The following is a 288358-nucleotide window of genomic DNA, read 5'->3' as shown; positions in this document are numbered from 1 at the left end:
AGCTATAAAAATCTAGAATTTCATATTTCTTAGTATTACGTGCTGCTTTTTTTCAATTACATTGAAATATTATCCTTCTCTGATCTCTGCTATGATTAATAGGATCATGGGTCCATTTGTTTGCTGTTTGTTCTTAGCTTTAAAGGATGCACTGCTGCCCTATGTTCTCTTTATACTTTTTTCAATGGACCATGAGACTTATGAGATGTGGAAATGCAGTAACTAATACAAGCCAATAATAACTTATAAAAGATTTGCAGCTACAGCAAAGCATGCACATTTCTGCAAATCTGAGGTCTTGGTTATCTGTCCTGTCTCCTAAAAATTGGAAATTATTTTAGCTACTGTATCTGTGCTGCTAAACCTGTGAAGAGGCAGGTTATCATGAAGTTTAGGATTGATATTTTTCTAAAGGATTTTTAATATTCAAAATTGAAATAAATGGTCAAAATTATTTCTAAGACATTAATGCCATACTAATAAGCTATCAAATATAGTACTGGAATCTGGACATTTGCAGGGAGAACTACAAAAGCTTTCCCTTTGAATGGCGGTAGAACTATTGCAAACGATAGAGTTAGTTTCTAAAATAGTGATGTATTAGTTTTCTTTGTTGTCGTAAGAAATTCCACAAACTTATTGGCTTGAAACAACATAAATTTATTCTTACCATTCTGTAGGTTAGAAATCTGACACGGTCTCTCTGGACTAAAATCAGGGTATCAACAGGGTGATTACTTTCCAGAGGCTCTAGAGGAAAATCCATTCCCTTGCCTTTTCCAGTTTCTACCCCCATTTTTTGGTTCATGGCCTCCTTTCACCATCTTAGAAACCAGACATATTGGAGCTCTCTGACCATCCCTCCACAGTCACGTCTCCCTCTGACCACAGCCAAGAAAGATTCTTTGCTTTTCCCAACCCATGAGGTTAGATTTGGCCCACCTGGAATTCTGAATAATCTCAATGTCCAGCTCAACTTCCAGCTCAATGGAACCTTCTCAATCTCCTGAACTTAATCATATCTGCAAAGTCCTTTTGGCCATGTGAGGCAACACATTCAAAAGACCCAGGGATTAAGACATGCACATCTTTGAGGAGCCATTATTCTGCCTTTCAAAGGTATTATTTTCAACACTAAGAAAGTTGACACACAAGGTATACTCACTGTATCTCTAATAGTAAATAACCTACTGTTTCTATAGATTTTCCCCAAACCTGCAACTCCACAGCTTTCTTTCCTCTGAAATATAGAGGAGCAGAACTGCATCTTGAAATGACTTCTATTCAGATTAAGGAATTTGAAATTAAATAACTGTGATCAGTGTGTGTGTGTGTGTGTGTGTGTGTGTGTGTGTGTGTCTGAGAGGTTTTTTAACCTCTTCTTTTGCAAAACATATTTCCTCATGAGTGTATTCTTTATTAGATGAGTCTGGTTCAAATGATCATAGACTGAATGGCGGTATCTGATCTGCTTTTCTCCTGATGCCAAGTTCCCCACCATGATTATCATCCCATTTGTTTTCAGTACAGAAAACTGTAGGTTGTGCAGATTTAAATGCATTCTGACAACTCTAAGAAATGACCTGGCACTTAGTGTGAGAAAACATTTCCATATTTAGGAATGGTCGCCGATTGAATGCCTCCTATGTAACCATTAGGCTTAGTTACTTTCTGACAGATACATGGGATTTGGTTCTCCATTCTCAGCACTCCCTCCATTTCTGTCATCCCCAAACAGAGAGAGCTGCCATGAAAATCCAAAGAAGAAAGAAAACTTTCTACTCCTTAAGATCAGCTAAGCCGACCTCCAGGAAATGTCAAATCATGCACCCCCACCTTGGCTGCTGTAAGTCTCACCTTTGCACATAAGTTGTTTTGAAGCAGTCTTCACAATAGACTTATAACGAGGCATTATTTCCTCATTTTAGAGATGAAGTGCATGGAGTTCAAAGAGGCTAGGTATGGTATCTAAGATCTTATAGCATTAGAGTTTACTGACGTTAAAGAAAAAATTGCAAGGCATGCTAAAAGGCAAGAAAAAATACAGTCTGAAGAGACAAAACAATCATCAGAACCAACCTCAGATACGAAACAGATTTTGGCATTATGAAATAATAAATTTAAAATATCTGTGATGAATATGTCAAGGGTTCTAGTGGAAAAAGTAGACAACATGCAAGAACAAGTGAATAATGCAAGCAGAGAGATGCACACTCTAAGAAAGCATCAAAGAAAATGCTAGAAAGTAAAAATGCAGTAACAGAAATAAACACTGTCTTTGATGGGCTCATCAGTATACTTGCCAATGGCCATGGGGGGAAAATCAGTGAGTTTGAAGATAGATTAGTAGAAACCTCCCAAGCTGAAATGCAAAGGAAAAAAAATAAGTTAAAAAACAAAGCAAAACCACAGCAAACAGAATAGAACATCCAAGAACTGTAGGACAATTTCTAAAGGTATAACATGCACATAATTGGGATGGCAGGAGGAGGCGAAAGAAGGAATGGAGGAGAGGAAATATTTAAAATAATAACAGCCCAGAATTTTTCAAAATGGATAACATACCACAAACCACAAATCCAGGAAGCTCAGATAATACCAAGCAGAATAAATATAACATAAAGTAAGTAGAGGGTGAGAGAAAGATTAATGTGTTGAAAGGAAAAATCCACCAAGTTGGAATTCTACATCCAGCAAAATTATTCTTCAAAAGTAAAGAAGACCTGCAGACTTTCTGAGACAAACAAAACAGAGGATTCATCGCCAGCAGACCTGCCAGGCAAGAAATGTTAAAAGACATTCTTCAGGCAGAAGGAAAAGGTTATATGTCAGAAACTTGAATCAACTTAAGTAAAGGAAGAACATCAGTGAATTAATAAGTGAAGGTAAAATAAAATCTTAATTTTAAAATTTTTAATTTAAATATGTTTGTTTAAATCAATAATAGTAATGATGCATTGGGTGATTAAAGCATGTGGAGGAGTGAAGTGAATGATAACAGTGTCACAAGGGACAGGAGAGAGGAATTGGGAATGATTCACAGGTGTTGAAATAGTTAAAATCCAAAATGCTAACAACACCAATTGCTGGCAAAGATATGGAACAACAGGAACTTCGTTTATTGTTGGTGGGAATGCCAAAGGGTAAAGCCATTTTGGAAGACAGTTTGGCAGTTTCTTACAAAGCTAAGTATAGTCTTAACATACAATCCAGCGATTCCTGTCCTAGGTATTTACTCAAGTGACTAGAAAATTTAAGTATATTCAAAACCCTGCATGTGAATGTTTGTAGTAGCCTTATTCACGAACGTTAAATGCATATTGATAAGTGAAATAAGGCAGTCTTAAAAGATTATATATTCTGTGATTCCACTTATATGAAATGGAAAGCTAAACTACGGAGATGGTAAACAGCTCAGTGGTTGCCAGGGTTTAGGGGTGAGGAGGTTAATAGCTCAGGGGATTTTCTAGGACAGTGAAACTATTCTGTTTGGTACTGTAGTGAGAGGTACATGGCCCTATGCATTTGTCAAACCCAGGGAGTAAACCTTACGTGATGCAAAGAAAATAAAAACTTTAGGGAGTTAGAGGATCCCAAGATGGAATGCAAAATTTGACTAAATAAATCTAACTGTATGACAAACGTATGAAAAAAACTTCACTGAAGAAGGTGGGGGGGGAAAGGTGCTGACCTATGTGACTAGAAATGAGTGAATATGTAGCAATACGACAAAAGGCAAAAGAAACTGTGTATAAGCATGGTACTCCAGCTGATAAGGTTGTATCCCATGGGAGTGTGGATTTACAATTCTGAAACCACTATCCATATAAACTAGAAGTAAACAAAATATATGGCAGGTGATGGGAGGCAGGTTTCTCACTGTTACAGTGGGAGGTTACAGATAGGGGGCAGGAAAATAGAATGAGCCATGTGGCAATAGATTAGAGCTGGAGGCATCAGTATAAACTCATGCTTCGCTTAATAAAGATACCAACAACTGTGTAGAATCATTTATGGATGTGTTTATATACACGGGTTAGTAAGCATTTCCTTGCTCTATCAGCTGAGAAGGCCGAGAAGCAATGATACCCTAGCAGCAATGAGCCTACCTGGCACCCAGAACTTGGATTCTCTCGTGGATTAAGAGCACAGCACCATGAGGGTCCAAGCTTGTGATGTTGGGATGTTCTGTTCTTTCTTCTCTGGCTACCATCCATATGCTCTCTTCTCCAAAGATGTTTTAAAAGGTCTCCAGATGTGCATCACATCCCTCCAGTGTCACTTCTCTTCACATGATGGTATACTCTCGTTCTTTCCATGCACTCTGAAAGTCTTTCTTCCCAGCAATTGCCCCTATTATCAACTTGCAATGTTCCAAGTGATAGCTATATTCTTCTGCAATCCCTTGAAGGTCTTCTCCAAGTCTATGCCTCTTTCAGGAATGGACTATTCAAATCCCAAAATAAGTATTTCTCAGTTTTCAAGTGTCCTTTTGCAGTATCTTCTCTTCCATTTTTCATGGCCAGTGGTACCTGCAGCCCTGGTCTGGTCCAGCTTCTGTTCCATGCATTGCAACTTTGCAGGTGTGCTACCTAGCACATGAGGTAAAGGTCAAGGAATTTGAAGAGAACTGGAAAGGTAGTAATTTTCACTACTAACTTCTTGAATCTTGGGCCCTGACTGAACCCTTCTCCTGTTACTCTCCTCAGCCATTTTCAGTGCAACACTGTTAAATATTTGCCACCTCACTGGTCCTTTCACCTCTGAATTACCCAATGATGTAGCTAGAAATTTAGAGCACTCGTGCAAAAATATTTGGAACCCATTAGGTTTATTTCTAGAGTTCTTCCAATTCAGGTGCCATGTAAGTGGCATTCGAACCACAGAGAGTAAGAAAAGCAGAGTAACCATCGAGATGTTTCTGCTTCCTCTAATCACTAGGACCAAGTTACTGAAGCAGAGTTGGAACAATGATCATTACCCCCATTTTTGCCATTGATTATCCTCTATGACCTAGATTCTAGCATTTTGAAAAAGGTCTGCGAGAATCTCGGCCAGAAGCACATTTTTGATGAGCTAGATTGTGGAGAACAATACGTTACACGTTTGCATTAGTTTTCTGTGGATGCATAAGCTATTACCCACAAAGTTAGTATTTTAAAACAATAAACACATATTATCTCACTGTTTCTGAGTCAGGAATTGGGGAGTAGATCTGAGTAGATCTGGTTTACGGTTTCTCCTGAGTTTGTGGTCAAGATGTGAGCCAGCACTGCCATCCCCTGATGGTGACTGGGCTGAAGGGTCCATGTCCAAGGTGGCTCACTTCCATGGCTGTCAGGTTCACACTGGTTGTTGGCAGGAGATCTCAGTTCCTCCCTACGTGGACCTTTCCAGAGGGTTGTTTGAATGTCTTCGTACCTCGGCACTGGCTTTCTCCAGAGTGATCCAAGAGAGCAAGGCAGATGCAGCAATGGCTTTAATGATGTAGCCTTGGAAGTCACACACTGCTATTTCCACACCACCCATAAATATCAGGAGGTGAAGTGCATTGGTGCCCATCTTTGATGGCATCTGATAGCTCACTAGACATTTGCCATGTTTGATGACATTCAAGGTTTTCAGTAAAATATAAATGATTTACTAATCAATACACATCTTGGTAATGAATTGAATTAAAGAATTAAATTTTCATTACTAACTTCCAAGGCTTGTGAGGCTATGCCAAAGTCTAACCAAACTCCACATGGTCCTGCAATTTCCTTTTCCTCATGTAGGTAACAAAGTTTCTAGAAGAATTGTTCCTCAGTCACATAACCTTGAAATTGTGACATGTGCTTGTGTGTCAATCTTAAATTTATGTCTCTAACATCTTTGAAGATTAAGAACATTTCTCCCCTTCAAAAAGCATTACAAATATTGATACAGATTGGCTATTCTTAGGAAGCAGCTTAAACAGCGGCTGTGATTCTGTTCTTATTTTTCAAATTTGTTGACATTAGCCAGTTTACGTGACTTAGAACCCACAACCTGCATTTCCAATTGCACATCTGTACCTATGTAATTACATTTCAGTCCTTATGTGGGCTTCCCAGCAATTAGGTGGAGTTTATATTTTATCAACATCCAGTATTAATTTTCCTTTTAGAATAGTGTTCTAGGTAAACATGAGATTTCTAAGGCCATAACACTCCAGGTACAATTGGTTTCCAAAGGACCTTTTCCATGTTCTACTAGAATGTCACACCCAGGGTAACAGGCTTTCAGCATGTATAGCTCAGGTGCAGCCTTTGGGAGAAATGAGCCAAATAGGAAAGACGGTACCTTGTTGTTACAGATTTAGATGCTGTTTGAGATTCAGCTTCTTTAACTCAGTGTCATCCTGGAACCTCGTTGCCAGGTGTGAACAAGGTGGCAGGACTGCTATTATGTTTCCCAGATACCCTGACTCCTCCACATCGCTAGAACCTAAGTTTTCAATCTTCCTGTGACATCCTGCTCTCACAACGTGTTTATCTTTAAAGTAATTGGGCTACCACAAAACATTCAGAATGTCCCGAGGTTGAGCCACACTATTTTCATTTACCACTTAGATGATCATGACATGTTTTACAAAACACCTCTTTGAAACCTGTCTCTGAGAGTTTTCGCTCCAGAGTGTAGCGAATGCAACTTCCTGGGAAAGTCAGTGGAAAGCTAAGACCTTGCAATCTAAATGAAGTAGCGCTTATAATCTGAAGGGCTTGCTTTCCCTGTTATGAACTGGCAGCCAACACCAACACGGGAGAAGCAAGCCCTAAGTCACATCATGGTGAGAAGACAAGCCAAAGGCTTGGAAGTACTGGGCAAGTCTCTTAACCACCAGGATGAGGTCATTAGTTTGGGGGCAAGTCTAAAATGTTAGCATAGACCTTCTGAAGAGCCTCATAGGCAAAAACACCAAGAGTCACATGAAAAGGAATCAACCACAGCATTCACTTCAACACAATAGAAATGAACTGAACATCATTTTCCAGAGGAAATCACCTAGTGAATTCCATCTGCATCTATGTAATTCAGGTTGTTTAAGAATTTTTTTTAAAAAAAGGATCCTAAATACTGGTGAGTTTTCCTTAGAGAAATAGAATCAAAGTTATTACCCAGTGGAAATGATTATTATTACTATTACTTATTAAACAAGGAGTGATTTTGGCAACAAAGCTTGAGAACATCATATTATGAGAAAAAATTAAAGAGAAACAAGAACCCAGAGCCAAGCTACTCAATTATTATCAAATACATCAATGAGAAGTGCTTAAAGTCTTTGGACTTTTGATCAAATATTGTTAAATTCTAATAAGATACAAACTAGTGTGTGGTATGTCATACATCATACATCTTTTGACATGCACTGATGTGTTCTTCAGGGAAACATTGTCAGAATTTTGTAAAATTAAAGCTATTTAGCTGGATTTCAGAGGTTTTTTAAATAAATAGACAAGTAATAAGGAGATGATGTGTTTTTATAAATTGAATACACTAGGTAAATGCAGTATGGCAGTTTATGAAAGTAATACAAACCATACAGGAAAAAAAAAGGATTGGCCTAATCATATTAGAATTTTCTCTGAGGATTTTGTAATCAGATGAAATCTGTTCCACTGAAGGCTTAATCAAATGAAAACTTGGAGTGTGGCAAAAATTCACATACTGATTAAGGGCAGGAGGGTAGTGGAAGATACTTGTCTGGTTTGTTAAAATGCATGGATTATGGAGTAGTTTTAAAGACAATCTGTGTAGTGAAAATAACATGTTGTCTTATAGAAAGTAGATCAGCAGCAGGAAGATTTGCAATTTAGTCCTGGTTTCAGTGTGTAATAGCTTGTGACGGAGTCATATCCTTTCCACTTGAATTTTTGTTCTGTAGAGCTAATATAAAAACCATTCTTTTGTCCATTTCTCAGGTCTGATGTGATGATCTATATACATGAGAGTACTTTGTAAACTCTTAAGTGCTGAATACACATATTTTTATTGTATTCAAGTATATGCAGTAGCAACTTAACTAATAAAGAGTTTCCCAATACTAATCTTCAGGGAAATTAATGAATACTTGACTATGATTTAAATTAATGCAACAATGCTGTGTATATAATTACTGCTTCTCGAGTACTCAAAAATTCTTTTGAGTAAGCCATTGCTTCCATGGTCTTTAATTCATTATAATGAACATGACCATCTCTCTTTGCATGAAAAGTACAAGGGAAAATTTCAATCTAGCACATTCCCCTGCAATTGTTTCAGTCCATTTAGGAAGTGGAAGGTCACTTTGTGCTAAATTCTGTGGGAGAGCATCTGGTTCGTCTTTCATTCAGAGAGCTTTCACCAATAGGAGCACGTGTGATGGCCACACACAACTAACTATAATACAAAGCATTTAAAAATATTTCCAAGAATGGCCCGAAATACTGTTGATGCTCTTAGCAGAGACTTTGTTTCTAGAGAGAGATTTAGAAAAGTTTTACAGAGGTGAAATTTCATCTGATAGATTTGGTTAAATAGCATATTCTAGGCAACCAGACCTAGAGCTTGGAGTGGAGGTGAAGAGTAGTCTAATTTGGTGGGAAGATACATAGCTTGGAGAAGCAGAGGGGAATTGTGCCTGGAAAGATTGGCTGAGGTTACATCAGGAAGGGTTTTGAAAGCAAAAGACAGGCAGAACAAAAAGAGCCAGTAAGAATAGAAGAGAGACCTTTCCTTTCCTCTTAGGAGATTGTGTCTTATTATTCTTCTGCTTATAACAAAAAGCAATATGTCTGTACAGGGGAAAATCTTCACAAAACAACATGAACAAGCAGAAGAAAATAATTTAAATTTCACAATGATTCTGTTGTGTTCTAACCCACATTTTACAAATTGAGAAACTCAGCGTAGAGAGAATAAATATTGTCCAGGTTCACTGATATGAACTGAATTGTGTTTCCCACCCCCCCACGCCCACCCCCCAGTTCATTTGTTGAAGCTATAACCCTCAACAGGATGATGTTTGGAGGTGGGGCTTTTGGAAGTAACTAGGTTCAGGTGAGCTCATGGTCTGTGTGTGTGGTGGCGGGGAGGGGAATGTCCTGGTCTGACTAGATTAGTGCCTTTATAAGAAGAGAAACCAGAGCACGCCCTCTCACTCTCTCTCTCTCTCAGCTCTTACAATGAAGACACCATATAAGCACACAGCAAAAGGTAGTGTCTACAAGCTAGGCAAAGAGGTCTCACCAGAAACCGATCATGCTGGCACCCTGATCTTGTACTTTTAGCCGCCAACATTGGGAGAAAATAAATGTCTATAGTTTGAGAAACACAGTCTGTTTTGATAATGGCAGTCCAAACTGTGTAACACACTCATGTAGCTGGTAAGTCTGGGCTAAAACTCAGGTTAACACTCAAGATTAACACTTTTAACCTCAACATTAAATAAAAGTAATGCAATCGACCCCCAAAGTTAAGGCAGATAATAATAGTAATAATAACAGCTAAACAATTTTCTACATACTTCACATGTATTAACTCATTAAACCCTTACTATAAAGTTATGAGGTTTGTTCTATTATTATTCCTTTTTTTAAAACATAAAGTATAATATTACTCAGCCACAAAAAGGAATGAAATTAGGACATTTGTAGAGACATGGATGGAGCTAGAGACTGTCATACAGAGTGAAGTAAGTCAGAAAGAGAAAAACAAACATTGTATACTAATGCATATATGCAGAATCTAGAAAAATGGTACAGATCAACCTGCTTGCATGGCAGAAACAGAGACACAGATGTAGAGAACAAACATATGGACACCAAGGTGGGAAAGCAGGGGGGTTGGGGTGGGATGAATTGGGAGATTGGGATTGCCATATACACATTACTAATAAGAAAAAAGATATCGAATTATACACTTTAAATATATGTTGTTTATTGTATGTCAATTATATCTCAATAAAAGTTCTTAAAAATGAGGCATAAATGACATACAACATTGTATTAGTTTCCGGTGTACAACATAATGATTCAATATTTGTATATATTGAGAACTGATCACCACAATAAGTCTAGTTAACATCTGTAACTATGTAGTTACAGAATTTTTTTTCTTGTGATGAGAACTTTTAAGATTTACCTTCTTAGCAACTTTCAAATATGCAATAGTCTTAACTATAGTCATCATGCTGTGCATTACATACCCAGGATTTATTTATTTTACAACTGTTTTTACCACTCACCCACTTAGCCCACCCTCACCCCTGCCTCGGGCAACCCCCAATATATTCTCTATATGTGTTTTGTTGTTGTTGTTTCAGATTTTACATATAAATGAGATCATATAACATTTGTCTTTATCTGTCTGACATTTCACTTAGCATAATGTCCTCAAGGTCCATTTTATGTTGTCACAAATGAAAAGATGTAATTTTTTACGGCAGAATAGTATTCTGTGGTTTATATATACACATCATCTTCAACCATTCATCTGTGGATGGACATTAGGTTGTTTCCATATTTTGGCTATTGTAAATAATGCTGCAATGAACATGAGGGTGCATATATTTTTTGAGTTAGTATTTTTGTTTTCTTTGAATAAATACCCAGAAGTGGGATTGCTGGACCTCATGTGGTAGTTCTATTTTTAATCTTTTGAAGAATCTCCATACTGTTTTCCATAGTGGCTGCAATCCCAACAAGAGTGTGTAAGGGGTCCATTTTCTCCACATCCTCGACAACACTTGTTATTTCTTGTCTTTTTGATAATAGCCATTCTGACAGATGTGAAGTGATATTTCATTGTGGTTTTGATTTGCATTTCCCTGATGATTAGGGATGTTGAACATCTTTTCATGTACCTGTTGGCCATCTTCTTTCGAATAATGTCTACTCAGCTCCTTTACCCATTTTTTAATTAATTTTGTTTTGTTTTTTGCTTTTGAGTTATATGAGTTTTTTATATATTTGGATATTAATCTTTCATCAGATATATAATTTGCAATTGTTTTCCTCCATTCAGTAGGTTGCCTTTTTATTTTGGTGAAGGTCTTTTGCTGTACAGAAGTATTTTAGTTTGGTGTAGTCCTATTATTATCCCTTAATACACTAATAAAATGATTTAAAAAGACATTGTAAAAACAAAATTCAAACCTCAAAATAAATAATGGAGAATAAATAATAACTCAGGTTGTGATACTCTTTTGACAATGATAGATGGGATCCATCTCTAAGTGAAGTTTTTTGTTTTGATTTTTGTTTTGTTTATAATTAATTCCTAGGCTCACAGTGTTTCTGGAACAAAATTTTTGTAATCTCATGCTTCAGATACTCATGGTGATAAATTAAAATGACCTTGAAATAGAAGAATCTGGAATGTGATGACACATGGGACACAGATATGCAGACTGAATGGCTCTGAGAAATGTTTATCTGTTTAGAGACCTAAATTTGAAGTGTTGCATGAAATCCACAAGAAGATACCTGACCATCTGGGTATTCTGAGCACATGCAGCCATCACACATCATTAATGATCTGTCTAGAGGATAAATTATCTCAGTTCCATAAAGACCTTGTCACAGTAGAAAAACTGCCACAGAGGAAAGACACACACTTAACTTGGAAGGATCAAGGATCAGAAAAGCATAGTTAGTGGTAATAGAAAAAATAATACTATGAAGGGATGAGTGAAAGAAACAGTCTCTTATAAATTTACAATGGTTTTGAGAAATAACATTATGAAGGATATTTCAAACAGAATAAATCAAAGATTTACTTAATCAAATCCACTTCTCCTTTCAAGGTTTTCTCCCACTGCCTACAAATTTTGTGAACTCTTTCACTTTTAAATGTTTTATATATTGTTTATCTCATAAAAGCAGCATTTTGATTTTAGAGGAGAAAAATCTCATATCAGGCCATTTCTCCCATCCTAGAAAAATTGTTTTTAAAAATTAAAAAATAAGAACGATAATAGTTGTACAAGGTTCAAACCTTTTGCTAATATGATACTAAGTGCATTAACCAAACACCCTAAGCACCTAAGAATCAATTATCCCTTCAATGTTATCCACCAATAAGGTAGATTTCTTACATACATAAAATATATTTAACAAATGCAGGTATTCTTGTATTATAGCAATATCAGTTTAACCATGGAATAAAAGTTTTGAAATACTAAATATCCAGAGTTCTTTTATAACATTATAAATTAAAAAATATATATTTGTATTACATAGCTCCTTTGCACAAATGGAAGATTATCATTTCATTAAATGCCTGCTGCAGAGTTTAGAAACTATTACAGAGAAACCTTTGGTTCACAGAGATGTAACTTTGACTAATAGCAAGCATTGCTAACATTTTCATTGACTAATAATTCTTCTTTGCTGTTAGGAATTAACATCAGGAGTTTCAAACCAGCCCTAATTCTGACTTTCACTTACTGTATAATCTCAGGCAAGTAATTTTTCATCTTCAGCCCCAAATCAATGAGAGAGGGTCACCAATAATCTCTAAGCACTTTTCTAACATGGCATTTTAGGATGTGGTAATTCATTTCACTTTGGTAGGGCAACACAATAAACTGACTCTAAATACAGCTGATTTCCTTAGATTATTCTTTCTGCACAAATAATCATATTTAGCACGCTTACATAACGAGAAGGCCCATGTTGTGCATGCTGACATAGCAAGAAGGCCCAAGAGGCTGCTAAAAATTATAGCTGTGGAAAAGGTACTGAAAGCCTTTATCCCCGAGGGCTTCCTAAATACTGTCAGTTACATCCCAGATACAGTTTTGGTTCAGTAAAAGCTCTACATGTAGTGTATCACAACATATGTTTTCTCTTAATTTTTAAACACATGTATGATGGACAGGATTATTAATCTGTGTGTTTTTCATTCATTTGCCTTTAGCTCAGATTATTAGGTAATTCATAACCATGTTAAAAGCTCTTTCAATGTGTAAAAGCTGCTTTCACCAACTTGTTTTTCAGAAACAGAAGTAACGATTTTGCAAGAATAACTAAACTCAAATTTTTCCTCAACCCTTGCCCTCCTGAAAAGGGATCAAGTACTACGGGAGATAAAACTTGCCAAGGTCTGTTTTCTCTTTTCCTTAACACATGTGATTGTCAGAGGTCAAAACAGTTGTCCTTTCACACACAATTTTACCCGTGGGATAGGTCCTCATGCCCGACAGACACCAGAGGCTGCCAAAACCAACAGAAGAACTTCGTTTGTATCTTAATACTGTGGTAGAACTGATAAAAAGAAAAAACCTATTTTAAAGAAATATTTTTAAGCCATACTGATTTTGAAATAAATTAAAAAACAGCCCTAGAGATAAAAATAAATCCAAAAAGAGAAGTTGATTTGAAGTGTAATTAATTTATAAAACAGAGTTCAGTATTATGAAAATTGAATATGTTGTATCACCAGATTAGTTGAAGGTGAGCAAAATTCTGCACATGACCAAGAACATAGGGAGAGACAGGGATGAACCTCTACACACAAAATTGCATGTGATACTGTCAGGGCAGAATAGAAACATGTGATGTTTACAGATATTTTTAGTGAAATGTCAAGGTTACGCTGAGTAATGATGTGTGTGACTTTTGCAAATTCACCCTCATAGCTCATTGAACTAGGCTAGGTTTTCTCCTTTATGGTGGACTCTTCCCAACAAAGTGACCCTTCCCCTAATTCATTTCACCCAATACTTTCTGAGCAGCCAACATAAGTTCAACATTTGCTGAGACATTATTATCTATTATTAACAGGACTTCTGTCAGTTCCAGAGACACAAAGAATACAAGAGGCCCAGTTTCTGTCCTTTAGGATTTATAATCTAATTGGGGAATGTACAGTATAGTGTCAAGTCTGCTACATTCTCAAAATATCAACTATGAGCCTCTTTGGGGTCAATTTCTGACAGCATCTCCAAGGAACATCCTGTGAAGAATGTGATCCTCAAAGCTTATTGGCTCAGCCCTCAAATTGACCATCACTTGTTATGGACTTGTCTTTGAATAATTGATTCACTTTCTGTATCCCTCTTGTTGGGTTATAATTTCTTTAAGTTTGATACTTATTTATACACCAATATCTTAAGTATAGAGATTTCCTTGTCCAAGATTACCTTAATTTCTGAAACTTTGGCCCTCATTCAGAACTTCCTTCAGTTTAAACATCAGAATCATTAAGGTAACTTCTTCTGGGGACTTCCTTAGCGTGTTCAAAAACCTTAGTGTGCACAAAACTGGCAGAGGATTCTGGAGATCAGGGTCTTTGGATCTATCCCAGAAAACTGCTTTCTCAGGCCTGTGCAAGAGCCTTGGACATTTTAATAAATACTTTAGGAGTTTCTGATGCTCAGAGTCCAAAGACCACACTTTGAGGAACCTTATGTTATAGAACTCTCCCTCCCAGTGTGACAAATACCTTTCAGCCTGGAAAGGAGTTAGATGCTTTGTTGCTCTTTCTTCATGGTTGTAAAATACATTCATAAAGTCAAGTGTAGGTTTGCCAGACAGTGTCTTAGCATCTCACTCTTCTTCAGAAATGTTGGAGTGCCCTCTGATCCGGCCCTCAGTTCTTTGCAATAGAATTAAGAATTAAATTTTTAAATTAAGCTTCTCCTTTTGTCTACCAGGCAGCTTTTTCTTCTAACAGTATTGCAGAGCCTTACATGCATAAACAAAACTCTGTTAACCTCTGAGTGGAACCATAAACAGAAATAATAATGGCTTTCTGCAGAAATATCACTGTGGAAGAGAGAATGAATAAGCTCATTTTGGAGGCTGGAATAACAAATACAATAACCAATGTTTTCTCCTGTATGTTTAGACATTAAATCAGTGGGGAAAAAAGCTGAAAACCACAGGTTAAAATAGAAGAAGCTGGAAACCCACAGGGAAATGACAGTGTCAGAAATTTTCAACAATGTTAAGCAAACAATAATGATATAGGAGCCTCTGTAAGAGACTGCAAAGTGGCACTGTGATTGTGGACATGAAGATTTCTCTATAGCTATAGTCACAGCTACCTGCGTGGTTCTAGAACCTATGAACTACTGCATTAGTCCCAGCAGGGAAGCCAAGGCTCGAATGTAGAAACCAGGGCTCAACACAGGCCCTGGCTAGTCTTTACAGATGTGCTGGGCACACTTTATTCAAACTTGAATTTAATTTAATAATATCTTAAATATGATTTATTAAATATATTCTCTCTAAATTAAATTTAAATGAGCACATCTAAGTTCTGGCTAAGTGTTGCACTGCTGCTACACAATGTGCTTACACACTTCTAAGAGCTTTATGAATGTGAATTCCTTTACAGCAACCTTCTGAGGTAGTATAATTATTATTCCCATTTTACAGATGAGGAAACTGAGGAACAGAAAGATTAGATAAGTCACCTATGGTCATACAGTTAGCATGTGGCAGATGGTGTTCGGAGTTTGTTTAAACACTTTATTATCGCTGAATGTGCTCATTCATCTCCTCAACCGGTTGACTAGATTCCTGGGCACGGAGGGTAGGGAGGGTGTGATGAAAACTATGGGTTTTGCTACTCTTCCTGTCTCCCTATTCCCCTTTCTATTCTTGCTTCATGCGTCTAGTCTTCCTAAGACTTCCTGACTACTTAGTTTGCGCTATTCCAATGGGCAGTGGAATAGTGCCAACACTTGGAATCATGTATGTGATTTGTCTGTTCGCAGGCCCTGGGGAAGGTTATGGTACCTGGGACCACAGTGCTTAAGGACTCCCTCAGCCTCAGCTCCTGGAACTGGCATCTTCTCAGCAGGAACCACAAAGTCAATTGCTACAACAATTTCAGGAGACATCACACAGGCTTCTGTCACCTCCTGCCATTCCCAAGAACCTTTCTAAATAAGGTTCTCCATCCAGAAAACAAGTGAGGGTCATGATGCCTGGAGGCCCAGCTAAGAAGCTGCATAAATCTTTGGCCTCCCCTGTATCCCTACCGTCCTTGTCCATCTCCTCATGTTTCATGTGAATGACTGCACATCTTCCTGACTGCCTCCCTCCCAGCTCCCAACCCACTCTTCAAACAGCAGCCAGAATGGCCTTTTTTGAAACAAATTTGTGTCACTCCATTGACTGACCTCCATCAGTGACACCACATTGCCTTCACCACTTTTTTTTTTTTTTTTTTCAGTTTTAGGAGGGAGATCTGGTTAAAGATGCAGGTCTCTGGCCCCACCCCAGACTTATGAAATCCATCTGTGGGAGCTGGGCCTGTAAGTTTGCATTTGAAAAATGTTTACCAGGTACTGCTAATGCACACACTTCTTGATGTGCTATACAAGGTGACTCTATAAGAAGAATGCATGTTTCTGAGCGCATCTCCAACCTCATCTCCTGTCTGGCATTGCAGCAAGAATGACAGTTTGGGGTTCTGTGAATTCCCACACTTTTTTTCATTTCCTTTGTCTTTATTGAGGGTTGCTGCCTACAGTGGGGCAGGTTGCACACTGCACAAATCTAAGGGTTGCCATTCACATTATAATCTGAGTGATGGCTGCCCTGCTTTGTTCATGTTTCCAATGCCTGGAATGCCCTTTTGCTTCCTCTCTCTCTGACTTAGGTCCAGTTATCTTATGAGACACAGCTCAGGCATCATCACTTCTCTGGTAGCCAGGAATATTTGCATAGCTCTATTATCACATTGTCTTTCCACGTTCTTTTCCTGCATCTGTATCTTCTAGCAGATGTGAGCAATTTGAGGGCAGGGCCTTATTTACCTGCTTACCCTCACTATCAAGTATAGGGCTAGACCCAAAGTGGACACTCAACTAAGGCTTATAGAATTAATGAATAAAAGTTAATGATTAGACCAGTATTCCTTCATTCATTCAGAAACTCTATGTCCCCTAGAAAGCCGATCCTACATATTTACATAAAAAGGTAGCAGTTTAAAAGACATGTTATATCTTTTAAGTAGATTTCTGTATTTTTAAGATGTTTTAACAACAAGTAAGAAAACTAAAAATGGTTAGAAAAACAAGGACACTTATTAAGTCTCATAGGAGGATATCCTAAGGCAGGACCCACTTCAGGTTTAGTCCAGCAGTTTAACAAGGCCATCCTGGATTCAGCTCCCCTCCACCATGTGTCCATCCACAGCACCAACTGATTCTCCAGGGAGTTAGAGGATGGCTGATGTGTGAAGCCACAGTCTGGGGAAGCCACAGCCTCCAGCAGAGACTTCTCCTGTCAGATTGGGTCACATATTCATTCCAACTCCAGTTGCTGGTAAAGGGGGTGAGAAAACCTTATGATTGAACAGTCCACTTTAAAAACCAAGTCAGTTCCCCAGTTTTCCCAAGTGCATTTTACTACTCAGTGGATGAGGATGGACCGGGTATTTGGGAGACAACCGCAAGGTGTACACATGGACCTACTGTGCTTTGGGAATCAGGCCACATTGCCCGCGGCAGCATCTCCTCCGGGAGACAGGAGGCTACCACCCTGAAGACGGCCTTCTTTTCAAACCCAGGCCACAGCAAGCATCTCAGCGCTTCCTCTTTTCTCATCTGGTTTTCAAATCAGGGGAAATTAGTTCGGCAAATCCACCTGCCACACAATTCCAAGAATCAGACATTTGTCAGCAAGGCTGAGTCCCTATCATCTCACTTGAGGCCTCTGAACACAGGCAAGGTCCGCTGGGTGTGATGAGAGCAAGGGTGCAGAGAGGAGGTGGGAGAGAGGCCCCCGTGATCGCCCAGAGCCGAGTGGCATTGCGCCAGCAATCACCACCTGCTGCAGATAATTTGCTCCCTGACTAGTGACTGTGAGAAGTTCCTGGAATCAGTATGATGTGAGGACGATGCCCGCAGCAGGGTGAGTAAGCCCGGCAGGAACTCAGCCGCAACCCCCCACCAATGAAGGAAAGCAGGGAGAAGTGCCAGCTCTGGGTAGCAGCCCTCCGCGCTGGTTTCCCCCTTACCCTGTGAGGATTAAAGCAGGAGAAAGATTCATTGTTAGGTGGGAATGCATTTTTCTCACCCTGGTTGGTCTTGAAAAATCTGCTACCTCTTATCTTCCTTCCATTTTTCTGTCTGCGTAAATTCAACTTTAGGTTAACCCAGCTGACCAAGCTTGAAAAGCTCTTTAGTTTGTTCGGTTAACCATGCCACACTTTTTGGTTGTTTGTAGACTTATCTGACTTCTTCGACAGTAATCATTTCCCATGGTTCCCATGCCATTTCTTTCAATTCAGAATAAGAGAGAATGAAAAAAAGATGGAACACTGCACACCATTTCCCTATCTTGCCTCTCCTTTCTTCTTGTTATTAGTGTTCAAGAGTTTAAGTACCAAAGAGGAAAGACACCTAAAAAATGAATAGATAAATGGTATTTTAATGATTTCTGAGTGCCAGGTTCTGTTAGAACCGAGAACTGCTAGGAGTTGATTTTACATATTTATGTTATGACACATGCATAAATTATAATTACATATATATTAAGTGATGTATATCACTTAATCCTCACAACAACCATATGATATAAACATAGTTCTTATATTTTTAATATCCTTCATTTACTGATGAGGAAACCTAGGACAGAGAGGTGACCTTTCTTGCTCATCCCAGGCTACCAAGTGACAGAGACAGGAAGCAGCCCCACCGGGCCTGGTCTCAGAGCCCATGCTCTCAGAACTATATGACCCTGTGCTTCTGTTTTGGCTTTCAGCAGCCAACTTCCATCACTTCTCCTAAGAGTGCGGCTCCATGCGGTTGGCAGCACCACCCCAAATGCTTCCACACATTCTTCCTCCATCCTTCCACCCCTCCAGCTGCCTGGCAGTTCTCACTGAGCACCTCCTCTTGCGAGGCCATCTGCTAGGCACTGTGGACACAGGGTAAAGGAGACAGGGCTTTTGTGAACCTCATAATCTCCTGGCCAACCAAATGCCACCCTGGTAACAAGCCCTTTAAACGTGCATTAAGTCTCCTCTTTCCCAAGTGAAACATTCTCAATTCTCATAACATTTCTATTCTTGCTAAGGGCATGCTGGGATTAAAGTACTGTTTTCTGTACCCTGAAGGCACTCAAAGAATACTGAGTCCGTGGAATACCCAGAGTCTATGATTAGATGAATAGCAAGGTCTCCACTCTGCAAATGTCTAGTCGGTATGTCTACAAACCTTCTATGGCACATTTCATTTGGTTTAGGAATTCCACACAATAATTTATCATCTTCATGGGGCAGAGATTTTGCACATTCATCACATGAGTTTTTATCTCCTTTAAAATATATTCCTTATGATGAAGCTGAGATATACAGTACAATAAAAACGACAGTGACACATCAGTCTGCCATCTCACAACATTAGTTGGACCTTATGTTCATCTCTCCATGTGTCAGGTAGGAAGGATTATGCAACAGGTTATTACAAAGCACCTGTGGATACGTGGAAACGGGATACGAGAAACTGAGGAGCCTGATTGTAATATTGAGGGAAAAGTTTATGTCCTGAGGTCATTCCTCGAGCCCTTATCATGCTGCCCACCTTTTGCCATCTTGGCCTCATTTCCTGCCACCATCCAGCCTATACCTTCCCTCTAGTTCTGTTTCTTACCTTCATGACCCTGCTCAACTCCTCCCTCTTGCCTCTAGGTCCAGCCCTTCACCAGGCCAATTTTTAGGTTATCTTTCCACATTCAGCTCAAGTCTTCACTGACCCCAGGGCTAATCTGGATGCTTCTTTTCTATGGCTTCTTAGTGCCTCCCGGTCTATTTTAGTAATTCTCATACTGCCACATGGAGCCACCCCCGTTATTCACCTGACACCAAGGACCTTGGACCTCATCCTCTTTGTCTCTGTATCTTTGATTCCTGACAGGTGCTCAGAAGATGCTCCTTGGTTATGAAAAGGGCCCCTGAGAAACCCTTTCCCAGAATCAGGCTCACAACCCTAGAACAGGACAAGCCTGCAGAAATGGGAACCATGGAGATTTAAATTCTCCGTAATTGGGCTCAAGAGAAACCCTCTTCCCATCGTGTAAACATTCGTAAACACAAGCCTTCCCTCTTAGAACGCCTAGGCAGAGATTCTATTTCCGGCTTCCATTTCTTCTTCTTCATCACCTTCTAACATGCAAACATGCACCATTACTCACTGTTGCAATGTCTGTATGTGGACCTTCAATGTCACCACCCAGGACAGACCCTGTTCTTAGAAATATTCTGCAGGTGTTTAGAACCTCACAACAAACCCGATCACATTACCTGAGGTCATGCCAAGGTTAGGAAGGTATGTAACCATCTTGTAATGCAACAGAGCATTTTTGCAGGATCTTAAACTTTGTATCTTCTGAAGCACTACATCTCCTTCTGAAGCACTAACATCTCTTCTTTCCTCTCTGGACCTGACCCTGGTAATACATTTCACTGTGACTATATAAGCCAGGTACACAGAGACACCAGTTGTCACATCAGTTATACAAAAGAAAGCTATTAGCCTGAGAGGTTTGCAACTACCTGAAAAACAGACATGAAAGAAAGAAAGGAGTAGACACAGCCTACATGTTAAAGTCCCTAACCATTGTTTATCCCAACACACTGTTTCAGAGACACCATTGGTTTAAAGGAGGTTTGAACAATCATTTGAAACATTTTTTTTTTTCTGGCAGTTCATACAAACTGCAATACATCATGTAAATGCTTTTCTCAAAAGTGATTGAAAGCATGATTTACATCAAACCTATACATTGCTTTATGATAGAGATGTTCCTGGGTTATTGGTGAGGTATTCCTGAGTTCTAAGCACGGGCTGTTTACCCAGCTTGTGTCTACACTGTCTCAGAGCACTGGTGACCTCATATCTTCGGGCTAACTTAAATGGAATGAATGGCGAGGTCATGATCTAAATCCAATCAACAGTCTGGTGGGAGTCCAGTGACTGTTCTGACACATGACATTTAGAGCCCAGAGAAAGTACAGTGATTTCTGGTCTGGTTTCTGTTATTCTCTAGCCCTGTAAGCACTGGGCAAACACAGCATAACAAACTTGAAGCAAAACAGATCAAATAAATGTTATATGGCTATTACATTGGAAAGCAACTCTGTAGGAGGTCTGTCAAAGCATGCTGAAGGATGTAAATCACCTTCACGGACCATCCTGACCTCCCCTTTTAATTCTTGGTAGTGCATTTCTTAAGTATGAAATCAAGTTTAATGGATGACTGTGTTGTTTAATACAATATAAGCATTTTGTGAAAGCTTGAGAGTTATTTTCAAAGTAAGAAAGATTGAATTTTCAAGCCAAGTGAGTTTGTTTCTCTTTTTCTATCTAGTTTTTAGTATGCTTAGGCAGGGGCACTTTGGGATGACTTTAAAAAAAGGAAGAAATCCACGCCAGGCTTAAGAACTGTATCATCACGCATCAACACACAAATTGGTTTTAGAAGCTGTAGGTCCTTGGGAAAAATTATCCTAAGTGAAACTTCTGTAATTATTGAGTCATTTTATCCATAGAAAGATTTGGTTCCTAACAAAGGTGTAATGTTGTTAAAAGCCCAGTGGTCTCATAAGTTGAAGAAAACAAAGTCAGGATGGCAAATATCATTCGTGAGAGACTTGTAATGCTATGGAAGCAATGTTGCCCTTAGATTGAAAAGTTCTATGTCCCTCTTCATCAATGTCCTTGCCCTGTGTCCTTGACTTGTCGCTTTACCTCTTTGAACCTGTCCAGCTGCTCAATTAAGCTCAGTCTCAGAGAGTCTTCATGCCCAAGTTTGCAGTCAAGAAACTATTTTGTGGGAACACACTCAGAAGCCTTTCTGAAACCTTGAAAATGTTACTAAAAGTAATTAAAGTATGTGGGCCGAGCAAGTGGATGCAGGATGTCCTGCTTGAGCAGTGGAGGAACTAAGGGTGCTGGGCGTGGAGACCATGGGGGCATAGGCTACCGCGGAAACAGAAAATTGACCCTCTCTGGGGGCGCAGCCCCTTTCTCACTTGCACACCTCATATCACCCTGTTTGGCCCCGGAGGATGGCTGGTTAGCCAGAGAAGGGTAAGATTCCTCGGGAAGGAACAACCTAAGACAGGCACAGTCGCAGAAGGGCCAACAGGGGTGGGGCACAGACCCTTAATCCTTCAGAGAGAGATCTTCTGCCCCCAGGGCTGCTTTGCTTTCCACGCCCAGCTCAAATCAGACCCAGGAGGCAAACAAAGATCACTGCCCCCAGTCATGTGAGGCCTTTGTCTGTTTACTTCAAAGATAACCTTGATTGTGGGATGAAAGTGGGAGTGTTAGACCCTTAGGCTATGCCGAGAGCTCAATAAAAGCAACTTGGGATCAATCAGCGAGGGTCTTGATCCTAGAGGTCTTGAGTCCCCCGGTCCCATCTTTCTCTTAAATCTGTGTCTGTGTTTCTTTAAGCTTGTGGCACCCGTCACTCGCTCCGAGTCGCCGAGCTGGCCTTGGCACTATTTCACACCATGATTAGCCCTATTTGACCACCATAATCAGGGCTGTTGGGGCCAGGGAGGGAGCTAATACTCTCCAGACTCAATTGAAAAAACATTATAAACCGCACGTCAATATATGAATTTACCATGAGAAAAATAAACACTAAGGGCACTGGGATACACAGGTTTTCAGGCCAGTGCACTCTCTCTGTACTGACATCTCCAGGGACTCCAAATTATAGTCAGAAAACTGAGCAGTGATTATGGACCCAGAGCCAAGAGTCCTGAGATAGTCTTGAGAATAGTTCCTCCTGTTCATGGAGAAACCTGGCAGCTCGTCTTTACCCGGAGAATAAAAGGTTTCTCTAGAGAACAGATGTTCATTCTCTGCTAAATCCATATGCTTTTCCCTCTCTCTCTCTCAGAAGATGCTGAGTAACACTCTCAAGTTTTTTTGTCTGTTTGTTTGTTTTAGACAACAATAAGTCTAAAAAGAGAAAGAGGAAAAAGAGAGAGAGATCATAAACTACAAAGCACTGTTCCTTGTGTGTCAGTTAGTCTCATGTCAGTCTATCTTGGGTTAATTTCATACCGCTGCATTACTCACAGGTTAACTAGAACAGTATTTGTTAAACAGATGAATGCATAAAGAAGATGTGGCACATATATACAATGGAATATTACTCAGCCATAAAAAGGAATGAAATGGAGTTATATGTAATGAGGTGCATAGACCCAGAGTCTGTGATACAGAGTGAAGGAAGCCAGAAAGAGAAAAACAAATACTGTATGCTAACTCATATATATGGAATCTAAAAAAAATGGTACTGATGAACCCAGTGGCAGGGCAGGATTAAAGACACAGATGTAGAGAATGGACTTGAGAACACAAGTGTGTGGGGGGCGGGGAGGGGAAGCTGGGACAAAGTGATGAGGAAATTGAAACTTCCATACTTGTAATTGCTTGCTCTCCTCTATCTTGCAAAGGCCTGCTCGCCACTCTCAGTTAAACAGTAAAATGAATTACTAAGAGTGATCAGATAAGGGAAGAATGTCTCGCTCTCAGGCACCCACCCCAAGCCTTTGTTTGAGACCCTTTGCACATAGACTTGTTAAGTGACCATTAACTTCAACCAGCAACCAATGTGAGAATGCAAATTGTGACCTTAGTCCTGATAAGAATGGAATGTCCGGCTCCTACAAGTTGCTGTTAGGACCCCCTACTGTGTGCGTAACCCATGGCAACTCCGGGGCTATGTAACTGCCCCTGACCTATAGTAATTTGTAGCTAATCAGTTTGTACCAATTATAGCTGTATGTTTTAACCTATATAAGGAGAAGACTCCCCTGAAACAGGGCCCCAGAATTTTGGAGCGTTAGCTCGTCTGGGTCCGCCGGCTTAATAAACCTGAGTTCTCCAACTCTCCAAGTGTTGTGCTTGGTTTCTCGTGGGATCAGTTTTTTTTTCCTGCAACAAAAGTAAGAGAGGAACATTGACATATATACTCTACCAAATGTAAAATAGCTAGTGGGAAGCTGCTGCATAACACAGGGAGATCAACTCGATGACTGATGTTGACCTAGAGGGATGGGATAGGGAGCATGGAAGGGAGGTTCAAGAGGGAGGGGATATGGGGATATGTGTATAAATACAGCTGATTCACCTAGTTGTACAGCGGAAACTGGCACAACAGTGTAAAGCAATTATACTCCAATAAAGATCTGAAAAAATAAACAAACAAAAAACTTGGCTGCACCTTAAAATCACCTGAAAAGCTTTTGGAACTCCTGATGCACAGGCAGTACCTAAGACCAATTAAAGCTCAATATGTAGGGCGGGGACACAGGCATAAATACTGATATTTATTAACGCTCCCAGATAATTCTATTGTGCAGCCAGCAGTGAAAATCACTGCTCCATGGGCAAAGACCTAATTCAAGTATCTTTCTAGATTAAATGGGAACCTGCTGTATGTCCATAAACTTCTAATCATGCAGACTGAATCATTACAATGAATGGAACTTGTAAGCTTCAAATTAGCCTCCATCTTAGCTAGCTCAGATTTTTCTACCTTATCAACAGTGCCTGTTTTCCTATAGAGTTTTTTGTCTTTTCATGTTTCAAAGCAAGTTCAAATGTTTCCTTACACTCCTTGAAAGACAAGTTCCCCAAAATGTATTTTTCTCTTTAATTACTTAAACCATTCCTTAAATCACACCGTCTTTAAAGAATCTTCTAGAAAATCTGAAAAAAGGGATGATTATTTCCCATACGTGATAGACACAATTCTTCTTCCTCCTTGTTTCAATGCTATGAGCATACACATATTAATCTTGTAAGAGCTTTCCTTGTTACTCATTGAAATGTTCCTCAAAGCATGAAACTAAACCCCATTTCATAGAAATCTTGTAGAGCGTAGATCCTTGGATCCCACCTCAGACTCACCAAATCAGACTCTCTGGGGGTGAGGCCTGGAAATCACAACACTTACAAGCATCCCAGTGATGTTTTCAAAAATGTCCTAAACTTGGAGAACTACTGTCTGTAGGCTTTCTGTCAATGTGCTGCCATCTTTGTCATAACCTCCCAGAATCCAGGAATGAGGTCTGTTTCTTTGGGTTTATCTTGATGCAATATTCCTTATTAGAGGATTAGCTTTTTCTTGGCTATTTACTATTTTTAAAGATATTGATTTATCAAGCCCCAAAGTATATTCCATCCAGAAGTTTTCTCAGAGAATGATCAATTTGCATCGTGTGCTAGTAGATGGACCAATATTGAACAGAAACGAATGTTAAGACAGATAAAATAAAACTGGAATACCTGGGAAAATCATTCATAGTAGACTGTTAGGGGTTGGCTTCACAGGCAGGGGCCAGAAACAGAAAGTAGCCAGTTACATTTGGATGGAGGAAATTAGGAGAGCCCAGCAGTAGATGTTTATTCTTATGCTATCACAAAGGAAATGAGGGCAAGCTGGAGAAAATTTCTGTGAATTGTATCATATTGCATGTTCTGCAAAGCCATTTTGGAATTAACTAAAGCAGGGGGAAAAGTTCAGAAACACATAGCTAAAGGCAAAATTGAACCTTCTAAAAAATAAAAATAAAAACAAGTACACTCTGTTGACCAAGTAAAGCAGCATGACTGCTATGGTTTTTAATGGCTTTTAGAATATATTGCTTATTGTGTATGTAAATGTGTGTTTTAAATCATGGGAACAAATTTTGTGGTCTGGGGTTAAAAGCAAATAAAGTGAAGCACATACTAAAAAGTAAACTGAGGTTACAAAGAAGACATAAAGCATAACCATAGAAACGGTGATAAGGAAACATGGAAATGTCACACTGGAAAGAAAAATCTGTTAGCAAATGAAAATAAAGAGCTATTATGTGCCTGAGACTGAAGTAAATTTTCATTGAATCTTCAGATTGTCCTTTACATTTTTTTAAAAAATTAAGCTTAAAAAGAAGCAGAATGTGGACAGCATGATTCCAAAAGCTGACATAGGATACAAATAAGTTCCCAAGAAGAAAAGAATAACCTAACGGACAGCCGGTATTTGGAAAGTCTTGAAGCTTGCAAGGCTAATAAGCAAGAAGAAAATTCTAATAATTACTGTGTGAATTTCCTAAGAACAAGATATTTTCACAATTCTAAGATGTAGTAAATTCGATATTCAGGGACCCTCAGCTGAGCACACTGTTAGAATAAATAATGAATCATTGATGAAAACTAACAGCATCTTTAGTAAAACAGACAATGAATTATTAATGACAGCCAGATATCTCCAGAAAAAAAAGGAAAGACTAAGTAATGGGAAGTAGTCTGTGGCATGAAGGAAAGTGATCATTTAGAAAAGTTTATTATTCAAGTGATTTTGGAACAGTCCCGAGTCCACATGCAACTTTGAATAGTTTGTTCTATGGATCTGAACAAAATAGAAAATCAGAATAAAAAGGAAGCATGTTCAGACAATAGATGTTAAAAATTAGGATTGAAAAACAAACCCATTTTGCAGGCGGGTTTAAACGCAGTACAAAGTTGTCGCAAGTTTACATGATTCTCTCCTCCGTATATATTAAGGAGAACTTCTTAGTGTTAATGTAGATCAAAGATGTTCAAAATCAACATCAGAAATGCTCTGAATATGCTGGAAAGACACACAAGACACTAGTAAAGTGCTTTTCCTGGAGAGAAGAACTACAGGGCTGGGAGTGAGAGGTAGAAAGAAAATCTATTTTCTGTTTGAAATGCCTTCACTTTCTTCAAGCTGCTTGTCTGTGGGAACAAGCACTGCCCTTCATCTTTTCCTAATTCTGAGAGCAATTTTAGTCTGAAGAACACAGCATGAGTTGTATATTGCTGCATAAGAAATTACCTCCGAACTTAGAGGCTTGAAACCATAGCATTTGTTACCTCACAGTTTCTGAGGGCTGGATGGATCTGACTTGGAGAATCTCAGGAAGTTGCAGTCAAGATGCTGGCTGGGCTGCAGCTTTCTGAAGGCTTGAGAGGTCTGTGGGGTCCTTTTCCAAGTTCACTCATGTGGCTATTGGTTTTGGGCTTCAGGTCCTGGCCAGAAGCTTCAGTATCCCACCTGTAAGCCTCTCTATAAGGTGGCTCCCAAATGGTATCTGGCTTCTCTTCTACGAAGTTACTGAAGAGGTAGAGAGAGTAAGCCACAAAGATGGCAGCTTACGTTTTATAACCTAATTTTAGACGTGATCCATCATGACACCGTCATTTCCTATTGGTTACACAGACCGGCCCTGCTATGATGTGGAGGGGTGAATGCTGGGGGGAGGGGGAATCATTGGGGCCATCTTGGACATGCCTACCATGAGCACCATTTCACCCTTAGTGCCCTGGACTAATCTTCTTCACCACTTGAATTATTAGTTCCTTGAGAATAGGGCTCAAGTCACATGGTCAAGTCAAGATCCTTTTATTTATTTATTTTTTTGCCCCTAAGTGACTTAGAAGTTCTGGAAAGCTTTCATTCATTCTCTCTTGGTTCCTTCCAGATCTACATAATCTTAATTTAGGAGGGAAAGCAAAGTCTCTGATGCCATGTGTATTAGACTGAAATAGGACAGAGTGATGAGACATGAAAGGGTAATTGAAATTGTAGTTCAGATTTTAAAAAATTTCAAGGAATAGTGTACTGGTCAGTTTGACAAGTAAGATATTTGCTTTTTATTTTTATATGGCTTTTCCATATCTTGGGAAAATCTCCCTTTCAGGCCTTCTTTATGTGGATGGTTTTCGAGAGTCAGCTTTCAACAATTTGAAAAATGATTATTGTTTGCTAAACATCTGTGCACAGGGCTTCTGGGGGGAACACTGTCCCAGGAACTGAAAACTTTATCTTGCAAGAACAGCACAGTCAGACCATCTTTGGTTACAACCCAACCCTCACTGAACACCACCTTTGGCACTGGTTGAAATTATTTTAGAAGACGTAAAAGTGAGTCTGACTTTGACTAAAATTCATAAATGCATAACTGTCAAAATATCGATCAAATTCTTTTTAGCTAATGAACTGTCTTGGATTTTCCAGAATCCTAGGGCATTTGTCTTCACTGTCCTCTGCAACTCCTTCCTTGTACTATTATGCAGATTTATTTCAAATGTAAATCCAAGTTTTCCTAAATCTACAGAGTGACAGAGTAAGGAGCAGTCATACTCTAGGCAACACTGAAAAACATTTTAAAAAAGTTCTATAACAATAAAAAAAAAAGGTCAAAAATTCTGTTTAAAAGAAGAGGAAGAAGAATATTTATTTACACAAAATGTGTTATTTCGAATATTAAATTGATGACAAATAAGGAATGGCTGACTATACACCCTATACCTTAAATTTACCAAACAAAAAGAATGCTGACAGAAAGAGCACACCACCGGATCCTGTTTCTTGGTCCTAAATATCTATGATTCAAAGAGCATATATGCTCATTATTGAAATGGCCTCTCATTTTAAAAAAACTTTTATCATTTTCAAAGCACTTTAAATTAATTGTGATTTCATCCACTCAAAATTCAGGAAATTGACACTTGGAGCTAATTGTTTATCCTTCATGGGTTTCATGATCCAGAAGGTTTTCAAACTACATTTTTCTCTTTAGGCCATGGGGCTGTGCCAATTAATATGACTTGAATTAATAATACTTTTTTCTCTCTTCCTTCCTTCCTTCCTACCTTCCTTCCTTCCTTCCTTCCTTCCTTCCTTCCTTCCTTCCTTCATTCCATGAACTGAAAACCTTTTCCATTTGGTTCATATCCATGTTTCACCTCTGAATAATTTTAAGTCCTCACCGTAGTTTTTTTAATATAATTGTTTCTTCTCAGATCATTTTTTAGAACTTGAAGTGAATGGAGGCTAAACCTTTTGTATTACTGGTGAGGGAAGAAATAATCCCTAGAGAAATTAAATAAGTTACCTGGGGTGACAGGTACCAGGGTCCAAAACATTTCATCTATTATATAGCTTCCTACTGTTAAAATCATGATCCAATTGTGTTTATATTTACCCAATAAGCCTTTTTCATTCTCAAAACCACCAGGCTCTCTATTAATTCTAAGATGAGTTACTCTGTCAAGAAATAATACTACTCTCTAATATTGATTGGGTGATCATTCTGTATCACACAGCACATGACAAGCATTGTTCATTTAACTCTTACAAAAACATTGTGAGATGAGTTATTTTATTATCTCATGTTGCAAGTGAAGAAACTGAGGGAAAGAACAACTAGGTCTCTTGACCAAACTTACACAGCTGCAAAGAGGTATATCTGGGATCTGAGGCTTCAACCCATGTGTTCTCCGCCACTATGAGGACAAAGCATGAACTAGCTTTTGCTTTCACCAAAAGGATTAAATATACCCAATGTGATTGCTTGGGGGCATACATATAGTCTCTATTATGAGATGAGGGGCAGAGGAGTTTTTACAGTATAATAAAGTTGTTTACTTTAGTTGGGTGACGGAGATTGTGGAGAAAAAAGTCTTTCATAGGTCAGAGGTAACATGTATTTCTCTTATTAAAAAAAAAAATACAAGAAAGAGGGGTCAGGATGGAAAGAAGGTGGCAGTATCTGAGATGAGAAAAAATGGCCTTCCTATAGAGTTATTAATGAAAGCACGTATTAGGGCTTGGCCCTGGCTAAGGGAGAGAGCACTCCCCTTACCCCATGCTAAACATCACCTTGGTTTTTTATGGTATGTGTTTTACAAGGTATGCACGTACACAATAAGAATGGGAGATTTTTTGACAACTTATTTATATGTATAGTTTATGACATTAATGATATATCATCACTTCTGCAGTGTAAACATAAATATACCTGCACATATATATTCTCCTTTTTTAAGAATTTTATTGAGATATAATTGACATACAATAAACTGCATATATTTAAAATATAAAACTGATATTTTTTTCTTATTAGTAATGTATATATGGCAATCCAATCTCCCAGTTCATCCCACCGCAACCCACCCACCCTGGCTTTCCCCAACTGGTGTCCATATGTTTGTTCTCTTCAACTGTGTCTCTATTTCTGCCTTGAAAACCAGTTCATCTGTATCATTTTTCTAGATTCCACATATATTCATTAATATATGATATAAGTTTTTCTCTTTCTGACTCACTTCACTCTGTATGACAATCTAGGCCCATTCACGTCTCTGCAAATGACCCAACTTTGTTCCTTGTTATGTCTGAGTTATATTCCATTGTATATATGTACCACATCATCTTTATCCATTCAACATTTAGGTTGCTTGCATGACCTGTCTATTGTAAATAGTGCTGCAATGAACATTGAGGTGCATGTGTCTTTTTGAATTATGGTTTTCTCTGGGTATATGCCCAGTAGTGGGATTGCTGAGTCATATGGTAATTCCATTTTCAGTTTTTCAAGGAACCTCCATACTGTTCTCCATACTGGCTCTATCAATTTACATTCCCATCGACAGTGCAAGAGGGTTCCCCTTTCTCCACACCCTCTCCAACATTTATTGTTTGTAGATTTTCTGTTGATGCCCATTCTAACCGGTGTGAGATGATACCTCATTATAGTTTTGATTTGCATTTCTCTAATAATGAGTGATGTTGAGCAGCTTTTCATGTGCCTCTTGGCTATCTGTATGTCTTCTTTGGAGAAATGCCTATTTAGGTCTTGTGTCCAGTTTTTGATTGGGTTGTTTTTATGATATTGAGGTGCATGAACTGTTTTTATATTTTGGATATTAATGCTTTGTTGATTCATTTGCAAATATTTTCTCCCATTCTGAGGGTTGTCTTTTCATCTTGCTTATAGTTTCCTTTGCTGTGCAAAGGCTTTTAAGTTTCATTATGTCCCACTTGTTTATTTTTGTTTTTATTTCCATTACTCTAGGAGGTGGGTCAAAAAAAATCTTGCTGTGATTTACGTCAAAGAGTGTTCTTCCTGTGTTTTCCTCTAAAAGTTTTGTAGTATCTGGCCTTACATTTAGATCTTTAATCCATTTTGAGTTTATTTTTGTGTATGGTGTTAGGGAGTATTCTAATTTCATTCTTTTACATGTGGCTGTCCAGTTTTCCTAGCACCACTTATTGAAGAGGCTGCCTTTTCTCCAGTGTATATCCTTGCCTCCTTTGTCATAGATTAGTTGACCACAGTTGTGTGGGTTTATCTCTGGGCTTTCTATCCTGTTCCATTGATCTATATTTCTATTTTTGTGCTAGTACCATATTGTCTTGATTACTGTAGCTTTGTAGTATAGTCTGAAGTCAGGGAGTCTGATTCCTCCAGCTCTGTGGGGGTTTTTTTGTTTTTGTTTTTGTTTTTTTGTTTGTTTTTTTCTCAAGATTGCTTTGGCTACTCAGGGTCTTTTGTATCTCCATACAAATTCTGGGATTGTTTTGTTCTAGTTCTGTATAAAATGCCATTGGTAATTTGACAGGGATTGCATTGAATTCGTAGATTGCTTTGGGTAGTTTAGTCAATTTCCCAATATTGGTTCTTCCAATCCAAGAACATGGTGTATCTCTCCATCTGTTTTTGTCATGTTTGATTTCTTTCATCAGTGTCTTATAGTTTTCTGAGTACAGGTCTTTTACCTCCTTAGTTAGGTTTATTCCTAGGTATTTTATTCTTTTTGTTGCAGTGGTGAATGGAGTTGTTTCCTTAATTTCTCTTTATGATATTTCGTTGTTATTGTATAGGAATACAAGAGATTTCTGTGTGTTAATTTTGTATTCTGCAACTTTACCAAATTCATTGATTAGCTCTAGTAGATTTCTGGTGGCATCTTTAGGATTTTCTATGTATAGTATCATGTCATCTGCAGTGACAGTTTTACTTCTTCTTTTCCAATTTGGATTCCTTTTATTCCTTTTTCTTCTCTGATTGCTGTGGCAAAGATTTCCAAAACTATGTTCAATAGTAGTGGCGAGAGGACATCCTTGTCTTGTTCCTGATCTTAGAGAGAATACTTTCAGTTTTTCACCATTGAGAATCATGTTTGCTGTGGGTTCGTCATATATGGCCTTTATTATGTTGAGGTAGGTTCCCTCTATGCCCACTATATTTTCTATTCTGTATAAATTCTTCTTTTTGTATACTTTAATGTTAACTTTAATATAAACTCATGTGAGTAAAGACAAACATTAACCAGTGTATTTTCAGCTTTTCAAAAACTGTCAGGCACAAAGTAAGTGCTTGATAATTGTTTTTAAGAATGACTGAATAATTGGGTTGTATCAAGGGGTTGGTTATGATTCTGCTTGTCCTGAAGAGATATTTCTGGATCAGCACACCTAAACCAGTGACCAGGGCACCCTCATGAAAGGAACTGCTGGCAATAGTGTTTTAGATTGATAAAGTGCTTTGCTTATTCTAGAAGACATTGCCAGCTTTTTGTTTCAGTTGATTTGACAACAGTCCTACAAGAATAGTATTAACAAACTCATTGGATAGGTAAAGAAACTAAGGCAAAGAAGATTTGAGTGATTAGCTTAAATTCACAGAGCTGGTAAATTTCAGAACTTGGACAAAAATCACTGTTTCTGCCCCACACTCTTTTACAACATGCTGTCGCATGTAATGAAATAATGGAATTTTGACCTTCACGGAAGCAAGCATGAACAGGAATTCATACATCTTTATAGTTATGTTGTCAATGGGTTAGAGCCAAAAGAATAAAGTGCTATGATGAATTTGCTATTTAGAATTAAGAACAGAGAAAGAAGAGGAAAAAAACAAGATTAAACAAAAGAATACATTTGCTGGGACTTCCCTGGTGGTGCAGGGGTTAAGAATACACCTGCCAATGCAGGGGACACTGGTTCAAGCCCTGGTCTGGGAAAATCCCACATGCTATGGAGCAATTAAGCTCATGTGCCACAACTACTGAGCCTGAACTCTAGAGCCCGAGAGCCACAACTACTGAGCTCGTGTACTGCAACTACTGAAGCCTGTGCACCTAGAGCCCATGCTCTGCAACAAGAGAAGCCAGCACACTGCAATGAAGAGTAGCCCCCACTTGCCACAACTAGAGAAAGCCCACATGCAGCAACAAAGACCCAACACAGCCAAAAATAAATAAATAAATAAAATAATAAATCTTAAGAAAAAAAGAATACATTTGCTAATCCCCATTCTGGCAATGAATGATGAATGATAAATAAGCTAGCAAAATATGGTGAGAACTCCCAGGATGTAGCCCATAAGAAACACAAAACTAACATGTTAATGAAAAAGTCATGAGCCTCTAAGCCAGTTTCTCAGCAATAGATCCTTTTGTAAATAATTAAAATGTCTCAAGTGTGAAAACATCAGCCCAAGTGTGTATGTAAGTGAGGGAAAAAGAAGAGACAAAACAAATTGTCTCTTCAGGGAAGATAAACAGGAGAAGATTTGAGCCCCAGCTTCTAAAATTAAGTACCTCCAAAGAATTTCTCTATTCTCCCCAAATGAAGTCCTCTTACCCTCTGATTTTAAATGAATCCTTATCAGTAAGCACTTTGAAAATGAGTCCTTTTGACTAACTTTTTGAGAGAGGTGGAGTTGTGTTGTTGACATATACTACCAGATTTCCACTGAGACTCCAGCAATGTGAGGGGGCTGGAAGCACCAATTTCATTTTTCTTTAGCTCTCCAACCTGGATGAGAAATGTTTTCAATTTATATTCATGAAAGAAGGTTTCAGGGGAAACCATCCATTACACTGGCGCATCTTATTCTATTACATTTGCCGCACTCCAACTACTCTTGCATCCATTAATATGTTAGTTTAACAAATACATGCTGAGTGCCTAATATGTGGCAGGAATTAATGAACACAGCAGACAAACCCATGTTTTCACTAAGTGGGTGGAGAGAGACAAAAATCTATAGAGTGTATTTTGGTAATATGCTCTATAGTCCACCTTTTCATATGTATTTCCTATGTTACCATCTTTACCATAACCATTGTTATCTGACTCCCTGTAGTGCCTCTCAAATATCAACCACCTCTCCATCCTTCCTCCCACTATCATACCTCCAGTTTCCTTCTTCCTCTCTCCCATACATAGCCTTTGAATACACAATCTTCGAATTCTAATAGGAAGTTCGTTGCATATGCCACTCAATTTAGATTCCCAAGGCTAATATTGATCTGAAATTTGTTATGATCAAAGCCAAGTTCATACACTCTGACCCTCATTTCCCTGATTACAAAGGACTGGTTTAGGGATGGGCACTTGATGCCGGCTGAGCTAATTGGGTCTGAGTTCCTTACCCAACATTTGCTGAGTGAATCGATCTTGGTTTGTCTCCACTTTTTGTCAGTGGAATATGAAAGGAAAAAACTGAACTCACTGGTAAGAATCTACATATGATGACCTCTAAGAATCTCTGATTACTCCATTTATTTCAACACTGTAATAAGTATCAAAATATTTGACATCCAAATTTGCCTCAAAATTCTCCAATGTTTACTTGATTGGCCTTAAAGTGTCTGAAATCCCCTAAAGAACGTTCAATTGTTAAGTTCATGAGGCTACTTTTGAGATCAAAGACAACTTTCTGAGATTTATTTTCCTTCCCGAAATCTTACCCTAGAAAAAGCCTGCTTTTCTGCCTTCTTTAATGCTGACCTGAGCATTAATTAATCTCTTGGGATTCTTATTCCCACTTTACCCTGGAATTTTGGATCCAGGCAAACTTTCTGCAGCTCTTGATTTTCTTCCTACCTTGAAAAAATATATAGCATTTGCAAACATAAATAAACCTATTTTTCTTAACAGACAATAGACTGCATATATTTAGAGTGTACAATTTGGTATCCCAATCTCCCAATTCATTTCCCCCAACCCTCCCCGCTTTCACCACTTGGTGTCTATATGTTTGTTCTCTACATCTGTGTCTCTATTTCTGCCTTGCAAACCAGTTGATTTGTATCATTTTTCTATAGTCTGCATGTATGTGTTAATATACATAAATAAACCTATTAAAGCAACATTTTGAAGGATTATTGCTTTTAAGATTTTGTTCTTTATGCAAGCATAAGAAGCAGATCAAATAATCTATAGTAATATCTGGAGTGGTTCTTTAACTCAAGACATTTTGAAGACACCAGAAAAGAGAACTCTGTATGTTTTTTCTCTTTATAGTAAACATGCTAAATGATTATATTCAGCATAGATTTAACATAGTGGTTATTTGATATTAATTTCCAATTCACTCTCATATAAGAAATTGGTGGAGACATTTAACCATTAAGAAAATAGTGTCTGTGATTTTTCTGGTTGAAGTTTTTTCTCCAAGTTTCATTGATCTTCTTTTGGGTCCTACACTATTCTCCACTCCCACGGATCTGCAATAGTAGGTTGGTCCTTAATTAGGGCCTTTGTAATAACCTGCAAAATATTCTTAGTCTTCGCTTATGCACCTATTCTCCTTTATGTAAAAAGACTACAGTTTTTTTTTTCCAGATCTTCATTGGGGTATAATTGCTTTACACTGTTGTGCTAGTTTCTGCTGTACAACAAAGTGAGTCAGCTGTATTTGGGGTCCATCTTGAATGTTATGGAAGAAACCAGAAGAGGAGCTATTTCCAAGGAGAGTGTCTTTAGATATTCCCTTGGAGCAGAAGCTCAGGGCTGTGATAGTCAGAATTTTTCTGAAGCTACCATAGTATAGAGTATACAAGTGCATGGGTCTTTTGTCTTTTATGAGTTTTCTTTCTAATCATTTTGGAGAAATAGCTAAGGAAAAGCGAATTCTCATAGAATAAGAGCTTACAGAACTTCATACATTTTACAAAATTTTCATAGCTCTGGTTTATTATTTTTACTTCCTGCATGTGGGTACCTAGAAACTGCCCTTTAACTTCTGCTGCCTATTTTATTCCTGAGGGCAATTCTCACCAAATATTAATCCTTTGTTCTGACTCCTATTAAATGTAATTATACATCTAATTAGAGAAGGACAATGGGTATCAACCAGTTCACATGCAGTTGTTTGAGAATTATTTGTACTTCTGAGGCTTTTCAGAATGAGTAAAATCTGTTTAAGTGGTCCACTTCAGACTTTTGCTATATTTTCTTAGCACTTCTGGGTTTTATGCAACAATGCAGGAAACAGTTCTGGACAATGCTTCTCACAGGCTTTCGTATAAATGCTTTTAAAGTCAGAGGAGTATTAACTAATATAGACTTCTATAAAAATAACACAAATGACATGCTTCATAATACATAGGAGTATATATATTTATCAATTCAAAGAGCTCTCTTAACATGGAGAGAACTCTATTTTTGGATTGAGTACCTCTGCAAACGTCCCTTAGACTAGCTTGTGCCTAACCCAAGAGAACAACAAGATACAATATATAAAGAACCTAGACCTTATGTTAGATTATCTTGGATTTAACTCAATAACACTACCTGTGTAGTCTTGGACAGGCAGAGTGAAACCTTTGTTCCACTCTCCTCATGGAGATTATAATAATATCTTATTTCCTTAGGCTTTTGTGAGGATTAAATTTGTGATAATGTATGGGATTGTGCTTAACATAGAGCTTGGCATATTTTAGGAACTCAGTAAATACTAGGTTATTTTTCTTTCACTTTTTCTCAGAACTTTAGAAACCAGAGGTGAGAACATCATAAAAGAACAAATGACTCTGCTTATCCTAATAGGTGCCAAGAAGCAAAAGTATCCAAATGAACTATTTTATTCAGTAGATCCACTTACTAAAAAGAGATTCAGAATTCAATTTATGGAGCAGGGATTTGTGAATACCTAATTTATACTCTTCATTGTTCATTGTCAAGTGAGATTGATATCACCCTCCACACTGAACAATCAGGGGGAATTTGGTTCAGAGCTTTTAGACAAACCTTTATCTTTTTCCCTGAAGCCACTTTCCGAAGGAAACATCCAAAAAATAAATTATGTTTTTACATTCAAAAGCCAAGATATGTATGAGATTCAGCATACTTCAGAGACACCCAGTGAGATACTGACACAGTAAGTCTAGGGTTAGGTCCCAGAATCTACATTTTTAATTACCCAGGTTAGTCGTACCCAGGTGACCCTTTGGTCACATTTTAATAAAAATAATCTACAGCATCTGCTAACCAGGAGAGTTAAGAGCAATGTGATTAATAAAATCTGGGTCATGATTTTTGTTGAAGGATTGTTACCTGGTATGCTGCTCCATGAATCTTGGTCATGAGATAGGAAAGTATCTTTTAGGATTAAAAACAGTTCTCAAATTGTGGTTATTTTATTTATGTCTTCTTGCCTGGACTGAGTGGAGCTGATTTCTGGCTCTAATGTGGATGAGTCTTATTCGATCAGTTGAAGATCTGAATATAATGAAAAGATAGTAAGCGGGAACTCTTCCTGCCTGCCTGCTTGAGGTGGGGTATTGGTCTTTTCTGGCCTTTGGACTCAGGCTGAAGCATTGGTTCTTCTTTAGGCTTTCTGGCTTTCAGCCTGGAACTTACACCATCAGGTCACCTGACTCTCAGGCCTTCAGACTTTGACTGGAACTACATATCAGCTTTCCTGGGGCTCTAGTTTGCCAACTACAGATCTTCTCAGCCTCCATAATCATAAGCCAATTGCTTTTAAATCTCTCTCCCCACCCCATCTCTCTGTCTCTGTCTGTCTCATATCTATGTCTATATCTATATCTATATGTGTCTATATCTATATCCATATCTATGTCTATATCTCTCTATATATGCCAAAAGTGGGATGATATATTCAAAGTACTGAAAAAAAAAAAAAAAAAAAACTGCCAACCAAGAATTATTATATCTGGAAAAAACTGTTCTTCACAAGTGATGGAGAAATAAAGACTTCCCCAGATAAAAATTGAAGATGTCTATCACCACTATCACCTGTTTTACAAGAATTGCTAAAAGGAGTCTTTCAAGTTGAAAGACAGACTAGAAAAAAAATAATAAAAATCAACAAAACTGAGTTCATTTTTTTGAAAGATAAACGAAAGTGACAAACCTTTAGCTAGACTAAGAAAAACAGACTCAAATAAATAAAATCAGAAGTGAAAGAGGAGACATTACAACTGACACCATAGAAATACAAAGGATCATAAGAGATTACTATGAACAACTATATGCCAACAAATTGGATAACCTAGAAGAAATGGATAATTTCATAGAAACACACAACTTACCAAGACTGAATTGTGAAGAAATTTTAAAATGAACTGACCTCTAACTAGTAAGGAGATTGAATCAGTAATCAAAACACCTCCTGACAAGAAAAAGTCCAATACCAGAAGTCTTTATTAATAATTCTGCCAAACATTTAAAGAATAATTAACACAAATCCTTCTAAAAATCTGTGGCGAGGGAATCCTTCCAAAATTTAAGGTGAGGGAACCCTTCCAAAAATCATTTCCAGCATTACCTGGATACCAAAATCAGGCAAAGAATGATACTACAAGAAAAGAAAACAACAGATCAATAGCCTTGATGAATATTGATACAGAATTCCTCAACAAAATTCTAGCAAAGAGAATTCAATAACACATTAAAAGCCTTATATATCATGACCAATTGGAATTTTTTCCTGGAGTGCAAGGATGGTTCAATATATGAAAATGAATCAATGCAACACACCATAAAACAGAACAAATGTCAAAAACTAAACCATATGATCATCTCAATTGAGGCAGAGGAGCATTTGACCAAGCTCAACATCCTTTTGTGTTAAAAACACTCAATAAACTAGGAAAAGAAGGAAATCACCTCAACATAATAAAGTGAATATATGAAAAGACAACAGCTAAAATCATACTCAAAGTGAAAAACTTAAAACTTTCCCTATAAAACAAGGCAAGAACTCTCGCCACTCTGTTTAACGTATTATTAAAAGTCTTAGCCAAAGCAATGAGGCAAGAAAAAGCAATAAAAGGCATCCAAATCAGAAAGAAAAACTAAAATTGCCTCTGTTCACAGATAACATGATCATATATATAGAAACCCCTAAAGATTTCACATAAATAACTGTTAGACTAAATAAAATTCGGTCAAGCTGTAGAATACAAAATCAACACATGAAAATCAGTTATGTTTCTATACAGTAATAATGAACAATCCAAAAAATTTAGAGAATAATTCTATTTACAATAACATCAAAATGAACCAAATAAGAGTAAACTTAACCAACAAAGCAAAAGACTTGTACACTGCAAACTTCAAAATATTGCTGAAAGAAATTTTTAAAAAGACACAAATAAATGGAAAGTCATTCCTTGTTTATGGATTGGAAGAATTAATGTTAAAATATCTATACTCCCCAAAGCAATCTACAAACACAATGCAAATCCTATCAAAATACCATGATACTTTTTATATAAATAGAAAAAAAATCCTAAAATTCATGTAGAATCTTGAACCCAAAGAGCCAAGAAAATCTTGAGAATAAAAAATAAAATTGGAGGACTTAAACGTCATGATTTCAAAACATATTACAAAACTACAATAATCATAACAGTATGGTACTGGCATAAAGACAGACATATAAACCAATAAAATAAAGAGCCTAGAAATAGACCCACATATATGGTCAAATAATCTTTGCCGAGGATGCCAAGAAACAATGGGGAAAAATAATCTCTTCAACAAATGGTGTTGAGAAAACTGGATATCCACAAGCAAAAGAATGAAGCTGGACCCTTACCTTACTCAATATACAAACATTAACTCGCAATGGATTAAAGACCTAATCATAAGACATGAACCTATAAAACTCCTAGAAGAAAACACAAGGGAAAATCTTAATGATACCAGATTTGGCAATAATTTCTTGGATATGAAGCCAAAAGCAAAGGCAACAAAAGTGAAAATAGACAAGAGGGACTACATCAAGCTTAAAAAACTTCTGCACTGCAAAGGAAAAAATCAACAGAATGAAAAAGGCAGCCTACAGAATGAGAGAAAATATTTGCAAACCATATATCTGATAAGGGATTACTATCCATACTACACATTAAAAATTCTATGACTCAACAACAAAAATCCAAACAATCCAATTAAAAAACGGGCAGAGGAACTGAATAGATACTCTCCAAAGAAAATATACAAATGACCAACAAGCATATCAAAAAACGTTCAGCATCACTAATTATCAGGGAAATGCCAATCAAAACCACACTCATTAGGATAGCCATTTTCAAAAAATAAAAATAAAAAGTATTGGTGAAGGACTTCCCTGGTGGTGCAGTGGTTAAGAATCTACCTGCCAGTGCAGGAAACACAGGTTTGAGCCCTGGGCTGGGAAGATCTCACATGCTGCAGAGCAACTAAGTCCGTGGGTCACAACTACTGAGCCTGTGCACTAGAACCCACGAGCCACAACTGCTGAGCCCAAGTGCCAGAACTACTGAAGCCCACATACCTAGAGCCTGTGCTCTGCAACAAGAGAAGCCACTGCAATGAGAAGCCCACTCACTGCAACAAAGAGCAGCCCCTGCTCACCACAACTAGTGAAAGCCTGTGCACAGCAACTGAAGACCCAATGCAGCCAAAAATAAATAAATAATAAATAAATTTAATTTAATTTAATTTAATTTAATTTAAAAAACGTCTATTTTTAAAAAAAGTATTGGTGAAGATGTGGAGAAATTGGAACCCTCGTACACAATTGGTAGGAATGTAAAATGGCATAACCACTATGGAAAATGGTATAAGATTGCTCAAAAAATTAAAATTACCATACGCAAATTTATGGGTATATAGCCAAAAGGATTGCAAACAGAATCTCCAAGAGGTATTTGCACACTGATATTCATTTCAGCATTATTCACAATAGCTAAGAGGTGGAAGCCACCTAAATGTTCACCAATCGATGAATGGAATGGAAAAAAACTCTTGTATATGTTAAATATTCATTTTGAATGTTTTTGGCACATGCAGGCATGTACATATACTTTATACAGTCTCTATCTCTCTCCTTTGTATGTGTGCGTGTGTGTATACCTTGTCTATTTCTCTATCTATATATCTATGTATCTGCCAGCCTATTTTTAAAAATCTTAATGGAGCAAAATTCATAAACTGACTTTGAAGAATTATTCCCTACTCCACTGATAAACTGGACATTTGAGTGTAGTGTAGCAGCTCTCTCTGCTTTTCTAGGAATGCAAATATCTGCATTATAGGAATCTGTTACCAGACTAATCTTATTGTTAGGAAGAGTGGATCACTTTGGCATTAGTATTTCAGCCATTAATGCTTACAACACTGCTTTTAGAAAAGTTGACTTGACCTCTGTCCAAGCACTGCTGTCAGACCTTTTAACGATTTCTTATTTACTGCATTTCCAATGCAGTTCCATGACCATGAAGTAATTTCAGTATCTTGAAAGCAGAATCAGTAAATTAAAGATGATCTCACAGAGAACTAAGATTTACAAGGAGCTACATAATGAGGATTCAGACCAGGTTATACACAATCAACGACAACAAAAAAGCTTTCCTACAATCTGCCTACTCCTTATTATTGTCTGCTTCTAACTGGCCCCTGTGGCTGTCTGAATACATGACCGCAAATCTGTTGATACTCCTCCCTTTGAGGAGTGGGGTCTGTGTTTCCTCCCCTAGCATCTGGCTGGGCGTGTAACAGCTCCCACCAACAAAATATGATGAAAGTGACACAAGACATCAGAGGCTAGGTTGTAAAAGAACTTGAAGTTTCTGCCTTGTTCAAAGGGATGCTCCCTCTGAAGTACTGAGCTTACTTTAAGGAGTCAGACAACCTGGGGTCATCATGCTGTGCAAAAGCCTAAGATTCATAAAGAGGTATATGAATTCTCAACCTTTAAGTTGGTCATTTAAGACTGAGCCCAACCTTTAAGTCATCTCAACTCACACAGCAGACATGGAGAAGGATTTGGTTAGCAGCCAACACTCATAGCAATGTACTACGTGGTCATACGTTTTTGTAACATTTGAAAAAGTAAAATATATCAATTCAGTTGGTAAAAAACAAACAAACAAAAGCTTATATTATGTACCAAATATTGTATTTGGGCATTCATTTTCTCAGAAAAGGACCCCAAATTTGTGTGAACTTCGACTTCACAAAACCTGGATTCACTCTACCCACAAGCCATTGTTGATCAGAGAGCTCACACACATCCTCCCTGGGGCTGAGAACTATTAACAAATGTAATCAAAGTTCAGGTACTTTAAGTAGGGAGACTCCTCTCATTACAAAGTGAGGAAATTGGCTCTCTGGTTTTCCTGAAACCATAAGCTTACTTTAAAATGCATTCATTTATTCACTCATTTACTAGCTCCATATGCATACACTGTGTAGCAGCTATATGCCAGAAGTCCCGTTTCTTCTGAGTTAGGCCTCTGGCTAGCTGGCTCCTGTTCAGTTTCTAAACTTGAGTGGATGGGGGGGACATTTGGATTCAGAGAATAAAGAGGGCAGCTAAATCTCTCCCTTGTGGAGCATCTGGAAGGCAATTAGACCTTTAGTATGCAAACAACCTCCACCAGCCTCACTCTTGAACCTGATCAGAGGCACTTCTGGGTGATAGCTAATCTGTAACCTTTTGAGAAATACAGTTTTAATTCATTTCTCACACATTTATTTATTAGAAGGTGTCTATTGGAATCGTTGTCCTAAAAGATGGTATAAAAATAGAAGGATCGCACAAAACCAGCAAAGGAAATGGAGATAAATGGTGTGGTCTTGAGTACAGGAAATGATACTCAATACATTTGGATGTCATGCAAAAGAAGACAAAATGAGAAAAATAAAAATCAGAACATTTGGCTGTATCCATGTGCCTCACTTTAAAATACTGAAAATAAAATTGTAGTGTTTGGATGTATTTAAATGTTGATTGCACATATTACAGCTCTCAAGGCAAGGTTCTCCTGGTGCTCTATTTTACCCTCAACAGCTTTGAACTACAGAGATGATCAGGAAGGAGAATTTAAAGTTGACTTAATTAACAAAATGAGAATGTGAATTTTTACTCTGCTTACAACGTATTGAGATGATAATTACTTTCAACATTTTCTTGTTTGTATTTAAAATGCTTCATACTTATTTTACTTACTCCCACACGTTCCTTTCATTCCCAATTTTGAGAAAAAAATTGAGAAGAAACTTTTTTCTTAAATACTCCATGTTTCTTTGGTTAAAGAGCAGTGAGTGAAACTGTTTTGGTTATTCTAAAGCAAGCAGTTTCAGGGCATATGGGTGGACTGATACCTAGAAAATGTTATTAAGCTGAGATCAAGGAAAGAATATGAGACAGTGGATTCCAGTGAGCTCAATCACTGTTTGAAGCCTAACTTTGGGCAAGTCAAGACGCTGATAAGAGGACTTGACGATGTTAAGAACTAATGAGGTACCAGAGATATGTAGGGTCATCCGCTATCTAATTATTCCACTTTAGAAGTGATTTCAAGCAAAAATATTATTCTGGGGTGAAGGCAGAATAGCGAAACTAACATTTATTTAGCATCTATTGTGTGCCAGGTATTTTACATGCGTTATTTCATTTGATCCTCAAAACAAATCTTTAAGTGGGTATTACAACCTCATTTTATATATAAGGAAACAAACTCAAAGACCAGTAAATAGCCCTTCTAACCGAGCAGAACTAAGTAAGGGGAGGAGCAGGATTTTAAACCAGATTTTTATTACTACAGAGTTATTATTGTCTTTATAAAATGTTGCTATTTAAAAAACAGAGATAATATGAGAGTTAAATGTACCTATTGGCACTGTATAAACAAATAAAATGTATATTTTTTTTCTCAGGTTTTACTGAAATACTAGAATTCTTGTCTATTAAATTTTCACTTTCAGACCTTCAAGTTTGAGACTTTTGATATGAAGGGAAAGCTTTGAAGAATTGCAGAAAACTTATGTGAGGTCTCCTAATTGAACTTTAGGGGAGGTGGTTAGCGTGAACGGGAAGGTAGACAGGTTGATATTCCGGAAAGATGGGGTGGACTAAAGACTGATGGTTTAATAAACTGCAGGAGCATTGCTGTAAGTAGGTGAGAAGGAAAGCAAAGGGAAGGTTGCCTGAAGTAAAAATGGGGCATGGGGGAGGCACAGATAAATGAATCTCGAGATCTGGAGACCTAGACGCAGCCCAGAGGCTGAGTCAACATCAGGTGGAGGTGGGGGAAGGAGGAAGCAGCTGTAGTCAATGCGGCACGAGTACCTGCCTTTTCCCCTGCTCTACATTGCTATCCACCATATTCCTGAGGTTCCAAACAATGCCCAACGCCCTGCCCCAGATGGGGGAAGCTTAGGGGGTCCCGGGTGCAAATGTAGCAGTGTGCTCAATGTTGGAGCAGCAGCCCAGACCTTCTCTGAGGGGGGCACACATTTTTTGGTCCATAACAGTCATCTGCACATGAAAACCAGGGAGACGAGAATCATCAGATACCCCAGAGCTCCATCTCCCAACTCCCCGCAAATATCTTTTCAGACAGAAGGATGATAGAGTGACTAAGACCCAGATGGTTCTTGTTTTTCTTGCTCTACCTCCATGCTTAGGGAAACACAGTCTGTATCCTGAATCTCAAAGTAGTACCAGAGCTTTGCATCCTTCTCCCCAGAAGGAAGGGTTGGTTTGGCCACCTCTTGCCTTCTCTTGGGGCTCCTGAGAAATAAGAGAGTTTGGTGGGCAATACCCCTCTCCGCCCCAGTTTTTTATGACTCCAGTTTTACCTGTGGCTGTTGAGAAGGAAGAAGGACTTCAAAGGACTTCTCTGCTTCTATCTGCAGCCTTGCTTCAGATGCCCAAGCCTAGGAATTGAGCCAGCATATTGAGCAGATATAAATTCTATGATATCCTCCCCAACAGGTGAGTTGGCAGAAAGTTCCAAATAGCCAGAAGTTAGTGCTGTATTGCTCAGGATTTGGAGAGTAAAGGTTTCCCCTAAGCTTAAAGTCAGCGCTGGCAAGAAGAATGCAAAAATGCAAATTACAGACTCCTAGCCCAGTGCTGCCTGTCCAGTAAAAAATGCATGCATTATTGATTTACCCTAAGGGGATAAAATTACAATATGCAGTAAGTCTCCTTTACCATTCTAGACATCACAAATTTTAAATGGTAATCTTGAGGAAAGCTTTAAAAATTAACAATGCCAAAGTAAAGATTTCCAGATCATTCCATGTCTTCTCTATATGTTGAACTAAGTAACCAAATGTCTTTGGAAGACGCTAAAGGTGTCAGAAATATAGATGAGCCTATTCCAACATTGCCTTAAGTATGGCCTCAAATGATTTTTATTCCAAAGTGTATTCCAATGACCAAGGAAATGAAATTGTCTGCTTTCTGTAAGAACAGTCCAAGCAGGGCCACCATGAGCCTGCGTAGCAGCTCTGAGTGAATTAGAAAATGATGCCTCCTCTGGGTGAAGGTTGCCCAAGTAGCAGCTGGGACAGGGAGCAAAACCTGATTTCAGCTCATCACCTTGGCCTCAGCAACACCTGAACAGCTGTATGCAGCAGCTCTGGTTAGGTTAAAATAGGTAAACACACACACACATACACACACACACCCTATTCTTCAGTGGGGTGAAACCTAGGTTGGGAGTCTCAAGAAATGTGTGAATTTGGCCCACGTAGAAGTCTCTCTTAGTCTCCTAGAAGGCTTCATCAGGACCATCCTTGGACATATTACTTAAATACTCTGTGTCTCTACTCCTTAAATACTTCCTCATACTAACATTCAAGAATTTTTTTTAGGAATGTTTTGAAACTAAAATATTTATCCCAGTGCATCCAGGGGGAAAGTAAGGCTTGTAGGCTCCTGACCAATGATTTACTTACCTCTCAACAAAGATTTCACAAGATGAAATTTGTATTCACTCAGGTAATTTCTTTGTTTTCAAAGACAGATGGGACTCCTTTGAAGGAGGCTGTCACGCAGATTTTGATGTTTCAGATGTGTTTCTTTTGTTCATGTGTTTGCAAAACACAGGTGAGGATGTAGCTCTCCCTCCATCTGGAACTTCAAGGAGAACACAAGAAACAGCTGAATGTGTAAAGTGAAAATTGATTTTAAAGGCAAAACGAGAAGATGTGTAGCTACTTCTTTAATAGTTCTTTGGGGGAATTTTCCTGTCCCTACAAATTATGTATACTCATTGTAAAACATTCAAACAATACAAAATATTTGAGTCCCCTTTACTATTCCCCAAATGCCACACCTCTCACCAGAGGCAACCACTGTTACTAACTGATTACTTCTAGAGATTTTCCAAAGAAATTATGTACATACACATATCTATACATACATGTCTTTATTTTATTTTTTTTAATTTATTTAAATTTATTTTATTTATTGGCTGCATTGGGTCTTGGTTGCTGCATGTGGGCTTTCTCTAGCTGTGGCAACTGGGGGCTATTCTTCATTGCAGTGCATGGGCTTCTCATTGCAGTGGCTTCTCTTGTTGTGGAGCATGGGCTCTAGGCACATGGGCTTCAGTAGTTGTGGCACATGGGCTCGATAGTTGTGGCTCATAGGCCCCAGAGTACAGGCTCAGTAGTTGTGGCGCACAGGTTTAGTCACTCCATGGCATGTGGGATCTTCCTGGAGCATGGCTCAAACCCATGTCCCCTGTGTTGGCAGGCAGATTCTTAACCACTGCACCACCAGGGAAGTCCCTACATACATGTCTTTAGATATTGTTTTAAAGTAAACTTTTTAAAGAATAACATATAAAAACAAAATTATGCATATCATAATTTTACAGTTTAATGAATTGTCACAAATGCAATGTGCCAATATAACCACTACCCAAGTCAAGAAATAGAACATTATCAGCACCTCAGAGGCCCCTTACATATCAATCTGTGTACAATTTTTGTACATAAATGCAACATAAGATACACATTTTCTGCCCTTTACTTTTTTCCACTTAAGAATGTTTTTATGCCAAGAACATATATACTTGTTACACTACTATATAATATTCCTTAGTATGGGCGTCACATAAGTGATTTAACATTACCCTATTAATAGACACTGAGTTTATTAAAATGATCTTGTATAACATTTTAAGCTCAGAGTTGTTTTACCAAAATTAGTCATTCTTTTGGATCTTTATTTTGCTAAAAATAATTGCTAACATAACACTGCAATAATCCAGATGTTGAAAAAGACCTTGCAGGGGCCATCCAGATCTTCTGAGTGATCTTTGTTGACATTTTTTAATGATGGGACAAGCAGATTGTCTAGGTTTCTTGTACCCCCATGTCTCACACAGGGGCAGGTAAGACTTGCCAAGGCATGGAGAGTAACTAGTGTTGCAGTCTGAATCCTAGAGCCAGTGTTTTCTAGGGGAAAAAAAAGACTCTTGGTTTGCCATATTTGCCAAAATCTTGGGTCCAATATTCCCACAAGACTAATTTCAAGTGACAAACTTGACCTCACTGAACCAGCATTGGGAAAAGATGCAGACAATTAGCTCTTATGAGCTGCTGCAAGATGGTCCAACAAACTGCTTGGGGTGTAAGGTAAGATAATACCTATGTGAGTGCATGGAAAGTTGTCAAAAGAACCATGAATCAGGGATAATTTTTTTAAAAGACAGTGGAAATTTGAAATAATACCCAAAGGTAAGGAAAAGTGAAGAAATGTCTTGAGCATTGTTTTGAACAGGATTGAGTGTCCAAGCAGCGCCTTTCTGTTTCAATCAGTCACATGATACTTGGTAGATGAGTGGTTGAGCTGTCCACTCAACAGGTAAATGTTAGTATTCTATCAATATAATTATAAGTTATGGTGGAAAGATGTATATGGTAGAATTTCCCTTCTTCTTGTCTGCAACAATCAGTGGAGAGAAGAAACAACCTACAAAGAAATCAACAAAAATTGAGACAGGGCAATTAGAGCATCTCTCAAAAATAACTGCATTTAGTCGAGACAAATTTATTGTGTGCCTATCATATATCACGGGCTGTTCTTGGTATTCAGGGAAACTGTAAACAGGACAGGGAAAGTTAAGGGAAGAGAGCTTTAAAAAGCAAAGCAAGTCATAACCCATCATCTTAGAGTGCTGGGATAGGGAGGGCGGGAGGGAGGGAATATGGGGTTACATGTATAAATACAGCTGATTCACTTTGGTGTACAGCAAAAACTGGCACAACAGTGTAAAGCAGTTATATTCCAGGAAAGAGCTTTAAAAAAAAAAGCAAAGCAAGATTGGAAAGGAGAAAAGTGGTCATTATGCATCCTAATGTTATTCTAGAAAGAGTCAGGAAGAGAGAGAGTAGGTAGAGAAATTTGAAGTCCTTTCTAAGCAAGATACAAAGTACAGAAGCCATAAAAGAAAAGAGTGATAAACTTGATCACATAAATAGAATTTGAAATGGCAAATATATACTGTCAACTAACTGTAAATGAACAAACAAACAAACAAAACCTAGATATTTCACATTGCCAGCGTCAGTCCCTATTAATGGCTCTCAAACTGTGTTAGTTTTCTGTCATTGCCTGTTTTCGTTGGCTAGGACTGCCATAACAGAATACCACACGGAAATTTATTTTCTCAAAGTGCTTGAGGCTGGAAGTCAAAAATCAAAGTGCCAGCAAATTTGATTTCTGCTGAGGCCTTTCTTCTTGATTTACAGATGACTGCCTTCTTGCTTGTCCACACATGGCCTTCTCTCTGTGCATGCATGGAGAGAGAGAGAGAGATCTCTGGTGTTTCTTCCTCTTATTAGGACATGAGTGCTATAGGATTAGGGTCTCACCCTTATGACCTCAATTACTTCCTTAAAAATTCTATCTTCAAATACAGACACCTTGAGAGTTAGGGCTTCAACATATGACTTTTGGGGAGAGACAATTCTGTCCGTGACACTGGCATAACATATTACACAAATCCATCAGTTTAAACCAAGATAAATTTATTATCTCACAGTTCTGTAGGGTTGGAAATCTAGGTTGGTTTCTCTGTTCCAGGTTTCACAGGGATGTGACCATGGTTTCGTTCTCTGGTTTTTAAGACGTTCTGCTTCCCAGCTTATTTGGATTGTCAGCAGAATCCAGTTCCTTGCAGTTGGAGTTCCCTGTTTCCTTGCTGACTCATTTGGGGACCACCCTTAGCATCTAGAGACCTCTCGCAGGTTCCTATATGTGGACCCCTCTGGCTTAGAGCCAGCAACAGTACTGAGTCAAATTCTTCTCACACTTGAAATCTCTTTGACTTCTTGTTTTATATTTTAAGGTATCATGTGATTAGATTGGACCCACCTGTATAATCCAAGCTAATATTCTGATTTAAGGTCTGTAATCTTAATCACATCTGCAAATTCCCTTTTGCCATGTAATATAACATCTTCACAGCTTCTAGGGATTAGAGCAAAGAAAACTTTGTGGGCCTATTATTCAGTTTACCACAGTAGCATCTATATTAGAGCTTCAAATATATCCAAGAGATATTTACGGAAACATTAAACAATAATGGTGACAGAAGGTCTTGATTTATTTGTTCCAGTCTTATGAGAATGGTTCTAGCATTTCATCATTCAGCATGATGCTGGCTCTTGATCTGGGGGGTGTGTGTGTATGGTTTGTACGTGCTGTGTGTCTGAATTCTCCGTTAACATATGTATATTTAAAAGTATCCATTTATCCTTATTTTATAATTTTTAAAAACCAATAATGGATGTTTGGATGTTCAACATTGTCAAATGTCTTGTGGCATCTACTGTAATGCTTATTTTTTTCCTTTGACCTAATAATATGGTACATTAATTATATTATTTATATTAATAGTTTTCTTATTATTGGATTATCCTTACATAATGGAGTTGTTTTATATGTGCTTATATTCCACATTATTTCTATCTTGTCTTGCTAAGTTTTCATATCAGGGTTACGATGACCTCATAGGAAGAATTGGAATGATTTCTTTCTCTTTCTGCTCTGGAACTGTTTAAATATTACACCAGCTATATGTGTTTTAAGAGTTTAAAAGAATTCATCTGAAAACCATTTGGGCCTAGCACTTTTTAAGAGAAACCTCTTCAATAACTTTCTTAACATTTTCTTTTTCTGGGAAATTATTGGATCAGTGCCTCATTAAAATAGTCCTTGAGTAAACACTGTATATACCAATATTTTAAGTTTTGAATATGATCAATGGACTTGCTTCTTCCTTTGTATCTTCTCTGGGTTGGATTACAATAATGTTACCCACAGATGGACAGATATGTCTAAACTTTACAACATTCATAGTAGAGATACTTGTCTCTCAGAAGTATATTGATGGGAATGGAATTTAATCAACTTCTTAATACTAATTGATAACTTTTTCCTAAACTGAAGAAAATAAAGCTATATTTTCGAAATCTTTTGTCAATTTTTTCATTAGTACTCAGTTCCAACAATTTATTCTTTAAGGTTATAAATTTACAATATCTTTTGATGAATGAAATCACTTAAAATCTAAAAAATTCCCTAGAATGAATCTTCTTTCAACAGAAAATAAAATTCAAAACATCCTATTAAATTCGAAAAGTTTCCAGTGATTAATTTTTGTAAGTGTGCAATATTCAAATCATCACCTATTTCATGGTTAATTACTGTCAAATTATGGAAAATGTCACAAATGATCTGTAGAAACTATTCTTCCAAGCTTTTAGTTTTCATTTTTGCTCTGTTTGCTATTGAAAAACATGTCATTCTTTTTTCATGAAAGTATTAAGGTTATAAAAAATACAAAAGAGACTAGGGAAAAGTAAGCCTGGATGTCTCTTCTGCATCTAAAATGTTAGGATCAAAAACGCTAAGAGATTTTTCCATAGCTCAAATACTCTTAACAGAAATTTCCCCCTTGATAACTCTTGTATGTCAGTATGCAATAACAGTTGTTTATGGTCAACTCATATGGTAAATAAAATAAAGAGAATAATCTCAAAGTTAATGCTTTAGCTTTTACGTAATTCATGGTTTTTAATGCTTCAGTCAGCACAATATTTAAGTCAGCCGACATTTTTCACAGCAAGACTTTCTCAATAAAGGAAGCAGCATGTTGATCTATATGATAGCACAGCTTCTTAATCTGGGTAATTCCTTCAGAATGTTTTCTTATCATTGCAGCTCCATCATCAGAGAATATTCCTACAGAAAAATTAAATTCCAAACCACATTTATTAACAAAAAATAGTTTCATTAAAAATTAAAATGATTGCAAAAAGTAACAAGTTATAAAAAGAAATAATATTTACCTTTCATTATTTATATACATCTAGTTTACCATTGATACCTTAAAATAGCACAAGTTATAATGCACATTCCTTTTGGGGGCTATTTTAGTAGAATTTCTTTTTCTATTATGTATCATAGCCAATCAATAGTGTTTAAGGGACTTTCCTGGTGGTCCAGTGATTAAGACTCTGTGCTCCCAATGCAGGGGGCCTGGGTTCGATCCCTGGTCAGGGAACTATATTCTGCATGCTGCAACTAAGAGCCCACATGCTGCAACTAAAATATCCTGCACACTGCAACTAGAAGATCCCGTGTGCTGTAACTAAGACCAGGTGCAGCCAAATAAATAAATATTTTAAAAAATAGTGTTTTTGATGGCTTCCTTGGGTTGACTAGTATACAGTCATGTCATCTGCAAAAATGTGTCTTTTTTCCAATAGTTATACTTATTTCTTTCTCCTTTCTAATTGGATTGAGTAGTGCATCCAGAATTATACTGAACCTTAGGCTTTCAGCTTCAGTACTACTGACATTTTGGGTTGGGTAGTCTTCATCATGGGTGGAGGGAGGACAGGGCTCTTCTGTGCATTGTAGAACATTTAGCAGCATCTCTGGTTTCTACCCACTAGATGCCAGTAGCAGCATGACGTGGTCGAAAAAGTGAGCTAGGGGTAAATAAGTACGAGAGCAAAGAGGACAGGAATAGAGATTAGGAAGCTGGATATTGAAGGGTAAGTTTTCTGTGGAGGGTGTAATCCATTACTGAGCCCCTTTCAGATGCTTTTTGATTTCTTATTTGTGAATATCTATTTGCTTAGAAATAAGTCACACAGTATAATTCCATCTATTTAAAAATCTGCAGAGATAAAAAGAGTACAGGAAAAACTTTCAAAATATCAGAGTTGCTCTTTCTGAGTGGAGGAGTCTTCAGAATTTCAACTTTTAAAAATACCTTCTTTACGGTTTGCTGGATTCAATTTTGTAAATTGAACATGTGTACATTTATAATAGAATAATACCACTGAAAATATTAATTTACAAAATTTGGTAGTTGCTGAATAATCATAATTACATTAAAAGCTAGATCATTAGAAAATTAATAAAGTATTCAAACTGTTTATGGATTGTAGAAATGTCTTTTTTTGTGCTTTCCATTTTTTCTCCAGAAAAACACATTGGAAGGAATTTTGATTTTTTAAGGAAATATTTTGGAGATGGTTCTTGATCCAAAGCTCTGAGGTAAGGTTTTGGGAGTAAGTTGTTAAACAGAGTGAACATCTCTGGAAGTATTGTTAAGTGACAAAAACCTGAAAATGTCCTAACTTGCCTTGTAGTCAATTTTATCTCCTAAGAAATAGGGACAGCAGAGAGGTGATTTCCCATCAAAAAGGCAGACCAGCTACATAATTTCCAGAGTACCATACACAATGAAAATGTGAGTCTTTGGTTCAGAACTTATGAAGAATCTCAAGATGGTGACAGCAGAGCATTAGGAAAAGTGTAGGACCCTTGGAAAAACCCTGGTTGCATGCCCCATGAAATCCTGCCAATATGGAATAATTTATTCACTTATCAAAGAAGAAATGGCGGGGCCTGGGGGAAGACACTCATTTCACAATTTATGATAGCCAATAAAAGGTATGAGTTAGATTTTAGAAAGATGGGCATTAAAAAAAATCAGCAAAAAAGTAGGCATGACTGTGTCATAAATCGATGAAACTGTGGAAAGTCAATTTCAGAGACTTGGGAAGTTCTTGAAAATTTAATTCTGATTTCATAATTATGGGTGAGAAAATGGGGGGTGGGTATATGAAAAAAAGAGGCTCCTCAGATGAGTTCATATTTTAAAGGACTTGTGTGTAAGATAAAAACAGGGGCCTATAACCAAAAGGGGATGTCAGGGGATACCACAGTACTACAGGAAAACACCAGGATGGTCAAAGCTCAGAAGGATCTAAGTCTTGGAAGGAAAAATCAGCCCCCCTCTCAAAACATACACACAAGCTCTTTTTGCCTATAATACAACAAGAGCAAAGAAAGGATAGCTGCCAAAAGTTAATGAGTTATAGGTATAAAGTAAAAACTCCTGGATAATAAAATAACAGGGATGCTTTTGCTATTGATTGATGAGCCAGATTGTGAGAGGGTTGAGTAGTGGACTTAACCTGGGGAAAATTTTCTGTTACATTTTCCAAAACACTGCTCTAGAGCCTGTTGTTCTCAACATATCACTGACTTACATCAAGATAGACTAATAAACTAGATATAACTTGTTTCAAGACAGCTAATATTTTTGGTGACAGAGCCATTATCTAAAACAATCTTCATAACTAGAATCAGAGTTCAAATCTGATAAGCTGAAGAAAAATAAGTATGAAGTTCTGAAGTTAGATTGAAAAAATTAACTGCAAAAATACAATATGAGAGAGAACTGACTTAACAACCAAAGGCTTCAGGGTTTAGATTGATCCAAAATTGATACAATTAGGTTAATCATAGAAATATACTCATTAGTAACAAGTGAGTAGACAGTGTTCTGGTTAGATAACAACTGAAGTACCAGGTATAATTCCAAGGGCCACAACTTAAGATGGGGGACACCTATAACCACAAAGAAGGGACTGAAAATGTGGTGATAACTAAGTCCCAGTGAGTATGTGGAGTAAGAGGAACTCTCATATCCTGCCAGGGTAGGGGGTGTAAACTGGTGCAACCACTTTAGAAGAAAGCTTGATCTTACCTAGTAATGCTAAAGGTAAGCATCTCCTACGACACAGCATCTTTCTGCTAAGTATGTGACCTAGAGAAACACATCTATGCACCAGGATGCGTGATCTGAAAGGTTCAGAGCAGCACTGTGCACAGTACCCCATCTGGAAAGTTCCAAAACATGGCTCAGTTTTAGAACGGCTCTAAGCAATGTGACATATTCATTCAATGGAACACAGTGAAAAGCCAACACACACACCTGGCACGACACTGTGCATGATTTCTATAAATAGCATGTTGAACAAAGGAATCAAGATACAAATGGATCTATATATTCTATGAGTCTATTATGGAAAGCTCAAAATTAAAAAAAAAAACAGGCAAAACTAAATGATGATGTTTAGGGATTTATAGTTAGGTGAATAAGCTACCGAATATTAAATAGATAAGGGCAAAGAATTAATGACCCTAAAGGTCAGAATAGTGTTTTTCTCTGGGAGATTAAAGGAAGTAAAAAAATGTTTTGGAGGCTTTTAAGGTGTGGACAATATTTTGCTTCTTGCCTTGAGTAGTGATTAGACAGGTGTATAGAGTTATGCAGTATGCTAGTTGATTTTACTGTATATTATATCTAATATTCACAGGTTTAGAAGAGACTGAAAAAGCTAAGGGGATCAAAATTGTTCAGAGATTTAAAGAAAATCTCAAGGTGTAAAAACTGGAAGAGGGAAGACTCATAGAAAGCTTGATAATTATCTTCAGATATTTCAAAAGATATTATGCTCTCATGGAAAATTTGGTTTTTCTTTTCAAACTCCTCTTTTTATGGGTTCCGATGCCTTTTCTTGGAAATTACCCCCTTCTACCTGCCCCTCCTCATTTCATTTAAATGGTTGATGGCACTTATTTTAGTATGGTGGGATGCTCGCACCTCTCCCCCCTGCCCCCCCACCTCTGCCCCACACGTGTAGCCACAGTTGATTAGTTGAAGAGAGAATAGTTGACTCAGGCCACAAGAATCCATTCTCTAAGAAGGTATATTTACACAACTAGAATTTATAGTTGAAGTTACAGGGTAAAATGTTCGGCTTTATGGAAGCAATGTATTGATATTATTACAGCGCCACTTTCTCCTAAGGTACTCACTGCCCTGTACAGTCACCCTGGAGGTATTTTAAGTGTAGCCTGAATAATTGAAAGAGATTACAGGCAGAATACAGGAACAGGCTAAACCCTTCAATTAAAAACAAACCTGGAAAAGTTCTTAAACACAGAATATATTGTAGGCACAGGACCTTTTTCCCCATGCACCCTATTGGTTACCAATTTTAAGTGCCTCTCTTTGCAAGTGGCATTTTCTCCTTAAATGTAAAGCATGTCATTCTTCTCCTCAAACCTCTAACCAGCAGCTCCGATATAAGATTCATTTTACTCACATTTAGATTTAAGAACAGTTACAATGACTACGTTGTCTCTGTTCACTTTAATCTCTCCAGATTTCAGCCCTTGGCTTCACCTGGGTGAGCAGGTTTGTCATTTTATGCGTTCAGACTCCCAACATTTATTTCTTTCCTACTGTACTGTTTTACTATTTCCTCAATAATAAAGAAATGACATATAAGCAGACATAATGTGCTGACTTTAAATGTCAGAATTATATTTTCTAAGATGAGGGACCAACATGGTAGAAGTAACGTGTTGAGTAAACATTAATTATTACAGACAGATTTTCTTTGGTGGATGGACACAGGAATTCTTCAGGTCAGAACCTTCACTAATCCATTGGAAAAAATTGTGTGCTAAAATTTAGGTTATTACTGCAATGATAAAAATATTTATCCCTATGTTGTATAGATCTTCCTTGACTTATGATGGAGTTACGTCCCAATAAACCTACCATAAATTGAAAATATTGTAAGTTGAGATGCCGTTAATACATATACCTAACATCATAGCTTAGCCCAGCCTACCTTAAATGTGCTCAGAACACTCGCATTAGACTACAGTTGAGTAAAATCATCTAACACAAAGCCTATTTTATAAGAGTGTCAAATATCTAATGTAATGTATTGAATACTCTACTGAAAGTGAAAACAGAATGGTAGCATGGGTACAGAGTGGTTGTAAGTGTATTGTTCATTTCCCCTCATGATCACGTGACTGACTGGGAGCTGCAGCTGCCACTGTCCAACATCATGAGAGAGGGTCATTCTGCATATCGTTAGCCCTGGAAAAGGTCAGATTCAAAATTCAAATTATGCTTTCTACTGAATGCATATTGTTTTTGCACTATTGTAAAGTCAAAAAATCATAACTCAAACCATCTAAGTTGGAGGCTATCTGTATTACATTATTCAAAGAAAGAGAAAGAAAAATAATAATGAGATGGAGAAATGTGCATTATATGTCATCCATTATTTAAAATAATCAAGTAGTTCATTCATCTGTAGGAAATGCAAGGGTCTTTTTTAGCATAGGATTTTTTGGTTGTTCAAGGTGAGAGAGAGACTTTTCCCCCATTTTGACTTTTATTTATCTATTATTGACATATCCAATTTGGGGCAATAATTTTAATTCTTGTATGTTTCCTATCCAGCCTTTGTTGTCAAATTAAAAAAAAATGGAACTGAAAATCCATAATGATTACATTTTCCAATTCTTTTCAAATGAATTAAATAATTGCACAGACTGTTAAAAAATCTTTAATTTAAAAATATTTTAAAATATTATAGAATTACTATTTAAAATCTGAATTAGGAAATGGTAGTGTGGAAATAGAAGAAGAGAAATATTTGTGGATAATTTTGGCATTGAAAGTCCATGAAGCTCAAGGTATTAGGGCAGCTATGGTAGGTAGCCTCTAAGATGGTCCCTACTGATCCCTACCTCCTGGTATCCATGCCTTATCCATTCCCCTTGAATATAGAGTGGATATACCAACTCATTTCTAGTAAACAGAATATAGTAAAGCAGTGTGATGTCACTTCTAAGATTAGGTTGTGGCTTCCATCTTGGGCATGGTTTCTCTGACTCTCCCTTGGAATGCTCATCTGGGAGAACACAGCTACCATGTTGTGAGGCATCCCTGCGCAGGGCCCACAAGTGAGGGACTGACACCTGCCAACATGGTATAGGTGAGCTTGGCAGTAGATCCTACCTTCAGATGAGATCATAGCCTTAGGTAATGGCTTGACTGCAACCTTATGAAAGACTTTGAGTCACAGGCACACTGCTAACCTGTGCCCAGATTTCTGATCCATACAAACTGTGAGATGATAAAAATTTGTTGTTGTAAGCTGCGGAATTTGGGGGTAATTTGTTAACGTAGCAATAGTTAGCTAATAAAGTTGTACTATCAACATTGAGATTTGGGGGATGAGTACATTTGATAATATTCTAGGCATGATTTTACATACAAAAGTAGGGCAATGGGATTGAGGTGGACAGAAAAATAGCTCCCAAAGATGTCCACATTCTAATCCATAGTAACTGTGAATATGTTACTTTACCATGGAAAAAGGGAGCATGTAGCTGTTATTAAGTTAAAGTTTTCAGCACAAGGAGGTTATTGTGGATTATTCAGTTGGACCCTTTGTAATTACTGAAGAATTACAAAGGACATTATAAAATGGAGGCAAGAGGATCAGAGTCAGAAAAGGAGATGTGACGAAGGGAGGAGAAGTTGGAGTGACGTGCTTTAAATGAAGATAAAGGATGAAGGACGGAGTCACAAGTCAAGGAGGGCAGGCAGCTTCTAGAAGCTTGAAAAGACATGGGAATTGATCCCTCCCTTGGGCCTCCAGAAGGAAGGCATTTCTGCCAACACCTTGAAACTGATTTTGGACTCTGACCTTCAGAACTGCAAGATAACAAACTTGTGTTGTCTTAAACCACTTTGTGGTAATTTGTTACAGCACCAGTAGGAGACTAATACACCGGCTTTTGGTGAACACCCCATTGTCTTGTATGTAATTCATTCTCTCTGTAAGTGGTTGCATTGGCATCACATGTAGAATGGCAAACCAAGGGTTAAGGACAATGCATGAAAGGTGATCTCATGTTCAGATTAGTCTTTAAGTAACAGCACTTCCCACCCTCTTCCCCTTTCAACCCCTGGCATCTCAATTTCTCACTAAAAGACACAAGGGAACACAGAAAAAACAACAACAACAACATCATAACAAAAATTAAGATTGGTGAACAAATGAGAGTCTAAACTGTATGAAGGCAAAGAACCATTTCTCTTTTAATCACCACTATAGACCCAGCAAACAGCACAGCCCCAACATACTGTAGAGACTTGGTAAATTTTCGTTGAATATTGTTGAATGCACACCCCAAAACCAGAAATTGTCAGAACTTGCCTGTATTGATAAGGCAGGTGGATTAGGGTTGAGTAAAAGCTATGTAGACTTTTCTTCATGGCCTGTCCAATTTCTCCTCTTGAAATACAGACTACCTGGGAAAAACAGGTGAGAATCTTTTAACCACTCCCACTGTGTGTTCTCTGACTTAGGTCACCAGGGACAGTTTTAACCAGATGACTGGGGTGGGGTTGGTTCCTCTTCCACAAAGGTTTTGCTTTTTAAGAGACAGAGAGAAGTGTGTCTATTTCAAATAATAGATGAAACTATGACTATCAAATAATCATTTGTGAGAAAAGAAGGGGAATGGGACAAAACTGAAAAAAAGTGATTATCAGACAAAAATTGGTAGTTGTGCTGGGACTTGTCTGTATCTTCCCCACCAAATATACATCTGAGAATAGAAATTGACCCCTACAAAAGTCAAAAGAGAAAAAGAGCAAGAAAAATTCATATTCTTGGTCTGATGGAGGAGAAAAAGAACGATTTTCTGAAGACTTAGAAGAAAAGACTTGGTGGAAAACAGCATCCTTTCATGCACACTTATGCATGATTTTTACCAAACAGGTTCTTTTATGCATACAGTTTTATAATTAGCTTTTTTCACTAAAGTATATTGTGTACATTTCCGTATGCTGTTGAATATTCTTCTAGCCTATTGTCTTAGGAACTTTATCATTTTTCGTCATCATGCCATACATCATAATGGATTTAATTATTTTTCCTGCTGGTGGATTTATAGGTATTTTTATTTTTTAACATAATCCTTAATTAACACTCTGGTAGCTGTATATTTGCACAAATATACATATGCATTTCTTTGAATGCATGCTCATTTCTTTGAATACAGACTCATTTCTTTGGAATATATTACATGTAGAGCAATTGCTAGATTTCCTTCATTAATAATTTTTGCAATTTCTTTTGAGCTATGCATCCATATTAAAATAATTCAGATTTTTCTTTTTTTATTGAAGTACAGTTGATGTACAATATCATATAAATTACAGGTGTACAATATAGTGATATATAATTTTCAAAGATTATATTCCATTTATAGTTGCTATATTCATACAATATTGGCTATATTTCCTGTGTTGTACAATATATTCTTGTAGCTTATTTAATACATAATAGTTTGTACCTCTTACTCTCCTACTTCTGTTTTTCTCCTCCCCCCTTCCTTCTCACCATGGTAACCACTAGTTTGCTCTCTATATCTGTGAGTCTGCTTTTTTTTGTTACACTCACTAGTTTGTTGTATTTTTTAGATTCCAAATATGAGTGATATCATATAGTATTTGTCCTTCTCTGTCTGACTTATTTCACTTAGCATAATTACACTTCAAGTCCATTTGTGTTGTTCCAAATGGAAAAAAAAAATCAGATTTAACAAAACATTAATTTTAGTGTTTTATGCTCTTCTTTTAAAAACACTCTTTACACAAAAATAAACTCAAAATGGATCAAAGACCTAAAGGCAAGGCCTGGCACCATAAAATTCTTAGAGGAAAACATAGGCAGAAAACTCTGTGACATAAATGACAGCAAGGTCTTTCTTGACCCATCTCCTAGAGTAAAAGAAATAAAAACAGAAATAAACAAATGGGACCTAATGAAGTTTAAAAGTTTTTGCACAGCAAAGGAAACCATAAATATGATGAAAAGACAACCCTCGGAGTGGGAGAAAATATTTGCCAGTGAAGCAACTGACAAAGATTAACCTCCAAAATATGTAAGCAGCTCATGCGGCTCAATATCAAAAAAACAAACAACCCAATCCACAAACGGGTGGAAGACCTAAATAGACATTTCTCCAAAGAAGACCTACAGATGATCAACAAACACATGAAAAGATGCTCAACATCACTAATCCTTAGAGAAATGCAAATCAAAATTACAATGAGGTGTTACCTCACACCAGTCAGATTAGCCATCATCAAAAAAGTCTAGGAACAGTAAATGCTGGAGAGGGTGTGGAGAAAAGGGAACCCTCCTGCGCTGTTGGTTGGAATGTAAATTGGTACAGCCATTATGGAAAACAGTATGGAGTTTCCTTAAGAAACTAGAAATAGAACTACCATATGACCCAGCAATCCCACTCCTGGGCATATATGGGAGAAAACAATAATTCAAAAAGATACATGTACCACAATGTTCACTGCAGCATTATTTACAATAGCCAGGACACGGAAGCAACCTAAATGTCCATCGACAGATGAATGGATAAAGAAGATGTGGCACATATATACAATGGAATATTACTCAGCAATAAAAAGGAATGAAATTGAGTTATTCATAGTGAGGTGGATGGACCTAGAGTCTGTCATACAGAGTGAAGTAAGTCAGAAAGAGAAGAACAAATACTGTGTGCTAATACATACATACAGAATTTAAAAAAAAATAGTATTGATGAACTCAGTAGCAGAGGAAGAATAAAGATGCAGAGGTAGAGAACAGACTTGAGGACATGGGGAGGTGGGGAAGGAGAAGCTGCAACAAAGTGAAAGAACAGTATTGACATTTATATACTACCAAATGTAAAATAGATAGCTAGTGGGAAGCAACTGCCTAATACAGGGAGATCAACCCGTTGATTGCTGATGACCTAGAGGGATGGGATAGGGTGGGTAGGAGGGAGGTTCAAGAGGGAGGGGATGTGGGAATATATGTATAAATACAGCTGATTTGCTTTATTGGGCAGCGGAAACTGGCACAACAGTGTAAAGCTATTATACTCCAATAAAGATCCAAAAAATAAAAACGCTCTCCATTCATGAGCTTAGTTCATCTTATTTCTTCATTATTGGATATATGTCTTCAAATTATTGAAGAATGGTAATTAAATGGGTGGTATACCTTATGAGCCTTTCCAAATATAAGTGTGAGTTTTAATTGCTTTTACATATGATATTCACTTTGGCCTGGGATGACATGATTGATTGCCCTATTTTCTTGCATATGGTTCTGCAGAAGAAAACTCTTGGCCCAACTGAATTTTGGCTAGTTATGGGCTATCATTTCTTGACCCAGAGGAAGTATTACAGGTTTGTTTAATCCAAGCCCTTGTAAAATGCCCACTCGAAGTGTGGCCACTGGTGTTCGGCCACACTTAAAGAATATGCTAAATATTCACGTGTCTAAATCCCCAAAATCAGTGCTTGTCAAAGTGTGATCACAGACTAGCAGCAGCAGCAGTGGCTGGGAACTAGTTAGAAACATAGATTCTCGGGCCTTACCCCAGACCTACTGAATTTGAAGGTGGGAGCCAGCATGTTTTCACAAGCCCTCCAGGAGACTCTGATGTGTAACTGCTGCCCTAAGCAATAACTTCTTATTAAGTTCGATAGCCTGAAACATAACTGAACTGCGCTAATTTAACTTATTATACAAAGGCCTCCAGCGAACTATAATTCAAAATAGAAAATGAGAAGTTATTTATTGAAACATGTTTCTGCATCTTTAAAATTTCTGTTACACTATTCAGACCCCCATGTGAAAGTGGTTTTTTAAGTAAAAAATGCAATATAGAAGGATGTATTTTTTTATGGCAATAACCAGTGTCTTAAAAAAAACCACGTGTATGTATGTGTGTGTGTGTACTGACACAGTAGATTCCTCCTATGTCAGCAATAGTGTTGGATTGGTTTGCCTTAGTTCTTGTGCTGAGGCTTTTAATTCCACACCACTCCCACCTCCTCTAAGGATCAAGGACCTTTTTTTTGTCCTGGGCTTTTGTTCTCATGGGGCAAGTCTCCAGCAGTACAGGTGGGGTCCATCTGCTAGATGGGCCATAGAAGACATGCAGGCAGCCTTGGGGATGGAAGACCTTCACCCAAATGGTTTTGTGCAGGAGCAGAGGGAAGTGGCCAGTCTTCCTCTCCCTTAGATCCCTGACCTCCTCTAAATTCATGAAACCCATCCCCCAGACAACAGCCCCGTGGAACCTCCCAGAGATGGAGCCCAATTCTCTTCTCCTTTTGATCACTCTGTGGCAAAACTTCTCCTGCGAAACTTCCCTTTTGATTCTCGGAAGCCCAGTGTGGGAATTAAAATGATTAGTGCAAATAATTTTATTTTCTCTTTACATTTATGTTGTAACAACCCTTGTTCACTTGGGTGGGAGCGTGTCTCAAAGCCATGGGTGGGAGCATGTCTCAGACTGACAAGGAAAAGACTGGAAAGGACAGCACACAAGAAAAATCTCTGAGATTAATATTTCAAGACCTCTTCCCACTACACTCAGGAAAACAAACAAAAAAAGAAAGTGAATCTGCAGATTCATGCTGTTCATTTTTGCGCCTCAGTTGCAAGACTTTGTTGTGAATCTGTGGCTTCATTTCCACTAGGCCATCTGGTGGGAACTCTTCCTACTTCCTTCTGTTGTTAAAGGTTCCGGTTCTTAGGTTGTTTCGCTCCAGTGTATGTGTCTGCTCTTGTAAGCCAACTCAAATTCCTTTGGGAAGCAGACATAGTATAAATAATGAAAGAAGTAATGAAAATCTGGTCTCAGGGCATTACACCCTGAGGCAAAACTTTGCAAAGTTGCAAATAAACTTGTGCTCTAAAATGCCACTTCTTTCGATGTGAATGGTTTTATTTATTTAATGGAGTGTTAAGCTTTGGAATCAGATTTCTTGAGATCTTCCCAGTCCAACTACTTTTCATTTGTGTGACAACTTTTTCCTCATCAATAAAACCTCTGATAAGGTAGTTCTTAACTTAGAGAAGCTGTATGTAAAGTGTTTGCCAACTTGCCTGGAACTTAGTAAATGTTAAATGAATATTGACTGTTGCCAGTATTATTATTGTCATTGTTAGTTATTGACATGTTCACTCAAAAAAGTATTTAAAAGAGCTGCAAATGTAAAAAGGAACAAAATTGGGACATTTGTAGAGTCTTGGAGGGACCTAGAGACTGTCATACAGAGTGAAGTGAGTCAGAAAGAGAAAAACAAATATCGTATATTAACACATATATGCGGACTATAGAAAAATGGTACAAATCAACCAATCTGCAAGGCAGAAATAGGGACACAGATGTAGAGGACAAACATATAGACACCAAGTGGGGAAAGCGCGGTGGGGGTGGGGTGGGGGGTTGGGGGTGGGATGAATTGGGAGATTGGGATTGCCGTACATACATTACTCATAAGAAAAATATATCAAATTGTACACTTTAAATATATGCAGTTTGTTGTATGTCAATTGTATCTCAATAAAAGTTCTTGAAAAAAATAAAAACATAAAAATAAAAGAGCTGCAAAGATGTCATTATTAGAAGGAATGAAAAAGATTAAGAAGATGAATAGTTATGATATTCTAGACTGACCACTCCTTTGTTATTTTGATTGTATCTTTAATAATCTCTCTTTGTCATTGGAATTGTAATCAATTTTCAAATAATTTTAACATTTTTGAGTTATTAAGGGGATTACTTTTTGCTTTCTCATTTCCGCTAATAGTCTAAATCACGATTTCTCCAAATGTTTGGAAATAAATAAACACTATTACATACATTCTAAAACATATACATGTGCACACATGCACTCACACATAACAGTATAAATATTACCCTGTCCAGGGCTCTAGAAGTCACAAGGAGCAAAATTACAGTATCTCTCTAAAGAAGAGCCCATGACACTCTTCTGTACAGAAGGTACTTATAATAACCTGTACATTGATTTACTTAAACGACCAGAAAGCATTGTATAAATGAAGTTACTGGAGAGATTTTAAGAAATTCAGATTCCTGAGCCTAGGACAAACCTACTGAATCAGACTCTCCCAAGATGGAAGTTATTACAAGGTTTCTCACAACTTGGCCTCTCCTGTTAGACTAAATAATAATGTTAACTGTAATGAAAGATGTGCTGATGATTACAACCAGAGGCATTTTATAATTCACTTATAGGGAAGCAATAAGAATCACATTAGAATTTGGTGCCAGAGAAATGGTTGTGGTAGACTGGAAAAAACAAGGAAATTGGTAAGAACTGCTAAAGATAAGACCGGAAAAGGAATAGGATTGCTGAAGTATTCCTTCTTGTATCAGCAAGGAGGAACTACAGCTTCACATATAGATCCTGTTCTCCAGTAAATCTTTGCTATTCACACATAATTTCAGGGCGGGTAACTGGACTTCACTTTGATTGCAACCATTTTGTATGTAAAATGACAAGGAGAGATAGTTAGCTGATTCAGTCCTTCTGAGCATCTATTTTGTGGTCCTGGAGAATTCTTGCCCTAAAATTAAGCTCATTTATATTCACCTAAAACTTCACCCACACCCTCATCCTAAAACTCAAATTAACCATTGATGTGAAATAGATTTGGACCCCTGTCTTTCTCTGAAATTTTTCTTCAATTCTAAATTAAAAATAGGAAAGGACAGGAAATCATTTTCACCAGAATGAAAGCACCACACACTTCTGCCTGCTGACAAGAACATTCTTCATCCCATGTGATTTCATAATTTGCTTGTCTTAAAGAAGAGAGAATTCTACAGGACCTTTCTCTTCCGTGACAGTATTCTTTAGATCATTTTTTTAAAAAACATAATGACTATGGGCACTAAAAACAGCAGCTTAGGCTAATAACCATATCCATTTTATTCTATTTATTTTAAAATTATGGCTTCTGCTTTAGTCATCTTTTAAGCAATTAATGTCTACCAGTTTAAAAGCAATTCTGCTATTTACTTTCTTTTCTTGGAAATCGATTCTGTATTTGTATTGTTATGAGGCAAAAGACTGAGACTGAAGTTCCCATTCGTTTGTATTCAGTATTTCTTTCGTGGCACCTCTTGCTCCTAATGTATTGATTCCATTATGTTATAAAGGTTATTTTGATGTCTTTTTCTTAAAGTTAAAGTACTCAGTGGGTCTCTCCCTTTTTCTGAGATTCAAGAGGAAGTAATTTTAAATGCTAAAGAGCATAATTGACAATAATAGTGGGCATTTCACAGAGTTCTGCTTTTTCACCACTATTCTCATTTTATCAATAGACATGGAAAACCTGTTACGTGAAAATCACATGCTAAATGTTTTAAGTGCATTATTTCATTTTTTTCTCCTCACAACTCTTTTATGGAGGTGGAAATATTGGCCCCATTTTATAGATAAGAACAATGAGGTATATAGAAATGTTAAATCATCTGCTCAAAGTCACACAGGTTAATTAGATGCAGAGCAGGGACCTGAACCCAAGTCTCGATGATTCTAGAGTGGATCTGATACTGCCTTGCATGTTCACTATTATTGTGCAGTAGTTTTAGTTTTGTAAGCTCTGTGTTTGCTATAGCCTGTATTATGTCCCTGGGAGACGTCAGGTCCTAATCCCTGGGACATGTAAATGTGACCTTATTTGGAAAAAGGGTCTTTGCAGATGTAATTAAGTAAAGAATTTCTAAATAAGGATATCATCCTAGATTATCCAAAAGCACCCTGCATGCAATCACATGTATCCTTATAAAAGGGAGACAGAGCAGATTAGACACAGACAGAAGAGGAGAAGGAAATGTGGAAATGGAGGCATGTATTGGAGGGATATGGCCACAAGTCAAAGAATGCCAGCAGCCATAGAAAACTAATAAATATTCAAGAAACCATGTACTACTTGTTTGATAATTCTGTCAACAGAAGAGAGACAGTACCTTGGTGATGATGACCTTATCTGTTAAATAGTCTGATATTATTTCAAGTGGACCCATGTTTCCATACTTTGCTTCATTATTTTAAAACAAAAGGAAGGTATACACACTGAATATTGAAAATGCTTAACTCTAGAGAGATCTGAAGAAGAAAATTAAAACAAGTGTTTTGCCATTAATTCCTAACTCTTTTTTATCTCATATTAACTGCTATCTAAAGCACACGTGATTAGCATATGCCTGGAACTTTTTTCTGTTTTATGTCCTTAGAGCTGCTCCTTCTTTCTTGGCTATGCTCTGATGATGCAAGGTGGTCCTGTGCCTAAGAAGCAGCCCAGTTTGACAGTCCCCTCAGAGTTCCTTGCAGCTGTGACAATAGGCAGTTTACTACAGGGTGTCATATGGGCAGCCTCTTTAATAGCTTCCCAGTGAAAATACACACTTCCTAAAAGTTTACCTTCTTGCGCTTCTGAATTCTTGTGGGAGAAAATAGGGGAAGAAACGCAACAGAATAGCCTGATGTTACTGATCATCTCTCTCTTTTTTCCTCTAACTTGCCCACCTCATGATGAACTTTTTTACTCCCTTATGTGAAAAAAAATTCTGCATCCATCAGTTATTTCTTTTAGTTTGATTTCTATTCAGATTACCTTATGAAATAACTTGTACTTATAAAAATCTTGGGTGATATCACAAACCATCTTCTAAAAGAGTTTAAAAATTGTTTTAATATTTAAATAGAAAATTTAAGTTTTAGAATTTAAAATTCTATTTAATATTCAAGTAGAAAACTTGATATGTTTAAAGGCAAATCATAATTATTTTGTCACTATTTGCGTATTTTCCCCTGACTTTTGTCTTCTTGTTCTTACTCTTATCCTATTTTTGTTCTTACTCTTGTCCTATTTATCACCAAATTTCTACCCTAAGTTTTCTCCTCTGCATAGGAAAGGATAAATTAGCTTCTTAATATTCCAGCTCTTTCTAATCCATTCATAAATGTAAATGAACAGAAGCTGTCAGTTGTTATGGGTTGAACTGTGTCCTCTCCCAAAAAAATATGTTGGTATCCTAATCTCTAGTTTCTCAAAATGTGCCTATGTGAAGATAGGGTCTTACAGAGGTAATCGAGTTAAAAAAAAAAGTCATTAAAGTGGGCCCTAATCCCATATGACTGGTGTCCTTACTTAAAGAGAAATTTGGACCCAGAGACAGACACACACAGAGAAATAACAATATGAAGACACACAGGAAGAAGTTGGCCATGTGACTGCAATGGTGTGTCTGCAAGCCCAGGAATGCCACAGGTTACCAGCAAGCACCAGATGCTAGAGAAAGCAAGGAAGGATTCTCCCCTAGAGGCTTCAGAGGGAGCACAGCCTTGCCAACACCTTGATTTTGGATTTCTGGCCTCCAGAATTATGAAACAATAAATTGCTGTTGTTTTAAACCACCCAGGTTTTTGGTAAGAAACTAATACATTAGTAAATTTTAAAAACCACAACAACTAAAGATAGAAGTATAATAAATCCTAACTATTTGGGTTATTAGGAATGACAGTCTATATCAAACGTCACCATTCCAAGGGATCCTGTGGAGAACAGAAGTGTGAGTCAGAGAAGTTGAGAAAGAGCAATTGAGGAAATCAATTACTTCAATCCCGCACGGTTGCCTGTCTCCCCAGATATCTTGCAATTTGTCACTCTATTTAACAAGAGTTTTGTAATCTCAGAATTTTGCCTTTTTGTGGAGTCTCAGAGATCACCTTGTAATTTTTGCAGACATCCCTTGTGACTCAGCTAAGATTCGCCACCGTTGTAAAGCCTTCTTGTCCTTGGGAAAATTGACCCCTCCACCTGTTCTGACCTTACAAAGTTCCATTTATCTCAGCCCCTCTCACACTGCATTTACAATGATTTGTTTCTGTTTCTTTCTCTTCCCCTAATCTGTTGGTTTCTAAAGGCTACATATTGGCTCAGAGTAGCTATTCCTTACATATTTTTGGAAGAACAGAATTAACTGTAGCCTGTGGAGGTCAGCTGACTCATACAAGGTCACTGTAATAGTCTCCATTTGCTGCTGTAACAAATAATCACAAATATAGTGGCTTAAATCAGCACAAATTGATTGTCTTACAGTTCTAGAGGTTAGGAATCCAAAATCTGTCCTAATGGGCTCACAACTAGGTTTGGCAGGGCTGTTTTCTTCTAGAGAATCTGAGGGAGAATTTGTTTTCTTAACTTGTGCAGCTGCTAGTGACAGCCTGTCTTCCTTGGCTGGTTTCCCATACTCCACTGGCAAAGCCAGCAGCGTAGCATTTTCTAGTCTCTCTCTTTCTCTGACTTCTGTCCTCCCCTGATTCTGACCTTCCTGCATTCCTCTTTAAGGGTCTTTGTGATTACATTGGGCTCACCTCAATAATCCAGAATAGTCTCCCTATCTTAAGATCCTTAACCTAATCAAGTCTGCAAATTCTCTTTTGCCATGTGAGGTAACCTATTCACAGGTTCCAGGGATTATGACACAGACATTTTTAGGGGGACCATTGTTTGTCTACAATAGTCACACAACCTCTTCTGGACTCTCCTTTGGTTTTGCTTGCTACCTACAATAAATACTCTGATGACAACTGCATAGGCATCTTCAGCCCAAGTTTATCCCACAGTGAAATGTTTGCTGTCTATTTCTTCTTAAATGTCCCACAGATACCATAAACTCAGAGTAACCCAAATGAATGTATCACCTCTGCTTGTCATTTCCACCTCTTATTGGATATTGTCTCATCAGTGGCCATGGCAGTCACCAGCTAGAAAACTTGGGATGTTACTTGTTTCCCCTTTTCCACTTAACCCCACTCTAGTCAATCATCATATTTCACTGATTTCACTTCTGACCTATGCCTCAAATCTTCCTCTCCCTCATTACTCCTCATGTCATGTCCTGAGTCAGTCTCATCAGTTCAAACCTGGACAATAAAATGTCTTCTGAATCTGCTTTACTCTGGTCATCTCCCCTTAAATCCATTCTCCTCTCTGCAACAGAGGACTTATTTAGTAGCTATATCTGACCCATTTAAAACCTTTAACAGCTTCTCATCAACTACAGCATCACACACAAGCTCTTTGGTTGGCACTCAAAGCCTTCCACCATCTGACTTCCATCTACCTCTCCAAGCTCATTTCCCTTCACCCTTTACCTCAAGGTGGAACCAACTCTACGGTGCAATTTTTGCTCCAGGTTTTCCCGTAGGACCAGATTGAATCCCTTCACCAACTGAGAACACATTCTTGCTCACCTATTTTCCACACCCAGTTCTGCTTCCCTCATTCCTGTTCTCCAGAGACCACACTGTCACTAAATACCTTTTACAAGCATCCACATCTCAGGCTCTTCCTTAGGGAACTCAGCCTAAGATACAATCTCTGTATCTCATTAATCCCAGAATCCCCCCTCTCTCACTTCCCCCTGACTTCCCCTCTTGCCTCATCAGCTTCAATGGCTCCACATAGCCATGTCTAGACCAACCACTGGGTAAGGGAAATGGCACTGCCAGTAGCCTGTGTCTCCGAGATGGGATAATTTGCAGGAATCAATCATTCAAACCACTGCGAATATCAGTGAATGTGATCAGCTCTGCAGGAGGATTTTATTCTTCCCATAGTTTACTTGGCATGGGGCACTGGTAAGTCAATTTCTGTGTTGGTTCCCCTATCCTGAATTTGAAATTGCAGGGAACTGTGATGAGGACAAATTAACTGATTTAACTGAAAAGCTCTTGGTAATTTTAGAGAAACAGTATTTTTCCAGCTTGTCTAATTCTCAGGCAATTCTAATGCCCTAAGTCTCTAAAGCAATTTTTAAAATTTTAATGGGAGAACATTACTTCTTTGGGAGATGAGTCTACCAAAGAGTAATACCACATCTCATGATTTCCACGGCACAATGACACAGAGTTGACACAGAAAGCTTCATTTCTTTGCAGAGCACAATTCTGCTAGGAAATGCTGTGAGATTTAACAACCAGTCTTGTCCTGAAATCAAAAGGTCAGGACAAAACACAAAGGTCAAAGTAGCTCAGTCTGTTATGAACAAAACTCATGTGAAATAAATTTTTCCAGACATCTATGACATCACCAGGAACAAAAAAATTATCTGCTGCTTCAATTTGTGGAGAAGTTAGGAAGTTGGAGCAAATGGGGGTGAAAATGGGGTGGTTTCTTCCCTAATGTTCTCTGAATTACCTCTCCCCCTTTTCCAAGCTCTCCCTTGGGGTATAGCTCCATACTTTCTGGTTCTCTTTTCATTGTAAGAAAACACAGTGAAATGAAAAAAGAAGTGAGTTGACAGCCAGGAAGACAGAATAGTTATTACCTGAAAAAACAAAATACATGGCCTTTACTCTCTTTTGTTTTCAATTTTCCAGCTCTTAAAATGGAGTTTGGGGGTTTTATTTTGTGCTACCACTCCCTCAGGAGCAAACATGAAGATGAAGATGAATGTGAGTATTTGAAAAGTAAAACAAATGTCTCACCAGGAGGCAGCACTTAAATCAAAATACTGGCTGGTGTGCCATTATTTTAGAGAGTGGAAAGGAAACTCTATAAAATTTAGGGTCCTTGACAGCAATGGTAACTTAATAGAGATACTTTTCTGATGTAGGAGGCCTCACAATGGGGTGAAAAACATAATGTCTTGTGGAAGACTAGAAATTTGAGTCTGCTTCCTGCCTTACTATTTGTTCATTGTTTGACCTTTGGCAAGTCACTTACCCTCCATAACTTTCCCACTTTAACATTGAAGGAGAGCAGAATATGCCACCCCCAAAATGTCATTTTAGCATGTTGATTATATTGAATTAGTTACTTAAGAAATGGAGCTGATGCAAGAAGTAGAAATCTAACCCTCCTTTGTCCTCTTGAAAACAGGAAGTAACTTTCCATGTGAAACTTACCCTCCCTGTAACAGGAGGGTGAAAGGCACCCTTATCACCAAAAATAAGGAATTTAGGGCCAGCAAGGCCCTAACAAAACTTGTTACTTCTTAACAAATTTACCACCCCAAGTCCAAACTTCTTTGTCCTATCAATTTTTCACAAATTTATAGTTTCTTTGTCTAAACAGTATAAAAGCTGCCTGCTATGGTCACTTCTTTGAAGCTCATATTTTTTCTTTTATAAGACTCCCATACATACAGAATTAAATTTGTTTTTCTCCTGTTTATCTGTCTTATGTCAATTTAATCACAGGCATAGCTCATTCTATTGTGCTTTGCTTTATTGCATTTTGCAAATATTGGCTTGTTTTTACAAATTGAAGGTTTATAGACTTGCTATAACCAGCAAGTCTATTGTCACTATTTTTCCAACAGCATTTGCTCACTTCCTATCTCTGTGTCACATTTTGATGATTCTCACAATATTTCAAACTTTTAAATTATTGTTATAATTGTTATGGTGATAATTATAACATATAATTGATATGGTGATCTGTGATCAACGATCTTTGCTGTTACTGTTGTGATTGTTTTGGGGTGCCTTGAATTGCACTTGTATAAGATGGCAAACAATCAATAAGCATTGTGTGTATTCTGCCTGCTTCATTGACCAGACATTTCCCCATCTCTCTTCCTCTCCTCAGGTCTCCCTATTCCCTGAGATACAGCAATATTGAAATTAGGCCAATTAATAACCCTATAATGGCCTCTGAGTGTTCAAACAAAAGGATGAGTTGCATGTCTCTCACTTTAAATCAAAAGCTAGAAATGATTAAGTGTGGTGAGGAAGACATGTTGAAAGCTGAGATAAGCCAAAAGCTAGGCCTTTGGCACCAAATAATTAGCAAAGTTGTGAATGCAAAGGAAAAGTTCTTGAGGAAAATTGTTAAAAGTGGTGCTTCAGTGAACACACGAATGATAAGAGAGTGAAACAGTCACATCGCTGATATGGAGAAAGTTTGAGTGGTCTGGAGAGAAGATCAAACCAGCTACAGTATCCCTTCAACTAAAGCTTAATTCAGAGCAAAGCCCTAAGTCTCTTCAATTCTATGAAGGCTGAGAGATGAAGAAGCTGCAGAAGAAAAGTTTAAAGCTAGCAGAGGTTGCTTCATGAGGTTGCAGAGAAGAAGCTCTCTGCTCAACATAAAAGTCCAAGGTGGAGCTGCAAGTGCTGATGTAGAAGCTGCAGCAAATTATCCAGATGACCTAGCTCAGGTCATTAATGAAGGTGCCTACACGAAACAACAGATTTTTCAATGCAAAGAAAACTTCCTTCCATTGGAAGAAGATGCCATCTAGGACTTTCATAGCTAGAGAGGAGAAGTCAATGCCTGGCTTCAAAGCACAGGCTGACTCTCTTGTTAGGGGCTAATGCAGCTGGTGACTTGAAGTTGAAGCCAATGCTTACTGACCATTCTGAAAATCCTAGGGCCTTAAGAATTATGCTAAATCTACTCTGCCTGTGTTCTATAGATGGAACAACAAAGCCTGGATGACAGCACATCTGTCCAACATAGTTCACTGAATATTTTAAGCCCACCATTGAGACCTACTGCACAGATAAAAAGATTCCTTTCCAAATATTACTGCTCATTGACAGTGTACCTGGTCATCCAAGAGCTCTGATGGAGATGTACAACAAGATTCATGTTGTTTTAATGCCTGCTTACACATTATCCATTCTGCAGCCCATGGATCAAGGAGTCATTTCGACTTTCAAGTCTTATTATTCAAGAAATACATTTTGTAAGGCTATAGCTGCCATAGATAGTGATTTCTCTGATGGATCTGGGCAAAGTCAATTGAAAACCTTCTGGAAAGGATTCACCATTCTAGATGCCATTAAGAACATTCACAATTATGGTAAGAGATCAAAATATCAACATTAACAGGAGTTTGAAAGAATTTGATTCCAACTCTGAAGGGTGACTTTGAGATGCTCAGGACTTCAGTGGAGGAAAATAATTATAGATGTGGTGAAAATAGCAAGAGAACTAGAATTAGGAGTTCTGAGGATGGGACAGAATTGCTGCAATCTCATGATAAAGTTTCAATGGAGGAGGATGAGTGAAGAAAATGGTTTCATGAGGTGGAATCTGCACCTGGTGAAGGTGCTGTGAAGATTGTTGAAATGGCAACGAAGGATTTAGAACATTACGTAAACTTAGTTGATACAGCAGTAGCACAGTTTGAGAAGATTGACTCCAATTTTGACAGAAGTTCTACTGTGGGTAAAATGCTATCAAACCGCATTGTATGCTCCAGAAAAATTGTTCATAGAAGGTCAATTGATGCAGCAAACTTCATTGCTGTCTTATTTTAAGCAATTTACCCGGTTACCTCAACCTTCAGCAACCACCTGCCTCATCAGTCAGGAGCATCAGAATCGAGGCAAGACCCTCCACCAGCAAAAAGGTTACAAATCACTGAAGGCTCAGATGATGGTCAGCATTTTTTAGCAATAAAGCAGTTTTCAATTGAGGTACGTACATTGTTCTTTCAGACATCACGTTATTGCACAAGTAATAGACTACTGTATAGGGTAAATACAACTTTTATATGTACTGGGAAACCAAAAATTTTGTGTGACTCACTTTATTGCCATATTTGCTTTATTGAGGTGGTCTGGAACAGAACCTGCATATCTCCAAGGTGAGCTTGTGATATGCCAGCCAAAGAATCTACAAGAAAAGAAGGAAAATATTTCCACCCCTACAAAATATTGATATAATAATAATAATAAAAATGCTGTTAATTCTAACAATGGTAATACTGAGCACATGACAAGCACTGTGTGAAACGTTACACATATATCTCATATTCTTTTCTCAAAATCCTATGCTGCAGGTATTCAAATTACCATTTTGTAGAATTGGTATATCTGTTAAGAGGCTTTTGGTATCAAGTCCCACAGCAAACCTTATCCAACTGGCATATACAATAAGAAGAACTGATTATTTCCCTTAAGAAGAAGTCTCAAGCTCTGTTCATGCAGTAACTCAAGGGGTCACCAGGGGCCATGGTGTGGGCACCACCTCCTTCTGCCATCCTTGGCATGTGGACTTTGATTGTTCTAGCTTGACTCTCTGCCCACAAGATGGTTTCCACTGTTCTAAAAATCACACCCTCTTACGGTGATGGACACTAGCAAGAGGGGTGATTTATGCCCACGGATCTCTTCAAGAGCAAGGAAAATGTCCTCATAATTCTCCCAGACTGACTTCCTTTATATCTTGTTGACCAGAAATGTTAACATGTCCATCTCCAAAACAATTGCCAGCAAGAGGCATGCAATTACCATCATCTCTTCAGAACAAGTTCTGATTGATCTTTGGAGCAAAGGAGAGGTTCAGCCACTTGCAAAGAATATAGCTTGAAAACAGTTGAACAGAATGAGGGATGGGGCCCTGGATAATGGGTGAGCACCCTGACATACGAGCAAACAGAAACCCCAAAACAAACAGCTCTGCCCAAAATTAGAGCTAGTGAATGGCAGAGCAAGGACTTAAACCTAGGTCTAAAAACACACATTCTAATGTTTTCTGAATTTCTTCCCTGCATCCTATCGTATCTTGTTTCCAAGTAAAACAATTTACAGAAAGTTTAAATCATTTGCAAGGTATATGTTGGGAAACCCTACAAACCAGAAATGCAGACAAGCTGAATTACATTTGTCCCATCTCCTTAAACCCTTGGGCTTCTCAACCCCCAATGCTGCACTAGAAAAAATAGGCAACGTTATTGTTCAGACTTCCCTGCCCCTCCGCTTTTCTGTGGTTGAGTGCACAGTAAACATTAGGCATGCAGATGCCACCTATAATTTATGCTAAGAATCCAGGACATATGTTCAAATCACCCTCGACAGCACATTTTTTTGTGAACCAAGATGCCACTTACCAACTTCACTCACATGAGAGGCAGCTCTGTTGACAAGGGTGAATGACCTGATCTTTGAAGACAAATCCTCCCCTGTTTCAGGTAAAGATGTTTATTCTCCGAACATGCTTTGGGAAGAATCAAGCCATAGGCATATTGAAGAATAGAGACGTTCGATGAGTACGCATTGAAAAACCAAAGCACACAAGAGAGAGTTTTCAAGGAATAGTTAGAAAAGTTGACAAGATCAAATGGACAATTTACTCCTACAAGTGGGCCTATGAGTAATCAAAGATGGGGCAAATACATTTGTTTCCCTAAAAGAAGAAGAAAAATATGTTATTTTGGTTCCCTAAAGTATGTTATCAACTACCTTGCTCATTTGTAGCAATTAACTTGACACCACTACTTCATCAGATGTCAGAGAACTCTGAGTTGGAGATACATAGACAACGTAAAATATACTGTTTAGAGATTATCATTTGTATTTGAATATCAAGGAAGCAAAATGAATTTATACAATTGAATTGCCTTTGCATTCTATTACATTGCTTCTTGCATTTTTTTTGTTTTGTTTTTATTTTATGGGTAGACTATTCAAAAACAAGTGAGTTGAGGGTGGCAAGGAGTCGCGAGAGGGAGGGGATATGGGGATATATGTATAAATATAGCTGATTCATTTGTTGTACAGCAAAAACTGGCACTACGGTGTAAAGCAATTATATTCCAAGAAAGAGTTAAAAAAAAAAGTGAGTTAGCATCTAAACTTAAGATAACTGTAAATGGAAAGGTTTTTTGTTTGTTTGTTTGTTTTGTTTTTTTATGTGTTCAATATACCTGTCACCTATATTTTGAGTTCACTCTGCAACTCTAGCTCTGACTCACTGGTATGAAGACAGTGTCTTTTTTCCCCCCTTTTTTCAAAAGTGCTGCAGTTTCCCAGTAATTAGTAATTATATTATAGCACATTGCTCTAAGTTATGCTTCTGGGAATCCCTTTGCCTTCCACCTAGTTCAAGGCCCTATAGGGCAATGCCTTTGCTTTTAACCCTTTCCCAATTATTCCCAGGGCCACTCCTGGGCTATGGTGCACTATTGTTTATGAGAAAATCAACACTCTTCCCAAAGCAGCAGAGGTACAGTGAGAGCTTATGAGTTGTTCCTGCGTGGTATAAATGCAGAATATCTGTCTGAGTGGGAAAAGAGGCTCAGAAGGCTCTTCCCCTGAATAGCAGATGTCTGATCCTCTCAATCATAATGAGGATTTGTCTAAATTCCTGTCAAACTCCCCCTGTTCTCTTGCTGAATTCCTAAATAAAGAGCTGATGCCATGAGACTAAAAATGCCATTTGTGGAACAATTTCAGGGGTCCCACACTTTCATGTGAGAGTCATTTTCTGCTAAAAGTTGTATTTCCTGTGCTTTTCATTATTAATTGAATCTGTGTTTGTGTTTGAGATGCTTCAACGTCTCAGCTGTCAATATTGGGTATAAAAATGGAACAGTGTGATTAACAAATGACAGTACCGTTTTCTGAAACAAAACTAGGAGCATAATTTCAGCTCCGTGTCCGCTTAGGAGGTATAGACAGTCACAGAGGGCTCTGAATATATTTCTACAAAATGTACAGAAGAGTAGGTTTACATCAGACTAATGACCTGACTTGTTCTTGGGTACCTATTATTCCATAATAGTTAAATAAACTTTAATCTGATAATCTGAGATGATTCAGTCTCTTATGGTTTAAAGCCATTCTTTTCAAGTGAATATTTAGTTAAAGTCCTTATGAAGTTCATTCAAAGTTCAGACTCCTTATGAAGACTATTGCTGCCTGTCTCAAGAAGTGACTACCCTTCCTTTTTCATGAGATGGCAGCCGGGTGTAGAGAAAAACTATCGTCTGCTTCGGAGAAGATGTCTCTTCTCTGCTGTCTCTAGCTGGCCCATGGGCACTGACCTCTGTGCCTGCTAGAGACGCTGCTCAAGTCTCTTTGGCTCATGTGCTGCTCTCAGCACAAACAAGAATCACAATGGCAATTGCTTCTGGGAAACATAGCCATCTCCCCCCACTGCCTGGGCTTCCCTCCTTCCTCCTTTGAACCTCAGAGACTCTGCTGCACTAGACCTTGGCTTCTCTACTCCATGGCCTCACTATATTCCCTCCCCTGTGCCGTTCCAAACACCCTGACTTAATTCTGAGTCAGTTTCTACATCCTCCCTCCCCTCCTTCTCCCTGCCCCGCAGAGGTCCCACAAAGAACTTTCTGGATCTGCTCCACACCTCACAGGAACTAAGGGGAAGCAGGCCGGGGCTGCCTCAGGTCCTCCCCTGCCTAAACACGACACATCTCTATGACGTCCCTGCAGCTGTGCCCTGCCGGCACCTGGCTTTTCCTGCCAACCTGGCACGCACTGGGGACTGCATAAGAGGACCAGCAGGGTGAAAGCCCGATTGGATTAGACTCAAGAAACATCAGAAGAAGTGGACACAGTGAGTTTAGAGAGGAACCTCCTTTCCCTGGCCTCCTGACTCCAGAAGGGGGCATCCCCTGGACTCACATTCCTGGCCTCTCTCTGCCTCCCCATCACTCCCTCCTCCTTATCACTCCTCCCCGAGGAAACAAGGAGCAGATCTGATGCCAAGCGGCAAACAGAGAACAGAGGTGAGGTGCCATATTCTTTCCCTGCCCCGGCTCTTCCTCCCTGCAGAGCACGCTCATTCTGCTCTGCTCTTGTTACCCAGTCCAAGCTCGCCCCGCTCGCCACATGACAGGACAGTGAATCAGCGACAAGGTGTTGAGGCAAGGAATACGACTTTATTCGGGAAGCCGGCGAGAAGATGGCAGACTCGCGTCTGTCAAAAAACCGTCTTATCCGGGTCTGGATGCCAGTTTCTTTTACAGAATCAGAGAGGGAGAGGCGGGGAAGTAAAGTAAAAAAAGGTTATCAGTCTTGTAAGATATCTCCTGGAATGACTAGCCTTGGGGAAGGGATGTATTTGTTTCGTAGGTGGGTAGGGTTCCCTGAGGCAGGCTGTTGTGTACGATTAAAGCAATGAAAAGCAAAGGTTAAAGTCAAAGAAACACATCCAACGTGGAGTCCGATTTAGCTCTTCCCCAGTATACTCTCTTGAGGTAAAGGGGGGCTGCCCTTGCAGAAGAGGCCTACACTTGTTCCACCCAAGGACTGGGGGTGTCAGCCTGTCTAATTAGGTAGAGAAATACTAACCAATCTATAGGGTAGAAGGCCCAAGCTGTGTTTTCTCATAGTCTTTTTGTCATTAATCTCAATTTTTCTAAGTCCTCTGTTTTTCTCTCAGTTTGGATCTCAACTGGGAGCAGGAAACAAGGCGTTATTTACTAGTTGTCTCAAATCCCTGTAGAGACAGCAATCTCAATAATTTTTGCTATATAGGCAGCAAAGAAATATGGCAGTAGAATGAAGGGGAATGTGGGGTCAAGACAGGTTTGTTTGCTCGTTTGTTTGTTTGTTTGGGGAGCTACGACAGTGTATTCATATGTAATAGGATGATCCAATAGCAAGGAACAAATAATAGAAGATGCTGGGGAGAGAGGATAATTGCAGCAACCAAGTCCTTCACTAGATGAAAGGATTGCATGGAATCCAGGGCACTAGCAGGGCAACTGCCCTTCGATGAGAGGGACTGATCGTCCATGGAAACACAAAGGAATCCAGGATATGGATTCAAATATCACCCATGGTCTGGGAAGACGGGGAGTTCTCTTCTGATGGCTTCCATTTTGTCAGTAAGATGAAAAAGCAAGGTCATCTTGTATAATGATATGGACCAAACTGTAAATATTCAGATAGTTTTGTTAATTCTATCTAGCAATAATTCAGTTTCATCCAATGTCCCTGTGATTTGCTCAACTTTTAACTAAACCTGAAGTTTTTTTTTTTTACCACTGTATGGATTCTGGTCTTTCTGGTTTTATTTTTATTATCCTATTGTATGTTTATTTTATTTTAAACAACTTTAAACTCTTTTCAGATGTTGAATGGGTAAATAATTAAACAGATGGAAATGAGTAATCAGGTAAATAAAATAGTGTATGCTAATTGTAAAATATTATAGCTGTTCTTCACCATAAGAAAATTTGTGTTAAAATATATAACAAGGAAGAAATTCTGCATTTCATTCTATTTCCCCGGGTGGAGGGGCACACTCTTGTGTGAATATCTTTGCTAGCAGCATAGATTCCAAGACAAATTTAGCCATCTTTCCAGCATCATGACACTGCCTCAGAGGGTCTACTTAAAATACTGCAATACTTCTTCAATAAACATTTTAGAATGATAAACTTTTTACTTCTCATTTTGATGAGGAGAGACTCAGACAGAAGGTAGCCAAGAAGCTTGCCCTGTGTTTTATATATAAAACAGGAAAAAGAATTTTGAAACAAATCAAAGACATTGGCCAAAGTTATGAGACTAAACCCTCTTTGTCCATCATCCCATTGTGATCTCACACACGCGTGTAAAAGTTAATGAAGTAAAAAGTAAAGGATTGATAACAGTACAAAACGGAACATTAAGTAATACTTAGCTGAAAAGTCAAAAGTATTAAGGGATAAATGAAAACAAACAAATCCTTGGACACTGGGACAACACATGCCATTAAGAATGCCAGCCATCTAATGTTTATATGATCAATATAGTTAATCACCTATGACAAAAATTACTCATTTTTAAATACTTTTTAAATAGTACTATTTGGTTTTACCATTGGATCAAAGAAACTATGTCTGAAATTTAAATTTTCACAGACATCAACTTCTCTAGCAAAGCTAATTTTCACAGCTATGCCATATAGATTTTACTAACTTCCTAACTTGCTTCACAAGTTTAGGAGGAAGAAAAACTTTCCTCACATGAATAAAGCTGAGAGAGCTTCTCTTTTCCTGTTTTCTTCTTGTCACTCTGCTGAGACTATGGGAAGGTACAGGTGATAATGACTGGCGTTGCTAATACAATTGAGCCACTTTTCCCAGGTGGCATGGCCACTGTGAGTGATGATATGGTGGTGGCTTCTAGCTTCTATGTGCTCAGATAACATAAGCTGTTATGGTCCTAAATCTTGCTCTCATTCTGGTCCTCTCTACTTTCTTGCTTACAAGAGGTAGAATGGATAAGTTATCCTAAGGGCCCAGTCATTGCCTTTGCTCTTTTTAAACATCACTTGGACCCTGGGGAGCTTGCATTACTTTAGAATTGACAGGAGACCTAGGGATTTAGAAAGAAAAGAGAGAGCTGCTTGGTCCTTAAGCCCAAGTTGCATTTTCCAGCCTTACGGGGGATTCTTATCACTATATTATAGTATCAGGCAGTAGTCCAGCTCAGAGTAAAGTAATGATTTGATTTCCCATTTGTCATTGTCCCACTGAGTATATAAATCCCACAGGACCCTTCCAGAGAGAAAAGGCATCGGACCCCATAGTAGAAATCAGCTACTTCTGGATCTTCTAGCCATAATAACATCCTGGAATCCTCTCACCCCTCAGCTGTAAAAGAGATACAGATCTACTGCCCATATCCAGGATTCCTATGCTTTATTTGAATATGCCAAAACACGGCCCAGGTGGGTACCAAAAGAAGAAAGGACTTTATATGGCAGGCCTCTAGTATAGCTTATGTTTAGATAGTGGAGTAGATGGATTAGCTGGCCTGCAGGGGCAGGAAAGATAAATGTGGACTCTGGTTAAAAATGGTGTAAAATGATTGAGGTCTTTACTTTTAACATTTCATTCAGTTATGGTTTAAGTCAAGAAGACCAAGCTGTAGCTTGAAACTACCTGTCACTTAAGCAACAAACTTCAATTTCAAATTAGAAATTCCTTTTTCTATGCATTAGAAATCAACACAATTTAATAGTTGAACGTAGTTGGCTTGTTTTCACAAAAATAAATTTTTAAGTTCCTGGGAAAATACTTTTGCTCTGGAACAAATTATGGAACAATGTCACATTCAGAAAAGCCTTCTGCAAAAGTAGCCAACAGCGTTTTTATTCTCATTCACCCGTCTTTGCTTACCTCTTAGATAATCCTCTTCTGAGCCTGTACCTAGCCTTTTCATGGGTCTAGGTACCCAAAGCTATTACCTTCATTCTATAATTCAATCCTAGCAACAGCAACAATGCTCTCTACATTTATTTTTCTTGTCATTTAACTCAATCAGTTTATTAAGTTTTGAAATACAAAATGAAATTAGGCAAATGACATTTTAGCAACCTGAGGTCATCAAGTTATTCATGACCAGACAAAGCTATGATTAATATTAGTGCTACGAGTATACAATGGAAAAAAGACAGCCTCTTCAATAAGTGGTGCTGGGAAAATTGGACAGCAACATGTAAAAGAATGAAATTAGAACACTTCCTAACACCATACACAAAAATAAACTCCAAATGGATTAAAGACCTACATGTAAGGCCAGACACGATAAAACTCCTAGAGGAAAACATAGGCAGAACACTCTTTGACATACATCAAAGCAACATCCTTTTTGACCCACCTCCTAGAATCATGGAAATAAAATCAAGAATAAATGAATGGGACCTCATGAAACTTAAAAGCTTTTGCACAGCAAAAGAAACCATAAACAAGACTAAAAGGCAACCCTCAGAATGGGAAAAAATAATTGCCTATGAAACAACGGACAAAGGATTAACCTCCAAAATATACAAGCAGCTCATGCAGCTTCATACCAAAAAAGCAAATAACCCAATCCACAAATGGGCAGAAGACCTAAACAGACATTTCTCCAAAGAAGACATACAGATGGCCAACAAACACATGAAAAGATGCTCAACATCACTAATCATCAGAGAACTGCAAGTCAAAGCCACAATGAGGTATCACCTCACACCAATCAGAATGGCCATCATCACAAAGTCTGGAAACAACAAATGTTGGAGAGGGTGTGGAGAAAAGGGAACTCTCCTGCACTGTTGGTGGGACTGTAAGTTGGTACAGCCACTATGGAAAACAATTTGGAGGTTCCTTAAAAAACTACAAATAGAACTACCCTATGATCCAGTAATCCCACTCCTGGGCATATACCCAAAGAAAACCATAATCCCAAAAGAAACTTGTACCATAATGTTTATTGCAGCACTCTTTACAATAGCCAGGACATGGAAGCAACCTAAATGCCCATCAACAAATGAATGGATACAGAAGATGTGGCATATATATACAATGGAATATTACTCAGCTACAAAAAGGGATGAGATGGAGCTATATGTCATGAGGTGGATAGAACTACAATCTGTCATACAGAGTGAAGTAAGTCAGAAAGAGAAGGACAAATATTGTATGCTAACTCACATATACGGAATCTAAAAATGGTACTGATGAACTCAGTGACAAGAACAAGGAAGCAGATACAGAGAATGGACTGGAGAACTCGAGGTATGGGAGGGGGTGGGGGGTGAAGGGGAAACTGAGAAGAAGCGAGAGAGTAGCACAGACATATATATACTACCAACTGTAAAATAGTCAGTGGGAAGTTGTTGTATAACAAAGGGAGTCCAACTCAAGGATGGAAGATGCCTTAGAGGACGGGGGCAGGGAGGGTGGGGGGGACTCGAGGGGGGGTCGTCAAGGAAGGGAGGGAATATGGGGATATGTGTATAAAAACAGTTGATTGAACCTGGTGTACCCCCCAAAAAAAAAAAAAAAAACAATATTAGTGCTAAAGAAATAGTCAGTGCTACGGGAGATGTGGAGCAGGGAAAGGAAAGCATGGTCTCTACATATAGGAACTGTGGGCATTTGTTGGTATTTTCACCTATTGCTGTAAAAGAAATTTACATCTTAAATTTAGCATTAAAACAACAATTTGATTTTGCCAATAATTTTGTGGTCCAGAATTCAGGAAGAGCTCAAAAGGTTCTCGCTTGTGGCCTCACATGGTGTTACAGTCAGATGTTGGCTGGGGCTCTGGTCACCTGAATACTACTAGACGGCAACGGACATCAAAATGACTCACTCACAGGGCTCTCAGCTGGGGCCGTCACCCAGAGCGATGGAACAAGGCCTCTTTGTATAGCCTGAGCTTCTTGCAGTGTGGCACCTGAGTCTCAAGAGGGGAGACCATTGGGAAGCATCTAGACAGCCGGGGTTCCAAGAGGCAAGGCAGGAGTTGCGCAATTGCTTCTGATCTAGCCCTAGACCACACAAGTGTCACCTTCCCTGAATTCTATTGGTTTCAAGGTCACCTCAGCTGCAAAGAGAGGGGCATTAGACTTCACCTTTTGAAAGGAGGAATATCAAAGAATTTATGATGTCTTAATCTGCCAAATACTGGTTAATTAGCTACCTAAAGTCCAAGAATGCTCACAAAAACCCCTCAGAAAAGATACAACAATCGTGGAAGAACTTGTTTCAGAGATTTTTATCTATCTGGTCCTCATAGATTGAGTAATTATTTCCACTGGGATCATAGGAAGAAAATAATCCTTTTTTTTTTTTTTTTTTTTCTGTTACTCTGTTTACAGGTGTATGCATAGTGAAATTCTTGGAAAGATTGAAAAAAATTGTTTCATTAACATTGATTTCCAGGAGAAAATTTTCCATCTGCTCTTCTAAACCAGGGATATTATTTTCCACCAGATGTGTCTGGTGTAAGTGGTCAAACAGTGTCATGTTAATTTTTCTGAGTTTAGTCGAAATATTCATATTTTTTAAAGCATGGTTTTGACAGACCCATCTTCACCAAAAAAGAAGTCCTGGCACCAGAAAATGTCATCCATAAATTACGTACAGGAATCTATGTTTTTGTTTGACACAGAAAGAAGAAATCTTATCACTTGAAAAATATATCTAGTTTTGACAGGTATACTTAAGCAATTGTCTGTGATTTTTTTCCCCAGCTTTGAATTTTCCAGGAAAACTTCAGCTTTGTCTTGAATTATTTGGTTTGACCATGCAGCTGCACTCGCCCCCAGTCAGTCAAAGAAAAAAAAAAAAAAGATTGCTTCAAGCTGAGCAGAAAAGTACTATAATAGTTGTTTTTACCTTCAAGGTCAGGTTTAAATAGGGTTCAACAAATGAAAAACAACACAAAGTTGAGGAAGATTGAAAGAGTTTATTCTCATCACTCCTGGCCCAGTGCTTCTCAAATGTTAACATGCATACCAATCATTTGGAAAACTTAACTTGTGGATTCTCAATCAGTGGGTCTAAAATGGGGCTGAAGATTTTGCATTTTCAAAAACTCCCTGGAGTCAGCCATGCCACTGGTTAACAGACCACATTTGGAGCATCGAAGGGGTACATTGACTTAGCGATAATTAGATTTGACTGGGAGGGAGACATTGGGAAAGAGAACTGGCAGAGTCTCCCTCCCTATTTATAAGGACTGCCAAGAGCAACACATTAAATGTATTTAGAAATCTTAAACTTTGTGATTTTTAAAAAGCCAATTAATCTTTATTAATGGTAAAATATATGGAAATATGCACATGTGGAAACACTGTCCAGTGTTATGAGTTTTTGTGAAACAAATTAGTTGAAATATAAAGCACTGCATTCACTCACAATTGCAGTTAAAGGCATGATAAAAAAAATTCAGCACATTAGTAGAGCTAAGGAAGAAAATCCATTTTCCTGAGAATAAAAACAAAGCTGATAACAATGGCTTTGACTGATATTGGAAAAACATTCTTTAAAATGCTAACATTAATTATAATGGATTTTGGCAAGTTTTTGAACAATGATTATAGTTTTATAGGCATAGAAATAAGAATTTTATCCTCATATGTCCTTCCTTTAAAATATGTATTCTACAAAGATGAGACATTGTAAAATAAAGCATAATGAGAGAAACAAAACTAAGAAACAAAAAAACACCCCAAAAGCCATTGTTAACATTCTTGTATCTTTCCATACTTTTTTTTTTAAATCAACATGTAGTTTTTTAAAAATTCAAAAATTTTTTTACTGATAGGTTAGATGATTTTTTTGCTTAGTATCTCATTAGCATTCCATGTTAAATATTTTTTCTACATTTTTAGTAGCTTTGTAATGCTCTATTATGCAGTTATTTCACAATTTATTCAATAATCCCAGTTTAAGTTGCTTTTGTTTTCCACTATTTTGCAATACCACAATTAATATTTTAATCCCTCATTTTTGCACACACTGTCCATTTGTTTTAGGAAAAACTTTTGTGATTGGATTGGTGTAACTAGTTCAAATGGTATGTATGTTTCTAGTGTCCTTGCATACATCATTTCTGAAAGACGATGACAAATTGCTCTCCTGGAATGTTCAAAATTTTACTCCCTCCAGCTTACTCACTATCTTAACCTCTGCCAATTTGCCATTTGATAAATGAGACTTCTCATGCTGGCAAAGTTGCTGTGAAAAAGCCACTCTCATGCACAGTTAATGGAAAAGTAAATCAGAACAATATTCCTGGAAAACAATTCTTAGTTGAGTATTAACAGTCTTGAGAATGTCCATACCCTTTGACCTATTTCTGAGAATTTATCCTAAAGCAACAACTCAAAATGTGGAGAAATAATTGTACATGAGAATGTTTAGCCATTTATTGTTTTTAATCTTGTAAATATAATACTTCTATAAAGAAAAGAAAATATCTAAATTATGGCATATGTATTAAAATTATTAAGCAAGGATTAGAATAATGTTTACAAAAGAGTATGAAGCTTGCATACAAAAATGCTGGGTGGAAGGGAAGATACCAGGTCATTAAAGAGCGGCTTCCTATGAGTGGTAAAATTCACATTGTACAACTCAAGAAAGCATCATTTACATAGAATCAATGTAAGTGTCACCCCCGGAGCTGTGCAGTGAAGTAACAATGGTGCAACTATTGAAATTTTTATTCCCCTTGACTAGTGGGCACAGGTCCCCCTCTGGCTAATGTGAAGGGAAACCCAAAGGGAATTTTCATGAGGAAGACACAAAAAGACTAACAGCCAAACAAGAAGATGTTTACTGAATGCTCAAAATTAGAGAGCTGAATGTCAGTACCAGAGGTGTTCTCCCAGATGCTGGGAAACAAAATATAGAATCACAGAAACAGTGCTTAAATGTGGGATGGCTTCACTACTTATTAATACTGAGAATAATTAATACCATAAAATAATGGAACTAGTGTGATATTTTTGACCACATATTCAGCTTAATCTCTATTTAAGATTGTATGTCATCTGATTGTAGAAAACCTAGTCTGATCAATTCTGCGTAAATAGATTTTGCTTCCATTATTTCTTGCATGAAGTCAGTGAAATCTTGGCTTCCTCCTTTAATCCCTCTTCTCCTCTTCTCCCCAGAAGACTCTAAGCTGTAGCTCCTGTGCTGTCCTACCATCACTGGGAGAGAAGTTTCTGGTGCATGGTCATCAGCATCTGTCCCAGCTGGTTTCCTCCACTGAATCTCAGTGCACTTGCTGCAATAGCTCTTTCCCTCTCTGCTCTGCAGGAACTGGCCTGTGAAGAACTGTGTTCTTCTCAACCTTGGGAGACCACTCGCAGACTGCCATCCACTCATCCCAAATCATAGAAGCTGGAGGGAAATTTTGTTCATTCTGCTCTTTTTTGGGGCTGTGTATATTCGGGTGGGGTGAGGTTATGGGGAGAGCGCCTCAGCCCTCTCTGCCCGAACATTTTATGCTGCCATTTCTGCTCTACGGCTGCTTCAGCATGCTTAGGTGTGAGGGAGGCGCGGAAGGGGCTAACTCCAAGAAGGTTGGAATTTTTCTGGGCTTCACAAAGGAAGTGAGATCCTCTCAGATCACAGATTCCCAAACCCATGCAAAGGTTTGATCACCTACCTCACTCACACACTCAGCCCCAGGCAAGAGAAAGAGGGGCAGGGTACAGGGACACTCCTGTTTGTGTTCCCTTATTCATCCCCCATGTACCCCCAAGCTAGTAAGGTCTTTATCTAGTGTGTAGTGGCAGGAGCATGGGGGGTAAATGTATATAATATATATATATATATTTATATGTACGTATATATTTCAGCCCTTTGCAAGTCAAAAGCCTTGGCCTTGAATGACTGTTACGGAACCAAACTTAGATCTGCTTGCCCCCCACTCAGTTAAGCCAATCTACTGACACAGGGTTGTGGTGAAGGAAAGTACAGTGTTTCTCACAGGGCATCGAGCAAGGAGGATGAGCAGCTCATGCTCAAAAGACCTGAACTCCTTGATGACTTTCAGGAAAGGGTTTTTAAAGGCAACATGTGGGAGGAGGCTTGCAGCTGGTGGACTTTCTTCTGATTGGTTGGTGGTGAGGTAAGAGGTAATAGGGTGATGTTCCAGGAATCTTAATCATCAAACTTCTGATGCCAGTCTGAGGTCAATGTGTGGGCTTGTGGTCTGCATGTGGTCACCATCCTCCACCTGGGTGGGGGTGGGGGGGTCTTAGCTTCTGCAGAACAACTCAGAGATATGTGTCAGATTCTTGTACATATCCCCCGAGGAACCAGGACTCTGGCTTACTGCTGAACTATTGTTTAAGCTATCATTCCCCTTCTTGCTTGACTGCTTTTCTTTTGTGTCTGCATTCCCTCTCTTCGCTAATTAGTAATTGCTTGAGTCTGCTGCTTTGGAAGTCAGGGAAGACCTAGGAGACTGATGCCTTTTTCTACAAACATGAAATGTGGGCCACAAACGTGTTTTGTACCAGGAGGGCCCCACACGGCCCTTCTCAGTTTCTAACCCCTCTTTTCTTTGACACCCTTCGATCCTGAGGGGAATAGGGCTAAGAAAAGAAAGGGAATAAAGTTTTGGATAGAGAGGTTAATCATAAACTCTGCAAAGGAACTCAGTTTTAGGAGGACTTAGTTCACTACTGCTGGACCTGAAAACAAGAATTTGACTCCTTAGGTCTCACTCCATGTGTGGGGATCTCCTCTTCAATGATCCTCACCGTTGTCCCAGATAATCCTGTTTTCCAGGCCCAGGTAAAGTTCAACACCATCAGCCAGTCCCAAAACAGTGGCTGCCATAGACTAGGCACCCAATAAATGTTTGCTGAATAAATGAATTACTACCCCTTCGGCAAGGAGATAAGGGAAAGGACAACCAAGGAATAGAAAGCTATGCGAGAGAAGACTTATAATGTTCTTCTCAGAAATCTCCTTTTTCAAAGCTTCCTTTAAAACCAAAACTGACTTTGTCCTCAGGTGTTACGAATTCATTATTAAATCCTCTAGAAAAGTCTTCTCACGGAAGAATTGGGGGCATGCATTATCCTTGTATTTCTTATGTTTCATTCCAGAAGCTGCTTAAAAATTTACGCATATGAAACACTTCACAAGCTCTCAGCACAGATGTCACTTTGAAAGTACAAGTATTCAAGTTACTCTCCCAACAATAGCAAATATACCTATTTAACTCTTCCCTAGTGTTCTTAAAGAGAAACAGAAGGCAGACAAAGCGTTCCTAGCACACAGCATCACCGTTCCTGTATCTAATACCACCAAGAAGAAATTGGTTTGGGACTTTTGGAATACTGTGCTCCTCTGCTTTGCTTCTAGAAGAAGCGTTGCCATTATAACCAGTGTCTGTGTGTTTACTGCATTCCTACTATGGGAATTGTGCATACTAGAAAGTTAATCTTCCTCCAAAAGCTTACTCCTGCAATTCTGGAGTTATATAATAAGCTTAAAGACGGTAACTTGATCTTGTACTTGGGTGAAGAGACAATAGGCCCTTTGTGCTCGGAGAATAATTCCTCCTACCTCAACGATCTAAAGCTTCACAGAAACAAAGGCATTTCCGTTGCAATTCTGAAGTTCAGCTATTGTGACATATTTAATTATAGGAAATTAAATTGTGTCTGATTTTAAAATATGAAGCCCATGATTTACTTCTGAGTACACAGTGGTTAAAAGTCTTTGTTGTTCAAAAAAATATGAATACAACCATATATGTCAAACTGTGAATTACACATGTAATATATGTGAGCAAGGCCCTGATTTTGAACAAGATTAGGTAAATAAATAGTACATTTAATTAAAATTTAACTATTATAAAATACTTAACAAGAGTGTTTTCAAAAGCATTTGGATTACTTAATGAGATTAGAACAGATTAATATAAATGCCAGATTAAATCAAAGTTCCCTTTCTTCAAATTTAATTAAATTTCCCCCGGAAAAAAATGTGGCATGACTTAAAAAAGTCTCTGCCTTCTTTGGACCTCAGAATATTTCAAATACAATTTTCCAGTGCATTGGGACAGCATTTGGAAATGCCCTAGTAACGGAAAAGGGTGAACATACTGCCATCAAGTGGTGGTGGCAATTGTTTACAACTAGAGGAGCAGATGCTTGGGTTCAAAGGATTGTGCCTCTGCCCCTGAGGAAGTCGGCTAGCACGGGCAAGCCTCCTTCAGCCATCCACACCATGCCCAATCTCTGTGAAACACTTCTCATGAGAGTGTGTTTGGACCAACCCCAACCCCTCCCTCCCTCATTTACAGCCTCTTTGGGGCTTCCCTGGTAGTGCAGTGGTTAAGAATCTGCCTGCCAGTGCAGGGGACATGGGTTCCATCCCTGGGCCGGGAAGCTCCCACATGCCACGGAGCAACAAAGCCCATGGGCCACAACTACTGAGCCTGCCCTCTAGAGCCTGCAAGCCACAACTACTGAGCCCATGCACCTCAACTATTGAAGCCTGAATGCCTAGAGCCCATGCTCCAAGACGAGAGAAGCCACCACACTGAGAAACCTGCATACCACAACGAAGAGTAGCCCCCGCTCACCACAACTAGAGAAAGCCTGCACACAGCAACAAAGACACAACACAGCCTAAATAAATAAATAAATAAATAAATAAATAAATAAATAAATAAAGACTCTTTGGCTCCTTGAGCTTTGACGACTTGCTGTGGGGTCTGTCCATGCTCACTCATTCTAACCCAAAAGGCTGCTGTCTTTTCTTCCTACTCAGCAACTCACTCTGATCTGCTCCCCATGCTGTGTTTGCTTCACAGCCCAGGCTCTTGCTTTTTCCTGGCGTCTAACCTGGGCAGCTCTGGTTGGACTTATTTGCTGACTCAACATGTATGTGGCCCACGCTGTGGGCCAGGCACTGTGCTAAGCACTTATCAAGTAGCTACAAATAGTACCTCATTTGATCATCATGGCAACCCCATGGCAGAGTGGCTACTGTTAGCAGCCCCCTATTACAGATAAGGAAATTAAGTTACTTGAAAGGCTAGGATGCAACCCAGCCAGCTTGATTCCAGAATCTCTCCTCTGAACTTCACAGCCTACATACACTACCATTACTAGCCAGAGCGGGAGGACAGGGCAACATATTCTGAACAGTAAACTTTAAGCCATATACACAGGTGCCATGCATACGACAACCCAGCCATTTAAGACACGCAGAGTCATGGAGCAGTAAGCAAACAGTATGTTATAAGATAAGCAGTAAGACCGCCTTATAAAGTATTACAAATCTAGAGTCCAGTTTGAGCCTTTTCCCATTTATCCTTAACTCTATTCATCACAGCCTAATCTCATACCTGATTTTGAATTAAAGAGTTATGTGTTACTCACGCTGAGTCTAAACCATTATGGAGGTCAAGAGAAATTTTCCAAGTGCATTATCCTCTTCTTTGGGGTTAGCTCAGCATTTAAGTGCCTCTGGGCCTTTTCTCAGGATTTTAGGTTCATTTATTTTCTATTTTTCTTTTTTGCTACCCAACTGAGTAAAGCAGTGGTTCTCAAATTTTTGAGCTCAGGAAATCTTTACACTCTAAACATTCTAAAGAACTTTTCTTCATGTGAATTAGTATCTATCAATATTTACTGCTTTTGAAATTAAAATGGAGAATTAAAGTATTCACTTAATATATGTGACTTATTAACATATTTCAAAATATATTAAATATATAATATATAACAAATATATATAATAATTATAATTATTAGTTTAATTTTAATATAATTATTATTTATATAACAAATATATAAATAAATGCTACATTAAAATTATGTATAATACATTAATATATATTATAATAATAAACCCTTGACATATTAACATAAATAACATACCCTTATGAAGAACATATGTTCAAAGCCAGAAATACTTTGTGGGAAGAATGGCATTATTTCCTATTCTTGTAAATGTCTTTAACCATTAGTTTCATAGAAGATAGCTAAATTCTCACATCCGCTTCCATATTCAAGCTGCTGTGATATTACATGTCATATAGTTCTCGAAAATTCTACTGTACACTTATGGGAGAATGAGAGTGGAAGAAACAAATAACGTCTTCGTATTATTAGGAAAATAGTTTTGATTTTACATACCCCCTGGAAGGGGAACCATTGGTTTAGAGAGAACAGATAGAATAGAGGGAAGAAAAAGTGGGTCCACCGGTATCCTATTCCCAGCTGTCATTCATCTTTTTTACAATGTGGCGAAAGGGAAGGAGCAAGAGAAAGTAAAAGAAGACTTTTCTACATTATAAGCAAAAATGCACTGTGAATTTTTCCTCTAACTTTGAAAAAGAAAGATTTTTATTTTATTCTCCTTATAAGAGAAATGAAAGAGCCTGTCTTACTGCTTTTTCAGACCAGAATCTTCAATAAGTGAACACAGTACTAATTAAACAAACAATTGTCAGTCACTTTGCCCTAGGAACACGTAGCAGCAACTTGGAACTTCTATAAAGTGCCTTGGAAGAGAGTTATAACTTTTACTGAAAATATTGTAAAGAGAGGAAAGGTCTGGGGCTTTAGTGCTGAGAATTTAGTTATGAACTAATTGCGATTACACTCAAAGGAAATAATAGTAGCTAGAGAGTCATCTTTACTATAAATGTTGCTCTACTACCATTACCACCACCGCCACTGCTACTATCCCTACGACCGCTACCACCACCGCCACTGCTACTATCCGTACTAGCCCTGGTAATAATGTTGTGAACATGGAGACGTGACCCCCGCCCCCCTCCCCCGTTTCTGTTTCCAGGCTCCCAAGCAGGCACTAGCGGTCCATTTGATAACAATAGTCTCTATGTGCTAAATTTTATATCACACAAAGTGTTGCCTCCACAAGAGCCCTGGAAAAGAAGAATCCCAGAAGACCTGGGTGTGACTTTTCCTCCAAATTCTTCATTTTACATTAATGAAGTAGTGATCAAGGTCCAGAAGAGCGAAGCGAATCACCACAAGTGACACAATATCTAGTCATTTAAATAAAAAGAACTAGAAAACAGATCTCCAGAACCTAAGCAGATAAAATGTTTCCATGACCTCCTTACACTTAAATAACTATAACAATAACTCACAGTCACCAAGACCTTACTGTACACATGCACTCTTCGAGTTTGATCAGATCCATTTTTTTAAATGACTAATGTCAATTCTAACACATTATTTTATTTTCTTTTTTAAAAAACTAATTTCTAATTTCCAATTTCTTGAGAAAGTTTTTATTTTCTGATATATTTAAGGCAATAAATTTTGTGGTAAATATTTAGTTACATCCCACAATTTTTTATATGGAGTTCTTTAAGTGCTGCTCATTTCCAAATATTTTGTAATTTGTTTTGTGATTTTTTGTCTCTGATGCATTGATTATATAGAATTGTGTGTGTGTGTGTGTGTGTGTGTGTGTACGTGTGCACCTCTGGTTAATTTTCAAGTACATGTTTTGTGGGGGAAGGGTTTATTTTGTTTGTGTTTTTGTTTGTATTTTATCAAAGTCCATGGTTTACATAGGGTTCATTTTTTTGTGTTGTACATTCTATGTTTTGATAAATACATACTCTCATGTATCCACCATTATAGGATCAGAGTATTTTCACTGCCTCCAAAATCCTCTGTGCTGCACTTACTCACACTTCCTTCCCCCCATACCCCTGGCAACCACTGATCTTTATATAGTCTCCATAGTTTTGTCTTTTCCAGAATGTCATACAGTTGGCTCGTATTGTGTTTTAGTGCCTTTCATTTGTTTTTAGTGTTATTTTTTTGTTTCAGTTCTAGCACCACACAGGTTGTATCCTGACACATACTATTGTCTTAAAGCTTGGGGGTTTTTTCATTGTTGTTTGTTTTTCGTTGTTTTCTCATTGTTACTGTTGTTGTTTTTTTCTTTTGGATGACCTTGCTCACACTTCTACCTCTCTGAAAGACTAAAAAACACACAAAAACATATAAGTTTTCTCAGCATTTCTCAGGTGGAGTCTTTTAGCACATGAGGGGGTACTTTGAGGCTATGCTTTATGACAGTGGCTGGGATTCAGTTCTTCCACTTTGCAGAAGCTTTAGAACCCTAAATTTGCTTAAACCAACTTATCTCTGGGTGCTAAACTGCCAATAGATTTACAGGTTTGGAGGGGAATGCATGACAGTGAGGAGTTGCAAGGATTCTTATTATATAAAGGAATTTGGTCACTTGGCATTTTTTGTTGTTGATAATAATCACATGATTGATGTTTTTAGCAAAAGGAAATCATCCCATCAAATTTTCCATCTTCGGTCTTCTCCCTCATTAGCTAGTTCCATAATATGAGTAAAGCATCTGAGAAAAATACCAAGTCAACGTCAAATTGCAATTGGGTGAATTTTTAAACAACTAACGGCTTTTTCTCCATCTGGTTCTTGGCTGTTACCTCTCTTGCCACATCTTCACTCTTGTATTTGTGGCTATAATGGAGAAAGAGATACATTGCATCATTCATCTTTGAGTTTTTCTGCCCATTCCCTGTCAGAAGGTTCTTTTGACTCCCTTCCTTCCCCATGCCCCATGCAGTCATTGTTGATAGTTCAAAGTGGGTATCAATTCTGGAAGTCCTAATATTATATTTTATTCAGAACTTGTTTGATTTTTACCTTGACCCCAGATTTGGCCCTAAAGATCAGACTTAACCTTAGGTAAATTTCACAAGGAATAAAAGCTTGTCTGTACTCTTCCTTCCCTTCATCAGTCCCCTCTTCCATTTCTAAGATTACTATCTCTTTCATTCCACTCAGCTCATCTACAACTTCCTGCATCCCATTTCCTGCTAATCTCTTTTAAGAAATTAACATAAAACTATGGTGTAAGTGTGATCCCTTACGTTGGCAACAGTCTTCAGGTTAATAGAGGGCTCCTGATTCCCAAAAACTTTAAATACTCAAAGAAAAGCAGCTTTTAGAGTTATATGATAGACATTGGACTTATATTTTAACAAGTTTCTTACATTATGTTAGCCTATTCTGTGCTTCCAAATACTCATGCATTTTCAACCTGCACTAGAAATAAGCACAGTGATTTCTTCTCTTTCTACTTTTTATGCAAGATTTTATACACACACACATATAAATATATACGTATATGTATACACATATCAAAGAATATGGTATGGAAATTGCTGGTAGCTAGCATGAAGAGGCAAAGATAGAATCCATTCTTTGCATATGACTTTCTGAGACAGAATACTTTCATTTTCTACTGACAAATTATTTAAATTCATATGCAGTAGACTTGTCCTCATGAGTCTTTCGTCAGAATAAAAATTCCACGTTGACTAATGAAATAATGTTACTTTCAAAGCAGTGGAACTTAATATAATTATTGGTCATCACATCATCACGATTTTCGCATACATTACAATCATTAATTTCTTGATGTTTGTAAAATCCTGCCTTGTCTTTTGAGACACCCTAAGTAGTTTTAATAGGAATTATTTGGTGAGCCAGCAGGAATTTAATATAAGAAGAGATCCATCTGGTAGATATATCATATTATTAATAGTACTTGAACACTGAGTTCCACTTTTCAAAAACTGATTAGGCATAAAAATCAATTTCTTAACAAATATAAATGCATTTTCATTATCATTTCATCACAGTTGCCTTCCACATGTCTGAGTGGTTTGGAATAAATAAAATTTTTGAAGACCTGTTATTAACTGCTGCAATACGGTAGATGATAATTAAGTAAGAAAATTGAAGTTAACTTCACGCTTCATTTAAATGTCTGGATCTCTTTGGTATGGCTCTAGCCAGTCTTCTCAAACTTTTAGAGGATTTAACAGTTTAATCACATGCTTAGATCAGATATGTAAGAAAATGGTATGGAAATTTCTAGTAGCCAGAGCAAGTACCGCCCTTACTTTGATTGGACTTTCTGATGCAATTCAAAATAGCATGATTTAAAGCATCCAGCTTAGTACTACAGGAATTCAGCTGTCTCCGAGGGGGCGCATAATCTGAAGACAAACTTTTCTCTACTTGGGGATTTGACTTACTAAATGCAACTGTCTTCTACAATGTGGAATTATGTGAAATTCTTGGGTAAGTTTGTGGCTATGGTGTCCATAGATCCTATAGAAGACCTTCAAATTCTATGAAAGTTTGTGATCTCCATGTAGGCCCTAAAAATATTACCCCCAGCATTCAACCCTGCATTTATTCTTTTTTTTATTTCAGTTACCATTAGATTTTAAAAATTACAGCCATATATTATTTCATTTTGCTCTAGAGTCAAGCTGATATAATTTCATTTATAGTAGAAAATATATAACACAATATCAGTAACAATATCAGTAACAAACCTTATATATTTCCAATAAACCACATATGTCATTTTATCAGCAGTTGTTTACAAAGGCACTGAAATACATTTAGCATATGAACTAAATTTTGTGAAGGAGGTTTACTTCAAATTTGTATTAAGTATCTATTATTTTTTCTTGTTTAATGATAACATTATCATTTTAGATACCCAATGTCCATCTGATTTTTTTTAAGAACTTTTATTGAGATACAGTTAACAGACAATAAACTGCATATATTTAGAGTGTACAGTTTGGTATCCCAATCTGCCAATTCATTTCCCCCCAACCCTCCCCACTTTCCCCACTTGGTGTCCATATGTTTGTTCTCTACATCTGTGTCTCTATTTCTGCCTTGCAAACAGGTTGATTTGTACCATTTTTCTATAGTCCGCATATATGTGTTAATAACCCTGTATTTATTCTTTTGGAGGACATAGAAAGATACATAACACTCTAAAAAAGAAACTGGCTAAAGCTGAAAGAAGTACCCAGGGATACTTTGCCCTTAATACACACACACACACACACACACACACACACACACACCTCTTCCAGCTCTCTAACATTCCAATGTGGAAAGGTTGCAAACACCGTGGAGACTGGGATTCATGTTCGAGGGGTACCTAAGTATCAGGTTCAGGTAGAGTTTTGGCAACAATAGGTCTAATCTATAAAGACATTCACAAGTCTATTATGACACACTGTGGGCTTTTCATAGAGTCTATTCAGTTTAAAGTACTATTCTTCATTCTTGAATTTTCAGATTCCTACTTCTTTTGGTGTAAAATATTCTTTCTAAAGTGAAATAATGCCCAGAGAAGATATGGTGCTTGTTTTTATGTCCTTACTTGAAAAAAACAAAAAAGAAAATTGGCAACCATACATTGGCTTTTAAATTTGCTTTCGAAATATTACCAGCTGGTAAGATCCAAGAGTCCAAAAATTGCTGTCACACTTGGAACATGGAGCACACATCCTTCCTTCATTCTTGCTAAATGAAAGGGAATTATTATTCTGATTTTATAAACCATTCCAAAGAAATTTAGTTTTATGTTATTGCTCTGTCCATTCAGAGACGTTCCCTTCACAAAAAAACAAAAACAAACCAAAAAACAAGCTAAAAAGTAAGTAATCAAGAGGGAATGTAACTATAGTATAGTTATATCTTATTTCATGAAGTACATATGCGAATGAAATTCTGCCAAGACATCGTATTTCTTTCCCTCTAATCCCATATTTCCTATAAAATTAGTATTGTGATTTCCTTTAATATGAAGATATCATGTAATTCAATAGACTTTTCTTCTAGTAATCTAGGGAAATGATTATGAAATGGTTATTTTTCATAACATATTTGAAAAAGTTCCAATAAAAAATGTGAACAGGTGAAGTTTGAAAAATCGATGAGAGACTAACTGTGTAGACCCTAATGCATTGTGATGACAACGCAGATTCATGGTGGGAAGAAAAATTAAAAGTAACGTTCTCCATGTGATTTTTGAAGTCATCCTTACTACCTCTATTTCTAGTTGTACTACTGTGTAGTTAATCAGCCTTCAGTGCCTGCTCCTTTTCAAAACGGGCAGTGAATGCATACTGTTAGGTATATTGTTTTATAAATATCAATTATATTCATTTGATTGATATAGTATTTTTTCAGGTTTCTATCCTTAAAGAATATTTTCTCTATCAATTATTAAGAGTAAAGTTTTAGTCTCCAACTCTCATATTATATACTTTGATTTTAATTTTATATAATTTTAATTTTCCATTAGTTCTGCCAGTTTTTGCTTCTATTATTAGGTGGATGACAAATAGGATTATTATATATTTTTTTAAAATTTTTATTGGAGTATAATTGATTTACAATGTTGTATTAGTTTCAAGTGTACAGCAAAGTGAATCAGTCTTTCATACATATACATCCACTCTTTTTTGGATTCTTTTCCCATAAAAATCATTACAGAGCATTGAGTAGAGTTCCCAGTCATCTATTTTACATGTAGTAGTGTGTAAGTCAATCCCAATCTCTCAATTTATCCCTCCCACACATTTCCCCCCTGGTAGACATAAGCTTGTTTTTCTACATCTGTGACTCTATTTCTGTTTTGTAAATAAGTTCATTTGTACCATTTTTTTAGATTCCACACACAAACAATGTCATATGATATTTGTCTTTGTCTGACTTACTTCACTAAGTATGACAATCTCTAGGTCCATCCATATTGCTGCAAATGGCATTATTTCATTCTTTTTTATGGCTGAGTAATATTCCATTCTGTATATGTACCACATCTTTATTCAGTCTTGTGTTAATGGACATTTAGTTTGCTTCCATGTCTTGGCTATTGTAAATAGTGCTTCAATTAATGTTGGGACACATGTATCTTTTCAAATCATAGTTTTCTCCAGATGTATGCCCAGAAATGGGATTGCTGGATCATATGCTAGTTCTTTATTATTATTATTATTATTATTATTATTATTGTTATATTTATTTTATTTTGGCTGTATTGGGTTTTCATTGCTGTTTGCAGGCTTTCTCTAGTTGTAGCGAGTGGGGGCTCTCTTCATTGTGGTGCATGGGCTTCTCATTGCAGTGGCTTCTCTTGTGGAGCACAGGCTCTAGGCACATGGGCTTCAGTAGCTGCAGCATGTGGGCTCAGTATTTGTGGCTCTCAGGCTCTAGAGCACAAGCGCAGTAGTTGTGGCACATGAGATTAGTTGCTCTGCAGCATGTGGCATCTTCCCAGACCAGGGCTCAAACCCGTCTCCCTGGGTTGGCAGGTGATCCTTAACCACTGTGCAACCAGAGGAGTCCAGTTGTTCTATATTCAGTTTTTTAAGGATCCTCCATACTGTTCTCCATAATGGTTGCACCAATTTATATTCCAACCAACAGTGTAGAAGGGTTCCTTTTTCTCTACACCCTCTCCAGCATTTGCTGTTTACTGATTTTTTGATGATGGTCATTTCAACTGGTGTGAGGTGATAACTCCTTGTAATTTTGATTTGGATTTCTCTGATAATTAGTGATGTTGAGCATCTTTTCATGTGTTTTTTGGCCATCTGTATATCTGCTTTGGAGAAATGTCTATTCAGATCTTCTGTCCATTTTTTGATTTGGTTGTTTGTTGTTTTGAAATTGAGCTGCATGAGCTGTTTGTGTAGTTTGAAAATTAATCCCTTGTCAGTTGTTTCATTTGCAAATATTTTCTCCCATTCTGTGGGTTGTCTTTTCATTTGGTTTACGATTTCCTTTGCTGTGCAAAAGCTTTTAAATTTGATTAGGTCCCATTTGTTTATTTGTGGTTTTATTTTCATTACCCTAGGAGGCAGAACAAAAAACATATTCCTGCAATTTATGTCAAAGAGTGCTCTGCCTATGTTTTCCTCTAAGAGTTTTGTAGTATCCAGCCTTACATTTAGGTCTTCGGGATTATTATATATACTTTTGATGAATTAACTTTTTAAGTTTTATGAAGTGTTAAGGGGTTTTGCATCTATATTCATCAGTGATATTGGTCTGTAATTTTCTTTTTTTGTAGTATCTTAATCTGGTTTTGGTATCAAGATGATGGTGGCCTCATAGAGTGTTCCTTCCTCTGCAATGTTTTGAAAGAGGAATGGGTATCAGCTCTTCTCTAAATGTTTGATAGAATTCACCTGTGAAGCCATCTAGTCCTGGACTTTTGTTTGTTGGAAGATTTTTAATCACAGTTTCAATTTCATTGCTTGTGATTGGTCTGTTCATATTCTCTATTTCTTCCTGATTCAGTCTTGGAAGTTTATACCTTTCTAAGAATTTGTGCATTTCTTCCAGGTTGTCCATTTTATTCACATATAGTTGCTTGTAGTAGTCTCATGATTATTTTTATTTCTGTGGTGTCCATTGTAACTTCTCCTGTTTCATTTCTAATTTTATTTATTTGAGCCCTCTCCCTCTTTATCTTGATGAGTCTGGCTAAAGCTTTATCAATTTTGTTTATCTTCTCAAAGAACCAGCTTTTAGTTAAATTGATCTTTGCTATTGTTTTCTTCGTTTCTATTTTATTTATTTCTGCTCTGATCTTTATGATTTCTTTCCTTCTTCTAACTTTCAGTTTTGTTTGTTCTTCTTTCTCTAGTTTCTTTAGGTGTAAGGTTAGATTTTTTATTTGGGATTTTTCTTGTTTCTTGAGGTAGGATTGTATTGTTATAAACTTCCCTCTTAGAACTGATTTTGCTGCATCCCATAGGTTTTGAATCATTGTGTTTTCTTTGTCATTTGTCTCTAGGTATTTTTTGATTTCCTCAGTGATCTCTTGGTTATTTAGTAGTGTACTGTTTAGCCTGCATGTGTTGGTGTTTTTTACATTTTTTTCTTTTTCTATAGTTGATTTCTAATCTCATAGCACTGTGGTTGGAAAAGATGCTTGATACAATTTCAAATTTCTTAAATTTACCAAGGCTTGATTTGTGACCCAAGATGTGATCTAACCTGAAGAATGTTCCATGTGCACTTAAGAAGATAGTGTAATCTGCTGTTTTTGGATGGAATGTCCTATAAATATCCATTAAATCTCCCAGGTCTATTGTGTTATTTAAAGCTTGTGTTTCCTTATTAATTTTCTGTCTGGATGATCTGTGCAGTGGGGAACAGATCCTCAACAAAATACTAGCAAACAGAATTCAACAATATATTAAAAGGATTATACACCATGATCAAGTGGGATTTATCTCAGGGATACAAGGATTCTTCAATATACACAAATCAATCAATGTGATACACCATAGTAACAAACTGAAGAACAAACACCATATGATAATCTCAATAGATGCAGAAAAAGCTTTTGACAAAATTCAACACCCATTTATAATAAAAACTCTCCAGAAAGTGGACATAGAGGGAACCTACCTCAACATAATAAAGGCCATATATGACAAAACCACAGCAAACATCATTTTCAATAGTGAAAATCTGAAAGCATTCCCTCTAAGATCAGGAACGAGACAAGGATGTTCACTCTCACCACTACTAACAACATGGTTTTGGAAGTCTTTGCCACAGCAATCAGAGAAGAAAAAGGAATAAAAGGAATCCAAATTGAAAAAGAAGAAGTAAAACTGTCACTGTCTGCAGCTCACATGATACTAAACATACAAAATCCTAAAGATGCCACCAGAAATCTACTAGAGCTAATCAATGAATTTGGTGAAGCTGCAGGATACAAAATAAACACACAGAAATCTCCTGCATTCCTATACATTAACAACGAAAGAGCAGAAAGAGAAATTAAGGAAACAATCCCATTCACCATTGCAACAAAAAGAATAAAATACCTAGGAATAAATCTAACTAAAGAGGTAAAAGACCTGTACTCAGAAAACTATAAGGCACTGATGAAAGAAATCAAAGATGACACAAATGATGGAGAGACATGCCATGTTCTTGGATTGGAAGAATCAACATTGTGAAAATGACTATATTACCCAAAGCAACCTACAGATTCAGTGCAATCCCTATCAAACTACCATTGGCATTTTGTACAGAACTAGAACAAAACAATCCTAAAATTTGTATGGAGACACATAAAACCCTGAATAGCCAGAGAAATCTTGAGAAAAAAACAAAACAAAAAAACACAGCAACAAACAAAACAAAACAAAAAACACAGAGCTGGAGGAATCAGACTCCCTGGATTCAGACTATACTACAAAGCTATAGTAATCAAGAAAATATGGTACTGGCACAGAAATATAGATCAATGGAACAGGATAGAAAGCCCAGAGATGAAGAGGATAGAAAGCCCAGAGATGAACCCATAACCTATGGTCAACTAATCTATGACAAAGGAGGCAAGGATATACAATGGAGAAAAGGCAGCCTCTTCAATAAGTGGTGCTGGGAAAACTGGATAGCTACATGTAAAAGAATGAAATTAGAGCACTCCTAAACACCATACACAAAAATAAACTCAAAATGGATTAAAGACCTAAATGTAAGGCCAGGCACTATAAAACTCTTAGAGGAAAACGTAGGAAGGACACTCTTTGACATAAATCACAGCAAGATCTTTTTTGACCCACCTCCTAGAGTAATGGAAATAAAAACAAAAATAAACAAGTGGGATATAATGAAACTTAAAAGCTTTTGCACAGCAAAGGAAACTATAAACAAGACAAAAAGACAACCCTCAGAATGGGAGAAAATATTTGTAAATGAATCAACAGACAAAGGATTAATCTTCAAAATATATAAACATTTCATGCAGCTCAATATCAAAAAAACAAACAATCCAATCAAAAAATGGGGAGAAGACCTAAATAGGCATTTCTCCAAAGAAGACATACAGATGGCCAAAAAGCACATGGAAAGATGCTCAACATCACTAATTATCAGAGAAATCTAAATCAAAACTACAGTGAGGTATCACCTCACACCAGTTGGAATGGGCATCGACAGAAAATCTACAAACAATAAATGCTGGAGAGGGTGTGGAGAAAGGGGAACCCTCTTGCACTGTTGATGGGAATGTAAATTGATACAGCCAGTATGGAGAATAGCATGGAGGTTCCTTTAAAAACTAAAAATGGAATTACCATATGACTCAGCAATCCCTCTACTGGGCACTTACCCAGAGAAAAAAACCATGATTCAAAAAGACACATGCACCCCAATATTCATTGCAGCACTATTACAGTTGGCAGGTCATGGAAGCAACCTAAATGTCCATCAACAGACAAATGGATAAAGAGGATGTGGTACATATATACAATGGAATATTACTCAGCCATAGAAAGGAACGATATTGGGTCATTTGCAGATACGGATAGACGTAGAGACTGTCCTGCAGAGTGAAGTAAGTCAGAAAGAGAAAAACAAGTATTGTATATTAACACATATATGTGGAATCTAGAAAAATGGTACAGATGAACTGGTTTGCTAGGCAGAAATAGAGACACAGATGTAGAGAACAAACATATGGACACCAAGGGGGAAGGGGAATTGGGGGATTGAGGTGGGATGAATTGGGAGATTGGGATTGTTGTATATACATTACTAATAAGAAAAAAATATCAAATTGTACACTTTAAATATATGCAGTTTATTGTATGTCAATTGTATCTCAATAAAATTCTTTTAAAAAAAAGTTTTACGAAGTGTATCTCTTTAACTTTGGTAATACTCCTGTCTCGAATTCTACTTTGTGAGAAATTAAGATTCCATTTTATCTGTCTTATGAATGATGTTAACATAAAGTGTTTCTCCATAATTTTACTTTTAACTTATCTTTGTCTTTATATTTAAAGTGTGTTTCTTTTAAACAATACATATTTGGGTCTTGCTTTTTAAAAAATCAAATTTGATGATCTATGCATTTTAGCTGAAGTGGTTAATTCACATACAATGTAATTCTTGATACAGTTGGGTTTAAGTATATTATATTGCTACTTATTTTATAATTGTTCCATTTTTTCTTTTGCTTTTTCCACTCCTTTCCTACATTCTGTTGACTCAAGTATTTGCTCAGTGTTCCAAAATTTTCTCTATCAGCTTTTTAGGTATATCATTAAAAATTTTAGTGGGTTGCTTTAGGGATTAAATATGTAACCAGAATTTATTAACATACACCTTAACTAATATTATACAGTAATTAAGTTATTGTAAGAACTTTACTATTTTTAATTTGTGTACTTTTAAGGTTTTCTCTTATTTGTTATCTTTATGTAATTTGACAATGTGACAATTTGACATTTGATAATAAGCCTTTGTGTAGTTTTTCTCTGTTTTTCCTGTTTGTGAAATTATATATATATCTATTATAATTGTATATGTATTTTTAATCAACTTCAGAAAATGATCATTGTATGTTCAAAGATTGTTTTCTCTGTACCAATATCTCATTTCTCTTCTTTTGAATCTTTAGTCACACATGTTAGATTATTTGGTATTGTTCCACAGGTCACTAGAGCTCTATTATTTTCAGACTTTTAACTCTTTATGCTTAGTTTAGATAATTTCTTCAAGTTCATTTATATTTTCTTCTAAAGTCTCCAATCTACTGTTAAGTCCATCCAACACATTTCACGTTTCAGACAAAAGATTTTTCAGATGTAGACCTTTGACCTATTTTTAAAAATAATTTCCATTGGACTTCTTGGCTTCTGTATCTGTTCACATATTACACCCATATTTTCATTTACATCCTTAAAATATTTCTGTTTTTTACAGCTGTTTATTGTCTTTGTCTGCTAATTCCAACATCTGTGTCATTTCTGGGTCTGTTTCTTTTGATTGTTTTTTTCCTGGTTATGTGTCACATTTTTCTGTTTCTTGATTGTGTGCTTGACATCAAAGATGCTACATTGTTGAGACTCTAAAATTTGTTGTCTTCCTGTAAAGATTAAGTTTTTATTTTCTGGTTGGCAGTTAATTTATTGGCTAATCAGTTTTATCTTACTAGAGTTTCTTTTTAGGCTTTGTTAGCCCTAAAGTATCCCTACAGTGAAAAATATATTTTACTTTTGGGTTCTCACCCTAATGCTCTGAGTCTTTAGTGAAGTTTCTCCACTTTGGCTGGTTGAAACTCCAGTCCCTTCTAGAAATGTACAGCATCCAGAATGTCCAATCAGCTCCCAATCCCCCTATGCATGTGAAGCCTTGTTTTTGACCAGAATCAAGGAGACAATGAGCTAATTTCTAGAGCTACTTCTGTACATAGCCTCTTCTTTTCCATTATTCTATCCCACAAATTTCAGCTGCTTTTTCAGCCCAAAATTCCAGTCTCTGTTTCCTCCACCCAGTGAGACATTTCCCCTCTGTTTGGTGCCCATTTCTTCAAGTCACAGTCAGAAAAGACCCCCCCCAGGAAGAAATTTGGGGAGCCTGTGCAGTATATGTCCACTACCTGAAAAGTTCCTATACGTATTTTTCTAGTTTTATAATTGATTACAGTGGATGGGAAGTATAATACTCTCAATTCCATCATAGTCATAAACAGAAGCAGAACATGGGGAGAAGCAATTCCTATGTTCACATGTCTCTTTGTGATCATCATTGTCCTATGTTCAGAGGAATGGGACCCAGCCTACAACACAGAACATTAACAAATTATACAACACAAATATAGGTGCTAAAATGAGTGTTACATGTTAAACATACTGTTGGCATGCATAGATTCATGACACAAAATTTATTGAGTGAGCATTTTGACAGTTCTAGGTTTGGGTTTGAAACAATTTTTATAGGTTCTCTATATCTGAAAATGAAAAGCAATCCATGTATTCAGATACCCAAGATTCTACTGATACATCTTAGTCCACTGTAGTTGAGAGGAAAAGGTGACCAATTAGGGCTCTCAATGATCCTTTTAGGAAAGAAAATCTGACTTGAATTAAACAGTAGGCTTTGGTACAATAGGTCAGGAAGAATAGAGTCAGAATTTGGTATAGTATATTGTCATTCATGATGGAACATGTGGAATGTCTGGAAAGTCTTGCATATACTCTTAACAGGAGGTGGGGAACCACAGCAGTTTTATAACATATAAGGAATAGCATGATGAAGGAAGATTAGACTGCCAGAAGTATTCAGAAATAACAGGATAGATTGTTATCTGCATATGGAAAATTGGAAGCATAATAATAAAAGATCCCATCAAGAGTAGAAGTATAGAGGATAATGACTTTCAAGAATTACTCAATCCATCAAAACTGTAATTCTCTGGAAATTATTCATTTGGAGGGAAACTACAGTGGAGTCAGTTGTCAAACTTGGCACGCATAGAGATCCAGTTTGCTATAAAGCATATTCCGTGAGAGAGAACGACATGTGCCTATGTGCACAAATGCAATGTTGCAATAAGAATAATTTGATTGCATTCAGCAAAACTAAGAGGGTTCACTGGTAACGTTTAATTTTTTTCTGGGGAAGGAGAAAGTAAGATGAATTCCTGGCTCTGAATTTAAGATACTAAAGGATGGCTTGGCTTCTCTGAAAACTTCAGTATGGGAAAATAAGAAATTAAAGCAAGAATTCTGATAAACAAACTTTGGCTTACCTGTCTCAGTCACAGAACATATGACTCACTTTTTCTCATATGGCACCAAGTTTTTTTGTCTTATTCTGTTTTGTTTTTAACTTGGTTTTGTTTCAAATCTGATCACTCTCTGAAATTGAAAATTTAAATATTTGCCTAAGAAAGGCACAATCCATATATAAGACAAATCATGTGGGCCTGGAAAATATGACACATAAAAGAAAAGGTCATATCTGCTTCAAAAGAAGACTTCAATGATTTTGAAACAGAATTAAACTCACAGCACTATTGCTTTTTGCCACAAGTAATATGAACTTAAATCAATACTTGTTTGAAAACATGTTGAGAAAGACGTTAAAAGATTGCAAAACTGAGTTGTTGGCAAGCTGTGGGTAGTTTGGTAAGAGTCAGGTGTCTTGGATGCAAGTTGAAAGGAAAGCATTTATTTTGAGCTTTCGGAAGAGAGAAGGGATAGGGAAGATGGAGAGAACAAGAGGTTTTGTGAAGGTGGTAAGTGATGAGCTGGATGCTGAAGGACATATAGGGTTGGCTTAGATAGGAAGTTGCCTTTTTTTGCAAAGAATGGACGTAGAGATGGGAAAAGTGGGATCTACTGAAGAAATGTAAGCAAGCTGTGCAATGGGCATTTGTGGCTTACAGTTAAGTTTGGATTGAGGCTAGATTGTAAAGAACCTCCAGTGGGGTCTTTTTCCTCTAGGACAGTGGCTCCAAAAATGTTTCCACCCCCACCCCACATTCACCCTCCCTACATGAAATGCCCTCTGATATTTTCTATTCCATTTCATTCTTCACTGTTTCATTCACTATCGGAAATACATATTCTTTTAAGAGGTCAAAACCCACAGTCAGTAAATGCTGCTCTCATGAAATTCATGAAAGTGTCTGAGTTGAAGAATAGAGAAAGAATATGAACTGGACTGGCTGCAGAGAATGACTGGAGGGGAAGAGATGGGGGAAATCTAGCGTGGCTGCTTATTGTGGACACTAGGGGAAACATTTGTTGAATTAATGAATATAAAGTGAGCAAGGCCATTGCAAAACATGCTGAGGAGGGGGAATGAGAGAATGATCTAAGGTGATGAGAGAGAAATGAAGAAATACATGCGAAACATACGTAGAGGACCAAATAAGATTTTCTAAAAATCCGTCTATGTATATATTCTTATGTATGTATAAATATTGAATTAGTCATAAATAAAGAGCAGCTTTATGAAATAAATGTCTCAAAAACATTGAAATATTCTTAGCAAATCTAAACCACTCAAAAGTAAGCCAGCCAGGAATGTAATGGAAAAATTCATACAGCCTCAGGAGAAAAGGAAAGAAACATTTAGCTTCTACTGTGAGTCAGACATTAATATGTGCAGCTTCTCAATTAATTCTCACAACTCTGTCAAACAAATATTGATGCCCTTGTTCTACAGATAAGGAACTGAGTCTCAGAAGTTAAGTAGTTTTTCCATAGTTGAAGAGATACTCGGATCAAAAGCAGACATCTGGAGGCATGTGTGTCTGGTTCCAAAGCTTGGGCTTTATTGATAGTGTAAAATTCTATCTATGAGAAAATGTTACAATTATTTTTTAAAAGAATAAGATGTGTCTCATTACAGTACATAGCAGGACTTTTCAAGCCAACTTGTGGTCTCAAAATAACCCTTTATAATCCATCCTCGACTATTTATGAAGGAGAAATAAGGATTATAAATAAGTGACCAGTAGTGGTTTAAAACATAAATTTTTCATTTGGTTTTAAAATTGCTGTGATAGTTACGATTAAATGCAAGACCCAGATACTCTATAATTTTTTATTAAAGAACAATAAGGATGGAGGACTTCCCTGATGGCACAGTGGGCCAATGCAGGGGACATGGGTTCGAGCCCTGGTCCGGGAGGATCCCATATGCCGTGGAGCAACTAAACCCGTGCACCACAACTATTGAGCCTGCACTCTAGAGCCTGCGAGCCACAACTACTGAGCCTGCATGCTGCAGCTACTGAAGCCTGCACGCTTAGAAGCCTGTGCTCCACAACAAGAGAAGCCACCACAATAAGAAGCCCACACACCGCAATGAAGAGTAGTCCCTGATCGAGGCAACTAGAGAAAGCCTGCACACAGCAATGAAGACCCAACACAGCCAATACATACATACATACATAAATTAAATAAAATAAATTTATTAAAAAAACAATAAGGATGTCATCTCAAAAACAAATGGAAAACTGTCCATTTCTTTAATCATCTCCTCTCCCAACTGATTCCACATGGGGAAACAAGTCATTTATCATATTAATACAAAATACTAACATGATTAGTGCTAGAAACCTTACCCAGAGCTGAGATTTCAATGGAAAGACAATAGATTTAATGGTAAACTTGGAATAATAACTAAAACTTGCAATTTCAAGAAAAAAAAACACAGTAAAATGCATATATTTCAGTAATAGCTCAAATTTTTCATTAATATTTTACTGTCAGCTCATTTTTAAGTTGGATGCTTTAGGAACTGAAAAAAAAATGATCATGCTCTTTTTGTGAAATGAAAGACTTGGCCTTAATTTTGTAGTGTCTGTTCTTCATTTCTCTAAATTCTGTATATAAACTTCTTTTCCAAAATACCACATTGGCAGATTGGGAGCTGGATTCCAAAGACAAACACTACAAATAACTCTTTGAAACAAACAACAAACAACCAAACAGCTCCTATAGATGGGCACAGAAATATTTTGCTCTGATGTAGGAATACTAGCACATATCTATGGATGGGTTATAAGCTCAGACATTTTCTTCTGGTGCAGCTGTGGAATTCGATGCACCTCATCTACATCCTTCCCCAAAAGCAATTTTTTCAGCAATCTAGAAAACACTGGTTTCTGTCCCCTGGGCTCTACAGACCGAAACTAAAGTTTGGAACTTCTTAATAAGTGTGTAACACTAGTCTTGAATTTAAATATACTCCTGGGATGACAAATAGCAGGAGTGACGTGGAGGTCATTTCTAGGCAGGTATTCACCCCTTAGAAGCGTTTTCAGGGATGATATATTTTCAGTGGATAAAAGTTCATTAGATATATTCCCCAAGCTGTAGAGGCTGTTTAGAATCTTATAATCTTCTGAATCTGGATAACTCTAAAGTGAGACCTATCAAATACATCAGGCTCCAATTCTGTTGGCAATAAATCTCCCTCGGAATTCCCATTGTATTTAGTTTTGCCTGCTGTGTTGGGTATGAGGAAACTCATGAAATGGGAGATTTCAAAGTTAAGCCAACAGTGAAATAGTACCAAACATTTAACCAATCAGGACACACAGGCCAATTTCAGATTAATTTTAAGAGACATTTCTTCTATTAGGACATTACTGTTATTATTCCTACAGTTTAAAAGAATCATAATTTGATGTATCCAAGCTTTTGGGGAGAAAATTCCTTATATGTGTGACATACATGCATATACTATTATATGTGTATATAATTTTTCCCATTATTCCCTCTAAACTTTTAGAAATTATTAAAGGAAATTTTTTCTTACCATCATTAAAGACCATAAGGAAGACTTCATTCGTTACTGCAGTGCAGTTTTGCAATCGAGGATAGAATGGAGACTTAATTCTGAATATGACAAGGAAAAGCAGGGATTTACAGCCAAGAGGCTGGGCTGGGGTCTGTGGATGTAAAACTACTAAGAGGAAACATCAGGGGTAAAGGCTAAACTGACTTGACAGGATCCTTGCTGAAGACAGGCCAGAATGATCAGCTATCAGGGTTGAGGGATGAGTAATTAGATCAGATATGGAGGGTGGGGGATTTTCACTAAACTGACCTAGCAGGATTTTTGCTAAAACTTGACAAAGGAGACAAGGACAGAGTTCAAGGTGGAAGCTCAGAGAGAAAAGGGCTCAGAGGAGCCTGACTCAGGTTTGGGCAAGCTGAGAGTCTTTCTCAAACTACAATTTAAAATATTATCTGGAAGGCAAAACCGACCAGAAAAGAAGTTCATTAAATATTCACCTCTCAAAACAATATAAAGATATGAATTACTCTGTTAGTACTGTCACCACCAACAAAAATTACTGAATGCTTGCTGCGGATCAGGACCTACACCACCTCTGAGAATAAAAGATGACTAAGACCTCCTCTGTCCCTGTCTGGATAGCCCGTACAATATAGCAATTAAAACTGGCAATTTGCAAGTTAATGACAAAACCGCTGTCATGAGAGCAGGGGCTTCCATAGGTTTCTTTAAGAGACAAACAGGAAGAAAAACATTCCCCTTCAATCAAGATTCTTTCTCTCTCTTTCTGTTTGTCCAAGAACCCCTTGCTCAGTCCAGAAGCTCCCTGCCTGGCCCCCTCCGGGCACCACTCCTGCTCACTTAGCGCTCTGGGGGGTCCCCACCGCCGCGGCCAGCGCTTCGGAGCCCACTGCGCTTGCGCACAGCCGGGTCTTACCCGCCAGCAGGGGGCAAGGCACGGTTTTCTGTCCTCCTCGTCTGGGCTCTGGCCCCCCTCTTCTCCCCTGGCTCTGGCCTGGATACGCTTCCTTAGCAACGGGTTGCCCTTGGCAACAGGAGGACGCGGGCGGGCTGGCAGGCGGACTGGGTTTCCCGCGAGTCCCTGGTACCTGCCTGTGGTGGGAGGCGAGGCCGAACCATGTCGGAGATCCTGTGCCAGTGGCTCAACCAGGAGTTGAAGGTGTCCCAGACCGTGAGTGAGTGTCACAGCCTGAGGATAGCAGGCGGGGGCGAGCGGGGCGCGGGGCCTGGAGCGCGGCTCGCTGATGGAAAGTGGCGGGGCAGGTGCTAGCTGCCCAATCTGGCGCACCTCAGCTGCTGCAGGGCTTCCCCTGGCTCCACTCTGCAGCTCAGAGTTATCCATCATCACGGTGGTCCCAACGCCGCAGGTTCTGACCTACCGTGGTTCCGAGCCATCAGAGACTTCAGGGAGGGCTCCCTTGCTCCTATGGAGAGAAGAATTTTCTGGACTCTGTAGTCTGGCCCTGACATTGCTCCCTTCACACTCATAAGCGTGGTGTGCTACCAAACCAACGAAATATGAAACCCGAAAGCCAGCTTCCGCACTACTAGATGTGTCCCTGGACAAGTTGCACTTCTCCGAGTGTGTTTCCTCCAGTATAAAATAGATCCAATCATACCTGCCATGCCTAACTACCTAGCAGGAGAGGGGTGTGTGTGAACTGAGTTAATGCCAAATGTGTTAACATTTACAAATTTCAGCAGTTTTAGCTCCAAATGTGCACATTAACTACTTCTGACCACTTTTCGCTCTTCCCAAAGCTGACCTTCTTCACTAACTTGATTTTATCCCAGCCATGAAGTTGTCACGGAAAGTTTCTAAATCCCGCACCCACAGAGGGCAGTTTTACATGCTGACACCTTCTGTGACAACCAAGTAATTCCAAAATAGCACTACACCCCATTCAACTTCTTTCTCTTGTTTCTTAAACAGTTCGTTTTCCAGCTGGTACGGTTTTTGCTCAAAGCAAGAGGTTTTCAGGGCAAATCATTTCAGTCTGTTTTCCCCAGAAGCATCCTTGCATAATGCCAGCTTGCTACCAGAGGGGCTATAGCGCCAATTCAACCTTAAGTCACCCACAGAATTTGCTAGACCAGTAGTGTTTCTGCAGCCACAAAGTATTTGTTATCAGCATTTAGGATCTTTAACTTTGGAGCTTCTTCAGTTGCCTTTCTTGAGGCATAAAACCCAGATTTTTTTCTTTGCCAAACCACCACACCCACACACTCTCTGGGAAATGCAGTAATTTTTTACCCCAGGATCCTATGATCATCCCTTGTGTCTGTGTTCCTCACCTAAAATATAATCCTGATCTCAGGATGGCATTTAGCATTTTTCTTTTCATATTTCTTTCTCACCAAAGGAGCCAAGATGTAATATCATGCCCTTAAGGTATACTCCTCCGAAGAAAAGCAGTTACAAATAGCTGAATTTGGTTCATTTACTTGATTAATGATTTTTATTAATGACCCTTTGCTCAAATCCCTAAGACTCTGTTGCATATTGGAACACTTTTGAGAAAAGTAAATAAAATTCATAAGAAATATAAAAACACTAGTATGCCATTCTAATTGTAATCAGTTTGGGGAATTTGGTTTTGAGAGGAGGAGGAAGAATTACTTCATTCCATGAAGATTAAAAGACCGGACACATTTTAAGTAAGAATTTAAATAACAAACTATAAATGGAAAATTCCCAATGTCTACTTTCCCAAAGCATAATGCTGGAAGCTGTCAGTAGAGACAGCTGCAGTATTCTGCATCCCATTCACTAGCAATATATATTCATTTCTTGATCCCAACAGCTAAGAGGAGTCTAAAGAGAGACATTTCCCGAGATAACCAAATTCCATATTGTAAAAGACTTTTCTGACTATGGGGAACACACTCGACTGTGTTTGGAAACAAGGTAGGATCTGTGCACCTAAGAAGCACACTGTCAGTTGATTTTGGTCATTAGATAAGCCACTCTGTGGTGTAAAATGGAAGGCTTAGAATGGTTTATAGGAACTTTCATGGAAGGACTGTAAGTGGCTACCACCTCTGGGGAAAGTAATTGAGCAGTTTCTGGATAAGGAGCCTATTAAGGGCGAGGATTTGGAGGCCAGACTGTTTCGGTTGAAATCACTTATTCACACTTACTAGCTAGTGACCTTGGGCAATTTATTTACCTAAATTTTACGATATTCAAAATAGGGGTAATAATAATATTGCATTGGGTTGTGACAAGACTAAATGAGATGGTAAATGTAAAACATTTAGAATAGTCCCTAAGACATAGTAAATGCTAAATCTTACTTTACAGAAACTATCACACAAAAAGAAAATCACCAATATGTAAGGACATTTGAACAAGGGTGTTTATTGCTACATGGATTGTAGGGGCAAAAAGAAAAAAATAATGGAAACAGTTTGAATACTCTTCAATAGTAGAATATCTGGGTAAATGATGCTGTGTTTATGGTGTGGATTGTTATGCAGTTGTTAGAACAAATGAGTTAGTTACTATAACTTTTGACCTAAAGAATGCTCAAGTGAAATACAAAAATTATAGCTTATTGTAAGCAGTATAATTCCATTTTTGCATGAGGATGTATGAGAGAAAAGTATGGAGAGGCATATACAGGGCTGTTGAAGACTGTATACACATGACTCTTTATTTTGTGGTTGGTGTAAGTATAGAGAGAAGTGTGGAAAGATATAAGCCAGTGTACTGGTATTGGTTTCCCTGGGATAGGGGAAGATTGCTGACCTTTGTAAATACATCTATGTTATTTGGTTTTTTGCTTGTATTGCCTTTATAATTTGAACGTACAATATAGTCTTACAGATGCAAAAATCAAAAAAGTAGATCAGACGTCACATGACAAAATAGGAGAAAAAGAGGTTTAACATTTTGGTTGAAATATAGGAAGCATCTTAAGGTATTGGGGGGTTACATAAGAGTTTTTTTCTCTAATGAAGTTTATAAATGGAAGAAGAAAAATAATAAAAGTTATCCCTTCTTGAGCACTTAGGTACTTACACCAGACCCTGTGCTAAACCTTTTACACAGGTTTTCTTTTTCAGTCTTTACAAAAGCTCTAAGAGGCTTGTCCCAGCTGTGCAGATGAGTACAAGAGGCTGAGTGAGCTTGGTAATTTGTTCAGGCTCACCCATTTCATAGGCCCTAGAACTAGAATTTGAAGCTAGGTCTTTAACAGTGCTCTTAAGCACTGTATTGTATATTAGAGTTTATGCTTAGGGAATATATTTTTTAAAAAATTAACCCTCCCAAATGTATTCATTTGAGCTCCTTTTAATGAAGATTATTGTTCAATTTGAAGTCACAAGGAATACAGAAATTCAACCACCCAGGCACGTTTTAACTTCATAGGGCATAACGTAATTCCTATAGGGTTAAATGGCAAAGGTGGATTTATTAATGTTTTTTAACCAATGGTTCAGTCCATATGTTGCTTGCTGGGACAAAGAAAACAGAACGAGAATGCCAAGTGAATGCATTGCTGTCACTGGAGAGGCAGCTAAAGCCTATTGATTTCTGGATTATTCTGAAGGGTAGAAGTCAATTTGGATAAAGCATCTCATATTGAATTTTGTGTTGCCTGGACTACCCTGAATATCAGCAGTAAGAAAATGAATTTCAATGATCCTCAATTGAGAATAGTCTTCTCCACTTAGTGAGGTTTCTGGGAGTCACCAGAGGCTTGATTAGTGTCGACATAAGGAGATTCAGATCTATGTTACTAAAGCTAAGGATCTCTAGTGAGTTAAGTTTAACTAGGCCATTTGTCCTGGAAAATAATGCTTAGATGTATATGTTAATGAAATGTCTTAAAATACAAAAAGTTGCTCAACGCAAAATCACATCTGAAATTCAAGCAATTGTTTTTATAATAAAAAATAAGCACTGTAGAATAATGTTACTAAGAGATTTGTAGAATTCTTTACAAACTCTCAGTTATTTTCAAGAATAAGCATTGCCTCTGTTTTACAAAATGCCTATGAATTCACCTTAAGAAGAAACTGGCATCAGAATGTCCTAACTAAACATTCCCCACAAATGAACAGAAGCATCTGAATTCTATGTACTGAACAGATCAAATTCTTTGTAAAAATGGATGTTTAAGACAGTCCATACTCTTTTGGATTCTGGATGGGGCTATATTGAAATTTGTTAATACCTTATTATGCATGTTTTTATTGTTTCAAATAGTCTTAAACATTGTTATCAATAGTAACAAAGAACCAATAAAGAGAAAACTGGGTTGAGAAAGTTTAGTATCTCTAAGTCTTGATTTTGTCATATCCAAATTAGAAATAATGATCTCTACTCCCAATTTTATACCCTGAGAAGTAATAATAATAATTGCTATATATTTGGAAGGGTATCAAATGAGATTGCAAATGGAAAATATCTACCACAGTGCCTATCATCTATACTAAATCTAGATACTCAGTAAATATTATTTCAACTACTTTCCTGTCTCTAACATTAGAAGACTGCCTATTACAGTGCCTGTCACATTATAGGCACTTAGTAAATAGTTCTTACATGAGAATGCATGAGTGAGGCAAAAGTAGGGTAAAGTATTGTTTTTAACTGAACCTTATGGATTTGTTCATCTTGAGAAGGTCACCCTGGGTGCTTTGATCCTCACCTTTGTGATTTCAGAAGCTCTGCTTTATTACTTTAAGGGCCGTCTTAGGAATCATCACGTGCTAACAGAAATTACATTCTCCTAATTTTATAACCCACAGTACCATTTCATCATGCGGAAAAGGACAGCAAAATAACCTGTGCTACACTGGAAGAAAAGGAATTATCAATGTCCTCCAGCCAAAGAGCACAGGATACACCTGTAGTTGAACAAAACTGAGTTTACTGACTTGTTACAACACATACCATGAGGAGCTGTGGGACGTCTCAGGAAGAGGAAGTTAGAAAAGCCTTATAAAATTTGGGTTTGTGTTAGGTGTTTTTTGCGGAGGGCTCAAGGAAGCAGTACTTTGCTTTGAATTGGATCCTGTAAGGGAAGCATAGACAACTCCATGGTTGGGTATCTTAAAAAATCTTATCTAGGAAGTGAGAAGAACAAAACAAGGAAAAAGAAAAAGCAGCAACCACTCACATCAGTCAGAATAGGGGGATGATATTTAGTCATTTTTTTGTATTTTGGGCAATACTGTTTTGGGCTGAGTTCAGACATGATTACAGAAGGATGTTGTTTTTGTCTTAATCCACCAAGGTCACTGAGTAGCCTTGTCTTGTGTTGGTGTGCTGTGAAATTGATTATGTTCAGCAGGAGAAGGCCAATGTCTAGCTGTGAGTGCTAGGCCAGCTTCTAGGAATACCAGGGCCCAATGGGGCCAGGCCAGTGCCCGGTCACCAGCACCTGCTTTTCTCTCTTTCAAATGAAAGTAAATTTGCTTGGCTTTTTAAATGTAGTTGATAACCTAGGCTAGGTCTTTGCTCTTCTAGTAAAGGAGGAGCAAAGGCTATTTAGCATAGAATGTGTAGGTCTGTAGCCCCTTATCTACAATCCCCAAATTCCCAAATCTCTTTAGCCATTCAGTGGCAAAACTTGACCAGAGATGCTGTGAAGCATTTTTTTTTTTTTTTGTATTTTTTTCTCCCACTCAAATGGTTTGCTATAAGAATCAACTATGTTTAATTACATGTGCTTCCCCAGACTGGTGAAAGTGTTATAGCTTACCTGGCCCCAAGAATAGGCCTGTATCTGAATTTAAGGACAGGGTCAAATATTTGTTCTCTGCATACTGAGTTACCTTTAAATAAGGATGTTTGTACTGTAGTCATTGAGGATCTATTACTGAGCTTATCAATTGTATAATTGATATAACCTATTGTCTTCAATTAGGAGGCAATAATAATAACAATAAAATGATCACTGTGCATTTACTATATGCCAGGAATTATACTAAGCGCTTTACATACCATTATCTCATTTAATTCTCAGACTAACTCTCAGGGGGTAGAACCCATCACTCTCCCTCTTTTAAAGACAAGAAACTGAGGCTGTGTAACTATCCAAAGTCCAGGGGCTTATAAATGGTATACAAGTCAAACCAGAGAATATATCTCCAGAGCCCATGCTCTCCTCATTACCATTTGGAATGCGGAAGACTTATCTTCTTTTGTGCTTTCTCCAGCTGGCTCAGGTGGAGGAGCACATAGACCATTCCGCCCTCTGGCCCAACCTAATGTAGACCTTTCACAAAGGCCCACATCAAAGATTTCAGCAAATGAAAACTTTAGAGATGGGGATCAGACATGTGGCTTGGAAGACTGGAGGCATGGCTGAGGGGTTGCAAAGCAGTGTTTTCCCAGATGTAGATCATTTTAGAGCTCAGCCTGTCACCAGGCTCCCATGCTTGATTTACTTCTCATATTCTGCATTGTTCCTATCCTAGAGTCAACCCACCTCGTCCTTCCCGTAGGTAATTCCAGTTGTGAGTGCAAATTAACTTATAGAGGTGGCCATCATGCAGTTAGTTAATGGTATTCCAGAATGTTTACTGTAAAGGAAAATCTGATAAACCAAAGGGGAAAACATAATTTTTCCTTTGAGTTTTCTTTTTTCCTTGCTGTTTCTCTCCCCTCGCCTCTCTCCATTTCTCTCTCTCTCTCTCTCTGTCTCTGACTTCGTATCTTCCTTCTCATACTTCTTAATCTACATATTCCAGGCTTATCTGCTTTTTCTTCATGTTTTTCTTCATCTAATTTCTTGCATGTATTCTTGTTTCTCCTCTTTCATTTTTTCTACATGTTTTCCCTTTGTTGCTTTTGCCATTTGCTGTGGTTCTTCACACATGGTTCTCTTCTGTGTTCCTGTAGTGCAAAAAAGAAAAAAGAAAAAAAGAAAAAAACCTGAAAGTGTCTAATGTACACAGAGCTGGAAGCACGTTTTCATATTTATTTATAGTAAACTACTTGACAGTAAAATAATGTGTTTACTGTTCTTCTTTGACCTTTATATCCAAAAATGCCTCTATTTTATCCTTATCAGAATTGCCTTATTAATAAGTCCTGCCATGTCAAAGGGAGTAGATTATGATTTTATTTTTCTAGTGACCTTTTTGTAGCAATGAGTTTGCTACAGACCATTTGCCTGGTAAATTGAGACTGATGGACTAGGATACAGCTATTCCCCAGTTATTCACAGGCTAGATTTCAGGTCTTCAGCCACAGAAATAACAAGTAACTTGCAAAATCCAAAGGGAATGGAGAAACGAGACCACCTTAAGGTGACATAACAGCAGCCCCCAAATACAAAGTAATACTCTTTAGATTTTTAATAGGATTCCATAGTCTGACGATGAGTATGTGTCCAATGGCACTTCAGAAAACTAAGAATAGGGATGGGTTATAGAAGAGAGAAGGGAAAGAAGCAGAAAGGAGAAAACAACAGATAGAAGAGATTCAAAGCACAGCCAGAGCCTCCCAGATGGCACAGTGGTGGCAGCTGAAAACCAGGGAACAGCGTTGGAGGCCAGCAGTGGCAGCTCTCTGAGGAAAGGAGAAAGCGGCAGTGACTCAGCAGGAGGAGAAGGCATATCTCTGCCTTTCACAGGCAGAAGGAGCTGTTTGGATTTCAATTGCTTCAAAGACTACTGCTGTATGATGCTAGAAGGCAGAGCCAATAGTTTCTAGTGCTAGATGGCTCAGGAACTCACCCCGAGTAAACAGAATCAATGAGAAGAGTTGACATCTTTTTAAACTGCTTTATTATTATACTGATTTAACCTAAGAATTGGGGTACTATTAAGAGTATACAATACCTTGAGAACAGATATTAGAAAAGCTTTGGGCAAAATTGTGGGCTGGTGTCAGATATATAAGAGCCTTATGATAATGTGAAGTCTTCTGAGTAAGGGCTCTGTGTGGTGGTCTTTGTGGTGCAACTCACCTCACCTCCCTGCAACCAGACGCCAAGCAGCAGTTCTACAAATCATGAAGAAATTATTCTTTCTTCATTTTCAGTGAGCCACCTTATTAATAGTGAAGTAGATAAATGAGGACAATTCAGTATGAATGAGCTTGTGACATTGCAATAAAATATAGTATTTTATAGACATTTAGCATTGCTTAAAGGGCTATTGCCTAAGGGACTCTGATAGAAACACATTGAAGGTTTTTGGAGGATTTTGAAATCATTTGCGAGATGATCGCTTTGTCCTATGATAATATATTTTATGTATTGATTTTGTATATCATTCTTGAATACCAGGTAACCCTATATGCTTCACTTCATACGAAAAATACAAGTGACCCCAAACTAAGGACACCTTTAAAGGAAGCAAATTCTGTTTAACACTTCTTTTTTTTTTCCTGCACTCATCATGCGCATACTATGTGGCAGGCATAGTACCAAGGAATTCTCATACATCACCTCTAATCTTTAAAATAGCCCTCCAAGTTAGATATAGATATGATGAGAGGACAGAAACTTAGGAAGCTTAAGCAGCTCAGCAGAGGTGGCACAGCTAGTAAAAGGCAGAGACAAGATTCCAGCATAGACATCTTCGGCTCCAAAGCCTGGGAGGTCTCCATCATTGCACAGGACACCAATGAGACTGGACTAAACCCCAGAACCACCAAGGGAAATCTTGATTATGTTCAGCAGGCTTTATTTAAGAAGGTGCAGATGATTTTTGTAAAAGTTCCATTGCAAAAAGGTTAAAATTAAGTTTTGAGGTTTAAAGATGTTAGATTGTACCTCACTTGGCCAGAATATGAAATCATCATCCACAGGTTGTATTGAAAACTAAGGTATTAGAGTATAATTTTATAACATACATTGAAGGTTTGTTTTTAGATCTAAGGTTATACATTTTATTGATTGTGTTTGGTTTGATCAAAAGTTGTCTTTGCTTTCAAAATGTCATATGTTATCAAGAACTGATCTGCAGTTATTCAGGGATCTTTATAAGATGCCTGTTGTTAAACTTCAGTATTTTCATCTGATTATTAAAAGATGTTTTTAGAAGTATCTTCATGGCATTCTGAGTTCAAGTTAAATTACAGAGTTTTCCTCTATGGATATATAATGAAAATATGTAAGCTTTATGTACAACATTATATTTACTTTTTTATCTCTATGTATTAAAATTCAGGTCCCAAGTCATTTGCAAAGGCATTTTCCAATGGCTATCTAATTGGAGAAGTTTTGCACAAGTTTGAACTTCAGGATGATTTTGCAGAATTTTCAGAAAGCAGGTTAGTGACATTATTCCTTCCTTAAAAATGGTCAGTTCCTTTGGCATTGGGGTGGTTTTAGCCTCCAAAGTTGACATTAAAGAATCATTTTATCACAAGATTCTTTCCAAACCTAAACCAGACAAGCACAGAAATTGGTATGGAAGTTGCCGCTTCCTCACATATACATACTTAATTGTCCTAGGAGTACAAAGGAGAGAAAGTTATATGGTTACAGCAAGCCTTCATCTCTAGATGGGCCCCATGTTAATATTTTCTGTATTCCTGCAGTTCTGTGTTTCATCAAATTTGTGAAGCTTTTGTCCATCATTTCCCCAAAAGTTCTTTCTGCCCATTTCTTTCTCTCTTCTTCTGGGACTCCCATCATATGTATGTTGGTATACTTGGCGGTATCCCACAGGTCTCTGAGGCTTTGTTGATTTTTAAAAATAAACTTCTTATTTTAGAACAGTTTTAGATTTACAGAAAAATTGCAAAGATAGTGCCTAGAGTTCCCATATTGTTCACATCCGGTTTCCCCTACTGTTACCATCTTATATTGGTATGGTACATTTTGTACCAAAGATTTGTTATAATTTTTATCTAATGTCTTTTTTGTTCCCATGTCTCATCAGGATGCCACATTATATTTTATAGCCACGTCTCCTTAGACTCTTCTTGGCTGAAATACTTTCTTGAACTTTCCTTGGTTTTGATAACCTTCACAGTTTTGAAAAATTAAAAACGGATCAGGTATTTTGTACATTATTCCTCAGTTGGAACTTGTCTGATATTTTTTCCCGTGATTAGAATGGGTTTCTGTGTTTTGAGATTCTGTTCATTTTCCTTCATTCTTTTTCCTTTCCGTTTCTCCTGTGAATAATTTCAGTTGCTCTATCTTTGAGTTTACTGATTCTTTCTTCTGCCAGCTCAAATCTGTTGAGCTATCCTAGTGAATTTTTGCATTTCAGTTATTGTACTTCTCAACTTTAGAATTCCATTTGGTTCTTATTTTTATAATTTCGATTTCCTTATTGATATTCCATTTTTTTGAGATGTTGTTTTCATACTTTCTTTTTTCATTTAAATAAAGTGGATTATTTTAGTTTTTTTTTTTTTATACATATACCATTTATAATAGCTGACCTAAGGTCTTTGTCTAATAAATTCAACATCTGGGCTTCCTCAGAGAATTTCTGTTGACCTTTTTTCTCCCTGTGTATGGACCATATTTTCCTGTTTCTCTGTGTGTGTCGTAATTGTTGAAAACAGACATTTAAAGTAATACGATGAGGTAACTCAGAGTATCCCCCCTTCCCAGGGTTTGTTGTCGCTGTTTGTTGTTGTTGTTGCTGCTACTGCTTTTTGTTCATTTAATGACTCTCTTGCACTAATTTTGGAAAGTCCTTATTCCTTGTTGTGCACAGCAGCTGAAGACTGTGCCTGGTTAGCTTAGTGAACAGAGCAAATGAGCAGAGCTCAGCAAGTGAACAGAGATATTTTTAAATTTCTTGAACCAATACATCTTTCTTGGCTGAGAGACTGTGAGTTTGTTGAGGTATGTCTTCAATGCTTTCACAGTTGACAACTCTCCCTTAGCCTTTACTTCCTGCTTGTACAGGACCTCAAGGTCAGCCAGAGGTGAGAGATTCAGGCCTCCTGTCTTTCTTGGATATCCAAACATTCCTACACATGCCTATGGCCCTCTAGAGCCCCAGGAATATATCAGAGCTTTTCAAAGCCCCCAGTGGATAGTTCATTCTTACATCTTCCTTTTAAGTTTTTGGGCAGATCTTGTTTGCTCTAGTGATATTACTGCCTTAGTTAGCTGTGGTCCTAAACTGTTACCACTGATTGCTTTTTACTAATACCCTGAGAATAGGGCTTTTTCCAGGGATTGAGCTCTGAATTATGTTAAATAATGACAATGATCTGAGGCTAGGAATTTCTGAGGAGCTTTAAATCTGTCTGTCCTTTCAGATGGCTGCTAGACTGGTTTTTATAACTTCTATTGTTGCAAGGCTGCTGGTTTGCAAGAGAGGGGGAGAAGGGAGTGGAAATAGGGCAAGCTAAAATGACTAAAAGCTTTCTGCTGTTACTGAGATTAAGGTTTTTTCTTAAATAAATGTTCTTTATATTGTTATATGCCTTTGGCTAATTTCTAGTTATTAAAAGTTGATTTTTATAATTTTTGTCAGTTTTGTTAATGCCTTTATGGCAGAATGCATTTTTGGAGGTTCTTATTCTGCCATTCCTAACACCCTGCCCTGTATCCATAATGTTTTAACCTGATATTTCCCACTCAAACATTTCTTAGTTTTTGGTGGCTTGGAATGGTAAGCCTTCACTGAGCAGTACCTATGTTGTAAGACTTTAAGGCAAAAGAATCTGATACCTCCATTCTAGAGATGAGTCATTCTTTCACAATCCAGATTATGCTAGTTGTACAGGTAATAATAGTATAATACAAGAGAAACCATGGATTGGAAATACATTATCATACCAAATCAGCCTCTTTTGCTAATCCAAGACAATTATCTTTTAAGCTTCTAGGATACTGGGTAGCATTCTAATCCATACCCTACAACCCATGTCTCACATCTATTCCTCAAGGGTGTGACATACACTGTCCTTCAAAGCTTGGCCCTACCTGTCTCCTCTGCCTGAACTTCCAGCCCTGTGCCCCCTCTGCTTCTACCTTCATTTCCTACCCTCCAATAGAAGCCAGGATCAGCCTCTTAGGTGTAAGATTTCCAGGGTAGGTAAATCAGTGTCTGTGCCCTCCTTTTCTCCTTTTTGCTTTCTCATCTATGATGATCTGCATGTAACCAGGCTTCCAATCCTTTGTTGTTGTTGTTGCTTATTATCCCTTTATGAAAGTTATAAACTTATCTTGCACATTTACTTATTATAACACTGGTCACTTTGTTGTCAGTTTCTTTGTTTGTATCTCACGTTGCACTTTGTACATTCAAACTCCTTGAAGTTAGGGCTGTGGGTTATTTTTCTTTGCATCCCCCAGGGCTGTCACAAGCCTGGCACATGTTTAGCTTTCAGTAAATGTTTTTTGAACTAATGAATGGCTGCATATCCTGATAAATCCTGCATTTAGACACCTTGTTCGAACTTTTCCGTAGGCAGTTAGAACCCTGCAGCCACATTTTTAAGTGTGGTTTCCCCATCAGTTTAAGACACTTTAGATTTTCCAGTTTCTGTTTCTCAAGGCCTGTCTTACAAAATGCTTCTCTGTGTGACCCTCACCCACCTTTCCAGCCACATTTTCCACCAGTCTGGAGCCCTAACATAAGCTGCCTTGGTCCACGTGTTTGTTTTTGTTATGCATTACACCTTTGCATATTAACATTCTTCCTTCATTTTCACCATGAGAAACTCTTATTTATCCTTAAGACCGAGCTAAAAATCCACCCCTTCTCTAAACTCTTTGTTTGCTCCCTTAGCAGAGGTAATTCCTTTTTTTTTTTTTCCCCCCTGTTTATGGCCATGCGTGTGGCTTGTGGGATCTTAGTTAGGTCTCTAACCAGGGATCAAACCCATGCTCTCAGCAGTGAAAGCTCAGGGTCCTAACCACTGAACTACCAGCGAATTCCCTTAATTCACTTTTCCTCTTTGTTTTTTTTTTCTCTGTTTTAATAACACTTTCAACATCCCTGTTTTTATCACATTGTTATAATTATTTATTTATATGTCAGTTCTTATCAGAGTTACTGCCACATCAAGGAGGCCAAACAATTTTTGATGAATGAATGTATGAATGTTTACTCCTTAACTAGATGGCCAAGTTGCTCAGAGTTACAGAGTATGTTTATTCTTCGTGCTCCAGGCATTGTCCCTGGACCATAGCAGGCATATAATAATGTTTCTCTATTAAATAAATGAACGATTTCAGAAAGTATACTTGGTTAGGTATAGAAAACTTAAAGAACCATACTGATCAGATCATGCATGCAGTATTTCAGGTGTACTAAATTGGCTCTTGTTAGCAAGGCCATGGAAGGCCTTTGTGTGAAATGGAAATAGGGACCCCATATGGATGGATGCACCCGTGAAGACACAGGTCTTAGTGAACAGAGAGACCTTTGTACAAAGAAAAAGAAGCCCCTTTTTGGATAAAGCGACCTCATGCCAGGTACAGGGCTTGGGAAGCTGAGCACAGGGTAGATTTCACACCCTTGCCCAGCCCCCGCACGGGGGGGGGGGGGGTGGATGTGCCCTGAGTATCCTCATGTGTACCAGTCCTGCCTTTCACGCTCTGCAAAGAACTAACTTGCTGTTGCACTGAGAGTCATTACATTTCTTAACATGGGGAGGGGGACCGACTTGTCCCGACAACGAAATACTATCCATCTTTAGTTCTAGGAACAACCCACATTTTTTCCAGGGCGCATGGTATTTTAAAGAAGGCAAGAATCAGTAAATCTGTGGATCTGACTTTTGTAATAGTGTATGCAATGGGGAAAAGGACCATTCTTTGTAAAGCCTGTTTTTTTTAGACAGCTGGCTAATGCCAGAGCTCATGATTTGGGGATTTTCGTGTAATATTTTTAGTGTCTTAGTCTAAAATGTAAACAGTAAACTAAATCTATGTTGGTAATAACTTGAAGTTATTTGCCTTGGGAATCATTTAATCCTAACAATAACTCATCTCACTCTGAAAGAATTCTGTTTTAGGATATCTTTAGTCCATCTCAGAAGGTGAAAAATGAGCAGATTAGTTAAAAGAATAAAAAGTAAAGGAGCATGGCTATCCCTTGGGAGGGCAGCTTCTAATTACCTTGTGAGATGTATTCCCTCACCAGGTGGCAAGGAGGAGAGGAGATAGGTAGCCCCTTGGCAAATAAGGACTGCAAGTAGAGAGGGAGAAGGCTTTTCCCAGAATACATTCCTTATCCCCTCAGAGGTCATCATTTACATCATATATGCTCCGTCCCCAGAGAGAAGATGCCCCAGTGGCTTCTCTGGGTTCAAAAACAACTGTTGATCATCAGCTTATACTGATTGAGCAGAAGCTATAACAAGAGTGGACTTCCACCACTTTACACACCAGTTATGTTCCCAAAATTTTGGTTGGAAATTTAGAATATATATTAAAAGCTTCCAGAGAGAAGTACTGTTATACCTGGACACTTTGGCCAGACCATAAAAGCCATTTTAAAGCGTACTGTGTCACTGAACCCTAGTGTTAGCAGGCTATACTGCATTCTGAGGGTCGTGTAATACAAGAAAGAGGAGGCGAAGTGTTCTTCACTTTTATTGGGTACAGGGCTAAATTTTGATCAAATTTAGAAATGAATAGTGTTTGCTTTTGGATTCTCCCTCCCGGGTTATTGTGCCTCTAACCTCAGAAGCCCAAGGTTGTGACCCAGGATAAACCTCTGAAAAGTGCCTCTCAGGGCCTCATCTTTCCAAATAAGTGTAGTGGACAAGGCATACAGGACTCCTAGGATAGAAAGGACATGAAAGGATGAACTGTGATGGAAGATCAAAAGGCAGGTATCAGTTGCCTGTCCAAGGAATGTGAACACAGGTCATTGATCTGACCATCCTCTTTCACAATAAGACTCTTCAAAACATGGTCTGCTGTACCCTAATCATTTTAGTCCAGTGTTCGTTATCTCAAACTTGTAAGGTCATTTGTGGGAGAACAAATTGCAAAACTGGACATGGCAAGAGAAGACCTAAAAAAATGTTTTGCCCTTATTGCTGATAAGATTTCCTTGTAGCACTCCTTATCACTTCTTATCTCCTCTAAGATCTGTTTCTCTTTTATCAGTTTAAAATATTTTATTCAAAGATTGGTTGATGTGGTATACCATACTAAATGTTCTTGACCAAATAGAGGAAATAGGACAGTAAGTTACACAACTGGAAAAGGAATTCAATATCTTGTGTCAGTACATTTGTTGACATTGGCCTTCCCATGATACTGGCTCCTTATTTATATTTAGAAATCATTCCTATATTTCCCCAGCCCCACCCCCTTTGCACTTAATAGGCACTTCCAGGCTAGATTTTAAGAGGTTCACAAATACCCCAAAATCTTATACATATTTTGTGTATATGGGTGGATATGTGTTTTCTTTCCTGTGGAAAAGGTTCTATAGCTTTCATCAGATTTCCAAAGAATGGTATACGTGATTTAAAAAAGAAAAAAGAAGGTGTAGAACCACTGCTTGAGAGCTCTCTCTTAAGAAATAGTACACAAGGAACAGTATATAAAGTTTAAGAAATGCTAAGTGATCTCTTTCAGCTTCTAAAAATTCAGTTGAGGTCATTAAAGGTCATTGTATCTTCCCCAAATGATTTTATAGTCCGAAATGAAGTTAGTGAATAAGTAACCCTATATTAGAAATTCTGCCAACTCCATCTGTTCTAAGGTATCATCTTTTTTTCAGGGGAAGGATGAGGCTTTGACTTATATTCAAGTATATTCAGTGTATTTTTTCCATCAAAGAATGTCACTGAATATTTGGAAGTTAAAGCAAGGAGAAAATAAGCCAGTGGTTAAAATTGACATTTGCATCCAGTTTGATCATAGAGAGTCACAAAAGCTGAAAATACATCTAACGTCTTTGTCTTCTTTCTGTCACTAGATTCATAGGCTTATTACAGCACTATGTTGTTTGAGACTGCTATTACAACAGTTACATCAGTTTATCTCTGTTTGTTATTCATCTGTTTTTCTCACTATGAACTCTTAAAGGGCCGGGTGTCATTCATCTTTGTATAAATTTATTAAAATTATTAGATTTAATAAATAAAGTCTTGGTATAGTTGAGAGAGTAAATTAGCAAAATGATTAATGAATTTCTTCTAAAATGTGAGCCTCATTTGATAATGTGATTCAATAATACATATAACTTAGAAAGTCTTTAGTGAGTCTTGAAGAAGTAACATAAAATGTACAGTGAAGATTACACAACTAATTTAGTTGCATAGCTAATATTATTTAATTAAATATTTCTGATAATGCCTGAGCCAGTTTTTGTGAGAGTTGTTGCTGCAACTGAAAATAAGATTATTTTCAGGTTCTAGTAATAATATCATTTAAAGAAATGGACATTTAAATTGCAGTTTTGTCTTCTGACTAAAATACTTTTCAAAACCATAGTTAAGTTTTCCCATGCATAAGAAGGCATTTATTATGTTTTTGTATTGACTCTTGTAGAAATCGTAGCATCTATTTCAATAGAAAAGTATATGAAATTTATGGATTTTAGTTTAGCCATTCAAGAGAAATAAATACATGGAGTTAGGACAATAGACAAAATCTGAATGTATCTCTGTGATTAAGTGGTTTTAGAGAGGTTTGATACATTTTTTAAAAATGGGATAATTCATGATATTGGATTATGATATCTCTGATGTTTGCTTTTTTAAAAATTTTTATTTGTTTATTTATTTTATTTATTTATTGGCTGCATTGTGTTTTTGTTGCTGCACACATGCTTTGTCTAGCTGCGGAGAGAGGGGGCTACAGCGGGAGCTAACTCTTCGTTGTGGCGTGTGGGCTCCTCATTGCTGTGCCTTTTCTTGCTGCGGAGCACGGGCTCTAGGCACGTGGGCTTCAGTAGTTGCAGCACGTGGGCTCACTAGTTGTGGCTCATGGGCTCTAGAGCGCAGCCTCAATAGTTGTGGGGCACGGGCCTAGTTGCTCCATGGCATGTGGGATCTTCCTGGAGCAGGGATCGAACCCACGTCCCCTGCATTGGCAAGCAGGTTCTCAACCACTGCGCCACCAGGGAAGTCCCCTGTTGTTTGCTTTTAATTCAATGTCTAATTATGTAAAATATTTTAATGCCTAGGGTTTCAAGTGCCAAGCTTAATAATTTTTCTCGCTTGGAGCCCACACTTCACCTCCTGGGTGTGCAGTTTGATCAGAATGTGGCCCACAATATCATCACCGAAAAGCCTGGGGCAGCCACGAAACTCTTATATCAATTGTACATTGCTCTCCAGAGAAGAAAGAAAGGTGCGCTGACTGGAGTGGAAATGCAAACTGTGCAACCCCTGACAAATATAAAAGTTCAAAACATAAAAAGTGAAGCGTTTCGAGAGGTAAGTACATAAAGAAACATTATAAGCATATCACAGTATAAAACTTGGTAAAGAGGCAGGGCAGTGATGTTGCATTCTCAAAGAAGCCCCATCGAGCATACCTGCCCCTGATGTATGTTATTGGCCATGTTTGGGTTTTATTTTATATTAATATTTTCCATTCACTTATCCATTTTTTTTTCACTTATCCATTTTTGATGCCTTCCTTCATCCTATCCACCAATTGCCAATAACTTATCAAATTCTGTTTATTCCTAATTCCTGGTGCTTTTTATGCCTGCTCCTCTCTTTCTGTTTCTACCTGGGTTGTATCTGCTCAAGTCTCCTGTTGAACTACTGCAGCAACCTACGAACGTGTATTCTAACCTTCAGGCTTTCTACTGGAGATTAATCAACTGCTAGGTGATTCTGCCCTTGATTCCACTTTTGTTGGCTTCTTCTGCTCAGAAACCTACTAATTTACAAATATCTTCTCCCCCCATTCAACTAACATTCAAATTCTTTCATGAAACAGCCTCAACCAGTCTTTCTAACTTTATTTCTTCCTAACCCTCAGCATGAAGTCTTTCTTCTACATTGATTCACAGACTGTCCTTGAATAGCACTTGTATATTTCTGTACTTCCCTCTTTCCCACCCAAGCTCACCCTTCTCCTTTCTCCTCTTCCCCCAAACTTTCCTCTGTCTACTCTGTGCAACCCTTCCAGTACACATGGACTCTTTCTGTGGAATTCCTAGGGCACAGGTAACTTATACTCTGGTGTTAACCTTTTGCTGATATTACTGACTAACTTTCATTATTTTTCTGTCATAATGGCCTCACAAGATATTTAGATCTTCCAATTCAAGAAATATGCCTAGTACAATGCTTTGAACATTGTAAATACTCATTAAATGTCTTTTGATTATTTGGCACAACTTTTATTTGATGAATCTCTTGTAGTTCCTGTGCTGTTTCCTTATGGTAAGTGAAGGGCTTTAACTTCTCAGGTCTGTTGGGTAACCGGGAACACTGTACTGATGTAATGCACTAAAGATAAATGAAAATAATTAAATTGTAAACTTTATGAAGCAGCAATGACAATAAATGTGAGAGCTACTTGCACTTTCAGATTTATCTGTTCTTGAAGGACAGCCTTATGAGCCTGGTAGCAAAATGAACTCAGCACTCATGGAGAGCTAGAAATTAGATTAGGCTGAAAGTCAATAACAGTACTGCATCCTGCTTCCTTCACTTGCAAGCTGGTTAACTTTGGGTCAGTCCCTGAAACAGTCTCAGTCTCGCTTTTTCCAACTGTAAAAACAAAACAAGGATGCTTATCTCTAGCTGCCTGAGAGTTAGGTGTTTTGGTAACTTCAAGAAAAACAATATATAAGAGAATTCTTTGTAAAGTATAAAGCAGTAACAAGAGCTGTGGAGCTGAGTCCAAACAAGAAACCATTGGTTTTAATGTTGGACCTGGTGCCCTTCCAAAGTCAATCACTCACTTATCAAACAAAGATCTGTTGGACTCCTGCTTTATGTCAGGCACTCACACAACAAGCAACACTTATTCTCTTAGAGCTTACATTTTGGAGAGAGAAAAATGTTTCAGTAGAGTGGTGTGGGTTGCAGTGGAGATGAAGAAGAATGGAGCATAGACTACTCTTTCAAGACATGTGGAGGTAGAGGAGAAGAGATGGTAATAGTAGCTGCAGGTGAGAAGCTCACCAGAAGTGTGAGATGTTCATGGACATGGAGACTGGGACAACTTGCCAGCTGAGAAAAAGAAGCAGTGGCAGGAGATGACTGGTGTGAGGACCCAAGTGGAGGGAGACCCTCTGGGGAAGAAAAGAGGAGGAACGAATCAATGGTTCAGATGAAGGAGGAGATATCTTCTGAAAGAAGTAGAGATGCCTTTTTCTTTGACACAGATGGAGGAAGATGCAGGTGTCTATTACATATTAATATCAGTAATGATGAAAGTCTATTGAACATACATCGTGAAGTGCTAGACCCTGTTCCAGGTGCTTCATGTATATTATCTCATTTGACCTTCACAACTATCTTATGAGATAGGTACTTTTAGTATTCCCATTTTAGAAATGATGAAACAGAGAGGTTAGGTAACTTGCTCAGCTTCATGAAGCTAGTAGGTAATAGAGCTAAACTTCAAACCTAGGCAGTCTGACTCCACACGTTTAACAGGAGCTGTTTGGTGGCTCAACGGATGTTTCCTCAGCTGGGAGGAAATAGAATTAAGTTGAAGCTAGACAGATATATATGGAGGTAGGATGTTCAAGGACATTACATGTTCATTGACACTGTGTAGATGGAGGCCAGGCCTCCATCGGTGAAAAGAGCAGGGGGTGGTGGTATAAGTGCTTAAAGACAGCTCACAGGCCCTTAAATGTTCTTGTGAGTGAGTCTCAGTATCTACTGAGGTAGTTTTAGAATGGAGGACCAAGAATGGTTTGAGCAATGGTACCATTTAAAAAATTTTCAGTAAGTCGATAGCTTCTGTAGATTACTTTTGAATATTAAAGTTTTAGTTAAATACATTAGCCCTTGCTCTGTGTCCCACTTTATAATCATCGCTGATAGTTTCATTTTCTTGTACTGTTGCACCCTCATTGCCAGTGGGCTGGAAGTTTTCATTATTTCTTCACTTTTTTACTAGGAAGTGTATGAAGTAATGGAAAGAATCTAGCTTCTTATATTATCTCTTATATGTTGAAATTGGTTTTATAAATTATTTTTATGAAAAAATATTTGTAAGGATACAAATACCATTCACTGAAAATTAAACTCAGGGCAAAAAGTTTAATTATAAAAGCATGTAAGAAGAAATCCAGATCATGCATTTTCATTGTCCTTACATCAATTAAGGATGTAAGTGATTTGTATAGGGCTTGAATTTGCGTTAACCATCAACAGTAGTAATTCACAGAAATTTTATTTTGAAGACAAATTTTATGTGTGCTTATAATGGCAATATACTCTTTTCCCTCTAATAACGGAATCGAAATGCTTTCTTCATTTAGAGTCTTAGAAACCTGATACCACATCAGACTGATTTCAGTCTGATGTGGGTTACACACAGGTTTCAGGAAAAATATAAACACATGAACGAAGATCTTGTTTGCATGCGTTTTGAGAAACTTGAAAAACTCCAGGAAGAACAAAGATCTTTTAAAATCAAAAAGGTTTAATAGGACAATTTTTCCAGAAACTCATTAGCACACAGTACATCGTGTGCCACCTGTGTCTGCAGTACACATTGCAGAAGCATGAATCCCGCCCAGGTTGCTGGTTTCTGATGTTTAACTCATGCTCCGCCTGCTGTCACCTTTCTCTCCCTCCCTTTTCCCCTTTCTCCATCCCCACCCTTGCTGACTGTCACCTCTCCTTGCAGCTAAGAACTAGAACTGCCATTCTTTGGAGTAGCAGGACACCTTGACCTCTTTTTAAGTTGTCTGGTAGAAATGGATATTTCAGATGCTTTAGTGGTTGGGGGGCGATGCTCTAAGCTACTCCAGTGAAGGCTTCTGAGCATTGTCACCGCCAGGGGAGACAGAGCAGACATTTCCCGCCCTTGTTTCCCTCTTTTGCAACCCCTTGGTCTTCCTGTCCTGCTCCATGTCTCTCTTCCTGTCTGCATGGTGATTCTCCACTTGCTTCCCTTTCCAATCCCCTTAAACATCTCTTAACATCCTCCCGGCTTTTGCTTCTTGCTTTGACTAACTTCCTGCCGCTTCCCAAATTTCTTTGAAAATCTTTAGTGATCTCCTGTGCCTTTAAATGCATGACAGGACAGTGGTGTGTGGAATCATTAAAGACTTTAAAGAAAATTTCAGGCGGCTAGACGTATGGAATGTGTAAACTGCAGGCAAAAGAATTATAGTTCTCATTATGCTGTAAGTCACCTTTTAAATTCATATGTTTTGAATGATAAGAAGTGCACATATCCTGAATGTAGCCACCCCCTGGTGGGGAGGGAGGGAAAGGTGAGAGGCCAACTCTGGGAGATCTGATGATCCCATTACCTGCCAGAGAGTGGATCAAGGCCGGGCTTCCCCTCAGCAACGCATGGCGAGGAGACCAGGCACCCTTAAAGCAGTGTGCAGGTCCACACCACGTTCTGGATTCTCATTTATGGAAGCAGCCTGTCTGACTTTGAAGTGCCACATCGAGGGTAGAAATTCTCCAAAGAAAGCTGGGAAAAAGGAAAAATATAACCCTATTAGATATTCTGAAATAAATTATGTTAAAAATGATAGGAAGCAAATAGGACAAAAGAAAGAACCTATGTCTTCCTGGTTTTCTTAAGGAAAAAAAAACAAAGATAAACATATTGCAGATAAATAAAAATGCATATTTTGGGAAGTGAAATGAAGAAAATTTTAAAATGTTTACAATATCTGTTGTCTTAGTGGTAAATTGAAGTTTCTTATCTTTGGATGTAGAACTAATGATCCTATTAATTCTATCTAATGCGTCAGTGGTTAAGTCATGATTAGCTTCACATTACCTCGTAATTTATTTTTTAAATATTTTATCTAATTTTTACTGGATTTTTTCTTTCAACTGCACCCTCCTGCTTATATTCTTCTTAAAGTAATTACTGCCTACATAGAGAAGAGGTGATTCAATAATGATAACACATCTTAGTGTTAATTCAAGATGCGAGGTGGCCTCTGAACTCAATGTTTAACTGTAACTGAGCTTGGGGGAAGCTTGTCATTTCCATTGGGTTCCCTGGGAGCCCTCCTAGAGACGGTGTCCTAGACTGACTTTTTTCTTCAGACCATCTTCAGAGACAGAATTTTCTCTTCCCATTTTTAGGCCGGTCATGAAGGTGGAACTGGGAAAGAATTATACTCTTCTTTGTATTGGGGACGCCTTCATTATCCTTTTAGTATCACCACCCAGAATCAAAGTACACACATTTGATTGGCATAATTTGGGGATTCCAAAATTGTGTTTTAATATCACACTTTTCAGAATAAGTTATATTGCCACATGCTTCTTGACATTAAACAGTTGTAACACCTAGTCCATTGGTTAATTGCCGAGTTCGTAAAATTTCAATGGAAAATGTGTATACCTGTGTACCTATGAGTGTATAACATTGAGTGTTATTCTGATGAACTAAATAACTAAACTAATGTGTATGGGATATTTAGCAACGCCTGAGCAGAAGACGACAAAATGAAATAATGGCCAAAATCCAAGCAGCTATCATACAGATTCCTAAACCTGCATCAAATCGTACTCTGAAAGCACTTGACACCCAAAAATTGATGAAAAAGAAAAAAGAGGCAGAGGTAAGCGGTAACCCTTTAATACTGTGTTGTGTTTATCTTAATGAAAGATGGTCTTTCCCTGAAACATAGGGAAAGACATCCCAGAACTCCCTACTTCCTTTTCAAATTACCTCTGGCATTGTCCTTTCTCATTTAAAACTCCTCCACTATCTGCATATCCAATCCATTTTATACTGTTATTTGTTCCCAAACAAAGAATGTAGCTTTAGGACAGGGATGGCAAACTCCTATTAAGTGACAGAACCTGTGTGGATTCCTGTGTTGTGGATTCTGTGATCACTAACCAACCGTGCCAGAGTGGGTGCTGTTGCAATGGGTCATGACACCCATGGGTACAACAGGGGCCAGTCCAGGTACCCATACCGTGAATGAGCCATTCCTACTATTTGCTTTTCCTCAATACCTCCTCCCCATGCTGCGTTTTCTATGAACCCTAGAAATGTTAAACAGTTTGCTTGCGCTCATCATATTTAAATTTAAGGTATTTACACTGTTGGTGTTTTACTAGACCATACCAGCCCATCAGTCATTCCAATAGGATACAATCGCGTTATATTTCACAGGGAAACAATACTACATTTTGGTACTAATTCCTGCCATCTCCACTGCTATAAGGATTGTTAAAGGTGTTCTCTCCCTTAACTTAGGAAAAAACATTAATAGCTACCATTTACTGATCCTCTGCTGTATGTCAGGCTGTGGGTTGGGCACTTCACATTATCTTTAATCTGTAAATAACTCTCTAAGCAGGGTATTATTTTCCCTGTTTTTTAGATAAGGAAACTGAGACTCAGAAAACCGGCATGTTTTGCCCAAGTTCACAATGCTGATAAAGCAGCGATTGAGAGGTCTCTCTGATTTCTAAATCCATTGCATTTTATATTAATTCACATTTATTTTTAAAATTTTTAAAAATCCTATAGTTAGATTCTAAAAAATATACCCACAGAGACTTTTTTCTGACCCCATTTTAATAAAAGTATTTAATTCTCATGTTTCCCTGAGTTGATTAAAGCTTATTACTAAGGATTTGCCGTAGGCCGAGGATCAGCTAAAATTAATTTTCAGAGAGCAAATTAATAGTGTAAGTAAGGTTGCACAAGAAATGTTTAAAGCACCCAAGATGATTTTTAAGTAAATATTTATATCCAAAAAATGCTTATTCTCATTTAAAAGAATTGTAATTAAACATGCATGTCCTGACTCTTGGTAGTCTTTACTCTTCTTAAATGCCCTTTGATGTACTGTCAGAGCTAGAATTGTGAACTGAATGATTCAGATTCGGCAGTTTTCACCTTCTCTTAGATATATTTAGCCTAGTCTAAAAGTAACAAATCAGAATAGAAAAATATTCTAGAATGTAACTTTTCAGATCTTGCTTCCTAATTAGCTTCAACCAGTAGTACATGTCACTTTGTAAGTTTGAATGAATGTGGTAAATGAAAATTTTCAGTGTTTTTTAGAGGTGAAAAGCTGGTAATGAATTTTCTTTTAAAGGAGGTGGCCAATGAGATTAAGAAGTTTGAAGCATTAATAAAAAAGGATCTCCAAGCAAAAGAAAGGTGGGATGCAAATTATCTTAATCACAAAACTGCATTCTGTTCTACTTTAACTTTTGAATATTTAGAAATAGTTTACTTGAAATAGCTGTTCCAAAGATGTTTTCACCTGGTGGAATCTTCATTAAGAGAGTATATTAAGGAAGATAAATGAGCTAAAATTCAGATTAGTTGTTCATTAACAATTTTTGTAAAGATCAAAAGGGAAAGTGGAGATGTAAGGTTAATTTATTTTTCTATGTTATACTTACCCTTCTAAGTTCACACGTATTTTTTAAACATTCACTAGCATTTTTTCAAGTTACTATTAATTTACATTTGCCACAGTAAAGCCTTTATTAGACTCTAGTTTGGTTGCTGTCATGTTGCATCCTCAGCATTTAGCACAGAGACCAGCAATGAAAAGTTGTTGAATGAGTTTGTTGACTGAATGTCACTGAGACAGTTCAGTGAGTTCTTTACAAAAAGCATCTGGTGAATGGGCTTCTTTTGCCTAAAGATAAAGATCTTCTCCCCTTTTGTTTACTATTAGGGATCATTGACTCACAGAAAATAATTGATTAGGGACTACACATATGGGAGCAGCTTGAATTTTTCTGCATTTTTTTCATGGAAGCTAAACTCTACTCATTTACGTTTCATAGAATAGGAAATAAATCTCCATTAAAAAAGAAAAATAGACACGAATTATATACTTCAGTTCCATATTAATATTTCCGAGGAAAGGGAATAGAGTCAAATGAGGAGGAATAAAAATAAGCTAGAAGAAAAATAGTGAGGAAGTCAAGTGTGAAAGGAAAATGCAGCAGCATGAAGAACGTATGCATTAACTGCCTTTCCTCCTTCCCGCCGTGGAAACTCCTGTCACCCTCCTCTGAGCCCTGCCTGTATTAGTCAGTGTTCACCTCACTCCTAAAATAAGCACAGCCCAAGCCTACTCCCCCATGCAGCTGCCACCTGAACCCCACCACACACACCCTGACCTTGGCGCATGGAACCACTCCATTTCTCCCAACGCTTTCACCCATCTTACCAGTCACGTGCTCTGCAGTGATAAACAGAGGGTGTCCACCAGAACAACCATCTTAAAATACTGAAATACTGTTACTTTTAGTGAATGGTATTTTCTGTAGCTCCACAGTCCCTTTCTTGGGACCCCTCGATTTCCACACAGTTTAGCAACCAGAATAAACACCAAGCACACAGCACACACAGAATATACCAGCATCCACGTTGATTAATTAGTGTCCTTGCCATGTCACTGGTTAAATGTTTTAAAGCTCCTCCCTGTACAAACATTCACCCTCATCCTCATTTCCTTCCCAGCCCAACCTGAACCTAGGCCTCTCTATCAGCTCAGAAACCCCGAAGCCAGAGGGGGTTAAATTAGATGGACCTTTACTTCTCTCTCTTATAGTATTAATAGAAATCAGAATGTAAGCAGCCCAGGGCATGTGTTGCTGCTCCAGGGTCATCGAGGACTGAGTCTTCCTTTTAGTTCCACTGTCCTGATGTGTGGTTTTTGTCCTCAAAGTCACACTTGTAATGTAAGATAGCTTCTAAGGCTCTGGGCATTTGGCCTATGTTCCAATATCAGGAAAGAGGATAGGCGAAAAGTGGATATCTCCAATCTGAAATAGCTCCTTATATGAGCCTTCCCAGAAGCCCCATATAACATTTCTGCTTACACCTTCTTGGTCAGAATTCAGTCACGTGGCCATACCGAGCAGAATGGGAGGCTGGGATTGTAGTCTTTAGCTGGGTAGGTTGTTTTCCTGAATAAAACTGTGGCTCTGCTTTAAGGGAAAAGGGAGGGAAATGGCAGTGTCTATTGTAAGTCCTTTCTCTGCAGAAGTCTGCACTTGGTCATGCCAGAGATTTACCACTGGGAGCCCATGAGATATGGACATCCTCACTTCTCAGAGCAGCAGGATAGGGCCTGGGGCAGCTGGAGTCCCTAGACTAGTCACCTGTGGCTGTGAGCAGCCCCATCTGTGACTCCAAATCCCTTCCAGTACACTTCACAAAGGGCATGTCCTCTGATGGACTCCCGAATAAAAGATGTTGAGAAGCACTGGTCTAGGGCAAACTTTTAAGGAAAAAAAGCTATGCTACAATATGGCCTTTCTTAATCCCTGTTATTGATCACTACTTCCTTATTTCATTCTGGATCCATAGCTTATAATCAAGCATGTTCTGGGCTCTTCCAGAAACTTCATACTACTTGATGTCAGAGAGCACTAAAATCATCTCTTAGGTTGACCTTAGGAGCAATTTCTACAGCTGCCCCTTTCACAGTCTGCTCCTGAAACATTTTCTTAGGGATGTCACTTCAAAGTCTATCTTTTTTCTTTTGTGAAAGAATGAAATGATGTCTCAGTGAGAGCAATGCAAGAACGACCATGGATGCTTTTCCCCCACATGTACTATTTCTTTATTTTTTAACACAAATAATAAATTCCATCTGCTATTTATTTCTTTAGCTGAGGCTGTTGGTTGCTATAATTTGACATTTGGATTCATAGATTTACTTTAGTCTCCTTCTAGCAACTGCTTTTTATATATATATATATATATATATATATATATACACACACAAATTCAGCCAAGGTTCCTGGCACTAATAATTCACACATGAACAGCTATTAACTCTATGGAGGCCTGGCAAGCAAACAGATATAAAGAAAATATAATTATTGCCCTCAAGAAACCCACATCTCATAAAATGAATATAATTATTGCCCTCAAGAAACCCACATCTCTTTATGTATTCAAGTGAATATCACGTAACTCTTTTCAGGCCTCAGCTGGTGTAAGACAGCAGACGGATGTATGTGTGGATGCTTGCACAGACTGACTGATGAACAAAGGAGAACCAGTATCTGAAGTATATTATTGGCGGCATAAATACAGTGTTGAGAGAGCTGGTAACCCATGCTCAATCCGAGGCAAACTCTTTTAAGCAACACGTTTAAATAAAAATATCATAAGAATTTCGATGAAGGATCTAAAAAAGTTATGCCAAACAATTTTCATAAATACTTAACTGTACTCTTATTAAATAAATAGGGTTAAAATGTCTTTGATCTTACTGAGGCTTTATTAACTATGTAATTTCGGCTCAGTGACACTCAGTGACAGACTGCAATCGAAGGTTGAGCCCCTCCCTGCTGATAAAATAACCAGAATTTCACTGTGTGATTTTTTAAAAATTATATTACACATATATAGTGCTTCTTAGCATACTATTTGAAATTTAGCAGACATCATCTACATGTCAGGGCTATGAAGCATAGGTGCACAGGAGAGTAAAATAGGATGCTTTTCTTCTGTGCTCAGAAATGGAAGCAGCAAATGTATAAGTACAAATAATGAACTGTAATAAATGTATAGGTACAAATAATGAAGTATAATAAAATATGATCTGTACCATAAATATGTGATTATTAAATAGAATTAATTATAATTTAAGAATTTTAATTCAACTATGTAAATGACTGATCTTTGATTTAATAAAACTGCATAGCCTCAGATTTAAAAAAAAAGTGATTATTCATTAAATATGAATTAGCTATGCTTTTATAAGAGCACTTCTGTCTATATGGGAATTGATGACTGTTTAATCCCTGCATACCATAATAATGTGTCCTTGTCTTTTGAATAAGATTATGTTGTATTTTAAACTGAATGCATCAATAACTTATGACATTAAAAATAATAATTATTCATAATATTCAAATTATTTCCTGACAAGTAACATTATGTCTTATACCATGTTACTATTGTATTCTTTTTATTTTTTAAAGAATGTGTTGATGAGGATTGATTATTTGATCCTTATATACATAAAAATGTATCTTTTAAAGACAACTTTTGAATGAATTTATAAGTTCCCTACTAAGCCACCATTTGCCTCACTAAATTGAAAGTGTTTGCTTTCTGTTGGTGAGGCCACCAACTCTTCCTGATCCTTTAGTTTTGGACATGAGGTAGGACAAGAGCCCCGAGGCGGATCTTCTCACTTGGGTCTCCACAACTTGGGCGAGAGGCTAGGTCAGGCCTGTGCTTGCAAGTGTGGTACGATGAGCAAGTCAGCTCTCCACTGCTGAGCTTCCAGTAAGAGCTGGGCTGCTGCCCTAAGGAGGCAGAAAGTTCCTGGGAGCTCATAGAGCAACTTGCATTGGCACAGGTGAGAGGAGAGTCGTAGTGGACAGAACCATCCGTGGATGGACTCTCAGAGTCCGGACATTAGGGTACCTGGCCAACTCTTGTAGGGGTATGCCTTCCCCCACACTTGGGTTATCATTATTGCCCTACTGTTGACTCAAAGCAGGGGAGGCAGGAGGCCTAGAGCCAGCAGGGAGAAGAGGGAGAGAAATCTCTGGGCACAGTGAAGATCGTGAGAAGTAGAAGAAGTAGGTGCCAGGCCTAGAAAGAAGGCTATGCTAAGGACCTCACAAATACAGAGTCCAGAAATGGGGTGAGGCAAGGGGAACCTGTTGATAAGCTGCGGGTCTCACCCTGGAGTTCTAATATTTGCTTCGATGCTTGTATTAATAAACGAACAGAGCACTCGGGAGCCGTCTCCTGGGGTCTTCCTCCGTAGTCACAAGCAGCAGCATGTGATTGAATCATTTTTTAAAATCTAAATAAAAACTATTGTCCTTAGTGCATCGAAGACTTCTTTAGATACAGCAAGCCAGACAACCACTGATTTATTAAATACTTATTCGGATGACGACTACATTAAAAAAATCCAAAAGCGCCTTGAAGAAGATGCTTTTGCACGAGAGCAAAGGGAGAAAAGACGGCGAAGACTCTTAATGGACCAGTTAATAGCCCACGAAGCACAAGAGGTGAGACATTTTATTGTGGATTGAATAATAGTGCTGGAAGATTTTACAAAATGTCGTCTTTTATGCACACACGTGTATCTTATGTATGTGTTATGTGCTGCTCTAAATCAATGTCACATCCTCACATCATAACAGCAAATACATTCAGAAAAAGAATCTACATAAAACATTTATTAAAGAATCTAAAATCTGGTAATGGTTGTACAACATTGTGAATTTACTTAATTGTACACTTAAAAATGAATTGAAATGGTAAATTTTATGTATATTTTACCACAGTAAAAAATACTGACAAAATAGGAATCTAAAATCTATGTCAACCATGTATATCTATTGTTATTTTTAGAGGTAAAAGGGAACCTTTTGTCCCAGTTTTACTGAGGTATAATTGACAAATAAAAATCGTGTATATTGGGCTTCTTAGGTGGCTCAGTGGTTGAGAATCTGCCTGCCAGCGCAGGGGACACGGGTTCAATCCCCGCTCCAGGAAGATCCCACATGCCACGGAGCAACTAAGCCCATGTGCTACAACTACTGAGCCTGTGCTTTAGAGCCTGTGAGTCACAACTATTGAGCCCATGTGCTGCAGCTATTGAAGCCCACGTGCCTAGAGCCCGTGCTCTGCAACAAGAGAAGCCACGGCAATGAGGAGCACACACACCACAATGAAGAGTAGCCCCCACTCACTGCAACTAAAAAGAAAGCCCGCACATGGCAAAAAAGACCCAACACAGCCAATAAAATAAATAAATAAATAAATAAATAAATAAATTTGTAAAATAATAATAATAAAATAAAATAAAATCATATATATTTAAGGTGTATAATGTGATGTTTTGATATATGTATGCACTGTGAAATGACTACCACAATCAAGCTAATTAACACACCCATCACCTCACCCCCCAAAAAAATAATTACCATTTTTGTGTGTGTATTTGGTGAGAATACCTAAGATCTACTTTTATAAGTTCAGCTTTTTTAGTTTCCACATTTAAGTGAGATCAGGCAGTATTTGTCTTTCTATAGCTGGCTTATTTCACTTAGCATAATGTCCTGCAAGTACAAACATGTTGTCACAAATGACAGGATTTTCTTTTTTCTCTCTGACAATATTCCATATGTATACACACACACACACACACACACACAAATACACACACACACACATATATACACACATACACATATTCAACACACACAAGTATATATACACACGTATGTATGTATGTTGGTATCTCACATTTTCTTTATCCATTCATCCATCAGTGGACACTTAGGTTGTTTCTATATCATGGCCATTGTGAATAGTGCTGCAGTGAACATGGGGGTGCAAACCTCTCTTTGAGATACCGATTCCATTTCCTTTGGATATGTACCTGGAAGTAGGATTGCTGGGTCATATGGTAGTTCTATTCTTAATTTTTCAAGTAAACACTATACTGCTTTCCATTGTGGCTGTACCAATTTACATTCCCATCAACAGTTTACAAGGGTTCCCTTTTCATCACATCCTTGCCAATACTTGTTATCTCTTGTTTTTATTTTATGTTTTTTGATAATATCCACTCTAACAGATGTGAGGTGATATTATGGTTTTCATTTGCATTTCTCTGATGATTGGTAATGTTGATCATCTTTTCAAATACCTGTTGGCCATTTGTTTGTCTTCTTTGGAGAAATGTCTGTTCAGGTCCTTTGACCATTTTTTAAACTGGGTTATTTGTTTTTTGTCTGAGTTATTTGAGTTCCTTATATATTTTGGATATTAGCCAAAGTGTATGATTTGCAAATAGTAATTTCCCCCATTTCACAGGCTGCCTCTCCACTCTTTCAGTTGTCTCCTTTTCTGTGCAGAAGCTTTTTAGCTAGGTCAAATCCCACTTGTCTGTTTTTACTTTTGTTGCCTGTGCTTTTGGGGTCATATTAAAAAAAAATAATTGCCTAGACTAGTGTCAAAAAGTGTTTTTCCCTATATTTGCTTTTAGTAGTTTTATAGTTTAGGTCTTATGTGTAAGTCTCTAATCCATTTTGAATTGATTTTCATATATGATGTGAGATAAGGGTACAGTATCCTTCTCCTGAATGTGGATATCCAGTTTTCCCAGCACCATTTATTATAGAGACTATCCTTTCCCCATTGTCTAGCCTTGGCACCCTTTTTGAAAATCAATTGACTACATATGTGGATTTATTTCTGGACTCTTTATCCTCTTTCATTGGTCTATATGTGTGTTTTTATGTCAATATCATATTGTTTTGAGTACTGCAGCTCTGTAATGTATTTTGAAATCAGTAAGTGTGATGCCTACAGTTCTGTTCTTCTTACTCAAGATTGCTTTGGTTATTTGGAGTCTTTTGTGGTTCCATATGAATTTTAGGATTGTTTTTCTATTTCTGTGAAAAATGCCATTGGAATTTTGATAGGAATTGCATTGAATCTGCAAATCACTTTAGGTATTATGGACATTTTAACAGTATTAGTTCTTCCAATCCATGAACATGGGTTATCTTTTCCATTTATTTCTGTCTTCTTCAGTTCCTTTAATTCATGTTTTATAGTTTTCGGTGTATGGATCTTTTGCCTCCTTGGTTGAATTTATTCTTAGATATTTTATTATTTTTGATGCTATTGTAAATGGGATTGTTTTGTTAATTTCATTTTAGATAGTTCATTGTTAGCATGTAGGAATGAAAATGATTTTTGTATGTTTATTTTGTATCCTGAAACTTTACTGATTTTTTTTTTTTTTGGTTCTAACTTTTTTTGTCAGTGTCTTTAGCGTTTTATGTATATATGAGATCATGTTATCTGCCAACAGAGACATTTTAATTCTTCCTTTCTGATTTGGATGCTTTTTTTTTCTCTTTCTTGCCAGTTTCCCTGGCTAGGACTTCCAGTACCAATAGAAGTGGTGAGAGTCAGCATCCTTGTCTTATTTTTGATCTTAAAGGAATGGTGAAAATCTAAAAGCTTTTAGCATCATACCTTTAGGTATGATGTTAACTATGAGCTTATCATATATAACCTTTATTATGTTGAGTTATAGTCCTTCAATACCTAATTTGTTGAGAATTTTTATCATAAAAGGATACTGAATTTTTTCACGTTTTTTTCTGTATCAATTGATATCATCAAAAAGGGAACTTTTAAATGAAAACATGGAAAGTTTGTTAGTCCTCCCAGTTTGATTTACTCCAGTGGTTCTCAAAGTGTGGGTTTTGGAACAGCAGCATCACCGGGAAACTTTTGGGAATGTGAATAATTAAGCCCCACCTCAGACCTTCTGAATCAGAAACTCAAATCCCACCTCTGCCTTGCGGCCCATCATCTGTGTTAACAGGCCCTCTAGGTGATTTGATGCAGCTATAGATTGAGAATCACTGATCAGCTCTTACGTTGAACACGTATTTACTGAACCTCTTCCATGCTCTGGGAACTTGTCCTAGTCCTGGGATACAGCAGTGAACAAGAATAACAGGAAACCTGCTCTCACACAGCTTGCTATTTGGGGAGGATCTATAAACAAGCAACTACATTAGTGTGTGGAGTTGCCATGAGGGTGATGGGAGGGACAGGTGACACATGAGAGGGAAGTCCAGACCTGGCCTGGTTCAGAGACCATTTCTGGAGGGGGACAGCACAGAAGCGTGAGGGAGGGTGGGAGTTAGCTAAGTGAAGGAGGGGTGACTGTGGGGGGTTGTGTCCCCAGAGAGAATGTTGTATGGAGAGGCTCAGGGCTTTTAGCAAACTAAACGTCATCTGGTAGGAGTCATCGGAGGCCAAATCGTAATGGGCTTTGAAAGCTATAGAGAGGGAACTAGGAGATTTTATCCTGAGTGCGAAGGGGAACAAGAGTGACAAAGCCAGATCTGCCTTTTAAAGGATCACTCTGGCTTTAGTTTTTTTGTTTGTTTGTTTTACAGGGTTTTTTTTTTCCTGTAATTTACTTCTAATCTGAAAGAGTTGTTGTCATAAAAGATGCTTGATATGATTTCAATTTTCTTAAGTTTACCAAGGCTTGATTTATGGCCCGAGATGTAATCTGTCTTTTTTTTTTTAATTTATTTACTTATTTATTTTATTGGCTGTGTTGGGTCTTCGTTGCTGCACATGGGCTTTCTCTAGTTGTGGAGAGCGGGGGCTACTCTTCATTGTGGTGCATGGGCGCCTCATTGCCATGGCTTCTCTTGTTGTGGAGCACAGGCTCTAGGCATGTGGGCTTCAGTAGTTGTGGCACACAGGCTCAAAAGTTGTGGCTCACAGGCTCTAAAGTGCAGGCTCAATAGTTGTGGCGCACAGGCTTAGTTGCTCCTCGGCATGTGAGATCTTCCTGGAACGGGGATCGAACCCATGTCCCCTGCATTGGCAGGCGGATTCTTAACCACTGTGCCACCTAGGAAACCCTGGCTTTAGTTTTAAGAATAGATTACAGGAGGGCTAACCAAGTTATAACTTGCTGTAATCCAGGTAAGAAACTATCCCTGTTTGAATTTAGGGAGTGACAGTGGTGATGGAGAGAAGCGGCTTCAGGAGCTATTTTAGAAGTAAAATCAATGGGACTTACTGATTCATTAGACATGGGAGAGTGAAAAAGTGGGATGAGAGACCAGATGTCTGACTTGAGCAGCTGAGTAGATGGAGGAGTCATTTGCTGTGATACGGAAGATGGTAAGAGGAACAGACTTGGGGAGGAAGGTGATTTGAATTGTGAATGTAAATAGGACAAATCTATATGTCTGAAATATGAAAGACCATTCAAACTTACTTCTTTTATTCACCTGACTGCATCTGGTCTGCTCAGTGGTTCTGTTACCTGAAGGGAAACCCAAGCTTCATGTAAGTATGAAGAAGTGAAACTGTTTATCAATGGAGTCACTCCTTTCTTAGTGAAAAATTCAAAGAATAACTCTGCCATCTCTTTGTGCTAAAAGGTTACTTCTTACTTCAGATTCACATATATTTTTACTCAGTCAGCTTGATAGTCACTCTTTTAATTAAAAGAATTACAAATTATGAAAATTAGATGATTAAAAAGTAAATTTAAAAATAACTACCTATTTCAAGTTTCATTAACTAGCAATGGGATTTTGAACACACTTTCATTTATGTTACAAAACCGTTGTGTGTTGGCTGCTAGGTTTTTTCTTTCTATTTTTCTGCTTGTAATCCAGCATAAATTCTTTCTAGCTTTCCTGACTTTCAACCAGGATGCTCTTAGCATTGATTTTTTAAGGCTCTAGCTGGAGACCTGTTCAGGGATCCAGCAACCTTAGAGACATTGAAGGAAGTTGGTGCTCCAACTAATGATATCGCCACCAAGGGAGCTCATCTCTGTGCTGCTGCTTCTCTGTGTTTGGGGAAGCTGCTATTTCTAGAACCAGCCTGGGCCACACAGCAAGGGGCCTCCGCTCCCACTGCTTCCTTCCAATTAAGGGTCCCCACCTCCCTGTGCCCCTGCTCCGCAGGGGTGGAATGTGCACTTTGGTCTGCCCTCCCACCCATCCTTCTCTCCTCCAAAGAGAAACCGGTATTTGTTAGGGCCAGCTTTTCCTCTGCTTCCCTCAAGTGTCTGCTGCTTTTCGGGAGCCTGACATGAATCTCGTGTCAGCCCTGGACACTTTTATTTGGCTCCATTTGTAGTGCATCTATCAGAAATGCCTCATAATATCTGCTGTAGCTTCCAAGTTGTTGCAGTCTGCCCCTGGAGTTTACAGAGCCTTGTTTTAGCTGGGCTTGTGAAGGGACAGCCAGAGACCTGTGCTCAGGTTGCTGTCTTGCCCAGGTACCCATGAAGAGATGTAATTATTTGAATGAAATGGTGAGGTTTACGGTTAGAAAGATCACTTTGACTTTTTTGGAGGGTAGATTCTGGAGAGGGGTTGGGGGGAAGACATGGTAAGGAGGGGCTGATGTTGTCCACTGTGGGGTGGGGGCAGTGTCAGTAGGTACTGGTTGGAGTAGGTGGTGATTTACAACCATAGATAGGAGGCAAGATAGACTGTTTCTTCCAGAATTGTATTAGGAGTGACAAGAGGAACGAACCTTAGGATGACCCTAATATTTTAGGTCACTGAGTCGTACGTTTATAGGGTCATCAATGGAGATGGGGAAATACTGGGAGAGGACCAGGTCTGAAGGGGAGATAGTGAGTTCAGTTTAGGACTTGTTGAGTTTAAAGTAATTCACAGGCAAGATTTTCAGACTGTGAACTCTATTTGGCTCCCGGCTGGTACTGTGATCATTTGGGCAGCATCTTAGCGGGTTCTTGGGATTCATTCCAGCTCAGCTATCTCTACCTTCCCAGAACCTTTTCTGGATTATTTTCTTGGAACTGGCATTTCAACACCAGACCCCTCCCCCATCTCTTAACTAAAAGACACTTGAATACTTAGCCTCCAGGTCTTTCCTGTGTGCCCCATTCCTCCAGCAGAGCTGCTCAGGCATCTTTGGAGAATTAAAGCGATAGTATGCTTTCCAACTCATGGAAAGGCAGAGGTGTTGGCAATCAAACTGAACATGTTTTGGATTGTGTATCTGTGTAAGTCTTCCCCAACTATGATTAAATATAATTAAAAGAGATGTGTGACTTCTATTATTTTCTATTTTATTCATTGCAGATGTGGACTATTTCATCCATATTATGGGTTAAACAGACATCTGTAGGCTGCTCTCAGCACCTAAGCATAACATATTTTTCTTCCTATGAGAAAATGTGTCCCAAGTTCTAATGAAACTTTGGGGAAAAGTATATTTCTAAAACATGAGCTACTTGTACAATGGAACACACACAAAAGTATCTGCTTTTCCACTCAACCTTTGGGTGCAGGTCTTAATAATACACTTGACGATTCTTCATACTGAGGCTTCATACACATAGCATTGACTCAGCCCTTCAACAGTAATTTTCTTTTCTTTTCCTTTTTAATCATAATGTGTTATCATCTAAGCAATCATCAAGACATATCTGACCAACCCAGTTCTTCGTAAGGGACAGAATGACCAGCTCTCATCTCAACAAACAGACTGACTTGCCATATAAACACAGACAAATAGAGAATGTATTCCACAGTAAATATAGGATTCACTTGGACTAACAAATCGAAGCCATACTTTAAAAAAATATGGCTGTGATTGTGTAAAATGTGGTAGGCACTTTGGGCTGGGCTCAGATGTGTGCCTTTTGCTGGTCTCCCCTGGCCTTTCTCAGATGTCTTTGGTCAGCTGGTGGGTTGGCTGAGGCTGGCTGACTTGGGAGAGTTTCATCAGTTCCAGCTGAGAAGGCTGGTGTCTGTCTTTCTATGGTTTCTCATTTCCTAGCTGAGCAGAAAATGTGGTCACAGTGGCAAGGATCACAAGAGAATTAAGAAAGTCAGACCCCATGTGTTTTGTTTTGTTTTTCCTAATGTCCCACTGGTCAGTTCAAGTCGGAGGTCACCCCATACCTCATATTTAAGTAGTGAAGAAATAGATTCTAATTTTTTTCGAAATATCTGCAAGGCTGTGGATGAAGAAAATTGAAGAACTTATGGCCATTTTTACATTGTGTCTCACCTCCACGATTGGACCTCAAAGGAAACGAACGATTAATATTAAAGCTTCTAGAATGTTTATAACTAGATGAGATATGTTTCAAAGTTGTTCCTGATTTTATTTTTTATCTGATATATGTTACTAACAGAAAAAATTTCATTTTTATTTTCGGTTGAACTTTTATTTAATCTACATTTTTATATAATTCCTAAGTTCAAGTTTTGGTATTTCCCACAGAGTGTTGTTGCTATTTGTATCTTGATTCGGAAAATATATATAGTATTTCTGCCACAATCTGAAACAGTGTCACCAGTGATGCCAGATTTTCTTCTTACACAACTGGGTTATTGAGTGTTAAATGGGCAGCTCCAATGCTTAGATGCCCTTCTAAGTCTTTCCCCTGGAGAATTTTAATTACTGCCTCCTTCCACATGGTGTCTCTGTTTAGACAGAGTGAGAGAGCTTGAAGATGCCTTGGACATCATCTTCTACCCAAACCCCTCATTTCACCTGTCAAGAAGTAGGCACGGAAAATCTGAGTTACTTGCCCAAGGCCACACAGCCAATCGATGATACTGGCACCGGGGCTGTGCTGGCCAGGGCCTCTGATTCCCAGTTAATGCTTCTTCCACTGTTCACTGGTTCTCCTTCTGGTCTCTTAAAATAGCCACGGGGGCCAAGCCGTTTCTCTCTCAGGTTGCAACTGCTCAGATTTCCTAAGATAAACTGTAGGTCATTTCCCCTTAGCCTCTTCTCCAGTCTCCTTATTCTATCACATAGGAATTGAGATGGCCCCACTGAGAACCAATCAGATCTGCCATCCTCAGCCAGACAATGTCTGCATTTGTTTTTACAACTAGTATTTATGTTAAGAGTGCATATAGCATAATTCCAAGTTTCTGAAAACATGCTTATAAATTGAGAATTACACCCTTTGTTTATAAAACCTTGAAAACAATTACCTAATTTACTTTTGATCAGATTTTAAACAAAGTAATAATTCATGTAGAATAACTTGAGTTATAAGACCATGTGCTTCTGGTTACCAAAATTATACAACCTTCGCTGGAAACTTTCATTTTTATTGCTCGATTTTTGCCATGTTCGAATTTAAACCAAATGGCAGAAATTGATGCAGGTGAATACTGTGCCTTTTACATGTGATTTATGTGTAGGCGTCTCAGCCCAGTGGGAAATGTGGACATGACCTTGACAAATGACTGGCTCTTCCAGGAGGCTTATCGGGAGGAGCAGCTGATCAACCGGCTGATGCGACAGTCCCAGCAGGAGCGCAGGATCGCCGTGCAGCTCATGCATGTTCGGCATGAGAAGGAAGTTTTATGGCAAAACAGAATTTTCAGAGAAAAACAATACGAGGAAAGACGGCTTAAAGATTTCCAGGATGCTCTCGATCGAGAAGCGGTAAACAATACCTCCCTTACCAATCCTTCTAAGCTTACTTTTGGTCTTTTCTGCCAAGTCAAGGTAAACAAGGCTGCATTTAGATGCCAATCACTTAATGAGTTAATTTTTATATGATCTCTCTATTATCTCCCCATTTTTATTTTTGTACAACTGCACTGATGGTGCCTATAGTATGTACATACTATACTCTCTCCTTTTAGTCTTTTTTTAAATATTTTCTTTATTTATTTTAATTAATTAATTTATTTATTTATTAACTGTGTTGGGTCTTCATTGCTGCTAGTTGTGGCTACCGGGGGCTACTCTTTGTTGCAGTGTGGAGGCTTCTCATTGCGGTGGCTTCTCTTGTTGTGGAGCACGGGCTCTAGGCATGCAGGCTTCAGTAGCTGTGGCATGCAGGCTCAGTAGTTGTAGCTCACGGGCTTATTTGCTCCGCAGCATGTGGGATCTTTCCGGACCAGAGATGGAACTCGTGTCCCCTGCATTGGCAGGTGGATTCTTAACTGCTGTGCCACCAGGGAAGTCCTCCTTTTAGTCTTGATACTATAAAATATTTAGCTTTCACCAACAGTCCTTATGTCCACGTCTCCCTAGTCATTTGGATTGTCTGAAGTTCTCCAGTAGATTCCTCCTCCAGTAGACTGCTTGTGTAAAAAATATTCCCTGAGTGTGTACATATTGATAACAGTATGTGCCTTTTATACTAGTCAGTTTTGCTGTATATAAAATCCTTAGTTCACATTCTCTTTCCTTGAATATCTTAAATACATTATTCCATTTTCTTCAGGTATAAAGTGTTGCTGTCAAAAAAAAAAAAAAGAATGATAATCTAAATTTTGTTTCCTTGAGTCATTACTTTTTTATCTAGATGCATAAAGGACTTATTTTTCCTTTAAAGTCCACTAATTTACTGGAATGTTATCAGTGTTCATTACACTAGGTGAATACTATTCTCAGGCAGTGAGAGGACTTTCAAGCTACCTCGTTTTTATAAGACACCATTAGTCTTCAATGAGCAACTCCTTGCTATCTGGTAAAACAAGATTCCACAGGCCCATATTGTACTACTCCTTCCTCAGAACTAGAACAAGCCACTTTCTAGGGTACCCTGGTTCATGGTAGTTGAGAATGGTTACAGAAGCCAAGATTTGGGTGCCAGGTATGCTCTTGGCCACCATGGTATCATTGTGTCTAGGCCCTTCACAGCTCTGAAAATCAAATGATCTCATCTTAATTATTTGATATATTAATATTTTCCTTATCTTTATATGTACAGTTCTAATAACCAGAATAGACTTGTTTTATCAAGGGATTTATATGAATTACTTCTTGTCTTTTTCCTGTTAGGGTTGTTTCACATTTATTCAGTCCGTTAAGCCAGATTTGATTGAAGAAATAAAAAACTCATGTGAATGGCATTTTAGATAGCCTGTCTTTTCTGTCATAAAATATTCATAAAACCAGGCTGAGCAGAAGAGAAAACCTTACAGAGAATAGGAAGGCAGTGCTTTATCTGTCAGCATCATGGTTTCCACTGTGATAGTCCATGGAAATGAAATACATTTTTGCCAAAATTAAGCAATTTTGAGAAATATCATTTGGAAAGTACTGTATTATTCAGAGTCGGGAAGATGGTGCTTTTGCCTTTGTAGAACAGACACAGCCGAAACATTAGGAGCAGGGCAGGGAGTCCTACCCCGTGAATTTGACCTACGTGATCTCAAGTGTCTCCAGGAGCCGAATTACCTGGGTAATAGTTTCACCTCTCTTTCTGACAAGAGTGAACTTGAATGGATTGAGTTGCCTTTGCTTACATTAGAAATAAGTGCCTGTTTGCTACATGTTTGCTTCACAAGCCCGGTTAATTTAATGCAAAATAGCAAAGCACTGGTCTCTTAGAGCAGGACTGGTCTCACTGTGATGAGAAGCACAACCCGTTCTTTCTTTACCTGGGTTTGAACAGACTTCAGAGGATTAGGACATTCAGCCCTTCTAGAGCCTCTGAGGCCAGAATTGTGAAGCTCTGAAGCCCCTGAAGAAAAATCACATTGCTTCCTCTTACAGGATTACCTTTTCCCAAAGCTGAGGTATCTGCTCCCCTGGCACCCCTCCCAGAGATGGCTTGATTTCACAGTTTGAAAGTACCACCTCCTCCAGCAGGAGTAGCTGGAGCCTAAGTAGGGAGTGGGGAGGAGAGAGAGAAAGAGAGAGAATTCCGTGTTTTTCACCATCAGGAGTTTTTGTCTGTTTGGTTTGGTTTTTAGGTTAAATCTGCTGGTCTCTTCTTTTAAGACAATCGGGCGTCTGTTCTTTATTAATTAAAACAGTTCCCGATTTCAGATTTCGGTGCCACCTACTGTTATTGACAATAATTCACTGCAATAATATTCCACATTTGTGAGCAGTCACTTTGGGTCCGGCATTGAGCTGTGTTCATTACACGTATTGTAATTGTCACAGCGCCATTGGCAGTGGACACTGTTCTTATCTACATTTCACACGTCAGGATAATGAAACTTAGAAAGTTCAAGGTTGCACAGCTTGGTGCTGTAGCCGCAGCACAGCAGTTCTCAGAGTCCAAAGTCCAGGCTCATCACCCCTGAGATTTACTACCTCCCACAGACTTCCTTTTTCCTTTCCTTTCTTTCTTTATTTAAGGCTGCAACCCACTTTGCTGTAATGGGACCGGAAATTGCGGTGGGTTTAGCACAGGGGAGGGGGAGGGGGAGAAATAGCGGGCTCTTTGGCTAGAAAGAAGGAAGAAAGGCGCGGAAAGAGAGAGGGAGCGGGGAGGGAGAGAGAGAGCACCAGACGAAGCTGCTCCGTTCCTGCAAGGGGCGTTCCTGGGCTCCCTTCAAGGTTTTGGTTCCATGGCATCCTAAGTATTTCCACATGCTTTCCAGGCACTCTGCAGTAAACCAGCCTCACAACCCACTTCACTGACTCACTCCATACATTCTCATCCAACTGCTCCTCCTCTCTCACATTCCTCTTGCCTCTGAACCCTTCACACCTCGTGAAGCCTGTGCACTTACTCTGGATGTTTCCTCCATGAAAACAGGGCCCACAAAACAGTACAACAATAACGAATTCTGGTGTAATGCCTGAACCTGCCAAATGTACAGAATCGACCTTAGAGGTCACTCAGCTAACTCCTTCTCCAACAAAAATAAAAAACAAACTAACAAAATAAAACAATAACAACAAAACAAAGGAAGCTTCCGTTTGGTTCAGTGGACATAGCAGCCCAGCGTCGTGCATTTAATCCCCTGTGACTAGCATCCCGATGAGAGGTACTTGCTCTGACAGTTAATTTCTATTCATGCCAAGTCTTTTGACCATCCCCACTTTGCAGTGAAGAAGTGGAAAGGTAGGGAGGCTCTGATTTGGCGAAGGTCCTGCAGCTAGTACTTGACTCCTGTACAAGCTGAGGCTTGAGTTCGACCACAGCTCCTCCAGACCTATGTTTACCGCCATTGTACACTGATTGGGTTAAGTTACAGGAGGCAGACCTTGTTTCTGGAGCATGTTAGCACAGGATAGAATTTCTCAAGGAGTTGGTATAACTATTTGAAAAGCAACCATTGGTCACGCCGAGTTTGACCTTTGTACTAGGTGTAAAGAAAGGGTTCCCTAAACAAAATCATAGTGCAAACCAAGCAGAGGGTGATACCAACATGTTTAAGTATTTTCTTACTTTCTGCAGAAATATATGTCTCTATGAATGAATTTTATCAATTCATTAAGGCTGTTACAGCAGAAGGTTTTGTTGTCTAAACACATTTAACATTTGTTGGCAAATGTGTGATATTCTCAAGCCAGTATAATCAGGGGACTTCCAAAATATTTCCTAAGTATAAATCAGGATCCTAAAAGTCTCCCACTAGAAGACAGACGGCATTGGCCAGAGCAGATGTGTCAGGTTAAGGCTCCTGAGGTGGGTGCAGAGGGGCCAGCTGTGCTTGGGGTCCTCCACAGCTTGCCTGTTTCTCTGTGATTCCCAGCTCTGTTTGCAGCCCATAACTCAAGACTTCTTTTTAAACACTTCAGATCCAATTTATCATTAGTCCATATAGTACACTTTTACCTGTACTGGGTTTTGCTGGTAACATAATCTCGGAGTGGGATATTTCCAATATTGTCTTTGCCATCATTCTCAGTACTTAATGTATTAAGGAGAAACTGCTCTCTCCTGATTTATTTTTTCCTCATTTATTTTTTCCTTAGAGAAGTGTTTGGCTGTTGAAATGATGACATTATTTCTGCTTGCATCATTGCCCAATTACTGTGACTTAAAAATATGTCTTTGCCTTCTTAGGCTTTGGCCAGACAAGCCAAGATTGATTTTGAAGAACAAGCCCTCAGAGAAAAGGAAATTCATGAGCAGATTGCCATGGAAAGAGCTCAGGCTCACTACAAAAAGCATTATTCAATATGTGCAGAAATTTTGGATCAGATACTTGATTTGTCCACTAAAGTGGCAGATTATCGGATGTTGACAAATAAGTAAGTGTTGTTTTTTATAGATAATATAATAGAGACACCACAGCGAATGATAATTGGATAAGATTGTAAAGTAGGCACCAAGCGGATAAGTAAAGAGAGAGAACAAACAGTGTTTCGTGAAAGGAAGGCTAAGAAGTGGGGTCCAGGATACCTTGATTACTGACTTAATTCACCCACTAACTAGCCTGAATTAAGGTATACTTATATCTGTTAACATTTCAACTTTGTGTCTAAATACTCTTATAATTCACAAAGACAGCTATGCTAGTTTATTTGAAATGCTAGGAACTTCCTAGAAGACTGGAAGACTTACTTAAAGATTATTTAACTAATCATTTAATTAATTTTCATTGCACCTTCTTTCTGAAAGGAGTCAACCTATTTGTAAGGAAACATTTAACAATACAAAAAAGATTAAAAATATGCCAAAATAAGAACAAAGGAAAATCCAAATAAAGTAGAAATTTGAAAACAAGGAATACATTGAAACACAAGTTATACAGGTACCAGTAGGTTTGCCAGTTACTGCAACTGAGCTGCGAATTTTATCTGAGTTTCCAGGTGGCCAAAGCAAAGAGAGCAACACAGTTCATCATATAATTTCTATTTTCCATTCTAGTACTTTACAAAATATAAAACTTCTCTTGGTCCTCAGTTTAGAGTAATGGTTTTCTCATGTGGCCCCGCCCAGGGTACAGTGAGTAGTGTACTGGATCTGGTGAATGACCTCAGCAACAATTTATAAGCAAATGTGGCATCTGGCCTATTTCTTGTGACATCCTTTGCTGGAAAGCTGCAGGGGAGTGACATCACAGCAGATCTTAGTGAAAGCAGCTCCACAAGGACAAGGACAAGGCACTCCACTTAAATTTTTGACCTCTAATATTACCCGGACTGAGATTTTCTTGAGAACCCACAATGAAAAGAATGAAAGCCACGTGATATTCTGGGTCAGATAGAAGATGTGGACACCATCCCATCACCCCTGGACTTGATGAGAGCTTTCTCCACAGCTCTCACCCTGACAGCCATGTTTCTGATGCACTACCATGTAAAATCTACTAAATGAAATAACGTAATGGTGAGGACATTTTGTGGATAAAACTGTAAGCGTACAAGATTGAGAAAAGAAAATAAATAAGACTAAAAATTGAAATGAACTAAGGAGTAAATGTTTAGAAATACTTTTCAGATTAATATGAATTCAAAAATTCAGATTATGTAAGAATAAAATTGTGAGGACATAATCTATAAAAGGGATCAAAAGGAAAGGTGATACCATGCATTATAATAGTAAAAAACAGATTAAAGTACAGAAGGTAAATGTAGTAGATTTGAACATAAAAACATGAAAAATAATTCTGAGGGGAAAAAAGTACAGATTAATTTCCCTAAACAAATAAAGGCTTATAATTCAAAATTAAAACATTAATGCAAATCCCATTCTGCTCTGGGAAAATGGAGTAGATGCATTTTTCCGTGTTCTTCCCACTAAGTGCAATGAAAAGTCCTAGACGTTGTGTATGAAACAAACATAAGACTCTGAAGATGGACAGAAGGGAGACTGGCAGGTGACCTCAGGACACAGTGGTGAGCCTCCTGGGTTCTCTTTTTGCCTCACACATCCCAGATTGGAACCGAATATTCTGGCGAAAGAAATGCCAATGGTGTAGACAAAAATAGCCCCAATAAAAACCTGCTGTCTCTAGTCAAAGAACCAGTTAAGGAGCAGCCTAGCAAGATGGAAAACCTTTAGACGATAACCACTCTTCTCCAAAGACCACACCAAAAAATGTAGCCCCACTCCCCCGCCGTGCCAGCAAAGGCCAAGTAGGGAGCCTGTCTTCCACCCTCACAAGGCTGTAAGGAGGGGCCCCATCACCCCCACCAGGGTGGCGTCCCAGAGGCCAGGTAGGAAGCATGGACTTCCACCCCCACCTGGCAGAGACGGCCACTCCTCCCCTCCCCACTGGGGTGGTGTTAGAGCAGCCTAGGCAGGGTCAGGACTGTCACCATTGCCCGGCGGTCACAAGGCCACCCCCACGGCAATGGAGGCCGTGTGGGGAGGCAGCATTGCCACCTCCCCAGCAGTCACAAAGATGCCCTCCCCTCAGGTGGGGAGGAAGGCCACGTGGGGACTTCCGTCTGTACCTGTGGGTAACACGACGGCCCCTTCACTTTCCCTTGCCTGAGCAGTGTCAGAACAAACAGCTAGAACAGAAGGTTTATACAGGATCCGGAATCTTGCAACATAATCCAAAACTGTGCAGATGTCAGTAAAAAAATCACGCATCATGCCAAGAACCAGGAAGAGCTCAAACTGCATGTAAAAATATGTAAAATTAAAGTTCCAGAGGTACTGCTATCGTATACTTTTAAAGGGGCTTTTACTTTGAAGTTTTAAGTGTCTAAAAAGGCAATGTATAGATGGGTCAAATCATGTCCTCCCCCCCTCCCAAAGATATGGTACAGTTCTAACCCCCCATACCTCAGAGTGTAACCTTATTTGGAAATAGTCATTACTGATTGATTAGTTAAGATAAGGTCATACTCGTGTAGGGTGGGACCTTAATTAAATATGACTGGTGTCCTTCTAAGAAGTAGAGAAGAGACACCCAGGGAGAATACCATATGACAGCAATGCAGGGGTCATGCAGCTGCCAGTCAGAGACTGCCAGCGGTCCCCGTGACACCTGCCCGGGGGAGCCTGGGAAGAAGGCTGTGGGGCAAGGATTCCTCAATCCCAGTTCCCTAAGTGGGAGCACTTGTAGAGACAGTCCCAGTAGCACTGGCTGGGGGCCAGCATGACAGGAACCAGACGGTAACCAGCTGTCCTAGGGGCAACTCAGAGTTTTCTCTTCACCCATGGAAGTGTTGTTTCTATGTCAAAGAGGTGACTTAAAACTCCCCTTACAGAGCACCACTTATTAGCAAGTTGAGGACTTCCTGTGTGTATGGAGTTTGACTATTACGATACTTCACAGTTGTATACTAGTCTGCCTTTTATTACTCTATGAGTCCTACTTCGTGAAAATTAATATTGAGAATATATTGGCTATATGAAGCCATTTTTATTTTAATGAAAAAATACGTAAAGTTTTAAAGTTCTAGAGGTATTGATATCATAAACTTTGAAGGGGTCTTTCACTTTGTAATTTAAGTGTCTTATACTTGCAACTGAGTACAGTGATTACACATATATATTAAGATCTTTCTAGTCTACCCTACTAACAGTAAAAATAAACTCATTATCCTCTTTCTGTACTTCCCTAAACAAGATATCAATGCATTTTTTTTTTCCTAAATTCTTGGTATCAATCAACCTACTTAAATGAACTGACTTTTGTTAAGACTGCTTTTTAACAAAATTATTGATATTCAGATAATAGACCATTGATTCAGTCATGGCAATATTAGGTTTTGGACAATATATAAGTGGTTAATCATTTACTTCACCATAGGAGCCGATGCCACTTCAATAATTCCGAGGTTAGGATTTTTCTATGCCTAAGCATATTAACTCCTAAACCTCACATCTCTATAAAGTAATCTTTAACAAATATAAATATTTTATTAATGGAAAATGTGATAGGATTATATTTGAAGTTTACTTTTAATTGAAATACTACTTTATTATTGTGGAGAAACGTACCTAACATGAAATTCACCATTTTAACCATTTTTAAATAGTTTGCAACCATTTATGAGTTCACTGGCATCAGGTACAGTCACGTTGTGCAACCATCCCCACCATCCATCTCCAGAACTTTCTCATCATCCCAAACTGAAGTGTTGTGCCCATTAAGTACAACAAGTCCCCATTTCCCTTCCCTCCATCCCCTGGTAACCTCTGTTCTACTTTCTGTCTCTATGAATTTGTCTCTTTTAGGTCACTCATATGAGTGGAATCGTACAATATTTGTCCTTTTGTGTCTGGCGTATTTCATTGAGTATAATGTGTTCAAGGGTCACCCATGTTGTAGCATATATCAGAATGAAATGCAACTTCTTAAGTTGCAATTTCAAGCTCTAGTCCCACGATTTTTAGAGAAATGCATCCGAATCATGTCAGGCTCTTTCCTTCCTTTGTACATTTTGTTCCTCTTGGAACTATTTTCCCATCCCTCTGTCCTGATTACCTGCAAGTCATTCATCTGACTTAAATAGCAAAAGTACTGAAAAATAATTGTAAAGTTTACCAAACATGTAGTGACAATAAGACCACCATACATTATTTTTTTCTGTTACACATTATTTGCAAATATATAAACCAACTGTCATCTTAAAGGGACCTTGGAAAGTATGCAGTCTGTTCATTTTACATAGGAGGACACTGATACTGGAGCATTTAAATGATTTTCAAAGCTTGCACAGCCATTTAGTATCACAGCTGGAAATCAAAGAACTAAGTTTTGTGATAGTGGTACTTATTTTTAGATATATTGTGCTTTCAGTGCACAATCAAAGAAAGTTTGAAGAACCGGTGGCTTTAGGTAATAGTCATTCATTCTAACCTACTAAGTTTCAGCCATTTTACTCGCTATTAGGAATATCGTGTAAGTAGACTCTCTGGCCTCAAATAGCCGACCCTGGGGAATGAACATGGTAATAGAAAGACTAAGATTTAAGATGTGTATTTAACTAACCATTGATTCATTCTCTACCTTTTGTTTGTTTGTTTTTTGCTCTAGCCTGATTCCATATAAGTTGATGCACGATTGGAAGGAACTGTTTTTTAATGGAATGCCCATATATGAACAAGCCTCTCTTAGGCATCTACCAGCTAAGCTCTCTGCAGAACAGCTTGTAGAACTGGAGAAAAGAGACTTGCTAGACAACAATGATTATGAAGAATACAAGGTACCTACTGATGTGGAGTAACTAAAGAGAATGCAACATAATAAATGGTGCTGCTTTAGCATTAATTTCGTGATATTAATTTGTTATCTCTATTAATAGAACTGGGCATATTTGTATTTATAGTACTAACTTTTGAATGCCTAACCTATTCATAATCTATTATCTGTTACTTTCAGTAATGTTAGAGGGTGATCTGAAAAAAAAATTAAGCATAATACAATAGGTAGATTTCAGAATTTTAAAATTTTTAGTTTATTTATTATAAATGTTCTTTGTGTGAACTGCCTACCTTTGCTTCAAAACCCCTGGTTAAATGTATTTTTCTAGTACTTTATCTAAATAGCATATTGGTTTCGGAGGAAAATGGAAGAGGAGGAGGTCTGAGTTTTTTGAGTAACATAGATGCAAACAAAATTTTATTCAATGATTTTTTTAAAAGTATGGTGTGCCAACTGTGCTTCTCAGAAGAGCTGCTGAAAAAACTTTGGGGTAAACAGGCCGAGGTCCCATTATTGGCACTGCCAGCTGCTAAGTGTGAGGCCTCAGGTGGCCAGTCCCTTAAGTGCTAAGAGTCTTGGTTTCATGATATATGAAATGGGGATAATAATATGACTACCTTATTTTGTTCTTGTGAAACTTTTTTAAGATAACATGTGTTAAACACTGAACCAAGTGCACTGCATGTTAATAATACGTATCGATTTCTTTCCTCACCACCCTGCCCTCCCTACCCCGCTTCATCTCACCTTTAGCAGGAAAGATGTGAAATGAATAGCTATGGGTTAGAAGTTCTGGGTAGGTCATCAGCAACGGGATGAAGAGTGAGGCTTTATATTAATAGAAATGTGATTGAATGAGTTTCAGAAGGGTAGTAAGTACAATATAAGAAAAGAAAAGATGATTCAACCCCATTATTTGCTGGTATTTAGCAAATACTCAATAAGTGTTTGTTGAAAAGATGCACGGATAAAATGAATGAATGACAATGAACAGGGCAAAGTGTAAAATAGCCCTAATATGTAAATATTGAAAGAAAGTAAGCTTATTATAAAAAGATAAGGAAAGAAAATGAGATTATGAGAAACTAAATGTACACCACATTTGAATTGGATGAATCTATCTTTGTACTGCTGAAATAATTATTATTTATTAAAGATTGGCCAGAACCTTATGGGATACATGTGCATATTTGTTTTGCATGGTCATAGAATATTCTAGATCTAGTATGTCAACCTAAAGTGCAATGCTTTACATAATAAAGTGCATAATAAAATTCTTTGACAGTGTCAAACTATGTGAAGGTATTTCTTTCCATTATAAATTCAAGGTCACTTTAGTTGACAGATTTTGCTGATTCATGAAATATTTATTTCTGAGTTATTTCTTAACCAGCTCTGCCTCGTTGCTTTCACAGATCAGGAGACCTGGTAGTCTGCAGCTTAGCAAAGATTTGTCTTCTTAACTTTTTTTCTTGTTTGGGAAATTGTTACCACAGGACCATGCTCGTCTCACCCACATCCTGAAGCAGCTGGTACATTTCTTTTGCAGGAAATTATAAACATTTTTTAGGAGTATGTGAACGTCTAGTAATGCAGTTTATTTTGTGTATGGCCTTTGCTGTTGTCCTAGAAGTGAATATTACCTTAGGATTTCTGATATGTGTTTATATGCTGTGTTCCTTTTGACCATGTGGTGGAAAAATATACATATACAGGAGTTAGGATATACTGTAAACTATCCTATTATCATTCCCTATGATTAGAGCTTTTGTCTCTTCAGATACTGGTTAAATGTTTTGCATCTAAGTAAAAAATACATGTTTCAATTTAGAAAATACATTATCTGACTACACAGTCTTTCACAAAAGGCAGAGGATCAACACGTCTGGCTTAATAAACGTGGAACAGTTTTAGCAAAATGCTAACTTTGCTCAGGATTTTTAATCCTTTAAACGTGTAGCTTACAAGTTGATCTTCAGAAAGTTACCTTCTTAGCATATTTTATTAGTGCCTATACTCACCAGCCGTGTAGAATTGATGCTTCCTGGTTTTGTGATCATACTTTTAAAGCTCTGTTAGAGTAAGCTATCATGTTTAAAATTTTCAACTATCACACTTAGAAATTGCCATAAAAAAAAAATTTTTACTCACATCCACATCATATATAGCTGCCAAAAATTTGACATTATTTCCCAGCCATCATACTCTTTGTATAAAGAATGGCTACATGTGAGAGAGCTCTAATCCAGGAATGGTGTGGCCAAAAATATCATTTATGTCTCCTAAGAAGAAGGCAGAAGTAGCATCATGGAGCAGCCAGACCCTACGGGAATTCCCAGGCAACTGCCATAGGACAACAAAGAGTTGTTTAGGAGAGGGGGGGAGGAGCCCCAAAATCCTATGGACCATAGGCAGCAGGCTAAGCCAGGAGCCCAGCTGCTCCAGTTCAACAGACAGCAGAGCCCCCACGGAGCAGCCACTGGTTCTCAGTTACGGACTCCTCCTGGTAAACCCCAAACGCCCCCAAATGCAAATCCTTTCCAGGCTTCTTACTGGCAAATGACTCACAATTTTGAAGCATTTCATTTTAACAGAAGTTGCTTATTAGCAGTTATCTGCTGAGTGAATTACTAAAATTGGGTTTTCAGAAACTAAAATTAGCTCATGGCCAGGGTTTCCTGCCGGTGCATATTTTTATAAGAAGTCCCTGCCACAAAGCAGTTGGCAATTTGCAGGGCTCTACCGTGCATGCCCACGGACAAGCTGTAGTTACAATGCCTGCAATTTGGAGGAAGAATGTTTGGTGACCAACACATCAACCCCATGTTGTCTAAAGCTTTTAATTGCTGTTATTTTTGTTTTTAATGAAAATTACTATTTAAGTTAGTGACCACTTGAGTTTCCTGTGGTTGCTGGCTTAAACCCTACAGTGTGTGTTGTAATGCATGTTTTTATCAGCAGAACTTTTGGCTTATGATTTTCCATTAACTAGACTTTAAGATGTAATTGTACATGTTGTGGTTTAACACTCATACTCTTGTCACTACAGCAAATGGATACCTACCCATCCGCAAATCTATTTATACAATGACATTTATTATCACTAGATCTTTTTCTACTGGGGAATAGGAACGTGGGACCAAATGGGCCATGGGGTAGTTTGTCTTCCAATGTTAAGTCTCATCAGAGTTGCTTGACCCAAAGGCACTATCCAGATACTATCTTCTTCTTACTCTCCATTTCCAGCCTTTGGTGTTGATCCAGTGGCTTTTTAGGTTTGACATCTGACAGTGGACTCTCCAGGCTAGCTCTTGCCTAGCCCCCCGGCTTCCCAGTGAAGGACCCAAATTTTCATATTTAGTATTTAATCAGTTACCCGTGGGCAGAATATCAGTTCGAAGCCTGTATCACTCAGGTGGTAACTGACCCAAGCACAGTGATAGATTTTAGTAGGTGAGCCTTAAGGTCATGTGAATAGATCATTGTTTTATTGTGGTGGTTGTGGTTTTTGTTGTGTGTACGTGTGTGTGTGTGTTTAAAGATATCCATTGTATTAGCTCAGGCTGCCATAAGAAAATACTGTAGACTGGGTGGCTTCAACAATATGAATTTATTTCTCACAGTTCTAGGAAATCCAAGGTCAAGGTCCCAGCCGATTCTGTTCCGCGGTGAGGACTCCCTTCCTGAATAACAGCCAACCACCTTCTTGTCATGTCCTCACATAGAGGAGAGAGAAAGAGAGCTTTGATCTCTTTTCTTCTTCTTAAAAGGATACTAATCCTATCATGGGGCCGCTACCCTTATACCCGCAACTAAACCTAACCACCTCCCAAGGGCCCCACCTCCAAATACCATCACAGTGGGGGACAGGGCCACAGCATGTGACTTTTGGAGAGACACAGTTCAGTCCATACCATATGTGTTTATTCAGGACACCTAAAAAACATCTCAAAGTGCAAACTTACTGGTCAAGTTAACCGCTCATTTCAAACTAAATTGTTTCATGGCCTCTTTTGTGCTCTACTGAGAAGGAAATCTTAATGACTTACCTTTTCACTATGAATTTATGGTGGTTATCTCTCTCATTTTCAGATATGTGGGAATATATGTGACTGTTAAGTAGGTAGAGTAAGCAGTTGCTTACATGAAGGGAGTTGAGATTTTCCGCCGGACCATTCCACCGTAAAAATTCTGCCTGCCATTGCACCTGATGCTTCAATTATTATGTAGGGTAAAGACATGGATAGAGACATCCGAGGCATCTGCTAAAATACAAACATTTCTCAATATAGGTAACCAGAATCATTATCAGCCTCCAAAATTGGAGCTGAGAAGGAAATTTGGTACTGGAAAGAATGTTCCCATGTTCATCCTGTGCATTTCATAGCTGTAATTTTCCTCTCCCTTTGCTTAGATTTTTGCCTCCAACTCCCTAAGCTTCTCCTCTAATGGTAAGGCTTTCTCAGGCTAGGCCTCATTGTGTGGTTGTGTCTTGGTGGAATCACCATAATGCCCTAGAATACTGATTGATGGTTATCAAGCATAATGATGTAACTCACAAAGCAAAATATCACTGTATTAGTTGTCAAAGGGAGCTATAGTGGCCCTTGGCCCAAGGATGTCTTCTAACTGTGTTGGCCAAAAACTTCAGATGGCTGGAGTAGGCCTGGCAGAGGTTGGGGGCTGTGTCTATCAGGTACGTGTCTTGTGTAATAGAAGGGAAGCTTGGGTTATGGGAAGGGTATTTGGCTTCAAATTACTAGAATTGAAGACAAGCTGAATTCATTAGAAAACCATAGTAGGAATAGTTGAATTAAGGTATAAAGTTCAAGGCATTAGACCAGAATTGAGAAATGGTTTGCAGAGTTAAAGAATTGGCACCCAGATAGAAGTGGAATGGAAAGAGGAGTGAGAAGGACACAGCCAAAGAGAAGAGCCCTGGGTGACTTATATGAATGAGGCTGAGGTGAATGTTCACCACTCATTTTCATTTGCTCTAGATCGCACAGAATAGGGAGCATCTATTCCTCTCCCAGGCTTCCTCTCACTTGGGTCAGGCAAGACAGAGGATGGTCAAGTCTTCCCCAGGCTTCCTGCCACTGATTTTCTGGTTCAGTCTTTTGGACAACTGAAGAAGCCAGTTTCTATGCCTCAAGTCCAGCTTCTCTTCAATCAATTGCTCAGACTTCTCATCTAGTATTTTAGAGCTAGCTCTAGGGATCTGAATGCTAAAATTATGTCCTGGCAGATAAATACGTCAAGAACACAACAGGGGTTGGTAACCTCAAGAAACCTGAATGGATCCAAGAATTGGGTAGATGTGTTGGGCTGGGAACTAGAGAAACTCCCAACTGAAAGACGCCTTCCCCTACCACGCCTGTCCAGTACCCAGGGTCTGTCAGTCATATTCTTTAGTACATTGGCCCTATGTAGTCTTTCATACGTTGATCGGTGCCATTTCTAAGCTGTCTTGGGGTGTTCTTATACCTCTCAGCCTTAGCAGTGAAACAGATAATAGAGTGACAGTGGTCATTATTATGAGAAAGAGTAATCTGTGTGGATAAATTGTGTGAATTTTGCAGTAACAAGATAGTTAGATCAAGTCATAGTGTTTCCATGCTTTTGTGACATTTGAGAAATTCTAACCAAGCCTAGCTGACTGTCCCTGGCTGGGCAATGGAAAAACAGATAGGTGAATTCGGATGCAGACACTTCTGGAAAAGTTCTTTCTATGGTCCGCAAGACCATAGAAATCAGTAAAAAAAAAAAAAAAGTTATCTTGGGGGAGACTACCACCCCTCTGATGGTGAACGGAGCATAGTTTGAGCATCTAAGGAATGAAGGTTATGTTTTCATGAGGATGGCCACTACCACCAGAATTGTTTGTGACACAGGGAGAGATCTGATATAAAGTCCAGTGTGATGCTGTCCCAAGGGCACTTGGGCATCAGGAGATATGTAGTAGCTTTAGTCTTAATTTGTTTTAGACCCAGGCAATTGTGCTTTGAAAAGCACTGGGCTAGCTGCACAGCTGCTGCAACTCCCAGTGTGCTGTGTTCAATGCCTTGGAGGGCCATGTGGCTTGCTAGGACAGAGAATGGAACCAGGAGTAGGAGGCTGTCACTTGGGGGCAAATAAGCTACTGTTCCACACAGTCTCAGTGGGTCACTTTGCATGTGTTGAATCACAGTGCTGAGCAGAAGCCCCTGCCCACTGATTGCATCTGATTTGTCCTTGAATTTCAGCAACACTGAAATGTAAATCTTCAGGTCAGAGGATCTCTCAGAGTGGCTTAGTCTCAGTTACCCCTGGTAATCAAACCTGTGAGACGAAGTATCAACCCGGTGATTCTGGCTGCCTGACTTACAAGTCATCGGTAGCTTGGAGTTTTGGGCAAAGAAGCCTGCCGTTGCTCACAACTGCTGAGCTTTCTGAACTTCTGCACTTGTTAGAAGCTAGAGTTGTTGGATTGCATAGGGCAGTGCCAGGCTCCCTCAAGTGTGGGCCTGTAGGCTTTGACAGTGATCTTTGTCACATTCTAGGTAACTGACCATGGCCAATGTGATTTTCTCTCCAAAAATAACCACAAGGTAGGTGCAGTCTGTTGTCCTGAGTCTTCTTTTGTGACAGGCTAGAATTAAACATGTCTGTTTCCGTAGTATTAGATCAGGGCAGATTGGGGAAGGCTACTGCTGGGACAGAAGTGAGCAAGCTTCTGAGTGAGAGCTGTTGTTGCATTAGGACCAGTTCTTCTGATTTCCTGATGAGCTGGAATTAACCATAGGATCAATTGATAGAAAGAAATTGGCTACTCACAATGCTGCTTCTAGCCAGAACAGTCTTCAGCTCAGCATAGCAGGTGAAGTAGAGATAACATCTCCCTTTCCCTCATTACCATGGGCAACGCTTGCACTTCCTGGCCATAGATAAAGTGTGGTCCAGACTCAGCACCCTAGTGCAGAGGCGTTGCCTTCTCTCCGGAGATGCACTTACCATGCCAGTGTCAGTGAGAGCTGTACATCACTATGCCCTGGCCTCCACTGGCAGCTGAAGGCCAGACTGTCGGGCAGGAAGGTGTGGCCAGGCAGCTGACCGTACTCTGACCTGGCTGGAGGTCAGGTGACTTAAAAAGGCTGCCAGAGTCACTCAGCAGGACCAGCTCATCTTTTCAAGTTGTTCTGAGGCCTTCTTGGAACTGGGTCCTGATACACAGTCCATTCCTTGACAGCTCTTGGATGAGAGGTCAGGATTGAGTTGCCCCTCAGCTAACTGCCCCTCCTCCCTTCCCCCTTGTCAGAGGCAGTAGAGGGCAGCAAGCATGTCTCCATCAATCTTTCCAGTCTTTGATAAGAACCTGCCTGTCAAGTGGGTCCCACACAGTGGTCAAGAAGCCCTGCAGGGCTGCCAGGGTACAGGAACTCAACTCCCCCATCAAGCAAGATATCCAACCACCCTTTCTCCTTCTCCTGAGAACCTTGGATAGTTGTGAGGAATTTAAAAATCTGAATTACAAATTTAAGCAGTTCCTCCAGATTCCCTCAGGGTTTTTAGGTAGTTGGAGAAGAAAGCCTGGGAAGGGAAGGCAAAGAACTGAGGCTCTGAAAGCTACAAAATTTTACCTCAGTACTTCCCTGTGGAGTTTGCTTTTTCCCTGAGGGCCAGATTCCCCAAGCACAGTAACTGGAATATAGCCACCAGACTTTCCATGTTGCTGTAGTAATAGATCTGCTTCTATAATATCTGATTCCCTGGTAGGAGACAGGACAGACCCCAACAGAAGGTCCGCCATGAGAACTAGTGCCAAGGGTTGGGTTCTTAGAGCTGGAACAAAGGTGGTCAAGATAATTTACCTGAAGTAGCCAGAAACAGGAAGAGGCAGAGGTGGGCTCAAGCCAAGTCCTTTGAGCAGGCCAGTGATCAAAGCTGAGCTTGGGTAAGAACCAGACTAGAAAATGGAAACCAAGCCAGCAGGTTGGAAGCTAGGCAGTACTGGAACAGGCCAGGACTCAGATGAAAGGCTTGGAAGTTAAGTAAGGAGGCCCTAGGCAATTGCCACAAATACAGCTGGAATTCCTGCAGCTTATTTGTATTATTTGCCAGCCATGTGATACACCATTGGGTCAGCGTAGTTTAGGAGACCCAAGACAAATATACAGTTAGGATTATGAACTTGACCAGGTCATAACAGCTTGCCATAGAGCAGACCTTACCTAGCCATTCACTCAGGCTGCTTCTTACCCCCTCTGGCCCCTTTTAAAATCTCTGGCAGAACTTCTTACAAAGTCCCAATTTATAAACTATAATTTAGTGCATTTTAACTGAGATGCTTTCTGCTGCCATAAAAAAAAAAAGGATGCCTTGATTTAATGGAGAAGCTCTTTCAAAATCATACTACACACTGTTACTTCTAGAAATGCTTCCAGGGTTAGCCAATTTCATACATGGTGTGTGGATTCTTGCCAACTTCCGTCTGTGAGGGTGACACTTTCTGATGTCGTTCCTCGATTTTAGGTTGGGTTGTGCCTATCTTATTTGGAGAACTAAGTCATCTTTGTAAAATACAGTATCCATGCATTCACTCATTTATTCAGTTCACATACACTGAGCCTATGCTACTGATTGATTGATTCCATCAATCAATAAATATCGAACACCAATTATGTTCCAACACTGTTCTGGGCATTGGGAATATAAAGTTGATTAAGATAGAGATCCTTCCCTCTCAGTGCTCATGATTTAGTGGGGATGAGAGAAAAACCATTCCAGAGCATGATGTGAAGTATGGATAAGCACAGAGGTTATGGGGACCCATTAGAAGGGATGAGTTTCAACTGAATTGTGAAATATGAGGAGATGTCAGTTGGTTTAAAGGTATTAACTCAAAACTGACCCAGTACTGTAAACTGTGAGCTTGTAGTTGTACTCTTTCCCTATCTTTGTGTTTTCTCCAGGATTTCATTTAATTTCAAGCATGTAGACCAAACTAAGCTCAGGAAGTAAAGTGTCCTTTACTAAGAGCCACCTGCCTCATCAGAATTTTTTAATAACTGCTAACGATATCACCTTGGGTGTGTCCAAAAAACTTTAAAGAGGAATATGTAGATTTTCCAGTGAATTTAAATATTATAAATGGGCGATTGGGTTGTACCTGGTTATGACATCATTTCCGGCCCAAGATGTTTGCTCTTGAGTTTACAAATCCCCTCATCTCCCACTCACGAAAACTTTTCCTTTGGATACAATTTAGCTGTTAGTTGGTCTGTTTTCCAACAGGCCTGAAATTTTACTTCATTTTGAGTAATAATAATTATTTATAATAGTTTTTAAAGATTTACAATATGAAAAAATTTTAGAAACAGAAATTGTACAAAAAACTATTTTCTAAGATACTGTAAAATAAGCTGCCTAAACTAAGATCTAAAATCGCACAAAATAAGATCTAAAAATGTGAGCTGGATCTTTAAATTAATTATTACCAGTTATGAGAAATTGCACTGAGAATTATATATATCAAATATAATTTTAAAATATATTTGATAAGTAAATATCTACTCTGTAACACTCTGATCTGAGTCACCATTAGTATAAAGTTAAGCGTTTACTCTTCCTATTTGCAGATATCTGAGATGAATCCAAGGTGGTACTTAAAGACACTAAATCAGAACTGAGGATTCCTGATATCTTGTCGAATAAAATATCCTTTATTTTTTGTTTTTCAAACAGTGAATGGAGACTAGATTATGAAATTAACTTATGGATCACAACAATTATTTATTTTTAAAAATGAAAACACAACAAAATAAGAGAAATACAATGCAATGCAATAGAAAATAAAGCACACCACCAGGTAGTAAGGATGAGCATTTCATAAAACTTTTTTTTTTCTGTTCTATATATACCTGCACACAAATACTAGGTAACAATGCAAAAATGTGTTTTTTATGTAAGAGCCTGGTAAAAAAATATCTTAGAAGATGCAGTACAAGTGGAAGTTGTGCAACAAGAGAAGCTGGGCAGGTCAAGGTACCCTCGCAGGGGTTCAGACCAATAAAAAATTAAGATGTTGGGTGAAGTGGTTGACCCAGAAGCCTTGAGTGGCTAGAGAGAAGTCCATCAGGATGAGTATAAGTGTAATGTCACCGGGATCTTGAGGACTGGTGATGGCTACAACAACCCCCAAGGCTGCTACTTTAGGCCTTAGTTGTATTTCAGGTATCACAAAAGGTCATCCCTTCCTCACTGCCTGCAGAGTGGTGCGCCAAGAGGAAGCCAGCCATAGTAAAAGCGGAATTAAGGTAGCTTGAATATCTTGGTAAGCGATACTCTGAAAGGGGCATAGCCTTAATTTGTGGAGTTGTGACCTGTATTGTTTCTTGAAGTCGGTTTATCAGAAGCTTTCACCCTAAGTCCTTTGGCTATTGTGTCAAGATAATCTAATCTGTCTGTTGTCGTGCATTATCATCTATAAGTAAAAAAACTGCATTTCAGGAAAGTTCAAGGAAGCTAGCAGGTGTCAAAAACAGTGTGTTGTATCCCCTAGGACAGCAGTCCCCAGCCTTTTTGGCACCAGGGAAGACAGTTTTTGGTTTTGTGGGAGACAGTTTTTCCACTGATGGGGCAGGGTGGGGGAAGATGGTTCAGGCAGTAATGCGAGCGATGGAGAGCGGCAGATGAAGCTTTGCTCGCTCACCCATCGCTCAGTTCCTGCTGAGCCTGTTGGTTTCTAACAGGCTGCAGACCAGTAACCAGAGGTTGGGGACCCCTGCCCCAGGAGGTTCTTTCTCTGCCTTAGGGGAAAAGGCATTTGTCGTGTCTTTCCAAAGGCATCAGTCGTTGAATTGTGAGACACGTGGAGCCTACCAAGCTGGCAATATCTGGGGCACTTCAGGCCATGCAGATGTTGATAAATTCTAGCAAACTATGAGGACAGACACTGGATCACGTGTACTTTCAAATTAGTACCACCACTCTGCAAAAGCCGTGTTTCGCTGTCACTGCTAAATATCACTGCCATAGCCCAGTGTTTTTTATTGAATGTTGTGCTAGTGGCACTGAGACTTTATGGACTAATGAATATCTCCCAAGGCCCAGATTCTGTTTATCTAAATTGGTCAAAGTGAACCACATCTCCCCCCCGCTCTTTGAAAGGGTGGATGAAGAAGCTATATTCCCAATTTGAATCTTTAGAAATGGCAAGAAATGAGAAATGAGGTGCATTGGCTTTGGTCCAGGGATAATCATGTGAAGAGGAACCCACAGAATCTGTTGTGAAAACCACGCAGCTCCACCAGTATCATTATCCAACCACGGGGGCAATGTTACAGTCAAGGAGGAATCTAGTGGACCGAACACATGGATGACCTCAGACTTGCCCTTGAAGGTGCACTTCAGCCCACATTCAAGCACATTGGTTCCAAGCAGATGCTGTCTGTAAATGCTCATGATGCTTTTAGCCATGGTTACTAACAAGGGGACCAAGGATACTGACACATTAGGCCATAGGAAACAAAAAGTTATGACAGGGTGGAAGTAACCTACAGCACGATATTGGGAAGCATGTGAGTATATTGGATCCAGCTTGGAAAGCAGTGTTGGATCCATGCAGTCTGTGAAGATGGGAAGAAGAGTTGGATACCATGGTCTCAGGGACTCAGGATTCAGCTTCCAGAAAATTCAGTGTAGGTAAATTATAAAAGCAGTACTGGTGAACAGGTTGTGACCAAGCACAGAGGCTGTTTAGTCTCTGTTGTATTTCATGATCTCTGTGTGAATTCACAGGGATTGGTGAACCCTAAGTGATGGTGGATCTTATACCTTCTCAAACATGCACACAGATGGTATTTATGCAGGCACAATAAAAATATTAATATTAAAATAAAGAGAGAATAATTATTTGTTATATATGCATGACAGTTTATAGTAATCAAGGGCAAGTATCACGGAGCACATCTACGTAGAAAAAGTGTTTTACTAAACTAATAGTTTGTACCAGGGGATACTTACCTGGTGTTGCCCACTCTAGGCATCAGAGTCTTGAAACTAATAGTCAGATGTCTATTTATAATAATACCTGAAGGAGTAAGAATTATATATTTTATTTTATAATTTTATATAATCTTAACTAATTAATGTAATTATATGTAACAAACATATAAAATAGGGATCTGGTAAAAATTCCTGGTTCCTGTTCACTAATGAACTGGTAAAATCTCTTTAGCTCATTGTTGTTAAACTAGTCATCTTTTTTCTGGTCTAATTTCCCTTTTATCAGTTCTCCTGACCTCCTTTTACCTTCATCGTGTTCTTGTTCCAACCTGACATGTTTCCCTTTACTTACCCTTTATCCTTAGTTTTATTAGGAATTTCACAGCTGTATTTTTAAGGTGACGCTATTGAATGTGTTCTGCCAAATCCTCGATCTGTCCCTCTCCACTGCTCAGGCTTCAGTCCTTTCCCTGACCTAAGCATGCAGTTCTCTTCACGGTCAACATTCTATCCCATTGTGTTTGGCCACATTCTACATCTAATGAGTGATGGAAGAGGGCTGTCTTCTGACACCTTTGTGAGGAAGCATGCCTTTCTGATTGCGGCACAAGCTCGATGTGTTTTCTCTTGTTGGGCGGAAATGTGTCTGCTGTCACCCGTCCTTTAAGGCACTACTGTGTGCCTCCAGCAGCAGCCTGAGAACTTTAGTTAAGCATTTAAAGTCAGTGGTCACATAGGCTACTCCCACAAGCCCTTCACTCGATCTTTACAACAACCCTGTGAGATAGATTATGTCATTCCCTCATACAAAGATGTACATTCCTTGTACAAAACAAGTAAGTAGGAGAACTATTATGGGAAACCCAGGTCATCTGATTTAAGTCCTAGATTGTTTCCTTCAGAACAAATTAAATGACTGCACAGCACAAAATCATTAGAACGTTCTAAACTTTCCACTTAAACTTGGCCTTGGACTTAATAGCCTTTTAAATTTTAAAACGGTACCATTTCTCTGGTTTCCATTTTTTATTTGGTTATTTTCTGATTGGTCACATTACATAGAGTAATTATCACTTGTCTAGTTAGAAGTATAAACGATTCCAATGAATGAAAGAAGAAACAGGTAACAATTATAATATAATCAGTAATTATGCAAATCGAGTCAGTATTTACCTAATTTTGAACAATGCATGTAATTATTATGCACAGAATTGTTAGGAAAACCAAAGGCATTAAACTAAAACAAAATTCTGGAAATAAAGGGTAGTTTATATTGAAGTGACAAATATAATTATATGTATACACCAACAAATTCTACCAGTTTAAAAGAAAAACCTATTATGAATACTTTTTTGTTTCAAAAAGGATTTCTTTATCTCTTGTGTTTTCATATCAGAAATTCAGGCACCAAACCAGACAATACCAGTTGTAAAATCTATTTTTTTGTCTGCTAATGTGACAAATATACCTCACTAGCTACTAAATTCTTACACGTACTTAGATCTGTTTCTAGAATTTATAGTTTTGTGCACTGAATACTCTCTTTCTGCAACTCCTTCTTTTCATGACTCTGTTCTTAATAGTGCTTCAATATCTGGTTAGGCAACACTCCCATATTACTTTCATTTTTAGGTTTTTAAGTGAATGTTTTTATCCATTACAGTTCTTTTTCTGCTTCAACTTTAGAACCATTTGTGATATCATCCTGAAGGAAAATAAAAATGACACTAGCACTTTTGTTTCCTTACATTAAATCAGATTAATTTGGAAAAGAATTAAATGGCTTATAATTTTGTACCTTTTTGACTTTCCCTTTATTCAAGTCATTTTTCTTACATGAGGCTGTCTATGTATAGGCTTTCTCTATATTTCTTGTCAATTCCAATGATTTTTGTCAGAGTTTCTAGTTGCAAGCAAAGAAGTTGACTTATGCTCAGTAAGCCAAAAAAATATTCAAAATATGTTGGGTAGTTCAGTGAATCAGTCGGTAGGCTCAAAAATCAGGCTCAAGGTTAAACTTGCAAGGAAAATAATCAGAACCATCACAGCAAGATCTGATGAGAAAACTGTCACCACCACAGAGCACTAGAAGTTCAGGTTGCAGCAGTTACCTCTGCACCAGGGACTCAGCTGTTACTTCTAGGAACATTGCTGCTACTTTCTTACTTTCTTTTTTTTTTTAATTTTGTTGAAGTATAGTTGATTTACAATGTTGTATAAATTTCTGCTGTACAGCAAAGTGATTCAGTTATACATATATATACCTTCTTTTTCATATCCTTTTCCATTATGGTTTGTCACAGGATATTGAATATAGTTCCCTGTGCTATACAGTAGGACCTTGTTGTATATCCATCCTATATACAAGGGTGAGTCAAAAATTATCTGCACTCTGGTTATATTGAAACTTATGTTGGCTGCACTGTCTTATCAGCACTTTCTGTTCAGGGCTACTGTCTCCCCAGTCACTGCTGTGCAGGTGTGAACATGTTACATCAGTTCATTTGTACTGCAGTTTGAGCAAAATTGGATGCCCCACTTGTAATGTGCACGAAAGAAGAGCAGCGTGCAGTGATTCACTTTTTGTGGTCTGAGGGTGTGCACGTCCGCACACTTCTGCCCACACGGTTGACACTCTGCAAAAACTTCATTTTGAGGTGTTAAAGCATCCTCCCTATAGTCTTGATCTTGCTCCATCAGACTTTCACCTGTTTGGTCCCCTGAAGTCAGCTCCATGAGGATAAAGATTCACTTCTGATGAAGAGATGAAGACAGCAGTGCATTCATGGCTTGCAGCTCAGCCTAAAACACTTTTTAATAAGGGAATATGAAAGCTTGTTGACAGAAGGACAAAGTGTATTGAAAAGCAAGGAGATTATGTTGAAAAATAATAGATTTGTCTTTTCTAAAAGTTAACTAAAATAAATTCTACAGTCAGCGTGAGGATAATTTTTGACTCACCCTCATTTTCATCTGTTAATGCCAAACTCCCAATCCTTCCTCCCCCACCCCCCTTCTCCCTTGGCAACCACAAGTCTGTTCTTTATGTCTGTGAGTCTGTTTCCATTTTGTAGATATGTTAATTTGCTACTTCTTCCTTTATCTTATTTGCATTGGCTAGAACTTCCAGAATAATGTGACTATTAATGTAAATGATGAGCATCTTTTTCTTATTCCTGCCTTTAATGGAAAAATGTGTTGTTTATTTCAGTTCACTGTAACGTACTGGTAAGATACGTTCACCTTTGATTCATAGCATATTAAGAGATTTGTTTCGTTTAAAATTTTTTCCTCATTAGAAATGATTTTTTAATTTTATCAGGTGCTTCTTGGTCAAAATGATCATATGTTTGTATTTTTTGATTTTAACCTATCAGTGTAACATAATAATAGGTTTTCTAATATTTAACCTTCCTTGTATTCATGAAATAACTCTTATTCAGTCATAGTGAGACAACTTCAATACAGTATAGATGTTATGAGCACATGTTCTGTCTGGGTCCTAATTTAGGCTCTGCCATTACTATTTATTGTGACCATGGACAAGTAACTTAACCTCTGTAATCCTCAGGGTTTTCTTCTGCAAAATTGGCAAGATAATAATACTTATGTAAGAGTTGTGTGAAAATCATTTGAGATAACTCATGCAAACAAAAATATATGAGTATACTAAGTGTGTAGTAAATGTCAATTAATATAATTATTTTATCTTAATATAGACTGATTTTGTCAATATTGTATGCATGATTCTTGCAATATATTTCCAAATGAGATCAGCTTGTCATTTTCTTTTTGGATGCTGTTTTTGCCTATTGTCTTTGACACCTTTTTGGTATCAGTGTTTTGTTAGTCTTGCCAAGTGAACTCGAAAGCTTTCTATCTTCTTCCATATTTCAGAAGACTTTAAATAACATTCTGTTTAATTAAGGAAAGAAATTTTTTCTGTTTTTTTCTGTTAACCATCAGTGTCGTCACGTTTCTTAGGTATAGTTCCTTAACATTTTCATTTCTTTCATGGCTTTTTTTACAAATATTCCATTTAAATTAATTTTAATCATTTGTACTTTCTTAAAATATCATTTTTACCATACATTAATAAATTCAAATGTATTATGGTAGAGTTTACATAATATTTTCTTAAGGATTTTTAACTTTCCTTAAAATCTGTTGTTACCTTCCTTCCTATGTTACAAAATTGATACTTGCTATTCTTCACCTTTGTTCAGAACTGGTGGCAACTACATTGTGATTAGTATAGATAAGTTCTAGAAATATATCAGTAAAAAGTATCTCAATAGTTTTGCCCTCTAATTTGTCAATTTCCATTATCGTGAGTTTCTCCCACCTTGTTCCTTTTTGGTTATTTTTAATTTTTTTTCCTATTTTCATACTTGGTTCATTTGTTTTCCTTCTTTTTTATTTTAGATCACAGCATTTTAGGCAAAGGGACTATGAATTTTCCTCTGAGTATAATTTAATCCCATTTCATATTTTTTAATAAATCTATTATTTGTTAATGTTTTGTTTTAATCTGTTGTTTACAGACATTTATAGTTTTAATTTATTCTTTAATCTAAGAATCATTCAAAAAGACTTGTTAATTTTTAAAATTAAAATTAAAATTGATTTCTAGTTTTGTTACACAGAGATCAGAGAATGTGGACTGTACAATTTTTGTTCTTGTTTTTGTTTTCCTTTTCCTTTAATTGTTTGATCATTTAAGCAAGAAACTTGAAAAAACTGGACATTGAACATAGTAAACTTAGAGAATAATATATTGGGCATGAGAATTCTCCTTTATCTATCTTACTTTAAAATATGTAAAAATAAGCTTAGTACTTGCATAGGGTAGCCTTACTGTCTTTTATCTGTCTACTGATAATATCAATTCAAGTGTCTTAATGCTCAACTCGCATTACAATTTGTCTCAACTCAATATGCCTACTTTCATAAACTGTTAAGCATTTTAGAGGTTTTTTTTTTTTACTTTTATATGGGAAGCTCATTTTCACTCTCTAATATGAAAGTATTATTCATGTTATTACTCATTTATATGATATAATTATTTAAAGTGTTAATTCACTTTTGTTTGCTATAATTTCTGTTTACTTTCAATTTTCATATTTCCTACATGCTTAAATTCCACTTTTATGAATATTTCTGTTTTGTTTGTTTTCTTATTATTTTTGCAGAACATGATTGGAGAATGGGCCTTACCAGAAGAAATGGTTGATAATTTACCACCCTCCAACAATTGCATATTGGGCCATGTGATTCACAGACTAATAGAAAGTTCTCTTCCTCCTCAAGTTGAATCAACAGTACCTGAGTTACCTTCATTTGCTATAAAAGGATGTGTGTTGGGGAAAACATTTAGTGGAAAAACTACTGCTCTGAAGTCTCTAGAGAAAAGTAAAATTTCTATTTTGTTTTTTTTTCCTTTATTGAATTCTATTTACAATGACTGTAGCTGCAAATGGCTATGTCTATAGAAAACATACATCAGAATATGCAAATATCTTGGGAAATTCTGTCATCAAGAATTTTATAATAGAGTGATCACATAATTTATTGTCCAAGGCAGACACTTTTAGGAGTATAAAGTCATAAATTGGGACTGTCCCAGGGAAACCCGGACATGTGAGCTTGCTATATAATGATGATGCATAGTATAAAGAGAAATAATGGCTTAAACTTTTCATCATAGATTTTACTTACTTTACCAATAGATGAAGTAGGAAAGTAATGACTTGTCACAAGTAGAAATCAACTTACAAATTGTAAATGTTTTAATTATTCACATCAAGTTCTTTCTCTTTAATGAACTTTTGGCTTTCTCTAGAAATTCTTTCAGTTAGAAGCGAAATCACAGATTTCCATCTATTTAATTAGTTTTTCTTCGATAATACTTACCTATTTCTGTTTTTACTAGAAAACTCAAAATTGTCACTGAGCCCCAACTATCTTGTTAACAGTCCAACGCAGAGAATGGTAGGTCATTCTTGAGATGTTAAATAGACCTCTCTAAAAGGCAGCCTAACAAAACCTCAATGAAATACCACTCCATACCCAGTAGGATGGGTATAATTTTTAAAAATTGGAAAATACGTGTTGGTGAAGACATAGAGAAGTTGGAACTCTCATACATTGCTGGTGAGAAGGTAAAATGGTGTAGCCACTATGGAAAGTAGTTGGTGATTCCTCAATAAGTTAAAGAAGTACCACACGACCCCAGCAATTCTACCACTGGTATGTACGCAAAAGGACTGAAAACAGGTGTTCAAAAAAACCACATACAGGAATAGTCATAGCAGCACTCTTAATAATAGACAAAAGGTGGAAACAATCCAAATGTTCATCACCTGTTGAACTGATAACAGAACGTGATATCATCCTTACAATGGGATATTATTCAGCCGTAAAAGGAGTTAAGTACTCTTATGTGCTACAGCATGGATGGACTTTGAAAACATTACACTAAGTGAAAGAAGTCAGACATGAAAGACCACATATTGTATGATTCCATGGATATGAAATATCTAGAATAGGCAAATCCATAGACAAGAAGCAAATTAGTTGTTGTTGGGGGCGGGGGTAGGGCGATAGGGAGTGACTGCTTAATGGATACAGGGTTTCCTTTGGGTTGATGAAAATCTTCAAGAAGAAGGTAGTGGTGATGATTGGACAACATTGTGAATGACCTAAATATCACCAAATGGTATCTTTTAGAATGGTTAAAGTGGTTCTTTTTATGTTATGTGAATTCTACCACAGTAGTAAAAACAAACAAACAAACAAACAAACAAAAAAAAACCTTGATCCAAACAACATTTCCAGGGAACCCTAAAGAGAGTGTTCTAAGGGTGAAGCCAGCACAGAAGAACAGTGATGTCGAATTCCTAAATGAAAAGTTATTAATAAAATTATCTTCTGTGTTTTAGGCTTTCCTATTCAGGTACTTTCTATTGACACACTTGTCCAAGAAGCTATCCAAGCATTTCACAACAATGAAAAGGTCAGTGGAGCCCTTCAGAAAGCAGCTGAAGAAAAGGCTCTACCAGTTACTCAAGAGAGTAGTAAAAAAGGCCAGGCAAGTGTGATTTTAGTTGTCTTTTCTGTATCTCGTACATTAGAGATTTCCAGCTGGATGGCATCTAAGAGATCCTCTAGATCAGAGGTTGGCGGACTTTTCTGTAAAGTTCCAGAGGGTAAATATTTTAAGTTTTATGGGCTCAGAGGCAACATCGAGGATATTACATAGGTACTTATGTGACGAGAGAAAATTTCAACCCCACCCCCCCACTCCACGCATACATACACACACATCAGTTTGCCTAGGTGGGCCATCCAGGGTGGTGGGCTGGCTTTGTGCCCAGTTGCCAACAGCTGGAAACATTTTCCTGAGGAAAGAGCCACCAGCCGGTCAGGCTGGGGAGGCTAGTAAAGTGGTGGAGGGGCTCAATTGCAAGGCCTTGGAGAGGGGTGAGGTATGAGTGTTTTGGGCGAGTTCACCAAGTCACCGGCTCTCAGAATGGAATTCCACTGCCGAGAGCCTGGCAGTGGCCAGCAGCAAGTCCCCATCTCGTAAATGCAGCCCGATGCCAGTCCTGGGCAGCAGCCAAGGAGGGTGCGGGAGAGGAGCAGACAGAGGGCGAGGGAGGTGCCTGGCTTGGTCCGCATGATGCTGTTCCGTGGAGTGATGCCCAAGGACTGTGTAAAAATAGCCACCCGATTTTGGTTCAGGGACCATAGTCTGCAGACCTCAGATCTAGACTAGTAGATCTCAGTTTTGGGGGGCGGCTGGTAGGGGAAGGTCTCTTCTGGTTTACTTGCATTACTGTTCCCGTCAGTGTACATCTTGCTCCATTATTACATAAAGATTCTAGGGCAGGAACCAGGAGAATGTGGCCCCACCTTGAGAATCATGGTGCGACCCAACCTGCTCATTTTAAAGGGGGGCAGTAGAGACTCTAAGCATGAATTAATTTGTTTGGGATCAGAGGCTTGTTGACAGCTAGGCTGTGATTGGAATCCCAGATTCTAAATCCAGTATGCTTTTACCTGCCTTATGCTATCTCTGAAATTAAATAAATTAGCAGAGAATCTAATCCAAGTCATTTGCATGCATACAAAATTAACCATGATTCTGAAAATAACTGGGGTAGTTTTTCTTCATTGTGAGCTGCCTCTCCTTCTATGCTGTGGTACTCTGGATTCTAATTAATAAGGTGATAGGTAATGTACATGTTTTTTCTTTATTTCCATTAGGGCTATGACTGACACCTCTAGAACTGTTCTTTCTAAGGTGGTTTTCCACAAATTCTACCTCTTTCTCAGCTCCCATTATATTTTCAAAATGGCAGTTACATAGAAATTGCTGGCCAATTGAAAGAAAGATTATACCACAGGTTACTGTGTTTCTATAAGTACAATTATCATCAAATTCTGTTTGTTTCTGGAACTCATTCAGTTCTTCTTAATGTCATTAGTGCTTTACATAAAATAATCCATGTGTTTAAACCCTACTTATAGACATAACATTAAGAATGTTATTAAAATGTGACAATGTTAAAAATCTCTCTCTGTGTGCTCATGTGTGATTTCTCCCCAAAGGATCTGCAAGGTGTATTTTCAGCTGAAGCATCACCAGAAGCAGAAGATAAAACCAGACTTAGTAAGTAAGATATCAAAACAAATCATCCATCATTTTCATGAGACAGATAGACAAACAGTAAGAGCACATGGATGTGAGCGCAAACCAGCTTTCAGGAAAGAAAGGGGAGACGGGGAGGGTTGTGTGGTTGTCTATATGGTCACGCGACAAAGAGAGCAAGATAAACACAGCCGTCCCTAACCACTGTCTACCACTGGGGTAAGAGATGACAAATTTCAGAGGACTCTTCTCACACCCCTTCAAGTTGTTGCTCAGTTTTGTTGTGGTTTTGAAAACAGCCAGGCTAAATCATTGTCACTCTTCCTGGCTTTGCAGGGAGACGGTAGTTTATTGTTTCTTCTCACCTATGCAGGAGGGGGAGTAGGGCTGTGCTTGCTCTCTGCCTGCTGCTGCTTTGCTCACTGTGGTGAGGGAGGCTGCGGCTCTGTCTCTTCCAGCCACCTCAACACTGGTTCCTTAGATACAGCTGATTTTATTCCCAGCCTTGGGCAACGCAAATAGAACCAAGCTTCCCAAACCCAATGAAACATTATCTCCCTTGGAATCTGGGCTTTAGTCCTTCAGATCCTTGGTAGAACCTTTGAAAGAAAACAATTTCATTTTTTTTAAGCTCTTGATTGGAATATAATCGCGTTACACTTTTGTACCAGTTTTTGAGGTACACCAAAGTGAATGAGCTGTATTTATACATATATCCCCATATCCCCTCCCTCCCACGACTCCCTCCCACCCTCCCTGTCCTGGCCCTCTAAGGCACCCCCCATCATCGAGTTGATCTCCCTTTGTTATACAGCAACTTCCCACTAGCTATCTATTTTACAGTTGGTAGTGTATATATGTCTATGCGACTCTCGCACTTCGTCCCAGCTTGCCCTTTGCCTCCTCCCCAGCCCCATGTCCTCCAGTCCATTCTCTACATCTGCATCTTTATTCTTGCCCCGTCACTGGGTTCATCAATATCATTTTTTATAGATTCCATATATATGAGTTAGCATACGGTATTTGTTGGAAAACAATTTTAAATCTTAAATATCTTTTCTATTTGTGCTAGTAAGGCTTTGCTGTATTCAATCGCTGCCTTATGTTCTAGCGTAAAATTCACCTCCTCCTGTACCATCACCATTCTTGCCATCACCCTTGGACAATGTGCACGTTTATTATGAGCAGGCATCTCTCGCAGAGCACTCAAGTTTCCCATCCTCTGAAAGGATGTAACCTGTCCCTTGTTTCAACTATCAGCTTGTTTTCCCAAAAGAGAACCCAAACTGTATTAAAGTATTTCCAATGATTCTATTCTGAGTGAGTCACACTGGAAGGAAGGAAGTAGAAAACACCAAGCCATACAGTGGCCAGAACCTTAATGTTGTGGAATGAACGCAAACACCATGCTGTGCTGGTGCTTTTACTTCCTCCCTCCGAGTATCTCAGACACAGCTGAATCCAATAACCCACCTGTCCAAAACCATAGATGGTCAAATGCCAACATGGTTGTTAGTTGTAAATACCAGAGTATGTTCTTATCACTTTTTCTATTGCTAGGTACCAATACCAGAAAAACACCAAAAGCTGAGGAAGTCGTAGCAAGTGATAGTTTTTCTGAAGTAAGTACTATAATCTAACTGTGGCTACTAGCATCTTGAAACGTGTTATGATTCATAGCCTTTTTGTCACATTTTCATTTTCGAATGAAATGAAATAGCAGTGTGCTCCTCTTTGGTTTAAAATAAATCTGATGGTGAAATATTAGCTAAACCTGAGTTTACTTGATATTTTTTATATTCTTAATATTCTTTGTATCTAAAGCGGTGGAAATTGCTTTCAGTTTTGCCAAGTAAGAAAGTAAACACATGCTTTCAGAAATTTTAGACTTAAGCCAAATTTGTATTTGTGTGTTTTTCTTTACCACTTAATTTATGATTTCATTTCCAATCACAATTTCTTTACCTTTAAAGAATTTTTTTCCAAAATTTATCTTTAGACTTACTGGTGACTCTGCAGAATTTTTTATTAATCCCTGAAAAAATGTTTACAACAATTTACAGGCTATTGCTTCTAATGCAAGCTAATATTTCCATATATAGTATTGCTTTACTGTATATAAAACATTTTGGTCATCAAATAGAATGGTCAGATTAATCAGTGGGATTTTATTAAATAAAACTAAAGTAAATAAATAAAAGTATATTTGATTACTTTCATTGTGTGCTTCATCAAGGAAAAAAATTTCATAATATTTTAGATTTCAGGACTGCTTAAAGATAGAAAAAGTTTTGGAAAAATATACACAAAACTGTAAACATGATGACCTATGGGGAGAGAAGTGAGCTTAGAGAAAGTGATAAAGGGGGACTTATAATTTTTACTCTGCATATTTGAAATATAAATTAGCAGAAAGGCTAAGTATATTTTTATATTTACATTTATTGAGTTATAAACCCCTCAAATTCCATATTCAATTCAGTTCAAAAGGCATACTTTGTTCCATGCATTGTTGTAATTGAGGTGGGAGGGGAGGTATATCAGTGAACAAAAAAGACAGGTTTCTGAACTTTATGGAGTTTACATTCTAAAAAAGGGAAAGAGATAATAAACCGTAAACACATAAATAAATGAATTACATGAACCGTTAGATGGTGATGATGCCATCAGAAAAGAAAAAGTAGGGTAAGGGAGATCACCTGACAGAGTGAGACTTAAGCAGATGGCAAGAAGATTGAGAAAATCAGCCACTGGGTCTGGGGAACCATTTCAGGCTGCAACAATAGCTGGACGATGGCCTTGAGGCAGAAAGGTAGTTGGCCAGCAAGGTGGGGGAAGAGAAGGGATGAGGTTAGAGAGATGAGTGGGAAGGGAGAAGAATCAGGCCAGCCAGGGCCTTATAGACCATGATGAGGACATTGGGAGTAAAGGGGGAGCCCTTGCAGAGTTTTAAGTAGAGACATAGTATCATTTGACTTATAAAATGCTCACTCTGGTAGCTGAATTCAGAATAGGCGCTGGGGATGTTCTATTGATATGGAGTAGCTTTATTAAGACTAGCCTTCCTACAGATAACAATATAAATGCTGGACAAAATAGAAAGGCTAATTATCTGAGGGCCAAAAACAGGCAGCAAAAAAGCAAACAGTATTACTTAGTCATAAAAAAGAATGAAATAATGCCATTTGCAGCAACATGGATGGTCCTAGAGATTATCACACTAAGTGAAATAAGTCAGAGAAAGACAAACATTATATGCTATCAAATGAACTTATTTACAAAACAGAAACAGACTCACAGACATAGAAAACAAACTTATGGTTCCCGGAGTTGAACGGGGGAATTGGGAGCTTGGGATTAACAGATGCACGCTACCATATATAAAATAAACAACATGGATTTACTGTATAGCATAGGGAAATATATTCACTATTTTACAATAAACTATAATGGGAAAGAAAAAAAACAGGCAGAAAATGTATGGGATTTGACTATTGATAGAAGGGAACTTCAGTGGGCAAAAGCCAGGCTTAGACAAGTTACCACAGAGGGCATGCCACATCTTTGCAGCACGAGTGGCTAGAACTATAGCAGAAGCCCCAATCTCTTTGATTTAAGATATTAGAGGATGAAGTTTGGGGATGCCAGAGCAGTGAACATTAAAGAGGAAGATCCTGGAAAGAAGGGAGCCAGAGGGACTTTCCTGGTGGTCCAGTGGTTAAGACTTTGCCATCCAATGCAGGGGGTGTGGGTTCGATCCCTGGTCTAGAAGCTGGGATCCCACAGGCCTCGGGGCCAAAAAACCAAAACATAAAGCAGCAGAAGCAATATTGTAACAAATTCAATGAAGACTTTGAAAATGGTTTACACCAAAAAAAAAAAAAAAACTTAAAAAAGAGTAAAATTAAAAAAGAAGAAAGAAGAGAGACAGAGGAGCAGGCATCAAATCTGCATATACATTTTCCTTAAATGCTTGGCTGATTCCAGAGTTGTGCTAAACGATCAGTGTCTGCACCAGAGAGCACAACCATTTAGTTTTTTTTCCCTCCAAATATTTGGAATCTGACTTTTAAATTAGCTTGTGCCCTACCATTCTTTGTTTATTTTCACAGCTCACTGTCCGTGCTCAGCTTGGTGCAAACTCGGAAAAGTTGCTGAAGAAAGGAAAGAGCATATCCAATGAATTGCTAGTCAGCATCATGGTAAATGCTATTAAGTAGGTATCACACTTTTCTTTTTTATATCTATTTAATATGTTCTTTATCAGATAGAGCTGTATAAAGAATAATATAGAAATACTTTATGTCTAATATCTAATGAATTTACCTAAGAAAACACAGCAAGATAAAGAGAAATGTTGTGATTTACATATCTATACTTCACTTCCCCCACCCCCCACCCTTTACCAACCTTGACTTCATTCTCCCAGATGTGAAGTCAGGTTAAGTTCTATTCTGTAGTGGGGGGGAGGGATTCAAGGGGAAATTAGATACTTGGAACAGCCAAGGGACAGATTTTGGAGAGGAGAGACCTTAACTATGTGGTCACAGGCTAGTGGGCTTCCTCATTTTGTGCTTCCAGAGGAGGGAGCCAAAGGGACCCAAAGGCTGGGCAGTGCAGGGTAGGAAGGCAATGAGAAAGTTGAGGTTGCACAGGCAAGGACTCACATGTATGCATAGCAGAGACCATGTGCGATGAGGGTAAAGAAAAAATTTAAACAAGCTATAATTTTGTCATTCCTCTTTTCCAAGGATGAAGGATTCTCCTTAGCCTTCCTTTACAATGCAGAAAAGAGAGAAATTAAAAGAAGCCATGGGGACTCAGTTGAACCATGTAATAAAGAAGTGAGGCTGAGCACGATAGAAAAAGGAATCAAGAAAGAGTCTTGCAGAGCTTCGGGTGGGTGAGGGGGTTGGGGTAGCTGTGCTGCATGGGAAACATTAAGACCAAGAGATGTGAGAACAGGAGGTTTTGGAGAAGTTTTACTGGACATCTGGAATGGACTCCTCCTTTAGAGTTTTCTTAAGAGACCTTATTAAAGATTTAAGTTGCCTCTTAGTTGTGATGTATCTTGGAGTGATTACTCTTTGAATGCAACACTGAAGAACCTGAACCCCAGGGGTGCTATTCTCAAAGCTGGAAGGGATCTCATTCTAATAGTTGCAACAACAGAACTGGAATAAAGCATGTTTTAGCCATGGGACTCCTTGTTCAAAGAAAATTGTGTATGAAAAGCATCAGCTATAAAGTGGATCTTAGCTGTGGTTTCAGTGAAGCTGGAATGTCTACACCCCATCCCCAGAACTCCACTAGCCTCCCACCACGGCCACCACTACCATCATCCCCTCTGTCCCTGAGGCATCTTTAGAGAACAGTCATCAGTTTGACATCCTTTCATTTAGTCCAAGTGCATCCATTTTCAGTGAAGAAAGGAAGGCACATGGCAGCTCAGCTAGGCAATCCAGTCCATATCTGGTTAAGAGCACAGCCAGAGCCAAAGCTCCGGTCTCCTCATGCCCTGTCGTCTGGTGTCCTCACACTACAGCATGACGAGTGTGGCCCTGACCTCCTTCTCCCTCTGAAGTAGCTCCTAAAACCGGAGGTGGGAGAAGACCTGGAAAAGTGCTCAAGAAATCTCTCTCCTCCATCTGAGCCAATGAATCAATGAACCTATCCTATGCAGAATGCTTACCATGCTCGGGACAAGTTATAAAAGCAAAATACAGGCTTTCCTTGCTCTTCATAGCCTCATAGGGGTAATAGAAGCAGTGACCTGAAGGCAGCTTGACACTGTGGAAAGATCACTGGATTTGGGGTCACTTGCAGTTTTGTGACTTTGAGCAAGTAATAAAACCTCTCTGAACTTGTTTTCCCCCTCCTTCCTTGCCACACTGTCAGAAGGATCATGTACAGGCACCAAAGCAGACTTCCAAACCTTTGGAAAGGGGATTCTAATTGTTTAATATGAGTTTTAACAGAGAAAGAAATGAAGTCGTACCTTTTCATCCAAAAATCAAAATATCAATTTTATACAATTTAAGGGTCTTGGACGAGTGAAGCTGAAGTTGTTTTCCAGTTTAAAGAGCTAAAGCTAATAAATCTTGGAGCACCTGCTCTCTATAGAGGGTGCTGCGCTGAGTAAGAAAACCGAAGAAATGGTCCTTACCCTTCAGCAACTTTAGAATCTAATTGAAATAAAACTTCAGTTTTTCTAATTCAAGAATATAAGAATTACCAATTGTGTGGTGAAGTGAGTGAGGGTCCAGAGGAGTTCAGATCAGGCTGTTATGACTCCATGCTGGACTGGATGGGGTGGGGAGAACTTTCCAGGTTGGCGACATGAATATCTGCCGTATGCTAAACTCTGTACTGGGTTCTTAAAATGCATCATTTTGGTTCATCCACACCGGCATCCTGTGAGGTATGCTATGTTATCCCGCTGTAGAGAAGAGGAAACTGAGGCTCTAAAGAGGAACAGCCTGTGAATACACCTAGAAAGTACAATGTGTCCTCACATAAGAGTGAGGAGATTGGTGTGTTCCAAGTGAATGGTTCAAAGTCGAGAGAAGTTGTAGGGAAGTAAGTTGTGGCCAGTTCATTTTGTAAGTTGTGGCCAGTTCATTTAAAATACCATGTTGTGGCTTCTGGAATAGATCTGGAGGGCAACAGGGACCCACAGAAAGATTCTGAGCAAGCGCGTGATTGTGGTACACTAGGAAACCTAATTCTGGCTATAAAGAAATAAAATTCATGCAGAAGGAGGTTCCTGGGGAATCAAAAGAAAGATAACGGCAGGGTTCACTGTGTTATTATTTCTAAAGGACTTGGGTCTATCCAAAGGTTAATGGCTTACCCTTTTTCCTACTTTAGTCAGATACCTATATATAAAGGCTGGGTCCTGGATGGCTTTCCAATGACATTAAACCAAGCAATGCTTCTGGAGGAAGCGCTCACAGGCTGCAACAGAAACCTCATAGAACTGGAGGGAAAGAAATCACAAATATCCACATTGGCTATTGACCCTACGGCTTCCAGAGAAGTGCCTCTCCCCCCTTCTGCATTTGATTTTGTCATGTTATTAGATATTTCAGATAATTCCTCACTGAATCGCATGAATGACGTCATGGGTAAGCTGGACACCTTTTTTAAAATATCCTTTTGTACAATTCACAGCTCTTTATTTTTCTTTGATTGAAATGGTGAATATTCCCATTTACAATTATAAGTGGATAATAAAGAATCCATTTCAGATTTCCTAAGAATTACCTAGCACGGCACAGTTGCCCCCTGCTCCGTCAGTGTTCAGCACTGTAGCCCAAACCCGGAGTTCCATGCCGACTGCAAGCATCTCACTCAACACTTCTATCAACGTGGCAGCTCCCCTGGCCCAGAGGCGCCCTCCTTTTTGAGCCTTGCCTGTTTGGAGGAGCTTCTCGTGGCCATCTAGTACATCTTGGTGCATCACCCTAATGAAGTTCATGAACCACATTGGTGCTGCAAGCAAGGATCCGGTAACATCCTTCCCTTAGGCTGTGTGTTAACTGAGGAGCAGGTATCAGTTGGCTGCAGCCCTTACACTGTGGGGTCAAATAGTCTTGCCAAGATTCATGGTTTATTTACTTTTCATTGTTGAAACGAAAATATTACTGTATTCCACAAATTAAGTCATTATGGGTAAAAGCACATATTCTCGAACGCTGACTTTCCAGGATATTAGGCATTTGACCTTGGGAAAGGTACTTCATTCTTCTAAACCTCTGTTTCACAACCTATATAATAGAAGGCCTCAATGTATTGTTTTGGATAGTAAAGGAAAACTGTTTCTTTACTCACAACACTTCTGACACCAAAGATGTGTGGATTTTCCACACCACCCAGTTCTCCAGTTCTTGAAAAACACCAACTGGGTGTCCTACAATTTAGGTCAGTTCTGGCACTAACTCCCCAGAGTTATCACAGGTTTTCACAGGTTAAGGGCTGAGTCCCACAAGACTTCTCCCCACTTCAGATGCCAATCTCAGGTAGTGGATCCTCAGGTTACCCACACTCCTGTCTGACTTGACTACAGATTGGGGTTTCCATGATAATTTGTCTGATAATTTGCTATAATGACTCATGGCACTCAGGGAAATACTTTACTTACTATTACAGTTTTATTATAAAGAATGCCATGAAAGATACAAATGAACAGCCAGATGAAGATGTACGTAGTGCAGGGTCTGGAAGAGTCCCAAGCTCAGGAGCCTCTGTCCTCGTGGAGTTTGGGGTGTACCACCCTCCTGACACACGGATGCATTCACCAACCCACAAGCTCTCTGAATCCCTTCTTTAGACTTTTTATGGGGGTTCCATTATGTAGGCATGACTGACTAAATCACTGAGCATTGGTGATCAGTCTCTAGCCCCTCCCCCTCCCTAGAGATCAGGGGGAAGGACTGAAAGTTCTAGCCCTCAAGTCACTTGGTTTCTCAGGCACCAGGGTCCTACCATCCAACAGTCACCTCTTTGGCATAAACTCAGGTAAAGTGGAAAGGGGCATATTATGAATAACAAAAAATGCTCCTTTTACCTCTGCCACTCAGGAAATTACAAGGGTTTTCAGAGCTCTGTGTCAGGAGCCAAAGACCAAATATATATTTCTTGTTATATCACAATATCACAGGTATTAAATGAAATAAATGTTAAACCCTTAGGATGAAATCTGGTACATGATACTAAGCACATAGTAAATACATCAGGAAAAATAGTGGAAGACTTTGAAATGAACAAAAAATTATTGGATATCCTTTCAATAGAAGGTCAGGTATTATCTATTGGACCCCTAGGAGTATCTGCTTTCATAGGGGTCTATCCTTTTCATTGGCTTTGACTCGGCTCTTCTATAGCTATAAATTGTAGGAAACTAATAGCAATTCAAATGATTCTTGTTCATACACATGCAAGTGAATTTGATTTAATTGATACAATTAATTTCTATACTTTGAAAAGATGATTCCAAATATTACATTGCTCTATATATAGTAGCCAGTTTTTCATCTGTTACCATCTATTTCAACATTCCTACCCTGTAAATATGCCTATTTTTCATTGTCATTTGAGCTGGTTGTAACATCTTCCTGGTTCCCTCATTGACTGAAAAATTAGATGATGTCATTTTACATTTGTTTCAGTGTCTTGATTTTAGCTTTTTAAAAAACTGCCCTTTAACAAATGGTAACATCATTTTTTCATTATTGCTGTTACTACTAATATAATGACATTTGGGGCTACAAGAGACTTAGGGCATCATCTATTCCTTTATTCATAGGTGGAAATTTAAAGTATGAGCCCTTGACTTGTCCAAGATCACACTCTTCCTTATTTTGAGTTTGTATAATTTTGAGATCTTCTTTTCATTGTTTACTTAAAGAAAATGACAGAGTCGTTAGATATGACTTCAGCTGTTGAGCCCAGTAGTTTAAACGGGATGCCGTCCATCAGGTCTCAGAAGGGAGAATTTACTTCTTTCCATTTAAGGGAGTGGGAGCTATGCTGACAGTAGTGATGATTCTGTTTGTTCAGCCAACTTCTCATTCCTGTTCAAGGATTTTTGAGGGTTGGCAAAGAATACTGAAAATCCATGGCCATCTATTGGCAGAACAGGGCCCCGAACTGAAATCAGTCTGACTTGCTTTCAAGATATGACGAGTCATTAAGTATATACAAAGACCTGTGGGTGAGATGGTCCCTGAAAGCTGATTATAATCTTACAAAGGCCTTAGAAGTTTGGCCTACCCTCTTGAGGATCCCTAGGAAGCATTTGTTGTGTGTTTCAAAAAATAGAAGGAAACCAATTGGCACAAATTTTTCATGAAATCTACTCAATCCATTTTGAGTTCTTTCAATTCCCTGTCAAAATTACATAATAAATGGCTCTAGAAAATTTATCAAAGCTGATGTTAGCATCTAAGTAATTTAATTTCTTAATTCTAGACCTCTTACTTATAACTAGGCTCAAAAACGCCCTTTGTTCACTACTACAGGGAGAATGTCTTTTTTTGTCAAGCTTTTTGTACATGTACACATAAATAAGCTTACTTATCTACCCTCAGAAATTAGTATTAAAGCACAATTGATTTTTTCTTTTTATATGTATTTCTAATCATATGTATTCTAGGTCTGAAGTGAACTAAGCCAACTACTAGATTAGATTCTCCTAAATCATAAAAACTAGTATGAAATCATTGAGTTTATAGTTCTTACTTGTTTTGGTCAGAACTGAGTAGGCTAAATATGTCCAAAACTTTGAAAATCTATCTGCAGCTTTTATGTTCAAGTATTTTAAATTAAGAAAAAGTGTGATTCTTTCATATCTTCAAGTTGTTCTTTCTTAGGATATAAGATTTGGAAGGATATAAGATTGAAAGTTCACTCTGCCAATTTGCTCTCCTCATCTTAAGCAAGACCCCACCTAAACCCTTTTAGACAGATGAAACTCTGTCCTTCGAAAATATCTTGTCCATTCACATGTTCATTTATTATTATTGCTTGCTTGCTAAATGCCAGACACTGTGATAGGCACTGGTGATAGAGTAATAAAGGAGAAATTGATCCTGCCTTCAAAGAGTTTCATGGAAGCTGTAGATAGGGAACCAAGGGGTTATAGTATCGAGTTGTGCATCCAACATGGCAGCCAATAGCCACACGTGGCTATTTAAGGGATTTAAAACTAATAAATTAAAAATTCAGTTCCTCAGTCACACGGGCCACATTTCATGTACTTATGTAACTAGTGGCTAGCATACTGGACAGCCCTGACACAGAACATTCTCATCATCTCAGAAAGATCTGTCTGTCAGATAACACTGTTGTAGAGTGATGGGAGCTAAAATGGTGCCGCTAGTAAATATTTATCTAACCTTTATAACATGCCAGGAACCCATAATAGAGAAAGGAAGGGCAAGTCCCTGTCCTCAAGTCATTGACAATGTAGTGAGAGAAGAAACAAAAGTAAGCTGATTATTATAATATAGTCACTTAAATGCTACAGTAGGTGAGCCCAGCATGGGAAGAGATTTTCCAGACCAAGACAGGGAGGAAGGGCGAGGGAATCGGCAAGGCCTAGAGGTGAGCAGGGTCCATCTAGAGAACAGCAGGGCTGTCAGTAGCACTGAGCGGCAGCAGGGTGTGGAGGAGTGGCAGAAATGAGCCTGGAGGCTAGGCCGGCTGAAGTGTTCGTGTTACCCCAAGTGAAAGTATTTAAATTGTATCCTGAAGCCATGTGCAGTCACTAAAATCTATTAAAGCTGAGATTTAATGCAATTCAATATGCTTTTCATAGTGGTCATTCTCACTGCAGTGTGGAGGATGCATTGGAAGGGGATTGAAATTGGAAGCAATGAAATGAGTTATAAAACTATCACCATCTGAAAAGGAGCAAAGGCATTAAGACAGCTAGGGAGGCAAGGTAAAAAGAGTGAGCTTCAAGTGGAATTTAGGGGGAATTATAGACCTTACTGATCCGTTGGGATGGGCATATAGTACAGGGAGAACAGGGTGACTTCAAGCTTCTGACTGGCACAGCTTTCTGAATGATGATACCAAGCACTTAGACAATATGGAAAGAAACCAAGAGTTTTTTCAGGGACATGTTGAGCTTGAAGTACCTGGTATCTAGAGGACAGTTCTATAAATGGGTCTCAATGTCAGGAGGGAAACATGTACTAAGTTAAGAACTTGGAGCTAAGACTTGTGTGCTCAATTTTACCTATAAATCAAATAAGATAGGACCGAAACATTTCCATTGGCCTTGATGTCTTTGGTAACCAGGAGGAGAGCTGTTTCAATGGAGTAGGGGGCAGAGAAGGATGGATTGCAGTGGAAGGAGATGTGAATTGAGGGGAAAGGAGGTGCAGAGTGTGAGCAGAGATAACTCTCAAGAAACTTGTCTCTGAAGGAAAGGAAAGAGCCGTGGAGACAAGATATTTCTTATCATTATTATTTTAGTTTCTCTCTCTCTCTCTCTCTCTCTCTGTCTTTCTCTCTGTCTCTGTCTCTCTGTTTTAGGAAAGGATGCGTATATATAAAAGAGCTCACCTGATTTTTGAGCTAGAGGTTTAGTGAGGTTACAAGACACAGGGTTGTGTATTTCGCTTCAAAGACGTCTACCAATATAAGTGTAGCCTTGGAGGGAGAGAGAGAGAGAGAGAGAGAGAGATGAGTACCATCTAAGGCTGGTACAGAAGAAGGACACCAACTGAAGTTGTCAGATGAGGGAAAGAAGTGGAAACGTACAACCACGCAACTCAGGTTTGCTAGAAAATAAAGTCAAGTCAGGGTAACGCAGGCCATTTTGGGGGAAGGGATGTAGGGATTTAGGGGACTGGATGATGTCATAGAGACTCAACAGCTATAAAGTAGTGCTGGAAGAACAAATAATAAGGGTGAAGGTCATTAATATTGCAGAGATGGAGCCATTCGAGAGATGGAGCCGTTCAAGGCAATCACAGAATCCAGGATGTGGCCATGTCAGTGAAGTGGAGAAAAGAGGAAGGGATCAATGCCTGGGTGCAGTGTGGGGGGAGAGGAATGCTGACCCATGTGCTGAAGTCCTTGATAAACCTGAGATGGTGACCCTGGGGGGGGGGTGCAGGATAGCATCTCCTGAGAAGAGCTCCCACACTCTTCTTCGATGACTCATTACTGTCAGTAATCTTTGGTTTTTTAAATAACCTAAAAGCATATTCTGTATTCTAAATGAATTTCCTCTTTTTCTATCATGAATATAGATGGAGAACAATTGATTGCTATATTCTGTGAGGGTCCTTCTTTTCTTGAATGCCATTAATTCGCTCTTCAGTGTTCTCTTACATTGACTGAGTAATCTAATTCCTTTTAATCTAGTTCAAGGCTTTCTTTTCCTCTTTATGATTTTCCATGTATTCTGAATTCATAAGTATTCTGAACTTTGTAACTTAATCCTGAATAGGACTCAGTCAGAGGGGTTGAGATTGTTTTTGGTTTTGGTCTCTTATGATATATTCCTTTATGTCTGTTCTACAGGGAAAAATTATAAAAAATTATAAAAAGAAAGATAAATTATTTTATTGTATTGTAATATAGTATTGACAAATAGCTTGCATATTTGACTTCATGGCTACCCTGTTATTTCATTCTTAATTTTTACATCATGGTGTTGATTTTCTGTTTCCTAGTTTGTTATTCATGACAAAGCATCATTTTTTATTCTCATTGACTCCTCAGAGTCAATTCCAAGATGCTCTACTTAAAACTACAGCTCCTCTTTAATGTTGTACTTTACCTGCTTTTCCCAATTTCCAAGGGAGATTTGAATTCTGATCCCAAAACTATACTTTTTTAGCATTTTGTTAAACATTTTAATTAATATTGGACCAAAGGCAGAACCATATCTGTTTGGCTGTCTTGTATCAGTACATTTTAGCAGTGCCACTGCAACTTTGACTGTTTCAGCAAGTTGTCTAATTAAGTAATTTCCATATCATAGCGGACGCATTTTCAAGTGAAACTCCTCCTGAAGATATCAATCAACGCGTAGCTGCTAAAAACCAAGATACAGATGAGGACCAGAATTTAAGAGATCAAATACAGCATAGGTTAGTTTAAAACTCAATGTCTTGCTTCTTGTTTCTTGCCCTTTGAACAGACTGACAACTAGTCACTTTGGAATCATCAGATCTAGGGGAAAAAATGTATTTCTTTGCATTCAGTCTTTTACAGGTAAAACACAACTAAGTAGCTTTGATGTTGAGTGAAATATTTATGTGTTAGCTTTTATATTCAGAGTACAAGTCACCATAGTCTGGGAAGAAAAGAATTAAATCAGGAAACATTTCCCTTTATTGCTATGTGAACTTACAAGTTCATTATATGGAATCCTAATTCAGCCCTCAATCAGCAAATGCCAATGAAAATTGTGGAATTTCAAAGAGCTATGCATCAGACTGTAGAGTGTAGTTCTAAAACCACTTCTGTGTCACTAAAATGAAGTTATGCTTAAAAAACATTCTTCCAATTGTATGCAATTTGCTCATTGGAAAAGAAAAATTAGACAAGATTAGACAATTTTTTGAAACCTTGAGAACTCTAAAAATATGAAGTGAGCCAGGGAAGAGGAATTTGAGCTACATTAAGCCTGTGCATTCTCGGAAGACAAGACTGTTTCAAAAATCATTCCAAGAATATATTTGAGTATAGCAAATAAGTCAGAACCATCTACACTTACTCAAAGATCTCTTCAACTTTTCTCTCTAAGAAAAAAAGTAGATGACCTATGTGACTCAGGCTGTAGCTACCATCAGAAGGGTGCTCAGAGGTAGTCTACTGTGAATATAGATGTTTCCTTAGATCTTCACTTAGAGAACTGAACCCACACCAAAGGTTTCCTGAAATGGTAGAATTTCCGAATCTTCTTTTACTGCTTCATATGTTTCAAAATATATGGCTAGACAGCCTTAAATGATTTCTTCTTTAAAGTGGATAGTATTTCATTGCCTTAAAGTTGCTTTTTCAGATTTTTTTGGCAGCTTATTTTTTTATTATGTACATTAAGATAAATCATGCTTAATGTTACTCTAATATTTCAGTCGATATGTGACACTCATATAATATTTGGGTTTTGCAGAATTGTAGGCTTCTTGGAAAACTGGCCTTTACTGGAGCAGTGGTTTACAGAGCCAGAAAACATTTTGATAAAAATTAATGCTGAAATAGATAAACAGTCTCTGTGCGAAAAAGTAAAGGAAATGTTTCTGACTGAAATAATGAAAAAAGAGAATAAAGGTAATTACAGTTCTTTATAATTTTGAGCTTATGTAACAGAAATGTATGGTTTTAATGAGTTTAGGAGGAAGTGAAAGTGTGATTGCAAATTTCTCTCTTCTCTTTGGATCATACCGTCTGTAAGTGTCTTCTACCTCTGATTTTAGCTTTCCACTGCAAGTGTTTTTAAATAAAATATTTTTCTCTCTTCATTTTAATTTAATTTAATCAAAAGAGGTCATCCTGCTGAAAGGTTATTTTCATGTGAAAAAAATAGCAGAGTTAAAATTAAAGATGTTATAGAGAAGGGTAAAGATTTCAAACCGTTGACCTCAGCATTATAAGGAAACAATGAGTGAATTATCGTTTTAGGATGAAAACTCTAGGCAGATTACTTCCCCCAAATCTTCTTGTGTTGGTATGACTGTAATGACTATTAACTACTTATTTATAAGCCTGCTTCTGGGTGCATCTCACCTACAATAAACCATCCAGACCCCCTTCCTCCGTCATTCAACCAATAATAAGTGCCCATTAACTTTTCATAGTATTATTGGAATTTATTATTGAAAGGGATCTTAGGCTCATACACTACCAATGCCAGACTTCAATGGAGATTTTATCTTTGAGAAACGACTTCAGAAACAAATCTTTCCCTTTTGTTTATCAATCACCCTGACTATAATGACAACTGCAATTTCTTGGTATAATAAAAAACGGACAAAATTAACAATATCACAAGGATTCTAAAACTGTCTTGGTAGCATGCTGTCTCCCATCCCTAGATTTATGACCTAACTACTATAACGTATCAGTGAACTGACACCAAAATAATGTGTAAGTATAAGCCACTATCACCTTGGGGACTCAGAAGCTCACACTTAGAAAGACCAGCTTCCACATGTAAGTGTCTGCTCCCCAAAAACATCCATGTGAAGCTTCAAACAAAACAAAAATCAACCCATATAGTATATAAGAGGCTTAAAGTGTTATTTGATAGTCAGAAATTAGGCTAAGAGGAGGGAGGAAACCTCTAGGATCTTGATTGGGAAGCAAAAGCAAACTGATTCTGGGCTGTAGCTTCAAATATCTACAAATTAGAATCAGTGTTTTTGCCAGCTATCAGACTCACTTCAACATTTTCCTAAAGATTTTACATTCTGATCACTTATTACATTAACAGGCTCAACTGCCACTTATTTAAGATTCACATTCCAATCAGTTAATTATTTTTAACAAATATTTTGTCATTAAGATAATAAACATTTACCTAGCCCAGTGCTCTGTATTAAACATCCTGATTAAGTTAAAAACAAAACATAAAAGGATGCAGTATGAATATTCTGCTGTTTAAAAATGATCATAATATATTGTTAAGTAGGAAAAATCAGGTTATATTTAAAGTGTCCCATTTTTTCTTTTTAAAAGTATGTCTATTATTAAATATACATGCACAGGAAAGAGTCTGACAATACATGCTAAGAAAAAACAAAAATCAACGCAGTAAATTCCAAGCTCTAACTGGCTTTGTTCAACTTTTCCTGAACTGGGCAGCATCCCATGTAACAACTAGAACAGCACTCTGAGAACAGTACAAATGGAAGGCTTTTATAGATAGGAGGGTGGGGCAGGGAAGTCATTAGCAAAAGGGGGGGGAAAGGGTTATTTTGGGCCAGGACATCTTTTGGGGGAGAGGGAGCTGCAGGGGTCTTTGCCCTGCAAATTGTCTCTTCTTCTTTGGGGGAGGGGAAGAGATATAGAGAGGGCCCACATGACAGATCACCTCATTGGTGCTGACCAGAAAATTCCAAACTGGTTGATTAAAATTACATTTCTGAGGAAGGTAGAAACTGCAGTTGAGGCAGGTAGTAAGTCTAGGTTTGATATCATGGTCTTTATTTAGCACAAGTGATGCCATTTTGGGCCTGTGGTTTTCTCTTTCACAATACAATTCTTGATGAGGCAGGAAGGTGGAGGACAAAGAGACTTAACAGGAAATTTCTCCTTCTGCTTATTTGTCTCAATTATTGGAATTTTTTAAACAGTAATTGTATGTTACTTTTAAAATCAGAAAAAACTTAATTTCCACTTTGAAAAAACATCTCGTGGAATGAAGCCTCCTTGGCTTGCCAAATTGAAAAGAATAATCTGAGGGCGAAGGGAGTGTGTATAAAAAGAAATAGCCTCACAAGTGTTCGGGTATTCGCTGCTGGTGGTAGGGTGGTGAAGTTGCGGCCGTTTCCAGGGTGGAGGGCTGGGACATCAGGGAGGGTGGGGAGGGCTTGCTGGGAAGGGTGAGCCTGAATCCTGAAAGGCAAAGGGCCCTAGAATCATCAGGAACCAGCCAGATGCCGCCCCTCAAGACCCTCGGGGCTGTCTCCTCTGCCTGGAGCACACACTCTCTGAATCTCTTCAAGTCTTGGCTCACATGCCACCTTCTCAGGGTCTCCCCTGCAAACCATTCTATTTAAAACTTTAAATGCTGCCCCACGGCACTCCTGCTCCCCTTTACTCTGTTCTAGTTATTTTCTCCGTAGCACTTAGCACCTTCCAGCTTCCTATATGAATTGATTTTTTCATCATGTGTATGGTTTTCCTCTCACCCCTAAAATGTAAGCTTCACGGGGCAGTGATTTGTCTCTCTTTGGTTTTACTTTTGTACCTGTGGCAACGAGCACTGTGCCTACAAAAGTTTGTATGACTATTATTAACAGTAAGAGGTAATCGTTTACCTTATTCTTAGGACCCTTCCTTTTCTTCAGGGCACAGCTCAGGTTTGATAACTAGTTGCTGCGTGAATGAATGGATTGCTGAGGCACAGCTGAGCACTGAGCACCATCCTACATGCGTTGTGACGTGTTTACCCTTAGAAGTGGGTGCCGCTCATTTCTTTTCCCTTCCGTTTCCTCCCCACCCCCTCCTCTTCCGTCACATCGCTCTTTACCTTCTCGGTATGCTTTTTCACCTTGTTTTTCCCCTTGAAATGCTGGCATAATTTTTTATTTTCCTATCCCAATATATTAGCTACTTCAAGATTGTTAGTTTTACACCTGGCACCCCCTCGACAAAGCTTTCCACCTGCTGTACACACACACACACACACACACACACAACACACACACACCTCATCCCCACCAGAGGCAGGGGAAACGGTATTTCTAATCAGGCAGAGAAGACTTCAAATCTTAGTTTTAAAGACTGAATGATTTAAAGGAGAGCCCTAAAACATGAATTTAGCCTTAATTCAGTAAGAGCAATTTTATATTTATTTAAGTTTATCTTAGTTCAAATGAAAGAGTAAGTGTCTGGAGTCGCTAATAAAGGTCCATTCTTATCCTTTTGAAGTAAAAAAGAAATTAGAAGAAAAGGAAGCTGAGAAAAAAGAAGTTTCCCCAACTGAGGCTACATCCCCTCCACCTCCTCCCCCTCCTCCTCCTGAACCAGAAAAAGAGAAGGAAGTCCACCCTCAACGTGAGCGTTCCAGAACTCCTACTGCAAGAGGAAAACCAGCATCAGGTGATTGGCAGAATGATTTCTAATCCTGTTTGCCAGTTTCTCATTTTCACTTAGAAAAGAATTATAAATTATAGCACCAGCCCATTTATCTAGATTCAGGCTTTGAGCAACTTCAGTCACATGAAAGCAAGCGGTCTGCTTAGATGAAGTGGGAAAGCAGCAGTCGCTGAGCACGGCTGTCACAAAGTGCCGGTACTTTGCTGTGTGGGAAGGACTGTGCGGTCCTCACACCCGGATCTACCGATTAGAACAAGACCACAGATGAGAGGCGGGAAGGCACAGAGAATAACCAGAAAGAGCTTAGAGCCGATCAAGAGGACAGATGTCTGCTTGCTGAGTGATAGAGTTGAGTATATGTGTAAAGCAAGACCATCTTAAGAAAATGAGAGTTAGCACAACCAGTTGTCCACAAGAATAAGGGAGCGTACCAACAGCCTCCTTTGGAGACTAGAATTTATATGTAGCTGTCACTCTTCAGTGCTATGTGATTATAAAAGGCTAGAAACGAGCACCTGACGTCCCAGTAAACTTGTATATTCGTAACACGTAACGTACATGAATAGAGTTTGTATAGTGAATATTTTTTAAGTTCTTTCTAGATCCTTAGCCACTAAGGACCATTAAGCTAAGTGGTAGACAATACAATGACAAAAGTAAAATGCTCAGTTGTTGAAATGTGTGATATTGGGAGAACGCCAGGATCAGTTTGGTCCTGTGTATATGAAACAAATGTGGCTCTAGTGTCTGGTTTTGGCTTTGTGACTGGCTCTGCAGTTACACAAGTCTACCTAGGTATTCTTGATATTGTGTCATGATTGCATTTCTAAACTCCATAATATTTCTGCTTCATGGAGATTTGAGACAGGCCTGATTTTTTTTATTAAATTTATTTATATTAAACATCAATTTGAAAACTAATAACATATATTATGGTCTGTTAAAGACCACTGTATTCCAATAAAACGGGCTTAACTAAAGGCAAAATGCACAATTTTTAAAAAAAAATTGTTTTTATCATATGAACAATAAAGCACAAAGCAATTAATTAAACTTTCATACTTTCCCCATTAAAAAAAAAAACAAAGCAGAGGTCTGGAGGGCAAATGGAAACCTTAAAAATGCAGTTTACCTGGGGAAGACAGTTTCCACAGAGGCTCAGGGGAGCCTGGAGTTACCCATCTAGGCCTTTAACCTATGGCTGTGGCCTCTCCTCCCTTTCCTCTCCTCGGCCTCACAGTCAGGAGTATCTACGTATTGGAGTCATTCCCTGAAACCAGTCTTTAGCGTTTCTGGTTACAACACAGTTCAGTCTTTAAGTTTCTTAAGTTTGCTCATGAATTTAAAATTGTATACTTGAATACTGTGCACTGGAGGAATAATAAAGCTATCGTTACTTCAAAGAATGGTTGTATCTGTCTCTTTTTTCCACCAAGGGCAGGGCTAGTGCCTAATCTTTAAAAATGTACAGAAGAGTTCATCCCCAGAGGCCTAATTACTGCCTTCCAACGGCAACTCGTCATTGGAAGGAGATCTCAGTGCTAGTAGATGTTGATGGGGCAATGGAGCAGGCCACACGGCCCTTACAGCTCAGGGAAGCTGGGATGAGTGATTGTAGGAAGGGACGTTCCCAGCAGGTTTGTTTTATTTTTATACAGTTTTTTTCAAAAGAGCACATTTTCAGAACTGAAAGCCTGAGGCTTCTGAACAAGCCCAAAGCAAACGTCCAATTATAATCCTCTTAAAAGTCGAGAAGAAAAGAGAAATTATTTACGGAAAAAAAAAAAATCAGGGTGCAAATAGGGTAAAGAAGGAAGCATAGTACACTGTGTATTAATTGTCATTTTGTCCAAATGCAGTCCTACATTGTATATGGGTCTGTTGACCTGAAACAGACTGTCAGATACTTCTCCAGCAAACATAGCTTTATTCAGAATTAGCAGAGAATTATAATTTGGGGTCTGCAACCATGTTGACCCATGTGCAAGTCCCCACATGACAAGGGAAGGAGAGTGCTTTTATAGAGGGGAAAAGGAAGCTGGAAGGACTATCCTGCCCAATGAGGCCATGGCTTTTCATTGGCTGAGTCCTTGGCAGGAAGGAAGAGAAGTCTTGATTCTTCCTTTTGGGCAACGCTGTCCTCTTAGGGCATGAGAGCTTCCCCTTCCGGTTTCTCGACTCTATTTAAATTGTGGTTTCTGTTGATTAATGTTTTACAGTTCTGCACTTTATATCTGCTTCAAATGCATTTGAGATTAAATTTGAAAAACTTCACAGTTATGTTCCATTAAAGGGTTTATTATCAAGTCTACTACCAAATGTCAGAATTTAATTTAAAACTAAAGTTCTGAGTGTGACAAAGTGTAGTAGTGTGCTCCATGCTGCTAAGAATATATTTGGAGATTTCAGAATATATTTTGGAAATAATTTTTTAAAATAGGCAGAGCACATGCTACTCCCAGCAGAAATTAGACTTGCTCACAATACTTTATAAGTTCTATGTCTTAGGTGTCTATTTTTACCTTCTTTTCTGTTGCCTTTTGTAAAGTTTAGAGCTAGTCAAATAGTGGCTTACCCAGAGTATTGTTATTAAAGGAACTAAGAGCTTATGTAGACTTTTTTTAAATTAAGCTTATTTCTAAAAAAAAAAGCAGCTAATTCAAATGTCTGAATACATATTTATTTATTTATTTATTTATTTATTTATTTATTTATGCATTCGATATGCAACTATTTGGATGTTTAAACATTCTTTTATAGAGGTTAACAAAGTTTTAAGGTTAATCCTCCTTTCCTTCACTTGTCTTATGTCTATGGAATCTTGGTTTTTGGATCAGAGATATTTAAATGTAGTGACATGAGCTATGCATTTACACATTCTTATAACTAACACTTCTAAATACAAAGAATAGGTCAGATGACCTTTCAATCACAGGCATTTAAATTGCCCCATATGTGCACTCTTCCAATGAAGGAAAAAAGAAAAAGCTATAGCCAAAGACAAAAGGGGGAAGATGAGTGAACTCATTCGGCAAATTACGTGGGATGTAGTGATATTTTCAAAAAACTAATTATTATTTGGGACATCTTATTGACCTCCAGGTCATCAGTTTCCCATTTTCTCCTTTCCAATATATTTTTGAACATATATATATTCCCAAACCATCCTTTGCATTACAAGTTACAGTCAATGCACAATGGAATGTAGAAGTCACAAGGCAACCAAGTGTTGGGTCAAGAGAAGTTCAAGGATGTACCACATCAAAACAACGTGGTTATTTAACTCTTCTTTAAGGTGTTTTGGCATCATTCTTATTACAAATCCAGTTATCTTATTGTATAAGGATCATTCCAGTGAACTATATCCAAATACAGCCATCTGCTTCAAATGGACTTGTGACTAACTTTTAAAACTCTGTGGCTGTGTTACATTAAAGAGTTTACAGTTAAATTCACTAGCAAATGTTGATATTAAACTTAGGACTCAACTTCTCAATGTGACGAAATAGAACAATACCATCAGGGTTGTCATTCAGGAAGTTTCAATCCATAATCTGTCTTCAGATTAATTTTAACTCACAGTAAAGGCCTGAGCCATTTTAGGCAGTTCACAAATATAACTGTTTTTGAGAAATAACATTTGATTGCTTACAAATCAGAGCCCAGGCTATTGAAGAAAATCATCAATGATATTTATGTGTTGAATTTTGTTTAGAACCCCTGCACAGTAATCAAGAATCTCCTCAGGAGGGAAAAGGGAAGAAAAGTGAAACTTCACTCAAAAGAAAAGGTACAGATCAAGATAGATATGATTAAATATAATTCTACATTTTATAACTCTCAGTGAAAATATCTACATTTATGTAGTAGTGTACATTGACCACTTCTCTCAGGCATTTGTAAACCGTAAGCTCTCGCCAAAAGAACAGAACCTCCGTCTTTCTGTAGCCTGGCTCTTAGCAAAGGTCCTGCTGAGAAAAGTGATGCTTGTGAGGAATAATTTGGAGAATATCTAAGGTACAGACTATCTGTTCATCATACCTGTCATGGGTGTTATCCTTGGGCTAAGCCATGCCATTAGAAAACTACATGCTGAACCATGTTTTCTTGGACCCCTTCCCCCCATGGAATTGCTTTCACTGAAAAGCACTTTGATATAAAGTGCTCAACACGATAGCAGTGGAGGTGAAACTTTCATTATACCAACAATAACCTGGTATTTTATTTTCTGCAGGGATAGTATGCCCGTTACATTGTTCGGTGGCCCCTATGTGAAGTCCTAGGTGGGAAATTTCATTCAGAATCAAAGAAATAGAAAATCTTTCTTCCTCTCTCAGCATGGCTAGATAATTAGCACCTCTAAATCATAGCACTTCCTTTTCTATTTTGGCTGTCTAGAAGTTCAGAAACAAATTAGTGTCTAAGATTTTAGTATCTGTGCAGGGACCTAGGTCCCGGAGTCTTCTTTCTAATTCCTCTCCTGGTTTTGACCTTCTACTTGTAGAAGTTGTATTTTTCATGACCCTAATTTCATTTTTCTATTTTACTTTAACTATTTCTGTGAAATAAGGGGGATAAAAAATTTTGTAAATAATTGATAATTGGTAAAAGAAAATAGGCTTTAAAAAGTATATCAGTTAGAATGTACATTGAAGCTGCTACAGCAACCAATTAAAGATTGAAATGCAGTCATGGACACCTACAGTTGACTTTTGCAGGGTACATACAAAGGGGGGTGTCATGAGGTATGTACCTTTGTTTAATTTTTCATTACAAATTGCCAATGCAATTGCAGCCCAAGATTGTACAGTGTTCACAAAATGATGGGCTTAAAAGGGTTTTTATTTTGGCATTTAAAGACGCATAACCATGATTCTCAAAGAATCTCACCCTTCTCTGATTATGTGACCTGGTAGGCTTATATAACTAGAGTCATTGGTGAGTTAAGACAGAGATGAAAAATTTAGCAAGAATTTTGGCTATAATGTATGTTCTGCTCTCCCTCACCTGTTTACAAATAGGAGAATAAGTTTCGCATCTACAATATGCCCCCCTTGCTCTCTTATTGTGATCAGCAAGAGCAAATGAAGGATCAGCAGAGAACCATCAAAAATAGACTTATGCATATTTGGTGACAAATCATCAAGTTAGACATAATAATGCACGTGCTTTGAGAGCATCCTTGGATAAAAGTATATACACTCAAACAAACCATAAGCAAATACCAATTCAACCAGTAAGATATATATTCATTGGAGTCATGCAGTTAGCTCAATTTAAGTAATCCCAAGAACTTTCAAACTTTTTTTTTGCTTTTATTTTGCTATTGTGTGTCTGTTTCCATAAACACAATTTCTACTGTGTTCATTAATATTTGAAATAGATGAACTCCCGATCAAGATTTAGAAGTCTTTCTTCAACATAAAAATGCTGTTGTTTTGGCATGTATAACAGGATTTACTACATTAAGAGGAAGTCTTAATGATTTTAATTCTTAATATTTGGAACAAATACCATTCGGTGAACAGTACTGATTAGTTATCTCTCTCTCTTTCTCTCACAGGCTATTTCATACCAATTATGTTGAAAGCATCTCTTATGGTTTGAGGAACCATCTCCTTTTTCCTTCCTTCTCACTTACTGTTTCCTGCTGTTGGCATCTTTAACTCATCCCTATTTTTCTCTGCATATTAGATTAATCCCTACCCTTCTCCCCTCAAAATCTTGACACTGAAATGCCATTTGCAGTTGTATTTACGGTATTCTTAAAGCATCTCTTATCATCTTCAACCATTTGCCATGGCCCTGATCTCAGAGAGAGAACAGTGAACGGTCCTGAAGAGAGATCTTAATTTCCTGCCCGGGAATTGAACCTGAGTAGCCTGGATGAAAAACCAGGAATTCTAACCACTAGACCACTAGGGCTAGAGGCTGGAAGCAAAGTGGCCCTAGTCCTTTCCCCCGTTTGAAAGCAAGAATGTTTCAAGGAGGCAGAAATTGTAAAAACAGGTACAAAGTTTAGTATTAGAGACACAGCACAATGTATGGGAGGGCACACAGATAAACTGTTTATTTAAGACGGAAGCAAGGCAGAAACACATACCCACAGAGAAAAGGTATGGGCGTCCTCTCTAATGAGGAGGAGTACAGTCAGAAACTAGGCAGAGATGCACACCCGGAGAGGAGTGCAGGCGTCCTGAGGGAGGAGTGCAGGAAAGAGGTGATTTAAATCGCTTATATAGGACAGTCCTTCTGGGTCTTTGTTTACCTTTGGCCAATTATCTGGTTTCTTTTTCACATCTGACTGATCCTAGGACTCTCCCCAACAAGCGTGCGCAACTTTTTGCTAAGATGGGTCCCACCGCAGAGGCCTGTGTGTGCATGTCCATACATGTTATGGGGTGGCGCCCCCTCCCTTTTTTGACCCCCAAAGAGCCTTCCTACGCACGTGCAGACAGGGAGGTTTTCCTTGACCTCAGGAGTGGGCACCTTATCTCTTTACTTCAGCAGAGCTTAGCTTCTGCCACTAGCTTTGTCTTTGGAGTGTCCGGGTGAGAACAAAGCTTCAGTTTTACTCCACTTGACAAACACCAGCTGTCCAGTCCAGGAGCCCATCTATCTCCTACCTCAGCCCCATTTTATTCTTTCATAAAAGAAGGGCTTTTCAACTCCATAACCTTACCTAGGAGGTGTTAATTAAGGGCTAAATAGTTTTCCTTAATCAACCAGTTTCAGAAAATGCTGAGTTACACCAAATTAAAATGCTTTTAATCTCAACTGAGATAGATGGCAATATAGAGATGCATCTCCTGTAATCATCTATCTCTAAGGCAGTGGGAGATACACGATGTAATACTCCAAAACATTGTGGCTGCGGAACTCTCTCTTGGAGGACTATCCACTGGGACTAGAGTTCTGTGGAATAAGTGTTTGGAAATCATGTGCTCTTTAGTTCTGCTGGCCTGCCCATGTATTACTATTGGGACTGTTCCAGGGCTTGCCTTCTGATGTAACTTATAGTTTAGGTGCTACGAAGCCACTTATCCATAAATGTTAGGTCAATGTTGTAAACATTAATGACATTTAATTGGAAGGATACGGAAGAACAGAGGAAAAAAAAAGATGAAAGTGATATGTAATTGAAATACCTAGATGCATCCACTAAAGAGCATTGGCTCTTTAAGTGCAGTCCTAGACCAGCAGATTCTGCATCACTTGGGGAACTTATTAGAAAAACAAATACTTGGTCCCACCCCAGACCAGTGAGACTCCTAGAGGGGAATAGACCTCTGAAACTCCTAGAGGGACCAAGCAATTTGTGTTTTAATAGGCCCTCTAGGGAATTTTGGTGATCACTAAAGTTGAAGAACTGCTTTATTGGCACCAAAGACTTATTGCTCTATTTTAGCCATTGGAATATCAGAAACATTCAGTTATTTCTAATGTGTTACTGGTAATATGTCCTGTTCCCCAAAATATTTCAGTTGGATTACAATTTAAAAAACAACATGTATATAACAACACTTTGAAATAGAAATAAAAAGCCCTAAGCTTTCCTAGGATTAATTTCTAAAATACATTTTTTATTACCTGGGACCTTAAACAGAGGACGGTACGTGGTACTATGTACAAAGTCTTAATAGATTTTAGAGCAAATGCAAAACACATTAGGTTTCATCTGAAAGCTGATGCCACACATTAAAAAGTTGATGATTAATTTTCAATCATAGTTCAGGTAGCAAAATTCAACAATCTCCTTTTACAATATAATTCATAATCATAATATCAAACTACCTCTTATGGAATTCCTACCATATGCCAGGCACTATACAAGATAATTTATATATGTAATCTCACTAAACCCTCATAATCACCTGTGAAATAGAAATGATCATTTCTGACTTCAAAATTGAGGCAATTGAGAGTCAAAATAAATAAGGTAGTATCATGTTAGGAATCATTAACCTATGAGAAGGGAAAGTTAGAGCCTCTTCACACTTTGGCAAATGTAATCTACACTCCATATTAACTCTCAACCCTATTCTCATAGCTTCCCTGGATTTTGCCTTAATACAATCATCTAATGTAAATGAATTAAATAATATTATTTATACTCAAGTATGTTTCAATGAATTGATTTCTCAGACTATAGCTTTTAATGAATTTTTTACCACAAGTAGAAAAATTAAACTGTAATTTAACTGTAATGCAATGTGAATGGAACACAGTCAAAATCAATTCATGAGCCAGGCAAATAGTATTAAAAAACTACTAAAGCTTGCAGATTTCTAAATATCAACCTAATGAACACTTCTGAACATGAATTATATCAATAGACACTAAAAAGCAATAAAGCATGACAGTCAAATGCATGGCTCTGGAACCAGCCTGCCTGGACTGAGATTCTAGCTCTACCATTTACCATACAAATGACTACGGGCAGGTAACTTGACCTTAGCGTGTCTCAGTCCCCTCGTATGTAAAATGAGATCATAAAAGTAACTTCCCTATGGCAATTGTAAGGAATAAGTAAATACACAAAAAAGTAGCTGGAACAGGGTCTGGCTCAGAGTACATGGGGCTAGATAAATATGGGGTGTAATTATTGGCTCCAGACCAAGTTATTAGAGACTGTGGGCAGAAAGGGGAATCTTTCACAAAGTTGACTTGAGTTCCCAACGCTTATCACTGATTAGAAGTATAATTATAGTAAAATCAAGTCCTATAAGCGATCCCAAATAACCAGTCCTCATTACTTTATAGTTGTCCACATTCCACGTCTCCAGCTCCACGCAGAGTAACAACATGAATTCTAGGACACCGAGGAGAGAACACTTTTCCCAGATATCTTCTCAGTAGCGATTTATAGAATCAGCTGGTTCATGTTCCATTTCCGGCTCCTTGCCTAACACTGACCCCCTTCTCTTCCTGGCCATGTTGCTTCAGAGATAAAATTTTTCATCTTATCCAAGGCATCCTGAGTCTCCATTTCAGTCGCCACTGTTCGCAGCCCAGGCAGTCACAAGCAGTATCTGTTGACAGAGTCATTTTTTGCTGAACCAAAGCAATAAGAAAGCCATCACTGTTAACCAATCTTCTAGCTGCTATCTAGTGAAGCTCTTAATTAAATCAGATCCTACTAGGAAATATTTTAAGACTGAAAGGTGATAATAATGCCTTTCTTTTTAAAAAAAATCAGCCTTTTCACATCTTTTCCTTCTTCCTACAATCTTATCTCCCTGAGTAGTGCCAGCTTAATTTGAGAGTGTTCTAGTTTTCTTAATGTCCTCTCATCAATCGATGAAGTTTATTCTTACCTTTACTGAGCTCCTACTGTTATTTTCTTTGCTCAAATCTGTTGCTCTATCATTTCAACTTTGACTATTTCTTTATAGATAAAATCATTAAAATAAAATCATTAAATAAATCCCATGTTTGTATCCTAAGATTTTGTTTTTCTTTTTTACCTTATTTTCTTTGTACTTGTACTCACCCCACGGGCTTCTTGCATGATATAGATTCTTTTAACTGGACTAAAAATTCCCAGAATCTACCTTTACCATGTGCTAAGCATAAATTACTCTCCAAACTTTTCATGCGTAAAGAATGGCTACACTGAGGACTCAATAATCCAACTTCCAAATGAAACAAATATCTTATTAGAAACTGAAGCCTTCATATGGTTGCATGGGTGGTACTTACAAAGGAATGAATGCCCCTTGTAACATTTGAGATGTTGATAGATTTTGTTCAAAAATGACATCTACTTTCACTCACTGTGACAGTAGATACATTTTTATTCATTCACATCTTTTCCCCTTAGCATTTTCATTGTTAAAAAATTACATAAATTTCAGTGAAATCAAAGTACAATGGTTCAAAACTATTCCCTGGCTCTCATACTTTTCACTGAATGATCATGATATTTAAGAAAAGAAGAAAAAGAAACTCATTTCAGTCTCACATTTATAGTTACAAAGCTTTCCTTAGGAATTCTCCTTAGAGAAATTCATCTTAAAGTGGTCATAGTGTTATTACTTTTATTTCAGCAGAGATTCAGGTCAGAGAATAAAAAATTATCATATAGAAAAATGTATCAAGTTATGAACATTTTTGGTTATTGCCTGAATTCTTGAATTTTCCTAATTTAAAAAAATAATCTAGATACAACTTTAAACTTGTAGGTAATGAATACTGTTTCTCATGTGTAAGTAGAAGTCACCTGAGCTGTCCATAAGACATAATTGACAATTCCCTCTCTATTTATAATCCATATATTTTTAACTAGAATAAAAGTGGAAGATGTATTTACTTTTCTAAACAGCAGTATCACTAAATAATGCTCATTAAAGAAATATATTTGGGGGAGAGAAAATTCTATAGGCATCTATTAACTACATCCAAAATCTTAATAACGAGTCTAAAAGTAAATGGGATATAAAGTGAATGAATTTCTAAACTATAGCTTTGATCCTGTAAGGAAATATTGGTGCTTTCTGAGTTAAGGTAGTTTGATCGGTTGCAGGATCTTTCAGACCATAAGGGTTCAGCTTCCCTGGTCTGGATTCCCCTCTTGGTGTTCTCAGAGAGAGTGGGGCATGTGCCCGTTCCAGATTCTGAGATGAAATTAGGCCTCTTTCCCTTCCTCCTCTTCCACCTCCTCTTCTTCCTCCTCCTCCTTCCTCCCGCCCCCACCTTATGCCTTAAAATTCAGCCAGACTAATGGCACTGCAGTTGCCTTCATCCATACACCCTGACTGTAGCAAGAAATACAGTTTCCCTTCTCAGCCACCCTCTGTCTTATCCAGGGAATGTGGGAATATTCAGGAGTTACTTCTCCTCCCCTCCATCCCTCACTGACTCCGGCTGACTCTTACAATAGCATCCTTTCTCTCTGCTCCTCCGCTGGGTTTCAATGAACACCAAGAGCGCCACTCCTGTTAGAGCTACCCACTTTCTCAATCAGGGTGAGAGTTTAATTTGCCAGTTTTTGTGCTAGTAAATGGAATACACTTTTCTCTGAAGTCTAAATTTTGTAAAACCCATGTGTTCATTGTGGAAGCAAGGACAGAGATGAAAATAAAATATCAAGTTGTTTTCCATAGCTAATTGGACAAGAGAAGTTGTATTGCTTAAAAAAAAAAACTGCTATTGGTATTATTGGTTAGTTGGGGGGCTACAGAGAATGAGGTGTATTTATTTTTTAAGTGATAAGGCTTCCCAAAGTTGCTTAAAAAGGAGTTAATGAGTTGCCTGAAATCCATGGCAATCAGGGGTTCATTCATCCACCACAAACTGGTCCTATTCATCTCCTTGTAACGGCATGATTTAATATGCATGTTTAAGGTTCTCCTAGAGGAAAACCACCAGGAGGGAAAGTTCCAGTAAAGAAATCACCTGCTGACTCTACAGATGTGTCACCTGCCCCAGTAGCGCCACCCCCATCGAAGCCAGGATCAGACGAATGGGTGTATGTGAACGAACCAATTCCTGAGGTACGGCAGTTTAGACTCAGGCTAGTAGAATCTATCCTTTCTCCTCTTTATAGTAAGATTCATACCGCTATTTGCAACATCCAAAAGGCCTCTCATGGCTGGTAATCTATATATTTATCAAAAAGCCGAGATGATCTTTTGCGAATACTCATCAGACCACATCTCATGCTTGCTGTGCTCCCTCAAGTTTCTGAGTCATGCTTGGAGCAGCCGTCGAGTGCTGCAATCAGGCGAACAAATGGGTTCTGCGAGGACCAATTTTCTCCCCAAGGTCAAGCAGAGATGCAGTTTCCTGGAAGAGTATCTTCCCCAAAACACACACCCAGCAAATTATAGCCCTCCCACCATGCTCTCATGCCCACATCAAAATGCTTTCAAATGAAGTTTAGCCTCTGACTTTTTAGAAATAGAAGGAAAATTCTGAAGCTAACTAAACTCATTAAAGAACAGAGAGCTCTCTAGCCTGAGCTCTTTACGTGGGTACCCTAGTGTCAGGCAAGGAGATGCCCAGGTGAGCCCTGGAAGCTCCATTCAGTTCTCTATTCTCTGACAGCTGCAAAGCCCAGTTGTCACCTACACAAGTCAGGCTGCTGATAAATCATTTTGGGAGAAATCACACAGAATGGCCTTTCTTTTAAAACTTTTTAAAAGACAAAGAGTTTTTTCTAAAAGACTCAGTCCCTCTCTTCTTAATTTCAGTCGTCCGTGGTTTCTTACTCTTACCAACTGTTAGTCCTGACCACCTGTGCCAGGCACTTGAAACCCAATTGTGAATTGAGGTTATTACTTAGCATTCCTAGGGGGATGTCTTACGTATCTCCCTGATTAAATTATAAACTCTTTCTGGGAGGGTAGGAACGTGTGGAATAATTCCCTGTATCCAATACAGAATCAAATACAGGGAAGAGTGTGTTAGAGATTCTTTACAGGGCTCTGATGAATTAATTAATTAACATTGAGGAGGAAATGAGAACAGAAAATATTTGAAGGTGAGAACGTTAAATGATATAATTACAGACGTGTGGAATTAATATCACTCAGCCAAATAGTAGCTACTTTGAAAAATAAATATATTCAAAAACTGTCACAGAAGCAAGTGGATGTCGGGAAGGAGATAAAATTAAAATGATATTATTTGGAAAGATCTGGAGAGTGAGGGATAAAAATAGTGAAATCTAATCCTTAACTCCAAATCTTGAAGCCCTGGAGAGAAATAAATTCATAGAAGACAAGAGGGAAGTAGAGAACATGAGTGAAAAATAAATATTCACCCTGAGATGGGGCACCAGCTTCCATGGTAGATCTTCTAGCCAGGATCCTGCAGAAAACAGATGATAACTTAGAGTTGAGTAAAGGATGATTTATATATACGTGGCCAATAAATAAGGAAATCTACAAGGATTAGATTGTTACCCTCAACGAGAGATAGCCAGGGGCTGTTACGGCCCTAGGCCTGAGAAGGTGAGGAGAAGAAGCAGATGTCCAGACCTCAAGAAGACCTCTGCATGGAGAGAGCCACCTGCCAGGGGCTGTGGCCTCCCAGAGGATGCAGCCGCCCGCAGCAACCAGCAGAGAAGAGGAGGGAAACACAGCCAGCCCTCGTGTCCTTCCTGTTCTCACATCTCTTGCCCGGGAGGTGGAAAGCAAGGGAGTTTCCTGAAGTAGTTCACATGAGTTAGCCTCCCAAGCAGGGTGGAGAATGCATGCGAAGTTGGTCTGGAGGGACAGTGGGAGGATATACCGCCTGGACCTCTAGTTACCTAAGTGAAACCATGCAGAGAACTCCTTTTGCTACCACCAGAAGTAGCCTAGAACCTGGACACAAAGCAGGCCACGTTACTCTAGTTATTTTTCACTCTAAGCTTCTCACACATGAGCTGCAAAGCTTACCTGCCAACAGAGAGGAAAGACAGATGCCCAGTTAAATAAATTTGAATTTCAGATAATCAATGAAATATGTATATAGGCATCCTATACTGTATCTGATATCCCTAGTTCCAGGCCTTCCAGAGACTCCAGATGTACCTTAACTCAGTAGGCATGTAGAAGGAGACAGAGAAAAAGAGAAAGAGAGATTACTTCCATATCTGGCTCTCTCACAGGGAGACAGCAACCAAGTTCAGGGGGAACCTGGGTCCTAATCCCTTTGCTAGCCCCAAGGGAAGGTGCAGAGACAACCAAGGAGGCAGTAGAGTGAGAGGTCGTTGCTTTCCAGCTTCACTGAAGCTTGGAGGATACTTGCCTTGGCTACCCAGTTTCCTCTTATGCTTCAGTTAATGAAGAGAAGAGTATTTAATTGGAAAGGATAGGTCTTAACATCTAGTCACATCACATAAGTTCCCTAGACCCAGAAAAATCACATCCCAGTGACTTAGAGAAACTACAGATAGGACATTATCAATAACTCATAGAAATCACAGAAGATACGGGAGAATCTGGAAGACCAGATGTGGGCAAATGCCTAAATATTTAGTAAAAGGTCGACAGAATTTAGCAGCATACAAGACCAATGGTCCAGACATTAATCCCTGACAAAATCTGCAAGAAAATTATTAAACACATGCCTTTTGAGCACTTGTAACATACAAAACAGATAGGTTTACTAAGACTAAGTCCTGCTGAACTGGCCTGTTCCTTTCCTTTGATAGCAAGGTTGGGTAGGTGGGTCAGAGAAGTACCATAAACCTAAAGTATCTTTAATTCAAAATAGTATTTGACAATTTCTCATGAAGTTCTTGTAAATAAATGAGAGCTGTGACCAGGATGTTAGTTCAATTAGGTCCATTCCTAGGTGGTAACTCTCCACGCACAGTGTTAATTAATGGCTTGAAGTCACCGGTAGGGAGGTTTGGTAGTGGGCTTACTTAAAATGGTCTTCAGCACCATTCTGGATACCACATCTTTTAAGAGAGATCATGAAACACTAGAAACCAAAGCGGGGGCTCTAGGTAAGAGAAAGGTGTTAATGTCGGAGGCGCATTGAAAGAACTGTAAATGTTTAATTTAGGTAAATGAATGCTTGAAGTATAGTTGGATGTAGAATCGTAGGCCTTTAGAACTAGATGGAGCTGTCCAGTCTCCTGAAAATTAAACTGATGATAAAACTGGGTTCAGATGACTCTACTTACACCTGTATTAACATTTGTCGAGTACCTATTATTTGCAAATGCTGTACGAGATGCTGGAAATACAAAAGCAAGGAAGTTTCATCTTGAATCCCAGCCTACTGCTCCTCACCAGTGTCTTCAGATATGTAACAGGCTGTCATAGGGAAGATGGTATGAATGTAGCCTGTCCTTCTCCAAAGCACACAGCAAGGGCTTATAAGTAGAAACTACAGAAAGGCAAATTTCTGCTCAGCATAGGAAGAATTTTCCACTGACACAAGTTGTGTGACCCTGGAAGGTGTTGCCTTGAAATGTGCCTAATGTATCAGTGAGGTCCACAGAGACTGGATAATCTATCTCTAAACCCTTGGCATTTCTTAGTGGGAGAGGGAATTAGCCCAGATGACCTTCAAGGTCCCCATGTGTGAGTCACTGAGTAAATAAATGCACAACCAATAAGGTAATAATTAGTACAGCTCGTTTATATTAAATATAATATGCATCTTCAATTTTATTTCAATTTGATTATTTCTTGGTTTTGATTGTTGATTTGCATCATTAAAGATAACACAAAAGAAACTTCCTGATTTTCCTGATGTACTTTACAGCAAAGGTAAGACCTCAAGGGGGAATTTAGAGAAATAACTCACCATCACCCTGACGTGAACCCTAGGTGTTCTCCAACGTAGGCAAAAAGTGACGTCTGTGATCACTAAATTCAGTCATTCAGTAAGTATTACTTGAGCTCCTCCTATGGCCCAGACACTGTGGTAATTACAGGGAAAACTGTTTGGTGGTGCATAAGATAACCATTCTTCCTGGCTTTATGAGACTGCTGTTCTGCGGGAATACCCGCAAATAAATAAGCAGCTACAATTTAATGCCAGCAGTGCTATATGGGAGAAGTACAGGGTGCTAAGGTGAGACTTAAGAACTTCAGAGGATGACCCTGTACAAGAAGTTTCACGGGGATGCTTTAAGTGGTTGCAGTTACATCTTGATCTTCTCACTTAGTAGTGCCCTTTTGACTCAATTACGCAAAAGAATTTTCACTTTGAAATCATGATTTTTATGCTTTACCTTTTAACAGGAAATGCCGGCATTTTTAGTACCTTACTGGAAACTGATAGAAGATTCCTATATAAATTCCATCAAAACTGTACTCAGGTACCTGAGAGAAGGCCAGCATATCGTGATTGCTTACATATATGACATTAGGTAAGTAAAGTTTCCAAAGTTAACCATTGTATAGTTTACAGGTGGGACATGTCAGCTCCGTTTCATCTTCCTAATGCCTTACAGAACAAGTTTCCAGCAGTTTCTAAGGCGTCCAGATCACAAGCAAGAGTTTGTGTCTCAGTGGCAGGCTGACTTCAACACTCTTCCTGATGACCTGCGGGACGATGAGGAAACAAAGGCCGAACTACACCAAAGAGTGAATGTAAGAGAATCCATGACCCACGGGGCCAGAGTTTCCACACTCTCAAATCTTGCATTGCAAAAGCCTCATTCATCCCCTTCTTATTCTCATGAGGTGTGAGGATGAGGAGGGAAATGGTTTGAACACTGACCTGCTGACTTTCAAGAACAATGGCTCTTCTGTACTTTGGGTTCAGAATGAGAATATGGTAGCCAGCGCTTGTGGAAGGAGGAGCCCAGGCCAGTGGTGCAGGAGCATTCCAGGCATCTGTTTTATAGACTCCTAACCCCTTAGTTCGGTCACGTAAGTGTATCGAAGTCTGGTATTAAGTAGGTGCCTTTCTTGGATGCAGTTATATGGTTTGTGGATGTCAGGGAGAAGGGGAATGAGGGAACATCCCAGAAAGCCTGAAGCATTTCCTCTATTGAATAGATCCCTTGAGGGAAGATACCAAATCTTACACATCTTTGTATCTGCAGCAGCACGGTGCCTGACACTTGGTAGACAGGCAGATTTTCATCAATTCGTAAATGGAGTCTATTACCCTGATGCTTTAGAAAAGCTCCTCTGATGTACAAGAAGCCTGATTTCAATCTCTTACCTTTTGTCTTTCCTGTGTAGATTTACAGAACCCCTTATCCTGTCAGGGGAATTCTTTCCCTTGCCATGACCTTAAGCATAGGCTACTAGTAGTCAAGGCTGATTATAACATCAATGTTTATTTGCCAACAACAACAACAAAAAATCAAGCTCTACCCTGTGACCCATTCATCTGCTCTGTGAATATTTACTGAGCATCTGCAATGGTCCCAGCACTGTTCGAGGGGGTGGGGATTGAACAGTGAACAAAAAGCCTATGACCGCAGGATGTTTATGTTCTGGGGGCCAGAATGCAAAGAAAAAGCAATGAACAGGTAAACGTATAGTGAGTATGTCACTGGTAATAAAAACTACATGAAGGACCAGGACAGAGAGAAGAACGTTGATGTACCATTTGGTATAACGGTGATTGTGGAAAGGCCCACTGAGAAAGTGATACTTGAGCCAACTCAGGAGAGGAGAGACTGGATGAACCAGGCAGATTTGGGAGGAAGAGTGTATCAGGCATAGGGAAAAGCAAAGGCACTGAAGAGGGAGGATGTTGGGCGTGTTTGAGAGCAGCTGGGAAAAAAAAAACAAACTGGAAAGCTATTGAAATAAAGTGAAGGCATTATGGTAACTTGGCTGAACAGAGTGCTGGAGGGTTTAATCCAGGAGTATCAAATTAACAAATGTCCCCGTAAACTCAAATATTTTACCTGTTCTTAGACATTCCTCAAACAGCAATCCTAAAACACATCTGCCTTTTCTAGCTCTTTCCTACCAATTCACAATGCCGGCCCTCCTGTAAACTCTTTCCCCAGATCAATCAGGTGGTTGCTGGTAGAATGAGAAGGTTTTTAGATTTAAAATATCTTATGTGGGCTTTTTCCCCTAATTCCAAAAGTACCATATGTTTATTGTACATAAATTAGATAGTGAAAAGAAGCAAAAAGTTAAAATGACAAATCCATAATCCTATCTGCCTATAGTTGACCTCTTTATGCCTGGTAGTGTTCCTTGTTCTTGGCTTATTTCATTCCAATCCTAAGAAATTAATGGAGAGGTTCTGCTATCATGTTTCCCTCATTTTACCATTAGAAAACCAAGCCACAGAGACACTGGTACTTGCTGAGGCGTCCCAGTGAGTCGGAGCAGAAAGAGCACTAGAAACACGGCCCCAGCCTCTTGCTTTTGTACTTTCCCCTCAGCTGCTTCCTATCCTGTCTTTTTAAAATGTATAAATGTTTGAGGAGCACAAGCCCGTCCTCACTGAATGTCTGAGATCGCATTTTTGGAAAGACCAGGGAGACATCACGATCCGCTCTAAAACAATGGTGTGTTGTTCTGATATTAGCATATAGCTATACAAATGGCTGTAATAGTTTCATTTCATGTGAAGCCCCCACAAGACAACAGAGCAAAATGCTAAATGTGTCATAAACACAGCATCACAGAAATGAAATCCACTGTAGTCTCTGGAATCAAACTGCTTGCGTTCGAAATTCCTGACTTCACCCCATGGAAACCATAGGCAAGTGACTTAACCTCTCTGGACATCACACGTCTCATCAGAAACTTCTCTCTTGATTGCTGTGGGGATTAGTGAGGTAATCAACGTCAGGCAGTTAGCACAAGGCGCGACACACAGTCAGTGTTCAATAAATAATCATGATTGTGAAAACTGTCAAGTTTTATTGGACTGTAAGTATTTTCGTCATGGGATTTTTTTATTAAACAGATATTTTACTGCTGTGACTAAGACTACGATACTCTTCCTAACTGAGGAATTATTGTGTGCGAAATACTGTGCTGAGTACTTTACAGCCTTAGGCTAGCCACAGCGCCTCCAAAGGGTAAACAGTATCCCTATTTCACAGGTCAAGAAACTGAGCCCTCATCTAGTGGTGCACACAAGACCACAGGCTCATATCCTGACTCCACCACTTGCTTGCAGCGTGATTTTAGGAAAATAACCTCCCTGTGACTCACGCAGTATCCTCATCTGCAAAACGAAGATAATAATAGCACCTAAGTTTGTTGTGAGACATTAAATGAGTCAATATAAGTAACCTGACATATTCTGACGCACTCACACACAGAGAAAGGTGTTATCATCATTATTCCTCAGGATCTGGTAAGAGGCAGAGCTGGGATCTTTAAAAGAGTTTCCTTTTTTTTTTTAAACTGCTCGCTCTATAGTACAAAGCTTATTTTCAGACAATCCCATTAAGCACAGACACCATTTCTCGGTGAGTGATTAATGTTTACACCGATGATTTCTACTCATGATTAATTAACAAGCCTAGGCCCTGGATTCAGCAGAGCTGCATATTTCTTCTATCCGCAATATACCATTTCCTCAAAAATCCCCTGAAAGGTCTTTTTCAGCCTCTCATACATAAAGGCCAAAATACATAAACACATAAAATACAGCCCCCCCACCCCCATGAATAAAATGAACTGTGGGTGTGGGCACAGGGTGTGCAGAGGGGGTCTTAGAAAGTGAGGGCCTGACAGAGTAGAAGCAAAATAAATATTTGTTGAGCGAAGGGATAAAATGCATGAGTGCATCGGGTCTAGATTTTCTTCAGGCACATTTGTAAGACAGGTGAAGGCTTTTGGTTTTATTATACGGAGGTCATCTGAGCTGTGATTCTGAAGCCTCACGGCTGTGTTTCCCTGTGCTCAGGACTTGCGGGACCGCCTCTGGGACATCTGCGATGCCCGCAAGGAAGAGGCCGAGCAGGAACGTCTGGACATCATTAACGTGAGCTGGTTGCAGGACTCGATTGGAATCGCGATGAACCATTTCTTCTCACTGATGCAGGTAAGAGTGGCCGGTCAGGGTGACACAGATGCTTCCCTCCACGGCCACGTCCCTCCTGTAACCACTCCTCTGGGAGTGTGAGGGGCCGGTTCAGGGTTCGTTTTACTCACAGCACTCTGACCAGCCTGAGCTCCAACTTGCCAGGGAAGTTAGCTGAAATAAACCATTTTGGCCCCGGCCAAACAAACACCAGCACTGGGAGCATCTCAAGCTACAACTCACCAGCTGTTTCCAGGTGGCCTAGAGCTGTGGCAGGGACAGCAGAGATGGTGTCTGTCCTAGGTCGTTACTCCACCAGCCTCTCCCTGCGGACACCCTGCCGCAGGGCATGGGCTAGCTAGGTCAGTCTCCACGGGCACTTGATTCCTGAAAAACATTTCTGTCCAAATTGGAAAAACAGACCATTCATCAGAACAACCCAATGAACTTATTTTTCCAGTCCGTTAAAATAATGAATTGCACTGGACAAGTTAAAGAGACACATTGATTTTATGCCAAGATATTGTCCACAATAGGGGGGAGAGCACAGTCCAAGTCTGGATACCCAGCTCTGCCAGGGGCAAGGGCTGGAGAGTTTCTAAGAGCTGAGGCAGGGTTGGGGGCGGTCAGGGACCACCTGTGTTTCTTGATTGGCCTCGCCTAAAGGAAAAGTAAACTTTCTCTTCTCTTCTTGGTGCAGAGTTATATAACTTGGAGCAAGGTGTATTCCTAAGTCAGGCTCCTCTCCTCCCAGAGGACTCAGACATAGGAGTTCTATTTTCATTTCATATGCTTACATTTCAAAGAGATGGTTCCCAGGTCCTTGAGAGAGACATTTCTGATTTCTAAAACCAGCAGGAAGATTTGGAAAGGATTTACATCTCAAAGGGATAGAGAATGGACTTACAAAGACAAGTTTCCTAAAGTAAATACTCTAAGAAAAGGGAGATTAGGAGCCTGGAGTTAGGAAGAAACCTGTCTATAGTTTAGTCACACCGAGGGGGGATGGGAAGGCTGTCTTAGTCGAGCTGTGTCTACATGAGTATTTTTTCCTAGGAAAATAGCGGTGAGGATAGAGTGGAAAAGGGTACCTTTCATGTCTTGAGCTGATTAGCTTACAGGAGGAGTTACTGCAGTAAATGAGAATATTTAGCTGAGGATCGCCATAGGAGGTGTTCAATAAATCCTTGTTCAACAAATATCCGTGAATGTGAGCACTTCCAGCACTCAAAGGGACAAGCCCCCAGTTCTGGGCAGGCTGGACCACAGGAGGCAGCGGCCAGAGGCGGGAGCAGCCTCACTGACTGCCAGCCCTGGGATCCAGGTGAGAGCTACGAGGCATGGCTTGTGCTGAGGATGAAGGTGAGACACCCAGCAGCCTGAACCCGCCTGGGTGACATCCCCGGGACACTAGTTCGGGCAAGCAGAGATTGAACTTTGGAACAGCTGTGTCAAAAGCTTACTGTAGAAATAACTGAAATCCAGTAGTGATGCCAAAGAGATTAGAGAATTTCTGCAAATCATTCCCATTGATTCAAGCTGTATGTGCTTCCTTTGGAAGTGGTATAACTCTTACACCCCACATGACCTACATTTCACACCCTCTCCCTGAGAAACAAAATCCACATCTGAAACCAGCCAGGAAAAAAAAGGGGAAAGGGAAGGACAGCAAGTAAAGGCTAATATTTATTAAGTTCTTACTCTGTTCTGTGGCACTGTTCTAAGGACTCTTCATGTGCGATGCATTAAACCTTCACAACACCCCCAGGCTGTAAATTCTATCATAATCCTCATTTCACAGATGAGGAAACTGAGGCAAACACAGATGAAGCGAGTTGCCCAATGCCACACACCGGTAGTGGCAGAGCTGGGATTTGGGCTGAGGGAGTCTAATTTCTGAGCCGGTACCCCTAACCATGGCTTTGTCATCTGCGTTCGCATATAGTTACAGGCTAGCCGCCTAGGACAGAAAAAGCCTTGTTCTGCACTGATTGGCACGATCCTATAAACAACCGAAGCTGTAAACTACAGGAGGGAAGTAGATTTCAGTTCAATAAATGAAGAAAGAGCCTAATGATTAGAACTGGCCACCAAATAACAGACTTTTCAGGCTCGTGCGCTGCTGGCCAGGAGCTTATAAGCAGAAGCTTGCACGTATTTATGGAGGGGAAGGAATCCTCGTGTAAGTTTTCAAGGGCCTGTGCCTGGTTAAGTGTTTCCCAAAGTGGATTCCACAGAACACTAGTCCTACAAGATGTTTTACAAAACAAAGACTTGATGATCAAAAGATTTTGGGAAGGGCTATGTACTCTACCCTCCCCCTCCCTGGAAGATTGACAAGCATATTGACATATTCAAACATGAGGATGCCCTGCAACAAAGAAGCTCTTTTGGTGTGTTAACCCAGCATCCTGAAACTACTTGATGTTGCAAAGTTTTTGTTTGTTTTATCCCCAGTGTGGAGTCCATTAACAGCCTATAGGACAAGGTTTGTACAAAATAAATTTTAGAAAATTCTGTGAGAGTTGATTTCTAAGATTTCTTTCAAAACTGCGATTCTGTGACAAGAGAAACAATAAGCATTATTTACTAGTTATCATAAATATGAGAGGAATCTTGATCAATTCTGCTTATATGAGAATTCTTAGATATACAATGGCATCTTATTCATAGTTAGCTGTATAAGAATCAAATTATGTCTCCCCAAATAAATTAATATTTTATGTAAAATAATATAACAGGGTTAGCCTAAGGCATGGATACCAGCACTGTTTCAAATACCAATTGTGCAAAATAGGATCTGCTAAACTTAGTCATAATTAAAGAATTCAGTTCTTTAAGCTAAGGAGGAAATAATTTTCTGATTTCTGAATATATTTACCAAATAATAGAATGCTCTGGTTTAATAACTAATAATTTTTATAGCTTCACAACTCTTTGATTCCCCAAAGTTATTTGTCAATATCCAGTTTGTACAAATTGGGTTTACATTTATGTATTATTCATTATAAATGTGGTATCTTGCAGATTTTCTTGAGTATAGTTTCCAAGAATCATCTTCTCTCTACTGTTTTACCAAATCTCAACACAAAAGATGCAAACATTTGTTGTCAAACTGTGAGATTGGTTCATATATAAATATTTTAAAGTTTCTCTGAGGGAAAGAGAAGAATGTTTAGTTTTCCTAATCATTTCAAAATGCTAGTTTGAAAAGTTACTTAAACATATATGTATTTAAAATCCAAGTGGAGTATTTAAAACATGTTCTATGATTTAAGATAATATATGAATGGTAATTTTATTTTCATCATAGATTCAAATTAACCAAATAAATTTCTTCCTGGTTCAGTCACTTAGCTAGAAAAGTTTAATAATGCAGAGAACAGCTTTTCAGGAGCAATCTGGCTTGCCCTTTTCTGTATCAAAAAGAAACCTCTTGAAGCTCCTTGTCTTTTGCTGAAGACTACAATGCAAAGGAGACACTTGTTCCAAACTGTGAATATGGCAGTACAAGACTACTTCTTGTTGTTTTATTAAATAAATGGCAACATGAATTGCTTGCTGGATATAGGGATCCCTTCGTAAATTTCCTGGGTTAGGTTCAGCAAAGGGCTTTGAACACCAGGTCAGTTTTGTTCTTTTTAGAAAACATGCTTTCTATAATTAACTAGCTGTCATGGAATACATCTTCATGAGAGCTTCAATCTTTAAACCCTCAGGTACTGGTTTAAGTAGCCCCACTAACTAAAGCAAAGAATGGCGGTCATGGTTATACCACCAGAGAGAAGCACAGATATGCTAACCGATCTGACACCGAATGGGAGAGCAGGTTGGAAAACTCATGGTCTACATTTGTGTAACCGGTGCTGTGCAGGGTCTCACTGTGCATGCATGTCACCGTTCCCATGCAGGGAAATGACGTGGCTGGAAGGGAGTCTCTTGTGAATAAACGATGCTCCTCTGTGCTTCCCCATTTCCTGTCCCTGGAGCCGCCTCCTGGCAAAGCCAGCAGAGGGGTTTCCACTGTGAGCACAGAGGAGTGACCGCCTTCTGCTCGTGTTGAGCAAGAATGGAAATTGAGGAAGGAGCTAATCGTTATCACTTAACCTCACCATTTGCTATTTCTCCACAACTACGTCACATAGACCTATAGGACCCAAACCTAGTCTTATTTTGCATCTCGGTTTTTTTGTATCTGTATTTACATTATGTATTTGTATGTATAATATTTGCAGTATCTCCCAAATCAACTCATGTGTTACCTATGACAGAAGACACCCAAATGTTTGTTAATGTATTGGTTGATTGAATACAGGACACAGGAAGAATTCCTAATGTCAAAATAATGAATAACATAGACCACTTTAGAGCTCATACAACCTTCCGTCACATTGTTAAGAGGCATGGAAAGGTCATCTTGTTAAGTGGAATCATACTCAATAAGTAGAGAGAATGCAAACTCACCAGTTTTCTTTAATTTTTATGAAGTTTTAGATATACACTTGAAGCCAGTTCTCTTTCTTAATTTCCAGAAAACTGATTTCAACCTAAATGTTTTAAAATAGTACTTACAGAGCTCATAGGGAAAATACGTGCAGATCAGCTTGTGCTGTCTTGGGTTAACAATCGTATTTGCTATTAAAGGCAGAACTGAACCGTTTCCAAGATACGAAGAGACTCCTTCAAGATTATTACAGGGGAATGGAATGTAAAATCCCAACAGACGATACTAAGAGATTTACTCGAGTCCCATTGGTCCAACTCAATAGTAAAGATGTTTTGGAATTCCAGCTTCGGTAAGGCGGCTATCACGTTGCACTGTAATTAGTCTGAACAGAAAGCTTTCTGATTATAAATTGATTACCACTAATAAAACACACTCCTGTATTTGTTAATCCAAAATCCAAAAAAAAAAAAAAGCTCTAAAAACTGACAATTTTTTTCTAACTTTGACTTGACTATTGATATGCATTATTTATCCTACTATAGTGAATATCCACTCATTTCTGCTGCAGAGATATAGTGTGTTTTGTTAGAGTGCTTGCAACAGACTGCTGAGGATACTAGGGAATATATAGTACATACAAGTTCTGAATTCTGAAACCCTTTTGACCACAAGGGTTTCTGGTAAGAGATCATGGCCCTCTACCACTTTTACAAAATGTCCCATGCTGTTCTCTGTGTGTGTGTGTGTGTGTGTGTGTGTGTGTGTGTGTGTGTGTGTGACATTATATAAATGAAAATGGAAGGTGTTATGAGTCTTCCTTTATAGGTTAGGAAATTGAGAAACAGTAAAGACTCAGTCATATGTGATTATGACTTTGTGAGACTGAAACTTAGTAGTAGTCTAATATCAGATTCCCACCAGTAAGAAAATAAACTTGGTGGTAAAGGTGGAAGAAAAATTGTGTTTTCAGCCCATTACTAGTTATATGTAAGTAAATTAAAACAATTTGTTTGGGAAAGTCACCCCAACTCTCTTAAGCATTGGTTTCCTTATCTGTAAAGTCGAGTTGTTGTGAAGATTCCAGAAAATGAAATCCTCAAAACACATAGCACCTTGTCTAGGAGTCAGAAGACTTGAGACCTAGTCCCAGTGACTCCCAATGCATGGTGGTGACTATTATCATTTCTGCATAACATGACAACAAGCTACTCTTCCTCACATGCACTATTTTAATTGTATCGCATGTTCTTACTTTGCCTGTTTTACCCACCCTTATTCCAAAAAGGATTTGAGATGGCCTGAGCATGATAGGATTCCACAGTGATCTGAGGCCCATTTCTCTCTAGGCTTCTTCCATCTGGTCCCATTGTGTCCTTGTCAGGACCACGTGTAAGCAGGAAAATACAAGAAGGAAGGTCTGAACCCTCTTTTTGACACAAGAACAAGAGGCATGTATAACTCTGCAAACTTCTGAAAGAGAACTTTGAAATTAAAAACAATAACAAATTCCCAGAGTGATATGAACCATCAGAGTCATCGAAAGAGGCCAAGTTTCAGTGCCTACAGTAGCAGTGCATTCTGTTCTAGCACAAAATAGGAAGTCAGGCAATGGGGAAGCTATTAAAGTTGGTTCGTAGAATGAAACAGGCAAAAGAACAGCCAGTTCTTATTTTCTGCAAAATAGTCTGCACCCATCTCAACCCCAAATCACCGCTGTGAGTATCTCCTGGAATTCTCAGCCAATCAATGCATCAACTGGTCGACCAATCAAACAATCTCCTTAACATGTATTGGGAAACGAGCACATTGTTAAGCATTTTCACATAGCTTGTTTATTTTATTCCTCCAACAACCAAATAATAATAATAATAATGTGTTAACTAATGACCAAAAATGTGTAACAATATTATTATTATTATTATTATATTTGTATTTTTCCAGGAGGAATGGAGCCTCAGAAAGTCGAGGGACATGCCCCAGTTCATATCTATTGATATATCTACTGATAGTGGGGGAGCTAGCTAGACCAGAATTCTTCCCAGTAAATGAATTCTAAATCCAGACTCCTTTTCTAAATGGTCTGCCACCACTGCTGTCCTCCGAGGTGTTAGGAATGCCTGTTATCCTGTATTGAACCTGTAGAGACCATCACACAGACTTTACCTTAACTTATTAGACACGTGAATCTCATATGTCTCAGTGACTGAGACTGAGCATTACTTGATTATTTAAAATGTCAACTGTCCTTGTGGGTGGACATACACTGAGTTGTAGATCCTCAACACATTGCATTTATAAGCCACGGTGCACTGTCAGAATTCCAAGCACTATAAGAATCAAAGAGCCCACTTCAGAAAACCTCATCAGATGCTTCACAACAAGGCCAAGCCAGTTGTTTGCTGGAGTTCACAGCCAGCTTTCTGCATCGCTGCTCCGTTCCCCAGCAACTTGAGACTGCCAAGCCACATGCTTCTTCCTCCTCAAGTTTTAGCAAAGGCATTTTTCCGAGCTCCTCCCTGCCCATTCCTTGCCCGAGCTGAAAGCTCTTCCTAAGTTGTGTCACCGAGGAGGATCCCAGTCACAGTGAGCTCTCTGCTCTGTGGACCGCTCCCTGCAGTAGGATCCTGGGATCCTTCAGGGATGGAACATTCCCAGGGGCAGCTCTAAAATCCTGATTTAGGGTCAGCAATATGGTTGAGAGCAGGGGGACAGAGAGCTCAAGTCTGTGTTCCCAAGGCACTTTACAAAACAGAGACAGTCTTCATCACCCGTTCTCAAGGGTGGGGAGCGCTGCCAGAGCTCTCGCGCCTCCAGGGAATGCACCCTTGCAGACCTCACATCTGTCATATCCACCTTTTAACTGTCCACTTCTGAAAGCCACCTGCTAGTCATTTAAAAAAAAAAATGATGCCCAGTTCTATTTCATTTTCTTTTTCATGACTGATTTATTCCTTGTCAGAAGTTTATACCCCAAATAAATATCAAATTGCATTTCTTCATAATTGTGATTGATTAATCCCTGTCCTCATAATTACTGAGAATTAGACCTAAAAATTATGTTTTAGCATTGCTTGTCTCTAGTTTCCTCTTGTTAATAAGACTTTCTAGACCATAAAAATCTGACTATAGCCTGTTGTAGTATTTTTTCCATTTAAAGAGTTCTTCCAAGAAAACTCTGAAAACTGAGATTAAAGCAAGACAGTGAAATTCACCAAGTAACATGGCCACAAAAATAGAATTCTGTTAACTAAAGTCGTTATATTTCTTTTTTGTCGGTTTTCCCAAGAATTCCCCTAGTTCCACGAACACCCATTTCTCCCGAGTCAGCTTTATCGAAACCAAAAACAAAAGCCATCCTGAAAGGCAAGATTGATTACTCACTGGAAAGCGTGGAGTTGAACTTCGAGGCCGATGAGAAGATGGTGATGGACACGTGGCAGCAGGCGTCTTTAGCAATATCTCACATGGTAAACAATGCTGGTTCCAACATTTCCTTTCAGTAATACCCATTCATTAAACTCCAAAGTTGGTAATATGCCATGAATAGAAAATTTACACAATGTTCTCAATATAAATCTATACCTCCCAGAAGTTGGTTTTGTTTTGTTTTTTCCCCAGAAAGAAATACGAAGTGAAAGAGTTCAATCAGCAAATATATGAGGTCAACAAAGGGGTGAACCAACATTTAGATTATTTTCTATACTGGCCCAGGGTTCCAAGTACAGGGGTCCACAGGGCCAAGCAGGAAACATTAATGAGACCGGTGAAGTGTAAGGGAATAGGGAGGGGTGAGTCTGTGGCCAAGCAGAAGTAACGCCCCCATCTAGAGAGGCACCCAGCCAACTTTGCCATTTAAGAATGGGGTCCAGTAGGGCCAGATTTTCCAGTTTTAAAGTCAGAAATTCAGTCTTCAGAACTAGTTCCTACCTTAATTCCTGACCAATTGGTTGTCTGTTTTCTGAAACCGGAGCCTTCTCTAATCACATGCTCTTCCAATCCTTGTAGCAGTTATTGTTTCTCCCACTCTTGGCTCTTAGTATCTAGGTTATTGTTTGTAATTTTTATCTCATTAATGTTTTCCTGAATACTTAACTAGATTCTAAAACTTTCCATATCCACTACACCTAGCATAATGCCCACATCTAACACAATACTGAGTCCTCAGTACATTCTAGAGATGCTGCGGCTGCTATGCTGGTGACACTGATGTTCACATATCAGTAAATGATGATGGCAGTGGCAATGAGGATCACCAAAAAGACTACAACTAGCAAGCACCAGAGAGTGGGAGACCATGTCTAGGAGTTCTAAAAAGAAGTAGATGAATTATTGTTCTTACTGTTAGTTGAATATAGCATAATTTATAAATCTTATGAATCCCATTAAAATTGCCTGGGGAAATGAGGTTTTAAATATTATATTATTAGAAAGAGAGTGTCATACAGCACAAAGGGCACTGGCTACACCTCTTGATTAAGCTGTGTGATTTTAGGAAAATCACTTAACCTCTCTGAGTCTTCAATTATTTATCTGTAACATGGGAGACATTCTACCTATCTTTCCTTTCTTGAATGGTTGAAAAGATCTAATGAAATAATGTATGTGAAAGCTTTTTAGAAACTAAATATAATAGATTATTATGTTAAGAAATATATTCAGAATTGTACTACTACTTTGCTTGTGAACTTTTGAAAACCACATAGAAAGCATGGGAGGAAGGATTGTTTAGTAATTAATATTCCTAGTAATTACATTTGAATCCTGCTTTTATGTTTCTAATAGACTTTTATGACTTTGTTATTACATGACTTTAAGGGAACTTTGAGTTTCAAATGAGACAGGCCTGATTCAGTAAATTGTTGCAGGGAGAACAGGACCAACTGAGATCAGGGCAATTGAAGTAAGAACACTTTAACATGGGCTTTTCTCTACACAGCACTTTTACCAAGAGCTATCCATTTAGTATGTTATGTTAATTTTTAGTGAAATTTTCTTCTAATTAGCCAGTGTACAATGATTTCAAAGAAACAAGTCGTGTTTAATACCCACAATGTCAAAGCATTATTTCTAGAGTTTCTGCAGCCTTACAAGCTAGATTGCTGGATGTACTGTGAATTATGTTAATTTTTGAAAGAGACCTGGAGGTGTTTGAGGGGAGTGGACCAGAAAAATGCAGAGGATGGTAATCATTACCATCACCATCATCACAAGGTTGTTTACAGGGGAGAAAAGTCCAATTTTAACGGAAATTGCTAACTCACCGTGCTTTGCAAGAACAGATTCAAAAATGAATTGCCTGCAATTTAGGGGAGAACATTAACAAGTCTGCTTTCGGCTTTACCAAGAATTTGAAAGTACGATATATATCATGAAATCCGTTTATATCAAAAGAGCATCTGATTAAAAAAACACATACACATGCACATAAAAACTGCCACGCTCTCTGAAACCTTTGTGCATCCCTCCAGGGTTCTCCTAATACTGAAGAAGCTGTGGGTATATTCTGCAGCATATGATTATCTTAAAAGAAATGCCATCAATCAATAAGCATTTCCTGGGCATCTTCTATGAGCATAGCACAGATGCTAAAAGCTATGGAGAAAACCAAGAAGCAGGGCTGGCTCAGTTCTTGGGAGCGCTCATTTCCTTTGGAGATTGGGGACAAGATTTAACGCCAGTGGGACAGTTGGGACAGTGATATGCTGAGCCGTGCCTATGAAGTGTGGCAGGGATCTGGAGAGGACAAGGAATTGGCTGGTCTATTGTGCCCGTAGGACTGCTAGCTTCTTTGAGGGTAGAGATTAGATTGTGCCTTCTTCATCTTTCTATTCACCTCCACCCAACTTCTTTCTCCTCCTGGCCCTTCACCCAATTCTCCCCAGAAATAACATCAGGCTTGGACACACTAAGCACTTTAATAAATAAATAAACTCCCATGGACCTCCATTTCCGCACCAGTTGCCTTATTGAGATTTTTAAGTTTTCAGCCACATGTTGCTACTACCCCCACAATGTGTGCGAGTTTTCTTTCTTCCTTTTGGGAGACTCATCTCAGCTCTCATTTTTCACATTTACGCCTGTAAACGCCCTTCACCTCTCCAGGGACAGTTGAACTTATTTTAGCAGATCCAGTCTTTTTTTTTTACGTTTTTTATTTTTTTAATTTTTATTTTATATTGGAGCATGGTTCATTAATAATGCGTTAGTTTCAGGTGTACAGCAAAGTGACTCAGTTATATATATACACGTCTCTATTCTTTTTCAAATTCAGTCCCACTCCTGGGCATATATCTGGAGAAAAACATAGTTGGAAAGGTCCAACCTTTCTAACTGCAGGCCCAGCCCCAGCTGTACAAGCCCCAGGACAAGGCTTTCCTGCTGCCTGCAGAGCAGAGCCAGCCTCACAGGCAAGATGGAGGGATCCCGCTGCACTTCACGCCCCCGCCCCCCGCCCCCTTGCTCCGCTATTGTGTTGTGACCACACCAATACCTCTCACACCAGGAAATCTATGAGCGTGAAAGCAGCAGGGAGCTGATGTGGGGAGAAGCTGAAAGTCCCCCGGGAAGGAAAGTTAAGACGGTCACAGGTCAGCCTGTGGGATAAGTCGTCCTCAGGAAAGCTGCACCTTCCTAGGGTGATGTCGTGTTAGAACAGAACGGAAGCCCAGGATTTAACTGTCCATGAGCCCAATTAATGCAAGGCATGTGCTCCCAAAGGTTGGAAGACAGGAAAAATTCTTACCGATTTTCTGTAGGAAGCACAGACGCACGTAGAATACATACGGGCTGAAGCGTACCTGCCGATACACTTCTGCACTATTAAAATCTCATGGCGGAGAATGTAGTTCGGAGAAACTGACTTGAAAACAATCAATAATGAAAAAAAATTTTTTTTGAGAAACACTGATATAGAGGAATGCCCCAGATTGAAGGCCAAGAAATAACAGGAACTTGGAAGAATAGTAGGTGTTAAATCCATAGGATCTGAGATTAAAAAGAAAGAAATGTTTGCATAACTATGGATCTGCCCCTCCCTGGGGCAGCAATGAGGAAACGTAAAGACACAGGGCAAGCAGGGCTTGAGAACTTGAGTAGCCTCCACACAGATGGCCTCAGTGGGACAGGGAGAGGTTTCCATTTAAGTGGAATCTTTTAAATCTTCTGTAAAGATTGTGTACATGGCATGTTTGTGGTAGAATGAGGTTTCAATGGAATTGGGTCATGGCTAAATCCAAAGAGCTATCATCTTTCATAAATGTTGCATCAACTGAGATATTCCTCTTGTACAACCAGGTGGCTGCTGAAATTCATCAGAGGCTCATGGAAGAGGAAAAAGAAAACCAGCCAGCAAACGCAAAAGAGAAACCTCCTCAGGTGGCTGCAAATAAAAAAGTGAAAAATGAGCCGCCCAAGAAAAAAAAAGAGGACAAAAAAGGAAAAGGTATTCATGGCTTTAGCATCCAGAACCCTGGAAGCTTAACCTCTCCTTGGTAGGAAACAAGCACTTAACCACGCACATGAGCCTCTGAACTACTAGAATGCTGTTCATTAGGTTTTGGGTTTTTTTTAATAAATTTATTATTTATTTATTTATTTGGCCTTGTTGGATCTTCGTTGCTGCGCGGGCTTTCTCTAGTTGCAGCAAGCAGGGGCTTCTTCTCTTCGTTGTGGTGCTTGGGCTTCTCATTGCGGTGGCTTCTCTTGTGGAGTACAGGCACTAGGCGTGCGGGCTTCAGTAGTTGCAGGACACAGGCTCAGTAGTTGCGGTGCACAGGCTTAGTTGTTCTGCGGCATGTGGAATCTTCCCAGCCCAGGGATTGAACCCGTGTCCCCTGCACTGGCAGGCAGATTCTTAACCACTGCACCACCAGGGAAGTCCCTGTTCATTAGGTTTTACTTAGAGATGGCTTCTGTGAGCCGGTGTGTTAGCTGGCAAACATTCTCCATACCAGGCCCTTATAAGTTTCTTATCCAAATAGTCAAGTGCATCCAGGGTGAAATAAATCTCAGAGACAGTTTTGAACAGGTGAAAAGAACTCCAGAATGACACTATGTAATCTAAAAAGTATGTGTAAGGGGGCTGACCCTGGCTGCCTTAATCAAGAGAGGCTTAAAAGCTAATTCTATGTATGTAAGTTTCAGGTTCAATTCAGATTTCAGGTTTCATTCAAGCACTTCCTTCTATCCTGGAAGCCTCCTGCCTAAAACTCTGCCTCAGAGGCAGGATGGAAGGAAAAGAGGGAAAAAAATTCAGGATGAGAGAGACCCCCTCAATTAACCTTAGGGATGGTCTCTACCACAGACTTATTTACCCTTGCCTCTGAATGTTTCCGCTTGTACATACATGTTTGAAGAGACTTGAGGCGAGAGAGGAAGAGAGGGAAGCACCTGAGCAAAAGTCCTTCCACTGATCAGTTGCTCCTGATGTGTCTGCTAGGCCCCCGCCATGCAGAACACGATGAGATGGGTGCTAAGGACACAGTGGTGAACTTAAAAAAACAGACATATGGTCCCTGCCCTGATAGGATTATAGTCTTACAGCAGAGGCAAACATGTGACCCTTCATTGCTCTTTATGGGGGAGGTACAGGTCCCTGGAGAGCGTGGTCATCTCAGTCCATCTGAGGGGGTAGGAAGTGCTTCCCAGAAGGAGGCCATCCAAGCAGCTAGAGTAAGAGTTAAGACAAAGCCCGGAGGATGGATGTGGGGGGAAGGTGGTGGCCCCTGAAGCAAAGGGAAGAGTAGTACCACAGTGAAGTGCAGGTGACCTTGGTCCATCTCAGATGGCGAACGTAAAGGAAATAAGCAGCATTTGAAGGAAATGCTTCCATTTGCTTTAATAGAATAACCGGTTGGGTCCAGTCTCTCAATTTTACAGATGGTAAAACAGAAACCCAGAGAGATTAAGGGCTCTTTCATCTGTCATTTATACTCACATTCACTATTGCGATGAACACATTACAATTTCTTTGTTTACATCTGTCATCTTCCCAAAATTTGAACCCCTTGAGATCAGACCTGCAAGAAAGGTTTATTGAACTAAGTAGAATTGTATACATTGGGTCTGCATCTGCAATCACACTGCCATTTATTAAGGGCAAATTCTCGGACAAACACTGACAAATTCTTATTTTCGAATTCTCACATGTAATCACTCAAGTACTTATAGTTAAGCACTAGTTAAAAGATAATGAAGTAGATTACGAACTCTTGACCATCAGCTATGTTTCCATTGTATCTGTTTGGGGTTTTTTTCTGGTCTTTTCTTGATGAGGACCTAGGAAACACTGGCCAATACAAGCATCCCTTGTGGAATGGTACTTCTCCAGGTGGCCAGCGCTAAGCTTGGGTTTGCTCATTGCCCCAAACTCTAAATTGCACACTCTTTGGAGTCTGTAACCCTGTCTGCACAAGCTGCACACCTCATTTTTCCATGACGCTACACAAATGGGATGTTTTTATATGTGTCCAGGCAGACAGCACATGGAGAATTCTCAAGGAAAGATTATCAGTATTTCATCGCTCACAGTGTCTCGGACCCCGGTCTCCCCTTTCCAAATCACTAGACGTATATCACTCGACACACTCCATTTTGTACTCATTTTATCCAAGTCCCTGTGTGTACACCTGTAGGTTGGCAGGTAACTCAGCACGTTTCATTGCCCTTTCAGGTAAATCCCCACCTATGGTGGAAGCTGCTCCTGTAATAGTAACAGCAGAGGAGATTGAAGAAATGGAAATGAAAAACGAACTGAGGCTCAGAATAAAGGAAGAACATCTTGCTGCCCTGCAATTTGAAGGTAGCAACTGGAAAGAACTAAGATGATACTTTCGAGTAGGAAATAGATGAGTAGGCAAACAGCCCACAGCTGGTTTTGTGTCTGTGAGGACACAAAGCAAACTGACTGAAAGGTACAACACTCAGTTGACTGTTGTCATGTGACCATATGAAGACTAGATCTAACTATTGTATGATTGTCTGCTGGGATCTCAAAAAGGGAATTTGGAAAGAGGTTAGGAGAGCACCCGCAGTAATTAATATCTCAAAGAAAAGAAACAAAAGCAGTATTTTAGACTTGCTGTGATTTTCCAGGTTGAAAGAAGGCTTGGGGCTACTTAAGGAGGTGTTTCTATATTATAATAAGAATAACTTAGGCCTCTCATTAGGAAAGTAAACTCTGAGTAAAGGCTAACAGGTCCTGAAAGTGAGTTCTTGGGAACAGGGCCCACAGAAGAACCAGTCATGGGTCAATAATGTTCAAGGCCCTCCTTCTCTATTAGAGAGCAATGATTTTACAAGACATAGTCTCCTTTGGCTCTTCCAATTGTCTTATAATACAGTTCAAAACAGAATTTGAAAAGATCAAGAAATTGAGCCAAAGTATCCTAATTGGAAATAAACCATGGTCAATAGACTAGAAGTCAAAACCATAGAAATGCAATATTGGGTAAGCTGGGACCCATTAACTACTCGATGACAATTAAGTAAGTAGTACTAAAGATGCTTTCAATCCCTTGCTTCTCTCCTTTTCTACCCTCTCTCCATCCTCCTACCACCTGCTTTCTTAATTCCAAGAGTAAAATCTAAAAGATGCTGAACACAGGAAGTCAGGACACTTGCTGTCCCATTTGTCTGTCCTCACATCTGCTTTCAGTAGCTAAGTATACTTTATCCTTCAGTTGATTCCATATGTGGTCCCTAGTTAGTGGCTAAATTTACTCATACATGTTTACTGAGTTTCTACTATGTGCCAAGTCCTGTAGTAGCTGAAAGACATATATACATATACATACAAACACAAAACAACAAACCAAAATAAAACCCAATCCGGAGGAAGAGAAATGCAAACAACCATTTATAATATGTTGTGATATTGGAACTAGACAGACAGGACAAAGGGAACATGAGGGGAGTCAAGAAAGACTTCCGAGCAGATGAATTCATGCTTGAGCTGAACTGGAAGAATATGGGGGGATGTGCACGGGGGACAGTGGGGGCAGGGATGGGAGAGGAGACCTAGGTGACCGGCAGGGAGTAGCTGCGGAGTCTGAGGCACGTTCTGGGAAGGAGTGATCGGGGAGGTGGAGGATCACATAGGCCCTGCCCAGAAAGTTATGTTTCCTTTATGGCAATTGGGAGCTAGTGAAGAATTCTGAGCAGAAAGTGCCCATGAGCACGTGTGCCGGTGAGACGGGTTACTCTGGGGCAGGTGGCGGTGGATTTGGATTTGAGGTAGGGAAAGGAACTTGGAGAAAGTAGCGTGGAGGCAGTTGCTGTGGTTGAGGAGAGACGTAAATCAGTGCCCAAATGTGGTGATAGAAAAAGCAAGGAAGAAAGATTGCGCAGATATTTTAGAGGAAAATCCACAGACCTCATTGTGTGTCCAGAACATCAATGGGCACTGGGACCGTGGGCTTCACCCTCCTGTTACCTGTGCTAAGAAGGACGATGGTGTCGCCTTCCCAAGGTGCTAAGAAGGGACATCAAGAGACTTAGTACTTTCCCCCCTTTTGGAATTCAGAAATTACCTATCTGTGTTTTCCCATTCCAATTTATCAAAGGGTATATTGCAGTAAAGCGTAATTACGTGTAAAGCCGAATTACAGTTTTGGTTTGAATAAACTGTCAAATGACTCTAACTTCACATTGTTTTGTTTCTGAGATGGATAGGGCATTAGTTATCCATACTGGGATATCAAATGTGTGCCTAAAGTTTCACAAACTAAAGTATAATTGGTTTAAAATTGAATTTGGTTCATCAGAAAATGCATGATATATGATACATTAAAAAATGTTTATTTCTCTTTTTAAACAGAGAAAGCTACACAGTTCAGACTTGAGCTGATAAAGGTAAAAGCATTGGCTTTCCTGGAAGAGTTAGTAACAAAGGCAGTTGATGTATATAAACTCATGGAAAAGTGGCTCGGTGAGAGGTACTTGAGTGAAATGGCCAGGTAAAGTACTGCATGACTTCTTAAATATTTTAAAATATTTGCTTTGTTAATTCCTGAAGAACAAAGTTGACAAAGATTTTTAAAGTGTTTACAAATGTGAATTACATTTACAAGTAGACATTTTGACCTTTTAGGAAATCACATATACATTTGTGTTGCCTCTTTTTAACAGCAGTAAGTCATGTAGCAAAGGGCGCCATTGCACGTTATTTATGAGTCTGGTTTTCACACGGCTCATGAGGACCTCAGTTTGTAAGGTAAAATTATAAGCAATATAAAAATATGTTTAGAAGTATTATAGCATTTCACATCTTTCGAATGCCAGGGCCACAGAATGGGAGATGAAGTAGTCATTCACGAGAATGGTTTACCCCTTAGGCCGATTCCCTTGTGACAGCCAGTTCTACTTTTCTGCTGGGTTCCAAAGGCTTTCCAGATCCAAACTGCTAGTGAGGGACATCCTCTTAATTCTCCCCTGAAAGGTGTAAAGAGGCAGCTCAGCAGGGCGGACACAGTCCTCATCAGAGAGTCAGGAGACCTGATGGTCCCCGAGGCAGGGAATCTTTCCTCGTCCACAGTTACAGCATGCCTAATCACTTCGGGCCCCACTGGCCTCATCTGTAAAAGAAGTCACTCCAACCAGGCTATTTTAAAAGTTTCTACTAGATCTAGATTCTGTGATACACCACAGTTTGCAATAAACATTTACTGAAAATTTGGAAGTTGCGGCACACGCAGGATGCCAATGGCACATATTCTCAGAAGCCACAACGGCCAGCTGCAGGACGGTTGTTAGGGTTTGTTTTCTCCAGTCCTTGTCTCAGAATGAAAGTTCTGTTGGAAAATCCTCAGCTTAGTTGTTTGTATCTGTTGCGCTATAGCAAAGCACACACACGCACACGCACACACCCCTCAGCCTGGTAACCCCCTGCAGTAATGCTTAAAATGATTTGTCAGTTACTCATCAGCATCGTGGAGCAGTGACGTTCAGTTCTGTCCTCTGCCTGCCGCCTACAAGTGAAAGCATGTCTTCTTCATTCTTAGGGTTCTCAGCGCCCATCATTGTGGCCATGCTTCTTTTTTTTTAAGTCAAGTGGACTCATTTCTCAGATTTATTTTGTGTGTGTATATATACACACATATATATACACATATATATCTGACATCTGAATATGGCCTCAAGAAATTAAAACCTAGAACTGTTCAACTACGCTTTCTCTTTTGGTTCTTGCAAAAATTCTCCAATGATAAGAAAAAAAAAAGAACAGGGAGACCTAGCAGATCCCTTTGAACTTCAAATCCCGCTTTTCATTTTCCTGGGATTTCCCCACCCCGCCACCTGCCCTTTTTGAGAAGGTTACTCCTGGTAACCTTCCACTAGATGGTGCACTTATTTTGATATTCTGGTTCCGGCTGGGTCTCTGTCTATATCTGGAGGCCCTCCTCACTCAGGGTTGTAAGCTCTGTAGCTCTCCAGTGCCCTTCTCCACTTCCCCCTAGCACGTAAATACCATCGAGCAAAAAGTACCTAGATAACACATACTATATGGACACTTACAGATATACAGTATGCCAGAATTAAATTCAAGATTATCTTCTGAAAGTAAGTGACTAATTTTTTTTTTAATTTTTCAGTATACGAATATTTTGGTGTTCCAGAGTTATATAAAAGTATATTAAATGTGCATTTTTCCACCATGTTCAATCTTTATTGCAAGATATAAATAAGATTATTTCTGTAATACAGCGGTATTGTACTTATTTATGTATAAAACTTCTCTGGCCTTTAAAGTGGCCTTTAATTAGGGCCATAACTATAATCCCCGGTACAGCCTAAATCCACACCCCGTGTGATTTCACCTTAATCACCATAGGTATAGAGTTGTGTGGTTTTGGCCCCATCGCAAAGATGAGGAAATCAGAGAGCTTGAGTCACTTACGCACGGACCATGGCTAGAGAGGAGTCTGCAGTGAAAGTTCAGCTTCCAGGGCTCTTCCCACTGCACCACAAGGTTCCAAACACTTGCTGCTGATACCCTGTGATTTAGCTGGGAATTGTTATTCTCTGTGAAGATAGCAAAGCAATTTCAATGGGTTACCTGGTCAGAGTCCATTCTGTCAAATGTGTCTTAGATAACATCAAACTCCTTGATATAAAGTTAGAGAAAAGCCACTTTTCTAGAAGTCTATTGTCAAATTTGATTCACGTTATTTGTATGTAAAGTGATTCCAAATAAATGTGTTATTCTAATGGTCATATTTTACAGGTTTTTCTGTCATATAACCTTATTCCGGTTCATACTTAGAATGAAATATATCTCTTGACAAAATCTTGTTTATATAGTAAAATATGTTCTAAGACTAATAGAAACCATTTTAGTGAAGTCTCTTTTTGTTCAGCTTTGTATAAAAAGTGCGACTCTTAGTCCTGAAGCGGCAAGTATTTTATTTCTAATCTACGTGTATTTATTTCTTTATACTCTGCCTTTTTTACAAACAGGTTTGAAGAGAAATTAGAATTTTTTAAACATGCAAATTGAATGTTTCTAACTCAGCCAAATTTTCTATATCTTCTAATGTATTAACTCTGCGTGTATATCTAATAAGCAAACGCTATTAATCTGATAGTATTTTTAATGGGGATAACTGTATTAATTTTTCCACTTGCAGCGTGGAAAAATTAACCGAGGTAGCTCGCTATCACATTGAAACATCAACCAAAATTCAGAATGAACTTTACTTAGACCAAGAAGACTTCTTCATTAATGGCGATATCAAAGTCTTTCCAGACCCGCCTCCCCCGCTACGCCCTCCACCTGTAGAAAAGGAAGAAAATGGCACCCTGACCATCAAACAGCTTGACACCCTCCGGGATCAGTTCTTAGAAATAGCACCGAAAGGTAGGAAAAGTAATTATTATGAAACAAGCACCAAATAAGGTTAAGATGAACCAGGATGGCAATCACCTGTTCAACAAGTTAAAAAAGCCCTCTGGGACTGTGTAGCACTAAAACAAGCCCTTGTTTCATTCTAAGTTATCTCCTATTTGCTTCATACAACATAGATCTGAATTAAACAGAGCAAAGCCGTGTTAAATATCCTGGCAGTGCGGTGGTCCTCGTCCCTGGTAATTCTCCTCTGCTGCCCTCCCTGCCCCTGGCTGGCAGGTTGATAAATTTGAGTATCGCTCCATCTGGCAGTAGAGAGACTGTCCTCTAGTTTAAACTTCTAGTTTAAGTTCAGTACTGGGATTATGAGTTTGTGTTTCCGTCTCCCCCACTTGTCTGGGAAGGGAGACCAGGCAGTAGAGAATTTCCCTTTTATATTTGCCTTTTCCCTCAATGTGTCATAGACCAAGAGCAGAACCTTTATTAACACATATTCACTTGATTGACTAATTAATTAATCTGTTCACTGTAAGTGTACCTGTTATTTTCTGCACACAAATTCTTGATTTCCTTCATATTTTATTATTGTGGCTCTATAGCACCTACACAGGCTTTTTTTTAAAAAAAATTAGGATCTTTCTACTTCTAGATATTCATCAGTGCATTCCATCAGTTGATAGCACAAGTAATTAAGACAGAACATGTAAGATTATCATCTCCATTTTACGGGTCAGGATACTGAGTCACACGGAGTTGAAGACTTGCCTGTGGTCACATATCACTCAGGATTCTTCAGGTTCAAAGGCTTTGCCCCTTCTCACTAACCTAAGCTGCCTCTCGTAAAGAGGTTTATCTTCCAGCATCTCCTACTTACTGGAAAATCGTTACTCTTCCCTAGAGAAAAGACTTTTGTCTAGTACTAACACAATTTCACTTTCATAATAGTGGTACTTCTCTTATTTTTTTAAAGTTCAGTATTCCCAGAAAACCACATTAAATCTCATTAGTCAAAAGCATGTTACTTTAAGTCTGAAGACTTCCTTGCTAAGCCCAGTGGGTGTAATAGGTGTAACCATTGTGTCCCTGAGTAGACTCCTACCCTGACAAGTGTCACCTCATCTAATCAGCTTGAGTGGGTCTACACCTCCAAGGCACACAGTACAGCAGTGAATGGACACCAACTCAGGTTGGCAGCATTTGGGCAGGAAGCAGCGGGTCCAAAAATTATGGCCATCAGCAGGTACAGGAAAAAAAAAAAAACCAGCTCATGAAATCCCTTCAGTCCTTCAGTCAGGCAGATTCCATCCTCTTTCCCATTGCATGGGCTCAGAATGTCTTTTTATTACATGTTTTCTTCTTCAAAGTTGCTTTTGCTCTTCATCTTATCCATATTATTGTTTACATATAAAATAAGAAGATAGAGGCATAAAAATTCAAATATGAAATATAATTTGCTTTAATCCTAAACTAGGGTGACTTGAAGCTGGTCAAAATTAAAAAGTTTTGGGGGGCATTTGAGTAGGTGGAAAATTATCAACCACTCATAATCCCTTTCAGAAGGGACCTTAGTATTCATGATGACAACCTTAATATATCCTTGGATCCAACCTCAAAATCAGAGTTTGCATTTCAACTAAAAGTTTAAAAATAAATTACGAATATCAGCTATAACTTGACGTATGTGTCTTAGAAGATTAACTCTAGAAACCATTGAGGCTAAAAGATGTCGACTGATACATTTGTCTGTTTTCAGAGTACGGTAGAAGACAACAGCTTTCAAAGTATGTTAGGAAGAGGAAGAAGGGGAGAAGAAGGAAAGGGAGGTAGAGGAGGAGGGAGATAGTTTTAGTTATATATAAATATATGTACTTTTAAATGTATATATATATATATTTTAAAAATAGATGTAAAAGGAAAACCACTTGCCCTAGGGACTTAGAGTGTAATTTGAAAAAGCAAACAGAGAAGAAGAAAATATAAACTTCTATTCAGTTTCTCCTCTGAAACAGAGTCTGAACTTGATAAAAGTGCTCGAGTGCAAAGCAAAGGAGAATCGGTGTGCAGCGAGGTCGGTCAGGAAAACCGTGTGGAAAGCGCCTCGGAAGGAGAAGTTGAAAGAAGTAAAGAGTGACTGGATAGCAAGGATACAGAGGATATTTAAAGTTAGGGGAACAGCCACCAGAAAACGTGTAGGTATAAGGCTTGAGTATGGATGTCCAAGGAAGGGTCAGGGACTTCTCTGCTTCTCCTTCCCCAACTGCATGAACTGCAAGAAAACAGATACAGAGGCCAGCACTGTCTGAAGAATCACCTCCACCCGCCCAAGCTAGAGAATTACCCAGATTTAAGAACACAGTTGTAATTAACGCAGAATTGACAAAGCTATATAGCACTGTGGGATTTGGGGATCTTGATGGTACAAAATGAGTTACGGTTTATAAGCAAGGAGTTGAAACCCTTTTCTTTGTTATTAGCTCAGTTATACTATTTGAAAATACATATATTGCATATGGCACTTTTTAAGTCCATATAAAATACTTAGCACAGAGTCAGGTGGTCTTCAATAGAAATAATACTCATTGCTGTCATTTTGCTGATGTATAAAGGGAAGGCATAATAATCATCACTCCATTTTCTGCATCCCGAGTCACAGAATTGGACGTTCTCCGATGACATCTTAGAAGTCAGGCAGCACATGTTGACATTGCCCCTCCCTGAGGAAGTCCAGTAATTACCACTCACTCCTTTTCCCAGTTCCCCTGGCCCCAAAAACATCCTCTGGCTTGACTCTTTCTTCCTCATTCTTGCAATTGTTAAGGGATACACACCAATGCGTCTTTTACATGAAGTTTTTGTCATATTCCTTCCAAGAATTAGAAAACAGTCTTTTACGATTCCTCCCATGGTATTTACCCTAGAAATCTACAATTTCAAAAGATGATCTTAGTGGAATTGATAACAATTTTGAAAGTATAGAGCAACTGGCTGAAAGTAGTACTTTTGTAAATATGGAATCCTACAAAACTTCCTGCTTGAACTTGAAAATTGCTGTTATTTCTAAGCCAAGAAATGTGAGCATTTTCTTACACTATTTCACATATGTCAATGCAACCTGTGATATCTAAGATGCAGACTTCAAGGGCACTAAAATATATTAAAATATGATGAAGAGATGATTTTTTTCTAGGAAAAAACACATATTTGCATATAACAATCATGATACTAGGCCACGGTAAGATTTTTTTTAGCAAATTTGCAATATCATTTGTTACACATTTTAGCAAATAATCAATATCATTAAGTTACACTACGTTACTTTTAATTATGCTACGTAAATAAAATTATTGAGGGAAATGGATAACTTTTCATTAAGACAAGTGACTGAATAAATATTTGTGAGTAACTAGTATCAACATATTAGTGGAAAGAACTAAAGCTTAAGGAATTTTCACTGAGTACTGGTTCTCCACATGAAAATTGTCTTCATTAAGATGGTCCTTACTGAAAACAATGGAAAATTACAAATGTGTCCCATAGTCTCATGTTTATATCCAGCGCTCCTTTCCTCATCAAATTCTGCCACTTGCGATGATTCTAAATCTCCTTTGGTAAAGGCAGTAATCAGACATAAAATACCATGCGTTGATTGTCACCAATATGCCAGAAAAAAAATGACCTTCTATGTGATAATCATACAAGATTATGCAAAATGTAATAGAACAACTTGTCATGCTAGCATTTGTCTTGCCTCCCAGCGAAGATCTATACTTTAGAATTTCAGGAGCAACCTAAGTAAGAGAGAGCCTGAATCACCGTGACATCCTTTCCACTGACTGTCCCAGGAATCACTCCCATGAGCATAGCCCCAGCATAGAAGGGATTTAGGGAGTATTCTCAGCGTTATGACCACAGCCAATATTGGCATGGTACCAGGCCCTATGCACCAGCCCCCATGCTAACATTTCCACCTTAATTCACTTCGTACCCATGGCTAGATGAGGAAGAAGACACATCCGTGAGTAAGAAGAGTCAGATAGCTCTTTCCAAATCCCTTTCTTGTCAAATGACTGTAGTATGATCTTGAGCAAGTTATTTAACCTCTTTTTGTCACATTTCCCTCAGCTGGAAAATGGGGTATTTCATGCGGTTGTTATGAGCATTAATTAATGCATGTAAAGTGCTTTAAAAGTGTCTGGCACATCGAATGTGCAACTTATGTGTGATATAAGCCATATCACTTAATTATACAATCACAGTAATATTATATTATCATATAATATATAACATTATACACTATCGGTACGAACTATGCTTATTATTACCCAAAATGTAAGCTCAGTATCCTGAAGGTGCACATACCCTAGTAGGCACCTGCAGCATCACCCTAGAACAATTCCAGAAAAAAAATCACAAGATCTGTTGGAATTGAACCATAAGGTATGCAGCTCCCTGGGAACCATAACCATCCAAAACGAAAAACACTCATTCTGTGTACTGCAGTAAGCTCTGGGTAGGTACATCTTGTCCCAAACATCAAGTGCCAAGCATATCAGGAAGAGTCTTTCTCCAATGGAAGTAATTTGGAGTCCGTTGAAACTAGAACACTTTCACAGTGTTCCAATGTCCCCACTTAAACCATAAGAACTCTTTTTCCTTGTAAGCCCATCAGCACTCTATGTGATGTCTATAGAGATTCATTTCATAGCTATGTTGGCTTCTGCTGAGAGGCTTCCAGAGAAAACACAGTTCAGCAAATTCTGTATCCTCACTCCTTCAAAAGACACAGCATTTAGTTGTTGAAGGCCAGTAACTTTGTTCGAAAAACTGACAAGGGTCCCTCCTTCAAATCCCTCTTGGAGACCCTTAGAATCAGTGACTAGAGTCAGAGACAGGGTACAAATTCAGGAAGTCTAGGCTGTAATGGCCAAGCTAGATCATCCAGCTACATGGTTTTTACAGGAATTCAAGGAGGAAGTAGTTGCTGCTGCCTGTGTGGGTCGGCAAAGGGTGTAGCCCTTGGGAAACTTTTGGACGGAACTTTCTGGGAAGCGAAATGGGCACAGTATTCCAGGCACAGGGGAAACTGGAATCGACGTCAAGGTTTTGAAGTTGCATGACATATTTCCGTGATCTGAATCTGGGCAAGGGGAAAGAGTTTACTGGCTGAGAGAACCATAGGGCACCTGGGGGCCACATTCCTTTCTGCTCTAATCCCAAGATTTTGCCTCCTGGCGGGATATTCCTGTCAATAACATCAGTCCTTCCTTATCATACCTTTTCTCAGAAATCTTTCTGTATTTCTTGATTTGTGTAAATGTCAGACTGATTTAATTACTTTTCAGATCAGAAGAGGGGGCTTACTTACCTGCAGATATATAGTATCATAGTTTCAGAATTTTTTCAGAGATGTTAAGCCTAGGAAAACCCACAGAACTTTCTAGGTATCCCTTTCAGGGAACAAGCCAGGTGTGCTTACCCCTGCCTCTCAGTTAACTGAGGCTTTTGGGGGAGACAGTAGTGTCCATTGCTCTCAGAAACAGTCTCATCCTCCCTCAAAACCACCTGTGAAGGATGCCCTTTTTGGAGCAAGTTGGCCCTGCCGCTGCCAGAGAAGGTGGGGCTGAGGCGGGAGGAGAGAGGTGTCCAAAGCAAACCCTGCAGACATGCTGCCCTGCACGTCCTGTGATGCTTGTTTTTCACCTTGGGAAGGAAATGACAGCAAAAGGCCGTGCCCCTCTCCTGCCTGGGGAAAGAGATTCTAGGGAGAAGGAGACCATAGCACCCTGTGCGCATAGGAGAAAACTGTAATGTGAAGTGTGTAAACATGGGCTGAGTAGGACCGCCTGCTAGCGAACGCCAGCTTCACCACATATGACCACTGTGACGTCAGACAAATTCATTAACCTTTCTGTGCCCCAGGTTTTTTAATCCATAAAATGGTGGTTGATACCAGTCACTGGCCCACTTTGCTAACTATAAAATAGGGATAATGGGTGCTGACAATTAAATGATATAAAGCACTTAGAGCGCTAACCAAAATGCCCGCTAAGTAGTCAGCACTCACTAGGATTGTTGGAGAAATAACGAGCACGTGTGGGGGGACACAGATTAAGCAAAACTGTGAGTAGGCCTCGGTGATTACTTAAAATAACAACATGGAGTTACTTTAAAGGCAGGGATCCTCCAGATGTTGTGAGTCAAGTCACCGAGAAGCAGAAAAGGCCTCGGAAGCTTGACCATCACCTCCCAAAGAGGAACAATCAATTTTTGAAAATTTGGCTTAAAAAATACCCCTGGCTCGTATATGATGAGATACTGAACCTTATGTTCTGTGGCCTGTGTCGTAAGCATGGCGCGAAGTCGAAGGGAAATCAAGTGAGTTTTTTTTACGGCACCGACAACTTCAGGACTGAATTTCTCAACGCGCACCATCTCAGTGAGGCTCACGCCAAGGCCTCCCTCAGGGAGGCGACGAGTGGTTCTCCAGGGAGCAGAGCCAGCACGGAGCTGATGGTGAAGACCATGAGCAAGGTTACCCTCGGGAGGGTGGAGAACTTGTTCCGATCCTGCCACGCCATCGCCAAGACCGGACGTCCCCTCAAAGACTTCATCTGGATGTGCTCCTTGGATGCCATGAAGGGCGTTGACATTGGCCCGGTATTCAGAACTAACAAATCGGCCAGAACATTTACGTATTTTATTGCTGAAGTAGAACGGAGAACTCTAAGGGAGAAATTAGAAAAAAGTAAGTTTTTCTCCGTCCTCAGTGATGGGATCACGGACAGTTCAAGCGAGGAAGCGGAACTTGTGTACGTGCAGTTTGCACACGCAGGGAAAGTGCACTGCCAAATCGTGGGGGTACAGATGGTGGAAAAGAAGGGGCCTCTGGCAATAAAACATGCCATCGAGAAAACGCTAGAGAGAAATCTTCAACTTCGGCTGTCGAACCAAGACTGGGCAAAGAAACTGGTTGGTTTCGGAAGCGATGGTGCCCCTGGCTCAGAGGGCGAAAGCGGCAGCGGGCTAGCCCTGCTTTTAAGAGAAATCCAGCCACGTGTGCTGACTGTTTACTGCTTTGCACATCATCTTGAACTATCTTATCAGGAGGTGTTCCAGAGCGTTCCCCTGTACAACCACGTCAGACACTTTCTTCACAGCATTTACCGCTTCTATCACAATTCTCCTGTTCATAAGAGGTCTCTGATCACTGCTTTCAAAGGCCTTCACCTTCAACCTGTGATGCCTTCTCAAATAGGAGGCCGGAGGTGGCTTCAAGGATTACAGGCCGCTCTCCAGAACTTTCTCAAGGGATATCCGGCAATTGTCCAGCAGCTGCATTCGGTAAGTAATTTTGAAATACTGTACTGTTTTAGTTTTTCAGAATTTAAAAAAAAAAACCAACTTTTACTGAGCCATTTGAAATAATAATTTTGAGAAAGATAAAGCACTGCTTTATTCCCACCCTGTGTTACAGACAGAGGGAGGCAGAAGTGACACCAGTCATCAGAAAGCCAAAGAGCTTCTAGAATCCCTCCTGCAGGCAGACATTGTTCAATTTGTCCATTTCCTGCTGGATGTCACTAATGTCCTCGGTATTCTGTCCCGCGTCAATCAGAACAGAAATTCTTCAATCGCTGACGTATTTGCCACCTTGGAGTCAACACTGGAAATGCTCAGAATATATCAGACAAGGTGAGGTGTCCGGGGTGATCTATCAGACTAGACAGTTGGGCTTGGGAAACCATTTTCCAGGTGCTTTTTGCATGTAATTGTCTACTTGGGGGATTTTTTTTCCCTCCCCAGACCAGGGCCGAAAGAACGTCGGGTGGATTCAGTCACACACTTTCACGGTAACTGCCTCCTCAGAGGAAAGGAAAACATTTCTGATGTGAGAAACATGGTTTTAACACATCTTATCAAGAGGCTGCAAGGCTGTTTCAGAGATGCCAACCAAGATGTGGTGAAGGCAACCACGATTGGAAGCTTTAAACTGTGGCCGGCAAAGATAAATCAAGGTAACCCGTGAACGCTGGCTCTGAAGCTGTTGTTCTTTGATTGTCTGTACATGTGTCTTTCAGATATGTGACTTTTTCTTTGGTGTATTGATTGCAGAATTTGGAGAAAAAGAGGTGTCCATCCTGGTTGCACATTATGAACCAGTGTTGGAAGCTGCCAGGGTGAAAATTGATGAAGTGGACCCAGAATGGAGCATGTTGAAATTAGAGATTTACGCTAGGTGAGTATAAGTAACCTGGTTGATATTTATAAATATTGGGGTAAAACTTAAGTGTCAATCTTTTACATTTTTCATTTTTCCTCCTAGATTTCAAAACATCCGCAAATTGACCTGGGATTTTGTGAATTCTGTTTATTTACACAAGTATCCGAACATCCTGACACTTGTGGACCTAGTCCTAAGCCTCCCTGCAAGTTCAGCTGAGGCAGAACGTGGCTTTAGTCAGATGAAGCGCACCAAGTCACAAATGCATGCCAAGGTCACGGCTGATAGCGTGACGGATCTCCTGATAATTCAGTTGAATTCTCCAGACATTAATAACTTTGACCCTAGGAAAGCTATTCATTTATGGAATACAAGAACACCATCCTCAACTGGTGACACAAGACCTAACTCAGATTCCTCATCAAACTCAGAAAGCCTTGACGAAAGTGATTAGTAATGTGGCAAATGTTGACCTCATCACTGATTATAGCAAAAATAAATATTTTCAAAAACCTGAAATTTAAAAGTCTCCAGTCTTCACATCAAACACAAAAGGCACTTGACCTCATCCAGACATACAAAACAAAAACCCAAAGATTGGTTTTCCTCTAAGTTTCTAATTCTAGTTCTATATTCACACATCCTTTCACATTCTTTGGGTGAAGCGTATACTTCTAGGCAATGGTATTACTTTGACGTCATCTTTCTGAGAGTTATTGCTGAGGGTAACCAGACTATAATTATGATCTGAGTTCCTTTAGGCCTGGCTTACAATTAATGTTTTTTCCTGGATAATTCTAAATGACAGTTGCATTAGATAACTAACTTAGGGCCAAACGAGAAGAGAACTTTTTTTGATCTGTAAACAAAATTTGTAAGCTTATCTGTTTCTATTACTGCATTGTATGTGAAGCTCCTATTATTATATGCCTTGGTCATTTAAGTAACAAGGCCAAATATCAAAACAGTTTTCACATTTCACACTAAAGTCCCCAGATAACAATTCCTATGTGAACCGAAAGTATTTTCTTATAACGCTTTGCTTACACCGTAGCTGTTAGAGACAGTGGAAATATTTTACATACCTACCAGAATTTTTAAATACTTTGAGCCTCTTCATGGTTTCAATTGAGTTTATTTGTGGTTTCATCTTGGAGAACATGAGTGATTTATTTCTAACTTACCTGTAAACCAATGTAGTATCATATAAATATAATTTTACCAAAAGTTCCACTACCCAGGAAAGTTACTTCCATCTCTATAAAATTGGATACTCAGGTTTGATTAAAAAGGATAGAGAATTTATTTCTGAACAACCTGCTGGCTGGCCAATCACATCAAAGAAAGAAAGATTCTGCTCTTGCTACCCAGAAAATTACCTTCCAGATCTGAACCTTGTATATTTTATTTGAACCACTGAAATTTTAAAAGGATTACTACATTTTCCTAAAGGTTAGAGGAAATGATACAGTTCACACTGGAATTTAGAAATGCTGAAAACTTAGATATAAGAAGAAAAATTTGAGTCTATGTCTATGTTGCACTCCTTTTATTCCTAAACAAAGAAGAATAGCTATATACCCTGGTTCTGAAAGATACCCGAATACACGTAAGAGTGTCTCCTGGCTCTAGAAGGTACCTGATGCTATGCAGTTAGACATTTTTTAAGCAAATACATTTATTTTGCTTTCCTAGTTCTTTTTAATGCATGTGCAAGCAATCTGAGATGAGCAACAGACTAAACAAACAACTCAAAGTAAAGTAGATTAGTGTTTAAGAGTAAAAGCCTTTAAAAGGTTAGTGATCTTTTTAAAATATATCACAGTGTTTGAGTCAATTAGATGACTAAATTAGCATTTCCAATCTAGTAATTTAATAATTCAAATATCCCTGCATTCACCAAAACAAATATATTCTGATCTAAAAAAGCAGAATGAGGATAAATGTGTTACCTTGATCGCGGCGGTGACGTACATGCGTGTGAAACACCTTTACCCCATATCTACCAAAACATTTTTCTCTAGTGTCCTACTGAATAATAGGAACCCTTGGAGTATTTTTTTAAATTCAAACTATTCTGAGTAAAAGGTCAAAGAAGATTCCAAACGAAAATATCAAGTCTCAGTATTTTACTCAGTCTGGAATGATTTCTGACTCGGCCAAAAAAAGACACGTTGACTTAGCTGAGAAACAGCCATGGGAGAGAATTGGGAAGTTGTTTATTATTTTTATGTTTTCAAAATGTCTTCTGTCTCTCTAAAGGTTACAGTTTTAAGGAAGATGAGTAAAGTGAATATACAAATATCCATTATTTATCCTACTTTAGCAAAAGAAACAAATCACACAATAAAACCGAAAAAATATTTCTCATTCTATTGCAGGCATGATAGGAAGCAAAGCATTTGCTGACCTCCTGCTGGATTTGGTAACCCTGAACCTTGGAACAAACAACTTTCCTAGTAGCTGGATGCACCTCACTCAACCTGAAGTAAGCTTCGATTTCGTCTGGGTTTCAAGCTTTGAAAATTCTCCTTCTTTGATCAATAAGTCCATAGTTTTAAAATAACCAGCACCTGCACGGTATCCAACATTTAGTAGGCAGCCAATAAGCCTGAGTGAATAAAGGAGTGAACTGCAAGTGAAGGCACGTAGTGTGTTCACGCTCAGGATTTGAAAATGAGTGCCGATGTGGACAGTCAGTGGAACCTTCCAGAGACCATGAGGCTCAGCCGTGAGTCTGTATTTATTACTGCCGGTTGGAGTGATCCTAAACTAGTGACAGTAGGTGATGCCGGCAGTGCTTGCATTTCGCCATATTCCGTCCCTTAAGAAAACAAAGTGGTTAAAGAATATTTCCCTACAAGCTATAGAGCCCTCCCACACTCACAGCTATCATCTTTACTCCTCCTCTGTTGAAAAGGTACAAAGTGTACCATAGTGACATGTGTTCATTCCTCGTGTAACAGTAAGCAACACCCACAAGTGTCAAGGAAGGGAAAATCGAAAACACTCTGTGGGTTCTGTCTGGTGGGGATTGCCTGGTAGAACCGGAGGGAATGAAAGTCAGAACTGACTCTATCAGCCAAGCTAAAGTCTTCCTTCCTTCATCAGAGTCTCTAAGTAAGAAACGCGAGCAGGTAGAGTGTCTCAAGAGAGTCGTACAAATATTCCAGTGGCATTTCCTGTTTCCTTCCAGTTGCAGGAGTTAGCATCTTTACTGGTAATAAACTCGGAGTTCGTGGACTGGCGGAAATTCTTGTTAGTAGTCGCCATGCCTTGGCCCATCCCTCTGGAGGAGGAGCTCCTGGAGACCCTGCAGAGGTTCAAGGCCGTGGATGAGGAGCAGCGGGGCACGGTCCCTTTCGAGCAGTATATGCAGGTCACTACCAGCCTCTGGTGGCACCAATCCTACCAGAGCACTTTTGACCTAAGAAGCGTATTACTCCCTGATCTCACAGCACCAGGCCTCATGGCCCATGTCTAGACATCCAGAGGCAGCACAGGCACTGTCCAAGTCCCACGCTCCCATCCCCAGGGAAGGGCCTGAAAAAGTCAGAACTCTTGGAAGAGCTAAGGCGTCTGAGAGAAGTCACAGAAACGTCATTGTCCCCCTACCAAGCGGTTCTTAACCTTGGCTGTACATTAGAATCGCCTGCAGAGCCTTTCATCAGCCCAGGGCCCAATACCCAATACTCTGGGAGTAGCAACAACAGCTACAGTGAACACAGGGAAAGGGGCAGGGTTTTTTGTTTTTTTTTTTCTCTTTTGGTCACGAGCATGGTGAACAATGAGATGGTTTTTGACAAGTTGAGTTTGAAATATCTGTGGGAAATGCAGACAGAAATGTCCCATCTGATACGGCAGATGCAGAAGCCAGTCACTATCACATAGGCAGTTGTTGAAGTTATGAATGGGCGAGATCACCCTAGGGAAGTGTGTAAAGGATAGATAACCCACTAACATGGTACCTGGCCGTTGGACTTGCAGATAGGATGTAACTGGTGACCTTCACCAGAACAATTTTGGAAGAGTTCAGAATCTAGATTGCAGAGTCTTGGTGGAATAAATAGGTGTTTAAGGAAGTAAAGTTAAGACAGTTGATTCATTTTTGAGAAGTTTGAGTAAGGAGGGAGGAAGGATGAAATGCCATAACTAGGAAGGGTGTAAATGCTTATTCTGCATCTACTAATCGAATTCATCCTAGGGCTCAGTGCTGCGCATTGCTGGTAGACACGAAAGGTGGAAACGTTTATAAGGTGCTGATTTTGAAACAGGGTAATAATCTCTAGGTGGGGCTTCCTAGGTGGTGCAGTGGTTAAGAATCTGCCTGCTAATGCAGGGGGTATGGGTTCGATCCCTGCTCTAGGAAGATCCCACATGCCGCGAAGCAACTAAGTCTGTGTGCCACAACTATTGAGCCTGTGCTTTAGAGCCTGTGAGTCACAACTATTGCGCCCATGTGCTGCAACTACTGAAGCCTGAGCACCTAGAGACTGTGCTCTGCAACAAGAGAAGCCACCACAATGAGAAGCCCGCACACCCCAACAAAGAGTAGCCCCCGCTTGCTGCAACTAGAGAAAGCCTGTGTGCGGCAAAGAAGACCCAACACAGCCAATAAATAAATAACTAAATAAATTTATTTAAAAAAATAATAATAATCTCTAGGTGCCTGTAGCTTAGGTATATTTCACCACTGAAAGATCACATCTCTTCCTCCTTCTCTTTTCTTCCTTGATTAATGGAAGACATGCTCATAGACAGTCCAGACTTTCCCACGCTCAGACAGTTGAGCTGAAGGAAATAGCACTTACACATCAAGGAGGTTCTTCAAGGCTGATCAAGAAAGGCACTTAGCTCATTGGGCTCTGATTTACTTCCCAAGTAGAGCAATTTGTGAATTCTTTCACTGTCCTGGACCTGGGCTTACAACTTGTAAAGATGATTTTGTGTGAAGACATAAACAGCAGAGCAAAACTTACTCTATTTTCTGGTTGGCTTAAGATTTTAAAAAGTGGGCACTTGTGAAAGTACCAACCTACACTCCTTACAGTATGTGCCAGGGAACACAGGATATCAATTTAAACATCTTTTTTGCACAAACATGACACGAATATAGGTGTTGGTAATTTGTACCAAAGTGTTGAGCAAAACCAGAAAGCTCCCTCACCAAAGGTGTGAATTTCTTAGAGAAAGTTGGCTGCTACATGAAACAGAAACTCAGACATACTTATCAGAACACCACCTGGCTCTTGGGAGCAGTTGATTTCTGGACTCTGCCCTCTCCCTTGCCCACCCAACACCCACTCCTCAGGTGGCCCAGGACAAGGAGACCATTTGGAGAGGCCCGCTTGACCTCCCTACAAGGCTTACAGATTTCCAGCACTCTCCAGATCACACCCACAGAGTCCTTTTGTGGGAATGTCAAAACGGCTTCTAGGGCAAAATTTTATGATTTGTTGAAAAGACCATCTTAAAATACGGTAGTCAAATAGTACAACTGCATTACTGAAATGAAGTTCTCTGGGGGGGAAAGGCTCTCTACTCTGCTTTTTATTTTGTCTTTTTTGTTTTCTTTTGACTAATTGCAAGTTCACCGCAACCCCCACTTAAGAGTGTGCTGGTTTCCCCAGCTTCTAAAATGGAATAAAATACAGTGCTTGTGAAGCTGGTGGGGCTGTATACCTGGGCTAAGCCATGCGGTCATGAAAGTGCGTCTGCCTTTGCTCCCAGCCCTGTTGCAGCCATCGCACACTTGCCTCTGTCACGTGTGGTTGTTTAGTCACACTCACGTAGAATTCTTTGATGGTGAACTCTCTCAACTCATCTTCTGCCGGTGAGAATGCATGTTATCATAGGCTTTATGCGTCGGATGTTCTAGCAGCCAAACGGCACAGCACTTACTTATTCTTTAAGGAAAAGTAAACTAACCTAAAATTCTTTGGCCATATTTTAGTGAGAGAGCACAAGGGACATTTCCACATTTTAAGGAGAAACCACCTGATTATCCAGCGGGGGAGGATGTGGTTGACTGAACCTCGCTTGATCAATTTAAACCCAACCCTACAGTTCACGTTTAACATTTCGCACTGCTAACATTTTTAGGGATGACTTTTTAAAAAATATAAGTTGTTCTCTAATTAGATTCTTTAGATTCTTTCTTGTTTCTCATGTAGCCCTCTTGTATGTGAAATACTTTGAAACAGTTTCCTAATCTATAAAAATCATCTATTAAAAAAAAACTAATATGAATGAATTCTTGGTTTTAAGGATCAGGGAAAATTCCTGTGCATGGAAACAGTTGGATGTGGAATTGACGGTTGAGAAATCAAGGATGATTAGGAATCCTATCTCTTGTTTCTTTTTATTTCCTTCTAGCTTCTTTTAATATTTCCTGTTTATCACTGGTTTTCAGCCATTTGTTGACTGTGTTCCTTGGTGTGGTTTTCTTCATATTTCTTTTGCTTGGGGTTCACTGAGCTTATTGAATCTGTGGGTTTGTACTTTTTGTCAAATTTAGAAATTTTTCAGAAAATTGTTTTCCAAATATTTTTTCTGTACTCCCATCCCCTTCTGAAAATCCAGTCACATGTTTGTCCCACAGGTTGCTCACCTTGGATTCATTTTGTTTCCAATTTTTTTTTTTTTTTTTTTTTTGCATTTCTACTCCTTCATCTTCTAGTTCACTGATCATTTCCTTTGCAGAGTCAAATCTGTTATTAATACCATCCAGTGTGTTTTTATTTGAAATATATTTTTTATCTCTTGAAGTTTAAGTTGGGTCTTTTTATATCCTTCATTTCTCTCTTCTTATATGCATTTTTTTCTCTATCTCCTTGAATAAATGAAATATATTTAGAGCAGCTAAATAAGCATCCTGTCTGTTCATTCTATCATCTGTGTATGTCTGTATTTGTTTCTATTGATTGATGTTTCTTCTGACTGTGGGTTATATTTTCTGACTTTTTTGCATATCTTTATATAGGATGCCAGTCATTATAAATTTCATACTGCTGGGTGCCCAATTTTATATACCTTTAAATATTGTCAGGCATGCATTAATGTTATTGGCAATCAGTTTTATCCTTTCTAGGTCGAGATTGGTAAGGGTGAGTTCAGAGCAGCCCTTAGTCGTAGGGCTAATGTGGCCCCACTACTAAGGCAATATCCTCCTGGGGGCACCACTTAATGCCTTGTGTATCAGGAGGTCCTTCCACTTTGCCTGGTGGTGACATTTTCTCTGGTGGTAACGTAGCCATAGTCCCTGTGTGAGTCTCAGGAATTGTTCCGCTCACTCCTTTCCTGTGGTTCTTTCTCCAGCTTCTGGTATTTCCTACACACATGTCCAGAGGTTGGCTTTCAGTCAAGACTTGAGGAGATCTTTTACAGATGTCTAGGGCTCACCCTCTCTTTCTCTAATGTTTTGCCCTGAAAATTCTAGTCATCATGCCTTCCCCCAACTCCAAATCTATCTTCTCAACTCAGAAAGACCTCCAGGCTCTATTTGGATGCCTCTCCTGGCATTGTAGCCTGGACAGTAGTTGGGCTCCTCACTGCTCTCCTCATTTCAGGAATTACTGTCCTGTGTAGCCTGTTGTCTAATGTCTGAAAAAAAATCATGTTATGTATATATTGGTCATTTTTCTTATTGTTTAAGGCAGGAGGGTGATTCTGAGCTTTGTTGCTCCATCATGCCCCAAAGCATAAGTCTTACCTACGTTCCTCATCTCTCTATTCTCCAGGGAGTGGTACTTACCATCCATAGACTAGCCACTGGGCAAGGACTCTTCCTGGTCAGTGCAAAGCACTTACATTCAAAGCCTGAGCCCATGCTGGACCTTAGCTTCTTCTGGGTCTTCTCCCTCACAGGCTTTCTCGTGGCCAGCATCTCCCACCCAGCACTCCTCTGTTCTAAATGAAAAGAAAACCCAGGCCTCACCTCTGGGAGCTACATCCCCTTACAAGCTACCCAGTGCCATTCAGGCCTTCTCTCAAAGCACAGGTGATTCTTGGAAGGAAAGAAGGCACAGAACATAGGCCAGAGTCAGTTTAGGTCAGCCAGTTGTTCTTGGCAGTAGGCAGTGCCAAGGGTGTATTGTCAACTCTGGAAGATGGTGAGGGAGCAAGACCTGGGAACAAAATGTTTATGTATATGAATTGCTTGCCATGTATAAAAGTTAGGCTTGGCAAAACACAGTCTTCAGATCCAAGGAATTAATACCTGGTATTCAATAGCAGACATGAATGAGAACATCCAAAGGAACAGACTGAATGCCAAATGTGTGGTATAAACAAGTCAAATTGGAGTTTAGAGGAGAGATCAAAGAGGGCCTCCCTGAGGAGGTGTGATCTAAGCTGGGTCTGGAAAGATGAGTAGGTTTACATTGGTGGACAGGTAATCACCTCAGGCAGGAGGGACAATGAGAGCAAAAGAGCAAAAGTAGGAAACGATTCTGAGCAGAGAATGACAAGACAAGATCAAAGTTTTGAGAAAATTGATACGGTTGAATGGTCTGAGCTGAAACAAACAAGAGGAAGACTGGAATAGAAAGCCGCTCCCAAGATGCTGGAGTGGCCTGTGATGGAGGCAGTTAGGCTGTACACCAGCGTGGCAGCAGCGGGCACGGGAAGAAGGGAGAGAGGGGCAAGTCATCGCCAAATGGGAACCGAGGGATTTGGTAATTGGTGTCAGACATGGGATGAGAAGGAGGGTCGTCACTGAGAAGTAGGCCCTTGAGCTCTTGAGTCAGTCAGTAGTCACAGCAAAGATTTCCTACACAGACAACATGCCCCAGCACCGCGCTAGGCTCCGAGAACAGAGAGCAGCACAAACAGGATACATGCAGTGTGAGCTGATGGAGGGCGCAGGCCCCTCCAAAGTACGGCTAAGCAGGCGACATCCAGGGCAGGGACCTCCAAGCTTCAACGCCCTCTCCAGCAGTTATAATATAGCTAGCGCCCCAGTATGTGGGCTTTCATTTATAAATTATTCACGTGCACCACTACACTAATGCGTTCTATATGTTATCAGATTTTTAAAAATAAAAATTACAGACGAATAAGATCCAACACATGTGAATGGAAGTTCTAGGATTTTCTCCAGCACCCCCATAGCCCCTGCACCCTACTTTGGAGGCCACTGCTCTAGACACCTGCGATATCTGTGGAGATGTAGAGGAACAATTACATCTCAGCATAACTTTAATAATTCTCATATTTATTTTCTGTGTAGGCTGGTCTGTGGTTTACGGGAGATGAAGATATAAAAATTCCAGAAAATCCTCTTGAACCCCTGCCATTCAATAGGCAGGAGCATCTTATAGAGGTAATTACTGAGATCTTTAAAAACGTGTGTAACATTGATCAATTTCTTTGTCTCTTCTTCCATTCGTGTAATGAGTTTTAGACTCCACCCACAGCCCTGATCCCTTTGCTGTCTCCCCACAGTGCCACTAAGGTGGCAGCATAGAGGAGTCTGGAGAGGAGGCAGGGGCCAAAATCTTAGACAGAGTCCTCCTGTTTACTCCCTGTGTGATCCCAGACAGAATCCACAGCTCTCTGGATTTCCCTCTTCTCATCCAGCAAATAAACTGTTACTGAACACATTTTTTCGCTAAATGTCCTTCCAATTGTAAAGGTTTTGGATAAGAACTGCCTTTCACCAATACGACTTTGTTCATCCCGCTTTGATTTTGATTACCTTGTGCAGCATTCCAGGAGTTTGCATACAGGATTGCCCACTATCCATCAGATTATTATTATCAAAAAATCATCACCACCGTTATCATTATTACCATGTGCTTCTCTCCCTGAGGCCACAATAGAATGCAAGACCTTCAAACCATTCTGACTTCAGTATAAATGTTAAAAATATAACACTACACCCAAAACAGCCAAGCTCAATAAAATATGAGAAAAGTTGAATGGTAGATTCAGACAGGATGGCAAACTATGTACATCAATTGATCAGTTCAGCCAGCCATTAGTTCAAAATTGCAGTGCGAAAGTGAACATGACTCCAGTTATAACCTGAAAGTGAGCAATTCCCTTCAATTGGACACATAGTCTTTGAGCAGCTCTGCTAGATGCTAGCAGGAGAGCGGATGAAAGAAAGGGGTCAGGGAGTTAGCAAAGAAAGTCCAAGACATGAGGCTGGCAGTTATAGGGGCGGTTTTTTGTTTTGGTTGTTGTTGGTTGTTTTATAAACTGGAGGACTGAGCCCAATTCTCCTGTAAAGCTTTGGAAAGGGTCTCTATATGATTTCGTGAACAAACCTGCCAACAACATAAACGGGTTCTTCATTCCTTGGGCAGAAGCCAGCAGGCTGAATGTGATGTCAAGTGAAAAGCACTTTCCTTTTCAGCCAGAAGTTTTTAGAAATGTTTATCAGAGCAGAGCCTTTCAATTACTCCTGGAGTCCCTGAAAGCAGGAGATAGTCGGTGCTGGTCAGCCCTGAGGACTACTGCGAGGCAGTGGAGCCGGAAGGGGCCTCGGGATGTCGAGGAAGGGTGTGGCTCCCACCCGCTGCTGCCCAAACGGTTGGAAAATGAACCTAGGAAGGGAACAAAGTTGGGGGCAGAGGCAGGACCACAGAGCCTGAGAAAGAGGTGCTCTCGTGGGGCAAAGGAGGGCTGACGTGTGTGTGTGTGTGTGTGTGTGTGTGTGGTCCAGAGGACAGAAGGGAGTGGTGTTTTCCATCCCTCTCTGTCCCATGGACTGCATGCTCCGCATTTCGTAAATCTCAACGCCCTTCTACTGGGATTAAAAGCACAGATGCCATGGCTGACAAGCTGCGAGGTCTTACACGGAGTTACCTAACCTCTCTGTGCTGTGGATTTATTTTCACCCCTCTCTGTTAGAGTTGTTGTCCAGCGTAAGCTCATATGTGCAGTACTTTTAGAACATGATTGGCACATAGTAAACCCTATGTAAGTGTCAGCTGAACGGAAGCTAACCACGCTAACTCTACATGGTGAAACAACGGTTAATGGTTAACATCCTAAAGGAAGGTGTGCAAAGGGAAAACATAAAGCGGTATAATAAGTTTACTTTTTTGGCCATAATTAGTAAAGACCAAATCAGGGGAAAAAACTCCCCATGAAAAGGAATTTTGAGGGTCAGGATCCCTGGGCCCAGGGCCCAGTTCTGATATGATTCACTGTAGGACCTTGAATAAATCCCTTCACCTCCTGGGGCCTCTGCAAGGTTTTAAACAGAGGGCTTGGCCTACAATCTAAGGCTGCGCCCAGCTCCCCTACTTTGTCATCTGTGTTCTCTACAATCCAGGGCTACCAGGGCTCCTGGAGACAGGCTGTAATTACCACTGTCTGTGGCCTCGGATGACCTCAGAGTCCTAGGCACCGGGTAGGAGGTACAGTTGTATCCGAAAAAGGAACCCTGAGACATGTCTGTGTTGCAATCACATCATTGTCCCTGACAGTGACAACTCACTTCCTTAAAACTGACGAGGTTCAGCCGTGGCCTGGCTGCCCTGCTTTCCACACAACACCAAGAGCAGCTATTCCAGTATCTTTAAAATTCGTAGGAATTTCTTGAGAAAAGGCAATTCAATCTCATCATACGCAAATTCACGGGTTTGTCTTCATCTCTTCTCCACAGCTTCCATCCATGTGAAACCCTTCTATTACTTTGGGCTGTTAATATTTGTTGAAGCCAGGCTCATGGTTTGAAATATTAGTTTTTTGCTAACAAATCCCAAATGCCTATTTCCACCCCAAAACTCTCTTCCAAACATTAGACTCCTAGACATAACTGCCTATTGGACATCTCCACTTGAATGTTCTAGTAGGCATTTCAGACTCATCGTGTCCAAGACTGGGTCCCTGATCTCCCATTCCCACTGCCCCACTGCCCACCTTCACCTAGAGCCCTCTTCGTCTTGGCCAGTGACAACTTTGTCCCTCCTGTTGCTCAGGCCAAAACCCTAGAAGTTTCCCCAGTTCTTTTCCCTTTTTTTTAAACCCCATGTCCGATCCTTCAGGAAATCCTAGTACTTCTACCCTCAAAGTACATCCAGGATCAGACCACTCTTCCAAGTCCCATTGCTGCCGCTGGAACCAGCCAGCCAACTTCACTTGCACGAGGGCAACAGCCTCACCACAGGTCCTCCTTGTCTCCCTTGTCTTGGCTCAGATCCCAGGAAGATCACAGCAGCCTCTGCTCCAACCATCCCACGGCACTGCATTTTAGTCAGAGGAAAAGGCAGAGTCCTCAAGAAACGAACCTGGCCTTGCCTCTCCTGAGCCCTGGCTCGGCCACTCTGGCCTGCTCCGTGTTGATCACACGTGCAGGCGTGCTCCCGCCTGAGGACACTGGCCTCAGCACTCTCCTCTGCCCGTGAGGCCCTTCCCCTGCATGTCCTACCTGCCTGCTCCCTGCCCGCCTCCAGCCTTTGTCCGAATTTCATCCTCTCCACCTGCCCCCCGCCCCCACTCTTCACTCCAATTCCCCTTTCCTTGACCTACTTATTATCCCTGTGTTTCCATGATCACTATCTAATTTACGTCATCTATTCTTCATTGTATGTCTGCCTCTTCTAGAAAGGAAGCTCCTCAACATCAGGCGTCTTTATCTCTTTCCTAGTAAGTGCATCTCAAGCACCTAGAACAGGCTAGAACAGTCCTAAGTCCTGTTCTGGAGCAGTCTAAGTTTCTGCACATTCAAGAAGTACTTGTTGAGTGAATGAAACAGTCGTATTTGTGTTGGGTTTTGAGTCTGTGTTACAAATTACAAGTTTGGTGGCTGAAACCAAGACCTATTTATTACCTCAGAGTTTCTGTAAGTCAGAGGTGCATCCATGGCTTAACTGGGTCATCTGCGCAGGGTGTCAGAAGGCTAACATCAAGGTGTCAGCTGGCATTGCAGTCTTAGCTGAGGCCGACTCCAAGACTGGCTCCAGGACTGGCTTCCAGGATGGGTTGCTGGCAGAATTCAGACCCGGGCAGTCGTAAGACTGACAACTTCAGCTCCGAGAGGCTGCCTGTTCCCTCCCACACGCCCTCTCACAGCTTCAGAGCCTGCTTCTTCACGGCCAGCAGGAAAGCATCTCTCTGGCTTCCAATCTCTCCCTGAAGGCCTGGGTCCTTTTTTAAAAGGGCTCACATGATTAGATCAGGGCCCAAGGTGGGGCTCTCTTTTGATTAACTCAAAATCAGCTGATTAAGGACCTTAACTGTGTCTGCAAAATCTCTTTACCTTTACTCCTGAAAATGGCTTTCCCATCATATTTACAAATCCCACCCACACTCAAGGAGAAGGGATCATACAAGCTATGTATTCGAGCGGGTATTCCAGGGGGTGGGAAACTTTGAAGCCTTCTTAGAATTCTTCCTATAACAACATTTTGAATGATCTTAAGAACGTAGCAGGCCTTACCTTTTTTGAATGTCTCATCCATTGACTTAAAATCAAGCCTATGTAATTGCAGAAAGAGTTCACATATCAATTTATTTTTGTACATCTTCCTTCAATATATCATATTCAGCCTCTTTGTTAATGGAAATAATGTGTTTCCACCTACATAGCATTTTTAAAAGCATTTCAGTGGAAATAATACTAAAGTTCAATGACTCATATGAAAGAAATGGGAGATAAACATGAAAGGACAATGCCATGGTTATCTATTGGTGTCAGTACCCCCCTACCCCTAGTCCTGCTGGAAACCCTGAGGATTTCCAAAAGCAAGTGGGAAGGTGAACAAAATACAAGGTCCTGAAGGAATCCAAAAGTGGGATCAAGGCTGCCTTACCATCAGAGAATGTTTTGAAGCATCTGAGCCTAGCTCCGTGCCACAGCAGATGCTCAGTAAACGTTTGATAAAAAGGGTGACTGAATAAATGAGTTTTTCAAGCCCACTGACCTCTAAAATTCTTTTCTGATTCAAAGCATACAGACTTTATGTATTTTCCTATCAAAGTTGTTTTTATTTAAATTTTTATTGGGTTTGTCAAATATCAGAAATTAGTTTCTCCAGTTGTTATCTTCATGGATGTATAATTAGATGTGCTCAGAGTTGTAAGGATTGCTGCTAATCAAGAATAACATGCTACCTCTAGATCTAGGCACTTGCTTCTCAAAGTGTAGGCTTGCTAGGAGCTTGCTAAACATGAAGAACCTTAGACTGCTTCAGAACTGTTTACTTAATAAGAATCTACATTTTAAAAAGATTCTCCAGGTCACTGGACGCACGTGTTTGAGAAGAGCCAGTCGCCTCCCCAGACAGGGCTGCATGGGTGCTTAGGTGTGGCCTCTGTTGCCCAGGGCTTGGCCTTGGCTTTGCAGGGCCCAGAGGCTGTCAGGTTCAGGAGCACTAACTCCTCACACTGTCAAGTGCACAAGACACTGCATCTAGAGCTGTGTGGCAACTGTCATTCAGGATGCAGGAGAGACTTGCCAATCAAGCTGATATTCAGTGATGAGTACACTCTCCGCATGGGAGTCCCCACTGGAAGAAGTCACGTTCCTGTCAGTAGATTAGGGAGTTCAGAGCAAAATGGACCAGTTTAAAGAGTCTAACGGCTTAAGTCCCAGTGGCTTTGGCCATTGTTCCCTCCGCTCTCCCCACTCCCCAGGGAGTGAGATGCACCAGAAGCTTGATGGTTGGGAGTCAGGGCCCAGGTTGTCAGGATGGAGCTGAGGATGGACAGAGGGGTCCTTGCTCCCTTTTCCTACTTAACACATTATCCCCACCACCTTAATGAGCTCATTCGTTCCTAAGTATGTTGATACCATTGATTAGCACACCGTTTTCTTTAACATCAGAATTTTTCTAGCCCTACCTTTTCTGTTTTTTATTGTACTTAGCATACTCTTCAGTTAATACCATTTATTACATGTTCATTTTGGTAATTCAGTCTTCGGAAAGTGACCTTATTCCAAAGCTCCTGGAGGGATTCCTCATTGCCCACCCCTCTACTGTCGACCCAGGCGTGTGCACTTTATCTCTGGCTGAAATTCGTTTGTGTGGCAGTTTTTCTTTAGGTTATTTGCTGACTGTGGGAAGGATCCCCCCCAGCTTGACTACACACAGATGCTGCTGTATTTCGCTTGCCACCCAGTTAGTGTGGAAGGGGTCTACAGGGCCCTCAGTGTGGCCGTCGGGACTCATGTCTTCCAGCCAGTTGACATGCCTCCTCCTGTTGCAGAAAAGGTAATTGTGGTCCAGAAATGCACTCGCCTTGGGGTCTGGAGGGGATTCCAGAAGATCCTAAACGTCTAAGAGCAAAGACTATTTTTTTCAATCTCTTGTGTTTTCCCAGGTTCCTCACACAATGCTTTACTAGGTTTTCGATAAGGACTTACTCAGTTGGATTAAGAACTAGGAAGCGCCTATCCAAAAAATGCTTTGGTAGTAAAATCCAGATTTGCTCAAAGGTTCTTGATGGAACCAAAATTTGCTCTGTAAAGGACAGCCTTTGTTTTGCAGGAGGTGCTGATTCTGATAAATGAGAACGAACTGGGTATCAATCCAGGCTATTTGTCACACTGTGTGGAAATTCTGTGTAAAGCAGGTTCAAGGCCTCAGACACTTCCCATATATATGTGACACTTGAGAGTGTTTCAGGCCTAGACCTGGCCACCTGAAATGCGCGGGCACTTTGTGTCACCTACAGCCAGGGACAGAAAAGCTTAATGTCCAATAAAACCTCACATCCCCCTGTAGATTTCTTAAGGGTTGACATTCCCTGTTTTTTTTGGGGGGTGGGGGGGTGGGTAGAAAAGCCTCAGAACGGGGTATTAACTAATACATTTATTAGGTACCCATTGGCCTGACTTTTTAGTCTTCACCTGACCTTTTGGGGACAGAGCTGTGGCCCTCATGATGGAATGCTTTTTTTCTGTTCTTCTTTGTGGACCCAGAGGGGAGAAGAAAGCTGTGCGGTTCAGACGTCTCAGATGTCCTAGCCGCAGTCCCTTTCCTTTCCTATAGGTTTGTCAAAATACAGTATGCTGGGTTGTCTGAGAAAAAAATGGGAAGTTCCTGTGACAGCTTTCCCATCCCAAAAGACACAGACTTTCTTAGAGGCAGCCCTAGATTTTGGCCCTGAGCAGATGACCAGGAGGATGTCCTACCCCTTCCATCAAGGCCAGGGCAAGGCCAGATTGCTGCCCAGGAAGCCGACAACTCGGGGCTCTTCACCCTGATGTGCTGTAGACTCACCATAAACAGTGACAGTGACAGAAAGTTCAGCAAGGAGTTATTGTTCTTTCCACTCAAGAATGCTGTCTTCTTAGACTGCAGGAGGACCATTTACATTTTCTGAAGTAAATGATGAGTTAGATGTGGTCTGCCTTCACTTGGGACTGCATTTGCCACTTTCCCAGGGATGCTTCTGCATCTCTCTATAGATTAGGCCTCCTTAACCCAACTCTGGCATGGATCACAGCCTGCCTTGGGGTCTCAATTAACATCTGTCCTCTGGGAGACCTTCCCTGACCTGGAATGGTACCAGGCATCCCTTCCCTGTGTTCTCATAGGGCCTGTGCTTCCCCCTTCACATTAATTCTCATAGATGACTACCTCTACAGAGTCAGCTTCGTTCCTGGACCCTGGGCACCTTGTGGGCAGGGAAGGGCCATCTGTCTTGTTCTGCACCCCCAAACCTGCCTTCCTGAACCTGAATTACTGCTACAGAGCTCAGTAAACATTTCATTGAGTGCAGTAATCAATTAGTTCGTGAATTAGCTTTGTAAATCCTACCCTCTATGTAGCCCTGTGATCTGCAAGGGATGCAGAAGAAGTCAAATTTGCTCCCCTACAGGGATTCCATCTAATTGTCCACATCCATACGGGAAAGAACAGGACAATGATGCCCAAACACAGAGAGAACACAGAATAAATGACAGATTAACATGGGGCCTTACTGATCAGAAAAGGGGTCTATAGCTTTTCCTTTGCCACCTCCGTACCTTTGCTCTTTCTATTCCCTCCACCTGGAGTACCTGTCTCCTCATCTTGAAAGGTTGGAGGCCTCCCCAGTATCCAAGTCCTATTTCAACTGCCAGATCATTCACGAAGCTTCCCCTGACACACTGAGCACTCCCTCAACTGGGCCCCATTTCTATCCAGAGCCTCTCTGCCAGGGCTGAGCACCATCACATGCACCTGTGCATTTACTCAACAAACAGTTATCCAGCACCTCTGTGCACGGGGAACCACCCTTGACCTGGGGATAAAGCAAGTAAACTAAAGGCTATATCAGGGGCTTCCCTGGTTGCGCAGTGGTTAAGAATCGGCCTGCCAATGCAGGGGACATGAGTTCGAGCCTGGGCCGGGAAGATCCCACATGCCACAGAGCAGCTAAGCCTGTGTGCTACAACTACTGAGCTTGTGCTCTAGAGCCCATGAGCCACAACTATTGACCCACGTGCCACAACTACTGAAGCCCATGTGCCTAGAGCCCATGCTCCACAGCAAGAGGACCCACTGCAATGAGAAGCCCATGCACCACAACGAAGAGTAGCCCCCGCTCTCCACAGCTAGAGAAAGCCCGTGTGCAGCAATGAAGACCCAACACAGCCAATAAATAAATAAATTTATTTAAAAAATAAAAAACTACATCAAATGGTGATAAATGCTATGGGGAAAAGAAAATATAGGGAAAAATACAGGAGTCTGCATGGGAGTTGCAATCTTAAATAGGGTGGTCACAGAAAAGCCATATAAGCAGAGGTCCAGAGAGGTGGGGAAGTGAGCCTTCACATAGACCTCTGGAGGAAGAGCATTTTAAGTGAAGATAGCAGTGAATGCAGAAGCCTTCAAGTGGGGTTGTGCCTGGGGTATCCCAAGGAACCAGTGGCTAGTCAGCCGCTGTAGTTGGAAAGGACTGAGCTGGAGCAGAGTAGCAGGAAAGTGAGGGGGGGAGGGCTCTGAGGGCCCCTGGAGGGACCTTGGCTTTGACTGTACCAAGAGATGAGATTAGAAGTCATTAGGGCAGGGTCATTTGATTTAAAATGTACCCACATACAGAACAGACTGTAGGGGGCAAAGGCGGGAAGTAAGGAGAACTAGTAATTCAGGCAGGGGGTGGTTTATCTATTGAATCCTACTGCTGCTGTTTCTACCTTGAGTTGGGGACAACCTGTTACCCATCTTTATGTCCTCCAAAGTAGCAAGTGCTCAGGAATGCACATAGTGAATGCTTAGTTAGTGTTTGTGAACATGGCAGGGAAAGAAGGGAAGAAAGAGAGGAAGAGAGAAGGAAAGGATGGACTCACATCTCCAATCTAGCGAGGAGGAGAGCAGACATTCCAGGCAGAGGCAACAGCAGGACTGGGGAGGCTGCAATGAGCTGGAAAGACCAGGAAAAGGAAGCATGTGCTAGAATGGTTGCCATAGCAACAGACAGCTCTCTGGGTGGGTAGCCACTAGGCCAGCTAGCACAGGAAGGCGCTGCATCCCTCTGTCCCTGACCTGGTGGGTCATTCACTGTGAGCTAGTGCCCATCCAGGAAGCAGCTCCCGTGGAGTACTTTTCTCAAGAGCTCTTTTAAAGCCTGAGGACACTGCACAGAAACTGTCCCACAACCACTGCACAACAGGGATGAAACCGGGGCGGGGGCTGGGGATGAGGTGCAGGTCTGTTGCATACCACGCACAGACGGCCTGCTCCTGGCTGGGAGTGAACCCTAGGAGCTTTTGAAATACAGGATCCACCCGCCTCCCTCATTCTTGCCTACTCCCAGTCCTCACCATCCTGCCTGCTGCTTCCTTTCCGTGCCCTTTCCAGCTGTGCTCTGGGTTTCTGGGCAACCTTACCCCAGGAAGCCAAAATGGTCCTACTCAGAAATAACATCTCCAACAGAACTGTACTCACTCCCAAGACATTTAATCAGATCTCGGCTTTTGCTTTCCAAATACACAACAAGAAATCTCCCCGATATTTCATTCTTCCTTACTCTGTATCTGCTACTCACGCTGTTTGATTCACCCTGGCACAGACCACCTATTTAAATCCACGGCTTTTTGGGTCACTTAAAAGAAACTCAAGAGCAAAGCACTCCTGAGTCCACACTAGTCATCGCAAAGCTTCAAATAAGTTGATATTTGAGGAAATGGTTCATCCTGGCTGTGGGGTTTGGGGTTATGACATTGGAATTCAGTAAATTATGAGCTTGAAACTCCCACATTTGAGAGTCTTGTTAAAGCATCTTGACAGAGATGGTTTGAGGCCTTGGGGTTCAAAAAACTTAAATGTTCATCCCATTCTGCTCTTTGATGCTTTGTTCACATTAGTTCCAAGGACTGATCTATTCTGCCTTCTGAGGTGTGGGACTAGGCAGACTGAAGGGTAGAAATGCACAGTCAAGCACCATTCCAGGGGTGCGTTTGCTGGGAGTCCTTGAGAGCTGCCTCTGAGAGGGTGACGTAGTGTTTGCTAGCGCCACAGTCTGCCCCGCTGCTTAGGGGATAATGTGACTCACACAGAGTTTTGATGCCACTAATAATTGCTCATTCAGAAGCCCTGGCTTTTATCCAAATCCTCATCCCTGGTTCTGTTCATCCACCCACATTCATAATTGTGGTCTTTCAGAGCGGTCTGTTGGAGGGAGCCTCATCTCACCCGCACCCTGCAGTCCCGCCAGGATGCTGAGCTGCTCCTTTGGTCCTGCTCTCGGCCTCCCTCCGCTCACTCCCCTCCCAATGATGCGCAAAGTCTATTGTGTCCCAACCCTCTAAGGAGCAAAAATAGCAAAAGTTTATGAAACATCCTCTGACATAACAAGTTAAGGATTCTTTATTCAAATGTTTAAATTGTTATCTTCTGGCCAAAATAAAAACAATCCATTTATCCCATAATGATTATATCAAGTCTTTGAGAAGTTGGGCCCTCTCTAGTTATGGAAAAGGTACAAAGAGACCAGATTCCTTCTGTGTTTAGTTTTGGTATCACCTGTTCATCCAGCCCAGCTAGTCATGTGCTCACCCACAGATTCTGTCTCTATCTTGTTTACATAGCACTGGTTCTGCCCACCGAATAGAAATTCATTCATCCTTCACTCACTCAGCAAGATGTTCTACATCTCAACTATGTTCATTTCACTTCGTTCAGTGTTCTATCGTCCAGGGGAGATTAATGACGTGTAACCAGTGTAATGATTCCCAGGCTTCCTAGGTGGAGACAAAAAGACTATTTTTACATTTCTGCCAAATTCCATTTCAGTTGTTTAAAATGGAGAATAGGCTGGATGGATAGATAGATAGATAGATAGATAGATAGATAGATAGATAGATGATATAGATAATTTATACTTAATTCCAAAATCTTCACCTGATAGAGCATTCTCCCCTCCCCCCACCTCCAAGATTAGATTAAATTCCCAATTTACCAAAGGACATAGAAACCCAGCTAAAGCAAGGTGACCACACAGAACTAGAGCAAATACAACCTGTCTCCATTGCACTGTCCCCAGCCCCTACAAATCCTGCAGAGGGGCTTATGACGACCAGAGGCTTAATTCTGCGCTGTGTTATAATCCTTTTATACATGGGACTTATGTGGCTCTTTGGAAAGAACTTGCATGATCTATGCACTTAATGCTTCTACTGAGTTGAGTATGTACAGGCATTGGCGCCCTCCTCTAATTTTAAGCCTAAATCAGCATTTTTCCTTCCTTGGAATAAAGGAGAATCAGCCCTCAGATGTCCTCTGACATGGGGCCAGTCAACATTCTGAAAATGCCCATTTTTCTACAGCAAATCATTGAATATCTATTACCTCATCATCAGAAACACACACATTTATTACAGTAAATACAATAAGTATAAACCTACTGTAAAGAATTTGGAAAGTACAAAACAAAGTTGAAGAAAAAATCACCTGTTTGACCAATCAGAGGTAACTACTGTCAATTCTTTAATGTATCTGTTTCTCTTTTTTTCGTTAATAAGTATAGATATATAAGAAAATGAGAATCCTGGTGTATTTATTATTTGCGTTCTGTTTCCTTTCTGCACTTATCCTCATGTCACTTGGTATAAACCAAAATGTTCATGACAGCATGGTATTCTGTCACAGACCGATACTGTCACTGATGTCACCATTCCCCATTTTTGGAATCATAGGTTTTCTATTTTTGCTGTAAGTAACACAGAATGAACACTCATGTACAAAAGTTTTTGTGCACATGAATATTTCTTTAGAATCAATTCCCAGATCAATAATTACTGGATCAAAGGGTAGGCATATTTTTCAGGTTTTGAATACATAAGAAATGACATCAGAAATAATTTACTCTTTCCTGTGCTCAGAATGCCAGTATGTGAGTTCATGGCTCTTGGCCTAGTTTCAAAGAGCAGCAACAAGAATCCCAATCTGTCTGTATTCAATTTGTTTTCTCTTTCACCTTCTGGTTATTTAGTCGGGTTTAACCTCCATTATCCAAACAGATGTCCTCAAAGCTTCTTAGAATCTGTCAAGCTTGAGAAATTAACTTGCCACAACCTCGACTGCAGGCAGTTTCCAAAGCAAATCCTCTTCAAAAACCTAGGTTCATGTGCAAGAGTCTGACCGCAGTTACACAATTCATTCCAGTGTCCTTTCATCAAGGAATACAGTGTAACTGGCAGGGAAGTGAGCAGAAGCGTGTATGGAGGTGAATAGGACACAGCCCACACTGAGGCCTCTGTCAGCTACCAGCAGAATTGGTCTGGGATTTCAGCATGATTTCCAGGGAAGCCAGCATATTCTATATCTAGACTTTGTTTAGCTAGTTTGTGGTAGGCACTAGCACCCCAGGGCATAAAAAGGGCAGGACAAAATTGGTGTTCTCTAAATATCTCTGTTACTGGAAAGACGTCACGTTCTCTTCATTTAATTGCACAGACCTCCTCCTTTACTGACATGAGTCCCATCGAGGAACATCCTGAACTTGAGGACAATTTTATAAGTGAAGAAAGGGAGTTACAAGAGGAAGGGGAGGAAAAGGAAGAAGAAATCCCTGAAAATGCGAACATGCAAATGATTTCCATGGAAACACTACTCAAAGTGTTCCGAGGAGGAAACGAAGCACAGGATGCTAACAGATTTGCCAGCCACCAAAAGACAGAGAACATTTATTCAGAGGTTGGTTAGATTATTTCACAAAAGGGGCAACCTGTACCCAACAAAAGTTTCCCTCAGTTTTGAGTATATGTTCATAGAATTTCTCCCCAAATGTACCATCATGTAGATATTATGATGATTCCTTTAGAAAATAAAATTTTTAACATCATCAGGATCATAAAGTTAATTAACTTCATTTTTTTTTTTCCTTTTAAGAACTTCACAAAAGTATTTCAGGATCTAGGTTCCAAGAATCTGGAGCCAATTGAACTTGCTGTACTTCTGAAGCATCCTTTTATTCAAGACCTGATTTCAAGTTACCCAGACTATAAAATCCCTGTGAGTATTACCCGAAAGTCCTAATACAGTCTTAATCTGGTTGAGTTCAGGTTCAGGGCTTGGTGGGATGTCGCAAATGTGGAGGAGCAGAGGGAGGGAAGAAGCTGGACTAGGCCAGAACAGGGTCAGGGGAAGCTGATCTGGTAACAGTATCAGGCCCGAAAGGCCAGCCCTCAATACCCAAAGGGCAGTAAGTTCAGGCACAGCAGAGATGAATCTCAGTATATCAGTACCATGGTAGCTAGGACTATCAGGATACGGATAATATGAATAGTACTATGGGTAGGACCACCAATACTAGGGATGCTACCATGCAGCTACCCCATCGGGACTCTGAGGACTTGGGTCTACCACCGAAGGCTGGAGGTAGATGGCAGTTACAGCTGGGTGGGTGGCAGTGTTCGTGTTCTGTGTTACTCCCGCCATGAAATGACCCTGGCCTCTGATTGAAGAGTATGGAGAACAGAATCCGCCCCCACCACCACAGAGAACTAAGGAGACCCTGATCCCCAGCCAAGCACTGATATAGTCACCGTACTCTCTGTTCATGGTACACATTGTCTCTGTAGCTCCTGCAGTGACAGTGCTTATGAAAGAATGAGTGAGGGTTCCATCAGAGAAACTGTTCAAGATGGGGAAACTGAGGATAAAACCCAAAGGGACCGGAGCAAGTCAGCCGAGTAAAGGAAGGAAGAGAGAAAGAGCTGTGTCTCAGCGCACACACCGTAACCACGCACATCTCAACCACACGCACTGAACTTACACCCACTAGGCAAGTCCCGGATCCCCAGCAGCAAGGGCTATGGAAGGCAGGGGGTAACCCCCTTTCCGAGTGTGGCAGGTTGCTACAACCCTCTCACAATCCTCACACACTTAACAGCATCAAGTCTCCCTATCTGCCTCCTGTTAGTTGCTTATTGGACCAGAAAAGAGTTTGCCAAGGTTAAGAAAAAAGCACTTTCACTTTGATAAGGTGCAAATGATCTAAGATGCATTTCTCCTGACCTCTCAGCAGTAACCTCCTATGCCTGGAAATGAGACTTATCCAAACTTAAATGTCTTTGTATTTACATTTATTTGTTCTAAATTGATGATCCTTTTTATATTTTATTACCTCTGTTGATAATAATTGAAATTGATTTCTAACCAGCTAGTAGACACTAAGCACTTCCTTTAGTGAGGTATGATGATGGCATTTCAGAACATAGTTTCTGGAATCAGAAAGTCATGGGACTGAATCTCGGGTCCTCCACTCTCTAGATACCTGACCTTAACTTTCTCTTGACCCTGGCTTTCTCATCTGTTAAGTGGGGATGACATCCATTCCTAGTCAAAAGGTTGGGGAGAGGATTAAGTGAGATGGTGCCTCTAGGCACTGGACACAGTATCTGACACATGGCAAGTACTATAGAAATGAAGGCTGTTAAGATAACTACTCGATACTGAGCCTCTACCATGGAGGCTAGGAATAAAAGTTTCCATAGGAGACAGAACCTTGAGTACCAAACTCAGTTGCTGCTCCCAAGCAAATTCCACTTTGTTTGCAAGAGAATTGTTACACACAGGAATTACAATAGAATGATAGAAGGTAAACACCCAAGTGCAAAATTACAGGAATTCAAAACATAGGACTTTTTTGCGCTAGAAAGATGGCTGGGGTTTAAGTCGAGAGGGTAGGAAGAGAGGGTCTGCGTGGATTTTGCTGTTGGGGTGGGGAGCAGACCACATCCTGGGTGGAAGGAGAGGCCTGGGCAAAGGCATGGAAGGCGGGCAGTGTGGAGGAGCGGGACCCTGCTGGCTGAAAAGCAGAGAGCAGGCCGGACCGTTAAGGGCTTGGAGTGATCCTGTTGGATTAGTGAGATCAGGCCAGATTGCAAAGAACCCAGACGTCACACAGGGAAACTGAGATTCAATTTGAAAAGCAATGGAGAATGGCCAGGCTTCTGAGTGGGGGCATGATGTGATATTAATTTCTTCATCCCTAAGTGTTTCTTTGTCTCGTAACCATATCATATCATGTAACTCTACATTTAACAGGCCTCTCTTTTAAATCATTTGTGTCTCTTTATTTAAAGAGACCCAAAATATTTGGAAATGTGGTTGGCAATATTTCAAGCCATTGTACTCATACATGCCACAAACATTTACTCTTCACATTGAAACTGACATGTCACAGGTCCCTTTTTGGCATCTTATACTCCATACTTACATTAATAAAGACCAGCTCTCTTCCTCACTTAGGATTAGGAGGGAATAAGTCAGTGTTACCCTGGAATTAGTGGGGACAGAGCACATCAGAACTAGACAAAGGAGAGGAGAGAGGTGGGTGGGCGGGTGTCACAGGAAGGATGGGGGGCAGTCTGCCAGCTGCGGGGATCTCCCTGCCTTCGCGTTGCTCTGGGCAACCGTCATTCTGCGTGAGGTGGGTTCCAGAAGCCCATCACTTTCGACTGCATTTCATCCTACATATTCTGTGCCACGTTTCAGAGCATAGCCTTCCTATTTTAAACCAGTAAAATAATTTTCAAATCCTGAGAATTATATATAATAGGGTTTATCTTATATTACCAAGAACAATTAGGACCACAAAACAATGCCACGTTTATTTCCTCCTATAATGGGAGAAGAACTCCCTACAAAGTCAGGATGATTTGGGGAACATTCTTACTTCTGGAGACTTTTAGAATGACTTAATATGATTGACTTGCAGAGAGGATTCTATCTGGCATTTCCTGAAAAAGGAAACCCGCCAACAGATGACTGCTTTCGAAGGTCAGTCCCCTGAAGATGTGTTCTGACTGCCAGGGAAAGCTGGAGTCAGCAGGGCTCTTGGTAGTTTGCATATTTCTCTCATTTTGGAAGGAGTTTTATCAACTTGCACCCCAGCTGAAGCACTCCTGGTGTTTTGAACAGCACAGGACCAACTCCGGAGTGGCAGGATGTCTGATATTCTGGACTGCAGCCCACTGTATTCCAGGAGCACCCTGATGCATTGATGACCAAAATGACCTCTGCATATTCCCCAGATCCCCTCTGGTGCACAGACTCCTCTGGCTGAGAGCCCCCCAGCTGGAGGTTGTCTGACCCCCCATGAAGCAGCTTCACAGCTTGGATATCGCCTGATACTCTAGTAGAAAGAGAGTTCATCTGTCTGTCCGTCTGTCAGTCCAGTGGTTCATTCCTTCATTGCCAGAGTGCTTCTGCTGAGTCAGCGTCTTCAACCCTCCCCATCTTGGTCCTTCACATCTCCTCCCTGTCGCTCCATCCTGGAATCTGATGAGAGGACAGTGGACCACCCGCTGTAATCTAACCAGGGCATCTTCGTCTGATTGTGACACAAGAGAAGTTGAGCCTTTGACCCGAAGAGCCTAAATGTGATTTTCAAAAAGGAAAGAGGTTCCCTTTCCAGTAAGGTGTTCTATTCTCATTTTCACTAAGCAAATAAAGAAAAGAAAGAAAGGAAAAGAAAAAAAAATCTCTGAAGATTCAGTATCAACACTCTCGTCCTGTCATCATTTTTTTGCTCCAGATATCCATGTACAAGTAAATAGATCACATTTTTAAAATGAACTTTAACCACAGTGATGTTATTTGAAGATCTTTCAAGATAAGTAGAGCAAAAACTAGAGTGTGGTTTTTCGGGTTAAAATGTTGTTTGCTGTTATAAACAGTGGGAAGTGAAGGTTGTCGCCTAACAGCTCTGTGTTTACAAGGTTCGCTTTTGGAAGCAGCAAACATTTTAAAATACATATGAAAAAAAGCGAGTATACGTAATTATTTCGATGTGTTTTATTTTTCGCTCCTGCTTGGGGGGGATGGGGGGGCCCTGGCTTTGTGGTTAGAAGAGCAGACTCAGGAGCCACGCTGACTGGGTTCATACTAACTGTGTGACCTTGGGCAAATGACCTCATAATGCCTTGGTTTCCGCATCTGTAAAATAGGCTTAATTATCAAACACACCTCACAGGGTCCTCATATGGATTAAATGACTTAATCTATATAAACTGCTTAGCTCCATGCTTGACAAGTAGAAAGCACTCAATACATAGTAATTGTTATTAGTGCTGGTCGGTTGGTGGTTGCAGTGCACAGAAAATATTTCTGAGCCATGCAAAATTATACGTGGATGAACTAAAAAGCCAGCATGTCATCTCCTGAATTCGGTGTCTGCTCTTTGGAAAGAAAGGAGGCTTTCACTGGCGCAGCACCATGGTGACAAGGGCCCAAACCAAAGTCCCAGGAAGACCCATGTGGTCAATTCCTATGCAGAAGATCCAGATTTTGTGTTGGATTTTATAGTTATTCAATCTAAAGTCACTTATTTAATGTCTACTTTCGTGGTTTTTTATACAGAGAGGTTATTTTCACCGAATGTTCCTAAATTATTAAGAAAGTGCTTTGGTTAAACGTTACAAGATCAATGAGGACACTGTCACTGGATGGTTACTGAGGAAAGTCAGTTAATTTCTTCTGATAAAGAGATTTACAAGTGTAAGTGGACACTGGATTTTCTATACCAACCCAGCAAATGTAGTTTCTTGTAACACATACATATGCTGAATAAGTGTGGATTTCTTTTAACAAGCCTGTACATCGAGCATATAGCCTTAAAATTAAGGGTTACATTCACTAGGATTTAAAAGTAAATCTTTTCATGTTAAAATCAGGATGTCTCAGGAGAATTTCTTAGAAACAAGTGAGTCAGGATCCAATTACAAGAGGGCAAAATACCTATAAATATGAATGTAACTGGAAGGGACATAGTCTTCAAGGTATCTGACTTTAAGATCTACTCCAGCCATCTCCTTTATAACAAAATATGATAGCTGCTTCAGTGCTTTGTGTTTTCAAGGTATGTTAAACATTTTCAGACTCTCTCAGGCTTGTTTCCACTAACTGCTACTGAAAATAATGGCCCCTGATTTCAGCCATAAATCTAGCCAAGACTGATGCAAATATCTAGAGCTTGTAATTTTCCTCCATGCTATGGAGTGTCAAATAATTACAGGTCAGCTCATTCCTTAATCCCCAAGCTGACAGTCACTAGTCAGCATTAGGCATTACAAATAATATACTACGCAAAGAAGACATGTTGGTAAGAACTATGGAGGGTAAGACCAGAAAGGTCAATGGCAAGCGGCTGTTCTTTTTCACTTAGCTCACCCAAGACTGACCTTTGGCTGTAGGAGAACTATATTTTTTCAAAGAAAAAGCTCCTTCAAGAAAATGATTCACTGTGGTTCCTGGCAGTGACTGATACAGCGATGTGTGTGTCCCTCAGTGGGGGGTTCCGTTCAGACGCTGAACTAACTCATGTTTTTGTGAGTAAAGTGACTGCAGTCAAATAGAAACCTTTGGAACTCAGCTCTGAAGAAAAGAAACTTATACTCTTAAAGCACTTCCCTAAAAAAAAATTAGAAATTGCATGAATATAGTTCTACATTTTTCACATGTGCCTGTACCCCTCCTACATCGTGATAATATCTTAAATTTAAAATGTTACATAGTGGGGTATTTTAAGGGGACAAAAAACAGATCATTCTATCCCTAATATTAAAAAAAAAAAAAAAACGGAAATGAGATAATCTCCCCCTCAAAATAATCTGCTGTTCTAAAATTCTACAAATCTATAAACGATTAATTTGACATTAGAACTTTCCTTGAATAGAAAGAAAACTTTCCTTTTATTCATTGATGGGGAAATGATGTTTTACCTTGCCCTTATGTGCCAAACTCTGTATCAGTGCTTTTACAAATGTTATTTAACCTAATATGACAACTCTGTTGTTAGGTAGTATTAAATGCGGAAATGGAGTCTCCAGGATCTTTGCTATCTTTTCAAGGGCACAACTAACAAGTTGCAAAGTGGGATTCAAACTAAACAGAGAACAATTTTCTCAAAGGAAAAAATAAAAATAAAAAACAACCTACTATTTCACCACTGCCACATATCATTAATTCTAACTCATTTATTAATATGTGTAACTTCTCTTTGAATCTCTCAGGATGTTAAAATAATTCTCCAAAGGAGTGAGCATGTACAAGGAAGTGATGAAGAGAGGTCTCCTTCAAGACTTACAGAGGAAAAGAAATGAAGACAAGAGAGTGGCAGTGAAGCTTCCAAACATCCAATGTAAACACAGTGTTCGTTGTATACATTACCATCGTAAGTGTAGAAATGACCCCTACCAGGCTATGAGGGACGCTGGAAAGGGAGTCTTCCTTAACTCGGAGAATATTCCGTAATAAACCTGAAATTTCCAAGCTAAAATCCAAAGCCAGGAGACATGCGTTTTGAAGTGATTCTGAAAATAGAAGGCACCAGAACGATATGTTCAAAAATAAACATACACGTAAGTCATGAACAGTCCCTGTGAGAAGGATCCACGTGAGGCAGATACAGTGCAAATTCCCCCAAAGCTCCACACCAGAGCAGCATGGTTGCATACAGTCTGTAGCTCTTGCTCCGTAAAATCCCAAGGGGTATCTTACTAGCCAAGGTGAAGGCTGCGTTATCAGCTGCTGGTACAGTCATGATCCTATTGTCTATTCATAATTCTTCATTAATAGAATCTGTTTCTTGTGTAGATAGATGTACAAGTATAGCTCTTTACTTGTATAAATCAGTGACTCAAATTCAGTGCTACTTGAATCTCAAGAAAGTGATTTTGTTTTCGTCATTTCCGTTGTATTTTTCAGTGAGCAAGGATGTATTTTCAGTACATCCTCTATGAAACTCCCTCTGGGCCCCTTCACAGGCTGCTCCTTCTCAGGATCTTTGCTGGACCCTCTTCTCCTACTCAGCCTCTAAGAATTGGAGGGCCCCAGCACTCAGCCTTCTCTGTCCACAGTCTGGATGAATGATTTTACGGGGCCAAAGCTGATGTTTCTATTCCCATCTTCCTCCCAAATCCAAACTTCCCTCTTACTGTTCACGTGATTACCACAGGGATGGCGTATCATCATCACAAACTCAACACATCCAAGCCAAAGAGACGGAACCTTCAGGTCACCCCTCTGCTCCAGCCCTCTATTGGAGTCCCATGTGGTGCTGAGTCTGGTCCAAGTCCTAACCTTGATCTTACCCCTTGCTGCCTCTGATCTCATTTCCCGCTATTCTCCCCTGGCCCACTCGGCTTAACCAACAAGTGTACCTTGTTGACCCTGTCCAACACAATGAACACATGCCTGCCTCAGGGCCTTTGCACTTGCTTTTCTCTCTGCCTGGAATGATTTTCTTCCAAATATCTGCATGGCTTGTCCCCTGACTTCCTTCAGGCCTCTGTTCAAATGACACTTTGTTAGTAAGGCCTTCTCGCAACCCATAATACAAAATAGAAATAACCCACCACCCCTACCCATCTCATCCCCACATTAATTTTTTTTTTCCATTGCCCTTATCAACATCTGACAAGCTGCATGTTTACTCTTTTGTTTGTCTCTCACTGCATTAGGTTGTAAGTTCCACGAAGTAAGGGATTTTGTGTATCTTCTTTATTGCTGTGCTCCTGAACCTAAGACAAAGATCATAGCCAGTTTTAAGTTGCGTTATAATACTTTTGTGCAAAACATGTAGACGTATCACATTTTGATTCATCACTAAAACAATGAGTGATCCGAAGACAATTTCAACTTTCCTTGAGAATTGTATTCTATTTCTTGGAAGTGATGCTTTGCCTAGATCTGCTTCTTGTGGGTTCCATTCCCAGAACCCTTGTCTTCACGATGATGGAGGGTGGTGACACAGAAGCTTAGGAGATGGAGAGGAAACCCAGCCAGAGATTTCACGATTCCAACTTAGCTGATTCACATGTAGCTCTAGTTATTCTAGAGAAAGGAGATGAGGAACACCTGCAAATAGAATTCAGATAAATAAGATATCATGATAAGGACACAGGCAGTCAACTAACGCACATTTCATTAAGGACTGAACAAGGCAAGGCAACATTACACTGCACTAGAAAAAAATTAAAAGCAGAGACAATGGCTCTGTAATAATTCCTTGTATTTCCTTGTCATTTCTTGCTATAATAATGTTCTTGCACAGTGTAGTTAAGGAAGGAAATTGCAGAATTTCCCTCCTGAGGCCCATTATCTCATCTAAAGAGTAGGAGAGCAACCCAGCAAAGGTCTCCCTGGTGGGTATTTGCCACCATGTCAGTCACCAGTCATCATCAGGACTGAGCAGATCTGGTGGTAGAACATGACCCAGAGATGTAAACGGAGCTCTCACAGGCAAGGGTAGAACTTCACCCTGAAACCAAAGGCTGCATGAGATTCTGCCAGAGAAAGAAAGAATGTTCTAGAAGCTCATCTTCTAGATGGTCTTTCAAGTTTTATAATTCTAGCGAATGCCCAACCATCTTCAAATCATTGTGATGCTGCTTTTGCCCTACACATTATCCCGTCCTCCAGCTATTGCTTTTGTGAAATGGATATGATGTCTCTGATCTTGGTTGCTGTCCTCTGGACACACCATCAAGACACCTCTCTTAATGCAGCCCAAGATGTCAAAGCCATTGTGTATGGGCATACACACACATACACACACACACACACACAGACACCTGTAGATTTCGAAGAGTCTGAGGTAACTAAAAGAAACTGATGACATATTAAACTTACAAACAACTAAAACTTCTAAGCCTTTGTTTCACGTGCTTTAGTTCAATCACATTTCCCCCTATCTTAATAGAGGCCACTTTGAAAAAAAATTAAAGTACAAGTATTGACATATAACCCTATTAAATTCATCTTTCAAATATGTTCTTATATTCTATTGTCATGGTGTTAAAAGAAAATTTATAACCCAGTTCTACCATCTAGTACATGTGTGTTGTCTCCTTAGATGGTGGCATACCTGTCCTGGTCTCAGAGCCCTGGGACAGGAAGGCTCCTCCCTCCCTCCTGGGAAATGCCTGGAGCTTCAAACCACCCGCCCGCTCCTGTGGCAGCACCTGTGCTGCCCTGCAGGTCCTCATCTAATTTAAACCTAAGAGTTCACCTGATTTTAAATCTCCCAAAGGAGGCTATCCATTTCAGGACTCTGGGCATTCAACCCAAATACCAGTCTTGAAAAGCCAACCATCAAGAGGCCATCATGTCACATGATGAGCAGCTGAGCCAACCTTTCTACCAGGCAATGGTTCTGATGTACATCATTGCACTTTTGGTGTGTGTTAGATTACAAGATTCGGGGATCACCGAGAACTCATTTTAAAACTGTCAAAAAATAGTATTATAGTATTTCCTATAAAAAGGAAGGGAAGCTGATGCTATTTCCTTCTAAAATAAATACAGCACTAGCGACATCTCAGTGAAGGGATTACCTGGGTAAAGGATGGTAAAGGAAACAAAACGTCCGTTAATGTATGGCACAAGCAAAAAAGGCCTCTTTTACCATGTCCATTGGTTCCTGCACACCTGAGATGAATAGCAGAGCGGCGAAGCTGGGGAAGTTCACCACTTTACCATGAATTCTTCTTCTCTCTTTCCCTGAATAGGTCTCCTCCTCCTTCTTGCCTGGCTATCAATGTCTAGTTATTTCAAAGATCCATTTCTTCCTCTTTAACAAAGACTGATGTTTTAGATTAATTCGTGGGAAAAAACCTGAAAGGGGGCCACCGTTTCTTCTAAATCATAGGTCAAGGAAGTATCAGCATGACTGCTTGAAATAGCTACTTCCAGAATCATTTCCTGCTAACATACCATTGGCCTCATTGGACGTTCACACCATCCATGGCCACCTTCTTGCCATCCTCATCCAACTCACCCACCAAATTGTCACCCTCTTCAGCATCTGCCACTATTTGCACCATCTTCTTTCTTTCTGGCACTAAATATTACTACATCCACCAGCTCTCACATCTATGAGATGGATCTGAATCTTATCCTAGTTACTCTCCTCTGGATATCAATGTGGCAATTTACAGGGTTATTCACGATACCGTCATGATATCCTTGGGAACAAGGAAAACAAATGTGGACTGAACGACAAGTGAGTTTGTATCTGGCAGAGTGAGTTTAGCAAACACAGAAAATTTGTGACATGAATAACTCATTTTCCCTCTCCCTCAATGGACTCAATGAACTGTTAACTATAGGAGATGCTATGTCTCTCTTACTCACTTCCATGATATAAAACATTAACAAAGAAGTTCAAAGAGAGAGACAGAATCCATGTGAATTATAATTGTGGTTGACACAATGTTGGAAGAAATTTGAATTAAATTATGCTTAAGAAAAAACGGACCCAATAGCAAGGTCAGGATATTAATAACAGGTAACAATAGACAATAATAGCTACTATTATTGAAGGTCTACTGTGAGTCAGGCACTGTGCTGAGTACTTTACAGGCATTATCACATTTAGTCTCATAACTCTGTGAAGTAAGTACCCTTAAGATGGCCATTTACATATAATGAAAATAGCAACTAGAGAGATTATGTAAGTTGCCCAAAGTCACACAGCTGGTAAATTATAGACAAAAATTAGGAACCTAATATGAACCCCCAAAGCATCCTCTTGCCTAGTTTGCTCAACTTGGGTACAAATAACCAATTGCACAAGCCCAGGATGGAGGACATATGATTAAGCAGTGTTTAAAAATAAAAACAAAAGGGTTTTGGCCAAAGTAAATTGAGTCTAATTTGCTGTGCGATGTGTCCCTGAAGAATCCTGTGTCCTCAGAGCATCAGTGGTAGGAAGGGAGATGCTGATTTTCCTCTAATCGGTGCTGGTTAGAGCTCACTGGCAATTCTGTGCGCCGTTCCTGGCCACACACTTGAATATATGCACAATTTATATATGCAGAGGAACTGATATACATACTCAGAAGGGAGGAAACTCAAAACCCTGTAGCCTTAACCTTAGGTAGGGAAGCTTCCAACGTAAGGGACAAAGGAGCCATCTCCAACTATTTGAAACGCTGTCCAGATGAAGCAGCTTTTCTGTGATCCCCAGGGATGAACCAACACTAGTGATGAATATTGCAGCATGGCAGATTTCAGCTGACCACAAGAAATTACAAGCTCCCTGTTGCCAGCAGTATTCTGACAGATGCAGGGTACCTTGCAGTGGTCATGAGAGGAACCTAGAACGTTACCTTTTTGTCCTGCTTCGACTATAATTTTATCTCTACAGAATCGGCTCCTTAGCTCTTCTGCCCCAACTTCCATCTCCCCAAAGGGCCCTTTCAGTGTGGTCTTCATCCTGTGTGGATCTCACCTTTCTTTAAAGCACTTTGACGAGGCTTATCCCACGGTTTGAGCACCCCATATTTCCCCGCACCAGAACTCCTACCCATGGCATCCAGTAACCAGAATCCAGCACTTTGCCGTTATCCAGTCCAGGTCAGCCTGGGGCTGTCTAAGGGAGGGTTAAAGAGGAGCAGAGGAGATACAGACCATGGATGACTGTATGGTCCCGCCCATCTCTGAGACTCTGCTGGGAGAACTCCTCCTTCCAGCCTCCCAGTCTATATCATGGCAGCACCGGTGGTCCTCCTGGTTCCCATTCTCAGAACTGGGGCTCCATTCTTGCCTTCTCACTGTTTTTCCCCCTTTACACCCACTCTTACCAATCACTCCTCACAATGGTCTATCACATCTCTCCTGTCCTTTCAGTGCCCACTCACCACCCTATTTCGAAATTACTCAAAACCCTTCTAGACCCTTGCAATGGTCCTCATTTGAACCACCCCTCACCACCTTTCTGTATCTTCTCCCAAATCCTCCATTTTTCTATGCCAGTCTAGCCTCTACACCATTCCCAAATAATCTTTCTGAATCTTTACTTAAGCATGTCACATCTTTGCTTAAAAACCTTCCCTCTGACTCCTTGCTATCAAATAAATTCCACATCTCTTAGGATGGTATTTAGAATCTGATTCCATCTTTCTATGCTTATCATCTTTTTCTCATACTCACCTTGACACAGCTTCCCTCAACATAGCCTCTGGTACTTATTAGCTACTCAATAAATACGAAATGGATTAATGAAGGAAGAGGAATGTCTCCTTTTCACATTCCTAGCAGGTGTAGAGTAACTTTTTACAGTAAAGATGTTCCTATAATCTTATATGTCCCTTATTCTAGGTCTATGGAGAGAACCAATTTAATCTTTTCAGTATTATTTGTGTGTGTGTGTGTGTGTGTGTGTGTGTCTAAGAAGGATCACCGTCCTCCTTCCCAAATGGCCCCCTGCATCTCTGGAGGAGGGCAGCCTCATGAGTGACGTCTGCTAGAGACTTAATGACTCATGGAAGCTAATGAGAACCAGGCATTCTATTATAATCACCTCCTTTAGCACTGGGAGCCTAGTCTGGGTTGACCCTGAACAGGTCGACCCAACAACCCCCCAGCAACCCCACCATCTGGGCGCCCTCAGGCCCCTCCCCGACTCCTACCCCTTTTTTTCTCTAAACAAAAGATGCCCTAACTCTGCCTCCAACACCTTTTGCAACTTTTTCTGTCTCCTCTTGTACTTGGCTGGCACATTTGACCGAGAAACAAATTTAAGTTGACTGTTGGAGCAGCTCCTTCCGCCTCCAGAGTTTTCTCTGCCATGCTCTCTACACAGACTCAGAGCATCCTCTGTGACTAAAGGCATCAGCAAAGATTCTGTTGAGCCAGAGCTAAACAAACCTACAAGTACCTTCACTGACAGATTTTTGGCAGAAGGACAGAGTGAAATTTTGTTTTCAAACGTGTGTCAAAACAAATCTGGAAAGAGATGCCACTAGCATCTTGTGGCCACAGTTCAAAGCCCCACAAGGGCCGCACAGGGCTCAAAGCAGCACCCCCAGCGCTTGAGCTCCAAACAAACGCTGTTGTGTCTTTGCTCACTTTACGCTAACCGCAGGGAGACAGCGACATCAGTGTCTCAGGCACTGTCTGAAGCGGCCTCACCTGGCTGTGCCCCCACAAACCCGGCTGAAACCACAACATCCTTGTGCTCAGCGTAGGGCAGACTGCGCCATGCACTCCCAAGGGCAACGGCTGAGTCTTCTGCCACCAATGTCGCCGCTGTTTGAGCCGCTTTCATGGTAAAGCTCCTATAAATCAAGGAGAGCCTTTGCTACCATGTTTCTCGCCAAAGTGTCTGCAAGAAGAGTGCCGTGGATGGGAAGACATCTTTTAGCTTCTCATGCTCCAGGAGAACTTCACAACTTCTTTCTGAATGGAGCAGCTCTAAAAATACGCTGCTCTTATGTCTTTCAGAGGGCAACTTCCTCCAAGCTGATAACCACATTTCTAAATATTGCATTTTCCTAAGGGAGGCGGGAGAGATAGCAAGCTGGCAGTAATAAACCCTTCTTGGGTATTTGACGTGTGCCAGCCATTCTTCTAAGCACTTTCTAAGAATTAACTCATTTATTTCTCATCTATAGGCAACCTTATAAGGTAGGTATATACCTGTCCTCATTATAAAGCAGAGGATGCTAAGCCTTAAAGGGGGGAAGGAGCTCACCTAACTTGCACAGCTCTTAAGAGGCTAGGATTCCTACCTGGGGTGGGGGAAGGAATCTGTTTCCAGGATCTCTGCCCTTGACCCTTGGACTGTGCTGCTTCTCTGGCATGTGTGGGTCAGGTAGAGGCATTGCAAGGTGTAACCACGTGTGTAAAATTCCCAATAGTTCCCTCAGCTAAGGACTGGTCTCTTCAACCCTCTGTCCTTTGAGTGTTGCCTCCCTACTGACAGAACTTTGCCATCGGGGCCTTAGCTGATGAAATCTGATGCCACTGACGTACATACCTGACTTTTTTTGTGGCCACCTGGTAAGCCTGTGTTCCCAATTTCTCTGTGCTCCCCCCCCGCCCCCCCCCCATGGCCCCCAAATTCAGATTCCGTATGTCTGATCACGGTATCTCTCTGTCTGACCCTTGACCTGACCGCATGTGGTCTAGACCCCCAGCTCAGCAGGAAGGGTCTAAACCCTCTGTCTTGACAAAAACACTTTAGACGGAGGGCAGAGAGACAGATGAAGCCCCAGAACTCACCTCCCAAGCTAAGCCCTCGACTGCAGGGGAGCCGTGATAAACCAAGCTGCGTCTGTCAGCCTAGTCGCTTAATGTATCAGCCAGACAAAGGAGCGTGAGCTTTGAGTGAAAATCTCTCCAGTTTCCTCTACTGTGTGTTTATGAGACGATTTCACACGACCGTGCGGGCTGCAAGCACACATGTTAGAGGGACTTGGCAGGTATTTAAAAAATACACAGGCAGGATTTTTTTAAAGAGCTTCCTAGTCTATGTTTAATTTTCCCACTTTTCAAAGACAGCACAGGCTAGATTTCACTTTTCTCGTAATTCTTCTACAAGGAAACAGAGCACAAGTACCAGGATGAGCAGCAAGTAGCCCTCCTCCTCGGCGCCGGAGAGGCCGCAGCGCGTGGAGAGGGCTGTGGCACACTCATTGACCGCCACCAGATATCACCTGGCAGGGCCGTGGGAAGCCAGAAATGCCGCTCCTCGTGCAAAATCTCTTAAACTGTAAATATTGACCGTTAATTCAAATAGCTTAAAACATTGTGCAGGCCAATTCTGTGTAAGCCAAATGATTACGTGCTTGAGCCTTGTGTGTGACCCGTGCCCGATCCGCTTTCCACAATCAGGTTTCCCAGAGGGGGTCCCTCCAAGCAAGTCAGAGGGCTGGTAGCGGCAGCAAGAGTGGAGGCTGGGGCCAAACCCAACACTCCACAGTTTCCATTAAACCCTGGATGCAGGACCACCACTAGCTCATACAGCGCCTTCGTGTGACTCTCCACCAGGCGCCGTCTGGGAGACATCCCTTCCTGCAGTCTGATGTGGCACCACGGCAGATCAGGACAGATCTAGTTCAGGACGAACAGAGCCCAGCCCCCACTCTCCTCTCTGGAGGTTGCATTTTCACAGTGCACAAACTGCCCAACTGTGCACAGCCACCTTGATGTGCCCACGCTCCCCCCAGCACATCTGGGCACTCCTACCATGTGGATGAAAAGATAAAATAATCTGAAGAAGGAAGGCCATAGGTGGCCAGGGTTCTCCAGCTATCCTTCTGCAAATCCTGGACTGCGAGACATTCGCCCCTCCAGGAAGCTAAGAGTGCACGGCTAGACCAGGATCAGAGGTGCAGCCCTCTCTGCAGCCCGGTCTTCTTGTCGCCTGCATCTCCCATCCACGCTAGATGTGGAAGGGGAGAAGAGAGCTCTGTGTGAGCCTTGAGGAAACCTGGAGGTGGGGAACAAGGGCAGGTCCAAGAAGGAGCACCCAAAGCCTCCCGCCATCTCTCCAGGCATTTGTCCACACGTTCCTTGGATTAGGAGCTTGTTTAGCCATGTACCTCTTACCGAATTCTCAACTTTACCTGCAAGACTAAATTGAAATGGAAGAACCAGCACGGCTTCCTGTCACCACCCCTCCCCCCACATCTGGAACAGGCAAGGCCACTGAGGTGGTGATTACTGATGACACACATATCAATTGTGATCGCTTGTGAAACCACAGCTGGCGGATCTCTCCCCAGACTGGCTGCAGACTCACTTCATAAGGCACCCCTTTCTTTTCGCAGAAATTCCCAAAGACCGAAAAGCATGGTCAAGAGGTGTATTCTCCACGCCCGCCCCATCACGCTGTCCACTTTCATTGCCACCATCACACCTCCTTCACTCTCTGGGGAAATAATACTATATGAAAATAAAACGTGTCTTTTGAAAAGCTTGCTCCTGATTCTAGGGGCGCTGTGGGTGAAGGCACTCCCCCTGTCCTCCTCCCGTCCTCTGGTTCCCCACCTCCGTCCCGGCACCCTCCCACCCACTCACCAACACCAAACATCCCCACCGCTGAGCTGCACACACGGCAGAAGCTCTGAGGCATCGTGGGCCCTGAGGATGGAGAGCGGTCTCCTCTCTCTCAACTTTCCTGTGAGGCAGTGGGACTGCTCTCTCCTGCACAGGGTGGAATATCTCCACTTCTGCACCAGAGAGGGCAAGAGAAGTGGCTGAAGACTAGGTAGGACTGGCCTTGCCATGGAGCCCGTGACTGAACAGCTGGCTGGCCTCCTGCCCCAGGAAGCTCCTCAAGAATTGAGTAGGTGCTATCTGCTTGGCTACGGAACCCTCTTATTTGGGTCCCAGGGCCCAGAAAGTTCCAGGCTATAAACCATTATTTCTCAGGAACTTAGAGTTTCTGCTGGGGGTGTAGCAGGAACCCCAACATAAACTTGGAGTTTATGAGACTCAGAAGCCCATTGGTAGAAGATAAAATCCTGAGACAAAATGTACCTTGAACATAGAAGGAGTTAGGGTGTAGCAATGAAATGGCCATGAACTCAAGACAGAGGGGACTGTAAGTAAATACTAAAAGGGCTGTTCCACAAGAACCCTGGGACACGGTGCTTCTAAAAGAGAATGACACCAAAAGAAGACTAAGTTCTTTCTTTGCTCCCATCTGGAAGAAAGTCCTGCAGCCTCGATCACCTCCACTCCCCACAAATGCTAGGGTGTCCCAGATGCAGTTGAAACAGATGCCCACTAGGAGAAAGAAGATATAGTACTCTGCAGAAAAGAAAGAGGAAGGAAGGAAGGAAGGCAGGAAGGAAGGGAGGGAGGGAGGGAGAGAGAGAGAGAGGGAAAGAGAAAGAAAGAAAGAAAGAAAGAAAGAAAGAAAGAAAGAAAGAAAGAAAGAAAGAAAGAAAGAAAGAAAGAAAGAAAGAAAGAAAGAAAGAAAGAAAGAAAGAAAGAAAGAAGGAAGGAAAGAAAGAGAAAGAAAGAAGGAAAAAGAAATTCCAGGCAGGAGTGGACTGCTCAGAGGAAGGGGCCAAAGTCAGTGAGAAAGAAAAAATGGCAGATTTTTGGTGGCCCACTTTGTTGGTTTGCAAGCACATGTAAAAACCACCTCCACCCTCCCAAAGATTCCCCAGAATACTTGGGCCACATTTTCCAGGAGGCTGGTGGTCCTGAGAGCATAAGTGGGTTCATGGGCCAGAGGAGGTTGAATTATTGTTCTTATTATCTAGCCATTTAGACCTGAAGGTGGCAACATCTGGAAAAACTGGATTTAAAAGATTCTTGTATTTTAACCTTCAGAACCTGCTTAAAACTTCCGTATGTTTTCAGTTTAACCTGTATGAAATGTTTCTTATGAATCAGTTGTACTATATCCAATGGATCACTGAGGGAGAAGGGGAATGTTAACCTAGGAAGACTTCCAGGAACCCAGAGGGCAGCGAGGATGCTCCGTTTCTAACCTGCAGAGGCAGAGCTGCCTCCCATAGTCCTTAAAACCTGCCCCCATCTTGGTGTCAATAGATCCAGCGTAAACTCTGAAACTGAGATGTTCCAAACCGGCTTGCCAGGGTTCTGAGTCACAAGAAACCCAAGCATTCTCATATTTCAAGAAGTTGATTCAGTCGTAACATTTTAAATGCAATTTTCTGGTACTAGCAGATTGTATATTATTGCAAAATGAACACGGGGAAAATGATCACAGTTCAAACTATAGCGATGTTACAGAAAAAGTTCGAAGGTGCCCCATGACACTGACTCACTCTGTCTGCCCTGTCAAAGTCTCCCTCGTCAGATAAGCCCCCGCTGACATCACTACATTTTCATATCCTCAAAAAAGCAAGCTGTGTGTCTTGGAAACTTCCTTCTCCACTATGCTACTTCAGCCAGAAATACACTAACATGACCAAGTCAACAGGTGTGTGTGAGGAGAGCACGTGGAACCACTGGGCTGCCATCTCCCTGGAGATTTGCAGGTGGAAAGTCATCATTATATTTGCAAGAAGTTGCTCGTAAGTGTTTTTTTAATAGATAATACACGCACATGGAAAAGTTCAAAGCTTATAAGAATGGTGAAAAGCAAGTCTCCATCTCAGTTCTCTCTGCCAGCCCCACAGTTCTCCACCCAACTACCGCTACTAATTTCCTAGCTGTCCTTCCAGAGAATGTATTCCATCAATACAACCTCTCTCAATTTAACACAGATCACAAGCGAATTTAAACAGTGATCTTCAAATGGTAAAGTAGGTATGAATCACCCAGGGATCTTATGAAAAGGCAGATTCTGATTGAGTCAGTCTCGAGTAGGGCTGAGATTCTGCACTTCTAACAAGCTCCGAGGTAATGCCAAGGCTGTTGGTCCCTGGATTACATACTGAACAGCACGTATTTAGGACTCTATATTGCCTCTAATACATCCTGGTAGACGTGAATTAGTACTTGCTTTTTGGAAAGTGATCTGACAATGTTTATTAAAATTAAAAATTTTTGAAATCTTCCATGCAGTAATTCCATTCTGAGATCTAGCCCAGAGGGAAAAAACTATACATATGTTTTAAGATAAAACACGAGAATTTGGTGTACTTAGACCGTGGTATTCCTCTCTTAATTGCCTTAAAATGGCTTTGGTATGAATATTTAAGAAGGTTTTCTTAGCTCATTGGTGCTTACATGGTACCTCTCAGTTTGGTTGCTTTCAGCAGAAAAAAAAAAAAAATGACAGTGAAGATTGATATCTCAGTAATGACCAGAGAGGACATGATTTGGGATTCCCAAAATCAATTGCTCATAAGGGTAGGCTCCACAACTGATTCAATCCCCTTGAAGTCTTCACTGAGCAGTCTCATCAATTTCTCTTCATATAGCACAGAAGTTGTCGCCTATCTGTAACAGTGCTCTTTTCAAAGCTTGTTTTCCCCCAAAGAAATAAACACCAAATTAGCAGTATCTATCCTACATCACGGTGCAGAATGTGGGGCAGATTACCAAAGTATGTGAGGCGCACCTAATTTCAAGTCTTTTTATCCTCAGAGTTAAGAAACATTATTTTTTCCTCCCCACCACTTACCCACATCTGAGCGCAATCAGACAGACACCTAAAATACACATATGAGCTAGAAAAAAAATATGGCCACAGTTGCATTTTGTTTTGAAGATTTTCAGATAATATCAAAGATTGTTTCCAAGCCACAGCCCTGGTTTTATAATCCAGGGCAATGCTTTAACCATTTCAGAAATGCAGCAAGGTATAGGTTTCTAGTTCTTTCTCCTTCCAAAATGCAGAACAGATTTTAATTTGACTTCGATGGCAAAACTGTTAGACCTAAACAAGTATGTAACCTAATACATTCAGTTATTATCACCCAAAATGTTTATTTTTATGGCAAATTAAAAAATACTGAGACACCTAGACATCCAGGCATCCAAAACATCTGCAATCTGCTTCCTTCTTTTTCTGAGAAGTTTCCTGCATAAAGGAAAGTTCTGGGCAAAGATTAGGATAAAGATAGTCTTCCTTGTCTCATTTTCTTGTCATCTACATTAACTTTTCTCACAACAGTGCTGATGAGTAACCTACTGTTTACTCATGGTTTGTTAAGGTGAGTCTGTAAAAGTTGATATTCTGAGGGCTTCAGGTGCCTACCAGGAGTAAATATTTAGTCTTCCTTGGCAAATAACTTTGTGTCCCTCCCTCCGTCTGTGGGAAACATCAGGTGGACAAAGAGCCCCCAAGCCTGTCTGAATAAGATGATGGGGTCCATCACCAAGGCAACTGGAAGAACCATAGCCTCTGATCCATCATAGTTTTCCCTTCCAGCCAAATACTGAGCTGCCTTTGTGTGCTAAGTATCCAGGACCACCCCTCCCCGACAAAGCATTAGCCTCGATAGGTGAAGGAGGCACCAGGGAGATAAAGTCCCGCTCTGACTTTTCCCCAGCACCTTAAGAATATTAAAGTCAATTGGGAATCCAGAGTTCTAGACCTATTGCTGGTACCTGAAAATGCAGCCAAACAGTACTGCAGGGGAATCTAGGGTGATCTATGGATTGGGAGGGACAACCCATGATAAGACATTAGATTTGGCACATACAACTCACGTGCTTTACAATTTGAGTGCCCCTGTCTTATAACTTCATAGCGTGGTACACAGTAATCTGTATGATTTAATAGGGCATCCTTTCTGAGTTAATTGCAAAAATAAGCAATATGACATTGTCTAAGTGGTACAGTTCTATTGTTCACAAATATTAAAGACAAACATTTACAGGAACTAGGGTCACAAAAGTGCTTCTTGATCAAAGGACAGTTGTCATAAATTACCTTCTTTCCCGCAAGTTAACAGCTCTGAAATTGGAATGAACCTGAAAATTAATGTCATCCAGATTTGGTGAATTGCGATAAATAATACCAAATTCACATATGAATGGTTTTGGTTCTAAAGCGACTATAAGTACTTGTAAAGTTAGTTGTTCTCTTAACTTTACCATCTCAGCTTTTTTTGTTTGTTTTTTTGTTTGTTTGAAATGTATTGACCTAGGAAGTATTTTACTGATTGATAGTACCTAATTAAACATCCTTTTAGCTTACCTAATTGACCAACATTCTGAAGTATTTGGTGCCACACTAAAGATAGTTTCCTTTAAAGGTAATTTTTACTGTTATTGTTGTTGTCTGTCTATTTCTATCTTGGCTTGAAGCCTGACTGGCTGGGTCATTCTACCCAATTGCATTGAATGCATTGCAACTCATACTGCGTCACTTTGGAAGGAGACCTGTGTAACCCTAACTTTATCCCTCCTTGTTTGCCAATGCTACGTAGATTTTTATTGTGAGAGCTGAGTTCCTTCTTACACAAGTAGCATTGTGCTTAGCAGGACACTGGCCTGAACTACTTTGATGGGAATGGGTTGTACAATTGCAAATCACTTACCAACACTGGCTGACCTCTTTTCAATTACATAAGGCTTCTCTGAAACACTTACTGAGAGGGCACATGAATTAAAATCATTATGAAATTGCCTCTTCAATCAGAAGCAAAATAAGGGAAAATGCTGCTGTAAAAAGCCTCTTCTACTCTGCTATTCATCCTTTCTGTATTCCTCTTTTTTCTCCTTGTGTGTTCTTAATGATTCATTAAGAATTATCCTTAAGAACCAAATTGCTCCTTTAGGCAGCTCTTACCTCCTCTTAAGGGACCAGTTTAATTTATCTTACTAGAATGATGACTCATTGCTAAATGAATTTATTTAATCCCAGAATTAAAAAGCTGTTTGCAGGACTTGATCCAATTCTCTGGCTGAGTTGTTTGCTTGGTTGTTTTCTGGTTTGTTTGTTTGTTTGTTTATATTATGTAAGGCATGGCCTGAATATCACTTTTTTGATCCTGAACACTGCTGCACATAAAATATTCTCTGTTTAGGAGACATGGAAACACAACTCAACATGGTACTAGACTAAGCTTTTGAAGGGTCTAGTGTTTGTCAGTTCTAGAATGACCCAGATAAATCATCCATCCATTCATTTTTATTATGTAATTACCAAAGTGCTAATTACATGTATTTTGGGTGTTCCCTTATTGGGGAAAATGTTTCTAACACCTATAAACCACAAACAGAGTGTCAGATTAAACAAACTCTTTGTTCCCGCAGTTTGTTCAAGAACGATTTGTATCCGTAAGCAAAACTTGATATCAACATGGTTCTGGCCCAAAGTGCTGACTTAGAACAGATGCTGCTTAACAGCTCAAAAGAAAACAATCTATAGAAATAGAGGGTTTAGGATTATCTAGACTTCAGAAACCAAGCAGAAGAGAAATGGGGAATTCTTTTCATTTCAAATCAAAATTGGCTTAAGGTTTTTATTGTTTTTATTGCCTGGAAAACAAGATCAAAACCTACACGTTTGAACTCTCATAGCGTATTACCACTACCTCAAAGTGGCTCAACCCAAATCAACTTCTGGTACATCACAGAAATAAAAGCCGATGTGTCAAGATAGAACTGTTGTCTAAACTACATAAACAGGAAGACCTAATCTCTCTAAAGTTTCCTACCTGAAAACCTTTTGTTGTTGTTCAGCAAGCATGTTGGTAAATCAAGATGCTGTCTGCAAGGGTTGAAATGTTGCTTCTTTGACATAGTCACTCACATGTTATCATAGCAAGATAACAAGACGGGAATAGTTGCAGCCAATCAGACCTGAGCCAATTATGTGTTATCTGCAGAAAAAAAAGAGGGAAGAAACTGAAGAGGAAGAAAAAGGGGTAAAAACGTGTCTAAGACTGTCTCTTGCTTTCATTAATTGAAATAAGAATGAGAGGACATACTGAACCACACTGATGAACAAGCTTCTTTTTAAACTTGAAGTCCGTACACATATTTTCATATTTAAAACTTTCATGTGAAAAAGCTACTTCATCCCTGAAAAAAACTGAAAGTTTGTTCTTTTCTATTTGTTTCACTGAAGCAATATCAACATATGCATCTGCCCTCATGGAAGATGCAGGAGTACTTTTCAGATTATAGCGAATAAGGCAGGGCTCTCAAGAGAGTCAGTGCTTATGGACGCTTACTGGAGTTCCAAATCCCGTTCTGTGATCCTAATCTAAGCAGGAGCAGAATTTGGAGAGACGTTGGAAAACCATTCAGAGAGCTAACGGGCTGGGAGATGACACAGCAATAAAAATATAAAAAATTTGAGATTTGCACATAACTTAGGTATGGTCTTCATATATGTGAGGGCTCCTCTGAAAACCAACAAGCAGAAATTCTTGATGTTTACTGACCTCAACAAAAGAAAATAAGCCTTAACTACTGCATGAAGGAATTAGCTTAACTTTCAAGCTTTCTCTGCTCAATGAACTTTTCATAAGGAATTAAACCAGAAGACCTCTAATGAAGTTCCATATGGTTATGATTCTGTGACTCCTGCTTCACAACCAAAACTACAAATGTTCCCGTGTGCATTCATTTTCTCAGTACTTATGGAGTACCAGTTATGTACCAGGTACTATGATGGTGCTGTGCAAATGGACAAGGCATCAAGGTTTTTTTCAGAAACTCCCCACTTAGTGAAGGACACTGACCAATAAACAGGTCATTACTT

General features: G+C 39.4%; 1 protein-coding gene across 1 annotated transcript; it reads left to right on the top strand.

Annotated features, from left to right (window-relative positions):
• The first annotated feature begins 110016 nt into the window (after positions 1–110016).
• Positions 110017–271583, top strand: SPEF2 (sperm flagellar 2). Its single transcript, XM_057709137.1, has 37 exons — positions 110017–110074; positions 119037–119139; positions 126942–127194; positions 130218–130379; positions 132360–132500; positions 133998–134062; positions 138729–138915; positions 147683–147871; positions 152193–152380; positions 157072–157240; positions 174417–174636; positions 176166–176314; positions 177838–177898; positions 179438–179499; positions 181990–182093; positions 184748–185004; positions 191382–191490; positions 192519–192676; positions 196001–196171; positions 199884–199958; positions 207515–207663; positions 211861–211988; positions 212073–212211; positions 215462–215599; positions 220223–220374; positions 223312–223492; positions 227319–227466; positions 229696–229824; positions 231841–231979; positions 234650–234879; positions 245470–245576; positions 246285–246467; positions 252318–252410; positions 258076–258255; positions 264931–265170; positions 265366–265488; positions 271494–271583. Exons 1-37 carry the CDS (start codon positions 110017–110019, stop codon positions 271581–271583), a joined length of 5430 nt encoding a protein of 1809 aa, XP_057565120.1.
• Positions 271584–288358: the final 16775 nt, after the last annotated feature.

Source organism: Hippopotamus amphibius, chromosome 15 (genome assembly GCF_030028045.1).
Source record: "Hippopotamus amphibius kiboko isolate mHipAmp2 chromosome 15, mHipAmp2.hap2, whole genome shotgun sequence".
NCBI lineage: Eukaryota > Metazoa > Chordata > Mammalia > Artiodactyla > Hippopotamidae > Hippopotamus > Hippopotamus amphibius.
This window is presented reverse-complemented; position numbering and strand designations above follow the sequence as displayed.

Bases quoted from the DNA above. Each gene is read 5' to 3' on its own strand.
- SPEF2 (XM_057709137.1), top strand. From the start codon at position 110,017: ATGTCGGAGATCCTGTGCCAGTGGCTCAACCAGGAGTTGAAGGTGTCC. The intron at 191,491-192,518 runs GTTAGTTTAAAA...TGGGTTTTGCAG, and splicing joins AGAGATCAAATACAGCATAG to AATTGTAGGCTTCTTGGAAA. The intron at 211,989-212,072 runs GTAAGTAAAGTT...AATGCCTTACAG, and splicing joins GCTTACATATATGACATTAG to AACAAGTTTCCAGCAGTTTC.